General features: G+C 40.5%; 2 protein-coding genes and 1 long non-coding RNA gene across 4 annotated transcripts; 2 read left to right on the top strand and 1 right to left on the bottom strand.

Annotated features, from left to right (window-relative positions):
* Nucleotides 1–7111: 7111 nt before the first annotated feature.
* Nucleotides 7112–109402, bottom strand: FGD6 (FYVE, RhoGEF and PH domain containing 6). Of its 2 annotated transcripts, XM_027831342.3 has the most exons (21): nt 109083–109402; nt 96814–99286; nt 72223–72364; nt 66896–66963; nt 66771–66801; nt 53463–53614; nt 52260–52416; nt 50454–50541; nt 43458–43508; nt 40400–40458; nt 40226–40297; nt 36520–36588; nt 33929–34012; nt 32695–32774; nt 28665–28767; nt 27506–27652; nt 26440–26542; nt 24805–24932; nt 18008–18136; nt 13830–13978; nt 7112–8463 (listed from the first exon to the last, which is right to left on the bottom strand). In XM_027831342.3, the coding sequence occupies exons 1-21, from the start codon at nt 109093–109095 to the stop codon at nt 8427–8429; spliced, it is 4335 nt and encodes a 1444-aa protein (XP_027687143.2). In that variant the 5' UTR covers nt 109096–109402; the 3' UTR covers nt 7112–8426. The 2 variants fall into 2 exon arrangements, with proteins under 2 accessions (XP_027687143.2, XP_037740845.1); XM_037884917.2 differs by lacking the exons at nt 66771–66801; nt 66896–66963.
* Nucleotides 109403–109442: 40 nt separating this feature from the next.
* VEZT (vezatin, adherens junctions transmembrane protein) lies at nt 109443–195993 on the top strand. The gene is given in 14 exon segments (XM_037884940.2): nt 109443–109622; nt 140425–140553; nt 150189–150246; nt 150249–150277; nt 152837–153012; nt 155047–155119; nt 155121–155323; nt 160671–160808; nt 175718–175865; nt 183267–183598; nt 184727–184920; nt 186786–186886; nt 187950–188157; nt 194817–195993. Coding segments are annotated over 14 exon segments (2403 nt in total). The 5' UTR covers nt 109443–109586; the 3' UTR covers nt 195395–195993.
* LOC122465668 lies at nt 121402–130650 on the top strand. Its single transcript, XR_006290664.1, has 3 exons — nt 121402–123497; nt 125873–126135; nt 128015–130650. It is a non-coding gene; the product is annotated as an uncharacterized LOC122465668 (long non-coding RNA).
* Nucleotides 195994–207578: the final 11585 nt, after the last annotated feature.

The following is a 207578-nucleotide window of genomic DNA, read 5'->3' as shown; positions in this document are numbered from 1 at the left end:
ATTTTCTCCTGTAAATGTAAACAAGCTTGTTTGTCTTAGGGATTGGTTGAATGAGAAGTAGGACAGAGTGGATTTGTAGGCTCTAAAGTTTTACATTGTTTTGTTTTTGAGTGCAGTTATTGTAACAAAAAAAAATCTACATTTACAAGTTGAACTTTCACCATAAAGAGATTGATCTACAGTACTTGTATGAGGTGAATTGAAAAATAATATTTCTTTAGTTTGCCATTTTTACAGTGCAAATATTTGTAATCAAAAATATCAGTGTTAAGTGAGTACTGTCTATTTTGTATACTGTGTTGCAATTGAAATCAATATATTTGAAAATGTAGAAAAGCATCCAAAAATATTTAGTACATTTCAATTGGTATTCTATTAAAAGTGCAATTAAAACTGTAATTAATCTTGATTAATTGTTTTAATCGTGATTAATTTTTTTGATTTAATCACGTGAGTTAACTGCGATTAATCGACAGCCCTAGAAAAAATATGAATTCAATAGCGTACTTTATTGCTTTTCTTTACTAGCCCCCTCCTGCTAATTCAACAAGATTGGGCAGCCATGTTTATAGAGAAATGGGATCTCTGGGACGAGGTCACTATTGTCATAAATAAAATTAAATTATATAAATTCAAATCAGTTTATGTAATTTCCCATTGGATAAAGTCAGCATCAATATCCAGGAAAGAAAGGCATGAAGTCATTGAAAAATGAGCAATTGTTACTTGTATTCTTTGAATTAAAACCCCTCAGCTTTCTTCGTTTACCCTTGAAAATATCCCCTCCCAATTCCTCCACTGCTACAATCTTAGCTTTGTATCTTTGCAATCATCACTTCTTGTTTTCTGATCAGACACATTGTCTCAAGCAAAATGCACATTTATATTTAACATTTTTTCCCCTAAGACGATTCACCTGTTAAACATTTCCTGAAAGTTTACAAGCTAGTTGCAGTCTCAGTTTACTATACACTTCCAGGAATCAGACGTGGGTGCACGTCCTTTTTCTAAATGACAGAGGGAATTCCAGTAGAACTCAGGAGATATTGGCAACCAGATACTTACAATAAAGATAGTTTTGGGTAGGATTGATCAATGGTAAGAGCTGAAGGGTCACTGAAGACTCTCAGCATTTTAATAGCTGTTCTTTGGTAATAGCTAGGACACCATGTACTCTGCAGCACAACGGGACTAAATTCTGTCAGTGTTAACTTACTAAATCCTTCATTCCCACCTCCCACTCACTGCTATGCAAACACAACCATGATTCATAGCTGAAGAAATTCCTAGGTGTACAATGCTTCAATTATGGGTTTTCTAATATGATTTCTGAAGATGTTTTCTTCTTCAGTGTTCACCAGGCAGCCTGACTTCATTCCTCAGGCCTCACTTCCTGCAGTGTTGTCCAGGCAGCCAGCTCAGAACTGCTATTCTCCACGTCCCAGAGAAGGGTAGTTTGCAGCTTGCTTCAGGGGGTTCATTTCTCCACTTACCTGGCAGGCCAGCTCACCAGCCAATACTTTTGGCTTCTCCCATTCCCACCCCATCTGCAAGCTGAACTCCAGCACTAGCTTACCAGCCCACTCCTCTATGGAACACAGGAGGGAGCCTGAACTGTAAGCCAAGTAACAAACCTTTGTGGGAAAACTAGGAGCCAGGAGGCAGCTGCAGGCAGTTCCAAGGGAGGAGTGGAGGGGGTGGGGGGACAGAAAATAAAATGTTGAGCATCTGGCTGCAACAAAATACCAACTGTCTCTCTCTCTCTCTCTCACACACACACACACACACGCGCGTGCGCGCTAGAATTCCATAGTGCCCTAAATTACAGGAATGACAGTTCGTGTTAGAAATATGGTTTCAAGCAGTCAGCAAACTCAGCCAAACATCACTGTATGAGTTTGTGCTCAGTTCACCTTTGCAAGATGATGCCTGCAACGATAAGGGCTAGAAACATAATTTAAATAAAAGATTCTGACAACTCTGCAGTCCGGGAATCATGGACTACCTAAGCTACTGGTGATAAAAGAGCATTGCAAAAAAAAAAACTACTAAAATTAACTATTGCAGATTTATTTTGTACAAACATGATACATATTGACATCTATTTACAATGAATTTCAGCTGTTTCAATTTATAAAATAAAGGTTCTACTATTCTGTTTAGACAGCACAGACAAAAACTAGGCTTCAAATAAAGTGTATTTGGAAAATAATTAGAACGAACAGCAGTTATGGCAAAAATTAATTAAATGCCTCTAATCCTGCTACACTTCCCTATTTCAAGAGATAGAACGTAAGCTTATTCAGGAACCGTCCCCCCAGTATTCTTTAAAGGGTCATTAAAAACTTACTCAGATGCTAACAGTTCAGTAATCCTTGCCTAATAAGTGTATTGTAATGATTTTTAAAGTAAGTTTTTTAACTCAAAGTTTTCTTAGACTGCCTAAAGACCTCTACTTGCCCAGAAATAATGTTAGAAAATAAAATCTTCAATGCCAGTGTTCATCATGCGTTGTACGAACCAATCTTATCTATTATCTTAGGTCTCTTATGTAGAGATAGCGAGTTTTTAAAAAGAAAAGGAGTACTTGTGGCACCTTAGAGACTAACCAATTTATTTGAGCATGAGCTTTCGTGAGCTACAGCTCACTTCATGCTGGTTTTGCAGCCCTTGCTTAATGAATTGATTGGTGTACAATAATCAAATGAAAAGTGAATGTGGCATCTTTGATGGAACTGAATTAAAGATATGCTAGAGCAACACTTTACTATGGATCCTAGAACATGTAATACTTCAGGAAACAGGTTAAATATATTTTTTTAAAGGAATATCCTAACCTGTGTTATTAGTATTGAAAATATTATCCTAATCTGTTACTAATTGTTCCAATTATTAAAACTAAAATAAAAATACATTAACCATTTATGCCACTTTTATTGTTCTGTTTAGCTTGGTCAATGAAAAGAAGATAGTCAATTTAACTTTCTGATTGTCTACAAGACTAACACAAAAATGGACAGTTTGGTAGCTAACATTGCATAGAAATGTAAACAAAAAAGGTTTCACTGACATTGTTAAAAATTAATGAGAGACTACCTAATAATGACAGGTTTCAGAGTGGTAGCTGTGTTATCTGGATCAGCAAAAAAACGAGGAGTACTTGTGGCCTTAGAGACTATTCAGTGAGGTTCCTTCAAGCTCCCTGGTCACTCAATTTCAGACCTAAAAGTTGCAATTCTCCAACAAAAAAAAACTTCAAAAACAGACTCCAACAAGAAACTGCAGAATTGGAATTAATTTGCAAACTGGACACCATTAAATTAGGTTTGAATAGAGACTGGGAGTGGATGGGTCATTACACAAAGTAAAAACTATTTCCCCATGATAATTTTGCACCCTCTACTGTTACTCACACCTTCTTGTCAACTGTTTGAAATGGGCCATCCTGATTATCACTACAAAAGGTTTTTTTTCTCCTGCTAATAGCCCACCTTAATTAATTGGTCTCATTACAGTTGGTATGGCAACACCCATTTTTTCATGTTCTCTCTGTATATATATCTTCCTACTGTATTTTCCACTGCATGCATCTGATGAAGTGGGTTTCAGCCCACGAAAGCTTATGCCCAAATAAATTAGTTAGTCTCGAAGGCGCCACAAGTACTCCTTGTTTTTTTACCTAATAATGGAACTTTTCCTAAAAGCATCTTTTAAAAATAATAATGTTGAGCATGAACTACCGTGAAACTAGGGATAGTTTAAGTTGGAAGAAAACAGGGTAGTGTAACTTGGAAAAATAATAATATTGGCTGAGAACTCTTATCAAATTGCTCCTGTTGAATATCTCAGAAGTTGTCTTTGCACATGACATAAAGCACAAATATGTTGGGAAAGATAGAAATTACTATCAAGTTAGTGTTTACAATGTCAAAATCCCATCTATTTCATTTCATAACCAGATAGCTTCATTTGTACAATTGTTTTTAGGGGTCTATTTAAATAAATAGATGTGTATCTCAGAAATGCTCTGGATTCAATCAGCTGCTTCAGCAAGAAGTCAACTGGCTCATAGAAGACATTTTAACATTTTAAAACAATTCTCACTCTGCACCGTCATTCAGGGATATGTAGTGCATCAGGAGATGGAGCTCATTTTCTGTCGCCAGCCATAAAACCTCATCAGGCCAAACATACGTCCCCCTTCCCCATCTGAGGACTGTGCATTAACTTTTTATCAAGCTACTTTCACAGGGGCTGGAACTAGAGTGCAGCAGCACCCCTTGGTTCGAAGTGGTTTCCATCATACACAGGATTTAGTTCTGCTCAATGCCAGTCAGCATCCCTACTATAAAAATTGTTCCAGCACCACTGGCTACCTCTATTTTGCAGAGGGGAAGTAATACCAAAATGAAACTAAACTAACACTTGCCTCCTGGAATGGATTTATTTTTGTGTGCAGCAGATCTCTTCTTTTTAGTGGCTGTCCTTATAGAAAGCTTTAACTATCTCCCTTGCTGTGACATCAACCAGAAGAGCCACACCACCTATGTATGTTAACCTGTGTAAGGCTAGCCGTGCTAGTCTGTATCAGCAAAAACAAGAAGTCCTTGTGGCACCTTAGAGACTAACACTGATTTGGGCATAAGCTTTCGTGGGCTAGAACCCACTTGATCAGATGCATGGAGTGAAAATACAGGAGCAGGTATAAATACATGAAAGGATGGGGGTTGCTTTACCAAGTGTGAGGTCAGTCTAACGAGACACATCAATTAACAGCAGGATACCAAGGGAGGAAAAATAACTTTTGAAGTGGTAAGAGAGTGTCTCATTACAGACAGTTCACCAGAAGGTGTAACAGTAGGGGGAAATTAGTATTGGGAAGTTAAGTTCAGGTTTTGTAATGACCCATCCACTCCCAGTCTCTACTCAGGCCTAATCTGATGGTATCCAGTTTGCAAATTAATTCCAGTTCTGCAGCATCACATTGGAGGCTGTTTTTGAAGTTTTTTTTGTTGAAGAATTGCCACTTTTAGGTCTGTTATTGAGTGACCAGAGAGATTGAAGTGTTCTCCTACTGGTTTTTGAATGTTATGATTCCTGATGTCAGATTTGTATCCATTTATTCTTTTGCGTAGAGACTGTCTGGTTTGGCCAATGTATATGGCAGAGGGGCATTGCTGGCACATGATGGCAATGGGCCACTCTGTTACCCCTTCAAAAGTTATTTTTCCTCCCTTGGTATCCTGCTGTTAATTGATTTATCTCGTTAGACTGACTTCACAGTTGGTAAAGCAACCCCCATCCTTTCATGTATTTATACCTGCTCCTGTATTTTCACTCCATGCATCTGATCAAGTGGGTTCTAGCCCACGAAAGCTTATGCCCAAATCAATTTGTTAGTCTCCAAGGTGCTACAAGGACTCCTCGTTGTTTTTGCTGAGTAAGACTGTGATGCTAAAGTTACAGCATTTAGGAAACTACTTGCAAGAGACATAACTTACTTAGCCTTCAGCTGGCAGCTGCATTGCTGAACAACTACCAAGTATAAAGCCCCTATGTATGATAAGAGAAGAAAATGTAATACATAAAGCATATTTTAATTCTCATTTAAAAAAAACTTTTAAAAATTGTTCAAATAAAGGCCTTAATCCCATTGAACTTCAAAGTTAATTGAAGCACATCCTCAATTGCACACGAAAGGGGTCAGACTGAAGAGTTTAATAATTTAAGGCTCTAATTCAGCAAGGTACACAAGCACATGCTTAATGTTAAGAACTTGAGTCTATTGAAGTCAGTGGGATTACTCATGCTTAAAGTTAGGCAAGTGCTTACGTACCTTGTTGAATTGGCACCTGAAACCCTCTACCAACAGAACAAGGGCTGTGACAAGGCAAGCTTCCTCACACTGCCCAATTAATATGTCTTGAGAGACCGCTTCTAAGGAGCGAGAGAGTATTTTGGCTTCCATGTTCATCTTTGACCCTTCTGTCAAGGTAACTGGGTGTTCATTCTAGTTGTATTTTTTGTAAGGTTAGCCCATGCACAGAACTAGTGCAAGATTACCAAAAAATCATAGGCTGTATTTACACTAGGGAATCTTTGAGGGTGGGAGGTGTGTGTGTGAGTGTAAATCCCACAAGTGCTACCATCAGTTCATCTGCACCCAGCAGGAGCTGTAGTGTAGGCAAGGCTTTCGAGGCTTCCAGTATTTTTACCATTATGTCAGTCAAACCTGGTTAAGACCCTGATTCAGCAAGATACATAGGCATGTGCCTAACTTCAAGCATCTGATTAGTCCCACTGACGTCAGGGGGGTAGCTTACATTCTTGAAATTAGGCATACCTTGAAGCACTTTGTTGCACTAAAGCAGGGGTGGGCAAACTTTGTGGCCTCAGGGCAATATCTGGGTTTGGAAATTGTATGGCGGGCCGTGAATGCTCATGAAGTTGGGGTTGGGGTGCAGGAGGGGGTGCGGGCTCTGGCTGGGGGTGCGGGCTCTGGGGCTGGGCCAGAAATGAGGAATTCAGGGTGTGGGAAGGGGCTCAGGGGTGATGATGAGGGGCTTGGGGTACAGGAGGGTGCTCCAGGCTGAGATCGAGGGGTTCGGAGGGCGGGAGGGGGATCAGGGCTAGGGCAGGGGTGCGGGAGGGGCTCAGGCTCTTGGTGGCACTTACCTCTAGCAGCTCCCAGAAGCAGTGTAATGTCTTCCCCCCCCCCGGCTCCTACTGAGCTGCGGGGGCAGCGCTTGGGGTGGGGGCAGCACGCGGAGGCCCCTGGCTGCCCCTAAACATAGCAGCCAGAGGGGGGACATACCATAGTTTGCCCACCCCCGAACTAGAGTCTTAACACCATGATAAAAACACTAGAAGCCTCCAGAGCAGGGGAACCAGTGATAAATCTGGGGAAAGAGTCTCTTTCCTAAAATTCCCTTGTGTAGGTAAGGCCATAGTTAGTATCAACTCGCAAATCACTATTAACATAGTCTTGAACCATTTTGACCTGTAGGTGAACAGCTGTTAATCCTATTACCAAGTTTACCTATCGTAACAATTAACTGGCTGACTACATCTACATCCTATTTTATATATAAACACTGTTACCCTGGCCTAGTCATGTTTTGTCAGTGCTTGTTCCATTTATTCTATACAGTGATATAACATGATTTTTCAAAAGTTCAATAATAGAATAAATACACCAAAATCATCAATGTGTTTCCTAATGAGGTCTACTGACAAATTTCTAAAAACAGCAGAAAGATTTTGTTTTAAAGCGTCAAGTAAAGCATCAAATAATGTAAGCAAAATGTACTGGAATGAATGGCACACATTTTCTATGCCATTGTCACGAAGAACATTGTGCTTTCTTGGTAGGGCAATTCCAATTCAAACATTTATTTTAAAATGTACAATACTGTAAGATTTTTCAACATACTTATTTAGCCTTAAACTATTAGAACTGTAATTTATCCATGTTTCATACTGTATGGGGAACTCTCATTGGTATCAAAGGGATTTTTAAACAAAGACGATGATCGGATATTTGATTTTTTTCCTGCATGCCAAACAATTTTTGCCTGTGCTTTATATTACTACTAGCAATTTAAAAAAATAATCTGCCTCTTCATTTTTTTTATTAAGATAGTATATTTAAATATATCTTTGGCATTGATAATTTGAGGACAGCTGTAGAGCATAATCTCAGCAACTGCAGAATATGAAAAAGAAAAAAATATTTTTCCTGTTTTTCCTTTCAGCTTGCTTTAATAACGGATCCATATTGCATTAGAAATATGTTTGCCTTTGTGTTGTGGAAGCTTAAATAACAAGTAGCAGCGCTAATTCTAGGGCTTCTGTGATTCAGAAGCTGGCTGTGTTTTTTAATTGAATTAGTCCACAAAAACTTGACCTATTGTATCAAGAGGAGCAGCAGCCTGTCAGTCATCTGCTCATCAAAGGAGTTTTAACATAGCTGACCACGTGTCCTCAAGTTTTGTTGAAATATCTTGTTCTTTGAACTGTTCTTTTTAAATTGCAAAATGATCATCAGCAACTCAAGAACTGTATAAATTGTAATACTGCAATAAAGCGTGTGTGTTTTCTGACAAAGCCGTCTGCTATTCTAAAGACAAGGGCACTTTAGAATTCAATGCGAACCTTAGAAATGATTCTGACCATTAAGTAAACATTGGAATTTAATAAATAACACATTTTTGTATGAAAAAAACAACAAATACACAAATGTCTTTAAAAAAATATTACCTTACACCTAAAAAAAAAGGCAACAACTCCTAATTCTCATAAATATACAAATTGTGTTTAGGTTGATGCTGGTAGAGTCCATTTTTAAACAAAATTGCTGTACTCCATTTCTTGTCATCCTTTGATGAAATTTTGCTCTTTTAGGCTCAGAGATGGTGCTGAGGCAGCTATAATATGGTGCCTTCTTGAAAAGCTTCTATCCACCTGTTGGAAAGAGAAATAATGTTAGATTTCGCTTGATCTTGGGTATTTTCAAAACCTACCTTATTTAAATTTTTATCAATACATTTTCAAATATGCAACAGTTCAAAATTTCACTCATCCATTAAAAAGCATGTGGTTCACCACTATTAAATGGCCTTAAATCCTGCATTCGGTTTAGATAAACAACAGATATGGCAATGTAGCGCATTATGGAAATTCTTTCAAACTGTACTCTCATAGGGGTAAAGACTCTTCATCTGTATTTGGGAAGCACCTATCAGGAAATTAAGCTGTGAAGCCCTAGCAAGGCCCTATTGAGCATGTGTGAGCTGTGATTTTTCAGGGGCTTATAATTTGGTCAATTTTTGGTCTCTCTTCACAGAGACGGTAAAAGGCACATCCCTGACACAAAGGCCACCTCCCCCGGCAAACCGCAAGGTAGAGATGCTAGAACTTCTCAGATGTCACCAGAATTAACATGGGCAAAACAATGTATTTTACTCTAGCTTTATTCTCAGAAACAGCTGAGCCTGTTTTGGCTGAACTGTTTGACTGAACTTTTCTCAGGAAAATTCAGCCTGAGGCAGACACCCAGCATGGAAAAGTTCAGACAAACCGGATAAAGTTTGGTAAAGTTACAAGCGACTGAAAACAGGATCTTATATTAGCAAATGCTGGACAACCTTAATAATATCTGCGACCCCGCTGACAAAGCGTCTCATCTCCTGCACATAGCACTAGTAGGTTGTCATCTTCTATCAGTTAATCTGATAGTTGGTTCCAACCCTGCTGATGACTCGCGTGGATGTCAGTATGCTGCCATATGACACAGTTTGATTTTTCAGTTTTTTAGAATCCTAGGAAATGACACCCACAGCTACATTAAAAGATTATTAAGATTGCAGTCAAGCCCTCAAAAATTAAGAAAAGTCAGAATGATGGTTGCCTCTGCAACCTTAATTTGGCCTCCTTATGTTTATGCATTACAATAGTCTTTAGTTACACGTTCACATATTATTTTTCCCACAGCACCCTTGATTCACTCAGTTCATAGGATGGACCTGCTCTGGAGATGAATCAAAGTTGTGCAGTGAAGGAGACTGTTGCGTCATTTGTTGCAGAAGTGGGAAAGAGTGTAGTTCAAGAAGCAGGAAAAGGATGTTTTCATAGTCAAGACCCCTGAATGCTTCTCTGGGGAACTGGATTCTACCCCTGTGTCTGCCACAGAGATCCTTTGTGATGCTAGGCAAGTCACTTAAACCAAACTTTTCATAGGTTGTCACTACTTGTGCGTTCCTCATTTCCTGGATACCTGACTTGAGTCCTTGGGGTCCAATTTGCAGAAGTGCTAAGCACTTATAGCTGCAATTGAAGTCAATGGGAGCTGTGCTTATAACATATAAAGTGCTACATAACGCGAAGTCCTCCAAAAAATCAGGTCCTAGGCATCTCAAATTGGGCATCCAAAATTAGTGAAAACTTCTGACCTTAATCTCTCTAGGCCTCAGCTCCTTATCTGTAAAATAACCCACCCACCCCCATACACACACACCCCCCACAGGGAAGCTGTGAAAATAAAGTAATGTTTGTGAAGTGATCGCATACTGTAGTGATGAGTGCCATAGAAAAGCTCATAAGGAAATTAATAAGGGTCTTGAAAAAAGGGTTTGAATATTGTACATTAAACAAAGCCTAAGACCATTCTGAACAAGGAGGAGAAAACAAAATATTGAACAGCTGCTCATTAACTGGACATCCATTCTATGAACGGATCATGTGGGGAAAAAATGTGATTGTGTAACTAAAAACTATCATAATGCATACACACATGGAGCCCACAATTAATGTTCCAGAGGCAACCATAATTCTGGCTTTTCTTTACTTTTGAGGGCTTGACTTTGTAACCTTAACAATGTTCTTTTAATGTAGGTTTTTAGTCCATTTTATATATATTTATACTAGGGCTGTCGATTAGTCACAGTTAACTCGCGCCATTAACAAAAAAATTAATCACAGTTTTAATCACACTGTTAAATAGAATACCAATTGAAATTTTATTAAATATTTTTGGTTGTTTTTCTACATTTTCAAATATATTGATTTCAATTACAACACAGAATACAAAGTATACAGTGCTCACTTTATATTTTTATTGCAAATATTTGCACTGTAAAAATGACAAACAAAAGAAAAAGTATTTTTCAATTCACCTCATACAAGTACTGTAGTGCAATCTCTTTATTGTGAAAGTGTAACTTACAAATGTAGATTTTTTTTTTGTTACATAATTGCACTCCATAACAAAACAATGTAAAACTTTAGCGCCTTCAAGTCCACTCAGTCCTATTTCTTGTTCAGCCAATCGCTAAGAGAAATAAGTTTGTTTACATTTACGGGATATAATGCTGCCTGCTTCTTATTTACCATGTCACCTGAAAGCGAGAACAGGCGTTCACATGGTACTTTTGTAGCATTGCAAGGTATTTACGTGCCAGATATGCTAAACATTCATATGTCTCTTTATGCTTCAACCACCATTCCAGAGGACATACTTCCAGCCTGATGATGCTTGTTAAAAAAAAAAAAAAAGCGTTAATTAAATTTGTGACTGAACTCCTTGGAGGAGAACTGTATGTCTCCTGCCCATGGTTTTACCTGCATTCTGCTATATATTTTGTGTTATGGTAGTCTCGGATGATGACCCAGCATATGTTGTTTGATTTAAGAATACTTTCACTGCAGATTTGATAAAACACAAAGAAGATACCAATGTGAGATTTCTAAAGATACCTACAGCACTCAACACAAGATTTAAGAATCTGAAGTGTCTTCCAAAATCTGAGAGCGACAAGGTGTGGAGCATGCTTTCAGAAGTCTTAAAAGAGAAACACTCTGATGCAGAAACTACAGAACCTGAACCACGAAAAAAGAAAATCAACCTTCTGTTGGTGGCATCTGATTCGGATGATGAAAATGAACATGCATCAGTCCGCCCTGATTTGGATGGTTATCAAGCAGAATCCATCATCAGCATGGACGCATGTCCTCTGGAATGGTGGCTGAAGCATGAAGGGACATATGAATCTTTAGTGCATCTGGCACATAAATATCTTGCGACGAAGGCTACAACAATGCCATGAAAACGTCTGTTCTCACTTTCAGGTGACATTGTAAACAAGAAGCAGGCAGCATTATTTCCTGCAAATGTAAACCAACTTGTCTGTCTGAGTGATTGGCTGAACAAGAAGTAGGTCTGAGTGGACTTGGAGGCCTTAAAGTTTTACATTGTTTTATTTTTGAATGCAGTTATTTTTTTGTACGTAATTCTACATTTGTAAGTTCAACTTTCATGATAAAGAGATTGCACTACAATACTTGTATTGGGTGAATTGAAAAATAGTATTTCTTTTTGTTTTTTTTTACAGTGCAAATATTTGTAATAAAAAATAAAGTTATTTTTTTAAATTGTTTGACAGCCCTAGTTTATACACCCACTCCTTGAGTTCAGACCTCTGCTCCTAGACTGTTCTCTGACATCAAACCATAAAGCTTAGTTTTTAGATAGTCCTAAGCTAGACGAGATGTTGTTTGTCAGTCTTGGCAAGTCTTAATCTTTTCTCAAGACAAACAAAACTGTAGTTTAGTCAGTTGCCACATAGATATATAAGCTTTTTTGGTTTCTTTCCATTTATCGTCTGAATTGCTTTTTACTCTATTCTCTCCAATTTAACAATATATTCAAATAAAGATGACCAATGCAATTCAGAATAAATCATACCAAATAAATAAATACCTTGACAGTTAGAATAAGCACATTATAGAAATATCAGAGCTATTAATTTTCCATTTAAACAACTTTACATTGAGTCTTATATTAAAACTTTATAAAAAATAGTTACTAAAATTTAAAGAACTTCATGTTATTTGTGAAGTGAATGAAAAAACTGTGTAATGTGTTATACAAATACCAGTGTTAGATGTTTTTTCATTAGGGGTTAAGAAGAATAAAATAAGAGAGTAGGCATTAAATGGGGAACACGAGCAAAAAGATTAATTTTTAATTATGTCAGAGGAGCATGTATTCCACAGGTTTGGTTTCGACAGAAATCTCTATGGGATATTAAATATTTGGGGGAAACTTGCTTTGTAAGGTAATTAATACTAGGATCTCAGCATCAGTAAACACAGACGTTTGCTGGTTACTAGTTTTCCATCCAGTTACAAAAAGCCATTATCTGAATAGGGAAGAAAGTAGTTATAAATTGTTTATAAGTACAAATAAGGACATAGTGCAAATACAAGATGACATCTGTCTTAACTAATAAGGAGGGATTGATCAAACTGCATTTGCAAGGAAGAAAACATTCCCAGATTTTTGAAAAACAGTATTATGCATGTGCTCAGTTAGTTAATTGCTCTGGACATTTAAATTACGGTTTTGAAATATTCCTGTTTGTAGCATTTACAAACAACTTCAGGCTTAACTGCATGTTTAAAATATTCTATCGGAATATTTAGCGCTTAATGGCTACTCTGTTACAAGTAAAATTAATTCTGGGAAATTGTTGTGAAACCAGACAAAGCAACCAGCCAGATCTATTAGCAAGATACACTAGATGTATTTGCATAGTCACCTCCCATTTTGCTGCATGGGGGTAAACCCTAAAACTTAATCAAATAAGGACCACAAACAAAGTCTCTATATAATTCCAGTGAATACAGGTAAATCATTCTGCTTCTACAATGAAAGAGCATACTAACAAAACTCAGTTTGCCATGCAAAAAATCGATAGGACTTATAAATCTAGCTGGGAAGAAAAGAAATAATTAAGATATAGACCCAGCTTAGTGTTAAAAATTTCCTGAATTAATACATTTTATCATTGAACTTTATTTTAAATAGATTTAGAGATGAAGGAATTAAATTAAAACAGCACAAAATGCCTCCTATTTTAATCCTTTGGAACTATGATGGTACGTAACTAAAGAGGAGTTCTTCCATAAAGGCTATACTTTCCCTTCCTCTTACCCTCACTCCTCAGCCCAGCATGTAGTCTGCTTATCTTTTTGAAGCCTTTTGATTGAAAGGTGACTGACTCCACTCTTTTGATTGCCTTTTGACAAAGATCTGACTGTAAATCTCCATGAAACCAATTATTTTATATGTAAATGTAACAACTGAAATTACATTATTGCAAGCCTTACAGATTTTTGATGTTTAACCAAGCATTTCTTACAAACAAGTTGCACATTATAAGTGAGCTTTGTCACGTGCGCGCCGACAGAGAGAACATTAATGAAATGACATCTGAAACATTCCCTGGGGAAAAACTGACAGGCAGGACTGAATTCAAATGGTTACTTACTTTTGAGCTGACTGAGGATCATCTGCTTTGAATATGTAAAATAAAGTGTTTTTGTGCAGTAAATGGAATATTTTAGACTCTGAGTTTTCATCCTTTACTTCAGAGACTGTGAATCCCAGTAGAGGCTGACTCTCCAGTGCTGCAACATCCTAATTTAAACCCACAAGCACAAAATTAGCTCTTATAATATTACAGTCCTGATGTGATATTTTATCAATCTTTAAGCACCACACTATTGCATCCAGTTATTTTAAGTTTATAATAATTTACAGTTCATATTCCACAAAACCGTGTTTCTTGTCATTTCCTCATACATGATTTAATGAACAAGAGACAGCAAACCTCACAGATTTGGTTTCTCTCTAACTCCTTGTCACTTTCTTGTCATCTAGCACTGATCTCTTTGTCCTGCTACACAGTCTCACCACCATACTTAACACTATCTGGAATGGAACAGCCTTCTTGTAACTCTTCATTCCATTTCAAATCTTGGTTTAAAGGTATCCTTTTCCCCTTCCCCATACTGCTCAACTCCATCCTCCCCTTAGGTACTCTCTCTAATTTAATAATTCTATAGAGCAGTTTAGAATAGATTTTGCATGACAAACGACAAAAAATAAAGTTGCATTGAACTACACTGCCAACAAGTAAGCTCCTACACTACATGCAAGTGAGATCCCAGAAGAAGAAGTGCACCTAGACACTGATAAACATCCGGTGAACTCCCCAATTGATGGTTGCTAAGACAAAAAGGTGTGACATTGTAACCTATCAAAGTAAATCTAGAAAAAAGACTTTTCAGAAGGGACATGATGAAAGTATATAAAATAATGAAGGGCCTAAACAAGGTAGATGGGAGCTCCCTGACTCAATGCAAGAACAGGGGGACATTCAATGAAATTAGAAGGGAGCAAATTCAAAACTGATAAAACTAAATACTTTTTCACAGAACACAGAGTGTAAAATTCATTGCCACAGGATGTTTTTGAGGCCAAGAACTTAATAAAATTCACAAAGGGATTAGACATTCATATGGACAACAAGAATATCCAGTTATTATAATGACAACAAAATTTTGGAAGGGATATTACTAGGGCTGTTGAATTAATCGCAGTTAACTCATGCAATTAACAAAAAAATGAATAGTAATTAATCACACTGTAAACCATAAAATATCAATTGAAATGTATTAAACATTTTTGGATGTTTTTCTACATTTTCAAATATATTGATTTCAATTAAAACACAAAATACAAAGTGTACAGTGCTCACTTTATATTATTTTTATTACAAATATTTGCACTGTAAAAATGATAAACAAAAGAAATAGTATTTTTGAAGTCATCTCATACAAATACTGTCGTGCAATCTCTTCATCATGAAAATGCAATTTACAAATGCAGGCTTTTTTGTTATGTAACTGCACTCAAAACCAAAACAATGTAAAACTTCAGAGCCTACAAGTCCACTCAGTCCTACTTCTTGTTCAGCCAATCGCTAAGAGAAACAAGTCTGTTTATATTTACAGGAGGTAATGCTGCCCACATCTTAATTACATCTTAATTACAATGTCACCCGAAAGTGAGAACAGGCATTCACATGGCACTGTTGTAGTTGGCGTTGCAAGATATTTACATGCCAGATGCACTAAAGACTCATGTGTCCCTTCATGCTTCAGCCACCATTCCAGAGGACATGCTTCCATGCTGATGACGCTTGTTAAAAAAAACAATGCGTTAATTAAATTTGTAACTGAACTCCTTGGGGGAGAACTGTATGTCTCCTGCTCTGTTTTACCTGCATTCTGCCATATAGTTCGTGTTCTAGCAGTCTCAGATGATGACGTAGCCCATGTTGTTCATTTTAAGAACACTTTTAATACAAATTTGACACCAATGTGAAATTTCTAAAGATAGCAACAGCACTTGACCCCAGATTTAAGAATCTGAAGTGCCTTCCAAAATCTGAGAGGGATGATGTGTGGAACATGCTTTCAGAAGTCTTAAAAGAGCAATACTCTGATGGAGACTCAACAGAATGCAAACCACCAAAAAAGAAAATCCATCTTCTGCTGGTGGTATCTGACTCAGATGATGAAAATGAACAGGCGTTGGTCCACACTGCTTTGGATCATTATCCATCAGAACCCGTCATCAGCATGGAAGCATATTCCCTGGAATGGTGGTTGAAGCAGGAAGGGACATATGAATCTTTAGTGCATCTGGCATGTAAATATCTTGCGAAGCCAGCTATAACTGTGCCGTGCAAAGGCCTGTTCTCACTTTCAGGTGAAACTGTAAACAAGAAGCCGGCAGCATTATCTCCTGCAAATGTAAACAAACTTGTTTGTCTGAGCAATTGGTTGAACAAGAAGTAGGACTCTAAAGTTTTAGATTGTTTTATTTTGGAATGCAGGTTTTATTTGTACATAATTCTACATTTGTAAGTTCAACTTTCATGATAAAGAGATTGCACTACAGGACTTGCATGAGGTGAACTGAAATACTATTTCAATCAAAAATACCTGTAAAGTGAGCACTGTACACTTTGAATTCTGTGTTGTAATTGAATATATTTGAAAATGTAGAAAACTTCCAAGAATATTTAAATAAATGGTATTCTATTATTGATTAATTGCGCAATTAATTTTTTTTAACCATGTGATTAATTTTCTTAATCGCGGGACAACCCTAGATATTACACCTCCATACCAATCTCTAACTATTGGGAGATTTGGGTGAGAGTTTGGAGTGGGTATAAGAGTATGAGAGTTTGGAGTGGGTCTTATCCCCCATCTGTCTAATATGGGGTTCTTACACCTTTGTCTGAAGCATCTGGTGCTAGCCACTGGCAGAGACAGGATACTGGACTAAATGGATTTAGTCTGACTCTGTATGGCAATTCCTAAATTCCTACATTTGGATACAAGAATATCTACATTTGAGAACACTTAACTACTCTTGAGGAAGGAAGGACTAGATTATAAACTTCAAAGTTCCCATTTGGATATGACCTTTCTGAAGATTATTATTTCCTTAGGTCTGAAATCAGTCCGGGGCTCTGCAGAGAATGTCAGCAAGTTCCAACAGGGAGACAAGCTGACAGAGAGAGGCTCTGTGCGAGAGTCTACAGGGAGTTAGTCCTACCAGGGTCTCCTCATGGAAGATGGTTAAAGATGGTAAGCTAGACAGTCTTTTTTATTGTTTTTAAGATCTGATTTCTCTGAAATGCTTTGTTCCAAATAAATGATACTTTGCTTTCAGGAGGCTGTTTGGTCACTGATTAACACTTTCATTGCCGCACAGAGTACAGGATTGCAGGGTCTCGGCGTAAATCAGACCTGCTCAGGCAAATTACAATTGGTACTAGAGGATTGCAACCCAGGGCCTGGCCTGAGAGTAGGAGAATTGTGTGATTCTGTCCAGAACCAGGTGACAGCTAGGAGCCTGACACCTGGGAAGAGGTGCTCAGGAAGGGTCAGAGGTGCAATTTGCCTGGTAACTATGATGGATGGCAACTGTGCTTTCTATAGTTTGCTCCATAACTGACTTATAAATAATTGCAAAAGGTTTAAAAAACCAAGGTTTTTAAAAAACTTTCAGCAAGGTATTTGGACAATATTGTAAAGAGGTAGTGTATATGACAGGTACTTGATAAACGCCCATCTTCCTTCATCTGGGCTGAAATTTATGGAGCTCACATCCATGCTTCAATAAGATTAACACATTGCTGAGCAAAATGGAAATGGCATAAGTATTGTCACATTTGCTCTTTTCTAGCTGGAGCACCAGGCATTAGGAGACTGTTGCAGAGTGGAGGAGGCAGGCTGAGAAGCCAGGTGTATTCAATTCTGCTCTCTCCAAACATCCACAAGTACATCAGGCGGAAGCAACAAGCTGAGATGCTCCAGTGTGCTTGCATGCTGTTGGCATCTGCCATTATTCCAAACTGATGCAGCAAAACAGATATCATCTACTTGAAAAGGTCACTATTGTGACTCAGTTACCATGTTTTCAGAAAGGCGCATCATCTAGTTAATAGCTGAACACCTCACAGATTTTTCCACCTCTTTCAGGGAAGACTCAAAGTGCTATACTGCAGTGAGACAGACTAATTTATGGGTCTCATTACTGAGCATTCCTTTAAAATATGAAAAAAAAAATTCCATGCTTCCTTACCTCACTAGCAGCATATGTGTATAGCACCTTATTTTTTATGACAAACCACAGGTGTTTCCATGGTTTTTTGCAGCCCTTTGATCTATATAAATAGCCACTCATTGAGGAGTCTTCTGTATTTGCCGAAACCTGAAATAAAAACAAATGGAGGATGTGTGGGGGTACTTGGCTTTTTCAGCACACAGTTCTTCGTTGATATTTCTAAGATACTCCTATACCCCTAAATACTACTGGGGCACCTAAACCTCTCTAAGCACCTAACCCTCAATTTCTCCCAAAAAGAAACTGATACAGGTTTTTATTCAGCGGAGACCATGACAATAAGTACAGCATAAACAAGGCAAAGGAAACCAATTATGCTCAGCCCTCCATCCCATGTTTTTTTTTTTTTTTTTTTTTTAGGTACTATATCAAGAGGACCGGCTGTTGCAATTGCTGAGATACGGATTGTGTCTTTTGGCGGTACAGGAATATAGTTCAAATATGCCATAAATAAGATTCAGCCCTTAACAGATTAACACTTTAGGCTACACTGTACAGCCTTCAAGGAGAACAGCTACACATTTTCCTCCGAGGCCTGGGAAATCTCTGGAACCAAGTTTACCAGATGTGAAGCCAGCTATAATTGAAGAGCTTGATTTGCTGCATACAAACTTCAACATCTGGGTCTTTTGAAAAAATAATTGGTAAGCCGGTAGAGCATATGTACATAAAATATCATGAAAACAAAAAAAAGTATATGATTTCAACTTACTTTAATTTATATTTAAAGAGGAAGATATTCCAAAAAAAAAAAAAAAAAATCAGTGAAAATGATCCCAAATTTACAATTTGTACTTGGAGAAAGTAGAATTAAAAAAAATAGAGCTGACTTGCAAAAGAGTCAGCAGATCTGTAAGAACCAATTAAACCATTGCTCGATCACCAGCACCTAGGAAATCATATCCCCAGGAAAACATCGATATTGGTAAATCCCCGAGCTCATAGGGGTGAGGCAGGTACAGGCCTGCCTGAAAAGCCACCCCCCTCCCCAAAACCATGATTCTGAGGCAGATACTTTCCACTCTGTCACAGTTAAGCCTTTCACCCAAACTGTTCAGCATTTAACTGCTGAGTGCCAAATTATAAAAGAGAAATTAGAACAATTGTCTTTAAAACAGGAACAGCTGAAGAAAGAGGAACTTTCCTCTGTGTGCACAGATGAGTAATTGCTGTTTTCCTATTATTTCAGCTGCAATTTTTTGCTAGCTTTGCAATTTAAAAGAAATTATTTCAGAGAGTTTGTTGCCTAACCATCTATAGAGATTGTTGCCTAACCATCTATAATTTGGGCAGACTACATTAGTTGGCATCAGAGTTATAGTCTCAACATTGACTTTAACCTGGCAGTAATTTGAACCTCCCTGTATCAGCCATTCAGGTGGAGTATAAATATATCATTCAGAGCCAAGATTGATAATGCCGTATTATTTTGGGGGCTGATAGCTAAGAAGACTGCTGCCTTAAGAACTCCAAATCATCACATAAAGCTTATTAACAACTGCTATTTATTGTGATTTAATCAACCAGTTAATTAGCCTGATTCTACGATCTAACATTAACCCACTCTCTGAATAATGGATTCTCCTTTGCTTTTAGTTTCATAGATTAATCTGATTTGTTGGCATGCATTTTATTTTATGCTTTTCGCTTACTTTAGATAATGAAATATACAAAATTAGAAGATTGTGTGAATCAGACATTTTTCCCTCCAGACATTAGGATTGAGCAACTGCGGAGTCTGTGGGTAGGTAACAGATATAATTGTGGCCCACCTAGCGGTGGTTCATAAAATTGCCTTGACAGTTCTCATATCGTCACCTACAAAATTCCACTTTTTAGTTGCTTTTGTTTTTTACACACACGCACATGCACACAGTCTCCAGAGATTTTCATTTTATTTCCGAGTTACATAAGATCTATAAGAAATCCCAGATGTGCAATAGATGTTTTTTTTCATATGTTGCAACCAAGAATTGTTGTTCACTGCAAAATAACAATGGCCATTATCCCACTGAAGAACACTTTGGCCCTCCTCACCCCTATTGAACAGTGGCTTATTTCACAAGTGGCCCCTTCATTTTTTAATAGGGCTACTTGAGGAACAGGACATGTACGCAGCACAAATTAGGATTTTAAGAAAATAGGAAAAGCACACCATCACATTATGCCACTGAAACTGTGGTGACTATAAGTAGACTGCACAAGGCCTCACTGTACTTCCATCAGTGTGCAGTCAGCCTGCCCATGATACTAATACTAAACCTTATTGGGTGCTTAACAAGGCATATGAAATAACAGAATGTAGCCATGATACCACTATGGCACACATGCAGAGGTGGAATCCACTGGTCAGCCACTGAAGTACTAAGACACATACTGGCCCAAATGGAACTGCACCAGTTTACACCAGCAAAAAATTGGCCACACAGTATTTCAACATGCTTCTCAAGCTGTTGTCTTTCCCAAACTCTAAGATTTCTTGGTACAGCAGAATCCCAATGAACAATTCACTCAGACAATACCAAATATATTCAGACACTCAGGAGTGTGGATAATTGGAACTCAACAGGTGGAAAGCTAATAAAACACAGGGACATGCTACCTAGTGGTTCTGAACATGGCGATAACACAACAGAAATTCCTCTTCCTATCAACTGATAAAACTGAGAAATGAAAACCCTGAGGAAGTTACATTTTTAACAATATTTCTTATTAAACAGCATGTTCATATTTCCACCATAAAACAGCCTGACATTAGATTGTGGATCTAATATTCAACATACTGTCCAGAAAACAGGTTGCGAAGTGGTGCAATTTTAAACTATGTTCTCAATTTGAACAATTATCTTTGCAAGTAACATCTTTTTCTGGATGAACATTACATTACCTGTTCAAATATTTACAGCATTCACACACCATTCAAGCTCTGAGTAGTACTTTCGGTGACATTTTCTAGAAAGGAACATGTCTATAGAAAAATTAACAGGCGCTAAGGAGGGCCCTAGCTGTCTGCGCCAAACCTCACGTGGAATGTTGACGCAGCAGAATGACGGGCAATATACTGAAAGTCTTGTGTAAAATTTCTTACAAGATGCTTACGAAGGGATACATCAAAATGTGAGCAACTCAAAGCTGCAGGGAGTGCTAAGAAGGCTTCCCACAGCAGGAAAAGGAATGTGTATATATATATTTCAAACTGCAATAAATTAGATTAACTATATTTTATGTTTTAGCAGGGAAATTTCTTCCAGCCCTTGCAGTGGTAGCTTGGTTTTTACAGCATGAAATCCATTACACCCTTTTGCTCTCTCCTAAAGGACAGGAAAAGATTCTCCCTCATAAGAGTGATCTAAAAATATCTTCACCTCAGTTTCTCTGAGAGGTGCAGTGGTATTAAAAAAAATTCAGAGCCCAATCCTGAATTTCTTGTGCATCAAAAACTTCCTTTGCATCCGAAGGGAATTTTGGGTGCATAAGGAACACAGGAACTGTTCCTAGGTCAGTCATTGCTACCCAGGAATCTATTCTATTTCCCTCAGTTTTAAAATGATATCGCTGCCAGTGTGAATTTGAATGCGTGTATCATATGGTGCTGCTTTCCAGGTCACATGCACTCCCTCTTTAGGAGGGGAAATCCAAGACTGTGAGAGGGATTCTCACCCTTGGAAGACTGGGAGATGGTGTGACCAAATTTTGGGCATCCTTCAAACACAGGATATTGCACAGAACACTAAGGGTTTTAGTGGAATATAGGCAGCCTTTTTAGATGCCAATTAATATATTCTGTGTTGTTTGTGTTTCACTGATCTCTGTTGAAATGCATGACTGCCACCTTGAGACACTCACAGAAAACAAGTTGAGTATCTCGTGAAGCTAACGTCAATGAGCAAAGCTTTTAACAACGTAAATGCAGTGACTCCTTAAGGTCCATTTGAGCCCCTAAGAAAAACTGAAAATAAAATCAGATTATTAGATGTAATCCATCAAATCTTCTTGTGCTTGCATGTCCCAGGAGGCCTACATGAGAACCAATACATAAAATAACATGCAAACACACCTTTGGATTCTAAATGATCCCTGCCATTGGCAGATGGAGTTAATCTACATACATAAAACTCATGCTGCCGCTTGCCAGTGGTGCAGGACTGCTTTTATTTTTAGAAAACAATTTTTCCTTTTGGTTGACCTCATAGAGCAAAGAATTTGCATACTGCCATCAGCCATGACTGAAATGAAGTTTTGTTCTTGTAGTTTACACCATCATGGTAGAAATGGTTAAAATGCCAAAAAGCCAATACTAGTAGCTAAGCGAAGAGCATCAAGGTGAACCATATATATTTCTATCACAGTTCTACCGATAAAGAACAAGGCTGTCTTACCCATTGTTAGCACACCCATAATAATAAACAATGCCACCACCTAGCTCTTATGTAGCACTTTTCCACAGTACATCATTTTAATAAATATACTAGAGCTTTTCACATTGCCTCCCCATTTTGTCTTCTGTATACTGCCCTGCACTTGCAGAGACCCAGCCTCCATTCTGATCCTAAAATACAGCTGCTAATTCACTCAACTCCACATAATACTCATTACGGCTACAAAAATTACATGGACAATGCGCCTCCATGGAGGCTGGAAGGAAGACTTCTGTAATCACTGGAAGTTAGATACAGGCCTGTGCACCACAGAATATCAGGGTTGGAAGGGACCTCAGGAGGTCATCTAGTCCAACCCCCTGCTCAGAGCAGGACCAATCTCCAACTAAATCATCCCAGCCAGGGAAATTCATTTTCTAGAGAACATAACCACCACATTATTGGAGAATGACAATAAAACTCTAGATATCGTGATGTAAAGGAAACTCAAAAAACTTTAGCACAGGATCCTTGGTGTGTCACTTAGCTACTTATTAACATAGAGACAAGAAAAATAAATGAGCCCTTTTCATTTCAGCTACAATGCCTTTAAAATTCTGTCCAAAACTTCATAAAACAAAACAAGGGCTATATTATATAAATATATGCTGTCCTGTGGACCTATAGATATGTGATAGCCTATATAGTTTTAAGAAATGCATAACAGATTAGGTTTTAGTCCCTACCTGGTGAATCCAATGAAGTGAGCTGTAGCTCACGAAAGCTTATGCTCAAATAAATTTGTTAGTCTCTAAGGTGCCACAAGTACTCCTTTTCTTTTTACCTGGTAAAAACAATTCTTCTTGCATTTCTGCTCTGGCTTGTTCAGAAAAGCACCTTTTCTTCAGCCATTCAGCCTCAAATTCACTGGTGTGTTTGTCTGGCCATGTAATATACACCTTAAGAGGAGGTCAGAACACTCCTAGGGCCTGGTCTACACTGGCGGGAGCGCACAGGGTGCAGTATCAATCTAAGTTACGCAACTTCAGCTACGTGGTGTCTCACCCTAGTGGAGTACCGGAGTCAATGGGAGAGCGCTCGGTGGTTGATTTATCGAGTCTAGACTAAATCGACCCCTGCTGGATCGATCACTGCCCGTCGATCCAGCGGGTCATGTAGACAAGCCCTATGTGAGCTACCTGGACTTTGAGTCCATACACATACAATTAATAGGGTGTTTGCTTACTCCCATACCATCCCACCCTCCAGTGCAGGTGGGTGGGGAATGGTGGAATCTTGGCTCCATCCCTTCCCTCTATGTACTGGCCAGGGCAGCTGAGTTGGTCTGTGGGGGTGTTGAATTTGCTGTTGGTATAATCCAACAGTAAATTAGTACCTCCCTGGAGGGGGTTGGAAGGGAAGAAAATCAAGGGAGAATTTCTGATTCAAAAGTATCTGACCACAATGCCTCCTGGAGTGCTGTGGCTCCACCTAAAGTCACAATCAAGCCCCAAGTCTACCCTATAACTAAATTTCAGCTGTTTTATTGAGCTATGTCTACACCTTCATTCCCTCCCCGCCGGCCCCAGTGCAGACCTGCTGCGGCCAGCCCCTCCCAGCTGGCCCAGGTCCACCGGAGGTGCTGCGGCTGGGGAGAGGTGCCTCTCTCCTGGCACCGAGCTGCTGCGGCGAGAGAGGGCTGGGGGGGGGAGGGGGCGCATCTTTCCCCACTGTAGCCCCAGGGCAGCCTGCACCCCAAACCCCTCATCATCGGTCCCACCCCAGAGCCTGCACCCCCTAGCACCCTAACCCTCTTCCCCAGCCCTGAGCCCCCACCCGCACTCCTCATCCCCAGCAAGAGCCCTCAACCGCCCCACACCCTAACCCTCTGCCCCAGCCCTGATCCCCCTCTCACACTCCAAACCCCTCAGCCCCCCCCCATCAATTTTGTTATGGGCACCAATATGAAGGTGATGTGTCTCACATCACCTCCATATTGGTGCACATAACAAAATTCATTCCGCACTTTACTCCGTAAAAAATTAGCGGGAACCCTTGTCCACACTACAGCCTACGTTGGCATAACCTACGTCGCTCAGTGGTGAGACCCCCTCCCGCCCCGAGTGACATAAGTGCTCGTGTGCGCAGCTCTATGGTGGCAGGAGTGTTTCTCCTGCCAACATAGCTTCTGCTGGTCACGTCTTCACCAGATGCGGTGCAACTGGATCAGTACAGCTGCAGCGCTGTACGCATACACATGGCCATTGTGTCACCAGAAAAATTCCCCTTTCCTTTAAATGCAGTGTCTGAAAAAGATCACCGAACAGTTTATTTTATTGTTATTAAACATGGATGGTTTAACACTGATGAGAGGTAAAGTTTAAGGGAAACTCTTACTTCTTTGAGAGCAGCAGGAATTTTTTTCTGTTTTCTTCCAGACGGAATACTGTGTAACACTGTAGACAAGGCACTGGATGGAGATTTATGGTTCACTGGGGATCCACTCTTAGGAGTGAAGTGGTTATCTAAAATGTATACAACATGCACAGTGCTTTTATGTTGCAGACGATTAACATATGCATAGTGTTCCTTACAAAAAGATTTAAACACAGCTATAATTTCTATTCGGTGTAAGGTCATTTTTTAAAAAAAACACAGTTAATCTTTGAAACACTGCATATGATATTGTATTTCTGAACCATATTAAACTCAACAGGAATTTTGCCTCTCAGTATTGCCAAAAGTTACAGTATCATGACTCAGAGCCCCCAAAATCATGAGATTGGACCAAAAAATCATGAAGTTTATTAAAAAAAAGTATAAATCCTGTTTTTGAACTCCCCCTGCCCACTCCCCCATGTGTATAAAAGACAATTACAGGGTGAAAACTCAACATTAAATACACACAACATATTCCCATACACAAAATGCAGGCCCCAATTCCCCTCTGCAGCTGCTTCCTGACTCCTCCCCACTACCCAAAAACCCAGTGGCAGGGGCTCCTGCTGCTCCCCACTCCCACCCAGCCAGGTCCTGCAGACCCCAACTCCCTGAGCATGCTTTCTGTCCCCAACTCAGGCCCCCTCCCCCGATCTCCTCAGCAAGGTCCTACAGGCTCCCACACCCTCCCCCCTCCATTCCCCAGGCATCAATAGTGGCTCCCTGTGGCCAGCCTGCAGGTAAGAGGGCTGTCCCGGGGTCCTACCTCCATTAACTCCCCCTTCCTGCTTGTGGTTGAGGGGTGGTGATTATTATTAGTATGGCTTATGTATGCTACTCTAGTGCCTAGGAGTCCTAATCATAGACCTGGACCCCATTGTGCTAGGTGCTGTACAAACGCAGAACAAAAAGGCAGTCCCTGCTCCAAAGAGATTACAATTTAAGTATAAGGCAAAACAATACAGATGGACATAGTCAGACAGACGGGGGAGTACAAGGAAACAATGACAATACTGGTCAGCATGACAGGCTGCTACTCAAGCAGGGTGGGAAGTGATAGGGTGCTCTGTTCTGCTGCACCTGCTCTGTGACTGACACAGCTCAGGATGCAAAGGGTGCCCCAGTACACTAGACAACTGCTACAGCTACCTGCAGCACAGCATCCACTAGCAGCTGAAGGTGGAAATGGCAGGTGGCCCAGGCAAAGCTCCTGAGCAGCCTCTGCTTTACAACAAGAGCCCTGGAAAAGTCACCTTGAGATCACAAAACTCATAATACTGCAAATATCAACAACACTGATCTCTGGGTCCAAGAGGAAGGACAGGCCAGTGGTTAGGTGTTAGCCTGGCATTCAGGAAACCTGCCTTCAGTTCCCTGCTCTGCTACAGACTTCTTGTGTGACCTTGGGCAAGTCACTTGGTGTCTCTGTGCCTCAGTTCCCCCTTCTGTAAAACGGGTTACTAGTACTTCCCAACCTCACAGGGGTGCTGGGAGGATAAATGTAGTAAAGACTGTGAGGTGTCAGATACTGTGGAAATGGGGGCTATATAATTACAAGACAGAGAGAGATGGATAAAAAAAGTTTTCTTTTACCTTGTTTCTGTAGTTCTTTGAAACAATGATCACATACTCTTGCTGGTTGGTTTTTCATATAGTCTAAGCCATGTTTATTTGTGGAACATGCTTGGCAGACAATCTGAAAACATGTAAAACATTATTTTATAGCATCTACAACCATACACACGCCAATCCCTTAAACACTTATATTTGAGTTTCTCTCAGCCCATGCTATTAAGCCCCAAACAAGTAACAATTTTACAACACGAGGGTTTGGAGAGACACGTATGCTAATTCACAGGGATGTTCCACACAAAATACTCTTTCAAGAACTGATTTTACATGACTGACAATATTCTATCGTTATATCATTTTGTGATTTTGTACAGAATATTTTGAATAAATAAAAATCTGAGAATGGGGGGTGAGACTACTGGAATAGTGAGAACTATCAAATTTATGGACTAGCAAAGTGTAAATTAGCAAATTGTTATTGTATTGTCAAATCTCATCTACAAGTTTACTAAGAAACATGCTCAGTTTTTAAAAACTTGTATTTTTAGATCATCACAATATCTATCTAGTTATATTACCCTCTTGTCTGTGTTATGGAGAAATTGATGTGTTTCAACTATACTGAAGACTGAATTCCCATTTGACTAAAAAGTAAGATGTGAAATATGACTATTCCAAGACAGCAATGAAATATACAATAGTTTTTTTTCTAGTTTCATGGGTATGCATTGTTTCGAAGTCTCTCAAAATGGGTCCAACCTTAACTCTCAATCAGTAAAAGATATTTTGAATATTTAAGTTACTTGTCTTGGTTTGCATTGTGCTACTGAAGGAGTGAGGGACATATACTATTTTTTTCTCCTGAAATGTAAAATATGACAACGAGGACTGGGTAGGTTTAACTAGAACAGTGGACTAACAACATTATTTCCTACTCTAAATATCCTTGTTATTTTCATTTAAGACATAATGTTCTCTCAATATAGCAATATTGCCAATGTGTTTTAATGCAATCAAATTCTCCCTATGTGGAAACAAAAATCTTGAATGTCTCTTGCAAAAGAAGGAAGTTACAAGATCACCCAACCTTTCCACATGCCCTGCAGTGATGTCTTCTCCAGGTCAACGTGAATTCACTAGTACAGATCATACACATAGTGGCTCTAGTATCAGGAACCCAGATGGGAGCCTTTGATCCGAGAGGACTATCTTCATCCTCTTTCTCTGGATCAGCCTGAGAAAATGGAGGTGGAACTCCATTAAATTACAAACAGTAATGTATTTTTCACCACTGAATTATCAAGGTTAAATACAAGTATTCCGTTTCCCAATGTTTCTCCATTCACGTAACTGGTCAGTGTCTTAAATACAGATCCTCTGCTGGTTCACCAGCGACATTATCACAATTGAGCTCTAAAAGAAGATGGTGAAATTATTTCATTGGGTCATACAGATGCTAATAAAGCTCTATTTCAGTGCTGCCAATTCAGATATTTCAGGGAAGGGAGGTCCGGCAAATTCGGGCATTTCTCTCTCTCCTCCCCGTACCCAGGGATCCCATTCTGGTCCCTGTTCTCGTCTCCCAACTCCTGCCGCATAGGGCATGAGCTGGTACCACCAGGAATTGAGTTCTCGATGGACTCCACTGCACTCCACCATACAGGAACAGACTCCCTCCCTGCGTACCATGTTGCAACTTCATTTGGTTCGGCCACCTCTCCAGCTGTACCAAGGGGTGGCCAGGTCAGATTTCAGTGGCGTTTAGACCACACAGCTGCAGCAATTCTAGGGACTATTCAAGCCGCAGTGGTATTTATTTAGTACAGGACTACTGCTTAAGTGATCAGATCATGCCTCACCCCTCAGCTCCATTGCTTAGGTCACTTTCAGCAAGTGCAAAAACCTTGGGGGGGGGGCAAATGGGAGTTTTTGCCCCCCACATTGGCACCACTGCTCTACTTGTTTAGTTCCAAGATATTCCAGTTTGTTTACATCCATTGTCTTAGCTAGAGTTACTCTATTTTAAGTACTAGAATGGATATCTAACCCTTTTTCTCATGTTCTTAGGATTACTGAGAACCTACATCTGAATTTTTTTTAATGAACAAATGAAACTATGGAACATATACATCTCAAATTCTGTTTTATTATTACTTGCCACTTTTCTAAAGTGCTGTGCTAAATTTTAATACTTGGTAGAAATTATATTCATGCCCAAAGAAATCAAAGAGAATGGTGTGGTATACCTCTTCAAGACTTTTACTTGGGTTAAATGTGATTCTCTTCTTTGTATAGTCTTCAATTGATCTGGAGATGGCTTCTAGCCATTCATCTCTTTCTGTAGCAGAACTGTTGGTGTCAAAGACATTGAAGTATGGTTAACATTAAACATTTCTAAAAACTGACTCTGGCTATGGCATGGTTTTTGCCAGGCACAAATCACGTTATTTCTTTTTTGATTTTAATGACTATTAGTTTAGATTATATTAGGTTGATGTGGGAGTATTAGAGAGAGAAGGAGATTTAGAGCATGGATTTGGAGGCAACTGAAGGCAACTGTGCGATACATAGGATCAGGCAGGACAATTCCAGATGTAAGGGGCAACATAGAAGAAAACCTGGAGGCCCTCATGCACGGGGGATTCAAAGAGGACAGCATCAGAATTAGTAGAATGCTGGTCTAATCTGTGAAAAAGATGGGACAAGATATAGGCAGGAGCAGAACTATGTACTATTGGCCCTTTGACTACCCTTCCCTTTGGGAAAAGAATATTTTGCCAAATCCAAATATTTACTTATGTTGTTTTTTTATCCAGTGAGAAAAAAACATTATGCATTAGTTTTGGAATATTCATGTCTCCAGTCAACTTCTATGGCTCAGAGATTCTGACTAAAGTTTTCAAAATTAGGTTGCCTTTAATTACCCTGCTAAATCTGTATTTAAGCAACTAAATTATAAGTGGCCCAATTTTCAGAGGTGCTGCTTGAGCATCCATTGTGCACATTGACTTCAGTGGGACTACTAACATGAGTGCACAATCCAGTCCCTAATCCTGCAAACACTCAGCATTTACTCACTTTAGTAGTCCAAATGAAGTCAATTATGTGTTACATGTTTGCAGAATCAGGGTCATAGTGTTCTCATTATTAACCTACAAAAACTAAATTCTGGAGTTCTGTACAGACCAACCGAAGTGCTGTCTAGACTTTCACACAGCCATTAGACCAAACTGGCAATAAGACTTGCAAGATATCTATTTACATCTATATCTCCCCTAGGAAATGGGCAAAGTTTTGCTATGTTAAGTTTGTAAAAATTTAACTTTTCCTTAAGAGTCTTTTCAAACTTCAGTTCTGTTGTGTGTACTGAACATACTGAATATGGCTGTCAGTGAAAACAGCAGAAGGGAAGCCTCTCTCTCTAAAGTCTGGTAAGAATTTTATTTGACCTGTTTCGTAACACAGAGAATGAGCACACTAGAAACATATTAAATTACCAAATGTGAGGCAAAAGCCATTAGAATGAGACATAATAAGATGAATGATACTGAAAGATGAGACATACAGTCTGTATGTAGGTGACTGATTCACCACACATTCATTGTACATACCGATGGAAATTGCATCAGTCATTGAAAAAAATCCATATACCTTTTTCCCCTGGCGCACACACCCCTGTTCATCTTATAACAGATAATGACTTTGGGATTGAGCATTTCCTGAGGATTAATTACAGCTGGAAATCTTCAACTGCACCTTCGGACATCTTCTCCCAACTGGTCATTAATCCTTAGTAAATGCCTTGTGCTTCTATCATTATTGTTTAAATCATGATTCTTGCCTAGATAGCTTCAATGAGCCAGACAAGCACTGGATTTATTTTTATTTTAAAAAAAGAAGAGAATTGAATGCTCCCAAAGAAGCAAGAATGACAGCACTAGAAAATGAAGTTTTATAGAAACACAGAAGCAGCATTTCAAGTATCAATATGTCTTAATTCAGAGATGGTGGGGCCACTTCTAAGGGTTAAATTTTAAGGACCTAACAAGCATTGACCTCAATTGCGGCTGTCGAAAAAGAGTACCACAATTAGCACCTATTACAGCAGTAGCATGTTTGTTTAGGTGTGTGAGTTTTTTTGTTTTTATTAAACTGCTAACACTTTCTGCTAGGGAACAGTTTGATTCCACCAAATTTTTTCTATATAAAGTACTTCACCAAGTTTGATAGGAACAATTTTTGGGCACAAAAGTTAGAAGAAATAAATGCTATGCATTCAGCCTTTGGAAATTATAATCTCTTTTTATAATAGTGTCATTTACATGGAAAAAAATCACAACCCCTTAGCCAAAGCTAGTCTATATATGCAGAGGAGTCTCAGTTTATTTCCTCTCACTTACAATGAAAATATCATTCCCATGCATCATTCTGAAATGTTAATTTCCCCTAAATAGTGAGACCAAACAAACCCATAATCTCAAATGTTAAGATTCAATTATATGTATATTCATTTGGCACCCCAATAACTTTAAGGATAGTTCAGTGTTATTTCCATAGAGCATCATATTAGCCAGAGCAGAGATGGTATCATAGTCCTATCCTGCATTTGTGTCAAGGCTCTTCCTACATATTTGCTAAGTGCTCAGTCATTCTGGCACCTAGGCACCAAACGTCTGAATTCGCACTGACTGCAGCGTTCAATGGCAAAATTGTCATGGACTTCAACAGGTGCAGAATCAAGCCCTATACTCTGAGAAATGCATCTTTCCCCCAATATGAAAAATATCTGCATTAGAGATAAATGTAAATACATACAACACTTCTTTTCAATCCCCAGTTATAAATTACTCAGGCACAACTGTGCTACTTCCTTTGGCTGCTTGGACAATGTTAAGTTGGGTCCCTCTCTATTCGAAACACTGTTTTTGTGCAGACATCCTGAAGTCAACAGATGCAAGGTCACAGAGAATGACAAAGCCCACACTAATGCTGTTTTGCAAAAAGAAGAGGGAATGTACCTTTGCTCATTGACATCAGTATTGTCACAGTGGACAGAATGTACAACACTCATGGCTCAAATTCTCTAAACAGCTAGAATAGGAGAATCAAGCCTTTGGAAAAGACAGCTTCACAAAGGCAGATAAGAGCTTTTCTACAATAATTTAGTGGCAGTGAATACTCTGACATATTTTCCTAGAGCCATTGATTTGATTAATATATGTGGGAGCCAAAATGTGAAAGAAGATTTGGCCAAAGTCCACACTGTCTCTGTTTTTTATATGTTTCAATAATTTAATGCCACCTCCACTTTGCAGCCTCAAAATACAATCTGTTTCCTGTTCTAATGACATCTGTGCTACAGCTAGAAGACCCGCTCCCTCAAACTTATATCATAAGCCCTCGTTATCACATCAGTATTTTATTGCTGGATTTCATGTCTCCCCTTGTTAATGCTAAAAAGCACTGACAGAGAAATGTCGTCACTTAGCAGTAACTTTCGAAGAGAAGAAGAAACAGAAAAAAAGGTCAGAATTAAATCTCTCTTTTCAAAGCCTAAAATAAAACCACTTAAGTGAACATTTTTAGACTTATGTTTTTTAAAAAGGGGAGCATTTTTTCTCCTCAAAAGGTAGCAAGAAATAATTCTCATAGGGTATTGGGTAACTTGAATAAAACTCATACTTTCTGTCTTTTCAGTCTGGTGAACAGTTAAACAATTGTAATGGTGTGAGCAAAATTCTGATACAAATGGTAGTCATTGCCCAGACAGTTTAAAGACTAACCTCCTTTGGTACAGAATCTGAACTTGGGGGAAGTTTTCCCTAGAAATCAAGGTGACCTGCAGAACAGTGGCATTACATGAATTTAAAAACTCATTAGCTATGACTCCATGATCATCTAAAATAACACAACTTAAATAACATGAGGAGAAGGGAGTTGAAACTATGACAGGTTTCAGAGTAACAGCCGTGTTAGTCTGTATTCGCAAAAAGAAAAGGAGTACTTGTGGCACCTTAGAGACTAACCAATTTATTTGAGCATAAGCTTTCGTGAGCTACAGCTCACTTCATCGGATGCAACTAGTTTGTCTTCATTGGAGGAACCCTCTACAAATTCTCCATGCTTCTAGAGTTACTATTGTAAATGAGAGCAACTTTCATAGCACAAATACAAAACAATGAGTGTAAGCTTAGACAACATGCAGCTCCATAGTTTTTGTATTGTATCTGAAAAACGTGTGCTATTTAATATACATTATTTGCTTAGGATATTTACCTTGCTGAGAGTATGAAAGATCGCTCTACGCTTTCTATGTTCAACTCATTTTGATAAGCTTCCTGGGTTGGTTTTCTAACCTATAGTGGACATAGAAAACAACTCTGATCGAAAATGAATCACTGACTTCAGGGAGATACCTGTAACAACAGGCGAACTAAAGCAATAGAATTTTCTCTTGCAGAAAAAGTGGACAGGAAATAGCACACCAGTAGGAGCTCACGCACCAGCCCATCACTTCTGAAATCCCGAGCTTCAAGTGTAACTGAGTTCATAGGTTGAGTGTTTATGTAGCCACCCCAGAACATTTGCTGACATCACAAAACACAGCATGCAGTCTTGTAAATAGTCCCTCATGCTGTCTCCTGTGAATCTGGACCTTCAGCTGAACTTGGGCCTCTTCTCTGGCAGCATCATGGATAAGACACTTTACTGCTGAGCAGGAGCAGAAGGCGTTTGTCCTACTGCACCAGGGCCCCCTAACAGCTGTGTCTGCTTATGTCTGTGTACGTAACAGATGTTTCTTGATACAGCTCAGGATACTCCAGCTGGGCGACGGCTGGACACAACACTTTTTTAGAGGGGTTATAGGAAAGGTACAGTTAAAAAAAGAGGGGAGGAGGTCAACTTTGGGGACTTTTCATGAAGGCCTCAGATTGTAGCCCTCTTAACTCCTGTATTTTCCCCTAGGATTGGCAGTCTTTGGAGAAACCCAGCTGTGGAGGATTTTGCCCACCAGAAAGTTCTCAGGCAATCAGAGGTGTGTGTTTTCTGAGAGTGGGCAAAAGGTCAGAATGGCCATGAGGCAGGGGAGGAGCAGCCATACATACATAAGTTGGCAGCCTTTGTTTCAGGGAAGCCTAATTCTGGACCCAAGGCGGTTAACATTAAGGTGCAATAGTAGAACTGCCTGAGAAAGCCTTCCTAGGCCAGCCAACACTAATCAGGTATTTAGGCAGTTCTCTCTCTCTGTTTCTCCTCTTTGATAGAATTACAATTCTCCTCTTCTTCCAACTGGTCCCCAACAATAAATGCATTTTAAAAAGGACAGTTATTAATGGCCCAAAAGTCCACACCATGCAACAAAGGTTATGCGTCTATCACGGCTCTTAATATAAGCAATTTATAATATTTCTTTCCAACAATAAACTTACTTCTCTATGGAAAAATTACATGCAGGAGTTCAAATAAGTTTTGACAAAAAGTTGCCATAGCAGAGATCTCAGAGACTCACCTTCATTCCAGCCAATGAAAGCATGTTGTTGAGTTTATACATGCCAGACTGTACTGGAGTTGTATATAACAGAGCATCATTAAACTGCAATATAAAACACACACACTTTCAAATGGCTAAAGGATTAAATAATAAAAAGATAGTTTCAACTATGGCAGGGGCAGGCAAACTTTTTGGCCTGAGGGCTGCATCGGGTTTCTGAAATTGTATGGAGGGCCAGTTAGGGGAGACTGTGCCTCTCCAAACAGCCGGGCATGGCCCGCCCCCCACCCCCTATCAGACTCCCCCACTTCTTGCCCCTGATGGCCCCCCCAGGACTCCTGCCCCATTGAATCCCTCCTGTTCCTTGATGGCCCCCCGGGGATCCCTGCCCCATCCACCCCCCCTGCTCTCGGTCCCCTGACCGCCCCTGGACTCCCCGCCCCACCCAACCCCCCCTCCTTTCTGACTGCCCCCCCAGGACCCCTGCCCCATCCAACCACCCATTCTCCCTGTCTCCTGACCGCTCCCAGACCCCTCACCCATAACTGCCCCCAACCACCCCATCCAATGCCTCCTCCTTCCTGACTGCCCCTCCCGGGACCCCTGCCCCAACCACCCCAATGCTCCCTCTCCCCCCAACTGCCCCCCGCCGCCCTATCCAACCCCTCATCTCCTTTCTGACTGCCCCCTGGGACCGCTACCCCCATTCAACTCCCATTCCTGGCCCTCTGACTGCCCCGACCCCTATCCACGCCCCTGACCACCCCCCGAACTCCCCTGCCCTCTATTCAACCCCCTCCCTGCTTCCTGCCCCTTACTGCACTGCCTGGAGCACCGGTGGCTGGCTGCACCAGGACAGCCAGCCACGCCGCGCAGCACAGAGCACCGGGTCAGGCCGGTCTGCAGCCCCGCTGTCCAGAGTATTGCGCCGCGCGACTGCAGGGGAGTGGGGACAGCCTCCTGGGCCAGTAGCTCAGGGGCCGGACAGGACGGGCCTGCGGGCCATAGTTTGCCCACCTCTGAACTATAGTGTACTGAAAATGTATGAAATTTGCATAGAATTGATACACATGCATTGAAGGTAGAAATTTAGAGTCTAGAAATGTGTCCTCGACATGTTATTACTTTAGTTTGGATTCTGAGAAGAGAGTTCTATTTACTTACAACAAATTTTCATGTATACAACGTAGGTAAGAATATAGGGCTATTAACATTTTAGTTATGTAAACATTTTTGTCACATTCTCTGCACAAAGACTTTTTAAAAGCTGAAAGGAAATTCCCAAAATAAAAAAGCTATTTATCAATGAAAAGCACATTATTTATGGGCACACTGGGAGTACTGATGTCAGGGAATAGGCCATTGAAACCCATAAGGAACAGTTTCTTGCAAATAAAAAGTTATATTACACACACACAAACCTGCATTCAGAGAACATTAGTAAAGTTGCAAAGTCAAGCACTCAAAAGTTAGGAAATGCCAGAATTAAGGTTGCCTGTGCCTAGGGTAGTGTATGCATCTCTAGTTATTCTCATCACAAACGAATGCTGAACAAACATAAACAATGAAGAGCACATAGTGGTACTTCATATGGTATTCTGGACTGAAGCTTGGTTCTGGACTGCATTTTGTCGGAATTAGTGCAAAAGGCTTCACGTAGGGCTTGTCTACACTACCCACCAGATTGACAGGCAGTGATCGATCCAGCGGGAGTCGATTTATCGCATCTAGTATAGATGTGATAAATCGACTGCTGAGCGCTCTTCCGTCAACTACGGTACTCCACCAGAATGAGGAGCGCAAGCGGAGTCGGCGGGAGAGCATCACTGCACTAAGTCGACAGCTGAAGACACCGCAGTAAGTAGATCTAAGTACGTCAACTTCAGCTACACTATTCATGTAGCTGAAGTTGTGTATCTTAGCTCGACCCCGCGCGGTAGTGTAGACAAGCCCTAAATTTGAGGAGCTGCTATATTATTTGTATTACACTAGCACCAGCTAAGATGGTGCCCCATTGTGCCAGACACTGCACAAACATATAGGAAGAGTCAGATCCTGCCTCAAATTGTCTTGTCTATTTAGACATAAACTGACAAAGGATGGACAGGGAAGCAGACAGAGAGATTGTGTGACTTATCCAAGGTCACAGAGCAGGTCAGCAGCAAGGCCAGGAATAGAATCTAGGACCCTTGACTCCCCAACCCAGTGCCCAATCCAAAGATATACTATAAACTTTTTAAAAATGTGACATGTAATGCTCTGGACACCAGATTTTCAAATCTATTAGAATTCAAAGGACTAGAGTAGTAGTCTCAGCTTTTCAAAACCTCAGATTCTTTTCTCAAAAAGTTCTTAAAAACAGTGACTGAATTTTGGTCAAACAGAAATAATTTTATAACTGGGATTTTTTGTTTATTTTTTAGTGTACACAAATCACCTTGCTAAACCACACTGAACACGCCAAACAGTGATACAAACTGCATATAAAATGCTCAATTTTTTAAACAGTCAGCTGAAGTTGCCAGTTATTTATATTTGTGGTGTGAATGTTTCTACCACTATTGAATTACTCTGGCATTAGGCACATAGAAATGTACATGGCATCTTACCAGAAAAAACATTCGCGGCTGCATGACCTTCCTGGAAAGCTTCATCAACGTTCCTTCTTTGAGAAAGACCTGGCAAGTTAAAGAAGATAAACAAATATTGCAAAACTTAGCTGTTGAGAGCACAAAAACTGCATGAATAAGCTTCTCTTTAAAATTCTTATTCATTTAGTGCCATAGATGTGTTTAAAATTTCATATAAGACACGAAGTAAAACACATCAAGCACAAATGATCATGAAGAAAGATTTCCTGTTCTGGAATACAAAACTTGGAGACTAGCCTTTTTGATAAACCTGTTATTAAAAATGTACTCCTGCATAATTAGCCCAAGGTATCTTTATAAATACAGTAAATATAAATGGATTAATAAAAGAGGAACTTATTGGAATTAGAAGGTCTGCTTAGCAAAATATAAAACTAATACTTGGACACTGGAAGAAATGAATGCAATAAATGAAATCTGCAATAAATGAAAGGGCCTCACTATCAACTGACTTAGCTTCTTATGAGAAGTTGATCCTTAATTGCAGACAACATGCAACATCCAAAAGATATGGACTCCATGTTTAAATCATATAAAATTGTTAACCTATTACATATGGAGCTGCTCATACCCTTCTCAGAGGCTGAGCAACAGTGCTCCCACAATTGCAGCTTATGGACAAAATTCTGCAAACATCAGAACAAGTAACTTCACTCATGTGAGTGGTTTCACTGAGATCAGTGGGACTGCTCATGGCAGGGTGATTGAGAGAATAAAGATGGGTCCTGACATCTGTATCTCACTTGTTTAGTGTTGTACAAGTCACATTATGAATCAATTTAAATCTCGAATAAGAAAATATCCTAAGAGGTTCCACTGTAATTACTAAGCTTCTGCTATTAAAATGTAATTGGGACAAAGGTCTCGATCATGTACTTGAGAGGAGCTGATCATCCTCAACCCCCAATGAAATGCACAGGGATTGTGTACTTGCACTGGAGGGTGGAGTTTGCTCTAACTTATTTTTAAGTCTTTCCTCTGACTTCTCATGTTCCAACTGAAGTCGCAACAATGTGGTGACAAAGCTTGCAGTATAACTGCTAACAAAATGCACAGAACGATAGAATCGTAGGACTGGAAGGGACCTCAAGAGGTCTTCTAGTCCATTCCCCTGCACTCAAGGCAGGACTAAGTATTATCTAGACCATCCCTTACAAGTGTTTGTCCAACCTGCTCTTAAAAATCTCCAACGATGGAGATTCCACAACCTCCCTAGGCAATTTATTCCAGTACTTAACCACCCTGACAGTTAGGAAGTTTTTCTTAATGTCCAACCTAAACCACTCTTGCTGCAATTTACGTACATTGTTTCTTGTCCTATCCTCAGAGGTTAAGTAGAACAATTTATTATCCTCCTCTTTATAACAACCTTTTATGTACTTGAAAACTGTTATGTCCCCCCTCAGTCTTCTCTTCTCCAGACTAAACAAACCAAATTTTTTAGTTCTTCCCTCATAGGTCATGCTTTCTAGACCTTTAATCATTTTTGTTGCTCTTCTCTGGACTTTCTCCAATTTGTCCACATCTTTCCTGAAACGTGGCACCCAGAACTGGACACAATACTCCAGTTGAGGCCTAATTAGCGCAGAGTAGAGTGGAAGAATTACTTCTTGTGTCTTGCTTACAATATTCCTGCTAATACATCCCAGAATTATGTTAGCTTTTTTTGCAACAGCGTTACACTGTTGACTCATATTTAGCTTGTGATCCATTGTGACCCCCAGATCCCTTTCTGCAGTACTCCTTCCTAGGCAGTCATTTCCCATTTTGTATTTGTGCAACTGATTGTTCCTTCCTAACTGGAGCACTTTGCATTTGTCCTTATTGAATTTCATCCTATTTATTTCAAACCCTTTCTCTAGTTTGTCCAGATCATTTTGAATTTTAATCCTATCCTCCAAAGCACTTGCAACCCCTCCCAGCTTGGTATTGTCTGCAAACTTTATAAGCATACGCTGTATGCCATTATCTAAATCACAGAAGAAGATACTGAACAGAACTGGACCCTACCTGATATGCCCTTCCAGCTTGACTGTGAACCACTGATAGCTACTCTCTGGGAATGATTTTCCGACCAGTTATGGACCCACCTTACAGAAGCTCCATCTAGGTTGTATTTCCCTAGTTTGTTTATGAGAAGGTCATGCGAGACAGTATCAAAAGCTTTACTAAGGTCAAGATGTACCACACCTACTGCTTCCCCCCTATCCACAAGGCTTGTTACCCTGTCAAAGAAAGCTATTAGGTTGGTCTGACACAATTTGTTCTTGACAAATCCATGCTGTTACTTATCACCTTATCTTCTATGTGTCTTCAAATTGATTGCTTAATTATTTTTTCCATTATCTTTTTGGGTACTGAAGTTAAATTGGCTAGTCCATAATTCCCCTTCTGATAGATGGGCACTATATTTGCTCTTTTCCTGTCCTCTGGAATCTCACCCATCTTCCATGACTTTTCAAAAATAATCGCTAATGGCTCAGATATCTCCACATGTGTACGTGTGCAGGACTTCATGTTCGAAAACTGTTAGGTTTTCATAAAAAATTTTTCCTCAAAAATTAAATGGAAGATGTCTTGGGAGTAAGGACTCTTATTCCACCATCAGCACCAACTAAGCAAGGGATCATTTTTCTCACAGACTTTAAGACCGAAAGGGACCATCATGATCATCTAGTCTGAGCTCCTGCACATTGCAGGCCACAGAACCTCACCCACCCACTCATGTAATAGACTCTTAACTTCTGGATGAGTTACTGAAGTCCTCAAATCTTGATTTAAAGACTTCAAGTTACAGAGAATATCCACCATTTACTCTAGTTTAAACCTGAAAGTGACCCATGCTCTATGATGCAGAGGAAGCTGAAAGCTCCACAGGGTCTCTGCCAATCTGACCTGGAGGAAAAGTCCTTCCTGACCCCATATATGGCAATCAGTTAGACCCTGAGCATGCAGGCCAGACCCACCAGTCAGATACCTGGGAAAGAATTCTCTGCAATAACTCAGAGCCCTCTCCATCTAGTGTCCCGTTTCTGGCCTTCAGAGATATTTGCTGCCAGCAGTTGCAGATTAAACTTATCAAGCTCAGTCTTGAAGCCATAGAGGGGATAGTATGATGTGACTGGCTACAATGGCATGTAGCCGGTCTCATCATACCATCCCCTCCATAAATTTATCAAGCTCAGTCTTGAAGCCAGTTAGGTTTTTGCCCTCCCCCGATCTCCTTGGAAGGCTGTTCCAGAACTTCACTCCTCTGATGGTTAGAAACCTTCCTCTAATTTGAAGCCTAAACTTGTTGATGACCAGTTTATATCCATTTGTTCCTGTGTCCATATTAGTGCTTAACTTACAACTCCTCTCCTTTCCTGGTATTTATCTCTCTGATGTATTTAGAGACAGCAATCATATCTCCCTTCAGCCTTCTTTTGGTTAGGCTAAACAAGTCAAACTCAGTCTCCTCTCATAAGGTAGGTTTTGAATTCCCCTGATCATCCTAGTAACCTCTCTCTGCACCTGTTCCAGTTTGAATTAATCTTTATTAAACATGGGAGACCAGAAATGCACACAGTTCTCCCTGCTTTAACAGTAGTTATATATACTTAGTATCACTTTAGTCTGCAGTTTCCTTGCTGCTATCTGCTGAATGCTCTTTTGCAGAACTTACCCTTCCTGGTTGAACAATCTCATGATGCCCATTTAAACTGTATTGAATCTGCATGAGCTTCTGAAAGTTATCCTATGTGGGAAAAAACACACAAAAATAGAATTGCCTTTCAATTTAATGAAAATGCATTAGACAGCTTTAGCAGACATCAACTTCCACAATTATGATACTTACTCCCTGTTTCATGATATCATTGGCATGGTTGGCTACTTCTATGACAACAGCCAGAGCACCTAAAGTGTGAAGGAACAGAATTTAGTTATACAATCTAGCCAGCGGTTCAGTGTTCAGAAACATGTTGCCCGATTCAGCTGGTGCTAAGGGGCTCAAGAGTGTGACCCAAAGCTCACGGAAGTCAGTGGGAGTCTTTCCGTTGACTTCAGTGGTCTCTGGATTAGGTCTCGAAAGCTGTGTCCTTGCAAACCACCATCCATTGTGGCAGCGCTTTTGTGCCATGTTAGCCACCAAATTTCTTAAAGTTAACTGAAATGACGACACTCATTTTGCCAACAAAATTAAGCTCACACTCAGCTTACCTTACTCACACAACTAGTCCCTTTTACTTCAAGGTGACCACTTGTAGAAGTAATTGTATAATGTGAGCAGGATTAAGTCCCAATGTACACTCAGCACAGGGACTCAGCCAATAACCATCTTTTTCCATTGCACACGTTTCCCTGAAATGTCGGTCACAGAATTCAGAGGACTTCCAGTGGAGCTATCATTGTATTTTCAATTTTCTGTCTTTGGGTTTATTGCTGACTAAGATTATTTTCAAGTTTAAAATCCCACACATTTCTTTTTAAGTGTCAAATGTTTTGTACGCATGTGGTTTTGAAAATGTAAAATCTCTAAAAGGGAAGAGTTACCCAAGATGGAAGGCAGTTTGGTATCTCTGTATTCAATTAAAAAAAACCCTACACAATGGAAAATGTTTCGAATTACTGCAATAGGATGAAAGGAGCATGTGAATTACTGCACAGAGCAGCAGTATTTCATACAGAATTCAAATCTGCAATTCATTTAACTGCAGAAAACAGATAAACTCACTTTATTGAAAGTTAGCACAAATAACTATGTGGTGACAGACTAAGATACAGATCACCCTCTGAACTAATTTGAATGCAATTAAGCATCCCAAATAATGGAACTTTTATAGGTTTAGAGATGTCCAGCAATACTATCACTAGGCCACTAAAACCAAAACACTATTTTTTCTTTCTATCCTGGTATTTACACAGGTCTCATCAGTGTAGCACTTGAGTTCCTGGACATACACATCCAGAACTGTTCAGTTCTTAGCGAGACGGAAAATAGGTTAAAACATGTAATTGTCAAACTTCAAAAGGTACAGAGGTATTTAAGGCCTGAGCTGGGAATTAAGTGGAAGCATGAACTAGGAGCTCCCACTTAGATTGATGTAAGGAGCATTTTGGGGTTTTGTTTTAAGTGTCTTTCACATAGGAAACAAATACAGCTTCCAAATAATCAAAAGGCATGGAAATACTGAACACGCCCAATGAACATAATACTAACAAGATCAGGAGGTCTTTAAACTTAGGGCCTCTCAGAGAGTCAGCTGCACGTGTGGAAGCTGAGCCACAGGAATTCTCTTTCCAAGGAAAGCTGGAATAAATTGGCTCCAAATAAGACACAGGTGGCTGAACATTTCTTCAAACCGCCTTCAGAGATCTGGTATGAAAACACATCCACGCCAAAGTATTCACTCATTGACTTCAGGAAAAATTAAGACTGATGAATCCTATGCTAAATTGGCTGGGATTCACAGAGGAAGATTTAAGGTCACATTATCTTTTATAGTATCGTGATTCCAAAATAAACCTTAAGATTTTGAAAGTCTAATAACTATACTCAAGAGTAAATAATACATGAAGCGAACAGGTGTAGGAAATGGTATGAAAACTGTTTTTGGAAAGAAGGCTCCTCTCACTTTCTAATGTTGCACTACCTATAAGGAGTAACCCATCTACAAGAAAGCACAAAGGTCCCTGAAGTGACCTGCAGATATAGTTTTGAGATACCTAGCCCAGATAGATCTTTATTTACACAGTTAAAGGGAGACAGCCAATTTCACTATTCCATTTTGACTTGTTTTTTAACCTACTGTTGTCACAAGCAACACCTAGATTACTAAAAATGAAAGATGAGAGGATTTTTTCATATCTAGATTTAGTTTGTCGTCTTCATAACATTTGACAGTTCTTTCATTGTTTCCCCTGTACAGCTACAGTTAAGTTTCCCTATTTGTCTTTGACACAGCAACAAAGGACAGAAAAACATTCTAGAATATAAGGAAATGTGATTGCTGAAAGCACACAAGTTTGGCAGAGGAGACTCAAGAGAAAGTGCAGACCTGACACTACTTATAACTCATTTTTTGAAATTGACTAGATTTCAAGTGTCCAGTGTTGCATTAGTGCAGGGGTCTCAAACATGCGTCTTGGAGTTATTTCCTGCGGCCCGCCATAGGCGCCGACTCCACCGGCAGCCAAGCTTCAAACATTACTGAGTGTCTATATTTTATTAAAATCCCTCTTCGCATTACAGTTTTAAAAAAGTTAATACATTGACTTTGATTAGCATACAATATTACTCTTAATTTTTTTTCATTTTTGACTATACTTTTGTATCATTGTATGAAAAGGTTTCAGTGATGCGGCCCTCGGGCCAATGTACTAGTCCTCATGTGGCCCTCGTGGTGATTTGAGTTTGAGATCCCTGCATTAGTGCTAGTTTATTCATATCTATTATCAATGTATGGAAGTTACTGGCTCAGCTATCACTGAAAAAATGAAGACGTGAAACAATCTTTATCTATTTGCCCCCCAAAAGCTGCTCCCTTTGTATATTCAGAGTCATTATTTGCTTGCTTAAACCACAAAAATAGATCCTTCTTAGTTCTACTAACACTGCAGAGCCAAACACAGTGATGATGAGAGTGCAAGGAGGAAAGAACTAGAGCTTGAATTTCAGTCCCTGAATTCATTTTACAAGGACAGCTGTTTTTACTTGTAAACTTTGAACATTCTTTTTTGGGGGAAAAAAAAACACGGAACCCTTCAACGTCTCTTTTCATAGTAACATAAAACTGAATAAAAATAGATTTACTGGTTCACTACATTATATGCATCGAAAGTTAAAGTTTAGAAATATTCTCATTTTTCATCTTTAACAAGCCTTCTCTTTATTTAATCTAAAGAAATACATTTACCTTGAGTATCCCTATAGTCTGCTGAGTCTTCTAAAAGATTCTTTAAATAATCTGCATAAGAAAGAAAAAATATTACATAAATATGTTGGGAAAGAACCAGTGTTATAAAAAGGGAAAAAAAAGCATAAAAAATTGCTGGAAAAAATGTTCTTTTGGGTAGACGTGTGCAATAAACTATAAACCCTAATGGATTAAAAACAAACAATCAGATGAAATATCACTAAAATACTTGTTTTTGGAGTGTAACAGAAAATGTAATATCAACATCAGCCCAGCTACACAATATCTGTGCACAACACAATATTTACACTGAATGTTTCAGGTAAAAAAAGGAATGATGAGCAGTGAAATAAGTAAAAAAAAATGTGTTGCTCTATTTTACTCAGGAAGAGAGTTCACAGAAGCGGTGTCTTCAGGCAAATGACATAATTGGTATAGGTGTTATATTTCAGAACAAATCAACGAGCAGCAGTTATCCGTTAATTATTCAGTGTGACAAAAGGCATCTATACAAAGCTATACCACATGCACTTATTTGTGTTCAATTTTGTATAGGTCATGACTGATTTTGAAGATTACAAATGTTACTGTGTTGTGTGTTAGTACCTAACCTGATTGTAATAAATAATCAGTATTTGGCAAAAGAATGTTCTGGTTGTTTTATTATGTGGAAGAATTTTTGTTCCAATAAAGGAAAATAAACTATCAAATTTTGATGTGTGTTAGTTTGGTTGTGATCAATGATAAATCTAGGTTTCAGAGTAGCAGCCGTGTTAGTCTGTATTCGCAAAAAGAAAAGGAGTACTTGTGGCACCTTAGAGACTAACCAATTTATTTGAGCATAAGCTTTCGTGAGCTACAGCTGTGTGCATCCGATGAAGTGAGCTGTAGCTCACGAAAGCTTATGCTCAAATAAATTGGTTAGTCTCTAAGGTGCCACAAGTACTCCTTTTCTTAATGATAAATCTAGTCTTTGCCCACTAGATGGCACACCGAATCCACAAAATATTTCTTGCTTTGAGGTTTTCAATCTTTACTTACAAGCCAATACTCACCAGCAACCACACACCACACAACAAAAACACTAACCCAGGAACCTATCCTTGAAACAAAGCCCATTGCCAACTCTGTCCACATATCTATTCAGGGGACACCATCATAGGACCTAATCGCATCAGCCACACTATCAGAGGCTCGTTCACCTGCACATCTACCAATGTGATATATGCCATCATGTGCCAGCAATGCCCCTCTGCCATGTACATTGGCCAAACCGGACAGTCTCTACGCAAAAGAATAAATGGACACAAATCAGACGTCAAGAATTATAACATTCAAAAACCAGTCAGAGAACACTTCAACTTCCCTAGACACTGAATTACAGACCTAAAAGTAGCAATTATTCAACATAAAAACTTCAAAAACAGACTCCAACGAGAAACAGCAGAACTGGAATTAATCTGCAAACTGGACACCATTAAATTAGGCTTGAATAAGGACTGGGAGTGGATGAGTCATTACACTAGCTAAAAACTATTTCCCCATGCTAATTTTCCCCCTAGTGTTACTCACACCTTCTTGTCAACTGTTTGAAATGGGCCATCCTGATTATTACTACAATTTTTTTTTTCTCCTGCTGATAATAGCCCACCTTAATCGATTGGTCTCGTTAAGAGTTGGTATGGCAACCCCCATTTTACCTATCTATTTTCCTACTGTATTTTCCACTGCATGCATCTGATGAAGTGGGCTTTAGCCCACGAAAGCTTAGGCTCAAATAAATTTGTTAGTCTCTAAGGTGCCACAAGTACTCCTCGTTCTTTCTGCTAAAACCACTAAAACTAACTTAAATGCCACACAAATTGGGAAAACCAAACATATTCCCCTGGAGACTCCATTGCCTACAATATTTAATCAGAAAGTATAATGTACCACCAAAGGCACTGCATGCGTCACATTTGTAGTAGGCATCTGTTCTATACATTCTAAAGTTCTAAAGTGGTTAAAGTGCAGAAGAGATGCAATAGAAACTTTCAGAAAAATATACAATCTTTTATAAATAAATGATAATAAATATTTATATATATATTTAATTAGTGAACGTATCTGCATTCTGGCCTGAAAGTTTTGTGGAGGATGTAGTGAAGAGTAAGGCATAAAGGTCAGGTGAGGGTGTGGAGAAGGAGCAGTAGTAGGTAGGTTCTACTGTAGAGGGAGGGAGAAAAAGAGAAAAGATTGATCCAGCTAGATCAGAGGAAGACCACCATTTTTTGCTGAACCTGAAGTTTTGTTTTACCCTTAGTGGGCACCAGCCAATGTTTGTTTTTTTTTAGTACTTGTCTCTTCCATGACACTAAACACTCTCCCACAACAAAAAAAAACAAGTTATTTCCTTCCTCCTTTATATATCCCAAGAGAGATTTTTGCCCTGATGGCTACACAAAATAGTTAATCAAGTCTTGTATTTTTAAACCAGTTTGGTTAAACTGGTGAAAACCACTATATGAACATTTTAAATTCATATCAGCCATTTTTAAACCAATTTATCTGAAATTGATTCCTTACTTACATAAGTTAAAAAGCCATTTTTAAAATTGATTTAGCTTACATCAATAAGGAATCAACTTAAGATAAAATAATGTCATTTTAAAACCAATTTAATAGCCACATAGCATTTTTAAACCAGTCTAACCAAACTGGTTTAAAAATGCACACACCTGTAGCTAAACTAGAGCAACCTCTGCACAGACAAGGCCTAAGAATGGCTAGGTAGAAGCCCTATGGGATAGCGGTCATTTATTTTTAAAAGTTGGTTGCATGTTTTATCCCTCTCTCCCAACCTTTGCATAGTGTTCATCTTCATAGACTGTGAGCTCTCCAGGGCAGGAACTGTGTTTTCCTATACACGTTGTGCATATTTTGTGCACTACTATAATCCAAAATAACAAATCAGAGTTGAAATACAGTGTGGGTTTCCATCACCAGGGACTGAACTCGGGACCTCCTGAACTAAAAGCATGAGTTTGTACTAAAGAGCCAGGCTTTGTAACTGGCAGCTGTAACAAACTTGCATCCTCTGTGGACCAGGTACAGTAGGGGACACAATGCACACTGACCATTGTGTTATGATAGCACCCTAAGAAAACTATCCATCGTTGAATGGCAACATAAATTTAAGACCCAAAAGTGATCTTAAATTCCCCGTGTAATAGGGACCCAAATAGGGAACTGAATATTTCTTGGCATATACATGCTTTATGGCATACACTAAAGTTTTGTCCAAGATAAACAAATGAACAACATTTTATATGTTTCAGAGTAGCAGCCGTGTTAGTCTTTATTCGCAAACATTTCATATGGCGCAATTCTTTTGACAGGTACTTTCATTCACGGACAAAACTAGAATTAAAAGTACCAGAGAACTAAAAGTGTCAGAGAGACTTAAGACAAGTATCAGCATAAATTTATTTATTTGAAACTCTGCAGTCAAAAGTAGAGCCTTGCTCTTATGTTAGGGCTCTATGGAGTATCCAATTAAATTTGCAGCTGCTAAATGCTGAAATAATATTTATGTAATTTTGAACTTAACACTCCTTTGCACATCTGGCTAGTAGCCTCTGTTCGTGGCTAAAATCTATAGCTTCAAAGTAGATTTTGAACAGATGTTTCTAATCTTTCATTTTCCATGAATACACACTGAAAATTCTGTGCTTACAACAACCTTTCAGAGTAGCAGCCGTGTTAGTCTGTATTCGCAAAAAGAAAAGGAGGACTTGTGGCACCTTAGAGACTAACCAATTTATTTGAGCATAAGCTTTAGTGAGCTACAGCTCACTTCATTAACCTTTCTGTGGTTAATGCCATCAGACTATTACACAGAAGGGTTTTTATCGATATGGATACCATTATATTTTGCTGAAACACTATAATTTAGTACAAACTTACTTAACAAGAACAAGTATATGAACAAAATCCAAACAATGAAACTAAATCTTAGTTTAGTAATTTTTTTTTTAGTGATCACTATTTAAAACAAAAAAATCTGAATAAGTCAAAATCAAGCATTATTTACAGAAGACATACAGAATACTTAAAACAAAATATAGCAACCAGAGATGAACTATTTATTGTAAGTGGAATTTCTAAGAGGGGAAGGATGAGAGATATGGTCTAATTTTCTTCTTCCTTCCTATTGCCTGACTTGAGACAGGCTAAAGGAAGCATAAATATAAATCGCTGAAACCTACTTTTTTAGCTCTCAACTTGCCAAGGCCCTAATATGCAAACAGAAAAAATTTATTTATTCTATGTTCCTCACATGATGTGGGTTTAAGTGAGATAAGCAGCAAGTTTGTGCAGGAGACACATGTGAGTCTACAATGATGGCTATCCCTTGATATGATGGACAATTGAGAGATGGACAGATATAGCAGCAGGGCATAGTACAAAGACAAACCATAAGACACAGAAATGGAGGGTGAGGATGTGCACTGAACGGAAACAGAATCAGCAAGGAATGAGCAAGAGAGAAGGAAAAGGCTGAGAAAATGAATGAAGCGATAAGAAGGAAGAGGGCTCATCCCAGGACAGCATGGAGGACGTGAATATTGCACAGCCTCGAGAGATACAGGGATTTGGGAAAGGGGCAGTAGGGAAATTACTCCTTTATTTTCTTACTAGACAGCAGAGGTTTCTAACTATCCATCACAGTAAATAACCCTTTTAATACTTGTTATGTAAGAATCAAACGATTAGCGTGTAGAGAAGTGAAAGCCCACATGAGCAAATGGAGGAACCATACAATTTGACAGGAATACAGATGAGATGCTCCTCTCTTTTGCAGATTTATGAGCCCATCTGCCTCTGACATTGACAGCTCAGGAGTAACAGTATCAAGAGGCAGCAATCATCTTGTAAATTGATGCCGCTGCAAAGGTACGTGGATACAGGAAAGTGGAAATGTATCATAAAAACAAGGCTAGCCTACTGACACAGAGTGCTTAGATAACATCGAGAAGGAAAACCAGCTGTCGACACCAAGAGGCCCAGCAGCTGCATTTCACTGATAATTTTTTTCCTCTCCCTGCCACAATTTGCCCACTTTGTTTCCTGATGCATCTACAGACTAGGGAATTTTGCCATTGGCTTTGAATACAACAACTTTATCATTTAAAATTACCTTCATTCTTGTTTCACTCATGCTGCCCAGCCCATTCTGATGCTGGGCCCAAGTACCTTCTGTGTGTTCTGAAGTCCCAGCAGTGCAGGATTTTCATGGAGACCACCCAGTATTTAGCAGAGGTGCTTTAAATGGACAGACAGACCATCTAGCTACACATGGGGGAGGGGCAAATAATCCCATTTTATGGCCAAGGCAAATATAATGCAATGTGGATTGATATTGCAGGCTGAGCAATAGCAAGGGAAGTATAGCTCTCCCTTTGAAGTTATTTTACTGTTCCTTCCAAGAACTGTTACTAAAAAATAATCAGCATAGATGAGAGTCTGAGCTTTGAGCTTTTCATCCCTCCCATGGAACAGAGAAAAATTCTGTTTAGAAACCAAGACCCTGATCTTGCAGTGTGATCCATGCTGGTAGCCACAGGATCAACAAGGCTCTACATGGGTACAAGATCTACCTTCACAGATCCAATTGCATGACTGGGGCCCTATGGTATCAGCCAGATAGAAGAGAATTTACAAGACCAGTGTTTTCTATGAACTCCCTCCCTCATCTCCTGCATTTAGAACAAACGATAATGAGGATTTTAAAGCCTTTGAGCTATGGGATTTCTGTCGCAACTGCATTTATCAAAAAGGTCTTTCCTCCTCCCTACCTTTTGGTTCCACCCCTTTTAAGTATGCCTTTGGACTCTTTTAGAAATCGAGACACCACCACTGAATTTGGAATGAATAGCAATCCCCCTGCCATGTCTAAAGTTAGTGTCCTTTTAAAATAAAATGATCAGATACCTTTTTCTAAGCTTTTGCTTTTCCTTGTATTGTAAGAGATGTAAACATTTCCCAATTACAAATAACCTGTTTTCATACGGTTTTCCCTGCCTTCCCTCTTTGATTTTAATGCAACTGAAAATAAAGGGGTTATTTTTAATCATAACTTTGTGGCTGCAATGTAATAAGCTTAATCTGTACTATGCAGCAGCATCACTGATTTAACTACTGCAGGAGAAATGGCATTTCTTGGTTAGCTGCTGCAGAGCTGGAAAAGGGTCATGGAGCATTTTATTTTTGTAGTTACTACATATACAGATACTATTTTTAAATTTCTCAGCAAGGGACAGTAGCATGAAAAAATCAAAAACCTAAATATTTAAGAACTCGAGAAGATTCTAAATCCTTGACACTGTCCTTTATAATGCATGTTCCCTACATTCCTAAAACACATAACTTTATAAACCAAGCAACAGAACTTAAACCCTGTAATTTTTGTTAACAAGAAAACAAGAATTAGGTTATATTTTTGAGAAAGACAAGATTTCAGTGCACACAAAACATTTTCTTTAAAATCATGGCTAATTTCAGGAAAAAAAGCCAGGCTTAGAGGATTTAGTACTTGGGTTAGAACTTATATTAAAAGAAAAATGTTTTTATTTTCAATTGTAAGGATCTCTTTTCTTCCCTCCCCATCCTTCTCACATTTGAAATCAATGCTCTTCCCCTGCTCCTAAGGACATGATTGGATTCCACAGCTGTGGAAACAGAGCAAACCATAACAAGGTTTGATGTTTGTGACTTCTGCTGAATTTATCTGCCAGAAAACGTATCACGTGGCTGGGACTAACTGCATTTTTCCTGCGTATTTTATGACTGCCAATATTACTGAGTAGAACTTCTAGCTGCACAGTACATTTTAAGAGAGTTTCATACATCTGTAATCAAGTAAATATCCTTTGCAGAGTGTTGTGATGGCCTAGATGCCAATTTCCTGGGACTTGTGAGGACTGGCTTTTAAACTTGTGAACATCTTGTCAGTACCTGTCAAAAGCAGCCTGTACTGGGGAATCCTCTGAACTGGCTTGAGCAGATAGTGCTTGAGTGCCAGACTAGCACAGCGAGGACTCATCTGAAAGACAAACACCCAAAATAAATACCCACAGTCCTCTAATAGTCAATTATCTGCTACCCAAAGAAGTTGTGCCTCTAAACAATTGACTTTTACTTGTGTGCTGGAAAGGGATGCATTCTGCTATCCTGCTTAACTCCACAGCAGTACATATAAATGTGAGCTGCCTAAGTCAGCCCTCAGCTATGCACAAGTAACATTTACCTGTAGGCCCACATGCTACAGTATTGCTAGTAGCCAGATCTGATCATTCCTCCACACAGAACACCACACATAAAAATAGTAGTTCTCAAAAGTTAGGAAGATACGTAACAGGTAAACACTGGAATTCTATGCAAAATCAAAACATCTGTCTTTGTTCTAAGAAAAGAATGTTATGCATCTCCCTAGAAATAAGGGAAACCTGCCAGCTAGCAGTGAAGGTAACCTGGTGGCATCGCAATTCTTATCAATCAGACAGGACTATAGGGAAGGCTGCAGCAGTCATTACAGAAGTCTCTTTAAGTGGTACAAAGCCCAAAGACACAACAGAGAGATAAATCTTTTTAAAGGGTCATGCTCCAACATGTTTTAATCATCATAGGTTGGGTGATTTGGCCCTCTCATCACTTCTTCCAGTTCGAATCGCCTGAAAATCATTAATGCTACTCGTACATGAGGAACACTGATAAGAAGCACCTTCACCAACAGGGATAGGTTTTCTCTCTTTCTTTGGTAACTGTCTTGTTTTTCTCTCTCCTACATTCCTTTACTCTCTCTTCCTCCTCACTTTAGCCTCCTTCCCTCTGTAGATTCCCAAGTAGCTTATCTAGCCACGCACACACCCAACACATCGAGCAATGCCTGGAAGCACCTGATGCTGGCCATGCAAAGCAGGCTTACATTTGTTAGCGCTCACCTAGTGGGGCTTGGTGAGAAACAGGCCCTCTGCGACCAGAAGATAGCTATGGCTAAGTTATGACTTCTCTGCTGGAAAGGAACTACAGCAGTACTGAGCTCAGCAGTTGTTTACTGTGTCAGTCTCAACAATTCATTCATTACTGAATTAATCTCTGTCAAAACAATGAATAACCCTCACAAGCGCTCAGTGATGTTTATTCTGGATTGCATGTTTAGAGTTCACGCCTCTTCTCTGATCGGTTTTCCAGGGAATAAAGTGAGAGGCTGGCAGGGGTACTTGGCTTTTGCATGATTATTGCATGTGCTCAGTTTGAGAGCATTTTGGAAGAGGAATTGGTTTGTTTTATTTTCAGGTTTGCAGCTCAAGAAATTCGCTTTCCCAGGTTTCCATTCCAAACCAAACACAGGACGTGAAGAACTACATTCTGCCCTCATTTTTACTCTGCCACCCCAATCAAATCAATGAGTTTACAATGGTAGAAGTCAGTGAATAATTTGACCCAGACACTTAAACTTTTAGAAGCGACTAATGATTTTGGCTGTCCATCTTAAACCACCCTAAAGAGGCCTTATTATTAGAAAGTGCTGAGCCTTCTGAAAATCAAGTCCCTTTGATATGTCTCCAATTGGACACCCCAAACCACTAGTCATTTTTGCAAACATAGGCCACAGTGGTTAAATTCTCCTTCGTCCTACCCACTGGTCCCCAACTGGGACCTAGAAACAAAGAGGAAAAACTAAATCTTTGCAGCCTTACAAAAGAGCACCAGAGTTAAGAAACGAGAAATTAAGATCTCTCTTGCAAAAGAAGATGATACCTCAAAGTCTTTAACCACAGCAGCAAAACTAGGGTTCTTCTTGCATTGTTCATCTAGCAGCGCAACATTCTTATCAAATTCTTTGATATAAGTTGAATACATCTTTAAGTAGGGTCCTTTTTTCACAAATATATCAGCGATTCTTTGATAATCAATCCTGAAAAAGAGAACAAAGTAATTAAAACAGCACATAGCTATATAAAAATACATCTATGATTTAGAAACCAGCAAAGCTAATATTCTCAGTCACTTTTGGAGCTCAGTAGTGGATTAAAAAGAAGGCTTATTAAGTAAACAGCTAGTGCACTAGTGGGCAACCTGCAACTCAGGGGCTGCAAGTAGCCCGTCAGGGTAATCCGCTGGCTGGCCACCAGACAGTTTGTTTACATTTGCACGGCCGCCCGCAAATCCCAGCACTTCCCTGCGGCCCATGCCACTTCCCTAGCTCCCATTGGCCGGGAATGGCAAACCACGGCCACTGGGAGCTGCAGGCGGCTGTGCAAATGTAAACAAACTGTCTGGTGGCCTGCCAGCGGATTACCCTGAAGGGCTGCAAGTTGTCCACCACTGAGCTAGTGCTGATCTCACTGGGGAAACCAAAATGTGCAGGTTAATTTGGTTGTCGCTGTAAATTCTTAGCTTCTCCTCTCCAAATGAGATAAGCATTGATGTGCTGGTATCTCATCCTGCAGAGTGAAATAGGGAACTCAATTTTCAAAACACTCACAATTTAGTCATGTGCCTATGGCCAAAATGTTCAAAAATAGGAACCTAAAATCAGGCTCCTGGATTCACATTTAGGCACCAGATTGAGGCCAATGGAAGTGTGAATGTTTGGCACTTTGAAAAATCAGGCCACTTACTTTGATGCCCAAATGCAGATTCAAAGAAGCTTACCTTTAAGGCTTCTATTTTTGAAGAACTTAGCTTTGGTCCAAAATCCGGTTGCTCAAATAGGCATTTACATGCATATGTACAATTAATGCACCCAAATGTCAATTCCAGCATCTAAGTGTGGAATTTAGATGCCCAGTTAAGGTGCCCTCATTTGAAAATTAGGTCCTTAGGCTCAGAAGTCAGCTCTGGAGTCTAAAAAGCACATATATTACAAAAGAGCAAACTTCTGCTGACAGTAAAATTCACTTTACTCCACAGTTAAATATTAAAACCATGGAAAAAAAATGCACTCTTATTGATCATTACCAGTGAGACAGTCTCTCTTCTAATTCTCTGAGGAGGTCCTGATTAAGTTCATACAGCTGAGGTAGGTAGTACAGGATCTGATTCAGGATCCTATCCTCAATCACTGGCTTTCCTAGCTGCCTGGAAGCATGTGCCACTGCATCCCGGAAATCCTGTTGGAGTACAAAGAGAAAAAAAAACAACCCTCACTGAGAGACTGGCCTTCCGGCAACAATACATATGACAGTATTTCCCTTGCAGAAATGCTGCGGAGCGTTACCCATTACAGAGGGTGAGATGGTACCATCTGTTTTATGTTACTGTGTGGCTTTAACTCAGGGCCTGTCTACAAGGGGAGTTATTTCCAGTGCCGCCAGAACTTTTGGACGCAAAAGTCACATTCCTGGGTCCATGTGCTGAGTTTGAACTAGCCCTCCAGTGCACGGACATCAGAATGAGAGCTGCATTGACAGTTGAGAAGCAAGTGGTGATCACACTGTGGAAGCTTGCAATGCCAGACTTCTATTGGTCAGTGGGAAATCATTTTGAAGCTGGAAAATCTACAGTGGGGGCCATTGTCATGCAAGTGTATGGGGCCATTGTTTCCTGCTACACAGGTCTGTGACTCTCAGCAATGCGCAGGAAACAGTGAATGGATTTGCAGCAATGGGGTTCCCGAACTGTGGTGGGGCGACAGACAGCATGTATATCGCCATTTGTAGGAAGGTGGGCTGGTGCCAGAATACATCCACAGAAAGGGCTACTTTTCCATGGTTATGGAAGTGTTGGTGAACCACTGGGGGACATTTCACTGATATCAATGTGGGCGGGTCAGGGAAGGTGTGTGACACTTGCATCTTTAAGAACTTTAAGAACATCTTTAAGAACAGGCTTGTTCAGAAAGCTGCAAACAGAGACATTCTTTCCTGACCAGTGGATTACCACTGGTGATGTTGAAATGCCTGTTCAATTACAATTAATGGTGCTTTCCGTAGCACCAGGCATTCTGCAGTATATGTTATCAAGTAATAAAGATCAAATTATTTCCAAAAAATAAAAATTTATTGCATAAGAAAAACAGTGCAAAGACTATTGTGCAGTTAAAAATGATACAATGCAAACTTATAAAATAAATGGAACAGAACTTTAAAATTAGAAGGCTAGAAAAACATTCATGTCCAGTTCAGTCCATTTCTGCCAAACATACACCAGCCATGCGAAGCTGTGATTTTCCTTACTGTCCCCTGGCGTGGGGTGGCAGGGATAGCGATGTGGCCCATGATGTCATGTGGAAAGTTTGGAGGGAGCTGGGGTAAGGAGCTGTGGAAATGGAATTAATTCCTCACTGACTGCAAAGGAAGGTGAGCCCAGGATCGTTGGACCCATCGGTCAAGAAGTTGGCAGCATTTGTGTTCGCTGACTGAGAACCCCCATTATGCCCTGGTGCATCTCCCGCTCCTTTTCCTGCTGGGACTTTCTCCTGTCTGCACTTTCCTTCTCCAGACTGTCTGCTATATTCACCCTCCAGGCCTTCTGGTCAAGATCCAGTGAAGCACTGGCTTTCAGGATCTTGCAGAACATGTTCTCCCTAGGCCGCTTCTTTCTCCTCTTTCGGATCAGGCATGCCGCAGGTGTGGAGGGGGAACCCCTCAAGGCTGCAGGAGCAGCTACAAAAAAACCAGACAGATATATCATTGTATTTATAATCACAACAAAAAGCGAAAGATGAGGGAGGGGAGTGCTGAACTTATTCCCATAACATTGTTAAATCAGAGCTGCTTATTGACACTTCAGGTTTGGAATGCCTCTGCGCAGCACTGTTGCCTAGCCGCCACACCCCTGGTGACTATGGCCTGCTGGGGGGAAGAGGAGGAGGGAATTATTCAGTTGCATAAAAAAAAAAAAAAAAAAAATCGGCCCACAAGTACAGGGCAATGCACTGAATACTAGCACTCTTCCACAGGCGGTGGTGATTTTAGCCGATATCTCATTCCTGAGGATAACAAAGGCACAGAGCACAGCTGCTGCTGGGCATCCCCAAGCCACTGGACCCATACGCCACTAGCCTGTTTACTACAGTGAAGTCATAGTGGAGTGGAATGGGACAGTGGCCTACAGAGGAGGAAGAAATAAGGCAGCCATCTCCAGAAACCTTCAGGAAAGGATTGCAGAGTTCCTCCGTGAAAGATCTCAACAACAACTCTCAGGAGGATACGAGGGACATCCCTATGTACATAAACAAGCTGCTTCACATCTGTCTCCCACCCTTCCCCTTGCTTAACCCTACAGGGGAATGAAAAGCAGATGATAACTCCACCGCTGTTTGTTGTATCTCTCTCTCTTCTCCTAGGAAGAAAATGGAAAGCAAGTATCTCCATCCTGCCAACATTGGGCTGGGTGGGGTGCCATTTTCAGGTTTAAGGGTGAATGCATGCACACACTTACCCAAGGTTCCTGCCCCTAGATCAGGGTCATCCATGGTTGGCTGGCAGGACTAGAATGAGATGGAGTCTCAAAGAGATTCTGGCTCACTGCACGGCTGGAGCACCTGCCACGTGTCCCTCCTCCTCACTGTACACAGCAGGGATATCTTTCACATATTCCTCTGAGGTACCCACGCTGGTCTGAGGATGGCAGTGGGGGTCTCCGACAAGGATGGCATGCAGCTCATTGTAAAAGCAGCAGGTCTGTGGCTCAGCACCAGACTGACTGTTGGCTCCCCTGGTCTCATGGTATGCCTGCTGCAGGTTCCTTCATTTTCACGTGTCACTGCTGCTGATCCCTGTCATCCTCTTTCACCTGCATCCACCCTCTGTGCAATCTTTTCGTAGCGGTCAATGTTTCTACAGCTGATCCGTAGCTGTGCCTGCACAGGCCCTTCTCCCCACAGGCCCAAGAGATTCAATTTCTCCTGTCTGCTCCAGGCAGGAGTGCGTCTAGAATGTGTAGCCAACAGAGTGGGTTGGGCAGTTGCACATAACAAAGGAGAGCTGTTCGGTGTGCTCACCAAGTGGGACGATCAGGAAAAAGCCATTTTGAACATATGCAGGTGGTTTTGGGGGGGGGGGGGGGGGGAAGATGACGGGTGGCTTACAGTCTCCGTGACCCCCAGAGTGGTCACTGTTGGGCACAGTGGGGCAGCTGCTGGAGGACTGTTAGCATCAACGTAGGTTGTGCAGTGTCTACACTTGTTCTGCATTGACCACAGTACATCGACCGTGGCTCAGTGCCATTCAGGGAGGTGGTTTTACTGTGTCACCGTAGCAGAATGCCAATGTTGGCAGAAGACAAGTTTGAATGTAGACACATGCACAACTCCATCGAATCAACAAGACGACTTACGTCAGCCTCACTTTGTAGCGTAAGCCAGCCCTAAGAGAAAACCAACCAAATGACACTAGAGCTGTCAGGTTTTTCTTGTTTGTTCTTTTTTTAATATCATAAATAGTTTGGTACAATCAATATTTACCTACGCTGGGAACACTGATTGCTCATCCTAGAAGGTGGTACATTCTCTATGCTACAAAAACCTCCCAAACAGACCAGGCTATCATGTTTATTTGGTCCTCACTGAACATATAGGGTGAAAAACCTGGCCCCACTGAAGTCAATGAGAGTTTTGACAGTGACTTCAATGGGGCCAGGATTTCACCCATGGGTCCCGTGTACCTTTTCCACCACTTACAATGAAACTTACACAATTTTTAAAAATCTTGTAACACCAGTGTACCTTACTTAAACTGCTGAATAACTCTATATGATATGAGCTAAGTCAATGTCTAGGATGCCACAGGGAGGAAAATCTGAACTACAGGCACTAGGCTCCTATAGCCTCTCAGAACAACTCTCCCCTGGAGGCGAGTGCTGCTGGGGTGGAGGAGGGTGAGAGGACACCTCACAGCCATCCATACCAGCTCTCTCAGTTAACCTCTCTAGGCCCATCCACCCAAACATCCCTGTCACCATCTCCCAGCAATATCCCTACAAGCTCTAATCGCATGGTTCCATGGGTCACAAAAGGCTGGGATTCGGTAGTTTGTGGCAAGAAACTGCAGGTGGTTTTTGGGCAGGGAGTAGAAAGGAAAGGTCAGGAACTACTGCATTAAAGACTTTTTTTAAAAAAAACACAAAGCAGATGGCCTTATTCATATGGAAACGCTCTTTCACACATCATCTGTGCAGACAAGTGTCACATAGCTTACTATCAGCTGCATTTATGGGGTTTCCTGACCTTAGGGCAATGGTTTCCAAACATTTTACTAAGGCGACCTACCAACTGAATTTTGTGGCTGTTTTTTGCAACCCACCACTATACATACATACATTTTACAGAAACCCCCATTTACTATTTTTAAATCCTGTAACGGTGCAACAGTAGGATAGATTTTGTATTAAACTTCATAAAAACAGTATTGTATTAAGAAAAAGTTGTCACATGGGGTACTGCTGTCAGATCCCAGCACTCATTAAAAAAAACAAAACCCCACAACCCAAACCAAGGCTGGATTAATGCATAGGCAAACTAGGTACGTGCCTAGGGCCCAAATTCCTGTGGAGAGGGGATCACCAACAATCATACAGCAGTCTCCTTACCATCCACAGCCTCCTCCTTGCTCTGCCGAGGAGGCACAGACCACCTGCAGCAGCACCCTCCAATCTGGTATCACAACCCAGCTTGCTGTAGAGAAGAGGCACCGGCTGCCTGGCTATCATAATGGAGGGGTGACCAGGCCAAAACCCAAGTGGCGTTGTGACCCCGTGTGCCAGGTTGAAACACCTGGAGTGCAGAGCCAGGCCCAGTCTCCTGGGACAGGAGCCGCTGCTGTGGGGTGAATGCGGGGTGGGCTTGCCCTCCAACACCCCCACCCCCAGGCCTCCCCTCTGCTCTGGGCCCATGACTCATTCAGAATCTTCCTATGACCCACTGGTGAGTCGGGACCCACAGTTTGGGAAACACTGCTTTAGGGCATTGCTTAATGCTGAAATGATACAAGGAATTGCAATGACTAATACAGCCCAAATACAGGATTTCTGAAGAACGTTGGGCAAAATACATTGTGTTTAGTACTTGTAACTGGCACACTTAGTAAGAGCAGACAGTTACTGAGTCTAATACATAAGCCAGCATAAGACTAGTAAATGCTGGATCTCACTGTTTGTAGCTCAGCCTTGGAGGGAGTCTTTTCCCCAAAACAACATAAAATTCTTTCTTTGTCCTCTGGCATAGGTTATCTGAACATTGTAAGGCACAATGCATGAAAGCTTGTTTGTATACAATGCAATCGGCAGAAGAAGCTCCTTCCTGACAAGACACTGGAAGAGGAGTAGGGAGTCAGTTTTAAGCACCATTTATTTAAGTTACTGTTTTAGCATATGAAGACTCTGGTATGTATTTGGGCACAGGAGACCCTGGTGCTCTCTCTGGGATGATCCAAGGCCCACTGAGGTCATCATTAACTCCAGTGAGCTTTGGATCATACAATGTGACTTCATCATCGAAATAACAGCCAGTCAAGATACTTGATTGTCAGCCCAGTCCCTAATAAGTCAATAGATGAACTACTGCAGAGAGGAAAGAGGTAATATAGGAGATACAAAGCAAATCAAATTAAACCTACAAATGGTGACAAACCAGACTACTAAATGAAACAAAAATGAGAAGGAGAAAAGGTTCATATTTCTTGGGAATTATCAAATCACTGTTATTGAACATGCACTGTGAATTGGTTAAAATAGCCATATTAAAAATTTATTTATGACTTGGCAGCTCTTTTGAAGTAACCCTCCTGAGGTTCATCTTGAGCTGAAGTTAAAAAGATTTGAAGGCAGACAGCATAAGCCTGAGTAGTGAGGGTGGGGATAGGAGGGAGAAGAGTGAAATAGATAGGAGAATGTGGTGACTGTCTATGTTCATAACTATTGGTCCTTTAATTATGAAATTCATTAACATTGTATCCGTCTAGCGAGAGCCCATAATGGCTGCATTTTTAATATAGTTACATAAATAGAATATAAAGAGAGAGAAAAATGAAACTTCACTCCAAAAAAAATGCATGTCATTCAGTACAAGGATAATTTTTTCCTAAAAGAAGAGCAGTAATTTAAGAATTACAGTGAGGTTAATTGAATGCACTTGCCTGCTTCCCTCTAAAGCTAATCTGTTCACTACTAAATAGAAAAACATGGTCAACTTTCTTAACATCACTGTTAAAAGTTAACATATGTATGTATACTTGGCACTCAGTGATCAGTATCACATGCGATCACATTGAAATAATCCGCATTACACTCACAGATTTTATAGCTATACCAGAACATAACATTGCTAAAGCCTCCTCCTGCACTGAATTGTTCAAAGGCCATCACCCTAGCTGCCATAGGCAATGTGTTCTGTTTGAAGCAATGCAGCAGCAACATTAAAGCGAATTTTTAAGAATCATACTTTATATTTAAAAACACTTCTCAAATAAAATAAACTGAACTCTACTCATGCTGTATTTTGAAAAAAAGCTAAAATATTCACTTTTTAAGATGAGACATTTACTCAATTGAATCGTACCATTTGTGACAAAACAGAAGTTTTACATGATGTGACAAGCATATAAATATTGTGTGTGTGTGTGAGAACAAAAAAGGTATGTTCACATGCAGTTTAACAGGATGATTTTTTCCTGTCAAAGAAGTAAATAAATAACAATGGCCCAGATGCTCCAAACTGCTTCATGCAATGCTGTTTGCAGGATCCACTTTTATGTTGTTATATTCTGGTCCAACTGTAATTTTCTTGCGTCTCCTTTCATTGTGTACACAAAAGAGATTACCTTCATTTCCCTACTTTGAGATGAAGGCACATCTGGTTGTCACCAGAATGTGTTACACAATGGCATCCGTATCTATTACAGATTGCTTCAAGTGTCACTATCCAGTAGAGTAACCAGTGGCTCCTGGGGGAGCTCAGTTACTCCAATAAGTTTTAAATTACTTACCAATACTTAATTTTTCTGTTAATGTCTGGCAAGACGCTCCTAACAAATGCATGAATGGGCTTGCCCTTTTGTTTTTGTTTTTGTTTTTTAAACTACATCCTTGCCAGCAGTTTGCAGCAATGTCTGAGCTACTCTGGAGTCAAAAATCCTTTGACACTATTTCCTCAGCTAATTAGGCAACTGTGGAACTTGACAAATGATTCATAATAGGGTCACCGCTATTTCATCAACACGAACCCTTCTTCTCTCCCAGAAAGGCCTTGTGTCACAGTGACTTGCATCCCTCTCACTAGAGTGTTGCAAGTGCAAGGGCACAATAAATGACCCCTATAACTTTGTGTTAGCCTGGGGAACAAGGGAAAAGATGTGGACCCAATTTCAGATCCACCTTAACCACATGCTGAACTTTCACTAAACTGCTGGCCTGAGCCCATATGGGCTTCAGATTTCTGTACAGTTGCACATATATTGTTCATTTAAAATTTGTGAAATTAACATTCCACTATTCAGAAAAGCATGGATGAGACAGCTTTTTGACTGCACAGGGAGAGAGACAGACATTGTTTAAGCAAGATGTGTCAAAAAAGAGAAAAAGTCTTTTTTTAAAAATTGCAATTAAAAAAAAAAAAAGACAGACAACTGCATAATTTAATGCTGATCCTGGCATCCTTTTGCTTGGGCTCCATTCACATGTTCACCCTGGTTTGTAGTCGCATACTTCTTATCATACATAAACACACCATCAGCAGAAACACCTTTCAGTTTATGTGCAATTCCTGCTTACGTACAAATCCAAAGAGCTCAAATATCAGTTTGGTGTCAGGAATTTTTCTGCATTTGCACACTCTTCAAGGCACACATACCCACACACCCCAACTTTCACATTCTAGGAAAGGGCCAGGCTGCCAGAACATGGCAAACTGCAAGTACGACTGCATGGGACATAGTTGTAATAGATCTTGCAAACACATATTTAATACAAAAAGTCAATACATACGCTTAACTATATCAGTGATACTTTATAATGAAGTCAATACATGTTGATTGTACTGTTTTTCAAGTACACAAATTACCTCAGTAGTCTTGGAAAGCTGACAAGTAATTCTATGTCGTTTTCATGACTAGTACAATAATTCACAGGTCTTTAATAGCATAAGATACTTAATTTTTACAACATAGTCAATTATCTGAATGGGGAGATGTTCACAATATCCTAATGCAGAGAACGGACTAGATAACCCACCAGTGCTCCCTGCCAGACCAACTTATTTCATTAACATTTCTTTATAATCTAGCTACAGCTGTAATTCATTATTAAATGTCTCAACCAGATCTGGCACTGCCATTCAGAAATTCTAAAGCACTCCAGTAGTTTAGAGAGCTGTACTGGCATCCTCACCTCACATCTAGCAGGAAGGTAAATATTACTATTTACTTTTTACAGACAGAGAAACTGAGGCAGAGAGGTTCTGAGAACTGACCAAGGCCACACAAATCACTGCCAGAGCTAGGATTAGAGCGCGGGAGTTCCTCGCTCCCAGCCTTGTGCTTACTGCTATACACCATTCTGCTCCCCCAGATCTATTATGATTGCTTCCTTGTAGTATTTGACTGCAATTTAGTTTACATTGTGAAGTCTGAGTCTAATCTTTAGATTTCTAAGAGAATAAAGTATTTTTATAGTGTAAATATGCTGCGAAAACAGCAACAAGCTAACCCAGAGTTCCCTGGTGAACATGGCCCCATTTTAGCCCAATGAGAGTGCACCAGTGGAGATAAAGTTGCTTGACCTCAGATCCACACCTCTCAAAATACAAATGTGCTTGTGGCTGTGGGTAATGCAGTGGGTGGCTCTTGGAAAGCCACCTGCTTTGTCTTCCTCATATAGCAGTGGCCCCTAACGCAAATGGACATAGGAGCAACTCATGGGGATGGGGCTACAGGCTCAGGCAGCAACCCACAGGCCCAAGCTTCTCTCCTCTGTTCCCAGCACTCAGCTACATTGCAAGAGCATATGCATCTGGCCTTAAGTGCAACCAAGTAGATGCCCCCATTCTAAGCAGTCTGTAGCCTTTTGTTGACTGGGAGTCACAGAGACCGTAAAAAAGAGGGGAGGACGAGGAAGTGGGAGGCAGAGATACACCAACCAGAGGCAGAAAAGGAAAGGAGAGAATATGAACAGAAGAAGAAGAAACGGCAGCTAACTTATGTGGGCATGGCTGATGGGGACAAAAAGAGGTAACACTCATCTGCCAATTCTTCACAAGAGGGAAACTCCACCAGAAAGTGGTTCAGGGCCACTGAGCTAGCCTATGCTGCATACTGAATTAGAGAGTTTAAAATAAATCCCACATATTGTCAGGATGCATTTGTGCATTACTTACATGTATGAGAAGCAGCTATTTCCCTATCTATGGTTCAAATTTTCAGCCAGATTCAACTGGCTTCTACCACTTGCATATGCAGTCACTGTAGCTCTGTAGTTCTGTGCCTAAACAACCAGTCTGCAAACAAACAAAATCAGTGGCCACTTTTTGAAAATTTGTTCCTGTATGTAACCTGTCAAACACGTCAACATTTCAAGACGCCTTTTCATGCATGCACGTGTTAGGAGCTGGAAGATGAGACACCTTGAATTTTTCCTGTTGTGTACAAGATAAAGGCCAACTGACTTGTGACTGAGTGCCCAACCTGAAATACTTTAAAGAGACCCAATTTGCAGAAGACGGATGGCTCAGCACTTTCCGAAAATCAGGCACCCGTTTGCCATGTCTCAAGTTGGGCCCCCACAGAGCGAGGCACCGAAAATCACTTATGACAATCTTGACCCTGCAGCATAATCTATTATAGCCTTGTGTAAATCTTAAAGGAAAACTAAGGTCATGAGCATTAATTCACTTTGGCTTAGTGAAAGCTCAAATTACAAATGGAGTGTGCAAGCCCTGCTTAGCTAGCATGCTCTAAACTCAACATCCATCAAGCTCACAGCAGGTGACATGCTAGATCTGCCATTAAAAAATGCTGATTTAATGTCTGCTGATGGGCTGCCGATTTTCTTTTTACCAGCTCCTAGCCCTTATAACTCACCAGTAACAAACAGTTTATTTGTATTACAGTAGCATGCAAAGACCTCCATCAGTCACTGTCGTGCGAGGCATTGTACAAGCACCCTGGAAGACACACTCCCTGTTCTACAGAGCTTATCTAATGCATTATACTGGCATATGGGTAAAGATAACCAAGAAATGACTAACCCAGAGACTCTAGCAGACAAAATGCGGACAGAAATTCAACAAATGGAAGACCCCTAATGTTCACTTTTTAATTTTGTTCACTCTACAACTCATAAGGCTAAATGAGGCTTTGAGAGCTGGAGGGCACTAGTAAGGGGGCACACCCATACACCTACTGAGTGCTGTGGAGGGAGCCATTTGGCCTTTGCAATATGTAATACCTCCTGGATACTGGAGGGTGGGAAAGGGTGCTGGCTCACTAATGCACAGGGTAAAGGGTGTGTAGGCCCTCTGGCCTTTTGGGTATGGAACATTTCAGCCAGTGGTGGACAACTTGCTTGTTCCTTGGGCTCCATAATGCTTTGCAGCCAGATGAGAGTTGTCTTCTATGGAAGTACCTTGCGTCCTCCCCGGGCTAGAGTGTACCCCTCCACAGGCCAGCCATAAACTGACCCCAAGCTGCACACTGTTTTGGTTTAAGTATTTTGTTTTTTGCAGCTCCTGAGAGCAAAGTTTCTGCCCTTTTATAGAATTTCATCCTTCAAAGAAGGAGTGAGGAGACAGGATTACAATTAAATGGGTCATTCAGTCCGGAGCAACTCCACTGACTCAACACATTTTGGCAAACTTAATTGTGCAAAATTGAAGGCCAGTATCTCAATCAGCACCTTTATAGCCAACACAATGCCTACATTAATTCATGATATTATATAACTGATCCCAAACCAAAACATTTTCTATATGATCAAACACTGTGTCTTAAGTATTTATTTTTTGCTCTTCTCATTAAATAAAAAAACCCCACAACCTTCAGATGGGCTCTTTGAGTGCTTGGGAGAGTTGTTTCATCTAAAGCAATTTAGTTAATATAATCAACAAAATGCAAGCAAAATTAGACTTGGTTATGTATAGCCAGCCTGCACCTATATCCCCATCCTCAATTACCTTAACTTTCACTTCAAGTGCTCTTAAAAATGGTTGTGTAAAATGGCACCTTCTCACTCAGATCTGCTCCCTGGGTGTATTCAGCATTATACTTGTTGATTTCAGTGACAAAAATAAGAGTTTACTGCTCTTTACTCCTGTTAGTGCTGCAGAGCCAATGTTGCTAAGACTGAGTGAGCTAAATACTCCTCCACTCTGTACACACCATCCACAGAATTGCTTACTCAACTCCAAGTAGCTGCAGCTGAAGAAACACACTGCCTCATTTGGCCTGCAGAACCTTTATTACAGGTGATGAAGCACAGGGTGAAAAGGGCCCAGGTGTCACTTTGGGAGCCCAAGCTGAGTTGCTTGGCTGGCAGTCAGTAAGCTAAACAAGTGAGACAAAAACTACTGGGACACAATAAAAGTGAAATCCCACAATGGCAGTGCTGCAAAGTTACTTTCCACATAGAACCTCACTTTCATAATTGTCTTTTAAGTGGCTTTGCATCATTCTTGTGGATAGTCAGATTCCCTGGGAGTACTGTTACATTTAAACACAACACTGGGTTTCCATAAACTCTGCCAATAGGGATGGTGATTTTCCTTTTAATGATAGGCAGCGTACACAGTCCCAGCCTCAAAGAGCTTATGATCTAAACAGACAAACACAGAGAGAGCTGAACTGATTGCCTAAGGTCACAACAGATCAATGGCAGAGGAGAGACTAGATCCCAGATTTGAGACTCAGTTCAGCATCCTCCCCACTACGCTGCACTGCCTTTATGTTCTGATATTTGTCCCTGAGCCAACAAAAGTCCTCATTCATTTGAGAACATTCTGCCATGCAGTTTACTTTACAGCTAGCAACTAATTAAAAACGTATAACTTTGCTATTTAAACACTATCTGTTCATAGTGCCTTCTGCTCAATTCCCCAAACAGGTATTTAAGATGGTTGGTGCCTGGACTAAGTATGCTGGTTGTAAACTATAAATTTGCCATTACTATCCGACACAGTCTTTTCAAGTTCAAGCCCTAGCAGACTCAGAAAACAATCACTCAAAAATATAACAAAAATCAACAGGTGGTGTAGTAATATTTTTGTTTCCTGTGTTAGAGAGGAGGTCTGTTTTTCAGGCACAGAAAAAACGTATCCTTGTTTCCAATGTGGCAGAACGAGCTGCACAAGAGACTCATTAGGTAAAAGCAGAAATGTTTAATATGTAGAACTCTCTCTCCTTCCTGGGGAAAAACTACTCAGGAGAGGTAGAGTGAAGAAAACTGAAAATCAGTACATGAGAAAAAATATGATTTCTTATAACCTTTATCAGTACACTCTTGTGATGTAAAAAAATTGTGTACTCTCAACTTAGTAGTTCTGTTTATACAATCCATTTCCAATACCTTTGCTGTATGTCTTCTAATGCATTAGACAGCAAAATCACGTGCCCAGGAAAGCCAAACTCCTCATTTGCTAGTTCTAGCATCTTCTACAGTAGCTAACAGAATACCTGCTTATTGTGTCATTAGCATACAAGATCAAGGGTTTGATACCAACGTACCAAATATACTTGACTAAATATTAATTTGCACCTTTCCATTAATGGACATTGGTATTGTATATGTTCCCATAACAGCAGGGAATGCAAAATGCATACCTGTAAAGAGTTACAGCTCAAAAAATACAGTACAACTATGACTGCAGTACAAAAGCCCAGATTTAAACAGATTATCTAAGAATCAGGTAAAGTATTTTTACATACATTGTACATATTCAAGTTGGTAAAAAAACAATTTTAAAAAGTTTTTTATTCAAAAAAATTTTCATACTACTATTTATGGAGAAAGAATTATTCTTGCCAAACAACCAGATAGTTCATTAACAAATAAGGAGCTATAGTAAAACAATCAGGGGCATATTCTAATATTTAATCCAAAATCCCAATAGTTTAAATGGAAGTTTTGCATGAGCATCAAGAGGGATACTACCACACATTTACCCACTATACTTGTTAGGGAAAAATTCCAGCAATTTAGGATTTTTTTTCTACTGCTGCCTAATTAGGTTTATTCAGTGTTTTAAATGAGGAAATATTAAAGAAAATACACTTCAGTACAGTACTGTTTAAATGCTGAAATTTAAGAGAACAAAGAACATAAAAAATTTTATTAGATACTTACAATGTGCAAGAGCTTTAGCACATCCACAAATCTGTTAGAAAAGTAATAAAAAGCAAATAATTACATTTGAACTGCAGAATTAAAATAAACTGAATAAGTATTTTGAGTTTAGCATTAACACCTACACTTTCTCCGAGCTCATGATCTCCTTGGCAATATGGTAAACTTTCGTTCTCTTTCCAGCTGCTTTGCTCTGCAGATAAAATTACATGTTACACTACGTACTCACAAACAAATAGCAAAGATCAACTTCAAGCCAAATTTCCTACAAAAATATCACTTTATACTGCTCTAAAGTCTATTGGTATTTAGAGATTAATTCGTGTGAAATTGAATTTAAAATTGGATAGAATGATGTGTAAATGCTAATCTATAAATAAGCACTAGTCTCCCTGTCTAGAAACTCTGGAAAGCAACAGAGCCTATACTAAAAGTGACAGCTGTCAGCTATTGAAGAAACTGGAGTGTGGATAATACTCTATATCCATATTCATCAATTTTATTGGCTCATTTGTGAACACGGTATACACATTTGCAGTAAACTCAAATGGGTTTTAGGAACATTTGTCAAGAGATAAACACTAATTTTTTCATGCTGCTTTTAATAAAGACAAAAATGTAATAGGAAATAGTATTACTTTGAAAAGAAAAAAGTTAACTATTGAGAATCTGCCTTATTAAATCTAAAAAGATGAACTAAAATTAACTACAATCAGATTTCTTTAGCTAGTAAGTTTACTGTACAGAAGAAATATAATCTTTGTAATATAAGATTTCAGTCCTGAAACACATGCAGACACACAAATATATGCATACATACCCCTCAACATGATATGATAGCACAGGGATTGAATGAATCCAATCACACTAGAATGCCATTAATTCTCATTTTTTTCCAAAGTCAAAAATATGAGAATTCTCACAACCAACCCCCACACCCAGCTATCTCATCTGATATTTTAATCCTTGAATTGTTATGGGATCCCTCAAAAAGAAAAGTGCTAAATAAATGTGAAATACTCAATCCCCAGTCTTATGTGAGTCAGAAAAAAAAAAACAGGAATATGAATATTTAAGATACTGGCTAATAAAATGGAATGTGGAATTATTTGCATTACAGTCCAATTGTGCTAGATCCTGTACAAACATGTACAAAGGGCACCAAAGAATTTACAATCTGAGCCCCAGGCCTGCAAGCTGTCACCCAACAACACAGAGATGATAATCCCTGTGATAGACTTGTGATGAGCTCCAGTGAAGTCAATGGAGCTCCATGTGGGTGGAGGAATGAACCTAGACAGAGCAGCTTGCAGGATCAGGGCCAAAACTTAATACCAATTCCAAGAATGTGGTGCAGCAAACAAAATGAGGAAAAGATGACAGGCATGCAAAGATGCTTTTGCACAGTTTAATTGTGTTTACAGTTTCCTTTTCTTTTTTAAATATATCTCTATAGTAGCAGTCCTGGCTTGCCACCGGCCTAGCTGTTATCAGCTGGCACTATGTCTGTCTGTTATCAATGTAGGTTTTCCATTACAATGGGGAGTTAAAGGAGAGATAAAATGAAAATAAATCATAGATAAGCAGGTATTTAACACAGAGAACAAACAGTATCAAGCTGAAGTTCTGGTGACATCATATGCAGAACAGTAGTAAAAGACCAGACACTGAGTGATTTACCTTAAAAACCTTAGCTGTTTTTATTACATTGCTGCATATTTGTTAATGATGTTTGAAATAAGGTTGCAACATTTCTCTTTGAAAGGTTTATTGCTTCATTTCCTATTTCAAAAAGACAGGTTTCAGAGTAACAGCTGTGTTAGTCTGTATTCGCAAGAAGAAAAGGAGTACTTGTGGCACCTTAGAGACTAACCAATTTATTTGAGCATAAGCTTTCGTGAGCTACAGCATCCGATGAAGTGAGCTGTAGCTCACGAAAGCTTATGCGCAAATAAATTGGTTAGTCTCTAAGGTGCCACAAGTACTCCTTTTCTTATTTCAAAAAGGTGATTGTAATGCAGATGCAATCCCATACAATTTCATTTCTATCAGTATTGTAGGATGGTGTTACATCAATAATTAAAGTGACACTTCATATGGTTTGCTGATCTCTAAGAATTTCAGAAGTCATACACTGTATGTTTGTTATTCCGATATCCCAGGCACTATCCAATCCAAACAAAAGGTAAGGACCACATATATCAAGCTACAGGACTACAAAATCTAAGAAGTTAAATTCTGAATGTTGGAGCAATTTGTTACCCAACCAGTAGGGTGGCGAATTTTGGCTGGACATATTCCTGGATGTTTCCTCACATGACATCATGACATAATCTTTAATTAAAGATTAATCTTTAATTCCTGGAAGCTCCGGGACAATCTTGGAGGGTTGGCAACCCTAGGAACGAGTGAAGCTACAATAACAGTAACATGTTGCACTTACTCAGTGCCATTTATCCACTGACCACAAAGCGCTTTACAAATGTAGGTATCAGCCCTGTTTTATAGATGGGGAACTTGAGGCACAGAGAAGCAACTTGCTCAAGGTCACAACACAAATGAGGGTCACAGCTGTGAACAGAATCCAGGAGGCCTCACTTTCAGTTGATAGTCTCCCACTAGTGCCTACTGGCATTAGTAGCATTGCTAGACCAAAGTACTAATGCTGCAAGTTTGGGTCTGTACTTGCAGTTCTCCTTTGACGAGCAACTAGCATATAAATTACTGAGAGCTGGAAACCAAACTGCAGTTTCTACAATCCTCAGCTAGGCCTTAGTATTTTGTACTACATTGAAACAAGACGATTTCAGCAGTGAAATCCTAGCTCTCCCATTCCTATCAATTAGGTTTGTATTTGGCAAAACCCCCATATTAGTGTCTAGAAATATTCACTAAAACCAACCAAATTCTGGACATCTATATTTATACAAGGATATGGAGTACATCCTTCTCTCTCTCTTTATGGAGAGCATAGCTAACACTATCGGAATAAACTCACATGCAGTCTGTGATTTTGCAAGACACTAACTGGCAACACTATAACTGACAGTTGCAAACTAATTTAAAAGTAACGATCAAACAGTAGTAAAATACTAATGCAAAATAAGCATGAGCTGAGAGATTGCCCCTTTGTTTTTTGAACACCATTTAGAAGATTTTTCTCAGATCAACGGGCACTGGAAATGCCACACGGTGTTTGTTCAGTCAGAAGACGCTCATTTGGAAGGCAGGAGAATTTGAAGCATAGTCTTCAAATTTTGGGCCTTGAGTTCTCTCTATTTTCAGGTGATAAAAGGGTAAAAACTGAGGTGTTCTTTCTCAGCAGTTGTTTACTGTACCCGCTGTTGTGGGTGAGAAACATCATTAGAGACTGGATATGTTTGCCAAGAAAAACAAAAACCCACCGAACAGCTGATTACCAATGCAGAGATTGTTTCATTGTTCCTGCAGCTGCAGGGGAAAATGAAACAGTTAGAAGTTTCAAGCAAGGGGCAGATTGTTGGTAAAGTTAATCTGCAGCTGTGAGAGTCCACGCGCCACAGGCCAGCTGAGCAAGTTAAAAACCAGATGGTTCACCACCAGTTCCGAGTTACATGAAGGCAAGAGTATATTCTATGAAACACAAGATGTTTCATGAGCGAAGCAGCATTGCACTGTGTGTTTCTAGGAATGCCCTTCTGAATCTTGTGAGAAAGATATTTACATTGGGATGTTAGCTGATATACCCACACACAATTTTGGTTAGCTACACAAGAACAGACTGTGCTGCTGACTCCCCCCACATCCCAACTTACTTAAGTGAAAAGTTGATTTATTAAGATCAAGCTTTCAGGGCACTAGCAGAAAAATATGAGGAAATTCAAAGCTGTTACACAACACGTTCACCTTGTTGAACTTGGAGCTTTTTTTTTTTCTGGCAACGGGAAATCCTATATCTAGTTCTCCTTGGCAGGCAGGCGTCTGACATAACATTCCACCACAGCGCAAAAAGATACTTGCCCTGTAAGGAGATGAAGAATCAGCAGTCCCCGCAGATCTGAAGGAAAGCTGATGCCAGAATCTACAGCCACGCAGATTTCAGGGGTGCTGGGAAGCTGACAGAAACCTCTAATACTTATAAGAAAAGATGACAAAGGAAGCCCCTAGGAAAGGAGATGAAACTCCAGATCATCAACTGATTCAAAAAGGTTGTTTTATTACCCAGTCACCCTTGGCTTGAAGGAGGGATGGGAAGAGGAAAAATCACATAGGGAGTGTCTTCCAAAGACATGCCATCCAGCACACATAGCAGTGAAGAGAGAACCAGAACCTAGGCATTATGGCTAAGGTGCCTCTAGGGCACTTGGAGCAGAACAAGCCTGCTAAGAAGGATCTTGTGGAGATCAGGCAAAGGAACACTGTACCTCATCACTTTGAAGGCACTGAATTGAGGCGCTTAAATGGGTAACGTGCCAGCTAGGTAACCAGGACTAGCAGAGAGAACAAAACCCTCTTTAATGGGTGCCTCTGCATTTGATGGAGTAGATACAATCAAGAAAGCCGAGTAGTGTGGGCCAGAGCAGTGACTCTTAAATCCAAGAAACAGGAATCCTACACTATCCCCAAAACAGGGCGAGGGTTGGGCCCCATGTCTACTCTGGTCATTGGAAAGGAGCAGCTGAGCACTGGTTAAGAGGCAGGATCTCATATGTTTCAGTCCAAGGAAGCTAATAATTTGTGGAGTGCGCACATACCCCAAGACAGTTTACTGATTTGAAAGGCTTGTGTGGCTGGACATGCAACTTCAAGAAGGTTGTTCCGCTGAACCAGAAATTGTCACTGAAAAGTAGCCTTTCCTTCCTCAACACTTGGCTGGAAGACTCCTATATCACAATAGTTTCATCTGCCCATGCCCCTAACACCAATGAGATGGCACTGGGAAGGGCCTCAGCAGTTCTAGTGACCTGTTTTCCAGTCCTGGTAATCAGTTTCCAATGTTCTTCAGTTCACCCTGCAGAAAGCAGGAAACTCTGGGACTCAAAGGTCCAGAGCATGAGATTAAGAGCTTTAGTAAATGTGCAGTCTAAAATGTGCAGACAAAGCAGTCAAGTTTGACTCTTTTGCACTTTACTTTAGTTTGTAGAACTCTACATATACAGGTGTGTGGTGTGTATGACTACAGGCCCACAACTCTTTGAGGCATTAAGAATAACTAATGGACTGAGCAGTGAACACTTTTTATGACTATTTCTAAACATGGGTTCTTCACATCAAGGACATTTGTAAATCCACAGCAAGTATGAAGCTTTAAAAAAAAATTACGTTTTTTTTTCAAATGCAAAAAGCATGTGAAAAATGATGGTTTACATTTATACAACAAGACATCTCTTATGTAGATATTCCCCAAATTCCCTTTACAAACTATATGGGAAACTAAAAAACACGAAGCACAGCTTTAAAAATCAAAATACACCTGCTTATATTCTTGAAGATCAAGCTCCCCTTTGCTAGAATCAGAATTTGTGTCATCTTCCTCATCAGAGCTGTTGATAATCTCTTCATCTGATTGAACCTCTCCCATCAACGCATTGGAATCACTGTGATCTTCTGATGTCCTACAAGAAAAAAAAACCCAAAACATATATTTGGTTTATATTAGCATAACTTTTAATTTTTCTTTGAAAAACTATCCATCAGAGCAATGAGGCTAACTGCTACTAGAAGTGCTGAGAGCCCTGGAGAAGATAGAACAGGATTTTCCATAGAGGACCTATGATTCTGGAGTGCTGTATCTATACGGATATTTACACAATGTTCATTGCCACAGCAGATGAGTGCCATACAAGTAAAATAGTCAAAAGGGTTTTATGTTCTTTACACCCTTCACAGATGCCAGCGTTTATCTTTGCCATCATCCAGGGCAAAACTTGAAATTCCATCCCCTCTTGCTAGCATGTATATATAAATAATATATTTATTTCATGTGTCCAGAGCGATAAAGGGAGATTGTCATTTTTGTTTCTGTTTTGCTCTGCTCTCTCTCATGACACTGGGGTTCGTTCTGTACATGATGCTCAGTTTGACAACCTTGTTTTGGGGGTTTTGTTTTAAATAAGTGTTCAGTCTTGTTTATCAAGGCATGCACTAGTTAAATAGTTACATGAGGTTGAAACGAATGTCACAGGGAGTCAGTTCAATACATACCCACTTTCCTAAAAAAAAAAGGGGGGGGGGGGGAGCTGTAGAATGTACATTTTGGTGATCCATAAAATCAATGAAAATAAAAACAGTGATATCCCTTTTAGACAACTGTCAGAACTATAAAATATAATTAGGCTCTTTAGCTGTACATGCATTATGGAGGTCTCAGTTCTCATTAATTTTAGCCATATTTGTAACTTGTAGAGATTTTGTGCGACAAGTATGCATGCTGATCCTATGAACAACCCCCCTCCTCTAACCTACCTTGACATCTTCAGTAAAGGCCTTAAGAATGTTTCACAGGAAGAAAATTCACAAGGAAAGAGAGAGCAAGGAAGATACAAATGGCAAACAGACTATTGTAAAACTACTAAGCAGCTTCTTATAAGAACAGAGTTCAGAGTCTAAAACACTCTGATAAACTCACACAGAAACATGCCAATTTATTTTAGCCTGGTGGCGGGGGGGGAGGAGGGGAGAAGGGAGAGGGAGAGAGAGAAAGATAAAGGCATAGCAACATTTTCAACTATGGAATTAGGTAGTTAATAATTTCAAGTTATACCAAATCAATACACCATTCATCGGATCAGCTTTCAAAGTCAGCAAGGTGCTAAATGCCCTCCTGTCCCATTTACTCCAATGGACATGGACAAAGAGCAGTTACTTACCATACAGTACCTGGAGTTCTTCAAGACATTACAGTCAGCGAGGATCCCACTGTAGGTGCGTACATGCCTCATGTAAGCAACACTGGATGTTTTTGTACATCAGCATCCATTAGGGCTGTGCACGTAACCTGTGCCTCTCATGAACTTCCCTCAGACCCTCACAATTCAAAACCCAAGCTGGTGAGGATTCCAAAAAGTGGTGATGGAGCACAAGTCCTGTGATCCACATTTATATAAATCTCAAAGAGCCACATTAACCGTAGGGTAAGTAACCATTCTTTCTTCTTTGAGTATGTCCATATGGGACGCATCATCGCAGTGTTGGCGGCTGGCCAGCAGCATACCCTCAGGACAGTGGCAGTGAGCGCCAGCTGAATCAGTCAAACAATGAATGAAGTACCACTCTCCTGAACTTGGCATCTGTCCTGGCAGCCATGTCAAGGACATAATATTTCATCAAAGTCAGCAGGTTACTCCATGTTGTAGCCTTGCAGATCTCTGAGATCAACACATTTCGGAAGCAAGCAAAAGGTGCTCTAGTGAGTGTGGCTTGATGTCCGAAGAGAGAGGCTCATCAGCCAACTGATAGCATTGCATGCCTCCACTTGGAGATTCTTTGTGATGACATGCCCTGGCCAAAATGAGCTACAAAGAAGCTGGGAGACAGCAAAAATGGCTTGGTCCTATTAAGGTAATACTATAAAGCTCTGAATACTGTGTAGTTCCTTTCCTCCAACAGATGAACCAGTTTTGAGCTTGGACAGACAGGATGAGAGAGGCAAGCATTACCATCTTGAACGTCAGGACAGTGTAGGTGTTGGTTCAGTCTCCTCAGCTCTAGGATAGGATGAAGACCTCCTTTCCTCTTCAGAATGAGGAAATATTAGAAGAAGCTGCCTCTTTCCCTGAATTCTGTTGGAACCTCCTCTATGGCTCCTAGATGAAGCAACAAGGCCACTTCTGATTGCAGCAGGCTTCCCTGAGGAGAGGTGTGTATAGGGGGTAATGAGTGGAACTGGATGGGAGAGCCAGGGGCAATGATCATCCTGTTACAACTGATCATGCCTGGTGGAATGGAGGGGAGGCAGATTCTGAAAGTAGTGCTCATTCACTGGATTGGATGGGCTCTCGACCAAGCTGTCAAGTTGACTGGCATGCTGTAGGATTGGGGTGCATTGTTGAGGAAGTGGAAAGGCTGTGCCCTCTGTTTTATCTTGTCCTTTTTCTGGCCCAGTATTCAGGATGCCTGTGTTTGTGAGACGGCATCCATGGCTTCAACTGGGACTGAGGGCAGTAAGGCTTGTGATACAGCACTGAGATATAAATCCCTAGAGAGCATAAGGTGGCCTTTGAGTCTTTCAGCGAGTGCAGAGTGCTGTTTGTCTGCCTGCTAAATAGCTCTTTGCCCTTGAAGTGTGATTCTTCAACAGTGGCCAGTGCCTCTCGTGCGATACCCAATGCTTTGAGCCATCACACTCTGTGTTTCATTACCATGGTGGCTAGAGACTTTGCAATGGTGTTGGAGGCATACATCGCAATGAGTAGTGCCAACCTGGCCACCAGCTGACCTTCCTTAATTATCTTTTAGTTCCTCTCTGCTGTCTTGCAGAAGCTTTGTGAGGAAGCGCGTCACTTGGTCTCAGGTTAGGAACTCATACTTGGCCAGTAAGGCCTGGCAGTTTGCCACATGCGGAAGAACATGACTTTCATCCAAAGAGACTGAGTTGTTTTGGGCCTTTAGTCCAAGAGTACCCCCAAGGACACTTCAATTTCTCCTGTACTGCTGATGTGACCAAGAAGCCTGGGTTGGGGTGAATACTTCCACATCTGCCCAGAAAATGTGAGGCAAAGTAAGCATCTGCTAGGTATGTGCGACTCTCCTAGACAGAACTAGTACCTACTGTGCCTGCCTTTTAAATGGATTAGTCCATCACAGGATGGGCAGGGCTTGAAGCCCACAGGTTTTGACTCCACCATGCTAAAGAGCTCTGTATGGCAGGTGGAGTGTCTAGCCATCGATACTAAGTCCAGAGGGTTGGATAAGATCACATTGGTGCTCAGAACTTTGCAGAGTTAGGCTTTCACACAGCAGAGTCTATAAACGTTATACACCTCTGAAATAAAACCATGGGTGTAGTTATACACCTCTGAAATAAAAACCATGGGTGTAGTTAAGTCAAATGATATTTCTATTGTTCCCGCTTCTTAAAACTGTGTCTCATTCCATCCCAAACAGTATCTTTGGGGACTATTGTTGTGGGCTAGAGTAACTACCTGGGGGAGGATTACCACAGCACCGCCAGGAACTTAAAACAGTGTGGGGGGGGGGGAAGAGAGGGGGCAAGAGAGGTGAGAGATTATTGCAGTCCTTGGGACTGTAAACTGCTTTAGAGAAGTATCACCCCTGGGATGGTTTGCATATACAAGTTCAGATTCAGAAGCCCAAGGAGACAAAGAAAGGACTTTTGGTATAGAAGGCTGAGTTTAACCTGGCAGAGGTGCCTTCATTTTGATGCAAAAAACAGATGACCTTTTGCATAGAAGCTACCCAACCTTGCTGAAGGGTTGGAAGACCTTGAACCAGCCAGGGTCTCCATAGGACTGATGCAGAGCTGTTGGTAAAGTGTTCAGATCCTTTTATTATTTTATATGTTCTCTGGATGCTTTTGTCCTCAAGTAAATGAAAGAAGAATGTGGTTATGTTACTCATGACCGCTGTCATTCACTGGTCATCACTCTTGGAGAGAAACAAAAGAAAAGGGGCTGGTCATTAGTCAGACCTGCCAAGAGAAGCAACAAGAATTTCAGAGGAGTTATAGCTTAAGTCTAAAGAGAAGGGAGAGGGATGTGGATCCCTGCCCAGAGAAAGGTGAGAACTAGAGGCCTGAGTGGGCATTCCTGAAACAGACTACAGAGGGGATTAAAGGTGTAGTTACCCCAAAACTGTGACAGACAGCATATCTATAGCTCTTGAGAACAGAAAACAAGAAATTGTTTTATTCTGTGCCAAAACCAAGAGGTAACACACTATTGTCATAAGATTGTGGTCTAAATCCCTCCATATTTCTACCCAGATGCCCTGCATATGGTATAATTCTGTCAAACTGGCAAATTTTTACTAAAAATATTTTGCTCTACTTTTTGGATAAGATTTTCGAAGATCCACAGAGAATCTGGAGGCTTGAAATCCCTCTAGGTAGCTCTGAAAATTTCAGTCCTTATGTTTTTACTGTAATTTATCCAAAGTCCTCAATATTCAAGCTACAGTATGTGACAGATAATTTCTTGACTTTATGTAAAATGTAATTTGAACTGATCAGCTTGTCTCAAAGGTAGAGCAAAATAACGCTGCAAGATAAATTACATGTTTTATAGCAAATGAGACTGAGAACTTTTAAACATAGGTTTCTGAAATTCTATGATCCCAGGGCTGCCCAAGTCACCACTGGACACTTTGAAGGGGTCAGAGTCCTTCACATTTTGAAAAGATTACCAAATTCAATCCCGTGGTACACTTATATTAAAGGTTTGTCTGGATTCTTCATGAATGAGAAAAAGAATGGACATAACATTTATAACATGATTTATACCAAATATAAAACAAAAAGCAGTTTAAATTGTACAATAATATAAATAACCATATTAGAAACACATCCTTTTTGTCATCCACTGTATTTTGGAACATACCTCAGATTGTAGATACATCTCAGCTTCTTGAGTGTATAGGAAAGTCAAGAGTATCTGTTCTAGTTCTAAAGGTCTCTTTGAGACCATCAGGACACAGAAGAGTGCTCCAGGAATGTTTCTTATGGCCATTTTAGTTATAAACAAAAAAGCGATAGCCATCCCAGCTGCCATAGTGTCTCAGAGTAATTCCTGTTCATCTTTACAATCCATTCATCATGCTACTCCCATTTCCCCAGCTCAGTGGGTCACTGCGCAACACATAACCCTTCATATTCTTTTACCTCAGTTGTTTAACATTGGGATGATACTTCTCTACAGATGAATAACGAAAATCAATCCCCATTTAGCAACTTTTGTAGACACAAATATCTCGAGTGTTCATGGACCCAATGGCAAGCCCATTCAGAATGAAAATACTTCCATGTGCTTTTGATCAGCCCCCCCGAGAGATTTGAAGATTTCAATATTTGGATTTAATGGATTTGGTACCTTAATCACATCTTCAAGACAGTCCTATACATATAAGCTTTTTAAATGAAATTTGAGTGCATCTTCATTTAGGAAATTATTCTCTCCCTTGTATCGTATGCCTCAATTGTATGCCTCATGGCCATTTTAGCTTCTCTGCCCATGTGCCATAGTTTTCTTCTCTTTTTCTACCCTCTTATCCTCTTTTTAAAAACTCTGCCACCACGTATTAATTCCCGCTAATAACTCAATTTTATGTCAAAGCTTTCTTCATGGAGTAGTTTTTCTGTTCTGTGTTAAGCATCCGCACAGACTTCTGTAATCCTACTCTCTCCCAAAATATCCATCCTGATCTTGTTTCCTCTTTATCAGATATTCTTTGCCCATGGCCCCAACATTAATAAGCTTTTTGGTACGAGAAACTTCTGCATTATCAGTCATGTGAAACACATCACTGCTAACTCATCACACTGTTCCTTGAGTAAGAATATCCTGCCATATCATGTGAGCCAGCTGTCTATAGATAGATGTGGTTAAACTTTTTGTTATTTACATAATCTTAAGAAGGTTGATTTGTCTGATAACATAGCATTTTAATGGTTATTTAAATGGTAATACTAGATTTTTCTTATTGCTTGCTGAGTAAGACAACCAATAAAACAACCCATAACACTATTTATGTCACACAAAAAATGGAAGGTAAGAGATACTGTGGCAATTCTTTGTAAATTATGACAATGCAATTCTGGCACGAAACAAAAACTGCTTGTCAGTATGAATCTCTTATGGACTTCTAAACTTTAAGCACCTCCATAAACAATGCATCTGAAAATGTTATGGTAATAATGGCAAATGTTTTGCACATAAGTTTTTTCCCTGTGAAGTATATACATGTCAGCTCCATCATGGTTACAGCTTTCCATCCAATTTGCTGTGTGCGCAAATCTCAAACTCTTGTCTCTTTATTTTAATAGTTTATTAAATAAATCATATCTGTAGTTGGTTTAGTATTTTAAATAAGTGTTAATTAGGGCTGTCAAGCAATTAAAAAAATTAATTGCAATTAATCATGCTGTCAAACAATAGAATACAACTTATTTAAATATTTTGGATGTTTTCACACATATTGATTTCAATTACAACAGAATACAAAATATACAGTGCTCACTTTATATTTTTATTACAAATATTTGCACTGCAAAAAATGAAATAGTATTTTTCCATTTCACCGAATACAAGTATTGTTGTGCAATCTCCATCATGAAAGTTGAACTTACAAATGTACAATTATGTACAAAAAGTAACTGCATTTAAAATAAACAATGAAAAACTTTAGAGCCTATGAGTCTACTCAGTCCTGCTTCTTGTTCGGCCAATCGCTCAGACCAAACAAGTTTGTTTCATTTGCAGGAGATAATGCTGCCTGCTTTTTGTTTACAATGTCACCTGAAAGTGAGAACAGGCGTTTGCATGGCACTGTTGTAGCTGGCATCACAAGATATTTACATGCCAGATGTGCTAAAGATTCATATGTCCCTTCATGCTTCAACCACCATTCCAGAGGACATGCGTCCATGCTGATGACAGGTTTTGCTCAATAACAATCCAAAGCAGTGTGGACCCAACGCATGTTCATTTTAATCATCTGAGTCAGATGCCACCAGCAGAAGGTTGATTTTTTGGTGGTTTGGATTCTGTAGTTTCCACATTGGAGTCTTGCTCTTTTAAGACTTCTGAAAACATGCTCCACACGTCGTCCCTCTCAAATTTTGGATGGCCCTTCAGATTCTTAAACCTTGGGTCCAGTGCTGTAGCTATCTTTAGAAACAGATGTTAGATAGGATGGGATCTGAGTTACTACAGAGAATTCTTTCCTGGGTGTCTGGCCGATGAGTCTTGCCCACACGCTCAGGGTTTAGCTGATCGCCACACTTGGGGTCAGGAAGGAATTTTCCTCCAGAGCACATTGGCAGAGGCCCTGGGGGTTTTTCACCTTCCTCTGCAGTATGGGGCACAGGTCACTTGCTAGAGGATTCTCTGCACCTGGAAGTCTTTAAATCACGATTTGAGGACTTCAATAGCTCAGACATAGGTTAGGGGTTTGTTACAGGAGTGGGTGGGTGGGTGGGATTCTGTGGCCTGCGTTGTGCAGGTGGTCAGACTAGACGATCATAATGGTCCCTTCTGACCTTAAAGTCTATGATGCTATGAAATCTCACATTGGTACCTTCTTTGCATTTTGTCAAATCTGCGGTGAAGGTGTTCTTAAAACGAACATGTGCTGGGTCATCATCTGAGACTGCTATAACATGAAATATATGGCAGAATGCAGGTAAAACAGAGCAGAAGACATACAATTCTTCTCCAAGGAGTTCAGTCACAAATTTAATTAACGCATTTTTTTTTAAATGAGCGTCATCAGCATGGAAGCATGTCCTCTGGAATGGTGGCTGAAGCATGAAGGGGTATATGACTGTTTAGCATATCTAGCACATAAACACCTTGCAATGCCGGCTACAAAAGTGCCATGTGAACACCTGTTCTCACTTTCAGGTGACACTGTAAATAAGAAGCTGACAGCATTATCTCCTGTAAATGTAAACAAGCTTGTTTGTCTTAGTGGTTGGCTTAATAAGAAGTAGGACTGAGTGGACTTGTAGGCTCTAAAGTTTTATATTGTGTTGTTTTGGAGTGCAGTTATGTACAAAAAAAATCTAAATTTGGAAATTGCACTTTCACAATAAAGAGATGACAGTTCTCTACAGTACCTGTATGAGGTGAATTCAAAAATACTATTTCTTTTATCATTTTTACAGTGCAGATATTTGTAATAAAAAATATAAAGTGAGCAATGTACACTTTATATTCTGTGTTGTAATTGAAATCAATATATTTGAAAATGTAGAAAAACATTCAAAAATATGTAACAAATTTCAATGGACACTCTATAATTTAATAGTGTGATTAAAACTGCAATTAATCGTAATTAATTTTTTTAATCATGATTAACTTTTTTGAGTTAATCATGTGAGTTAACTGCGATGAATCGACAGCCCTAGTTTTAATAAAAGTTTTACTTATTTATAATTATACACAAAAGCTACATTAAAAGAACTTCTGGATTCAATACTGTAGCCCTGGGCTGGAATATGCTCTGCTGTTTTGTGGGGATGGTGCATGCTCAGGCCAATCACATGTAGGAGCTGTGAGAGAATGGAGAATGCTCAGAGAGGGCAGAATCTTCATGTATTTCAGCTGTTAAACTCCAGCAAGTCTCTGCTGAGCATGTGCAAACTACAATTTTTCAAAGGCTAGTAATTTAGGCAAATTTGGATATACTTTCATGGGGACTGGCAAAAGGCACATCCCTGACACAAAGGACAACCTCTACTACATTACAGTTCCCTCCTTCAAAGTGTAGGAGCTCTCCAAATAAAAAGTCACCAGAACTTTTCTTCCCTAGCCTTAGTGTGGGAAACAGCTACACCATTTTGGCTGAAATTAAATATCAGCTTGAGGCAGACATCCAGCCTTGCCTTTAATTTGTATTATGATAAAACAGGTGCCAACCGCGATCAAACCACGGCCTCACTTTTAGCCGCTCTTAAGCTAGGCATATGAGAGACATTCCCTGCCCCAAAGAGCTTGCAATCTAAATAGACAAAACAGGCAGCAGAGTGGAAGTATTAAAAGTCCCATTTAAACAATGGGGAACTGAGGCACAGAGAAATTAAATGACTTGCCCAAGGCTGCAAAAGTCAGGGCAGAGCTGGGAACTGAACGGTCATCTCCCAAGTTCTAGTCCAGAGCCTTAATCATCCTGCTTCTCCTAGAACTCAGGGTTGGTCTGTTTTATTTCCCTTCTGTATCCATGTTTAGCACTCCTCAGTTCTTTAAACTCTCTTCATACCCACACCAGCCTACACCACACCTCCTTTTGGAAAAGGGCCAACTGCACCAAGCTTTGGACAGATGGTTAATCCTCCCTTATTGCTGCCTTTGAATTCTGAAGACAGTGTCCTTCCCTCCAGAATGAGTTTCTTTCCCACAATACTTGTCCCCTGACATCCTGTGCCTCCATTTACAGATATCGGAAAAAGGTTACTTGGCCCAGGATTGAAAATAAAGAGAAAGAATCCTAAAAGAAAAGTTAAGTAGAAACTACATATAGCTGAACTGATACTATAACTTTAGCCCTGCCTTTAAAAAAAAATGCACTGAGCCATATTTACAGCCAATGAGAACTCTGGTCTCAGCTCCCAATTCATTCAGAATCACAGTCTGTCACTCTAAGTCACAGAGATCACTCAACAAGTCTTGTCCCAGATCTGTCTTATTTTGTGTCTTTTGCTGTACAGTATATTTGTATCTGCTACAACATGATTTATTAATCTTCATTATTTTTAAAACACCGGTAACCGCTAAGCATTAATGACGATACACAGAAAGAATGAGCAGAAATAATGAGGAGTCCTTGTGGCACCTTAGAGACTAACAAATTTATTTGGGCATAACCTTTCGTGGATTAGAACCCACTTCATCAGATGCATGGAGTGAAAATACAGAAGCAGGTATAAATACATGAAAGGATGGGGGTTGCTTTACCAAGTGTGAGGTCAGTCTAACGAGACACATCAATTAACAGCAGGATACCAAAGGAGGAAAAATAACTACTGAAGTGGTAAGAGTGGCCCATTACAGAGAGTTGACAGGAAGGCGTGAGTAACAGTAGGGAGAAATTAGTATTGGGGAAATTAAGTTTAGGTTTTGTAATGACCCAACCACTCCCAGTCTCTAGAATGAGCTCACCTTAGGACCACTTCTTTCCTCTCCAGACAGAGTGTTTGAGTCCTAATGGGGACTGCTGTAACTGTTTGACGTTCTAGGTTCTCTGCCTGAACCAGTCATGTCACTGCATACAAGCTACTTAGGCTTTGTCTTCACTGCTAAAAAAGGCATGGGTTTTTCACTGCAGGATAACTAAAATGCATTGTCTTCACCAGAGGCAGTGCTAGTCCATTTGTGGTCTTAAGCAGGACCATTTTTGCCCCATCCCTGCAAAACCATAAAAAAGCGAATAGGGGACCCCCATAAACTGCTTAGGGCCCGAAGCAATTGCTTAGTCTGCTTATGCTTAGTGCTAGCACTGGTCTCCCCTAGGATTTTAGAGGAGGATAGCTGTTAGTAACCCCGACCACCCTCTTTTTTTTTTTTTTTCTTTTTTCATCAAAGATATGGCCATAGGGTTTGTCTTCACTGCACCTATTAGCTAGAGTCGGTACACTTCAGTTACTCCGTTCAAGACAGGCTAGCTCAAGTGAAAGCAGCAGACACTGTGAAACAACACTAGGGCTACACAGATTGAATTAGTAGTTGATGAGTTGTTGCAACTCAGGCTACTGTATCCCCACTGCATTACCAGCTTGATCATCAGCTGCACTCAACCTACATCTGGGTGGGCCCACCTACATCTGGGTGGGCCAGCTAGATGGAGTTTAAGGCCCCCACTTAACTAGAGCTAGAGATTTGCGTGTGTGGAAAAGGACTAGATTAGGGGCAAAGCTCAAACTATAACAAGCAGTAAACAATGAGTTAATACTGCAGCGAAGACAAGTCCATAGAGTGAGCCCTTTGTATCAGTGGGACTTGCCCCAGCACAAAGGGTAATAGGTGAGATAGTTTTGTTGGCTTGACATTATGGCAAGGCACAACGCAACCAATCAGATAATTTTTATCTTGCCTTTATTTTGCCACTAAGTTTACAATTCCGAGTTTCACTGAAAAGTGGTTTGAGCTCTGCCTTTGTAGACACTTAGAGCGCTGAAAGATAGAAAGACCTCTGTAGAAGATTTCTTCTAAAAGAAATAGATCAAGGCAGCTGTGAGGATTCACACGAGCTTTACTGTTGTGGGTCCAGTCTCTCCTCTCTGTTAAAGGGAGGATGACTGTGACAGAAGGGATTAAGGAGTGCAGGGGTACAGTGCATGAACATTTAGGGTATACCTTCACTAGCAACATTAAAGCGCTGCCGTGACAGCGATTTAACATGGCTGTGTAGTCGCGGCACCCCGCTCTAAAAAAAGCCCACCTCCATGAGGGGAGTAGCTACCAGCGTGCACTGTCTACGCTGCCACTTTACAGTGCTGAAACTTGCAGCACTCAGGGGGGTGTTTTTTCTGAGCAAGAAAGTTGCAGCGCTGTAAAATGGCAGTGTAGACAAGGCCTCAGAGATACTTCAAGCAGCATGACTGGAATGGGTGGAGGGGGAAATCAAGCACCTGAGCAATTTGATTTTGGATATTACTTTGGAAGTTTCTATAAAAACCATGGCAGTTTTGATAATTACTCTTTTAGAAAACTTCAAGAATCCCACAGTAGAGAAACTAGAACATAATCTTGTCTTTTTAACTAGCAGACTTTATTTTTGACCTCAGATCAGGGACACTGCACGTCCTCTTCCTTCAGTGGGGATTTGCTGGGGGTTGTCTCCCCACTCTAGCTAAATGTTTTGTGGCATTTTTCTCTCTCTCTCAGATCTCTTCTGGATTGATGCGTATTTGGTGGTTATGCATTTGTATAAAATGTTTACTATGCCACTTTTTAAATCATCATACCTCACATATATATGCACTTGCATTATTGCATTGCCTTTAAAAACTCCTAAGAAAGAAAAATCTTTTAAAAAGGGAAAACTAAAACCAAAGTAACGGTATTTTTTATCCCTGCTATTTAACTCAGATATCAAATGCAAGCTACTGCTTCCAGAAGTACATAATGACAACTCTCATAGCAGGCTGTCATCCTCCTGTAGTTGCATAAGCATTTTTCATTTTTCTGTTAGAGCTCTGATTCATGATTCCTCTATGCATTTCTTGGAGCGTTCAACATAAATATGCATGCATGTCTCGGATATTCCATGCTCTACATACAAGAACCATATTTTAAAATCTCAGTTAAAACTAATTTCTGACAAGATTCTTTTTTAAACTAACACCCTTTCTGAATCAAGTCATTAAACTTACGTACAGTAAGAGAATGTTGACAAAATGTAAATCTAAGCCAAACTGTGTGTCCTAAGGTGTTCCAATTCAGCCTCACAGCACCATGGCACAAACCATGAAAAGCAGAGTCCACAGCCATGGTACACTGAAACAACTCCACAGGAGCCATTGTAATGAAGCATGCCAAAATATATGCATGTTACAATGTGCATATCTGACATGATATGGCTGAAGCAACATCAAGCATGATTACCAGAAATTCAATATGCAATGACAAAATAGAGAGTGACCTATATCATTGCCTCCAGACCTGCACAGAGCGTAGATCCTCCATACCCAGATCTTCCCCTCACTAGGGCCAGTTAAAGGCCATCTCCAGGCACCCTTCTCCTGGAGGGACCCTTGCAGCATGGCTGTCCCCTATTAGAATTAATAAATACCACCACTACTTCGGGGCCATCCATATGAAGCTATCTGTTAGGGAGTCCACTACCTCGCCTCTTGTGGTAGCAGGAAAGCCCCTGCTTGCTTCAGGTGACTGTGGCCAACAGGGACCCCCCATTTGGTGTTAAATGCAGAGAGGTCTCTGTGAGAAGTATTGAAGTACTGGTATTTTTGCCTTCCTTGCTAATAACATGTGTATGAAGATTCATTCTAGTTTTGCACAGATATAAGAAATGTTGATATGCAATGAGTTTCTGTCAGAGGTCACAGACCCCTAAAAAAGAAGATCTTAGAGGAGGGGGGGAAAAAAAGCAACTAGAAACTCAAGAGCAAAAAACAAGACCTCTAAAACACAGAGCTAACTTAAAACCATGATTTTACCACCTATGGGTATGTCTACACTGCAGCTAGCAGTGTGCTTCACAGCGCAGACAGACAGACTCAAGCCAGTTCTGCTTGAGCTAGTGTGCTAAAATTGCTGTATGGTCATTGCAGCATGGGCAGCTTAGGCTAGCCTAAGCCACCAGCCACACCACTAATTTTTAGTGCACTCGCTTGAGTGGTGCTAGCATGAGTCTGTCTACCCAGGCAAGGAGGCAGGCTCCTAGCTGCAGTTTAGACATACCCTAATACACCAGCTGTTCTGAACTGTCATGAAAATTTACCAGCCCAATACAAAAAATATATTTGCTTGTTCTTTACGATAACTGACACCAAGGAAAAAAGTAATATTTTACTTGCCAGCCAGCCACAAAACAAATCAAACAAGTTACTCACTGTAGGTAGAATTTTAGAAGATTGTAACAGTCTGTGCTGAAATCTCAAACACAACACCTTCAGATAGGGAAGGAAACCATACGAAATGAGAACACAAGCTCTTATCAATATATACTTAAAACATAAAAGCTACTTTACTGCATCAAGGGTATCATGAAGGCCTGGTGCTTAACTCCTCATCCTCTGAAATAAGAATTAACCCAAGTCCCAAAAAACGAAACCACAAAAACTATTCTGTGCTTATGGATCACTATTTCTATATATCATCTCCCTTCAAGAAATGTGACATAGTTTGGAAGTAACCTTAAATCTGTGGCTCTCTGAACTTTTACATTTCGGACAATAGCCAACAAAAGAAATAGCTGAATAGTACTGAAAAGAATAGTTAATTAAATCGAAGACAAACATGGAGTGACTTAACTCTTAAAAGCAGTGCTGTTTGTACAGTATCAGCTGACATAGCTCCCTGAGTGGCACACAAAGATACTTGATGAGACACACTTTGGCTCAAGCCAAACACATGGACCACTAAAAACAACTCAGTTATTTCTTATAATGTTGGACCTACTCATGCTCTCCTCTCCCTCGCTTTTTACACACATTAGAGATACACTGAAGGGGAGAAAAGTAGATGCTTTTTCTGACCAGCATAAGGGTTCCCACGAGGAAACCACAGAAAGCAGCGGGGCTCCACACACTTGGAGGGGTCTGCCCACATGGATCAGACTGGACTGCTATCAAGGTATTAGTTTGGGTAAAATTCCTTTCATTGCCCCATAAAGATTTTGGAGGCTTTATTCCATTTTGCATTTTTGCAATAAAAGTTATTTTCACACACACTGAGGTTAGCTCCCATTTTAAGGAAAAAGCTTAAAACTTTAATAAACAAATCAGGGGCTCATAAAAAATGAGCATCAGAATTCAAACCGACAAGACAAATGTGTTCCTTGCTGCATTGTATTCGTTATGTATATTTTAAAGTACAAATATGTACAATATTGTAATACTGTAGTTAGATGTGCATAATCAAGTACAACTAAAATAACTGGTAATTTCTGCATGCAGACAGAGAGACTAAAATGTACTGAATTAAAATATGAACAAAATTACATTTTAAGTCAAAATTTTGGCCTTACTCTTTCCTAACACTTCAAAAATGTATTTTTATGTCAAAATCCAACTCAAATGTGTTTTTATTTCCCATACATAATACAAACGATTAGATAAGGTGAAATGTTTACCATAGTAAGACCTAAAGAAACGTATCAAAGAGTTTTAGGAATACATTTCCTGAGCCAATGCTGAAAATAACCTTCAGGAAAAGGCTGTTGTCAAGCCATGTAAATGAGTCTTTCATCAATTCTCATTTCATGTAAGACTTTCCGCTCCACATTTATGTTATAGTGCTCTTCTGCATTAAGTTGGAAGACATTTGATTTACTAAGTACACCACTGTTGGTGGGTCTGAAACAGGAAGTCATGGTGGAGAAAGTCAAAATAAAGAACCCTAGTTGGTCCTTCCCTTAACATGACAAGATGGATGGATGTAGAAAGAATGCTCAAATGAAGAAAAAGTGAAAAGCAAGGGAGTAGGGTTTAACACAAAAGAGGGAAAGACTGCATCTGTTACCCTTCAAGAGATCAAATTTCCAGAATTTGAAATTCTATTATGAAGGTCTAACAGGGAGTACAAGAGGCTGTCTTATACTTAGAGAAAATTCGAACAGGGCTAATCGGGATGCCTTTTCATTTACTTCCTTGTTTGTTACTCTGAGAAGAATTTTAAGTTAACAGATGCGGCAATGATTTTGTAGTAATCACCAAAAATCAGACCTTTTAAAATTATCTGCACTTCACAATTTGCAGAATTTTCCAACAGCAGATTATAATTAATTTTAAAGGTTAAAATTTTTTTTTTTGACCCATAAGCCTCTTAGTTATAACCCCCTGGCTTTAAAGAATTTTACAGTGTTGAAATCTGATCTGGATATAAGGATTAATTACTAGAAGGGCTAAACTTAAATCTGCAACTGAGATTCTTAACCTGGTGGTCACAACCATGCTGCCCTTCCCATGACGCTAATATGGGGAGATTCCAATACAGAGAAAGATGAGAATCATTGATCTAGGGGCATGCAGATGGCTAGACAGTGTGTTGTAAACCCTCTGAGGCAAGGGTGGTGTCTATCTGTATTTGTAAAGCACTGGGGCCTTTATGAACCACAACTAAAAAATTTGATAATAAAATAATTAGCATGACAGCCTTTCAAAGTATATTTTGATTATTTAAAAAGAATAAAAAAATTCAGAGTGGTTCTGGTCATACTGCACAGATCTGAAATTCTGCCTATTTTGCCTGCTTTGAACAGCTTCCTAAAGAATAGGTGAATCAAATTCAGTAAGAGTGTGCAGTAGGCAAGCAAGAATACCATAATATGCGATATTACTCCATGTGAAACAGTGACAGAACATCAGATTTTTCTGAAAGATCATTAGTTTTGCAATGCAGCATATTAGAACCATGCTGCTCATTCTTTTCCAGCATGTGGAGTGCAGTAGATGTTGCTGAGGAAGCAGGTGAAAATATGTGCAAACCATAACGGGGGGGGTGGGGTGGAGGGGGGGTGTCTACTAACTTGTCACTGAATCTGTTTGGAGAATCTCCTCGGGTGAAAAAAATGTTAAAAGATTGAGTTTATTAAAGTTGTGTTTTGCTTTATACTGAAGGCAGTAAAGTCCTACCGCAGCTGCTCTGAAGTGTGACCTTAATTGGGGGAGGTAAGGGTTGGGAGTCAGGTGGAGCCTCTGCCATGCAAGGCTGCTCTTTGGCCAGCATGCATCCAGCCTGACAGGTCAGAGCCAGTGCTTTGGGAGGACGGATAGGAATATCTTTGTAGCACTGAGAAGACCAACTAGAATGGCACAGTTGCTAAATTGTTGCTGTCTACAAAAGCAGTCTATGGGTAGAAAGTGATGCTGTTCGATGGCACCACAGCTAGCATTACTTAGAACAAGAGCAATCCAAATGGTGGAGTGAATACCTATGCACTAGAGTGATGATTTTAAATATTTTAAATGATGGGGCCACTTTATACCAAATCATACAGTGAGTTAAATTATGGACCTAAACTACGTGACAGTGTCCCTTTATATTACGGAAAACAAATGTTTAGGGAAAGTAAAGCAAAGTGACAAGGATTTGCATCAAGAGTCCTCCAAAAGAGAAACATGATTTTCCCAAACAAATGATTGTCTACTTAAAATGCCTTTCATATGCTACATCCCACAAAGTGTTTTAAAATAACTATTCAGAGCACAAATGTATGTGACGTAGAAGAGTAACTAGACCCAAGCATCTTGACTGAATCTGTCCCCAAAGGGGGCACCTTCAGAAGAGCAGCACAATCCCAGCATTCTGTACAAACCCAGTTCCTGCTTGCTCACATTTTGGCCCAGAGACTAACACTGTTGAGTGTTAACAACATTTGTAGTGAGAGTCTCACATTGATCTTAATGTTGGTCTCTAATTTTACAACCAGCTAATTATATATATTTCATTACAAAATTTAACACATTATTGTTCATAACCTATCAAACTGTGTCACTGTGGTGGCACAGACCTTCTGCATGGTTGCACAGAATGGCACTGGCTACAGTTTCCATTCTCCGACCCAACTTCCTAGCTCACTAGAGCTGGGTGTGCTGAGACGTCTTTGTATTCAGCATATAGAAAGGAATAGAGTAGATATCATAGAATATCAGGGTTGGAAGGGACCTCAGGAGGTCATCTTGTCCAACCCCCTGCTCAAAGCAGGACCAATCCCCAACTAAATCATCCCAGCCAGGGCTTTGTCAAGCCTGACCTTAAAAATATCTAAGGAAGGAGATTCCACCACCTCCCTAGTTAACGCATTCCAGTGCTTCACCACCCTCCTAGTGAAAAAGTTTTTCCTAATATCCAACCTAAACCTCCCCCACTGCAACTTGAGACCATTATTCCTTGTTCTGTCATCAGCTACCACTGAGAACAGATTTGCACTTTAACTAGTCAGAGGTGTGACTAGCAAAGTCAAAGAAGTGGCATTCATAAGCTGCAAAGGCAAAAGGATAACAGTTCCAAAATGACAGGTTTCAGAGTAACAGCCGTGTTAGTCTGTATTCGCAAAAAGAAAAGGAGTACTTGTGGCACCTTAGAGACTAACCAATTCATTTGAGCATGAGCTTTCGTGAGCTACAGCTCACTTCATCGGATGCATACTGTGGAAACAGTATGCATCCGATGAAGAACAGTATGCATCCGATGAAGTGAGCTGTAGCTAACGAAAGCTCAGTTCCAAAATGTTGAGGGAATGGGGACGGAGAAGACTTGAGGATGGGAAATAAAGGTCATTCTGCTACCCTTAATTATGCTGGCTACTTCCCTATTCATCAAGTAGTCCCACTGGTTTTCATGGGATTACTTGTGGAGCATGGTACTGTTCAACATGGAAGAGTGGCAAAAATCAGGCTTATATCAAGGATGGGTAAGGAAGAAAGGGGGAAAATTAAGACAGAGGGTCTGTAAGGCAGTCAAGGATGTAGAGGGCCCCTCTCTATCTTCCCTAACACACATTCTCCAGAAGAACTAATCACAAAACAGTGACCTTTTTTTTTTTAAAAAAAACAAAACAGAAGCAGGTGAAATCCACGCATCTGGCTCTTAGTTACGATATACAGTAGAACCTCAGTTATGGACACCTCGGGAATGGAGGTTGTCCATAACTCTGAAATGTTCCATAACTCTGAACAAGAAGTTATGAGACTTCAGCCACGGGGAGGGGAGGGGAGGGTTTGGGGCTACAGCCGCAGGGTGTGTGGGGGGGGATAGAGCTCCGAGTGAGACGGGGGAAGGGGGGGGGGTAGTCAGGGCTGAAACCGGGAGCAGAGTCATGGGGCTGAAGCCTCGAGCCCTGGTGCCCCGCTAGGGTTGCCAGGTGTCTGGTTTTTGACTAGAGAATCCAGTCAAAAAAGGAATTGGGCAGTGTCCGGTCAGATATATTGACCAGACACAAAGTCTGGTTACCACTGGCAGGGGGGGAAAGTGGCAGCCTGTCGCCTGGCCCTGAAGCGGTGGCTCCCAAGGCAGCATGCATGCACTGGGTTGGGCAACGGGTGGCCCATTGGGGAACAGAGTTACCCCTCACGAGGCTAAAACTGGGAGCGCAGCCACAGGGCTGAAGCCCCAAGCCGCAGTGCTCCCACCCGCAGCTAAAGCCCTGATGCTCCCGAGGAGCAGAAGCCCCCACCCCTATCTGGAGCCCTGAGTCCTCCCCAAACCCCGAAGGCAGTACAATATTTGCTGGACGGGGGTGGGGTTGTTTTTTTTAATGCATTTATTTATTTGTCTGTGCTGCTGCCTGATTCCTTCTGGTTCCAGTTGACCAGTAAATCTGTAACTCCGGTGTTTGTATCTTTGAGGTTCTACTGTACAGCATTTTCTTTGGTTTTACAATAGGATAAGCAAGAGCATCTTTCCACAGCCCAGCAAACAAGAAATCTCAGATATATGAAACTTCTTAAAAATATTGGAAAGCTGTTCAAAAAAGCCACATTTCAAAGTTCTCCTAATAAGAACTTAGCATAGTCAATGCAAATCTGTTTAGGAGACATTATCCTATACAGCCAACTTCTCAGGGAAGCCTGCTTTGTCCACCTGTGATGACGGCCTATTCAAGACAGCCGACCATCAAATTAACATTTATCTCTGGGCCTAATCCTGCAACCCTCACTGATGTTATGTAGTCCCTATTCATGTGAGTAGTCCATACAGGCCACTCAGCACAAATAATGGTCGCAGAATCAAGCCCATAGTGAACACAAGAACATACCAAAGATGGAGTTTAACCACAAAGACAGATTTCAACCCCCAAGTAGGCAATATCTAGCACACAACATTTTGGTAAAGTTTCCATGAGAAGGCATCTAACCTCAGGATTCCGTCAACAACACACAGTTTTAAAATTCCTAATCAGTTCTGTTTCTTAACTTCATGTTCATTTATTTATACTTCAGCATACTTTTTGGTTTTCCAAACAATAATTATAAATCAGGTCACTGGAAAAAATAAAAAGGAAACTATGTAGTTGTACTCATGTAGAGCGCTGAAAGTATCTCTCAAAGAAAAATCCTCCTAGCAGGCAATGTGTTTCAAGGAGTAATGCAATCAGAAATTATGCTAACAATTACAGGCAGCTCTACATTCAATCAAAATCAATTAGCAATCACGTATGGTTGCTGAAGCTCAGAGGAAACATTGCCAACATATTCAGGAAACATAGTATATTAATCCACGAAAAGCTGGAGGAGCAGACTGAGTCTGAAATACAAGACAGCAGCTTTGGAACTGCAAATAATAATAATAAATAATAATAAAAGGGGTCCCCAAAGATGCATGAAAGTTTAAGTCTCTGCCTTTTGTCATATCACATATGCTTTAAGTCATACTTAATTTCTGTTTGCATCTTTAGTTTGTTTAGAGACTGTTTGCAAATTTCCACTCAATTTCAACTTGTTTCCAGTGACGTTTTTGCCCTCTTTTTGGTAAACGTTTGTTACTATAAAAAGGAGAAAGAAAAATATTTATGATTTTTGTCATTCACTAAGAGAAATACAAATAAGTGCTATTACTTTGAAGTACCTGAGCTGTTGTTACACATCTCCTACGGTAGTGTCAAAAGAAATGTTGCTGTGGAACTTTGGAGACGCATAAAAGGCACTAGCTTTTAGTAATGCTTCAAACCTGAACGCTCACTTCTTAGAAAATAGGCAATTACTTCATTCCTTGCTTATACTGTCTCCTGGTAATTATGATCATTTAAAACTTGGCATGCATTTAGAAATGCAATTTCTGTCCCTCCCCTTTCCAGTCACCATTCTTCTCTCATTATATTTTAATTAAACAAAAAATGAAATGCCCTAAAACTCAACAAAACAAGAAGTTAACGCATTCACCTTCTTTACCGTATTTAAAATGTTTTGTCCTGATTTATTTGTCTGAAAACCAATGATCTATATTAAAGACTCTTGCTCTTGGAATTAGATTTTCGGTATTGTTCCCATGACAGAAGATCCAAAGTCAAGTTATCTTCATTTATTAGTTCTATTCATTACTTTCCTTTCTCAGGGTATCCCACAGAACATTTCAGAGAAGTGAGTGAGTTTGACACCAGTAATGTGTTAACTGTGTAGGTAAAACACAGCATACAATATGAATTCAGTGGTTCTCACACATTTTTGGGACACTAAGGGTGTAATGAACTTAACTCCACTCCCACTCATGCCAACTCACTTCAGTGGGAGTGAAGATAGGCCAAAATCCCACTCCAGAATATTTTACTGAGAAAGCGGCTCTCCTCCTAAATAGCCTAACTACAGCACTCATCTTCCAAGATGGCCACTGGATCTTTAATTTCCTCCTAGAAGGTTACCAAAAGAGGAGAAAGTGCCTCAATGTAATCTGTCATCTGATTTAGGATAAAATTGCAAGAGCTATTAATTCTCATGGTTTGGGCATAATGGAATCAGGAAAAAATTTCTCACATGATAGTACCATTGGGTACATTATAAAGCAGTAGTCCTCAAACTGTGGGTCATGCCCCAGTATGGGGGGTACAGAGGAACATTCGGGAGGAGGGCATGGGCCAACTCCCACAGGGGGCAGGGAAGGAGTGCCACTCAGTCCAACTCCATCTTCAGCCCAGTCCCAGCTCCACACTGCCACCGGCCCAGCTCCAGCTGCAGCTCCATGCTGCCCCCTACACCACCCCCAGCTCAGCTCTGCCCTCATTCCCTCTCCACCCCCAGGCCAGCTCCACCTCTAGCCCCAGCTCCTCCCCCATCCCCAGTTCAACCCCCAGCTCCGTCATCAGCCCAAGCTCCTTCGCTGAGCCAACTGTGCAGTATTCCCTGGGGGGGGGGGGGGGGTAGGGCAAGGGGGGGAAGCGAGCAGACAGAGTCCATTACTGGTAAGGGGGGGGTGGTGCAACAAGAAAAGCGTGGGCACCACTGTTATGAAGATTTTAGGCCTTCCTCTAGAGCACATGAAACTGGATACTGTTGACAGCACATAGGACTAAATTGACCCATAATCTATTCTGGTACATCAAGCCGTGAGTTCCTGTGGTTAGGTTGCATATGTACTTTAGTAGTAATGTTTGAGGTACAGCCCTTTCAACCTAGAGGCTGTGTTTCAAAGTACAATTTCTTTTGCACTGCAGTTTTAAATTATAAAAAGGATTGCTACTAACAAATCTCAAATGCCAGGCTATGGAAATTTTAGGGAAAGTGGTCTAATAGAAAGGGGCAAGTGCACATGCAATATACTAGGTTTATGTAATCCAGGGTATCAACCTGCTTGGAAGTGTTACGCTGCTCTCCTTTTCAAAGTCTTCAAGTATTCATGAATACCACAGAAAGACTAAGTGACAATGAAATACAACAACAAATAACTCTGGTTCTAATCTAACATCTAAAAGGAAGCTATGCCAAGCACAGAAGCAAGCACTGTACTTCAGTCCACAACAAAAATAATACTGTACACAGTTCATAAGACCAATATGTGAGGGTAAATGCGTAAGATGTCACATTCAACATTATGAAGCTTAATGAGACTACTTCCCACAATAAAAAGACTCCTACCTTCCTACAAAGGCAAATAACTTGATGTAGATGAAAAGTAATTTAATATACAAGTTTTTACTTCCTAAAAATGTTATGTAACCCTTCTGCCAGGCCAAGTTGATAGCAGCAAGGGCCGGGTTCAATACACAGGGGTTCCCTCTCATCAAAGCAAATGCAAAACTGGCTCGAGCCCCCATCCAATGACCTGGGAAAATCTTACACACACCCCTGGGCGCCTCAGAGAGGCAATACTTCCCCTCTTGCAAGCACAGAGTCTCGGTGTAGCAGAGAATCTTTAATAACAGGAGGTAAACGACATCAGCATTAAATTGGGAAAACACCACAACTAGGGTTCATCAACCAAACCATGAGCAAATTGGGCCATGTCCTTTCCCTCGGGTTCTTGAGTCCCACAACCCAAACGTCTCTTGAGTCCAGCAATCCAAAAATCACCCAAAGTCCAAAAAGTCCAACAACCCCAAAAGTCCAGCCCCAGAGTTCAAAAGTTCATCTGCAGAGTGTTACTCCCCAGTCTGGGTAAAACTGTGCGTGGGGGGGATGGGGGAAGAGAGGTAAGGGGCACCTTACGCAACCTGAAGCTGACTGCCCCACAGCTCCACAGGGCTTCACTCAGATCCACTCCACAAGCCGCTCCACTCCATGTCACACAAGTGGCTCCCGCCGTCCCATGAACTGCTCCACCAGCTCATCCACGAACGGCTCCGCTACGCTCTAGATCTTCAGGCTCCCCCCTACTTGACACAGTGCTCAGTGATTTCAGCTTGTAGTAGTGGGAGCCTTAGTGCTGGAGCCTAAGGCCAAAGTGAATTCAACACAGTATCTGTAGCTAGACTCTTAACAGACACAAAATTAGCTCTGACATTCCACAGTGGAGAGAGACAGAGGTGCAACTGATGTTTCAGGCCCTCACAAAGGGTCCCACACCACCAGGTACTAATACCTGTCTCCATCCTCTCTCAATTCACAGAGTTTTGGAACCCATGTCCGTTGCCTAGCGAGTGCTACTTAGTTGATGGCGAGTCCCTCCATCATAACAAAAGGCCAAGTACAGTTCTACTGTCCTTGATCCCCATAATCAGGGTAATAATTTATTCTTCCTGCCTCAATAACAGAGACATTGGGGATCCCACAGCAGCCAAAGTGACCATTTGGGAAGCTATGGCCTCATTCTAGGTGGGGTGGGTGTGCCTATGCAAATGAGATCGGCCCCTGAAGTTCTTTTCCACAACTTGCCACACTTCACCACCAGATGTCAGGGTGGAGCTCATTCTGACTCTGCTTACAGTTATAAGGATGCCATTTCAAATATTTTCTCCCCCTTTACAACAAGCATCTCATTGCAAAACATAAGTTCTCACACAGGTGAGATGCATAAAAAAAATTTCAAAGCCTTTGTACTCTACATGTAAAATAAGAGCAGTTGTGATTGTCTTCACAGAGTTTGGTCCATACACCAGCCCTGCAGTTCATTTCAACAAGCACCCCCTTCCACCAGAGTCACATTACAAAACTATAGTGCAAGGAATTGCAAAAAGTAGCTTGCTGGGCACTGAGCTACAAATAACTACATATTCCATTCAAAATCTGAACATTCATTTACCAAACCCTAAAACGCTACAAAAGTCCACCTTTATTATTAAAAGTCACCAAAGCATATCTTTAAGCGCTGTCCATCACACAGAGAGCTTTCCATTGGACTGCTTCGCTTAGAGCATTTAAGCAAGTTCACTCTGGGACTTGGTCTTTATTTACAGGAGCTTTTCCAGATTGAATACAAGCAACAGTTAGATATTACCATCAATTCCAGTTTAAGAATACTCTAAATTCCAAAGCAAAGTATCTATCTTTAAGTCTGATTAGACATTGGGAATGATAAAAATTTGCCTTTTCCTTGATACTAAATTCTGCAAGTAGATCCAAGAGTTATTTCACCAAGAAAAAGTCCTTCTGGGTCACAAATTGCTACTAAATTAACATATATGGGTGAAAATACATAGGGGTATTAGATTGTTTTGCCAACACGTAATAAAACAAGCATATTTCCTAAATTCACCATCCAAAACAACAACAAACAACAATTTGTCTGTATCCAGCACACAGAGCTGTATCTATTTTACACACACTTTCCTCCTAGATTACCTGCCATGTCTTGAATGGCTGCTTGTAGCGTCATCTGGTTCTTCCACCTCATATACATTTGTGTCATGGTCTTCCACCACACTGCTGGAATTCTGCCATTCAAAACATGGATTTTTATCAGAAGACAGAATAAAAGGCAAGTTTTCATACTCTGGAATTTCTTCATAGTGGCGCACGTTCTCATATTCTGGTGGATAATCGCTTGTAAGAGAATTCAAGTGTGTTTGTGACAACTGCTTCCCTGAGAATATTTGTTCATCTGAAGACTCTAATCTTTGACTGTTTGGTATATCATGCTGACTCCTATGTCTCTGTCTTTTCTTTTGTGATGCTGGGCTACTTATTTCTGCAGAACGTGCCTTGGCAGATTTAGTTTTCCTTTCGCTTGCTAGGGATGTTACTTTCCAGTTGTTACCAATACCATTCCCTTCCCCAGTGGAAAGACTAGCTATGGCACCATCCATGGACTGGCTGCCTTTGGAAAAAAATTTCTGGAAGTCACTTTTCATTATGCAAACAGACAATTTAATGTTGAGAAATTTCTTTAAAGTATTTTTCTTCTGACTGTCTTTGCAAGGTTTGTCTGTTCTTTCCATATCCACAGAAGATAGAGATTTAGCTCTAGGCTTGATCACAGCAGTTGCAAGGTCAGAGTTTGTGGCAATGGTGGCAGTTTTTAACGATTCTGGATTGCCTGAAAATGGCAGGATAGGATGAGGTAATTTCCAGACAGGTTTCTCTGAAGAACGTTTTGGCATGTCACCGTAAGGTGATGTACCTTGTTCTTTGGCCGATATATGGCTTAAACGAGTTCTTTCCAGAACATTTTCTGTTTTTTTATCTTCATTGGAAACATAAGAACTTTTTTCAACAAGCTCCTCTGATGCAGCTTTTTTCAGCAGTCCAGCAGCAGGCAAGCTGTGTCTTTGAGGTTTTTTAGGAACAATCCTTGGTGAACTTTCATCTTTTACATGAATCTCTTTATCTTCTGGTTTCTGAGCAGAAACATCAAGGCTACTGGAGGCAGGCAAGTGCTGATTGCAAGTCAATTTTAGTTGCTTAGGCAAACTCATGGACAAAGTACTGCTTCGTATAAAACTAGTCCTTTTGTCCACAGCAGCTAATATACTAGTGTCATCTATCATTTCATCTGCAGGACTAGTTAAATTAAGGTCTTCGTCCAAGGAATGTTCAACATTTTCTGTCATGAAAGAAGCTTCTTGCAGAAGTTGAGGCAAGATATTCTGTGAGGCTGATTCTTCGGTATCAGTAGAGTCCTTGACCCAGTGTATTTTCTCAGCAAGATTTTGAGGAATCTCAAACGGACTAGTCTGATGCACTTTTTCTGGATGATCATTATATGAAACACTCTGACCAAGAACATTAATTTTTGCTGTTTTTTTATTAAAGATGTGCTCAGAAGATCCAGCAGAATCACACTTTGAATTAATTGGTTCTCTTGTTCCTTCCCCGGAAGTATCCATACCATCTTGACGGACTAGACACGCAGCACGCAGCTTTCTCGGTTTTGGAACTGGATGCACTTTTGAGCTGGGTGCTGAACATGCTCCAGAGGAAGGTGATGTTTTAACATCATCTCCTTTCATACAAATTCCACCTGCAAATGTACTATCACTATTTACATTGACAACTTCCAGGGTTTCTTGGTCCAAGGAGCAATAGCAATTGTGGCTACTTTCAGTCAGACTGGAACAAGTTTCAGACATGTGGATTTCATCAGCATCTCTCCTATTGTGGTTATTTTGTGGCTTGCCTGTAGCTTCCTCAGAACCAGATAACTGCACAAGATCTGTACACTCTATTTTAACTTCATTGTTAGAACTACTACTATCATCCCTTTCAAGTTTATCTGGACACTTGTGCCTCAAAGAGCTACTATTAGGAAATACACTTTGTGTTAGAACATCTTTGAGTGTCCCTTCCAGAAGGCTGGCCTTTAAAACTACCCGATTTCTATTTGCCACTTTTTCACTATGACTCTCCTGTATTGTCCCACCTTTTATAGATGGTGCAATTTGTTCACCTATCTTGATATTCTCTAAGTTCTCTAAATGTTCAAAAATTATTTGAGTTTTACATGTGCTCTCCCCATTTCCAAGCTTATGAATGCATTCAAAATTGCAAGAACACATTGGTATAATGTAAGTGGTATCCTCAGTGTTTTCTGTGGAGTCTCCATTTTTATAATTCAGGTGGTCTACAGTTTCAGAAGAATCTCCTTTGTGTTCTTCTAGGCTTTTTGTGCTTTTTCTTAAAGATGATGGTGGTCTAACTTCAGGAACAGATGAACTCTTGAAAACCTTTGGTTTTGGTGCTATCGCTGGTTTAGTTTTCTTTGTTGTTTGTATAACTCCAGCAAACACAACATCTGGCTTAGGTGCAACAGGGGGAGGTGATGCCTTGTGTCCTACCACAAATTTTGGTTTTGGGGCCACTGGTGGCTTCTTAATTTCTAGAAAGGAAAAAACAAAAATTTTACTCATTATGAGCCTACAAAACAACTTATCTTGCATTACAGTACTTTTAAAAGATTCAACTTTTTATAAAATTTAAACTATTCAATTATTTACACTACTTCACTTTACCCCCAACCTACTTGTTTTATACCAGCATTTCTTCCTTTTAGTAGAAACACTCAGGTAGTTTAGGGGGGAAAACTTAGGTTTTCTAAAACAAGGGTTTTTCAAAACCTAAAGCCTGTTAGAAATGTTTATCAAAACATGTTCAGAAAGTACTTAAAAAGAATTTCTTGCTTGCCAAGACGCTGAAGCGTGAGGAGAACTGAAGTCTACTAACCTAATTTTGCAGTTTAAGTGGAGCATCATACAAAAGTACTTTAAAAAAAAAAGCATAAAATAGTGAAAATTAAAGGAGACTAAAAATTATTGTAATATCAATTCTATTATTATAATCCTCAATAATCAATCAATAACCCCCCTTCACCTTTAATATGCAACTATTTAACCTGACCGTGTCCTTTTCCCCTTTATTTTTGCAGAAACATCTACTAATGGGAATCTGCCACTATAACCAGTTATAAGTATTGGGTTCTGAAGAGTGAAGTTTGGATGATAACTGATTCTCTAGCAGTGAAGTGCATTCCAGGAAGTACAATGAGGATACACAATGTCTTACTGAATTTTCCATCCCAAGGCATGCCATTTTCTATCAATTAGAAGCTGTCATCATGATTATGGCTTATGATCCATCTGACACTACTATAAATCACTTTTTTTTTTTTTTTAAGTATTCATTGATGGGACATTTTAATACATGCAAGAGATTATTTATGACATTTACAAATCTAAAAAGATATCCCATCATAACCAATTCTCACAATGATCTTGATGCAAGAAAGGTAATTTATGCAATACAACTGCAATGTTTCTCATTTAGCAGCAAATTCTTTACACATTGCCTCCATTATTGAACACACATCACTGTGTATTTTCCACTTTCCTTGTACATGCTTTTTAAAAGCCTCAGTAACATGTGCTCATACATGCTGCATATCTGAAGAGATCATTTGGCCCACTGACTAGAAATTACAATATTGTTGCAAACCCATGAGGATTTTTCATTTTTAATGCTAAACTATAATCCCTGCCTTACTGTAGAAAAGTGAGAAAGATGACCGAGTGTTAGGCTCTGTCTATACTACAGTTTACGTCAGCATAATTTACGTTGCTTAGGCGCGTGAACAGTGACATAAGTTACACCGACATAAGCTATGTGTGGACAGTGCTATGTCGGCAGGAGAGCTTCTCCCACTGATACAGCTACTGCCAGGGACAGAGTAGTTAAGCTGCCAGGAGAGCTCTCTCCCATTGCCTTAGAGCAGCTACATTAGAGAGTTTACAGCAGTGCAGCTGCACCGCTGTAAACTTTCTAGTGTAGTCATGCTCCTAGAAGTAGAAAGTGCCATCTACTGAGAGACTCAGAGGGAGGATTTCTATAAAACTGTGATAGTGCTCAGTCTAAAGGAGATAGAGAAAGACAGACAACTCTTCTGCCATAAAAACAGGAAAGCCATGTGTTTTTCTGGGCTGTGAATCACTATATCTAAGCCCAGACTGCCTCTACTCAGCCCCAAAATTTAGCACCTCTTGCTGCGAGGAATCATTTTATTCATCCCATTGGCAAGGGGTCAAAGCTGACCTGTGAGGCTCAATACATAAGTAAGTTGCTAAGTGAACTCAGAATAGGCAGAGCAAAGGCTAGCAGGGGGGTTTCTAAAGGAATTTGCAGGAAGGTTTGTAGGAATATTTTCAAGACGTACAGCTCTACATACACAACAAGGATGACCAGCAATGGAACAGTTATGACCTGCAGAGGATGTGACATTTTCTGTATCCATTTCCTGCCTGAAAATAGTGACTTCCTCTACATGAATTGCAAGTTGATGGCTGTGCTGCAGGAAAAGATTTGAGGTCTGGGAGGGCAGAAAAAACATTGGACAACCAGATTTGGGTAGCACCACCATAGACCCAAATACAGAACAGAATGGTTTCAAGGAAGCTGAAAAGAAAGGAAGACAGAGAGGAGGCTTGGCAGTTTGTGACACAGTGAGGAAAGAGAAGCATGAGACAGTCTACAGAGCCAGAAGCAGGACAATTTGAGACCACCAGAGAAAAGGGGACCGAGAGAAATTCACTAGTTACAAGCATGTGGTGCAGCAGTGCAAAGAACACACTAAAATATTCAGCTGGAGGCAAGAAACAGGGGTCTCTCACACCCGAGGACTGATGCTCAGCCCAATCCTTAGAAACATCAAGCATGACTGAAGACCACAGAAAATCCAAAGAAGATAGACAATCCTCACCAGGGACTCAGTTTTAAGGTGGTGGATAAAACATTCTTCAATGGATAAAAGGACAGCAGGACTGACTACCATCTTTCCAGAGCGAACAAAACATATATCATTGAAAGGCTGGATGGGTTTATGAAGATGAGGGGCAAGGATCTGTTGCTTATGTTACACATTGGCACGAATGACACTGCCTCAGAAGAGGCTTAGCAGATCATCAAGAGCTGAAGGAGAGGAAAGTATCAGTGATCTTCCCAGGGATTCTTCCTGTTCCACAAGTGAGATAGATAGCAGAAAATAATGGAGGGAAAGTGGTGATGAGAAATAGAGGGCTCTGGTTTTGTGGAACATTGAGCCATCTTCTGTTGGGCAAGGAGGATGCATGGCTTGGTCCATTTACAACTCAACAGAAGAGGAATGAATCTTCTGGGTAGCAGACTAGCTAATGTAGCATGGAGGGTTTCAACTAGCATCAACAGGAGAGGATGCTAAGGTGGTGAACACAGTACATATGCTTAAACATCAAACTCGAACTCAAGGTAGCACAAAGAACCAAAGTATTAAGGTAAAGAAAAGAAATTCTTCAATTGCCTAGGTAACAATGCTAGAATCCTGGATAATAAACAAAAAAAGTAGTGTTAGAAATATTCATTTATTAAAAGAAGTTTGATACGTTCGGCTTTTCTGAAACCTGGTGGGATGATTCACATGACTAGAATGTTAAAGTCACTGATACACCTTGCTTTGGAAAGAATTGGCAGAAGAGGACAGGTGAGTTTTAACTCTACATTAAAGATATCATTATCTGCTTCAGAGTTACTGACAATTTAAAAGAACATCACCGGGAATGTTTGTAGATCAATGTGCTAACTGATAAATCACAAGACTGGGTATGGATGGAGGGACTGCTATAAACCACCAACTCAGACAAGGGAACAGAACAAGCAGCTCCTTAAACATTTATCTATAACATGTAGAATGAAATCCACAATGATAATCCAATTTTCCCATCTGGGGGACACATGCTGAAGATCTTATGTTGCCAGTGGTAAACAACTTTGGAATTTCCAAAAATTACTGATAACTTTCTAATGCAATAAATACTCAGGGTAATTCTAATTCTATTAGATGTCTTTCTGACGAATAAAGATAAATTAAATCAATTACTGAAAACTGACAGTTGTCCAAGTGCAACTGATCACAATCTAATTTCATTTGTCATGTGCAAACAGAATATAAAACAAATCATATATATTTGATGCAGTCAATTTCTCAAATCTGAGAATAATTCTGAGAAAAATAAATTTGGAAGAAATATGTGAACAGAAAAATGTGAATGATAACTGGAAATTGTTTAAATATGCCACAGTTATGCAAGAAAGCTTCTTTGGTTAAAAAAATCATGGTTAAGAGGGAAGGTGAAAGCATCAATAAAAATTAAAAAGATATTTAACAAATAGATTGCTTGGTAAGGTGGTCTCATTTGAAGAGCATACTTTTTAACACCACCAAATGCAAGGACATACATCTAGTTCACACTTGTAAAATGGGGTACTTTATCCTGGAAAGCAGTGACTCTGAAAAGGACTTGGAGGCTATGATCGACAACCAATTGTACTTGAGCTTCCAGTGCAATGCTGCAGCTAAGAGGGCAAACAGTCTTCAAATATATAAGTAGGAGAATACCAAGCAGGAGTAGGGGGCTCGGATTACCTCCTCATAGAGCATTAGACAGACTGTTAGCAGAACACCACATCCCGCCCTAGAGTCTAGATTTTAAAAAAGGATGGTGAAAAATTGGAAAGGGTTCAGAAAAGAGCTACAAAAACAATCTGAGATCTGGAAAAGATGCCTTACAGTTAGAGACTTAAGAAGCTCAATCTCTTTAGTTTATTCAAGAGAAGTTCTTCAATTGCCTATGTAACAATGCAATTGTATCACTCTTAGTTATGTAGAACAGAATTTTACTCCACAAGTAGACTTACTGAAACCCCTAGGCACTATTCTTGGAGTAATGTACCACTCTTCATGACCAGGGGTGGAAGAATTTAGCATAAAATAACAACCTCACTATGAAATACTCCAGCTCCTACAAGGTAGGTAGGAAGAGAGATTACTATTGCTATTTCTATTTATATATACTTAGGAGGCACTCAGAAGCTATGATGGAGGTTAATATTATACTTAGGTCACCACATAGATTCCAAATTATTTTAAAAGCCATCTAGTGATTTTAATGACAAAGGCCATTGTAGCCTGAGTAATATCTTAGATCACTTATGCCAATAAACCTTCAGCATCAATTTTGTACCTACAGAAAATTAGGTGTGAAATTAAAATAAAAATTCAAAAGAAGAGTTCTGTGTACATGATCTAATTTCTACTTTCCCCCAAGCCTGAAACAGTAGTGGTTTTTTCTCCATGTTTTGTTTTACACTTACGTAGAGACTGTGATTTTTCAGGTGTCCAAATGTTATAAACTAAACAAAATAGGAAGTGAGTCATAACATCCCGGAAGATAACATATGTAGCTTTTAAAACGCAACGAAAGAAATTAGTTGTCTAGCAGCTGGATTTTTATAAAATAAGCTAAACAAATTCCAAAAGGAAAACATTAAATTAAAAACTTCAGTTTGTTTAGTGATCTGCCGAAAGAAAACAGGAAAGTTGGGATAACTTTAAAGTGAATATAAGAGAAATGACTAAAGAACCTAACAAGCTCTTTGAGTCAGATTTTGTTGAGATAAAGCTGAGTAAATATAATGTGATTTGACATGTTTTAAGGTTAAAAGGACACTAAATCCTGTAGGCCTCACGTTTTCAGCCCTTAAAAGTAATAAAGTTTGATAGGAAAAGTCATGTTGGTTTTCTTTCTACTGCAATTCCGCCCCCGCAGGTAGTTTCTGTGCTAATAAATAAACCACCTACTCTTTCACTGCCATGATTAAACCAAATCTCAACTTCCAACTTGCGTCTTCCCTCTCCTATAAAAAAAATACATGCATATTCACATATAAGCATTTATTCTTTGCTGAAGAAACAGTGTCATTAACCCAGGTTTCCTTTAAAACAAAGCATACACATACAACTCCAAACAGGGACTGAGTGAGCAAGGTGATATTGCTGATAAACGCACAATGTGCTACATGAGTGCATGTATCTGTAAAACAGAAACTGTGACTTTTAGTGTAATCACTGCAATAAGGAAATTCTTGTTTTTAACTAATTTTCAATAATCATTTAAAAGCCTCTTTTAATATTGACTAAACACTATATTTTATAAACAAATTAATAGATAAATATATATGGGTCACTTCACCCATCACTGAAATACAGCCAACTCTGGAGTTAAATTCAATGGCATATAACACTACGCCAAAACAATTTAGTACTGGAAACAAAAAAGAATACAGTAGCATAGGTGCTGGAACTAGAGGTGTGGGGGATGCTACAGCACCCTCTGGCTTGTAGTGAGGTTTCCATTATATACAGGGTTTACAGTTTGGTTCAATGGCTCTCAGCACCCCCACTATAAAAATTGTTCCAGCAAACTGAACATGCATTGAGTATTTCAAAAGGCAGAATGTGAGTTGAAATTTGGACAGGTGGTCAGGGTTTATATTCCCACTCTTGCACACACACACTCACAAAAAAAGCCAGATCTATAACGACTATTAGTGGTTGGAACCACCTCCAAAACACAGATCCTCCGATAATACAGTGCCTCATTCAGAGGGAAGAAGTCCACACACAGAGACACTTATTCCTGCATTTCCTAGGTGTTTCAATCTATTCCTGCAGAATTAAGAAGAGACAAGAATCAATACAGATGGGTTCTCTATCAAACTACTTCATTCTGAAGATGCATTAAAATGACACCCAAGGGAAACACTCAAATTCTTTACATTAAATTGAACCAAGAATGGGCGACATCTTGATATTTCAAATTTTCTATATGCTTCACAGCACTGTTTAATGGGAAACACTGCTTGTTAACAGCTGAATTATGCCCTGTAGTTTTAAACTGTATAGGCTCACTGTGACTAGCATGACGGCTAAAATTACAATTTACATTATTTTAATATTTATGGGATTAAGTGTAAAATTACGTAAAAAATAAAAATGTACATAAAAAAAATAGTACCTCCCACATGCAAGTCTCTTTGTTGATTTCCTGTCTGTTACCACAAGTTAAAGCTCCCCATCTTCACTACCAAGGCCTTTATAATCTTGTCCTACATACACTGATATTGTTTCTCCTACTCCCATTTCACTCCCCTTAATCCTTTCACATTAGTGCTTTTTTTAGCCCCCACACCTTTCAACATGCTCCCTTGTGTCTCAGCCCCCCTGTGCTTGCCAAGACAGATCCCCCGCCCCACACTTCTCCTCCAAATCCCTCCATAAAACTAGTTTTCCAAAAATCCTTCCTACCTTCTCCTTACCAATAATTCCCCACACTGTATCTTCCCTTTCCTGTTGTGTGTTTTATCTACCTCCGGGCCCTCAGAAATATGACTCCTAAACAACAAACTATAAGCCTCAGTCTTGGACCTATGCAGATAGGTCCTGCACTGATGTACAGCTTCATGGAAGTCACAAATCTCTAAAACTCTTGGAATAATAGCTTCCCAATGCCAAACAATCTGGCATTCTGGATCTTAGTACTATATCAAATTTTACTTCAATAGTCAAGCTCTGATCTCATGAGCACTCCATAATACAATTATTTTATTTTATTTGCCCAGCTGTTTAACTCTCAGAAAAAAATACAAGGTAAGGAACTCTAGTCCCAGAAATATTACTAAGTAACTTGAACACATTAAGAAAAGGAGTACCAGTGGCACCTTAGAGACTAACAAATTTATTTGAGCATAAATAAATTGGTTAGTCTCTAAGGTGCCACTAGTACTCCTTTTCTTTTTGCGAATACAGACTAACATGGCTGCTACTCTGAAACTTGAACACATTAGTCAGTGGTTAAATATACATACTCTCCTGCTTTATTTCTTAATTCACCAGCTCTAAATAGAGCCACTTAGAAATCTATTAGGCAAACAATGTATTACAAGTAATTAAAAAATGGGAACACAATAAATAGTGCAGAAATGTGTGTTCATAAGTTTTTTATTTTTAAATAGGCATGATTAACTATAGGATCATTAGATTGCCTTTATTTAGCTAAGCAGTTCTATATGCTAGAGCTCGTCTCGTGCAACACTGAAAAGTGCAATAAATTGGTTACTGTTTGTTAAGTGTTGCGTGTGCTTTTTTGTTTTTTTGTTTATTTTAAACACACGAATTAAATTAGATCCTGTAGAACCACATTTTTCCCCCATACAGGAAACATCTTGTTGTTTAAGGTTTTCATTGTATTTAACTGATGCCTTCAAAAAGTTCCATAAAGCAGTTCATCAGCATAATTTATACACAATTTTATTCAATGGAAAAAAACAGCTTCTCATGCATGTTGGTTCATGCAGGCACAAGAAAGGAAGCCTGCTAATCTAACAGATGGGCGAACAAAAGTACTGACAATGCTTCTTTATATGACCAAACAACCAAAAAAACCCTGAGTAACTCCCTAAAATACAGGAAGATTTCTTGTTTTAAACCAAGCATTTGCTTCACATCTTTCTTAGCCATAAAATTAATAATACTTAATAGAACAAAAGAACACAAATGTGGGTCAGGTCAAGCTAAGTGTTTGTAATGAATGCTCCTCACTATGTATGTCTACATATGTGATCATGCCGGTAAGACTGGTAAGTTCTTGAGGTAAAACTGACTGTAGATGTCAATTAACATTAGCAACTGTGTTAAGGTTATACAAAGTGATAACAGAACATACAGATGAATATTTATTTTAGAGTGAAGAATAGATATTTAGAATTGCTTTGCCACAAGAAAAAAGAATCTAAGAATGTGGTGGTGTGTTTACACTTTAAAAATAAAATAAATTAAAGTGAACTAGTCTGGTTATGAAAGACATTTTGCCATGGGGCACAATATTCTTAACGGTGACAAAAGACAATAACCAGAGCTCAGCAAGATGCTTTTATTATATGTCACTATAAATACGACCAATAAAGATGGTTGATTTTCTGTAGACTAATATTTTTCAAAGTATGGGGGTTCTACTACAGAGGTATATACTTTGAAAGAAGTGAGAAGTATGAAATTGTCACTACAATGTAACTGGAGAATAAGGATTAGTGTTTATTTTTTAATTTTGATCATCTTGTGCCCTGTTGCTGATGTCAAACAGATACTGCAGAATATCTACATTTTTTCTGCTGATTCTCTCTCAAAACATCAGAGGGCTAATTTTGACAGTGAGGGGTCGAATCACAGCAAAAACAGGTCAAAGAGCAGAAAAAACAAAACACTACCTGAGAAGTATTTTCTCACATGACTCTAATGACACTATATCGGTTTTAAAAACAATGGGTTTGAACCAAAAGAAAATTTACTGTTAAAGTGTAACAATGACAAAAAGTTAGGAGGTGAGTTGTCTAAGAAGAGGAAACCTTCCATAGAATATTAGAAGACAACTGCAAAAGTGTTTTTAAAAGGCTGGACACCAAAATAAAATAGAAAAAGAGGGAAAAACACTCCCCCATTCACTCCGTTGGGAAAACAAACAAACAAACAAAAAGGGTCAGCTGTTATAACCCCCTCCCCTCGCCGCAAGTTTTCTCCCCTTCCATCCAGTGCAAGGCAGGGCTTCCCACAAAAGGAAAAGATAGGTCCGACCATTTTAATGGGGACAAGATCTCATTGAGGTCCACCCACAGGAACCAAGGGCATGGTTTATCCAAAGGAGATGAAAATCCAAAGGAAGACAGAATGATTTCTCTTGGCAACAGCATCTCCACTCACAGCCTTGCCTCTGTACGCCTCATTGTCCTCTCGGGCAACAGGGAGGACAGAACCGTCCCTTGGAATCGTTTTCAGGGGAACAAATCCCCAGCCCTGGTTCCCTCCGCGCTAAGGAGGCGTTTGCAAGCAGGAGGGAGCAGGCAGGGAGCGCAAAGGCAGAATCAAGCTCGTCGGGGGGCAGAAGAGCCGCGCTATTGGCTACCGTAGTCCAGAAGGAACTTTCCCAACTATGTCAGTCGCACGCACAGCGAGGGGAATGTAACTTCCCAGAGAGAGACGCCAGCCAACAGCAGCCTGGGGGCGCGGGCTGCAGAGACCCACCAGCCCAGGACACGCTGAAAGGCTTCTCGGGAAACGCGCAGACCCCTCTCGCTGCACTTACTAAAGGGGAAACAGGGCGGGGGGAGGGGGTTTCCTTGTCTCTGGCGCCCTTTAAGGAACGGCAGAGACCCATCCCGCGGCTGTGCCTCAGGGGCTAGGCAGGCAGCGCTCCGCAGCAGAGAGAAAAGTCACCAGCAAACCCCCCTCCCAAACTTTCCCCTCTTCCCTGAGCACCTACCGGCTGAGCTCATGGTGCCACCCACGCGCCTCTCTTGCCTCCTCCTCGCCCCTTAAGCCCTAGCCCCCCGCGGAGCTGAAGAGGACAAGCCCATTGTGCCGCCGTGCTACTGCCGCAAGGCGCCCCCCGGCCGCTCCTCCATCAGGTCCCGCAGCTCCTCTCCGACTGAGCCCCGCGCAGCAGCCGCTTTCCCAGCCCTGCGCCGCGGTCTGGGCTGAGCAGCGCGCCCTAGCGGCCGCGAGCCCCCAGCGCCGGATCACCGGGCAACGTTCCAAAAGCCGAGTTCTCGCCTGCCCCACCCCACGCCACAGGGAACCCGACGGGCTCCGCCAATCAGCGCAGCCCAGCCTAGAGCCCCCCCCCCTTCCCGGAAGCGGGCGCCCGCGCTGGCTGCTGGGAGTTGTAGTTTTCCCTGACCGAGGGCTGGACCGGGTGGGGAGCCGTCGCCGAGGGCTGGTCGGACTCGGTTTCCCACAGTGCCCGGGGCGGGTGTCATGGCGAAGGATGACACCGGAGTTTGACGAAGAAGTGGTGTTTGAGGTGGGTGCGAGGCGGCTCCGAGGGCCGGGCCCTGGCTCCCTGGCATCGCTGGGCTTCGGCTGCGCTGGCGGCCCCCTGGGGATGGGCCTGTGGGGTGGGGCCTGCGGGCGGGCACCGGCGGGCAGTCCAGGGATGGTCAGACCGGCCTCGCCCGGCTGCAGCGGGAGGTGGGCAGGGGTTGGTATGGCGGGACCCAGGGTGGGGTGAGACTGGGGCACGCCGGGCTGGAGTGCCCTGTGTCGGTGCGTGGGAGGTGGGCAGGGGTTGGCACCACCTCTGGCTGTAGTGCACCAGGTGTAGTGCAGCCGAAGGATGATGCTGAGATGGGTTTGCTGGAGCAGCTCGAGCTCCATTGTGTGTGGTACTGAATTGGGAAGTGGGCAGTTGTAGTGGCCCAGTATGACCTAATAGTCTGGAGTTGAGCTGTAAGGCTCGCATTTGGAAAACCTTAACTCCATGCAGTTTGGATAACAAGCAGTGCACCTACCGTAGGGGCTGGTGTTTTAGAAATACCTGATTAGATAAATTCAGATTGCAAAATCATATGGGAGATGCAATGAATTTGCTGTTGTAGTTGAGGTCTTAGTCTGGGAAACTGGTGTAGTACAGTTGTTGGAAAAGATTGGGAACTACTGTAGCAGATGAAAGCAGAGCAAGATCCTTTAGTTTACGGTATCACTTCTGCACATGGTATCACTTCTGCACATGGTATCACTTCTGAACTATGAAATTGAGCAACTTATGTGTAGGACCACTTTTGTTTGATGCTGTACATTTTTTTATATTTTAATAATTTAAAATAAGTAAAAAAATACTGTTTAAAATTAAACACATTGGTATGCGGTCAGGCTAATCTATTAATTTAGTTCTTCACCACCAGCAGTTACAAAAAGTAGGAAGTACTTGTTATCCACCATATATGTAAGGTTAGTAACAATACCCATCCTTTAGGCTTGACTTCAGTGGGACTACACAATAAACTAAGCACATGTGTATATTGAATTCAGTGGAGCACTGCTGAATTGCAGGATCAGGAGCTCCTCCTCTGTATCTAATAAATCCTATTTATAAATCAACATAATTCCTACAAAAGTGTCCATGTAAATGCTATATCTATATAATATCTACATCACCTACTGAAAGCTACTTTCTCTTCTGCATTTTGTAGTACTTGTGGAACTTGTATCTGGCCTCTAGAAACTTTTCATTTACATAGCTGCATATTATGTTAGTTCTGTTAAGATACAGTAGATAGTGTGGACCTGATATATTTATAAAGTAATGGTTAAACATGTATGATGCATTTCAATGACAAAAGCAATAGCTAAATATTCTAGCATACACATTTCGCTCTGTGATGCTGAGAACCCTTCAGTGCCAACTGGCAATGGGTTTATTGTTCTGTAACAGGTTTCAGAGTAGCAGCCGTGTTAGTCTGTATTCGCAAAAAGAAAAGGAGTACTTGTGGCACCTTAGAGACTAACCAATTTATTTGAGCATAAGCTTTCGTGAGCTACAGCTCACTTCATCTGATGCATAAAAGATGAAAATGCAGTGAGGATGTTTTTATACACACAGACCGTGAAAAAATGGGTGTTTATCACTTCAAAAGGTTTTCTCCCCCCACCCCACTCTCCTGCTGGTAATAGCTTATCTAAAGTGATCACTCTCCTTACAATGTGTATGATAATCAAGGTGGGCCATTTCCAGCACAAATCCAGGGTTTAACAAGAACGTCTGGGGGGGAGGGGTAGGGGGTAGGAAAAAACAAGGGCAAATAGGTTACCTTGCATAATGACTTAGCCACTCCCAGTCTCTATTCAAGCCTAAGTTAATTGTATCCAATTTGCAAATGAATTCCAATTCAACAGTCTCTCTCTGGAGTCTGGATTTGAAGTTTTTTCTGTTGTAATATCGCAACTTTCATGTCTGTAATCGCGTGACCAGAGAGCTTGAAGTGTTCTCCGACGGGTTTATGAATGTTATAATTCTTGACATCTGATTTGTGTCCATTTATTCTTTTACATAGAGACTGTCCAGTTTGACCAATGTACATGGCAGAGGGGCATTGCTGGCACATGATGGCGTATATCACATTGGTGGATGTGCAGGTGAACGAGCCTCTGATAGTGTGGCTGATGTGATTAGGCCCTATGATGGTGTCCCCTGAATAGATATGTGGACACAGTTGGCAACGGGCTTTGTTGCAAGGATAGGTTCCTGGGTTAGTGGTTCTGTTGTGTGGTGTGTGGTTGCTGGTGAGTATTTGCTTCAGGTTGGGGGGTTGTCTGTAGGCAAGGACTGGCCTGTCTCCCAAGATTTGTGAGAGTGATGGGTCGTCCTTCAGGATAGGTTGTAGATCCTTTATAATGCATTGGAGAGGTTTTAGTTGGGGGCTGAAGGTGACGGCTAGTGGCGTTCTGTTATTTTACTTGTTGGGCTTGTCTTGTAGTAGGTGACTTCTGGGTACTCTTCTGGCTCTGTCAATCTGTTTCTTCACTTCAGCAGGTGGGTATTGTAGTTGTAAGAATGCTTGATAGAGATCTTGTAGGTGTTTGTCTCTGTCTGAGGGGTTGGAGCAAATGCGGTTGTATCGTAGAGCTTGGCTGTAGACAATGGATCATGTGGTGTGGAGTGGTCTGGGTGAAAGCTGGAGGCATGTAGGTAGGAATAGCGGTCAGTAGGTTTCCGGTATAGGGTGGTGTTTATGTGACCATCGCTTATTAGCACCGTAGTGTCCAGGAAGTGGATCTCTTGTATGGACTGGTCCAGGCTGAGGTTGATGGTGGAACAGTTTCCATAGGAGGAAAGATTGAAAAGGCTGGGACTGTTCAGCTTAGAAAAGAGATGACTAAAGAGGGATATGATAAAGGTCTATAAAATCACAAAGGATATGGAGAAAGTGAATAGGGAATTATTTACCCTTTCACATAACACAAGAATTAGGGGTCACCTGATGAAATTAATAGGGAGTAGGTTTAAAACAAACATAAGGAAGTAGTTCTTCACACAAAGCACAGGCAACCTGTGGAACTCATTGGCTGGGGATGTTGTGAACGCCAAAAGTATAACTGTTAATAAAATAATTAGATAAGTTATTGGAGGATAGGTCCATCAATGGCTATTAGCCAAGATGGTGAGGGATGCAATCCCATGGTCCAGAAGCTGGACCCGGACGATAGGGGATGGATCACTCAAAATTGCCCTGTTGTGTTCATTCCTTCGGAAGCAACTGGCATTCTTATGTACTGTCAATGAATCTATATGCTAAAATTGGAAACTTTAGAGTAGTTAATTGGGCTTAGATATTCAGGTGCTTTTTAAAGTGAATTTGGATTCAGTTTTCCTTAATGTTGGGAAATTTTTACAAACCTCACAAAAACATAGGACTGACTTACGTGTTCTGATTAAGGCTACGTTTTAGTCATGGGTATTTTTAGTAAAAGTCACGGGCAGTGAACAAAAATTCACATCCCGTGACGTGTCCATGACTTTTACTAAAAATACCTGTGACTAAAATTTGGGCAGAGGGCTGCAGGTGCTCCGGGGGTGTGTGTGTCAGGGGATGCCACAGGTGCTGGGAGAGGTGGCCTGGGACCCACCGCTGGTGCTGGGTGGGGGGGAGGTGCCAGGCTTTGGTGTGTGGCCCAGGACCCTTGCTGGTGCTGGGGAGGGGGGGGGAGAATTGGCGGTGCTGGCCGGGGCTCCTTACCCGGCTCTGTGCCCATGCAGCTCGTAGGCGGCGGAGGGGCACAAGCGCCAGCTTCCGCAGCTCCCATTGGCCGGGAACTGCAGCGCAGAGCCCCCCTCCACCGCCTAGGAGCTGCAAGACCGTGCCCTCACCCTGAGTTAAGCGTCCCTCCCCGCACCTCTTAACCCCCTGCCCGTAGCCTTGAGCCCCCTCCCACACACCAAAACTGCTGCTGGTGCTAGCCCAGGAGCTGCCCGCCTCGGGCATCCCTGAGCCAGCACCAACTGCTGCAGAAGTCACTGAGCTGAGAAAGTCACAGAATCTGTGACTTCTGTGACCTCCGTGACAGAATCGCAGCCTTAGTTCCGATGTAAGTGTGTCCTATTTCTTGTTACAATGCATGTGTACAGGTTTGTTTATATTGAGATACGCATTAAAGCACATACACAATACACAATAATTTGCCATTCTAAATCTCACTTTACAGGAACAATTCAGTATGTGTCAATTTTTCAAAAGAGTTTATCACCCAGCACCTCCCAAATCTGGCTGCGAAGAAATACTGCAAAGAAATACGGAAATAATAAGATCCATGTTACCATATTACACCAATTTGGGTCTGTTTTTTTTTTGTTTGGGGTTTGGGTTTTTTAGATGCTCTCAGACCATTTAGGCACAAAATTAAAATGTTGTGGCTTCTTTTTGTGAAGAAACGAATAATTTTTTTAATTGCTGAAAACATTTTTATTTAAATGACCAGAAAGTAACCAGAAATGGCCCTTTAACTTACTGGTTCGTGCTGTGTAAAATGCAGTAAGTAAATAAACATTAAAGGATGGAAAAGAAACAATTTTAAAATTATCAGTTTGACCCAATATTTGTCATTTTACAGGATTGCCGCAATTGGGTTTATTACTCTTTGCCAGTTAGTCATTGAATCTGCTGATTTTTCACTATTTCAGTAACAGTGCTTAATATTTTAGTATGAGTGGCAGCAGCTGCTCTGTTTAAGGTTACGTTATATTTCTATTCTAGCACAAATTTCATTACTTTGAGAATTTCAGCTTTCAGACTGAAATTTTTGATATGTGATCTCTGAAGGTAAATTTTTAGGAACATCTGAGTGGAAAAATAGTTACCCTGTTTTTTTTGTTTTTTTGTTTTTTTAAAGTGCGAGTTTTCTTTGAACAACTCTAAAGCTTAAAAAAGGTGTGGGTTAAAAGTTGGAATTTAGAATGGATGTAGCACTCACTGAGGGGAAGTGCCTATGGTTGTTCTGAAGAAAACTGGTTTTGATGTGAGTGAATTAGGAGCCTTTGAAAAATTTTGTAATATGCATAGCTAAGAATTATTTACTGTACGTGCATGTGTGGCTGATTGAGGCAGTCTGTTCCTCAAAGTAGCACCCCGGAACCCCCATATTCACCACTATCATATAATAATGATATCTATCTTACAAAGTATGCCTTGTTGAGGTATCATTTTAAAGGTCTTGATCTGTTGAACATTAATATCCTGTTGGATTGTATGTGCTATCATTATATATGAAGTTTTGCTATGTGTGTTACTGAAATATGTTGTGAGGTTGGGAACACCCACAACCAGCCTTTCAGGTACAACAATGGAATAGTCAGACGCATTGATGGCCCATTAAAGGGAATGCACTCCTGACGGCTGTCCCAGAAAACTTCTCAGGGAGAACACATAGACAATGGAGACTGCCTGATCCCCACATCAAACGATCTTTCCAGCAAGCTGGAAGAAACTATAAAAGAGGGGAAGTGACATCATGACTTGGCCTCACTACCCCCACAACTCAACACCTGGAAACACTTCTGGAGGACAAAGACTTTGAACTCGGGAAGGTGGTCCCAGTCTGGAAAGGAGTCCCAGGCTGTGTACTGAGAAACTATACCATCTGTCAGGGTGGGTCGCTGCTTGATTCAAATCCTGTTTAGTTTGTGGAACTCAGAGTGCGAATTTGTTTATTTCTTAGGTAACCAACTTTGATCTCTATGTTTGCTACTTATAATCACTTAAAATCTATCTTTCTGTAGTTAATACATCTGTTTTATATTTTACCTAAAACAGTGTGTTTTGGTTGAAGTGCTTGGGAAATCTTAGCTCAGTTTACAAAGGCTAATGTGTGTCCTCTCCACATTGAGGAAGGGGTGGACTAGGCAATGAACTTACACTGGTCAGGCTTCTGACCAGGACAAGATGGTACAATTCTGGGGTGCAAGGCTGGGGAGATGGGGGGAATTGGCTGGAGCCTCTCTATTGTTGGTTCATGAGTAGCTGGCAAAGCATTCATGTCACCCAGCTGAGTGTGTCCCTGCCTGTGGATGTTTGTAAGTGTAGTACCTGCCAGAGGTTTGTAGCTTGTCACAGCATCACAGTGTGAGAGGAATACCCCAGGTTGGTGGGACAGAGGGCTCAGTGGTCCCACAGTCCAGGTTTCAGCCTAGGGACTCCATCACACTGATTTAGCTGTGTAGCGAAATATATTGCTGTGAATTAATAGGGACATCTGGGTCTGAGGTCAGGATTCTTGCACATTTTATGAAGTGTAGAAGGCTTCTGCTCTTCGTAAGGTCTGGAGGGAGTCCTCTTCTGTTGCACTTTAGGAGCTCTGCATCGCCTCAGGTTTTGAGGAATGGGACACTATCTTGTTGTCCATGTAAGGTATTAGGGAAAGGATATTTTAGTGATATCTTTCTTATCTAACTGTGACATACCCAGGGTACAATCCAGACTAATGAGTCGCTGTGTCACCCTGTCCTCTAACCTTGGGTGCCCTTTACAAAGTTTTGCTGTTGTGGCCTCCAGTCTGAACTGCTCACAAATAGCTTCCAGCATGCAAGTCACTCCCAGCTATGTCTCTGTGTGTGCTGCAGCTAGCCAGCCACACCTTGGCTCTCACCAGCCTTGGTTATATTGCAGGATAACCCCTACACACCCCTTCTGGATTTCCTCCACCCCCTGAAATGTAGGTCCTGTACTGCCCAGCCTTTTCTGGACAATGCAAGCTTATATAAAGTCTGTCATTTTATTAATAGAAATGATATTCACACACCTTGTTTCCCCTAAATGGAATTTCCCAGGCACTTTGCTTCAAACACACTGGATTAGATAAAACAATAAAACAAGTTTATTAGCTGCAAAGAGAGCAATATTAAGTGAGTAGGAATAATGAGGCATAAAAGTCAGAAATGGTTACAAGAAATATAAAGCTGTCAAGGTTCCTTCCCCACTCCGAACTCTAGCGTACAGATGTGGGGACTTGCATGAAAACCCCCTAAGTTTATTTTTACCAGCTTAGGTTAAAACTTCCCCACGGTACAAACTATTTTACCTTTTGCCCTTGGACTTTATTGCTGCCACCACCAAGCGTCTAACAAATATATAATAGGGAAAGAGCCCGCTTGGAAACATCTTTCCCCCCGAAATCCTCCCCAAACACTATACCCCCTTTCCTGGGGAAGGCTTGATAAAAATCCTCACCAATTTGCATAGGTGAACACCGACCCAAACGCTTGGATCTTAAGAACAATGAAAAAGCAATCAGGTTCTTAAAAGAAGAATTTTAATTGACGAAAAAGTAAAAGAATCACCTCTGTAAAATCAGGATGGTAAATACCTTACAGGGTAATCAGATTCAAAACATAGAGAATCTCTCTAGGCAAAACCTTAAGTTACAAAAAGACACAAAAACAGGAATATACATTCCATTCAGCACAACTTATTTTATCAGACATTTAAACAAAACAGAATCTGACACATATCTAGCTAGATTACTTACTAAGTTCTAAGACTCCATGCCTTTTCTGTTCCCAGCAAAAGCATCACACAGACAGAGAGAACCTTTGTTTCTCCCCACCTTCCAGCTTTGAAAGTATCTTGTTTCCTCATTGGTCATTTTGGTCAGGTGCCAGCGAGGTTATCCTAGCTTCTTAACCCTTTACAGGTGAAAGGGTTTTTCCTCTGGCCAGGAGGGATTTTAAAAGTGTTTACCCTTCTCTTTATATTTATTACAAAAGCTAAAACAACTAGTGCCTAACTTAGCAAAGTATGTTAAATTCAAAGCATGGTTTTCTCACCACATGCTCTCAGCAGTCTTGACCAGACTTTTTAGGTCAGAACCCCTTCTGCAGTTCACTGGCTGCTTCCTTTGTCCTTTATAGTGCAGTGAATTGATGGACAGAGAGAGAGGAGGGGTCCTTGGGGTGTTTGTCCCTCCCTTTTTATAGTGTCAGTCCCCCCTTGGAAAATATTTCCAGCTGAGATTCTGGAGACAGAGAATCTATAGGAAAGAATATTTTCTGCTGCTTTTCCTCACCTGTTGGAGCTTCTTTTGTTTCCTTTCTGCTTGCTGACTCCGTTTACTGCTTAAATACAAATTAAGCAGAGCACACATTCTGTTTGCCAGCCTCAGTTTGGAAGGTGTGTTAAGTTCACCATACAGTGAAATTTTATAACTTCACATACAGTGTTGCTACACATTTTATCAGGACAATATTGACCAGCAAATTATGAGTTTTCAAATACCTTACAAGGCATACTTTCTATAAAGATTAAAACAGTGTGTAGAGTGTGGACCTGGGGGTACATTCTGCCACATAGCTATTTTAGGATTATACTGTCATTCATCACGATAGCATCTGAGCACCTTCCATGTGTAATCAGTAGCAATAGTGAAGTCCCTAGTGAATAACCACATAGTTCCAGATTATGGTCTAGCCAGATGATTCTGGATTTGCAAGACAGAACAATTTAAAACTACTGGACTTAGTAGGCGTATATTTGAAGCTCTACTCAAGTTGTTGAAAGAGAGAAAGAACTTTCCCTTTTCTCCCTTCCCTGTGACTCCTGGCTGTGGTGAAGGATGAAGATCCCTGTTACTCGTCCCTGCCCCCTGCTTTTGGTTTTTCCGTTCTCTCCCCTCACTAATTTCTGTACCTGATCATTGACTTCCCAAGCAGCCATCTGAAATTGGTATGATTCTTGACATTTTCCCTGCTGGTAGTGGGGTTCTGTATATAGCACTAGTGAAACTGATCAGTCTTGTTAATTTCACTGTGTCTCTGCTTGGAAAAGCTATGTATAGTTGCAGATGTGTTGGAGCTGCCTGTCTGCAGACTCAGAAAGATTATACTGTGTTGGTTTACCTTTGGTTCACTTTTGGGAGACTATTCTTGCAGCCATAAAGTCTAGAAACTTACTTTTTAAATGAAAGCTTAAATTCTGGAGAATATTAGAAGCCTTCTCTCTTGCCAGGGCAAACTTTCCCACTCCTGAGGAGTGGATTTTTAAAGCCCTGCCTACAGTTAATGAGGTTATACTGAGATATCCCTTCATGGCTTATTTTTTTTGTATAGCAGCATATTAAAAACATATCACTTTATATCATCTTTGTGTAGTAATATTAGAGTTGTGTAATATATAGTAGTAGAGATCTTTACTGATGGTTATCCAAAGACACTAGTACTATAGCAAGAAAAGTGACCAGAATAATTTAGATGCAGATAAACATGAAGTGGGCTTCAACAGTCTGTCTATAACTGAATCAAAAAAGAGCCAGATAAGTTCATGGAGGATAGGTCCATTAATAGCCATTAGCCAGGAAGGTCAGGGATGGTGTCCCTAGCCTCTGTTTGCCAGAAGCTGGGAATGGGCGACAGGGGATAGATCACTTGATGATTACATGTTCTCTTCATTCTCTCTGGGGCATCTGGCATTGGCCACCGTCAGAAGACAGGATACTGGGCTAGATGGACCTTTGTTCTGATTCAGTGTGGCCATTCTTATGTTCTAAGAGTTCTATCACTCTTCCTGGTTCCTTAGTATACTTCCCTATGCTCAGCAGTTCTGTGTAGCTTCTTCATAGTTCAGATCCATTTCCATTGTCTTTCTATTGGATATCAGACTTTCCTCAAAGAGTTTCTTGATTAAGCACTTTGCTTTGAAGTCTAGCATTTTTCTCTCCAAACTTACTGAACCCCTCCTCTTTAAAGTAATATTGTTTGTTTGTATATTGCTTTTTCAGTCTAGTACATCATTCAAATGGAAGGAAATACAGTGTGGCAGGCTTCCCAGTTTTGTGCAATTCCTGTAGAGTATAGAATTATCTCTTCTTTCTTTGAGTAAAGCATCCCTAAATGGGCATAAAAGGGTCATTAGCTCCAAGCAACATTAAGCTTTCCTTACTGCAAGCATGGCTTCCTCCCCCCTTTCCCCCCAATCTGTTGTAATTCATTCATGAGGCTCGTACTGCTGCTGAAAACATTAGCATTCACCGAGTCTCATGGATATTTTCTTTAATGTTGTTATTCATTGGATACTTCAGTACTAATGGAAGTAGTATGCCCATCCCTTGATTAAAAACTACAGCACTATCATGACATCATTGTCATAGTAAAATCTGAACTCTTATTCTAGATCTAGTGGATGTCTGTTCAGCAATACGACTTTAATTCTGTCTAGTCTAGTATTCACTGTTAATTTATTCAGAATCCCCAAATTAGATAATACAACTTTGTACCAGACTTAATTGTTTCATGTAACTGATATAATCCTGTCCCCTCTTCAACCTCAAAGTTTGGAGGAGGGAGTAAAAACATTCTGTGATGGGATGTATAAAGCCCGCACTGGGAATGAAAAGGTTAAGGAACAACTCTGGGCCCAGACAACTCCACCCAGCTGCCCCTACAGAGCCTACTCCAGTGGGACTTAAAAGGTGCCCATACTGTTCAGAAGGGAGCTGGCCAGGCAGGGAGAAGAACCTGGCCTTGGGAGCTCCTGAGGAAGGACGCAGAAGCTGCTCCTCTGCGAAGAGAGGAACCGACCCAGTAGGACAGGGGTTCTCAAACTGGGGGCCACGACCCCCCCCCGGGGGTCGTGAGGTTATTACATGGGGGGTCAGGAGCTGTCAACGTGCACCCCAAACCCCGCTTTGCCTCCAGCATTTATAATGGTGTTAAGTATATTAAAAAGCGTTTTTAATTTATTAGGGGGGTCACACTCAGAGGCTTGCTGTGTGAAAGGGGTCACCAGTAAAAAAAAGTTTGAGAGCCGCTGCGCTAGAATCAGGTAGACTAAAGGCATTGTGTTTGTTTTGTGTTGTCTTGATTATAGACTGGAAAAGCTTGAACTATAGAGTGTATGCCTGAAAGTGCATAGGAAGTGGCCCTACAAGTGAATGATGTAGGAAGTGGCCGAGGGAGGACTGTCTTAAGGTGCTCCGGGGTGCCTGACCTTGGCTACCCTCAGAGGGCCCTGGGCCAGAGTCTGGTACAGTGGGAGGGCCTGGGCTCCCCTACTACCCTCTAACCACTATGTGCCACCTCCATCAAGCGCCAACTGTTACACATCCATACAACCAAAGTGTAAGATTTCTTTTTCTCCTATCACAGTTCAGATCCCAGAGGAAAGTCTATTCTATATCAAAAAGAAGTTTTGGAAGCTGGGTCTAGAGGACCAAAGGTATAGAGAATCAAAACCACAAATCAAAGTTCATAGCTCAAGCCTCATTTTATAATTGAACACTAACCCCCTGAACTGGGAGGAAGTTTGGCTATGCAGTGAGATTTTGAACATGGAAGTTCACATCTGGAACTCCACCCATTAAAAAGATCTTGCATTTGAGCTATATATTTTAGTTCAGACCGATTCCTAATACAGACAGACTCATGCACCTCGGAAAATAGATATCTGTGTGCAGAAAAGAAATCTGTAGGACTGGGAGGAAACTCTCTGTCTTCTTGCAGGAGCGGAAGAAGCCCACCACCAGAAATGAATCCTTGTGACAGGGCATACAACTCCCGCACCAGTAAGGAAGGAGTTAAGTAGTTGCCCTGGGTCCAGGCAGCCCCACCCCACCACTCCTGCAATGCATGCAGAGCTTAGAGGAGGAACTCAAAAGGAGGGCAGGCCAGCTCAATTGAGGTGGATAGTGGAAGGGAACAGACCTGTGCTCTGAGCTCTTGGGAAGGAGCACCGCAGGAGCTCTTGTTAACTGAGGCCTGGCAATACTGACTTGACCAAGCCGGCAAAGGAGGGGCTGATGATTATTTTTGAAGGTCAGAAACTTTGTTGTTTGTTCAGTTCTTTAATTTACCCTGTGGGAAAAAGGGGACTCCGGTAGGAAGTGATCCGGGGAGGCAGTTGCATAGCACCCCAAGGTGTAGGACCTTGCTGCCAATCATTGAGCCCTGGATCAGAGCCAAAGGAAATAGTGGGCCCAGTTTCCCCAAATAATCCCTAAAGAGGTGACAACGGTAGGAGTCTATCCTCAGCAGGCAACCAAACTGGAGAAGGCTCTAGACACACAAGGGTCCAGACCCCAAGTCCCTGACCTAAGAAGAAGGCCCCAAAGCTCTTTCAGGCATCCAAAGACTTACTTTCTTTCATGGACTGGAATGTGTGACCTGGCCGGATGGCTGAGTCACTGCAGGGCCAGATCACGGCTATCAACAGGAGTTCCAGGAAAGAAGAGGATTTGCCATGTCCTGCCTGACCACTGGGTGGCGCTGGTGGTAAATGACCCTCTTCACAGTCTTGAAAACAATGGATAAAAGAATGCCATACCATAGAATGTATAGAATATCCAAAACCACATTTAATTCAAGCAAAGCCTGTAAATCATGATATAAACTGCCATCAATTTTCTTTTCCTGTAGAAATATAAGGCCTATTCTGTAATCTGAAAAATTTGAGTCTATTCCATCTCTTTTGCAGCTTTCAAGAAATCCAAAAATATTTATACCTTGAGTAGCTAGACAAATATGCCAAATATCATAGGTTCAAGAAGAACACTGTGATGGCTACACTTTCAGGCATCCAGCCAGGAAACTACATGGTGTTGATTGACATGGTGGAAGCGCAGCTTTGACATTTTGATATTCATTTGTCACAGAAAGCTTATTGGATCCTAGTGAAATTCAGAAAAATCCTAGTGTAAGGCTCTACCTTTTCATGGTATAATGGAGCAAGCTTTAATTCACCCCCTTTGAAGATGTACATGTTTTCTACATAGATAAAATAGCCATGCATATGTGCAGCACAGCTTTCCTTTGGTTAAAATGTTGGTTAAACTGCAACCAGTGGATAAAGTGAATTTTTGAATCCCTCATCACTTGTTCAGTCAAAACCAGTTTTTACCAACCCACTCAGACCATTCCCAATGAAAGTTATTTCCCACCCAATTTCAGCTGTGCTAGAACAGGTGTTTGGTTTTTTTTTAAAACAAGTCAAGATTTTTTTATTACTGTGGGGAAAGTCTACACTACCCGCCTCTCATTCAAAAACCCCTGAAATCTGTTAGGCTCACAGCTTCAAAAGAGTTCTCTTTTTGACAGAAACCAAACGTAGAAATCTTCAGCCAGAAGGAGTCTCAGAAGTTAGAAGGGATGGAAATCTTAACAATAGCAGTTGAGAGCACACTAACTATAATAGTCTTATGATGTCATAGAAGCATAGAACTGGAAGGGACCTCAGTAGGTCGCTTTATGATGACACCACATACTAGAAAGGATAAGGAAGAAATAATCTTGCTCTCTTCCCATTTTATAAACCCATTGCAGGATTCCATACACAAAATAAAGCCAACTTAAAATTTACACTTCTGTAAAAAATGTGTTACCGACCATTCTCACAAGCATCATCTAAGATTATGATAATTGAAAGAGGGGAAAAATGATTTTTCTCCCATTTTGTTTACTTCATGCATTTGACCGTGTTTTGTGTGCATTCAGTTTTCATGGTTTCTCTTTTTCTAGTCAGTCATTTCGCCCTGTTTGTGTGGACCTTTCACACAGCAACAGGGAGAGAAAATAAGGTAAATACAAGTTTTAAATATTAGAAAATGTGATTCTAATACCACAAAAATTGGCAGGAGGATTCAGAGGCATGTTTAGTACTTGAACTATTTTAACTCACGGTCTGAAATTGACTAGCTATTAAGCTGAATTTCCTACAAGTAGACTCTCAAAGGGAAGAGAGATGGGAAAAATGTTAGAGGTACATATTAAAATCTAAAATGTATTAGGTATTATTCCTTGTCTCTTTCCCTCTCAGAAAAAGTCAACAGTAATGTAACCTGATCTCTTTTTCTCAAGATTGCTTATACAATCAAAACTACACACTGTGCAATCCATTGGGACACATAGCCCTCTGGGGCTGCAAAGGTTAGCAGTTAGTAGGACTCTGTTTGTTGCTAAATTAAACATTTTGGCATATAGTTCTGTAACTTTTCTGTGCTTATAGTATATTGGTTGTATTTCAGATGTGAATGAAATGGTTCATATTCTAGTTAAATCAAATTCAGAAACCCCCTAAAAAAACCTGTTTCTGTGTTCTTGAAGTAGACAATTGAGAATCCATCTTTAGCTCTTTGGCTGCAGATATTACATATCCTCCTAGATGTGTGCTTTTTAAAAAATGCCTGCCTTGAGGCACTAGGTCAGGTAACAGCAGTTTGGGGCCCTGCAAGATATTTCCTGCTTGGCTGTTTAACCTTCCAGAAAGCTTCTGCTGGTGTTTTTTTGTTTTTTTGGCTCTTTGTTTTGCCAGCCCTCCTATGTTTTGTAATAGCTTATATTTTGCAGCACAGGATCTCTATTATATCGTAACAATGATACCAGTGTGTTAGACCTCAATCCTCAGGGATCAAATTTTGGGGAGGAGAGAAATAATGGTGCTCTCCCAAGTGCTACCAACACATCTGCTTCCTTGCAACACCATGGTGAGACAGCACTCACAGTACATTCCCTTATAAGGACATGTCTACACTACAAACTTAAGTCGACCTATGTTAGGTTGATTTACAGTCAGAGCAGTAATTACTGCAGTGGTTCATGTCCACACTACCCTCTTGTTGGTGGCACGCATCCTCACAAGGAACGCTTCCACTGACTTAAGACGGGCAGTGTGGGAGGCTGAGATCCTGATCTCTTGGCTCCCTGCTCCCCTCCGGGAGCCTGCTTGTCCCCCAGGCTCCCTGCCAGGAGCACAGCTGCCCTCCTGGGCTCTCAGCTCCCTGCTTCCTGCCATGAGCTCGGCAGCTGCCTTGGTTCCCATCAGGGAGCTCTGCGCCCAGAATCTGGGCAGTTTTTGGGCTCCCAGCGGGGAGCCGGGAGCCAGGTTTTCTTGTCAATTGCATGGCTCCAGCACAGAGCCCTGAAATTGACAAGAATGACAGCCAACAGCCCATGTAAATAATCCTCAGTCTAGGTACGGACACTGCGTCACCCTAATTACATCGACATAAGCCCTACACCTCTTTTGGAGGTGAAGTTATTATGTTGATGTAGCAGGGCACTTACATCAGTAGCAGCAAAGCTGTAGTGTAGTCACTGACATAATTAGGTCGACTTAACTCTGTAGTGTAGACGAGACCTTAATCATCATAATGGGATTGTCCCTCTTTCTTCTCATGTGTTTTGCTTAATAGTGAAATTGATAACAATGTTGAAATTTAATTGATTGTTGGGATTCAGAGTTAATACCAACTGAAATGGATAAGGGAAGGTCACACCTCAGGGCTATTGTTTAATGCTGTCTGCAGACTCAGAAGGTGTTACGTTGGTTTAGACTGACTCCGGTTTAAAAAAAGTTCAGCTCATCGAGCTACTGCAAACTAGCCAGTGGCTCCTTACTCAGTTGAGTTTTGCTCATGTAAGGAATATGGGGTTGGATGTTTGCACATTCCTAAACTTCCTGCATCAAGCCCCAGGTACAGATTTTGGGAACATCCAGCAGTATCCTTCTTTACCTGCCTCTGTTCCTTTTGCCCTCTGTCAATGATGCACTTACCACTTTTCGTTATACTCTTTCAATTATGATTCTCTACTTATGTCTTTGTCATGAAAGCTTCAGACTGTACCCTGCAGCCCCTGTTTTAAGTGGGGAAATAGTATTGTGGCCTCAGTGCTAATGAATATGAGAGCTCTGTCTTGTATTCCTTAAATATATATTATCTTAACATTTCTTTATAAGGTACTTCTGTGGTGGCAATAACATGCAGCTACTTGCAGAATCTGTGTAAGGAAAAATTCCAAGAGCTTTATCTTCTCACAGTTACAGTGGTGTGGAACTTACTTAACCCTTTCAGTGCAGTTAGATATACCATGTAATTGAGGTATGTTGTATATCAGAAATTTTCCTGGAATAATGAGAGGAGAGGTAAATGGATCCAAGGACTGCTTTGGATGCTGCATTTAAGCTATATATTGCTTTAGCTTTTCTGCTGAAGTACTAAAGAAACGAAGTACTATATACTATCCATTACAGACAAAATGGAGTAGTAAATTTAAATGACTTTCTTTCACTGTCTCAGAATCATTGTCTAATATTAGCTTTGTGTTGTGAGCGATTTGCTGGATGACAATCAAACCAAATGAGATGATTACCAGCCAACAGAGTATGACCAATACTTTTAAATACTGTTGCTTGGAAAGCCTTTTTAATGGCTTTTATCTAACACTGAAGTGCAGTAATTCTTTTAAGCAGTATCTTTTTAAAAGCTTTTAACAATCCATCATCCGCTTCTCCCTTCCCCCAGTTATAAAGCAACATTAGAGAGGAAAAATTGCACCGTCCTGGTAAGTTTCAAACCGCTTCTACTGATGCTGCCAGGAAAATGCTATTGTGCAGGAGCACAGGTGCAATTACATTGACTGTTACTTCTCATCTTCTGCGTGGGTCACCCTGGAGGCACAAGTGGAAAGAAACAGGGAGGTGGGAGAGATTCTCACAGACACATGGGAAGAGTATAGGGGAGAGAAATGGAATTCCCTTTTCCGGGAGACAAAGACTGCACTATCTGTGAGTTTTTAACTTTTTTTTTTTTAATATAGACTTAAAAATTAATCGTTTTGCTTTGGGTTTGGCCACTACTCATTTTGGCCTTTGCTGTCGCTACAGTGAAAATGCAGTAATGTTTTTATTGAGGGTGCTTTTAAAGGCTGTACTCAAGGTGATGTAATTTCTGGTAGCGTTCTTTTCACATAGCAGCATCTTCAGCTTTGGAGGAAAGCATTCCAGTGTTTTAAGAAAAGCTATTAAAACATGTTAGTCTGGATAAGGTATTAAATGTTATTTTAAAGTGATATTGCTCAGTTAGCTAAATCTTAAAATTAAGGATTGGGACTGGAGAAGATTTTTCTGGGTAGTAAAATTGTGGTAATAGAAAATGTTAGTTTTATCGAAGAGCCCTCATATTTTAGAGATTTACTGGAGAAACCCTGAGTCATTTGCCTCATGATGCATCAGCAGAAATAACCTGATTTTAATTGCTATTGTAATAAGTCAAGGAAAGCTTTTAGCATGGTAGTTTCATTTGTTATTACTATGTTATTTGTCATAATTTGCAAAGAACACTGTAGTGCTACGTGGTTATTATGAAAAGCTACAGTAGATTTATGTATTGTTGGGGAGACAGCTCACCTCTGATTTACTGTCTGCTTTCTGGAACTAGGAAACTCCCTCCTGTAATAATCTTCCTGTCACACAACGTTGCACAATTGTTGGATTTCTTATCTCCCTTCAACTTTTATGTTTATTTATTATTCATTTTTTACTGTAGGCTTAATCTGAGTTTCAGTTGCACACAAGACTCAGAGTTGGTCTTCTCAGTTTAGACCAGGGGTTCTCAAACTGGGGGTCGGGACCCCCTCAGGGGGTCGCGAGGTTATTACCTGGGGGGGGGGGGTCATGAGCTGTCAGCTTCCACCCCAAGTCCCGCTTTGCCTCCAGCATTTATAATGGTGTTAAATATATTAAAAAGTGTTTTTAATTTATAAGGAGGGGGGTCGCACTCAGAGGCTTGCTATGTGAAAGGGGTCACCAGTACAAAAGTTTGAGAACCACTGGTTTAGACAGTGTTTAACCAACTCATTGCTGGTGACAGCAAACATGGCTTGCACTTGACTGCGTGGGACAAATTAGAATGGAAAGAGAGGCAACACATCAATGTGAGTTACATATGTGCATCAAAGGAATATAAAAGTTTCTTGGTAATCCTAGAATTGTTTTCAGTTTCCAACACACACTACTTGCAGTTATCACAGTAAAATTACCTTTTTCATGCATGTAATACTCAATGTTTTATGATTACAGCAATGTACACCTACTGAACCTTGACATGTTCAAGCAAACCATTGAGCAAGAGTCAGAGGTTTAACTATTCTTAAAATAGGTTTAAAAGTAAGTTTGCTCTCCGTTTTCAGGGGCAAAGAAGGAACAAGTGATTTAGAAAGTCTCAGTGAGTGGCCTGGAAGTAGAAGAACTTCACAAACAAATACAGCTTGTATTAGAATCTAGTCCTAAAATAAACCCTACTCCCATTGAAGTGAAGATTATTATATTACTATTTACCCTACATTGTGTATAGTCCCATTGGAAACTAGAGATATTGTGAGAGGCACACTGTGCAATTGAACATAATAATAAACAATGTAAAATAATTTCTCCTGAAGTTTTGTATCTGAAGCATTGCAACATCCTGTTACTTATGGTAACCAGAAAATGAAATTAAGAAACAAAAATGATACTGACTACTCTAGTTTTTGTCCAGGCTGAGAAAAATGCGAAAGTGTAAATGATCAAAAATAAAGTTTTAAAAATACTTTCATTTTTAATAATCTAAGTTTGTGTTAGCCATAAGAAATATTTTTAATATTTTAATTTGACATGTCCCTTTTAGGTCACCCCATTTTAGACGATCATCTGACATTTTGACATGAAGAAGGCTCTCTCTCAAAAGCGAATAAAATTTGTAAAATTACAACCTGATGCTAAGTGCAAGGATGGACTTTGTGATTTGTCCCAGGCTATCAGAATACAAGCCCAGTGACTGTTATCCATAATATGGGAAATCATCAACACTTTTTTTTTTCACTGATGCAGGATGGGTTTTTTTCCTCTCTTGATTTATTTACAAGAAGCAATGTACAAAATCCATAGAGGGGATGGTGGGAGGAAGAAGCGAAAGACCCCAGGAGGCAAACTGTTTTATTTCAGCATGGCTATTTTAGGTGAAAGCATCTCAGCCTAACACTGATATTGAGTGAAAACATTAACCAAAAGAAGCTCATAACAATAACTCCCATGGCTGAGAGTGAGAGTGAGAGAGAGAGAGTGTGTGTGTGTATGTATGTATGTAAACTTTGGTGTTCCCTTTGCATAAAATTAAATGAGTGAGAAGTGTTGTTTAATTATCTGACTTAGAACTTGCATTATAATGAAGATAGATTGAGAGATTTAGTTACTGATTTTTTAAAAAGCTTCATGAAGATGAAAAATGCTATGTAAGTAATAAAGACAATATTTCTGTCTCTCCTGAAGGGGCACAATCTATATAAGAGGATCCCATTTTAGCAGGATCCCATTCTAATGATGAAGTTGCACAAATGATGGGTTTTGGAATCTTTCATCAAAATGCTGAAAGCTTCATGTGTATGTTCCCACACAAGAAATGTACTCCTCAACCTTATAATTCCCTTACTAGATTTTCTAGCTATTACCTGGTTAAAATGTGTCATTTGGGGAGAGTGGGGGAGATTCTCTACAGGCTGGTACAGAAATCCCAGACAAGTTATACAAACCTTATAACTGTCCAAGTGACAGATTGATCAGTATCATTTAAAATCAGACCATATCTAGGTCATTTCCCTCACCCCCATAAATGCATTCTTACCATTAGTGGTATCTCTAGTAGCACAAGTGTCATCTTTGAATGTTATGGGTGAGAGGACTGGGAAGCTGAACGTTTTGCCACGTGTACTGTGAATGAGAGAGCTCTCTCTTAGAAGAGGCCCTCTGAAGAGCATGCATTAACTCATTATGATTCTTACCACTCTTCTCCCAGTGGCCTCACCCCTCCAGGCCTATTCGTTGCTTGTCCTTTGACATAGCCTCTAATCTTTTAATGGATACTCACTATAAAGCGGTGCTAAATTCTTTTTTTTTACTTAAAATTAATGGGACTTCTTAGCCATTGGATTGCTCCGGGAGGTTGTCCAAGCTAATGGAAACTGACAGATCCACCCATAATGGACACATAATAAAAAAAACCTTCAAGAAGTGCACCAGAAGGAACTCTAATGAAACTCAGTGCAATCAAAAAAATATGATCTGTATTTTACACTGGTTATTGTCAAAACACAATAGAGCAATGGTTCTCAACCTGCGATCCACAAACCCCTGGGGGTCTGCGGACAGTGTCTAAGGGCTCCGTGAAAGACATGAAAGAAAAAAATGACTTAACAGAATTCAACTGTGTATAAGGAGAATAGATTCTCAAAGGATCTGCAATTCCATTTGAAATTTTTTAGGGGTCCACAAATGAAAAAAAGTTGAAATCACTGCAATAGAGGACAGAGAGTTTTAAAAAGCACCTAAATCCCATTGTCCAGTGACTTAAATACTTAAGAGTTTTTCTCATTGAAATTCAAAGTGAAGATTATTATATTATTATTTATTACTATTTTTACTGAAAATAAACAGGATTATACAGAAAATATATCATTTAAAACTAGCTACAACGTTTTGATAATGTGGCAGTGAATTGAGTTACAAAAGAAGAATTCAATTACCCTTTATGTAGTGCCTCACCTATTAAATATAGAGCGTAATATCTTACCTAGATTTTCCTGTCTCTGGTGGGTAGAGTATCTGGAAGTAGTGTGATAAGAATTTTTATACCCTTTGCCTCCCTTCCCTCCTTTTCTGTGGGAAATGCCAGTCAATCCAGATGACATCAGACCAGTTGCTGCGATTAGTTTATTTAAAATGATCTCCCTCTGGAATCATTCCCTTTCATGCTATGCACATTTGAAGTGACATCATACTGTCAGAATAAAAATCTCTCTTTTCTTGTTCCTTGAAGGTAAGTAGTTTTCAGTCTTTTGTTTCATACTGAAAACTTCCTCTGTGATAAATGTGGGTCAGTAATTAAAGATCTAGTTCACATTTCCCATCCATTTAATTGGTTTATTCCAAACCTGGTCTCAGTCCATCTGCAGTGACTATGTCTACACTAGAGGATTTTAGCAACAAAATCCCACCTGTGGTGGCGCTGGTTCAGCTGCACAGATGAGGGCCCGATAGTAAACTAGGGCTATGCCTACACTGTACTTTTGTGGTTAAAACTTTTGTTGGTCAGGGAGTGTGAAAAAAACAAACCCCTGACCGACAAAAATTTTGACGACGAAAAGCTCCCAGCAACAAAGCTACCGCCTCTCATTGGGGGTGGTTTTATTTTGTCTGGAGGAGAGCTCTCTCCTGCCAACAAAGAGTAGCTATGCTGCGTGCCTTCCAGCAGCAAGGCTTTACTGCAGGGGTGGGCAAACTTTTTGGCCTGAGGGCCACATCGGGTTTCCGAAATTGTAGGGAGGGCTGGTTAGGGGAGGCTGTGTCTCCCCCAAACAGCCAGGCGTGGCCTGATCCCCGCCCCCTATCCAACCTCCCCCCCCGCTTCTTGTCCCCTGATGGCCCCCCCGGGACCCCTGCCCCACCGACCCCTCTCTGTCCCCTGAACGCCCCCGGATCACCCACCTCGACTGCCCCCCACAGTCTCATCCAACCCCTCATCTCATTCCTGACTGCCCCCCCTTGGACCTCCACCCCATCCAACCACCACTTCTCCCTGACCGCCCCCAGAACCCCTGCCCCTGTCTGCCCCCTGCCTCCCCATCCAACCCCCCCCTCCTTCCTGACTGCCCCCCTGGGACCCCTGCCCCCATTCAACCCCCCATTCCCCGCCTTCTGACTGCCCCGACCACTGTCCACACCCCCACCCCCTGACCACCACCCCGAACTCCCCTGCCCTCTATCCAACCCCCGCTGCTCCTTGCCCCCTTCTGCGCTGCCTGGAGCACTGGTGGCTGGCAGCACTACAGCCGCACTGCCTAGAGCACCAGGACAGGCAGCCGAGCCGCCCGGCTGGAGCCAGCCACGCCACCACGCAGCACAGAGCACCGGGTCAGGCCGTGGCTCTGCAGCTGCACTGCCACCCAGAGAGCTGAGGCTGCGGGGGAGCGGGAACCGCGGGGGAGGGGGAACCACAGGCAAGGGGCCGCGGGCTAGCCTCCCGGGCCAGGAGTTCAGGGGCCGGGCAGGAGGGTCCTGCGGGCCGGATGTGGCCCGCGGGCCGTAGTTTGCCCACCTCTGCTTTAGTGGCACAACTGTGTTGCTGTAAACTCTGAAGTGTAGACATAGCCAAGGTTGGCAGCAGCTTCTGGTGTTTTTACTACCGTTTCACAGAAATAGCATTAGAGAGACAAGGTGGGTGAGGTAATATCTTTTTTTTGGATCAACGTCTGTTAGTTGGCACATGTTCTGAGAGACCATTCTAGGTACTGCAGTGGTGTTAATGGGCCACTCTACCTTGCATGATCCCTCAGAGTATGGGCTAACTGGCTGTGCTACTTCCCTCTTGTATTTAGCTATGGCTCCACAGTGTCTTTCCTAGACCCGCAGAAGAGCTCTGTTTTAAGCTCAATAGCTTGTCTCTTTCACCAACAGAAGTTGGTCCAATAAAAGATATTACCTCACCCACCTTCTCTCTTTAATATTCTGGGGCCGACGTGGCTACAGCTGTACTGCATACAGAAGTAGTATGTCACCTTCACCAGCATGTGCATACAGGTAGATGGGTTCTGGTCAACTTTACCTCTGTGCAGTGTAGTGAAGAAAGTAGACCAGACAGGCTACCTAAGTAGGGGCATGCATGCCTTGGGATGGCAGTGGAAAAACTGTTTGCGCTATTGAGGCTGTTATAACAGCTATTTCCCTCCATGTTGGCACTGTATTGGTGACTAGCCTTGCTTGAAGCAAGTCCAATCCAAACAATGGTTGTAGTGCCTGTGTGCTGTTAGGAAGCTTGCATATGAGCTGTTATACTTGTGTTGTTAGCACACCAAATTATTTTTAGCTCAAACAAGGCCCAAGTTTATCCCTTTCTCTCCTGAGTTTTCGTGCTTGCAGGACATTTTAAACAAATTTTAACATTACATTTTTAAAAACACAAAAATCACAGGTTTCAGAGTAGCAGCCATGTTAGTCTGTATTCGCAAAAAGAAAAGGAGTACTTGTGGCACCTGAGCGACTAACCAATTTATTTGAGCATAAGCTTTCGTGAGCTACAGCTCATTTCATCTGTGGCTCACGAAAGCTTATGCTCAAATAAATTTGTTAGTCTCTAAGGTGCCACAAGTACTCCTTTTCTTTTTTAGAAAAATCATACTCTACTGTGTGGCACTTACTGTTCCTGTTAAATTAAACACTTCTGCTTGGGTGGAATACTCTACTTGAAGGAAAATGTACTTTCTTACCAGCGAATTCAGAACTGCATGACGCTTTGATGATACATTCCAGATTTACCTGCATTTGAAGAGGTATCCTTCTTTAACGGGAGGGGCACTTGAAGAAAATGCCATCGAGCTGTTGCACTGGAAAATTCCCCACAAGGAGCTGAGTCACTTGTCTACTCCAGAGTCTTGTACTGTGTCCATCATTGTGGGTGAAGGGAATTGTCTGCACAGAGCTTTGAATTGAGATGCCTTAGAAATAGACTCATGAATTTGTTAGAATTTGTGTTTGAGTTTCAGGTAGTGAGCGAACAATGAGCCATTGTGAGTAATTGAAGGAGAACATGCCAAAGTATGCATATGATTTGGTTTAAATTGATGCCAATGACTGAGGAAGTACTTTGGAAATGGAAGTAAAAATAACGGTAGCTACCAAGTTATAGACCTACACTGTATAAAAGCAAGTGGTTAAGTTGTTTGTATAGAAACAATGACTGAAATAAGTGTTTGCTAAATGGCAAGAAGTCTTTTGAAGCTGCAAATTATGTACCTTCAGCGGTCGTGGTATTTTAATCTAGTTCTCCTTGACTTAATTCAGATGTTGTTGTTATGCTAGCAGCAGGTAATGGCAATTAATGTACCAATTTATTTTAAAGATTTATCTAGGTCTTAGGTCAGTTTCCCAAAGCTCATGCAGAGATTTGTGAAACTCTTCACAGATGCATTGCATACACAAACTTCCAGGATTATATGCACTCTTTACTTGGGAAAATCATATTCGTTTTGAGATTGAAGAACATTTCTGGCCTCTTACTGGTGACATGTCTGCTTGACTTTCCACTTAGTAAATTTCCTCTTTAATTAGTGTTATGAGTGAATTGTAATCTAGTAAAATATTCATATGCTTCAGCAAGACTTCTTTCTGCCATTTTACGGAAGTTTTTAATAAATACTCCAGAGGGACTTTTTGCTGAACAGTTGAAATAGGGTGCATTCTTCGTTTATTGGCTAAGTAGTGTGACAGATTCAGACCAGAAGAATATAAGAGAGAGCTGGAAGGCAGGTATATCAACCTTCAGAATGAGCAGGCCCTTGTTCCCTGGATAGCCAAACAAAGGCTACTCCAGGCCAATTAAGACACCTGACGCCAATTAACCAGTTAAGGCCGTTAGGCTAATGGAGACAGCTGGAACCTATCAGGGTCCCACTTATACTGTTTAAAAGCTCTCCTTCCAGTGCCCTCCAGGAGGCTGAGGTGAAAGGAGCTGCAGGAGAGGAAGCATTGCTGAATCCTAAGGTAAGGGTGAAGCTAGGAAAAGGGGACCACTGGGGAAGTGGCCCAGGGAATCAAAGCAGAGTCAATGGTGAAGGGAAAGCCACCAACAGCTGCTACCATTAGGGTTCCTAGGCTGGAACCCGGAGTAGAGGGCGGGCCCAGGTTCCCCTCCTCCCCACGCTCTACAGAGATCCCCTGGAGAAGGGAAGTAGGACTCAGACTAGGCAGGAGGCAGAACTGCGCCTACTTAGCTCTACGGAGCAACAGAGACTGGGGTATTCCCCCTTCCCATCTCCCATATTGGCCGGTGATGAAAGTAACTCAATAGGCTGTGACTCTTGCCACTACACTGAGAAAGGGAGGTCACACTGGGGCCTTACCGAGTTTCTGAGGCCACTGAAACCGCCCAGAAGCGCGGGACCCACCAATACAGGCTTGGGGCTTTGTCACAGTAGTTTTCAACCATTTTTCACTTGCAGACCCCCCCCCAAAAAATTTCAAATCGAGGTGTGGACCCCTTTGGAAATCTTTGACATATGTAGAAACCACTGTTCTGTGGTAACAACATTTTGCAGACCCCTTAGAAAACCACTGGACTAATCCTTCCTTTGTTATGAGTCTGAAACTTCAGCATTTAAAAAAAAAAGTCTCTGGAAAAAATCTAATAGAATCTGCTTTATGTTCTTGTCACTTACTGAATGAGGTTTACATTAGGTCAAGCGATTAAAAAAATTAATCGCGCTGTTAAACAATAATAGAATACCATTTATTTAAATATTTTTGGATGTTTTTCTACATTTTCAAATATATTGATTTCAATTACAACACAGAATACGAAGTGTACAATGCTCACTTTATATTTATTTTTGATCACAAGTATTTGCACTGTAAAAAAACCCAAAAGCAATAGTATTTTTCAATTCACCTAGTACAGGTACTGTAGTGCAATCTCTTTACAATGACTTACGAATGTAGAATTATGTACCAAAAAAATGCACTCAAACAAAACAATGTAAAACTTTAGAGCCTACAAGTCCACTCAGTCCTACTTCTCGTTCAGCCAATCGCTCAGACAAACAAGTTTGTTTATATTGGCAGGAGATAATGCAAACTTCTTGTTTACAGCATCACCTGAAAGTGAGAACAGGCATTCTCGTGGCACTGTTGTAGCCAGCATCACAAGATATTTACGTGCCACATGTGCTAAAGATTCATATGTCCCTTCATGCTTCAGCCACCATTCCAGAGAACATGCGTCCATGCTGATGACGGGTTCTGCTTGATAACAACCCAAAGCAGTGCGGACCGACACATGTTCATTTTCATTATTTGAGTCAGTTGCCACCAGCAGAAGGTTGATTTTCTTTTTGGTGGTTTGCATTCTGTTGAGTCTCCATCAGAGTGTTGCTCTTTTAAGACTTCTGAAAGCATGTTCCACACATCATCCCTCTCAGATTTTGGAACGGACTCCGATTCTTAAATCTGGGGTCAAGTGCTGTTGCTATCTTTAGAAATTTCACATTGGTGTCAAATTTGCACTAGAAGTGTTCTTAAAATGAACAACATGGGCTGGATCATCATCTGAGACTGCTAGAACATGAACTATATGGCAGAATGCAGGTAAAACAGAGCAGCAGACATACAATTCTCCCCCAAGGAGTTCAGTCACAAATTTAATTAACACTTTTTTTTTTTTTTAACTAGCATCATCAGCCCGGAAGCATGTCCTCTGTATGGTGGCCGAAGCATGAAGGGGCATACAAATGTTTATATCTGGCACGTAAATACCTTGCCAGATGTGCTTCAAAAGTGCTCTGCAAATGCCTGTTCTCACTATCTGGTGAGATTGTAAGTAAGAAGAGGGCAGCATTATCTCCTGTAAATGTAAACAAACTTGTTTGTCTTAGTGATTGGCTGAAGCGTGGACTTGTAAGCTCTGAAGTTTTACATTGTTTTGTTTTTTGAGTGCAGTTATGTAACCAAAATCTACATTTGTAAGTTGCACTTTCACAACAAAGAGATTGCACTACAGTACTTGTATGAGGTGAATTGAAAAATATTATTTTTATCATTTTTACAGTGCAAATATTTGTAATAAAAAAAGCTTTGATTTCAATTACAACACAGAATAGAATATATATGAAAATGTAGAAAAACATCCAAAATATTTAATAAAGTTCAATTGGTATTCTATTGTTTAACAGTGCGATTAAAACTGTGATTAATTGCGATTAATATTTTTGAGTTAATCGTGAGTTAACTGCGATTAATCGACAGCCCTAGTTTACATGGATGATTTCAATAGCTCCTTTCACAGAAGCCGTTTTGAGACTCCTTACAAAAGCTAAAAACATGGGGGGAAAAGGGTTTCAGGGAGTTGACTTATTTTTCTCTCTAACACAGTAGAGCTATGGAGTATTGTTAAACATCTGGAGGAAGAAAAATGAATATCTAGCTATCTGTGCTATCCAAGATTGTTTCTCTTTTAACGAAACATATTTAGAGGAGCCCAAGACAATTTTATGTTTAGTGAACAGAGTCAAAGTGCCTATAGATCTCCATTCCTTCAAGCCTGTCTTGAGCTCAGATAAAGAAAAATTCTGTTGTTGAGTTTGAGAGTCAGGGCAACAGAGTCTTTTCTCAGGTATTGGCTCTGTGAAATCTGTTACATAAGAGATTTTACGTATTTGTACGGGCAGTGGGCTTAGAAGATTGATTGGTTTTGTGCTGAGGATGTTAATTTTGTTTACTTAGTGTAAACTGAAAACCCTCTTGGGTCAGATAGTCATGTACTCACTCTCTTCCATCTGTGTTTCAGGCATAAAGACAACATGTTAAAAATTAAACTTGTAACAGAAAGGATTTAAGATTTGGATGACTGGGCAACAAAATGGCAGATGAAATTCAATGTTGATAAATGAAAAGTAATGCATATTGGAAAACATAATCCCAACTATACATACAAAATGATGGGATCTAAATTAGCTGTTAATACGCAACAAAGAGATCTTGGAATCATTGTGAACAGTTCTCTGAAAACTTCCGCTAAATGTGTCGCAGCAGTCAAAAAAAGCTAACCAGTCTTAGGAACCCATTAGGAAGGGGACAGATAATGAAACAAAAAATATCATAATGCTACTCTATAAATCCATGATATGCCCACCCCTTGAACAGTATGTGCAGTTCTGTTCGCCCCGTCTCAAAAAAGATACATTAGATTTGGAAAAGGTACCAAGAAGGGCAACAAAAATAATTAAGGGTGTGGAGCAGTTTCCATATGAGGAGAGATTAAAAAGATGGGGACTGTTCATCTTGGAATAGAGATGATTAATGGGGGAGATGACAGAGGTCTATAAAACATGAGTGATGTGGAAAAAGTGAATAAGGAAGTGTTATTTACCCCTTCACATAACACAAGAACTAGAGGTCACCCAATGAAATTAATAGGCAGCAGAAAGTACTTCTTCACACAACACACGGTCAAGGTATGGAATTCGTTGCCAGGGGATGTTGTGAAGGCCAAAAGTATAACTGGGTTCAAAAAATAATTAGATAAGTTCTTGGAAGATAGGTCCATCAATGGCTATTAGCCAAGATGGTCAGGGATGAAAGCCATGCTCTAAGTGTCCGTAGCTTCTCACTGCCAGATGCTGGGACTGGATGACAAGGGATGGATCAATTGATGATTGCCTTGTTCTGTTCATTCCCTCTGAAGCATCTGACATTGAGCACTGTAAGAAGACAGGATCCTTGGCTAGATGGACCATTGGTCTGATCCAGTATGGCCCTTCTTATGTTTGTTGTATTCTGCACCATATGGATATCTGAAGAATGCTTTTTTTTTTTTTTTTCCCCCTTTTCTTCGGTAGATCACTATAAATACAAGGGAGGTTGACATTAGCCAACTGTAGGGTCTTCCAAAGTTATGACTTTTGAGAAAGGACAATTCTTCGGCACTTTCTTCAAAAGACGGATTGGCAGAACTAAAATATCCACAATTTCACAATCTCACAAGTGGCTTTTCTTTTTCTTCAGCTAATTATGTTATGGTCACAGATAGTGAACAAAATGTTTATCAGCTGTTCATTGCTATTTATACAGGAACTTATTGGTATGGAAAGTGTCAACTTTAATTGATGTACAGTGAATGGTAACAAATAATTATTAAGCTATTCTAGTTTTATGGTACAGATGAAAGGAAGGAAATTATATATTTTAAATTGAAGATGTTGAAAAGTGTGTATAAAATATTTTACTCCTATAATTCCATACTTCTTTCTAGTAGTCATTATTGCTAAGAATTTTTCATTGAAACAGGATCTTTATTTCTTAAAGTGACATATCTTTAAAAATTTAGGCTTTTTAAAACAAAAATTGTGGTGCTCTGTTGCGAGAAGTACTAATACCTTAAAAAGGGAAGGACAGCTTTACAGTTAAAGCACACAATTGGAAAACTGATCTGAGACATATTCTTGGTTCTGCCACAGACTCCTGTGTGACCTAGAACTTAGCCTGTCTCTCCCTCAGTTTCCCACTTTTGTAAAGTAATACGTACCTACTTCATAGGTAGAGTCCTGTGCAGATACAAAAATGTGGATTTGCATCTGATCCGCATTTGCTAGAATCAACGTGCATCCGATCCGCTAGCCGTCTTTTATGTGTGTCTGCATCCGCACCTGCAGCAGCAGGCCGTCTCTCATGGGCTAGCAATGGGGACGGGGAGAGGAGAGGGTGCAGATGAGTGAGTGGGGGGCGTGGGGTCTTGCAGGGAAGAGGCAGTATGAGGGCGGGGACTGGGGGTAAGGGGTGACTCGGGTGGGGTCTTGAGGAGGATGGCGGCGCAGGTGCGGGATCTCGAGGAGAAGGGGTGGGGGCTGGAGGGAAGGGGTGTCGTATCTCGTGCTGCTTCCAGGGGCTTGCAAGTGACGTCAGCAGCAGTGCATGTTGCATTGCAGCAGGGCAGAGGGATCAGGTGCCAGGGCCCCACCCGCTGGAATACCCAGGGTCGGGAGAGTGGCCAGTGCTGCTGAGCCGGGCTATGGCGGGGACACTGGCGCTGTCCAAGGGCCCTGAGCTGCTGGACAGGAAGCGGCGCTGCAAACGGGTGCTGGACAGCCTCATCTCTGGCCTGCTGCCCGGCCCCCGTCACTGGCTACTGGCCACCGGCCCTAAAGCATGTTGCGCCCCGGGGCTGCCTGAGCCGGATGCTGTGGGCCAGGTGCCACCAGTGAGTAGAGATATCCGTGGATATGAAGCGGATATCCATGGATTTGCAGGGCTCTATTCATCGGTTTACTATGATGTTTAGACCATGGTTTGTTGGAGGTTTTGTTTCAGATGGAAAGGGTAAAAAGTATAAATTATTCCATTCCTTATAAGCTACAATAAGAGCATCCATGCAGTTTGGGCATCCTTGACATTCTTTTTAAAATGCACAAATAAACAAACCCCATCAGTTGCCCCAGATCAAATCAGATAACGAAGTGAAAACATAAATGTAGTAGAAATTAATCGACCACAAACTCAATCACTACCGGAGTCTGACATCGCCATTACCCAGCTCTATCCATCACCCATCTCTTTAGTGGCAAGTGGGACAAGGAAAAGGTTACTGAAAGAGAAACAAATGTTGATGTAATTTTCTGTTATACGTTTCATTTTGGTTTTGAAATTATAAAACAGAAGTTGTTTGACATTGTGATTCACTTGCATGAGTATGGTAACATATTGCTTTGGCAAGTGACAGACTAGATGAACTCGCAGAACTTTTCCATCTCTTTTTCTATGATCATGTATTACCCTGGAAACCTTGGGTTTTTTTTCTTTCCACTAAGCGGGAATAAGCATTTAGTACTGTAGATCCCTTTTGCCTTTAGAGTCATACTATAGATTGTGTACAGTCTTCTGTTAAATCTTATCCATCTGCTACATATATACAAATGTACACGTATAGGATAGAACCTCATTAATTTGCAGTGATGTCTGGAAAACAGTGCAAATAAATTAATTTTATGAATTATCAAGTAAGTCAATGAACAAACAGTATTTTTTTTAAAAAAAGCTCATTTTGTGATGCCTTGTCATTAAATTATTTTTGACACCAGTAGTTTCAGTTTGATATTCCATTCTGTGGCATAAATGTGTTTTAAAGTATCTAAATATTAGCATTCTGAGACCTCTTTACAGCTCTTTGGTGTAATATCTTTGAGAGTGTTGGAAAACAGGTATTTTATGTTTGTGTGAATGTTAAAATATGTGGATTGGCAAATAGTACTATGTGTGTACAGTAGAATTTTGTTTTTATGCCCTTAACACTTGTTTCGCTGGATGCTTCCTGCCCTGTCACCCGCCTTCCTACACTCCTGATATACTCAGGGACTCTGACTCTGAAAACTGAGCTTTCTTCCTGTTGTGTACTTCGTAGGCAATTGTGTGGCTTGACCGTACTTGTGGCTATGTAATCATGGCTTTTCTTTCTGAGAAGTGTTAAAGAGGCCATTTGGTCTTTCTTTTTCAATTCTCTTTCAGAATTCTCCACTTTACCAGTATTTACAGGATTTGGGCCATACAGATTTTGAAATATGTTCAGCTGTATCACAGAAGACAGAACAATGCACAGCAGAGGAGGGGCAACAAGAACAAGATACCACCCAGAAAGTGAGCATTCACCTTGGCCTTGAAGCTATGTTAAAAAATATATAAAATCACAGACATTATATAAACTCTTGCTATATAAAAAGTTATTAGAACTAGTAGCTGCCTTATTTTGCCTTTCTGCTGATATAGTTTGAGGCTGAGGAAATGCCACTCAGGATTTAAATGCACTAGAGAGGCAGGAGACTTTCACAGCGAATTTTTAAAGAGCTGTAAGTTTTATATTATTTACCAGATATTTTTATAGTAATTTAATATGGGATTAATACAGCCTGGAAAGTTTTCCAGCTTTGCTTATGTGTTGAGTTGCTAAACACCGCTTAATATGTAGCAAATATACAACAGGTGGGACTTCTTGCTGGAAAGTAGAGGTAAGATAACAGTTGTCCCTGAGACACCAGAACCATACTAGTTTATGGAGAAATAACAGTGACTGGTGTTCCTAACTTCTTCTTATGGGCCTGACTCACTTTGGGTCTAGCACACTTTCTGTAATGAACATTTCAGTGGTTTGGCCTAACTGCCCTATACTGGGGGCCAAACCATTTTCAGGCCTAGTTCACTATAGGTCAGGGAGGATCAGTTATTGTTGTCAGCCATGGCTCCTTTTGATTAAGAGAGCACTATATCTGTTACTGCATCCGAAGCAATTTAAGAGATTCTAAGTCTTTAAACAGTTTAAACTGCTCTTTGATATTACAATGGCTTGAAGCTAAGTTTTTCAAATGAGAGTAAGGGAGATTCAATGAGATTTGGGCACCTAACTCCATCAGCTTTTTTGAAAATTCCAGCCTCAGTGATTATGCCACTCTGCAGCAGTTTAAGCAGTTTATTTGGCTTGGGGAGCTTTAGTTAAGAATGGTAGAGGTCAGGAGGAATAAAGTCGAATAGCTCTAAGTTATAGATTCCACAAGCCTGTAGACTGGATAATCACCAGGAGCTGAACAGCTCAGACTTTTTGCACTTTAAAAACAGGGAAATGATCAGTAGGTTTTTCAAGGGAGTTTTACATTTGGATTATGCTTGACAAATCAAGGACCTAGAATTTAGGATATTCCAAAAATTAAGTTTGTTTCCACAATGTTAACTTGAGCATGCGGTACGTATGTAGTATTGTACACTTTGATTAATGTATTTGTTAACAACGTATACCACAGCTCTGTGAATCCATGAAACCACACTTGTAAAGTTGGCCACAGGGTTTTTCTTCTGGGGCAGCTGCTACAGGAATAATCCCCCTGCTGGCCGTGGAAATTCAGTTGTTATATTGTCCTCTCTTTAGCACCTAGTTGGAGCATGCTCAGTGCAGTTATTTTCTGCCTGCATCTTTCTCTTCCACAGTGGAGAGTTCTCTTTTCAATGGATATGCTCCAGCTATGTGCTAAGCTAGAGCCTGGAGGAAAAAAGAGACTTCTGTGCAGACTTCTCTGCCCAGAACACTGCAGGTTGGGGTGCCCCCCAACACTATAAAGGTAAGAAGCTGGAACAAGGTTCCACAGACTCGATGATTCCCTGTATCTGAAAAATCCCTGTTTCTTTCCCACTCTGCTTGCTGCAGCATTGCACTCATTTGCTTATGTCCATGGCCTGATGGCTTCTCACTAGTGTCCACTGCTGCTTTCCACCATCCTCCAGTGCTCAGTCTCCTTTACACACAACACTTTGCTGTTTTCCAACGGCTTCCCTAACCTGCAGTCCCCTTCCTGGCCACTGCTGCTTTTGTGCTTCCACACCCCACTCATTAGTGAGAAGTGGAATGAGTAGTGCACCCACATCCTTTCTTAGAAGCAGGCGAGAGAGAGAGAGTATGATACCACCCTACATGCTGCAGCGAGGCTCTCTGATTTTTTGTGGCCTACCAGTGGTGGATCTTGTGACAAACTGCAAGTTGGGCAACAGTCTGGGAAACGCATTCAAAAACAGGCTCTAATGAAAGTAAATTAATAACACCATATTGATATCAAGTCTATTCTAGTCTATATAGATTCTTCTACCATGGTCGTCCCTATAGTATATGAATACCTTCCAATGATGCATTAAGCAGCATGACTAACGTGTTATGCCTTTGTTTTCTCATCCTTTCTTGGGGAGCGGAAAGGGATTTACACATTATTTTGTTTTGAAATTTAATTTATAATACACACACACACACAGGTTGCTATATGTTTGTTACAGAAGGCAAGGTGAAAGAAATGTGTCTTGCACTTAAGGCAGAAGATAGTGAGGTTTTTGGTAGTCCTTAGTTCCTATGGAAGTCTTTCTGTGTTGATAGATTCTAGCATGCTATGGCACTACCATAATAAAAAAAAACAACCCATAATTAAATAAAAGTCCTGATTACGTTAATGCTGCTTTGTGTCACTCAGTCCTGTTGTCACAACATTTCCACTTGGTCGTAGAACTCAGTGTTGGTGTCAGTAGAAACCGGAGCATCTTACTGTGGAATTTCTGTCCCATGTGCTGCAGAGCATGTAAGGACAAGTGGCAGATTTATTGTTGTGGGAATGAGCTTAGCTTTTGGAGTTTCTTCACGCTTGAATGCCTACTTTCTCAATCCAAAGGTGTCATTAAAATATATTTTTTTTATATTTAATATGTGAGCTGTTTTCTGGTAAACGTTCATCTAGCTAGCTAATGAATTAGAAGTAATCACTGCTGGCTTCTTTCAGTGCTCATGGAGTAGAGTCTGACACTAATTAGGGACTAATGCTGCTTTAAGTTAACACAACATTAAAAGGATTCCTAAATATATTATGTCCATTTCCATTGGTTTTCAAAACTGTCAAACTGAGGACACTAGCTGTGACTGACTTGTTCCTCTAGAAATCTCATAAAAGCTATGTTTTCCCTTTCAAGTTATTGGCATTTGGAATGCACCTGCAGTTAACTGACCTATTTCTGCTTTTGTGCAATGAGATTTATTTTAATTAAAACTCTTATTTATTGAAATTTAGGTCAATAAAAAGTGATATCTGATTGGCTGATACCTGTACATTGTTCTGAAGTAGTACACAGGTTGGTTCTAGTTAGCTACATTACTTTCCCTTATATGCGTGGTCTTATGAAAGGCAGAAAATTTGTGCAATCTAATTGCATGTGTATGTATGTATTTTACCATTTTCCCCAAAGTGTATTGTTTCTATCTTTCACTTCTTCTGAAGCAGTTTACTCATTTTATTGGCTTAGGACAGGGGTGGGCAAACTACAGTCCGGGGGCTGCATACAGCCCTTCAGACGTTTTAATCTAGCCCTTGAGCTTGTGCCGGGGAGCAGGGTCCCTGGTGCAGCGCTCCAGCTGGGGAGCAGGGTTGGGAGCTTTCCCCACTCTGCATGTGCCGTGGCTCCGCGCAGCTCCCGGAAGCAACAGCATTTCCCCCCTCCAGCTTCTACGCAAAGGGACAACCAGGGGGCTCCGCATGCTGCCCCTGCCCCAAGCACTGCCCCCACAGCTCCCATTGGCCTGGAGCCACGGCCAATGGGAGCTGCAGGGGCAGCGCTTGGGGCGGGGGCAGCGTGCAGAGACCCCTGGTTGCCCCTCTGCATAGGAGTTGGAGGAGGGACATGCCGCTGCTTCCGGGAGCTGCTTGAGGTAAATGCCGCCCGGAGCCTGCACCCCTGACCCCCTCACGTGCCTCTGCCCCAGCCCTGATCCCCCTCCCGCCCTCCAAACCCCTCGGTCGCAGCCTTCCCAAACCCCCCTGCCCCATCCCAGAGTTTGCACCCCCAGCCGGAGCTCTAACCCCCCTCATGCACCCCAACCCCCAATTTTGTGAGCATTCATGGCCCTCCGTACAATTTCCATACCCAGATGTGGTCCTCAGGCCAAAAAGTTCGCCCACCCCTGGCTTAGGAGCTCCTCCTTTGGTGTTGTCAATAACAGAGGCAATTGATCTTGGGTTCTCTTGAAACTTAAGGGCAGAGAGTGTGTGTGTTTAATATATCTGTACATCAAGCTCACCTGAGCAACTCATGAGCAACACAATTATGTCTGCTTTGTCTCATCTGTTTTCAAATGAGAGAATGTGAGGAAGGGAGGGGAAAAAACCCACGTGCTAATTTGGAGTTACAGGATATTGTGAATTGGAATTGATGTAATCATTCTTGGTAATCAGTACTGGCTTTGAAACTTCGGTGCTTTTCTGTTGTCTCTCTGATGCCAGATGTCTATTTCTGTCCTTTAATTTCTGCTTCTCCTTCCCATTTCAGTGTCATCTCTGAAGGGAACTGACTTCTTGTTAGTGTGTGGTGAGGGGAAGATTGGTCTTATGGTTATGACCCTGGACTGCTACTTGAGAGCTGGGTTCAATTCCCAGCACTGCCCATAACTTCTCTGTGACTTGGGCAAATCATTTAATTTCTCTGTGCCTCAGTTCCCCATTTTTAAAATGGGATTAATACTTCCTTGTTCTCACCCTTTATCTGTCTAGTGTATATAGATTGTAAGCCCTTGGGAGCAGGGACTATGTTGCCTAGCTCACTTGGGCCCTGGTCTTGGTTGAGTGCTACTTTAATGCAAATATATACTCGCATGAGGAATGGAAAGACATGGTATTTGATGCTCACTGTGTATATCTGCAGAAGGAACACCAATGCACTTGTTCTTTTTCATCCTGTTCCAAAGAGTAACCTTGACTTGCAAGTACCATAAAAGCAAGTCTCTACATGGCTTTCAAATGAAAAACATTAAATGCAATTCATTGCTGCCAAAAACCTAGATGAACAACTGGGGACATAATGGTGTTCCCAGCTTTTTGAACCTGGGTTGGTGGACAACTGTGAGGTCCCAAATGACTCCTCCAAAACACCCAGGCATGAGAAATAGTGTTTTTTTTCCCAAGAACTGGATTCTTCCTCCAAGAGGCTACAGGATCTCTTCCAGCGTCATCTGGTTCTGGTCTCCTCCCTATGGCTATGTGTCCTGCTAGATGTAGGATCTAACTGCCTGGAAAAAGGAGAGAATTATGCTCCTGGGGCACGGGGAGGACAACAAAAAATGCTAATTTTTCTGTAGGCTGCCACCTGTGATTGATGAAGGAAAGACTATTATCCGAAAATCCAAGTTGACCTAAGTTACGTTGACGTACAGCCACTGCAGTAATTGAATCGGTTTTACACATCCACACTGAGCTCTTTGTGTCGGTGGTGCATGTCCTCACCAGGAGTGCTTGCACTGATTTAACTGCCATTATGGGATAGTTTCTGAAAGGCAGCAGCAGTCGACGTTAGCAATGTAGTGTCTACACTGACACTGTGTCGACCTAACTACATCGACTTAAGCGCTACACCTCTTGCAGAGGTGATGTTATTAATTTGGTGTATTGGGCTTACAGAGTTAGGTCAGCGAAAGCTGTCTTACATCAAACTAACTCTGTAGTATAGACCAGGCTTTTGTTAGAATAAGGGTTCCTAGGCCCAGTTTCCTGGCTTACTTCCAATTTGGGTGGTTACATTTGGCTTTCATCTTATTTAAATTTCCTCCATAATTTAAACTGTGTAGGATATTTTTCTCCACTTCCTATTCTAAACTATTGTGTGTGTTTCCGAGTGCTATTAAATAGTTGGTGCATCACATTTAACCCCAGATGTGATTTATATTTTAATATTAGGTAAAAGTAACCTCTCCCTAGTTTCACTTTGTGCAATGTGTTGGGATAAAAGTGCTGTATAAATGCAAGATACTATAAATGCCATCTTAAGTTCATCCCATACTAAAAGGAAACAGTAAATATTTTAGTTATTTGGATTTAAATGAATGCACATAAAAGCATGACTATCCCAAGCTATAGGTGCCTTTGCCATAAATTAAAAATATAGGGATACATATTTACTATATGTTTCACAAAGAGCCCATGTAACTTATTTTTGTTCTAAAGTAGCAAGGAGAATACTCAAGAGTCATCAAAGGAAACATGACCTGACTTGTGTGTTGATGAAGACTGTTTTACTCGTCAGGAACACTTCCAGTGGGAATAAAGACTATAAAACATCATTCCAAGATATCTGAATAATTTAATGTGTTACCGCACACCACTGGTTCACAGCCCAAAACAGTGGGTTGTCTTGTTTTGCATCTTCAAGCTTTGGCCTGTCTGTCTTGCACTTATGCAAGCTCAGATTTTTCTTTAAAATCAAAATGAGGAGTATGAACCAAAAGATAATTTATACAGCAAGCCAAGCTGGTTTAGTCTGTAACTCAACAGATTACATTAGCTGGTAACAGTGCTTTATTTCTGACTTTAATGGTCATTAATTAAAACTGTCCTTGGTATTGATTTAAATGTGTGCAATCAAGAGCTGAAGACTCAGGAAGATGAAAGTAGTTTAAAAAGTTTATTGTCCTTAAAACAAAACTTGGTCTTGAAATAATAAATGTTTCTATACTGTACTTTCAATACACTGGGAGCAGAGGTTCTAGTCTAAATTAAGTATCCATCTGACCAGTCAAATGTAGTTCAAGGGCCATTGTTTACACTCCACCCATTGCTTCTACTCATTACCAAGAGGGCATTTTGCTTTACTTTGCATTGCTTCATGACGAGGGAGCTCTTTATAATGCAATTCTTGTAGCGCTATAATTTGTGACACACTTCTTATTGTTTTCAGTGGTGTTTCTAAATGGACAGTCTACTGCCATTGCCTCTCTGCAGCCTCAGAATGTTCTGTAGGTAAAGAGAGTTTTAGCTTGTCACCAGCTTTCCCTTCTCCTACTGTCATAGGCAACAGGAACTCCAAGCTGTAATAATAGAAATTAGAGCTGGAACAAACCTATTAGCTTATTATGACTGCATCCCCTGGCTAATGCAGGATTGCTCTGTCCAGTACATGTCTAGCATGTTGCCTATTCTAGTTTTCAGTACCTCAAATGACAGTATTTTGAATGCTTCCCTTGGGCTTTTTCATAGCCTAATTAGATAGGTCCCCTTGTTGGGATAGGATGATAACTGTAAAGCCAGAAGAACTGTCATTGTGATATCTGATGTGTTGGTCCATTATATCATCCTAACCTCACTAATACTTCCCTCAGATATGGCTCTATAGCTCCAATCGGGCATAGAAACAGGTTTCATATATACTTGGAAGCATCATTTGGGTTACTCTGTTGGACCCAATTGTCACAGTTCTGGGGTAACTGCACCTGTGATCCCTTTATGACTTCCTTGAAGGCGTCTAGCTGTCACCTTGCTTGGGGTGAGGTGTTCCTCTTCCTCCAGACTGTGTATTTAGCCTGCAATTCGTCGTGCTCTTCACTGTAATCATATTAGCAATCTGAGGGCTTGTCTACACTTAAAAGGCTGCAGCGGCACAGCTGCACCACTTCACTGAAGATGCTACCTACGCCAATAGAAGGACTTCTCCTGTTGGCATAGTGCTCCACCTCCCTGAGAAACAGTAGCTTATGTCGAGTTTCTTCCGTCAACATTGCGCTGGCTACACCAGGAGCTAGGTCAGTATAACTGCATCACTTGGGGTGTGACAACATAAGTTGTTAGTGTAGACAAGCCTGAGGTTACTTCAGGACTTATGGTCCTGTTATCTACCAAGGATGATGACAGGGTTAACCAGTGACCAGCCCATCTTCTTAAAGCAAAGTATTTCTTTAGAACAAAAGCAGTACAGAGAAAACATACCTTGAAAGTGATAAACAACATATATGCATGCCTGTCTTACCAGTTGTCACCCATCTTCCACTTGGAGAGCATAGCAGGTTTCAAAGTCCTTCCAACCCTTCCAGTAGGGTTTTGTCCTCTAGGTTAAATTATGCCAGTTCTTGGGTTGAGTGAGGGTGAACCCCCCCTTCAGTAGCAGGCTCTCCATTTTATTCACTTCTTTGTTTTTTTGTATTCTGGGCCTCTTAAGTCCTGCCCAAAACCAGTCTATGCAATCTCTCCCAGGGCGTGGTACTTTTGCAGACTTGTTTACTTGTCTAGAGGTTTGCAACAATTACCCCCTAGTGCTGTTAGTTCCTGCTAGTTCATTTATGCTTAGTGACTGGCCTAACCCCCACAGTTACTGCCTTGCTTGTCTTGCTTCAAGAATCTCTTCATTTGCAGAAGGCTACAATACAAGTGAGAGGGGAAACTGAGTCACATTAATTCTTTCAAAAAAATAAATCAGAAGTTTTCCACTTCTCAAGCAATGAGTTGGTTTTATTATTTAAAAAAAAATATGTCCCATGTAACTGAATGGCTCTGGATAATGTTAATTGGATAGCTAAAGCTTTTCATCTCTGGGTTGCCACATCAAGTCAATGTCACACTGCCTTTCAGAACAAATGTTAAATCTATGTGCTTGGCTATCTTCCCTCTACCTATTAGACTACACTCCCATCCCCATATTAGTAACAACTCAGGAATTCTGGTCCCCAAAATCATTCTACTGCTTTCTACTACTTGTTCTGTAACTCACTGGCGAAGTTTGTGTTGCTTTCCTCTCTAGTGGCTTCTCCACATATAGGACATAGGCATTTCTGTAGCTCGTGTGGTCCATGTGAAGGTCCACAGCTCACAATCCTGCTGCCAACCCATCTGGTGGCTCTTTTTGTTGTACATGATGGAATTTGTTTTTACCAGTTTTCTTGTTTAAGAAATGAATTATTGAATTCACACCGTGAGAAAATACCCTTACCATGTTTTACATTTTAAAAAATCCATTCTTATCTATGATTTACGATGCAGTATGCAACTAAACACAGTTTCCACATTTCAGTCATTGTGACACAATTTGATTGATCGCTTGTATTCCTATTAGCAGGTTGAAGGTTCAGAGGTGTAGTCATGAAATTCATGTAATGCATATAAATATTTTTAAAACTACCTTCTACTAGCTCTACAAAGAGATGTGGAAAGCAGATATACGGTATGTGTTTATAAGCATCTCACTCCATTTTAAATAATTGCAGGTTCAGGCAAGACCTGGTTTCTTTGTTGGGTCATATTTTAAAGAAATACTTGTTGATTATTGGCCTGGTTTAGTAGTTATTTCAAATTAGGGACAGAGTCTGTCCCTAATTAGAGGTCTACAACTCACAAATGAAGCTAAAAGCCCAGTTTTAAGTTACGTGTGATGTAGCGTGGAGATAAGAGTATATGATGCTTAGTGCTAATCTGACATGGAGCTTCTGGAACAGTTACTGCAATTGTCATCACTGGGCCTCAGCACCTTCAGTATCTGGGTCCACTTGGCCAGCCTCAATCCCTGTCTTCCAGTCGTGACACCTGCATAGGTAAAGGCAGCTCCTCATTCTCAGTCCTTTTTTTACATTTGGGTTCCTTAGACCATTTAATCCTGCTTGTTCTTTTCTATCCTCAAGGAGAGAGGGGTTCTTTTCATGCTCAGGCAGCAACTCCAACCTCAGACCAATAGGCTAATCCTAATTACACTTGCTTTAACAATGTAGCATTTATAGCACCTTGGAATGAAGGGGTTAATGAAAGCTTTATTTCACCTTCTATGCTGGCAAAATTTTCAAGTCACCAGAAACAGGTATTCCCTTAGCATACTCTGAAGTTGGACCAGATAGGGTAAGTGAAAACTAAGTCTCAGGTACTTGGAATTTGATTTATCAAGAGAAACTGAAGCAGGAGTAAATGAATTATTGTTTCTTTTATATTTGTAATTTCAGTTTTTGTTCCTTTTAGCAAGGCATCCTGTCAAAACTAGCTGAGCTCTTTAAAAGCTCATTTCCTTTTTCACCATGTAAGAAAAAGATGACCTACTCTACCGATTGGTAAGTAATTACTTTTTTATTTCCTTCCCCATCCCCTGAGTCTTCCTGTCTCTTACACCTCTCCTTGATCTATATTTTGCCTCATTCAGTGCGAGTCAGCAAGACTGAACAATGGGGAATTGACATATTCTTCAAAATTCATCAGTTATTGGGGAACAGTGCAAAGCTCACTGTGTACAACATGAAGGGTTTGGAATGCAGCATAAAGGTTTTTAAATGTAGAATAAGGTAATTTTACCTTAGGAAAGCTTGACAAAAAGTGAAGATGTTATTAAAAACGAAGGGAGACTGAATATAGTGTCCTACCTTCTTGATCCAATTCAGCTGTAGAGAAAGTGCAGGACAAAAATACCATATCCATGTATGTATTGCTTTCTAATAATTAAGATCTGGTTTTAAGTGCAAAAGCCACTTTCTTACATCAGAAATTATGCTCCTGATCATTTATATGAATGAAGCCTTCAATTTGTCACTTGGTTTGCAAGCATCTCTTCCATGATGGAAGCTGGAAAAACACATAGGGCTTAAATCACCCCCGGGCCAGAGCTGAACATGGCATTAGAGATTGGGGGCTGAGTTAAAGGTGGCTTCATGCCACCTTTGCATCTTCTCTTTTCTGGGGCATACCTCAGCCACCAGCACAGGTTATAGCATCATGAGGTTGGACATAACTTTGTGGCCAAGTTGCCTGTGGCCCCTAGGTTTGAACTGCATCTGATAGATTGTAACAGCACCCGGGCACACCTGGTGGGCCCTGTGTACCATGGGTTTCTGCTGGAAGCAGATGCATAGGTGGCTGTCTACCAGCCCAGGATGCCCACAGCATTGAAGGAATTACCTGTGGGCCAGATCCACTGGCATTGTGGTCCTTTGAATAAGCCGGTAAAACTGGCATAAAGGAGCCAACATGCAGGGATGGATTGGGTCCACATTTCCTTTCACTCTAGAGACTTGGCACCTGAACCTCTCCAGATATAGAAGGACGAACACAGGACAGTTCTTTTATGCCTTCTGTTTTCACTGAAATATGCCGAAATTACATAAGAACGCTGTCCTTAAATACAACCTTAAAAATAATTGGGAGAGGCGAATGTCCCCATCCCTCCTGGAGTCCTCAGAGATCTTCCAGTTCCAATCCCAACCCCTCATAATCACCACTTCCTCAGCCTAGGAAGTCAAGATTTCCTTTACAGCCTGGCAACACTGCTCTGGAACTGCCCAGGAGGCAAAGAAAGGAACTCTTCTCCTGCCCCCACATAAGCTGAGTATGCTACCTCCACAGCCATCCTAGCCCTGTTATCCTGGAAACCAAGAAACTGAGGTAGTTAGCCAACCCTGCAAGATGGTGCAAAGCAGTACCTGTAGGATACTGAACAGACTCAAGAGAAGTGTTCTGAATTCACTTCAGCACATAGTCTGCTCTGTGGCTTCCTGCATCAAGTCTTCTCCAATAAAAAACTGAATGCAGGAGGGTATAAGATAATACTGAGTATCATTAATTTATTGTTATTTTTATTTTAAAGAATTAGGGCCTTCAAATAGCTATTTTCCTACTGTCTTCATGGTAGATTACTCCACTGAGTCAATGAGAAATACTTATCTTGGCTTTAATAGTACCAGTTGGATTAAAACTAAAAAGATTTTGGCAATGAGGTGACAAACTCCTTGAGGTCTGTTAACAGCTTCTGGCTGCAGAAGAGAAGTATTTTCCCTTTTTACACTTACATCTTGCTTTAGACCAACATGCTGATGGTAAATTTTCATTGTGGTGTGTTTGAACACTCTAATTGAGAAACTTCTGGTTTTTTAGAGTTACTGTTTGCTTCAGTATCTGATTTAAGACTTCAGAGAGGTACTATAGCCGTAGAGATTTTTTCTTTAAAACGTTCTAGTTGAAGAAGGGGAAGTGCAAATGTTTGTGATGGCATTAAAATGATTGGTACCACCCAAAGTTCCTATTAGGTTTGGTAAGTCAAAGGTCCACAGGATCCCATGGTGTTTCATTTGTGGAGTCACAGGTTCCTTTGGAAAGGTCTTGTGGCTCTCTCCTGGAGAATCCCACTGCAGATGGGGATTCTAATTCCAGCCAACTGACCTTTCCTTTGTCAACTGGTCCACAGCCAATTTTTGTAACTGACTGATTTGCAATGTCTCTATCTTAACACATTTTGTTTGCTAATGACAGATGCTACAGAAAAAAGCTAGATTCATTTGAACACAACAGACTTTTCAGGTTGCAGTTTGACTTCCATTCTTCTGGTAAATTCTAGTGCCTACATGCATTCCTGTGGAAATACATTCATACAACCTGTAGCATGTTTTCAATTCAGCCACATTGTCCTCATTTAGGACCAGGTCGTGAGTTCAATGCAAGCATCTTTAAAGATGAGATGGCAGAAGAAGTTTTAGAATGAAACACATTTAAGAGAGGTGGTATAGCCAATTGTAGCATGTCTAAAGTGCGGGAGTCTTCAGAACTATAAACAATAAAGTTCTGTTATTTTTTAACAACTGAATCTCTACTCATGCTTTCTTTTTCTTTCACTCATTCATGTTAAGGATGTTGGGTTTCGACTGGACTCTCTCTATACCATCCTGCAACAGGAAGTTCTGCTACATGAGGATGTGGAGCTGATTGAGCTACTCGACCCCAGTATCCTGTCTGCAGGGCAATCCAAGCAACAGAAAAATGGACACCTTCCAACGCTATGCTCCCTAGCAACTCCTAATATTTGGTACTGTCCAGAAAACGCCTATGCCTGTGACTATTTAGATACACTGATGGGGAAACTATCAGCATGCTCTTTGCATAAGAGACTTTACAAAAAAGTTTGTCCTTTCTCCTCTAAAATCTTTGATTTAGATTATTTGACTCCCCTTTGGTCTTCCAGGCCCAGATTTTTTAACTTCCTGGGCACATTTGAAAGCCCATTTTCCCCTCAGACTTTTGAGGGGTGTGTGGATTGAAGGCTGGTGAATAGTTACATGTAGTCCTTTATATTACATTTTATGTTTTAATTTATGGGATAGGCTCCCCAGAACACATGATGGGCACTATGGATGTTTTGACATATTTTATTAAATAAAGAGGTTGGTCAGTTCTTCAGCTTCTAAAGTGATGTTCTGATGGCTTTGGTACATGTCTAGTATAGGCACACTAACCTGGAGACTGGATTTTCCACTTCTGAGTTGAAAAGTCTGCAGTATTAATTTACTTTTTTTGGTATTTTTAAACAATTTGTTGGAGCCGCTAGCATTCCTGTTTTGGTTTTCTTCAAGCCAAACTTTTATGTTTATTTGAAATTTAAAAAGATACATTTGTATTCCACTTCTAATGTGTCTCAAAAATGAAGTGACAGAGGCAGGTCTGGAGAATTTGCTGCCATATGGTGACAGTGGTGAGGAGAACTAGGAGATGTGAAGTGTATGAAAAGTTTCATAGACTGCATCATACTACTGAGTTCATTACATTTGCATAGCATTCAAGCTGCTAGTGATGTAGTCATCCGTGAGAAGTAAACAGGGCAGCAGGAAGTCTATTAGATATAGCAGGGAAGTTACAGAAGGATAATGAATTTCACACTGGTGTACAGGTCTTGTTTATAAAAGTTGCCTGTCCTTTAAGCCAATGACTATCCTCTTAAAATTAATTTCCTATCCAGAATGTTTGTACATTCTGCACAATGCTTTCTTTAACCCTGGGCCTCTTCTAAAATCAGTAAATAGTGTGAAAGAATTATGTACTATACTACATTAAAATTGGTCTTCTTATTGTGGATCTCTGTATTCGTATCTTTCTGGGTTTACCTTCCAAGTTCCCTGGAAGCCCAGACAGCATATTTTGTTTCAGAAATACCTGAAGTGTTTTGAAACATTAAATTGGCATTCCCCAATTGAAATATTGCAGAATTCCAGTTGGGCAAAAATTTTCAAGTTTTTGGATTTTTGTCATGATTCAAGACAATTTTTTTCCAAAAACTAAAAAAAAAAAAAAAATTGATGAACTGGAAGTCTGTTTCCCAGTCAGCTCTAATAAATAGGTATGAAGTTATTTGAAGCTTGAAAAGCTTATAGCCTTGCAGAATTATAGATTAAATACAAAGGCCCACATTCTGTTAGACCAATTTTTCTGTCAAAACTTTCAAAAGAAAAATGGCAATTTTGCAAAAGAAAAATCTGCTTTTGAACATAGCTGAAATGAGACTTTAGCTTCTGTCGTTCCAGGTAATTTGAAAAGGTTCTCAGGGCTGCCTAAAAAGATTTCCACAGCCAGCTTTTTAAAGGCTTGTTAGAACTTTGTAGTATGTTATGTCCAGGTTAAATGAGTCAGAATCTGGAAAAATAAAACTGTCATTACTTAGAACGTTTGCTTACCTAAAAGAACTATGCCCTTTACCACTGTCCTCTTGAACCTGGAAGTGAAGACCATACATTTCCCATCCACCCTTGCTTTTAATGCTGAGCAATCACATTTTTTTTTAAGTCCTATGTTTTAAAGATTGACCTTTCAAATTGATGCATTATTTTTCCACTGGCTGTTTTAAACCAAGAAAATATATCATAGCTCTATGGACTAATTCCATACATAAAAACACCTAAATCTTCCATTTAGCGATCTTGTTGCTGTTTATTGCTCTCTTAAAAGCCTACATAAAAGTCCATGTAATTAAGTGTAAACAACATTGTAGTTGAGATCTCATGACTTTCCTCAGTTGATTAATCTTAGGAATCGGTGGTAGATGAAACTTTGTGTATTCCTTTGTTTGCAGGGATGTGTCTCTGCTGCTTGCCTTTGTCAGTGCATTGATTATACTTCCTTCATGGTGGAATGGATCATTCTGGGCTGGTGTGGGGGACTAGTCTGTTTGTCTATGTGATCACACGAGCTCTAGGCACATGGAGGATAGCCAAGCTGCAAATGTCCCTGAGAAAATACAGACTCCAGCTCGAAGAGACAGTGGCAAATAGCCGCGCTTTTACTAATCTTGTGAGAAAAGCTCTGCGACTCATTCAGGAGACTGAAGTCATTTCCAGAGGATTTACCCTGTGAGTCTTTATTTTATTTCATTTTATATATGGATTCATTCAAGCCAATTAAGTATTAAAATTCTATAATGTTATCTCCAATGACAGGTGGAATCTGTTGGAAAACATTATACATTTTAATTTTTTTATTAAGATTGACATTTCTACAGACAAACTTGTGTAACTACCATGATAATTACATTGCAGGTGTTCAAAGTCTGACAGCTCTGTTTAAAAGTGTGCACTATAAAGATTTTCAGAGGCACAACAGCTCTATTATTTGGGCACCGTACTGTCCTTTGTACCTTTTGAAAATCTCCTACACTACTGACAACATAAACAAGTAATTATTTATGGGGAGGAGTGGGGAGAGACAAAGGGGCTCTAAGCCCCTTTAATGAGCAGTTCTTGAAGGGTCATGTAGTATTTTAAAATTATATTTCACTATTTTGATGAAAGTATTTAGCATTTTAGATTACCAAAAATGTTTTCTAACATTATCTTGCCTGCAAGTAATCAGTAGTATTTTATAACGAAAGATTATGTGAAAAGGTATTTCCTTCTGTATGGTATGCAATAATAATTTTGTTTTCATCACATTACTTATAATCAAAGAAATGCTATGAAAGGTCATAGGTTGAAAATATTTTTTTCACATCTGTTGCCCCTCAGACACTTAGAACTCAGAACTCTTTGCCAACAGAATTTGTCTTTTCCTACTTATGGGATTTGATATTCTGATCCTAGTTATTTGGTGTCTGCAGTTGAATTGGCTCTTGTGTGTTTTCTTCCTGGTTTGGATGAATGAACATTGTGACATACTGAACACGTGTACTGATCTTGAAGCCAACATGCTTGCACCTGTGCATTGTCCTTCCCTTCTATTGTTTTAAGTCAATGTAATTTCTAGCAACACTTTGTGCTTATAGAACTTTGGGTGGAAGAAGGAGGAAAATGCAAAAAAATAGTCCAGTCATCTTTTTAAGATCAATAAAATACTTCTTTTTCTCTGCTTTGATTTATGGGATCTGTATAAATTTCTGACTTGAATGCCCTAATATGCACAGAGAACTTTGTTCTGTATTTGTAGACATTATGCTATTCCTACCAGTTAAACTGTGTTGTGTTTGAGCACATGATGCTACATTCATGGCTGAAACTGCACCCTACCTAGTTTGAATTAATTTCCTAACTTTAGATGACGAGATGCCTACATTATGTTTTGCCAAGGACATATTTTATTATCTTTTTGGAGTGTTTAAGCATGTCCTAAATCAGCCAAGATATGTTTTAATTGAGCCAGAATACAATTAAGCAATATTCAGTCTTATCTTCACAAAAAAGAATCGCAAAAATAATTTACTATTAAGACTTGTCCAGATTGAGAAAAACATCTGATTTTTTTTCTTCTAATTTTAACAAATCTGTGGTCTGATTGCTCTTTAATTACATATCTAAAAGTTAGTTGTTTAAAACAATAGATGAGCTTCAAGTTGACCTCCTGATCTTATGTCCCCTTTTCCTTTAAATCTTAGCCCCTGGTCTACACTGGTGGGGCGGTTGACCGAAGATATGCAACTTCAGCTACGTGAATAGCGTAGCTGAAGTTCGGCGTATCTTAGGTCGACTTACCTGGCCATGAGGACGTCAGCGAGTTGAACCACTGCCCGCTCCCCCGTTGACTTCACTTCTGCCTCTCGCAAGCAGGAGTTCTGGAGTCAATGGGGAGCGCGTTCGGGGATCGACTTATCGGTCTAGATGAGACTAGATAAATCGATCCCCAATTGGCGGGTAATGAAGACCTGCCCTTTAAGAGAGGATTCTTTGGGTGTGCATGGGATTGGAGGTGTGACCCGGGGTGCGTAGGGTAGCCCTCACTGAAAATGCCAAGGTCTGGGCAGGCTGCAAAAAAGGAGAACAGATACTCTCAAAACTTGTGGTTAACACTGAAGTTAGACTCACCAACCAGTCACAAGCTGTGCTCCTAGTCCCCCACATTGGTTATCAAGAAGCTAAAAAGGAAATCACACAGTCCCCTTTATTGCATTCCAGTTCTCTGGCTCCCAATCAGCACATAGGTCCAGTACAGTGAGAAGTTGTTTAAAAACTCTGCTAACTGTACAAAATGTTCTTTTGACCCCAAAGGGACAGCCACATTATCAGATCAGTATTAGCTTGGATCTTACCCAAAATATCATGCTGCCAATCAATCCTTTAGTATCTAAAACTAAGATTTGTTATAAGAAAAAAGAAAGAACAGGAAGAGAGTTGTTAAATGGTAAAACAATCAGATAATACATAAGACTTCAAAGTCCATATATCAGGTTCTTAACAGTATTGGTGAGTTTGCTGGCTTGAAAGTCCCTCTGGAACACATCCACAGCTCGGATTGGTCGTTGTCCTTTGTTCAGAGCTTTGTTTGTAGAAAAGTTGCTCCAGAAATAAGAAGCAGGATTGAAGACAAAATTGAGATGATGCAGCTGTCCTTTATACCTTTTGCCATGTGGCTTGTACTTCCTTTGTCCCAAACACAAACTTCACAGCACATGGCATGGAAAAGCCTTAGAGTTCTCTGTCCACAGGCATTCCCCTACATGTCTTGTTGACTCATAAGGTGTAGTCCCTGCCTTCTCTCAATGAGTTCATTGTACAGCTGATGTCCATTGAGGGGCCATCAAGCAGGCTTAGTACCAATGCCATTCTGTCTGGGGGGTAACCCAGAAATACAGCATAAGTTTTGAAATACAGATATGCCGTACGTATCTATAACTCACAATAGAAAAGCAATACAAATATATAAACAAGATTATGATACTTGGCAAATCATAACATTTTCACAGATACCTTACATGGCATATCTGGCATGACTCCTTGCAATTTTTTAATAAAGTGTCTTCCCAATTCCATGCTGTATCACAGGGGGTTTGAAGGTAACTGAGGCAGTACACTCCATACATGGATCTCTGAAGTAATGGTCCAATATGGACCAAGTCTATAACCTTTATTTTTTTTAATCCTTAACTAATTCTAGAGTGTTTTCCTCAGCAGGCCTATACATATAATATGCTCTAGAGGAACAGTCAGAAAATTATTTACTTAAGTTAGCACTCTGTATGATGGTTGTTGCCCCCGATTTTGCTTTGAGCTATAGTGTAGTTTCCTGCTAATAGACCTTAAGAGAAAAAGCTTAATATGTCTTCTAGCAGTAATGTAGTAAAGTAGCTTTAATGTTCGCTAAAGGGAGTCAAGTGACACTGAATATCGTTACAGTAAGTTAAGGGATGTCTTTTGCTGCCAATCAATCCTTTAGCATCTAAAACTAAAGATTTGTTATAAAGAAAAAAGAAAGAACAGGAAGAGAGTTGTTAAATGGTAAAACAATCAGATAATACATAAGACTTCAAAGTCCATATATCAGGTTCTTAACAGTATTTCCCTGCCCCTTGTAAAATGCAAATTGTAAAAATATATAGTGAAATTCCACTCTTTTGTAGAATGAGGACTATTTATTTGGTTGGCACTTCAGTAATGAGCTTTCCCAAATATTATTATTGCTCTTGCTTGATTCCAATTTGAAATATCCAAGCATGTATTGATGCACACAGCATCTTTATAGAACTACTCATGTGTAGTAACTGATTTTATTAATATGAGGCAGTATGAGCCTATGACACACAAATCCTATTTCACCTTAGTTAAATCTAGCTTGAGACAGAGAGCTTTAAATTGCAGTGTCTTATAATTGAGATAGATTTTGGTGTTGTAGAGAAAAGGAAGTTCATCCTCAACACTTTTTCCTCTTGCCTTTCACTGCTGCTACACAGCATGGTCCGGTAACATTTAACAGAGATCCTGGGATGACGTATCTCTGGTATGTTCAGAAACATAGCAAACGATGCTGGTTTGATGTTTCTCAGGAAAAAAGAAAGGAAGAATTCAGTCCTATACATTTGTACAAACTGCTGAGATGAACATCTGACATGGAAACAAATGTTACAAATCACAAAACAACCCTGTTTTTCAAGGCGTTGGTTGTACAGAGGTGCATGGGTGATGGGTGGGTGTCTTGTACTAGAGCTGCAAGTGCTTACAATCTTGCTGTGGAGAAAACATTGGTAGCTTTCTGCCTGCTTTCTTAAATTACTCCTTAGCTTCTCCAGACACACTTCTTACAACCCATTGAAGTGTATGGTTTAAAAGACTGAAATGAGAGTTCACCTGTGAACGTTAGCAATTGCGTTCAAATAGCCATAGAAGTTTTAAGAGCGAATCTGTAACGGATGTTAATTTTAAGGTTCCAGTGAAAACACAGAACTGGACAAACATATTAATTTTGCTTTTGTAAAATTGCAAGCTAGTGCCGTTTGTTTTGCTTCTTTTATAATGAAAAATGTTTTACATACAAGATTTTATTTGATCATGTTTAAGTATTACTCTTGTATGTTAATATGGTATGACTTTTTATAGCTAGTGTGTACAATGTTATTTTAATAAATACCTTTCACATTATTAAGTATACTGTACACTAACAGAAGACTAGTCTGTACTAAATATTTTGGTTTTTGCAACTTAACATGCAAATATTTAAAATTCACACAGGTGCACTTCAGTTTATTTACAGAATAGATAATTTTTTATAATGGCACTTTCTTACAGCGCTTCTGCAGTTTGTTCCCACAAGCAAATAACACAGTGACACACTGATATGCATATATATATATATATATAATATATTGAGATCAATGTGTATTTAAAAATGTTAGTATATGTACGTGCATTTCAGAATCTTTGCTTCATTTTGTATTTCTAGCTGTAACAGTGCCACAAGAATTTCTGCAGTCTGTAGTTTTTATGGTAAATTGTCCTTCCACTCAAACTGGATAACATTCCTTATGCTGATTGTGGGGAGGGGAATATAGATTAATCTAAATAGATAGCGGAGCACTGCCGATCTGCAAAATCATGTGTAAGAGCTAAGGAATTAGTTCCATGTAGAGAGGTATGCATTAAATATATGTATTTTTAAAACTTACAGTGGACTTCTGTTCAGGTCAGAGTTCATTAGCCTTACAGTGTCTCTGATCCTGTACAATTGAGGTCCATAGGAATATTGCCATTGACTCCAATGGGAGCAGGATCAGGACCTTTACTGAGTTGTTAATCTTTTTTCATTTACGTTTTTTAATGAAATGTATCACTCATGCGGTAAAACTTTGTTGCTTTAATTATATGTATTGACCCATTATAAAAAAGGATTGTCTTTTGTAAATAAGGGATATGAAAGTGAAATTGATGTATTGTCTTTTTTAAATTCTTTAGGACATCTGTACAGTTGTATCACATTTTACTTTTCAAGTTTGCTTGACAGGGTCAGTGCTGCTTGCCCATTTAATAAAGCTGGACAGCATCCTAGTCAGCATCTCATTGGTCTTCGGAAAGCTGTTTATCGATCTGTCAGAGCCAACTTTCGAGCTTCAAGACTAGCTACTCTGTACATGCTGAAAAAATATCCTTTTTGTAAAAACCCACAAATGCAGATACTTATGAATGAATTACCTATCCATATAGATGGGATGCTTAATTGTCCTAATGAACAGAGCTGTCACCAGTAGAAACTTGTGGTATCTAGTTAAATATATGTAAGAAGGAAGGGAAAGAGCTGCAAAGTGTCTTTTTTTGAGTTATGCTTGAGACTGCACATTCTTAAAATATTTCACATTTTTGTCATTGTGCAATCTAAGATAAGAGTCCTCTACAATGATTTGCAAACATGTGCCTTTTGTGTGAATATTGATATGTGTGATTCAGTCCTTTCCCTTTCATTATTGCTCTTACCCAGCTTTATTTCCCTCCTTCCAAAATAACTTTTGTCTCAACTACCTGCCCTCTCATTTTGTGTCTCCATTGCCATATCTAGTCTCCAGGTTAAAGGGTAAGTGATTTCCTATTTCATGAAAGCTGAATGGCACTGATGCAACATAGGTTAGTCAAGAGGCACACTGAACAGTGAGGATTTTCTACTTCCAAAATCAAATGCGGCACTTCTCACAACCAATTCAAACTCTGTTTGCCAAAGCATGAACCCATATTCCATTGAAAAAATAGCAGTAGGGTTACTTGATGGCTGTGCTATATCTGTGCCACAGTTGGGGAAAATATCAGAAATGCCAATCTATTGCATTCAAATATATTTGATTATATTTCTACCTCCCCAGAAAAATCCCAAGCTTGGAAACAAATGTGCATGGTAACACTGTGAGAATCTGTCATTACCAATTATTATATTTTCCTGGAATATGTGGTTTGGTTAATATTGATAGCACTCCTGCATATGTGTGTGTGTTTGTGTAACAGGTGTCGGGATACTCCAGTTCAAAGGAAATAAGTGTTTGTTCGTGGATCATTTATCTAGGGATGTGAATCCTGCTTTTGTGCTCAAGACATCACTGATTCATATCCTGAGATAGCCCTGGAGAGTAGATTTATTTTCTGTATATGGGAAGGGAAATGTAACCAGTCGTATCCGGAGTGACTGAAACAATTTTATAAAAGTAACTTCAAACTCTGGATTGGATATAAGCAAGAATAACTTTAGGGAGTGGGGAAGAGAGCTGAAAATGGGAACAATATATGTGATGTTCTCAGAGATCCTTCTGTACCAGAGTGTAAAAAAAGTATGCTCAGTATTAGATACTAACTGGTGTAAAGATCAGTGGGGTGGGAGAGAGGGTTACCTTCTACAGAGCTGTTTTGGTTTGGATTAGACTGGATCCACTTCAGCGGAAGGGTTGCCACCCTCATAGCTTCAAAACTGGCAAAGGTGATTAAGTAAGCTTTATATTAGGAAATGAAGAAGAAGGAGATCTTTTGTTTAACTCAGAAGATTTGGCATTTACTTTTGCCTTACTTTGTATGGTTTTAAGATGGAGTTTGTCCGGTAACAAAAGATGAATAGATGGCACAGCCATGGAAATCATTAGCGAAAAGCTGGAAAAAATAAGTGGGTTTTGAGGAAGGATTTGAAGGCGGTGTGTAGGGATGCTTGACACACAGGGATAAGGATATTCTGGGCCAAGGGAGCAGCGTGGGAAAAGCACAAAGTTAGAGTGCAGGGAGCACAGACACCATGTAGGTCATAGGAGTTGAGATTTAGGAGCAGTTGGATCTGTGCAATATATGAAAAGTGAGAATAAGAGGGTTGAATTTTAGCGGGGGAGTTAACACCCACCAGGATAATTTAAAGAAGCCTGAAGATTGCCCCAAGTTACTCTGGCTTGCAATGGACCCTACTGGCTGTTGTGTCATCCAGGGATTGCTTGAATGTAGCGCATTCCAACCACAGCCTTCCCCGCCCTTTTCACTCCTCCAGTATTGGGGAGTACATAGAGCTGTCTTCATCAGCCAAGGGTTTCCTCTTATTACGGGATTTCAGCTGCTTATTTAGGACAGCTTTAAGGGGCCTTTTGTGCCACCAGAGTGGCCTACAGCAGAGAAGGGAAAGATTTAGAGGAGCTTGACTGTGTATAATTAGGGAATGATGTGATGAAATTAAGGAAAGGAATTTCCGCTGAATATCAGGAAAAGTTGAAATCCAGATTTTCACTGCTACAAAGAACAAAAGTGGGGTTTTAAAAAAACTTTCCTACAGAATATCAGACCGTGCATTACACTGTAGTGCCTATAGGCTGTCCGAGTATGATTTAATCCGTATTTAAAGGTGTTTATTGTGAGCACTGTGAAAGACAGGAACGTAGTAGTACTATTGATGCAATATTTACACCACTTACAGCAATCTAATGTTCTTTTTCTTAGAAAAACATGCTTAACATTTGGCATAAAGTTTCAAAAGATCATTGAAATGAAATTTAGTTTTTCTGTTTTTCTCAAATGTCCTCCGAAGAAACTGCTAACTCTACTTGAATAAACTTTTTTTATTGCACTGGATGTACTACTTCTGCATTTTGTTGCCAGATCAAGAGTATATCTCTGTGTCAAAGCAGGGGAAAAACTGAATCCATTTTGTTCAGTACAGCGTTCTGAAATTTTAATGTGTGAGAAATGCCTCTGGTTTTAAAAGAAAGTGAAACTCGGCACTCCAGCTAATATAATTAAGCTAAAAGTTTAATTCCATTTTATTTGGTGACTGGTCCTCCTACTGGATTCTCTACCTGTGAGTCCTCTTTATCTTTGAAGAAGGACACTTTATCTTGATAACAGTGTGAATATAATAAATAAAACTTACTGTCTCATAGAGTTAATGATAGTCTGTTGAAATGCTGTCAACTAACTGCCTGCAGTACTGAAGGAGTGACTCATTTTGTTAGTGATAAAATTTAAAAGAGGGAGCAGATCCTCACGTGGTGTAAATATTCACAGCTTCATTCATTTTAATTACATGTCCACTTACAGTCGCTGAGGTTCTGGCCTATAAAAGAGAGAAAATCTGCATTGATGTAACACTGACAATTTTGAACGCTTGTGTCAGGAAATATAAAATTTAGAGTTCTTTCAGTAACCTTGGCTTACTCACATTGCTCACTGAGATGTTGTATTTTTGACCACTAATGTTGTTATGTTGACACATATATACTTGATATATTTGATTCATATCTATGATCAGATATATGTGCATAATTTGCATTCATTTCAGTAAGAGTGGCCATATCTGAATACAAATTTGTCATGGTATATATGCAGCGTGGCTGCTTTAAATTGTAGGCACTCTATTTTTATATAAATAAAAAGTAGAGAGCAGTTCTCAAACAGAAATATTATAGAAGAGGCATGGCTGAAAGGAGTGTTTCAGAGGAGCTCAACTAACAACATGACTGATAGATTTTTTTTTTTTTTTTTTTTTTTTGTGGCTATTTGAAGTGTGAATGAATCCTGGGGTGATAGATGAGTAGACAAAGAGCAGCGATTTGCATAAAGGTGAATAATTAAATATATCCCACACCTATGTAGTTTATCGCATGGCTGTCACCTTCTCAGACATTTCTGGAATGTATTATTAAATGTGCACCCCCCCTACCCCCCCAATGTTATGCAAATTAGGGTCTCTTGGAGCCCTAACCCCCCCCCCCCCCATCCCCAAAAAAGCACCTTATGGGGACCAGAAACAGATCTGGCTCTGACAGACCAAACAGCATATTGTAGACACTTGTCTTATTTGTATCCTAATGTTGTTGCAGTCTTTGTGATAGAATTAAATTCCTTTGGATATTCCTGTGATGCCCACATGATGATATTACAGGGTGTTAAAAAAGTTAATACGTAGCTTTGCTCATAGCAGCACAGATTGTGTACACCTGCTCCTGTGTCATTATTCAGTCAGATTAGACTGGAGATTTAGCAACATATACCTAAGGCTAACATGTCAAAGCTTACAACTCCCTTCATTAACATTGTATTTATTAGTACAAATAAATTAATCTCTAAATAATTAAAATTTGCTGTGGCATAAAATATAACTGTGTTAAGCAGTGTTAAATTTTAATTTAAAATGTAAGAAGAATTATTGCTTATGTGAAGCTTTGATATTGGATTTGATGGACCAGTAACTTTTTCTGAGATGGAAAATCTTCCACCCATATTCTGTACTTATTATGTTAAATGTCAGTCTTGCATTGTGGGAACAATGTATAACGGCATCCTGTCACGTCTTTTTTTCAAAGCTGAGTCATTCATAACAAAGGGTACACTACTTCCACAAGGGTACTTTCTCAATAATAGAAGCAAATACCTGCATGTGGAGAAGGTTTCTCTTTACTCAGATAAAGGGATTTCTCCCTCGCTCGACATCTATAAGGATTGCATCTGCACAATTGAAATCAGTGGGATTTTCCACTTATTTCAGTGAGTGCAGGATTGAGATTGGATGGGTGACATTTTATGACCTCTGTTACGCAGGAGGTCAAACTACACAATTGTAAATGGTCCTTCTTGCCTTAAAATTCTTCGGGCCATATCTTCAGCTGATGTAAATGAGTGTAGTGCTACTGAGTTCAGTGGAGCTGTACCAGTTTACACCTTCCACAGAGCTGGCCATGTGAATCTCTGAAACTTTCATTTTACTATAAATGGGAGAAATCCTTCTCTTGTGACAAAATGCAAACAATTCAGTAGCAAAAGAGAAGGTGTTGTCTAACTGCTAAGTGCAAGACATCTGGCTTTTTATTTCTAACTTTGTCATAAACTTGCTGTATGACTGTGGAGCAAGTCTCTTAATGTCTTTTTACTTCAGTTTTACCTGTAAAAGTGTGGTAACATTTACCTATCTGACATGGATGTTGTGAAGTTTAATTCCTGAAAGTTTGTAAGGTTGTTTAACATTCTGGGATGCTAAATGCTACCAAAGTGCAGGTTTTGTTCGTTATTTGTTACCATATTATTAACTGTCTACTGTTGGCAAATACACTTCTGTACAAGTCTATCAGTGGGGCAGATGTCTAGGTTACATACAGACTGACATTGCCAGCAGTGCCATGTGTGCAATGTGGTGAGTTAACTGCTGTCAGTGAGAGATTCTGGTATTTGGGGCCTTTTAGACCCAATCTGACCCCAAGCTGCTGCTGCATAGCCCGCTTTCATTTTATTTTAGCCCCTAGTACTTTTGCATCCTATGCGTATCATTTCTCAGCTTGAAAGCTCAGCCGATCGTGACATTAAGGAAATAACATTTTAACGGAATAGGCTTTTACCAAAACATACGTAAACACAAGCGTGTTATATATTTCTCAGCTGTGTTGAGTTCAGGGAGACTTAAACTTTTGCTCTATTATGCCTATTACTACTACTTTATGTAAATCTAGTTATTGCATCAAGAAACACTGAAAAAACACAGTGCAGGTTTGTTTAACTCTTTAAATAAAAATGAAGGAAATGGTAGGTTAAATGTTGGAAAATGCACCCATTTGGTGATGAGTTACTGTCTGTGTTAAGACAGGATTTTTTCTGTGCAATAGCTATTCTACTAACTCAAACATGGTCATGGCATCTTGAAAATTCTTTGTTTAATATTGTATACATAGTATAATTTGGTCCATTTGTACAAAAATAGGCATGTTTACTATTGTACAGAACACCTCAAATAAGTAAATGCTTAGTGCATAGTTTTACTGCATTTTTTTTTAACTAATTGCTAAAAGTATCCGATACAGAAGTTAAGTGATATGGACAATTGGATAAAAAGCCCCAAACAAAAGTATCTTCTGCAACATGCTGAGCGCCTCCTGTAAGGCGGAACATGGAGTATGCTCAACTCTGAGAAAAGTCAGTGAGCAATACCCTACTTCAGTGGAGTTGTTGATGCAAGGCAGGCGCAGTGGGAGGTGAAGTTGTTCAGTCTTACAACATTTTCACCAATTCGCATTTATGAAGTGCATTAGTTCCTTTCATGAAAATTGCTTTTTAAGTGCCGAGTATTCATATTTATATACTGTTATGTGTCAGCATTAGTGGGAATGGTGCTTTATAGGCAAATAAAATGAAGTTGCTGTACTGAAGATTAGCTGACTAATCTGCACTATATATTAGAAATTTTGTACTGTGTTTTGCTTTAACAAGATACTTTGCCTTCTCTTGCTCCCAAAGTGTTAATGAAATAAGGTAAATAGATTAATGAAATAAAAATGTTGTACAAATACATGGAAAAGTGTAAACACGCATGGCTACCTAGTTTAGCTACTGAATTTTGACTTTAATAGGAATCAATAGCTGATACTTTCCCTTGAAACAAACACATTTACATAAGTATGTTCAAGAAGTATATTCATTATTGGTAATTGAGATTTTTATCAAAAATTTCCTCATATTTGGGGTTTTTTTTTTAATCCCTAGCTACTGATGGTTTGTGATTAGGTGAGACTCTCAGCTTTCATTTAATAAAAAAATATAAGTGTCTATCCCTCGTGGTTGTGGTGAAAAAGCTTGAAAATGTTACCCAGTTGTACCCTTAACATTCAAAAACCAGAAGACCAATAAAAGAAAACTACCAAATTTTATTATTTTCTTAAAATCTCATGACTTTTTAAGCAAAATCTCATTATTTTTGAGGAGGGGGTGACTCATGATTTTTGAATGCTAAGGGATTGGCAGTATTGTAAAATTGTGTATGGTTTAGGGATAATAAATTATGCATTTCCAGGTTAAGTGAAAGATCATTTTTATTTAGCAACTTTTGTTTAAAAATCTCATGTCTCCTTAAAATGGGTACAGAAGTGGAAGTTGAACATTGTTTAAATAAAACTTCTCTAGTGTATTTTCTTTGCTCCCACACACATCTGTGTATAAGAGTTTTTTTAAGGGATTGATGTGCATTCAATCAGCATGCACTGAAGAATAAGTCATGTTGGTCAGCAAAGTATGATTACAGATCCCCCCAAGAGTTCAGTTATCTTATGGTATCCATACCATGGGATTGCTTCCTGACTCTTTCTAGGATTGCTTCCAGTCTTTTTATGTTGAAACATAATTTAAAGTAAAATACCGTGGTCTCTGGAGTGTTCTAGTCATTCCTAGAATTTTTCAATTGTAAAGTGTATAGTTAAAGTTCATTTCATTTTAGAATAATTTAAAGTCACCATTACGGTGCTTCATCTTGATCTTATCAAATTAGCATTAACATTCCTGCAATCTAGTGGATCTGTTTAATATCTCACTGGGATTCTAAACAACCTTCTTTTAAAAATAAATTTAGATTCATTTGTATTAGAAGACACTGATGCTTTTGTAATTATACCCTGTTTTCTTGCCTTAGTTGTATAAAGATAACTGTAAATTTCAACTCTGAAAGGCACTGTAGAGTAGTGGTATATAAATCCAGAACTAATGTTCAATTCTGTGTACAACCCTACTGTTATATATATTGTCTCCTGCAATGTTTTCTTTAAAATGAGTCAGAATCCACTCTTGCTCCCAGCCTGCCTTTATTAATCCTATGCAGAGTACAAAACTGCATATGAACTAAAAATGAAATATATTGGGATCACATTACTAAACCTGCATTATAAGATGTTCATGCTGCTAGAGAATATTTGCTGCAGAGAGAGATTAAAAGAAACTTCAGTGAAACTTTCAAATGTTCAATCTTAAAGATTGTGGCCTGATTTTTTTCCGTCTCAGGAAAGGGTAGGCATGGTCATCCCAGTACTCCACCTCCTGACTATCCTCCTGGGTTAATTTAAAACATTGGATCCTGCTAACACCTACATGTTTACGTGAGTCAGTAACTGATTGCAACATATTACATTCGTGGGTAACTGGCATTACAGGCTTTTCTTTGCCCTATTACTGGGATGTCTGAAGAGCAGTAATTAGGCTTTTGTCTAATTTAGGTTACTGAAAAAGTTTAAATGAAGTTCTGCCTGTTTGGAGGTGCACACTCAATGCTTCTTTCTTATGGGCCACCAAAACTTCATTACAGGCACTGCGTTTTCTGCTCAAGTGGTAAAATTCTTTTCTGGAGCAGATATTAGTCTTTTAATCCTGTGAGAATTAAACAGGTGGAAAATCATTTGAGTCTGGGAGTGAAAGGGTGGAACTTGTAATTAACTATCCCAGAAAACAGTTGAGCCAGCTGGGCAGGAGACCAGTGCCTTATATGATCCCAGAGGAAGGGAGCATTGCGTTTGCAAACCCAAATAAAAATAGAAATTAAAGAAACGTAGTTTGAATTAAATCTTTTTTTCCCCTTAGGACTTTATAAAAGAAACATTTTCGGAGTTCTGCAGGATAAAGGTTTCTGTAGATGTATGATAGCAATTCAGTATTTGCAGTTGAAACTTTTCTATTTTGTGACCAGATAGCCTAAATGCTAAAAAATCATGAGTCATCCCTCCACCCACCCACAAAAAATATATATATTGTGACAGGGCAAGGCCAGATGGCTATAGAAAAGTAGTGGGAGATAGATATATTAAACAAATCCCTGGTACCAGGATAAGTGAAATGGCAGCTGCTCCAGGTCAATTAAGACACCTGGGGCCATTTAAGAACTTTCCAGAAGGCAGGGAGAAGGCTAGGTTGATTAGGACACCTGAAGCCAATCAGGGGCTGGCTGAAACTAGTTAAAAGTCTCCCAGTTAGTCAGGTGGGCGCACATGTCAGGAGCTGTGGGAGGAAGTTGTGCTGTTGGAGAGACTGAGTAGTACACACCATATCAGGCACAAGGAAGGAGGCCCTGAGGAAAGGGTGAAGTGGAGCTTGAGGAAGTGAGGGCTGCTGTGGGGGAAGTAGCCCAGGGAATTGTACATGTCATGTTTCTAAAAGGTCAGCTACCATAGCTGATACTATTAGGGTCCCTGGGCTGGAGCCTGGAGTAGAGGGTGGGCCTGGGCTCCCCCCTCTTTGCCCCCTGTTTAATCACTGAGACTGGGAGACAACAGAGACTCTGTAAGGAAGGATAGCTTCTCCTCAACTCCCTAGCTGGCTTATGATGAAAATGGCTCAGTAGACTGTGACCCTTGTCTCTAGAGAGAGACGGATTACGTGGAGGGTCACAGTGAGCCTCTGAGGGTAGCGAAATCTGCCAGGAAACACGGGACCCACAGAGGCAAGGACAGAGCTTTGTCACTATATATATATGACAAAGCTCTGTCCTTATATAGGCTTAAAATCATGAGGGTTTGGGATTTTGTTTTGTTTTTTAAAAGAACATGGTATCTTTTTGTTTGCTGTTTAGGTTGGGGGCGTTTAGCTTACATCCACTTTGCATTTTTTCAAGCATTTCTCCACATCCAAAAGCTAGAAAACATTTTGCTGTTGTGTTTTGTTGGAAGCTGAGATTCTCATGCAGTCTCAACTCCAGCAGCGGAGGCTATAAGTAAAATACCAGATATCGCAAAAGTTGGTAACACTTGATACCCACCACAAAGTAAAACTATTACAAAGCACAGATTAATCAGAGAAACTCAGTGCATGTAATGTATACAACATATTCTGAAAAGAGCAGGCATTCGTTAAAGTTTGAAATCGTTCAAGCCTCTAACTCAAAATCCTAAAAATATTGAAGCACAGGACTGGCAAACACTAGGGAGGAGACAAATAGAAAGCTTTCAGTGTTCACAGAATACCAAATAGTAGGGTTGGTAATAAAAGTATTACCATGTACCTACCAGTACACCCCTGGCCCCCAAATCTACTACAGAGGGCATGGAACTGAGTGAGCAAGAAAGTTGGGCATCAGAAGAGAAGGGGATTCTGGAACTGGTGATTTGGTAGGAGGTGGTGGGGTGAAATGAGGCTATTGTACATAGGGTATAGTATATCTAAAATGTCTGCTGCCCGTGGTGGTGGCTTCCATATTATGTTCTCATAACCCACATTCTCTTTTTTTTTTTCTTTTTCTTTTTTTTTTTTTTTTTTCTTTGTGGCTCATGGGGAGAGGAAGCAGGATGTATCTGATGACATTCAGACCTACTTATCTTTTACTACATACAGCCACCACCAAGACAGCCCAGGAGTGGGACTAAATCAGCTCATGGATGGAAGAACAGCTGGTTGAATCTGAGTAAGACAGAGTTTATGTTGGTGGGCAGAGGAAAGCACACAGAAGAGTTTGTAGCCACGGTGCATTCTCCTTTGGGTTGAAAGCACATATCCACAATTGATCAATTCAGACTGTAGTGTAGGCATGTTCCAGTAGTCCTGACTGACATTAATCTCTAACATAGCAGCCTCTGTGAGTAATGCTTTCTCCAGTTGGCTAGCAGACTCTGTCCCATCCTGGTGGACTGTGACTTAGCCTCAGCTATTCAAACGTCTGTCAACCCCTTTTTGGACTGCAGCAATGCAAGATACCTGTGTGACGGGTTGGATCACAGAACCCCCTTGGGGCTTCCAACTGATGTGCCAAGACTACTGCCTCTGTTTTCCTGCCAGCTTGGGACTCCAGAGCCCTGCCTGGCTGTGCCAGACGTGCTTGCCAGCCACAGACACAGACCCAGGCCTGAACCACATCCCACAAACTGCCAGCTTAACTGAAAGCAGCTTAAGAAGTGTTCCTGTCTTTAACACTTAGATGCCCAACTCTCAATGGGGTCCAAATCCCAAATAAATCCATTTCCCCCTGTATAAAGCTTATACAGGGTAAACTCATAAATTGTTCCCCCTCTATAACACTGATAGATGCACAGCTGTTTGCTCCTCTCCCCCCACATATTAATACAGGGTCAGCAACCTTTCAGAAGTGGTGTGCCGAGTCTTCATTTATTCACTCTAATTTAAGGTTTTGCATGCCAGTAATACATTAATGTTTTTAGAAGGTCTCTTTCTATAAGTCTATGATGTATAACTAAACTATTGTTGTATGTAAAGTAAATAAGGTTTTTAAAATGTTTAAGAAGCTTCATTTAAAATTAAATTAAAATGCAGAGACCCCCCCCCCCCCCCCCCCAGACCCGGCAGTGTGAGTGCCACTGAAAATCAGCTCACGTGCCGCAGGTTGCCTACCCCTGTATTAATAGATACGCTGGGTTAATGAATAAGTAAAAAGTGATTTTATTAGATACAGAAAGTAGGATTTAAGTGGTTCCAAGTAATAACAGACAGAACAAAGTGAATTACCAAGCAAAATAAAATAGAACACGCAAGTCTATGTCTAATACAGTAAGAAAACTGAATACAGATAAAACCTCACCCTCAGGGGTGTTCCAGTAAGCTTCCTTTTACAGACTACTCTCCTTCTAGTCTGGGTCCAGCAATCACTCGCATCTTCTGAGGTTACTGTCCTTTGTTCCAGTTTCTTTCAGATATCGTTTGGGGGTGGAGAGGCTATCTCTTGAGCCAGCTGAAGACAAAATGGAGGGGTCTCCCAGGCATTTAAATAGACTTTCTCTTGTGGGTGGATACCCCTCCCTCCCTCTGTGTAGAATTCCAGCTACAAGATTAAGTTTTGGAGTCACGTGGGCAAGTCACATGTCCATTCATGACTCAGAACGTACAGGTAGCAGCCATGGTTCACATGCTACTGTGAACGTCCTCACATAGACTTCTTATGTGGATTGGAGCCTTCCAAGATCCGTTGTCCGTTAAGTGCTTCTTGACTGGGCACTTAACTTGCAAATTCCTTTCTAAAGAAGCTGACCAAATACCTTATTAAGGTTATTTAAAAACAAACAAGTATACGGCCAATATTCATAACTTTGAATACAACAAAGACACATGCATACAAATAGGATGAATCTATTCAGTAAATCATAACCTTTACATAGATATGTTACATGGCATATGTAGCATAAAGCATATTGCAGTTATGTCATATATACATTCATAAGCATATTTCTATAAAGCCTTGTGGGGTGCACCATCACAACCAGGGTATGAAGCCTTCATTGCTTAGGCAACTCCAACTAATACAGAATACTGCAGTATGTCTGCTAAGCAACACAGGCTACCACAAACACATTAAAATTGTTGTCCTCTCTCAACGCTAGTTTCCCATAGAATATCAAGTCAAGTTCTGAGTCCTTACCCTCGAAGTACTCCATGGCCTGGGTCCAGAATACCTAAAATATCACCTACCTTTCCAGGATGAAGGCCATGGTTGACAACTCTGGTCCTAAGGCGTGGAATTCTCTACTATAAGGGTAAAGCTTGTCAGTTCAGGAGACAGAACTTTCTTGGAGGCTTGCTTGAGACTGTGGAACAAACTCCCACAGGAAGTAAGGACCATCACAAACCTCACCACCTTCTGCTCCAGGAGCAAGGTGCACTTCTTCAACCTGCCTTCTCTATCTCCCACTTCGGAGAGGATGAGAGAGAATGAACCACGTGACAGATGGAAGTCATGTCCTGTAATACACCACTGGAAGTTGCTCAGATATGTGTGTACGCTGAGAGCAGAATAAGAACCTATTTAAAATAGTGCAGAATAGAATAGAATTTGAATAGTCAAGATGCCAGTATTTGTATACAGATTTAATGTGAGTATACTGTTTTGTTCCATTTTTAGAAAGTACATTACCCTTAGTAGCAAAGGTGTTAGATTCACTTCATTTTAAAGACAAGATTCCATAGACTAATATAACACAAAACAATATGACTTTGCTGTGAGGTACTTCAACATCTATATTGTGATTTTTTGATAACATTAAAGCCTTGCAGTTGAAAAAAGGACTATAGGGTGCTACTTCAGTATTGTGGTTGTAACCTGACATAATTTGGAACTGAAATGTTACTCTTGATATCCTGTTATTTGCATCATTGCTTGTCTATTTATAGCCTCGCAAAACCCCAGACCAGTTTTCCAGCTGTTCCTAAATTTTTTGTGGTAGTGAAGCCATTGACTTACCACAAAAATGTTTACTTCAGATTTATATAGTATCATTGACCCTATGGAGGATTTGCCATCCTTTAATGCTATGGTTCATTACTTCTACTTCACCATTCTTGTATTTATTGACATTAAACTTTATTTAGCTTCTATATTCGTAAGAATATTTTCCTACAAAGGCTTTTTGGTAGATGAAGGTATGTTCTTTTTTCTGTGCAATACAATACATTGAAAAGTACTGCATCTATTATGTAGTCTATGGAATTTGGACGATCTTAGCAGTTTCCTATAAATTGGCACAGATGGTTTATGAAGCCCATTACTGTCTTTAGCATGCAGAGCTAAGTATTTTAAGTTTTCAAAAATCAAGTGAAAATAGCTTGTTTGCTAGAAGGAAAATTTAAAATGTGACTGCATAACTATAGCCTCATTCAACAGAGACCTCACCCTTTATGCCCAACTTCACTATTCATGGTACGTTAAAACACCTGTATTTCTGGTGACATAAACCTGGTAGCATGATTCTCTGATATACTTTGTACCCCTCATCTTCCCAAACAAAAAAAAAAACAGGTTTCAGAGTAACAGCCGTGTTAGTCTGTATTCGTAAAAAGAAAAGGAGTACTTGTGGCACCTTAGAGACTAACCAGTTTATTTGAGCATGAGCTTTCGTGAGCTACAGCTCACTTCATCGGATGCATAGCATATCGTGGAAACTGCAGAACAGGCACACATGCTATTTTTGGAGAAACCTGAGTAATTGGTGTTGAGACAGGGAATCTGCAGATATAAGTATTACAGTAGAAACTCACTAAGGGTACGTCTACATTGCAATTAAAAACTCTTACAATTAAAAAGCCAACTGACTAGTGCTTGCAGGGCTCAGACTAAGGGACCATTTAATTGTAGTGTAGACATATGGGCTTGTGCTGCAGCCTGAGCTCTGGGTCCCTGTGCTCTCACAGGGTACTAGAGCCTAAATGTCTACACTGTAATCAAACAGCCCCTTAGCCTGAGTCAGGTGGCATGGGCTAGCCATAGGCTTTTAATATCAGTGTAGACATAACCCTTTGGATCTGATCCAAAGCCCATTGAAGTCAATAGAAAGACTCCCACTAATTTCAGTGTGCTTTGAATCAGTCCTTAAGGCCCCAAGCCTGCAAGCGTTTTTCTGTGTGCTTAACTTTATGCCTCTGAGAAGTCCCATTTGAGCAGTTACTTCAATGGGATTACCCACATGTATAAGGGTAAGCACGTTCTTAAGTATTTGTATGATCATGCTGATAACTGTGAAACCCATTGCTAATCACCTCATTTTGCCAATGATTAAGTAGGTGAATATAATTTAACAAAGATACTGCATCACAAAATATGCTTTCATTTATTTTGACTAATCGTTTGACAATAATATATCGTAGCTACTACAGAAGTAGGTACTCTGGTATACTACATTCACAAAGTGTATTAAAGAAATTAAGTTTTAGTGACATGCGATCTTACTATACACCATGTTATAGCTGAGAAATTTGTGAGACTCATCAATTTTATGCATCAGCAATGTAAAAATTTGGGTTTGTCTCCTATTCATGTAAGAAATTTCAAAGAATTACTTTTTAAAAACCTGCAGATATGTGATTTGCTTTAACATTGATCATCCTCCACAAAAAAGAATTCATAGGGAAATCTCCTATCCTGGTTATCCTGACTTCTATAAAACACACAAACCGTGAAACGTTCATTACCCAAAATTTTCTTGTCTCTGGCAGTATTGCTCTTAACTTGTTGAACGTGTACTTTTTAATTTTAAGGCTGTCATTAAAGTTTATTGTGAACTAGCTTGTTGATGGTTTGGCAGAGATTTCCTCAATTAAAAGGAATGCAGCAATTATTTATTAGCTGTTTATTATCTTTATTGTTTCACTACCTTTGTCTACAACTTATTGTACACATTTGAGCCTTTAAAACCTATACAATGAGTAAGGTTGTACGATGATCACTTAAAACTGGACTTGGACTGCATGTGCTCTCCAGTAACTTGCCAGAAAGATCCTTAGTAGTTGGAGATTATTAGTTGCTTTGCCTGTCTCCCCACCCTCCATTTAGTACAAAGGCTTCTTTGTTAACTGCTTTAACTCTGACTAAACCTACCCTCTGAATGCGGAGAGTGACAACGTGACCAACTATATCTGTGTAGTTCCTTTTAAGGAACTGGGTCTGGGTCTGAGTGAAGAGCAGGTGTCCGAAGAGGAGGCGCACAACCTCACAGATGGCTTCAGCCTGCCTGCACTCAAGGTAATCCATCCTAGAAGGGAGAATGCATGCTTATGTATACAGACGCATGCAAATCCATTTCAGTTGTGACAATGCCCTGCTGTTTCTTGTTTCAGATATCTGATTTTTCTCCCCCTACTTGTGTCGGTCTGTAGTAATAGAATACATTTAAAGAGCCCTGAGTGAGATTCGTGAATGCTCCAGAAGCTCATCTTGCATATTTTTACAACTATTGGCTTTTCAGAGGATTTCATTTAACATTTAATTAAAGAAATGATGTGCAGTGCAGGATAGGGTGTTGAGTTGTCTAAATCATTCTTTTATTTAATAAAAAAAAATTGCCATTCACAAATCAGTCTCTTCCCAAACGTTGTATTTAAAGCTATGATTTAATTTAATCAGTGATGATGAAAAAGTCCATAAAGTAATTTCTCAATTTGTACATGTCTCTTGGCTAATCCCTTGCTACTCCTCTTGACTTGAACAAAAAGAGAGACATTCCAAAGATGTACGTTGCTGGTAATTGAAAATGGAAAAAGCCGCATTTATTTATGCTGTAGGGTCATAAGCTGGACACTCATAAGCATCATGAATCAGTGTGCTACTTTGATCTCTGAAAAATGTTTAACTAAAGAGAATGGCAGACATCTAATGATCTTTAAACTAGGAATTTGGGCAAGATGATTGGGAGATGATCATTTAATCTCCACATCTAATTCTAATATTGAGTGGGAGGAAAATCAAGTAAAAGAGGATACAGCAATGGAGAGAAGAAAAACAGAGGGTAGGAGAATGGACAAGAGGAAAGATAGTGTTAATCCCAATGACAGTAACAGCCAGGTAGGCGATACTGGTAGTAAAATGACTGTACCTCATCAGGTGAGGAATCTGAATGAAGCCAAGCAGAAACAATTAAAATGTCTGCACACCAATGCAAGGAGCCTGTGTAACAAAATGAAGGAACTAGAACTACTGCTGCAGAAAGTGAAACCAGATACTATAGTGATAACTCCTATTCCACCATGTTTCCGTTATGACTGAAAGGCAGGTATTGATGGGTATGTGCTGTTCAGTGAAGACAGAAATAAAGGTAAAGGTGGTGGAGTAGCGCTGTATATTAATGAGGAGTAGACTGAAAAGAAATTAGAAGTGATGGAATGGATAAAACAAAATCTGTTTTGAGTCAAAATCACTTTGGGGAAGAAAGGTAACAGACGCTCCACCGGCATAGCACTTGGGATCTGCGACAGATCCTGAGGGTCTGATTTGGATATAGAAAGAGATCTCATTAATATTTTAATTAAATAAATATTACTGGGAATTGTGTGATTATAGAAGACTTTAATTTCCTAAATGTAGATTGGAGGACAAGTGCTACTAATAATGGTAGAGCACGGATATTCCTGGATATAATAGCTGACAGATTTCTTCACCAAATAGTCACTGAACCAACAAGAGGGGATGACATTTTGAATTTAGCATTGGTAAGTAGTGAGGACCTCAGAGAAGAACTGGCTGTAGAGGACAACCTTGGCTAAAATGATCATGATTTAATTCAGTTTAAACTAAATGGAAGGATTCACAAAAAAGGTCGTTAACTCGAGTCCTTGATTTCAAAAGGACAAACTTTAAACAATTAAGGGAATTAGTAAGGGAAGTGGACTGGACTGAAGAACTCAAGTATCTGAATGTGGAGGAGGCTTGGAGTTAGCTTATGGAACTTTGACTTACAGTATCTGGAGCCTGCACCCCAGCAAGGGGCAAAAAATCATTGGGAAGTGAAATTTGTTCAAACTGGATGGACAGGCACCTCAAACAGGTTATTAAGAGAAAGCAAAAAGCCAACTAGGAATGGAAGAAGAGATGGATCAGCAAGGAAAACTGCCTCTTGCAGGTTAGAAAGTTTTAGGGAAAAAGTGAGGTCTGCCAAAAGCCAAGCAGAGCTGAACCTTGCAAAGGAAATTAAAACCAACAATAAAAGATTCTCTAACCATATAAATAAAAAGAAAACAAGGAAAGAAAACAAGTTGGACCACTAAGCACTGAGTATTGGGTAGAGATTAAAGAAAATTTGGGTATGGCCTAGCACCTAAATGAATACTTTGCCTCAGTTTTCAATAAGAGTAATGAGGAGTTTGGGGACAGTGGCAAAATGGCTAATGGGAACTAGGATATGGAAGTAGAAATTACCACATACAAGCTAAAAGCCAAATTCAATCAGCTTAATGGGATATCCAAGAATATTAAAGGAACCAGCACATGAAATTGCAAGCCCCATAGGAAAGATTTTCAACGAATACATAAACTTGGACATCATACCCTATGACTGCAAACATAGTACTTATATTTAAGAAAGGAAAATACATGATCTGGGCAACTATAAGCCTGTTAGTTTGATCTCAATTGTATGTCATGTCTTAGAACAAATTTTGACAGAGAGAGTGGTTAAGGACATAGAGGTAAATGATGATTGGGATAAAATACAGCATGGTTTTACAAAAGGTATCGTTCAGACCAACCTAATCTCTTTCTTTGAGAAAATAACTGATTTTGTGGACAAAGGAAATGCAGTAGATCTATTTTACCTGGATTTCAGTAAAGCATTTGATACAGTTCCACATGGGAAATTATTAGTTACATTGGAGAAGATGGCGATTAATATGAGAATTGAAAGGTGCTTAAGGAACTAGTTAAAAGGAAGACTAAAATGGGTCATTGTGTGAAAGGTGAACTGTCAGGCTGGAGGAAGATTACTGGTGGAGTTTCTCGAAGTTCAGTCTTGGGACCAATCTTATTTAACATTTTCATTAATGACCTTGGTACAAAAAGTGGGAGTGTGCTAATAAAATTTGTGGATGACACAAAGTTGGGGAGATATTGCCAATATGGAAGAGCACCAGAATATCATACAACCTTGAAAACTGGGAGTAATAGAAATGGGATGAAGTTTAATAGTGCAGGGTCATGCACTGAGAGATTAACAAGAGTTTTTGCTATGAGCTGGGGACTTACCAGCTAGAAGCGACAGAGAAGGAGAAAGATGTTCAATCACAGGATGACTGTGAGCTGTGGCCATGAAAAAAGCTAACGCAATCCTTGGATGCATTAGGTGTGGTATTTCCAGTAGAAACAGGGAAGTGTTATTACCATTATACAAGGCACTGGGGAGACCTCATCTGGAATATTGTGTGCAGTTCTGGTCTCCCATGTTCAAGAAAGATGGATTCAAACTGGAACAGGTGCAGAGAAGGTCTACAAGGATAATTAAGGGAATGAACAACCTGCCTTAAGAAAGGACACTTAAGGAGCTTGGCTTGTTTAGCCTATCAAAATGAGGGCTGAGGTGAGATATGATTGCTCTCTACAAATACGTCAGAGGGATAAACACCAGGAAGGAAGAGGAGATATTTAGGATAAGGGCTAGTGCAGGCACAAGAACAAATGGATATAAACTGGCCATCAAGAAGTTTAGGCTTGATATTAGGCAAAGGTTTATAACCATCAGGGGAGTGAAGTTCTAGAACAGCCTTTCAAGGGGAGCAGTGGGAGCAAAAAAGGTTAATTGTTTCAAGACTGAGCTTATTAAGTTTATGGAGAGGAGTGTATGATGAGATTGCCTAAAATGGAATATGGCCCATCCGCGATTGCTATTAGCAAATATCTCCAACAACTGGAGATGAGACACTAGATGGGGAGGGCTCTGAGTTACTACAGAGAATTCTTTCCCATGTTTTCTGGCTGGTGGGTAATGCCCATATGTTCATGGTTTAACTGATCACCATATTTGACTGATTACCATGGTTTAACTGATCACCAAAAATTTTCTGCCAGGTTAGACTGGCAGAGACCCTGGGGGGTTTTCACCTTCCTCTGCAGCATGGGGCATATGTCACTTGCAGGTTTGAACTAGAATGAATGTTTGATTCTCTGTAACTTGAAGTCTTTAAATCAAAATTTGAGGACTTCAGTAACTTAGCCAGAGGTTATGGGCCTATTACAGGAATGGATGGGTGAAGTTCTGTGGCCTGCAATTTGCAGGAAATCAGACTGGATGACATGATGGTCCCTTCTGGCCTTTGAGTCTGAGTCTTTCTTCTTTTGAGAAATTGAATATCCCAAGTTTGCATGAGTAAATGTGTGCTATTGAAAGAAGATCCCATCTCTTCAAAAGTCGGGTTTTCAAATCAGGCATTTTTTTGTTTTATTATCTTAGAAAAATTCATTATTGTTTGACTTTTGTGTGAGTTTTATAGTGTTATATTTTGTTCAGAAATCTCAGAACTTAATTTCTTTTGTCCTGGCAGTAAATATTGTCAGTAATAGAGACTGATAAGCTTTGAGGCTTAATTTTGGATAGACAGCTTTGCTAAATGGTAGCCTTTGGTTTTCATAAATTGCTGTTCTAGTAGGAATTATGCAGACCAAGTTACTTTTCCACTCTTCGTTGGGCAGCAGAAGCCATAATTGTCATAATTTGTAAATGCTTCCAAACCCAGGCTTTGTTTATATGCATCTTTCACTGGTTTAACTCAAATCAATTTTTAAATTGATTTAAACCACTGCAAACCCCATTGTGGACACTTAAAATCAGTTAATAACTGTCTTATATCAATTTTAGCTTAATTCGTTAACCAATCATCTTGTAACCTGGCTGTGAAATAATTGAACAAAATGTATCGATATAAGCCAATTTTGTTTCCATATGTGGATTTTCACCAGTGTAACAAAATAGACTTAAACAATTTTACTAAAATCAGTTCAACATTTGTGTTGCGAACCCTAAATTTGTGCATAGTCCTCTTGGGTGCTAGCTTCCTCCAGAAAACCTCTAATATAGTGCATTTCAGCAAAATATGTATACACATCCAAATATCTTTTAATGTTTCTTTGTCATTCAAGCATGTCTAACCTGTATCTGTAGCTTTGTGTTGTGTCTCAGCCTGTGGGTGAGGAAAATCTCCTCAAACAAGAACAGTTGACAGAGTAAAAGTACTTGGTATGTGAATAAATCCTCATCACAAAACAAACATTGATTCTATCCAGAGGAAAGTATCTAGGGTAATTTGGGGCAAGTATCATTGCGTCCTAGCAACCAAATATCTGCCAATAAAAAGAGACAAAGCTTGTTCTTGACTAGAAAGGTCAGTTGCTACCCTAAACATGTTCTGGATTCCCTTTTCTCTGGCCCACATGCCTTTTTCCAGGTAGGTTTTGAATTGCTCTTTTACCAAAGTTCTCTACTTTTGTGGGCTGTCTGTTAGTCATTCACCATTTTCTCCTTATATTCTGTTTATATGGGCCTGTCCTCCTTTTATGTTTAACTCCTAAGCTCTGACTTCTTGTTCTGAGCTGTGTGATGATACTCTTTCCTCAGGCTGCCTCCTTTTCATTTGGCATTCTTTATAATACCCAGCCAAACCCCAGTGTTGAATACAGCGATGAGTAGGAAGTTTGTGTTGTGTAGCACTTGCCCCATGTTAAATTCATGTCATTCTAAGTGTTACCTTCAGATAACTCCTACACCTGGAAGCAGTCATCTTTTCAATTCTTTATATTACAGAGCAATAATCTGTTTTCCAGGTGAATATATTGCTCAGCAGCTCCCCAAAGTTATTCACGCTATTAGGAAGATGTGTGTTTTGGAATGATTATCAGTCCAACCAACTAAGTTCTTATAATGGTGCTCATCACCGTGGTATCTGAGCCCCTGACTGTGATCATACGTTAGAGAGACAAGGTGGATGAGGTAATATCTTTTATTGGACCAACTTCTGTCGGTGAGAGAGAGACAAGCTTTCAAGCTTACACAGAGCTCTTCTTCAGGTCTCGAACGCTTCTCTCTCTCACCAACAGAAGTTGGTCCAACAAAAGATATTACTTCATAATATTCTGCAACCGATATAGCTACCACACTGAACATGGTCATATGTGGTGGTTGCATATCCTTAAGTGTGTCACTATTACGGACATTTTCCTTTTGACAGTTCATGTACTGGAAAGACCACTACCCATTTACAACTGGAAATGATCTATAATTGCACTCATATAAGGCCTTTCCGCCCAGAATATCAGAAGGTTAGAGAACATTACCGGTGAACTAAATATTGTCCCTCCTCTACAGATGAGAAAATAAGATTGAGTAACTTGACCAGTTGTGGCCCTTGGGAATCAATCTCAGATCACACTCCATACTAGCCCAATTCTGATCTCTCTGTGGCCATGTCTACACTAGCGAGCTTACAGTGGCACAGCTGTACCGAAGCGCTCCCACCGACATAGCACTGTGCACACTACCACTTACGCCAGCAAAATTTATGTCGATCAGGGATGTGGTGTTTTTTTTTTTTTCACACCCCTGAGCAACATAAGCATCACAGGCATAAGTGGTATTGTAGACATAGACTGTGTGTGGGGCTGGTGTAATGGTTAAAAGTACTATCCTCCTCGTTTTTATAAAAAAGGCATCGCCCAGAAAGATGCTACTGTGACAGTTTTCTGAGATGTGGGCCTTATCTAGTTTAGGAAAATGTTTTGTTTGTTTTAGTTATGTAAGATGATTTGACATCTCCATTAGCACTTAGTGTAGACACAGTTTAACACCTTTAAAATAATGTTAGCTGGTCATGAAGTAACCTATGCTTCTCTGTAGACATATAGAGGAGCACTCAAGGGTACAACAAAAATGGGTTTTGCTTCATAGTTCAATTTGAGATTCTGGAGAAATGTGAACAGTAGGATTCCTCTTTTTCACTGCCAGAGTGAGTGACCTGACAGCTACCATAAATAATGATGTGAAGAGATTATTCCATTGTTCTGCCTTTATCAATGTTTCCACATTTTAATAGTATTTGTGAAGTTACTCAGTTTTGTGCATAAAACAGTAAGTCAACAGCTCAGATTTCTTAGGATTTCAAAGTATATGTTGTTAATATATAGTGCTAATGGATTATCATTTCAATGCTGGGGGAGGGATATAGTAGTCAGTAACAACGTCATAGAAATGACAACTCCAAGTTATGAGGGAAGAGTCTTCTTCAGAGCAATGTCCATCCTGCTGTTGGAATCTTGGCCACTCCTTATCTGCCCTAGGGTAGTCAGAGACTGTCCTAACTAGTGAGTCTGGCATATGGGCAAAGGAGTATTTTCCAAAGTGGGGATATGAAGCGTTGGACCCCTGAAAGCCTTTTGTGTGTAAGGGAGCACGTGAGACCCTCACTGAAGGAATTTACAGTCACATAAAGTGTGAGACACCCAGACTAATATGATCTTCTCGTATGCTCCCTGGCACACAGTGCTGAGCATACATTCTGTGGGAGAAGATAAAATTGTTTAAAAAGGGGACAAAATGTTTTTAAAAGTGAATGAAGAAATGCTAATGTTTTTTAACAATGAAGACCATTTGATCCTTTCTGTATTTTGTAGGTTCTGTTTCAGCTGTGGGTAGGACAGAGTTCAGAGTTCTTCAGACGATTAGCACTGCTGCTCTCTCCCGTTAATGCATCCCCCCAGCCCTTGATCACTCCAGAACGTTTGCCTCATTGTATTTTGTCTGATGTGACTCAAAGTCTACCTCAAACTCATGCTGCCTGCTTAGAAGAGCTTAAGCGAAGCTATGAGTTTTATCGGTACTTTGAAACTCAGCATCAGTTAGGCTTGGAATGTGCAACCAAAACAAAACCAAAGTCAAGAGCTCTGAACAGCCTTCACACAGCCGTGCGCAGCTTGCAGCTCCATCTCAAGGCCCTACTGAATGAGTAAGTTTATACTATTTGAAAGAATGTGCCTGTAGTTAGAAAGCTTCAGTCTTGCGCTGCTTTGATTGTTGGTTTATATCCCAGATTGGAAAATAAAAGACAAAATTGAGGCTTGCAGCCATGCAACATAAAGGATGGGGTATATCTGTTAACGTAGGCTGGGTTATACTGCTGCTTCTGCTTCCCTGCCCATATATTAAACAGAGTTTGCCAACTGGGAAACAATTCTGGTGTATATTCCACAACTGGAGGAAGATATTTAACTAGTGTCCCTTATTTAGTAAGGAGCAACATGAGTGAAGTACAATCTTGTGAATTAGATATTTTGAAGAATTATGTAATAGGGTCAATGTTAGCAGCTCTCTGGGAATCCAGAGAGGTCTGACCAGCTGCCTTTCCCTTTCGTATAAGCGATTGCACATATAACAAGTCTGTTCTGTTACAGAATTTATTTAATTGAGGTGACTGTTTCTCAGAGCAGCCTGCATCCGTTTTAAGAGGAGATGACTGGAATTAGAAGTTTTCAACTGGAATTGAAGGATTCCATTCTATTCAGGTTCTGATACTGTGCCTGTCACCATGGGATCTGAGCTTTAAACTATAACAGCCACACACATTGCCAAGTATTGTGAAGCCAAAATCTCTCTGTCCTACATGGAGTTGGTTACTGATTGATTGGTTGATCTTTAGATATTCTGTGGTGCTACCATCTCCTTAAAGGTGAACTGGAAAGCAAAAAGATTCATTAAAACCCTCCATCTCTTTAGTCCCTCTTTTTGAATGAACCTGAAAGCATGGTTCAGTTTTGTCTGTTTTGCAACAAAATTCCAAACATTTTGAAAGAAAATTCAACACACAATAATTATATGTTATATACCTAAAAAGATTTTTCATTGGTACAGTTAGTGAAATAACACAAAGCCATCTAAATTTAATGGATTACCATAATGAGAATGGAGGAGAGGAGGAGTTTGGCTTTAAAAACATATGAAGCTGGCTAAACTACAGTTTAAGAACATGGAGGAAACAGGAGTCACACAGGATACCAATTAAATTCAAAGCCTGAAGAAATCATGAAGTACAAGATTCAGATATGTTAGTGTGATATTTTCCTTCCCATTCATCTAGGGTAATAATTCTTGAGGATGAACTTGAAAAACTTGTTAGCTCTAAGGAAACACAAGAACTAACTTTAGAAGCCTATCAAGTCCTAGAACAGAAACTAAAGCTGATTCAGCCTCACATCCAGGCAAGCAACAGCTGCTGGGAAGAGGCCATTTCTCAGGTGGAAAAAATGGTTCGAAGAAACCCGGATAAAAAGGGTACGTTGAAAAGCTTCTTTTAGCAACCAGCTGACTGAATGTGATTAAAGAGATTTGTCTGGTTTACATTTCCAAGACTCTTTTCTAAACATGTAGCTGAGTTTTGTGTAAATTAACTTCCTGTTGCAGATAGTTTTCCAAAGTGTCCAGTTTAACATGTCGCTCCCATTTCTCCTTGATGACTTTGAAGCTTTTGACCGGCAAAAGAATTTGTATAGTTATTATTTTTGAGTGCTCAAAAGTGTGCTAGGCACAAATTCAGATTGAGCTAACCTGATAACATAACACAAGTTGTTTATTTGTGAACTTTTTCTTTCCAAAGATGGACTGTATGTGAGTGGACAGGATTATTATGAGAATGAGTTCTTGAGTCACTTAAAAATAACTTACAGTGCAGAAATTACTTGTTTGTCTTTCCCCAAACAACATTTTAAATTGTACAAGAAGTGAATATATGGTGATCACAAGCATGTGTTAGCTATTCACTTACTTTTCCTGAAAAAGAAAAGGTCTGTTCTGGGAAAAATATGATAGTGTAGTGGTCTAGGCAAAAGAAAAGGTCTGAGATAAGATCCCTAGAAACTAACAGTGACTTAAACACTGGAATCTGAAACCAAAAATTTTGGCCTTCTTCCAGTACATTTTTGTGTGTAAAACTTTCAGAAGTTTGTTTTTTGTTGTTTAGACTCTCATTTAAATACGTTTTTATTTAAATAATGAAAAGAGAGAAGGGTTTTGACATAACTGTCCAGATTTTTTTTAATGACTGTTTAATTCATGGATGAGTAAATCACTTTATACAGAAATAGGAGTCCAATAGAGTAAACTTGAGAATCCTGCTTTTAAGTGTCAATACCCTATCCTAGTACAGGGCCTAGTAGTACTCTTGTTCTGGAAGGAGGAATTTTCCTTTACACTTGTTTTAGGTTCCAGTTCTACATCCAGTTTTTACCTCAAAATGTGAATATTTTTCCTGGTCTAGTACACTAACTTTTAGGCATTTACTGAATAGGATTTCATCAGTTGCACACTAGCCAATTCATTCAATCTTCTTTTCCCCTTTTTTTGAGACGTTGTTGTACAAAAATTGCTATGGGGGAATGAGGGTTTTTTTGCGGGGTGGTGTTACGCTGCGGGGGGGAGTCGGGAATGCCATAGTTTTTTCACTTTCCATTTTGTCCTGTAACTTTCCCAGAAATGTGTTGATTTTCAATCTGTGTTTCACAACATGCCTAAAGGAATTATGATTAATACAAATGAATATTACAATATATTTTCCTTTCTACTGATTATCATAAATCAAGTATCTTTAAAAAAAAATCCATGAATTTAAGCCCAAAATAACATTATTTTATTTGAAAAAGACCATTGTGCACACCGTCCTAAGGTGTAATATATTAATAACTTCTTTTTAAAAAATTCAGTGCTGTGGAGACATCTAAAAGTGTCATTAGTTTCTGAGCAGCACTCCTGTTGGGCAAGCATTCTAAATATTTGGGTGTTGTTAGAAATTCTAGTTAACGTCTGTAAATATTTCATGACAAACTTTCAGTTCTTAGTAACCTAATAATTAAAAAGCAAAATTGGCAAAACCGCTCAACATTCTAAACTTAAATAGGAACATAATGTATGTCGGCCAAGTTGCTGATGATTCTCAGGGGATACCCTGAAGCTTTTAGCATGTTAGTCCTTACAGTATGCTCAGAAAGGTAATGGAGTGAGTATCAGTGTCCTTTGCATTGGAGTCAGGCTCTGACTCAGTACCACACTGAACTCTTAAAGATCAGTTATCTGTTCATTTCCACACTTAATCTTTTTTTGTTTTAATCTCTTTTCTCCCACCCCCTTCCTCCCCCAACCTCCAGGCAAACCTGAATCATCTTGTGATAACACACACTGCCCCATGATACCATTACTACAGCCTGCCCTGCATATAGAGGACAAAGACCCAATCCCTGAAGAGCAGGTAAGAATAAGTGGATGCTTTCAAAGTTATATATGAATTTTGTGTTGCAAAAACATTTCCCTCATCCATTTCCTTTTTTAGCTGCTTAAGCAATGACCTTACCTCCTTCAGCAAGGTATGTAACGCAGCTAGCCAATGCCCTTTCGTTAACAGACTTATGAACTACTCTACAGCAGACAGGATATATAGTACCTATGTGTACCACATGGCGATGTTCCCCACCCAGGAACAAGGAGCTTTGAAATTAATTTTGAATCCAGTTCCTGCATATGCTACCTTGGAACCAGATAAAGACATCTCTAAAAAAAAAAAAAAATGTGGATGAAGATATACATTGGTTAAAAGGCAATATATTAAATTGATTCTTACTTGCATTAACCTAACTAATCCTATATGGTTTCCATAGGGTTTGCATTTCTGAACACTTAAAATATGCTTTAACATAAACAATTTGGTGCGTTGTTTTCTCTCTCAGTTTAAGGGCACTCATTTGAAGGCTAAAGTAACTGGAAAGAAAAGTCGGCCTCAACTCAAGAATTAATTGATGGGCACATTTTGAGAGAAGATGAGACCCCTTCCCCGCCCCCTCATCACCACTTCAAACTTTTCCGTGTTCAACGTGTTGATTCTGCCCTTTCTGAAGTTACCTGGTTGAACAGTTGCCACTGATAAAATGAATGCGATACCCACCCCTGAATGAACTGGAGGAGGGGAGAGTAAAAAAACGATAGTCATCATATCCAATAGGAATTATGGGAAAAGTGATCCCCATCCCCAAGTCAAAATCTCCTTTTTGTATTGGTTGTTTGCACCAGAGTAAATCTTTGAAGTGACTCTGCGGACTTCAGTTATCTTGACTTTATCAATGTCCTTACTCCAGTTTTATATTAGTGTAACTGAGAGCAGAGTCAGGCCCCCAAACTCCTGCCATGCAAATCACGTGGGTGACTATGGACTTGGGGCCCAATCCTCCTGCTGAAGTGCTGAAATACTGCAGTACCTCAAACGACTTGACCCTTGAGGACTATGCAGATCAAAAGAGCAGTTTATTCTTTTTCCGTAGGAATTGGAAGCATATGTTGAAGATACAGATACAGACAATGAGTACAAAAGGGAGGACTTTTATTGCTTTTCCCAGGAAGAGAGAGAGAGACAAAAACGTGAGAGAGAGGAATCCAAGAGAGTGTTACAAGAACTGAAATCTGTGCTGGGATTTAGAGCTTCCGAGGCAGAGAGACAGAAATGGAAGCAGCTGTTATTTAGTGATCATGGTAAGTACTGTCTTTTTTTTTTTTTTTTTAATTAATTTGACTCTAAGTAAGGGTGTGTGTCTGGTTACAATCAACTTTTGACATAGTATTGCTAGAATACATACTGCATTCAACTGTAGTAGTGCCTTTGATAGATCTGTGTGGCCCTAATTTGTTGCTCCATCTGTTCATATGACTTGTTAGCATCATTTTACTTTCCAATAAAAAAACAAAACAAAGAAAGGGAGTTTGGCCACTAACTTCAAGATGCTAAGAATTTGGCTCTTGGAGCAGAGAGAATTAAGCACAGCGTGCAGGGAATTGCTGTATGCTTTTTCATTGCTCTCCACCAAATCTGCTCTTCAACCAGGCAGCAAATGGTTTAGAATCTTTGTAAATGATAGTACATTTTCAGGTTTAGAAGAAATACTTTTTCAATTTTATCCCAGAATTACAGAGAGACATAAAGTGAAGTGACAGGCTAGATTTTGGTATCTACTCCAAGAAAGACAGACAGAAAATATTTTTTAAAAGCCAACAATCTAATTTGTAAGTAGAAAAAGGATTCTCCTGGAGTGGCCCTCTGACAGTCGGGAGCGGACTGCTGGCAACTCTACTCACTTGTTTCTGGAGGCAGGTATATGCAAATTTTTCTTTCCAGGCAACAGTGCATGGCTTTTAAAGAGCCAGTTTTGGCATACCATATGCCTGATTCTAGCAGTAGAATTAGCAGCTTAGTGCAGTTTCTCTCTATTTTTATTGTGAATATTTCTGTTTTCTTCTGCCTTTTTTCCTTCTCTGGTCTTCTCTCTCACTTCTCCCCCTTTCCCTTCCCTTAAAAGAAGGCTAAGGAAAAGCATTAAAAAAAGTGCAAAAAGCACAAATCTACGAAATCTAGGTGCTCTACTTCAGAGGAAGGTGAAATACCCTTGTCCTTGCCTGCAGTGCTTCACATCATGGACTTGGCCAGATTTGTTGACAGTCATCTACTCTGGATGATCTAATGAGGAGACAGATGTCCCTAAAAAGGATTTCTGCAAGCCAAACAAGTCTAAGGATCTGGAATTCCCAGTGTGTGAAGACAGTCACTTTCAAGTGATCCTGTCTAGCACAGAAGCAGTCCAACACCTACCTTAAACTGTATGACATCAAGAAATCCAACCGTCATGTTTGGCTGTATATCCCAGATGAAAGGCTCAATCTCCAAACTAGCCAGAAAAGGAAGGACCTGTGCATTGCCTCCTTCAAAGATCCTGTGGACAAGTGCTCAGTAATAGATCAGATGCAAGTATGAGGCCTCTGTTCCTGCCTTCAAAGCCACATGTGTGGTTGCATCCCTCACTCCCTCTCCCAGGTCCATCAAGCTACAATTCAAGTCAAGTCCAAAAGCAAAGGCACCAAAACACTTCAGACACTTCTCAAGAGCAAGTTTTCCTCACTATCCTTCATCTACGCCTCATGTGATGTCACATGATTCTTTTCTACACTCATCCTTGCTCTGCACCTACGGGGTCTTACGCTCTCCTTGGCAGGCACAGTGCAGTGGACTATCCACTGTATGTGACCCTCTCAGGCCTTCTTCCTCTCAGTTTGAAAAAACAAGGAGGAAGTTGGTCTGAGCTGATCAGGCTCCCAGCCCAAGTCCAGAGGTCTCAGGGCTAATGGCTGTTGTAAAATAAAGGGAAGCCTGTGTTGGATACGCTTTTGAATAGAACACCAGCAGATGCCAGCCTGCATGGATGGGGCACTCACATAGACCTTCTCGGGCCTTGCTCGGGAGTCCAGGAGGGAGTCCAGCATGAGTATGTCCCTCCTTGAACTAAGAGCAATGGGCCAAGTCATTCATCAGCTTCTTCCCTTCATTTCTAATCCAGCAATGGAAATAAAATGTGGCAGTTGGACATCTGCTGCATACATTAATCTCTATGGAGCACTTGGGACTGAGGTTCTGTGCATCTCTTCCAAAGTGATGAAGGAAGGTTCATCAGACCATCTGGGCCTGCACCCGAGGTAAACTGGAAATATTAAGAGACTGGCACAACAGAACAACTCTCACCTGGGCAACGGCAGCTGAATCCTGTAATCTTCAACAACATACTTTCAGCCTGGGACCTCTCTTGGGTGGGCCTGTTCCTATAGCAGTTCATCCCTGTTGTTCCAGGAACAGAGATTCTCTGGCTTGGGGGGCAGGAATGTTTTCATTCATGTGGTCAGTGCAGTGGATGGACTCCTGCCATTCTCGCCTTCTCACAGCAATAGCCAGAAAAATCTAGGGGAGTGAAGATAATTATCATTGCTAGTCTCCCATTTTCTAAGGAACTTCTATGGCAGGGATTGGTGCTTTGTCAGAAGTCAACTTGACAGCCTGGAGACTGACGGATTGATGTTGCAGTCCTTCATCTGTTCTCTTGGATGATAGAGCTGTTTTTTCAATGTAGGACACCTTCAAGTGTCTGGGCCTATTCAAAAATGTGGGGAATATTTTTTTGATGATGGGAGGCCAAAAACTTGCATCATCTTCAAGTCTTCCTTGAATCCATGCTACAGCTTCTCCTCGATAGCTATGGTATGGGCCTTAGTACATTTCCTTACAGATATAAGTTTTAGCCCTCAGAGACCTACCACTAATTAGCTATGAAGACACCTTGGCAGTTCATCCTCACATCTCTTGCTTTCTCAGGTAATCAAAAGTCTTAGACCAGTCTCAGGACTCAGGTACTAGCTAGTTAAATGGAATTTCAGCGTGGACCTTTGTCCTCACTGAGGCCCCCTTTAAGCCACTTAGAAAAGTTTTCCACTGCTTCCTTTCTATCAAAGTCCCATTCCTCATGGCAGTTTCTTCTGGGAGAAGGGTCGGGAAAGTAAGAGAATGTTCTTGCGAGGAACCATTTTTTCAGGTATTTCCATATAGGTTTAGGTTTCAGACAGCCCCTGAAATTTTACCTCAAGTGTATTCTCCCTTGCACATCAATCTGAAGACTGTTTTATTCCTTCCTTCTGCCCTATCATTGGCGTAGTCAGAACTCTCAAATCCTACTTGACAGGACAGTCCTCTTCTAAACGTCATGTGTCTCCTTGATGACCTGTAGTTACTACAGAATATGGTCAAAAAGAATCTAAAGTTACAGTCTCCCGATTGCTCAAGGCAGCTAATAAAGAACCCAACATTCATAAAATCATAGACTATCAGGGTTGGAAGGGACCTCAGGAGGTCATCTAGTCCAACCCCCTGCTCAAAGCAGGGCCAATCCCCAATTTTTGCCCCAGATCCCTAAATGGCCCCCTCAAGGATTGAACTCACAACCCTGGGTTTAGCAGGCCAATGCTCAAACCACTGAGCTATCCTTCCCCCCATTGAAACATTGAGTTTTTAAAAATTCTCCTGGAGTTTGTTTGCGCTCCCTTAGCACTAACATGCGCCGAAAGAACAGAGCCTCTCCTGAAGAGGTCTGTAAAGCTACGATGTGAGTCACTTTTTCTTCACCAAGTATCAGAGAATTGGTGGTGCAGCCTCCAGAAATAAATTCTCCAGTAGCCTGTGTCTGTTTGTTTTTGTTTAGATTCTGTCAGAAATAAAAAATTAGCCTGTCAAGTACTGGATAGTTTGCAACTGCTCTGACTGGTTTTTCCTGTCTCTCTACCTCTGTTCTTCTACTGCTTGCTACTTCCCAGCAATTCTTTCTGGACTAGGGGAGGAGTGTTCTGTGAAAATAACCAAGAAACAGGCAAAATAGAATTGGTCTATCCAGTACCGGGTTTACAATGATGCCAATGGTGCCGCGGCATCGAGCGCCATCCCTCCTCTTACGTGTAGAGGGAGAGCCCAGCGGGCACCGGGGCTGGCACTCAGGCTGGGACAGGAGGCTGCCCCGTGGGATGCATAGCGCCGCCTACAGGTGGCCCACCGCAGCCATCCCCCAGCGCTGCACCCTGGGTTTGGCGAAGGGGCCTGATCCATCCAGGGACTGCAGCAGGGCAGTCAGGAGCAGCCGCAGCGAGAGCAGGGCCATGGCGAGGGGACCATGCCAGAGCTCTGCAGCCTCAGGTGGCCGCACCCCGACTCATGGTGCTGGGGTCACTTCTCTGCGGGGCATGCATTCCGCTCTCCGGGGCTTGGCTCCCTTGGGCATCGAACTCTGCTCAGTGTCTGCGGGGCACAGATCGCAGCTCTGAGCCCCTCCCTCTGGAGCTGCTGCTGTGGCTTAGCCCTTTCCCAGCCCCTGGCGGGGGGCGGGGGTGGGGGGCAGCCTCCCCTCCCCCCGACTCTCTGTCCTGCGTCCTCTCTGCCCTTTGTGGGCACTGCAGTCCCTTCCCTGGATCAATTGTGGGGGGTCCAGGGGCTAAGCTCAGGCACCCCCTGCAGCCAGGGAGCCCCACTGCTTGAGTCAGCACTAAGCCCGGACGCACACCCTGACCCTCCCCACTGCACTGCCCCTTCCAGCGCCAGGTGAGCAGGAGGCAATCGGGGAGCAGCCAGACCTCAGGAGAGTGGAGTCACGCACACCCTGGGTGCCAGGGATGAGTTGAGTGGATGCAACCTTGGTCCGAGCTGCATCTGGCCAAGCTGCAGCCAGGTGCAGTCTGGCCCAGTTTGCTTCAGAGAACAGGGGTGGATTGACAGCAGGAGGTGGCTCTGGAGTGGAGCGCCCGAGAGTGGCCCAACTGCGGATCGTAGAAAGGGGTCGGCTTCAGGAATAGAGGTTCAGGAGGAGCCCTGTTCTGGTAGGCAGCGTGGAGCTTCAGGTCGAGAGGGGTTGGTTCATAGATGGGGTCTGATCCAGTTTGGGCTGGAAGGTGGTCTCGTTCAGTTTGGGGGTTTTGGTCTGGGGAGGAATGTTGGTCTCGGGTGGCATGTTGGTCTGGTCCAGTCCCGGAGGGAGGTGTCATTGTGGGGAGGGATGTGGGTCTGGTCCGATTTGGAGAGTTGGCCCAGTCTTTTGGGGGAACAGTTGGTCCAGATCTGAGTGTCTGTGCCTCTTTGCCTGCAGGGAAGGCCAAGCAGGGCAAGTATGAATAATGACCTTGTAAATAAAATGTCCGAGTTTTTCATATTTTTATTTTTTAAATGTTTTAAACGGTTTTAAATCCGCCCCAGTTTCATATAAAAATTTAATTCAAACCCTGGTAGTTCAGATGTGAAATGTGAAGCGTGAGATCGCGGCAAGGTTCCCTTTTAGTGGGAGCAGCACGTGGCTGGTGTTTTGGCCAGCTTTGGCTTTTGTTAGCTGTGTTTTATTTTGTATTTTTTTTCTTTTCTAATTTATTTTATGTACACTGGTGTGCATTCTTTCAGCCCTAGGGCTGACAGTGCTGGTACCCTAGTGGCAGCCACCTCCATCTGCAACTTAAACTTGTAAATTTTGTAAATAAAACCTGTGCAGCTGTGTTCTGTGTCGATCTCCTATCTTTTACAATTGTTCCCCATGGGGGCCCACAAATATGTTTGGCATCGGGCCCACAAAAAGTTAATCCAGCCCAGGGTCTGTCCCTGGGATTTGGCCCTCTACCAGTTGGGCTTTTTGCCCCTCCATAGTTACCTAGCTTTGAAAGTATTCTTTGGGGCATGTAGGCACCAAAACTGGCTCTTAAAGGTCTGGTATGGATAGAGAAATTTGCATATTCTTGCCTCCAGAAGCAAGTTGGTAGAGATACACAGTGATTCTCTTCAGAATGGTGAAGGGGCCACTCCATTAGAAGAACAATTAACAGGTGAGGCCAAATTGGTCTACTGCTGTTACACTGTACTATGTGTGTGTTTGTTTTTTCAAATGTAAATCCTGAAGCATAAGTTTTCAGTGTGTTAAATGAAAATAATTACTAATGTGACACGCATAAAAACACTCCCATGTTCAGTTAGTGAAAATAAATACTACTAAAATATAATGCAATGGAAAAAACTTAATACAGTAATCTTGTTTCCCATAAAAAGTTTGGTGTTTTCCAGAGTTATTTTCATCTCTGCTTACAGGGGTAAAGTCAGAATGGAATTAGAAAGGGAATGCCACATGGGAACCTGCTGTTGCTGCTCTTATGTATGTTCGTGCTGCTATTCTAATGGAGCTACTACAGTTTAGGGATCTGTTTGTTGGAAATGGACACTGTATCGTTTTACTATAAAGAAAGACGTCTGTTCTTCAAGAAGCAATTGTATCGTGTTGTACTAACCCCTAACACTGGGTGGAGAGACTTCCTGGCAAGCATCCCGTTGCTGGCAATGGGACTCGCTGCTACTACTAACATCGAGAGGCTAAATTAGACCACTCTTTATTTGTGAGGACAACGGATCCTACTGTATGCATACATATCTTATTTATATGTTGTGATGTATAAAATCAGCTATTACCTACAAGACATTTTTTATTGTAGACCTTTACTAGATTAGATAGCTGTTGTTTAAAGGAAGACAGTTCAAATTTGTGTGAGACGCAGCAACTGATTCTGTTTGTAATTTCCATAAAGTACATCCGCGCTATGTGAGATGATTTTTACATATGTCTCATGAGTTTTAAAGACTATGTAGAACTAGTAGCCATTACCTTCCATCTTCAGCATCCTGTTCAGAAAATACATCTTTATTTTACCTATTTTAACTCTCAGTTCCATCTCTTAAGACACACATAGCTGAGTTAGGTATGGAAGGTTACTTTTTTAGTCATAATTATATTTTTGTTCTTTTTAAGCTGCAGTGAAGCCCTTGTCTCCTGTAGAAGCAGTGGAACCCATACCTAATTTGGAATCCCCTCTGAATGCAGAAGCAGGAAAGCAGGACTGTAGCCAAACTAGTGATGATTCTGAAGAGAGGGACTCTAGCCCAAAAGCCCATGTCACTGTGAGTGAGAAAAGCAGTACTGAATATTTATATGAAGATCCTACGAAGGATGAAAACAAAGACATTGCTGCTGATGCAGGTGGCTCTCCAATGGCTGTAAAAACAACATGTTACCAGTGTGAGGGTGAAGGAGATGAAGTGGAGACAACTGGTGTGGACGGAATGGAGGTTTTACAGCCCCCTTTGAGGGACGCATTACAATCCTCCATCAAGCAAAGGCTGGCTCAGCTCCATATATCAACAGATTTCAACTTCACATCAGGTCTGGCTGCACAGGTTGCCGCCAGATCACTTACTTTTACTACCATGCAAGAACAGACTTTTGGAGATGACGATGACGAGCAGAAGGATGAGACAGAAGAGAATGAAAACCATGTGGAAGAGAACGAGAATGAAGACAGAGGCTTTAAAAGTGAAAGAGGATTCTAAGTCCTACCTGAACTTTGTTAAACATTGTGTTGCCTACTTGAATTCCATAAAAGGCAGGTGATGTGATTGAAATAGCTCAGGCACGGATTCAGAGATGAAAATGCTGGATGGAAAAATTGAGACCTAAATGTAATGCTTACTGTTCCCTATGTACGAAGCTCTCAATAGGGCTTTCCCAGTATATTGATGATTATATGCAGGTAAGCTAAGGAGATAGAGGCTGGACCCCAGGAGTAGTCCTTTGTCTTCTTCTGATGACACCACTGGTGGGTTTTGGAACTTACCTAAATATGTTATGTTTGTTTATTTATATTATATGATTTTTTTTTCCTAAAAAGAGGAGAAAATGATGTCTTGAATTTCAGCATATTCTGTCATTTCCTGATATTGTTGTCATAGTAGCAGTGTTAATTATAACACTAGTCAAAGTGATTCTTTTTGAAAAACATAAACTGTGTCATATGGTCTTCCACACCTCCTTTGCTTTGCCTGTAGTGTCTGCTATATATTTGTTAACAACCTTACGTAGTTGTAATTTCATTGGTTAAAGACCCTCCCAAACTAAAATGCAAAATTTTAAATAAAAATGTGAAAGTTGATGTGTCCTGGAGTATTGGGCTAAAGTAGTAAGAAGTTAGTCACTCTTCATATTAAGGTTCCATTTATAAATAGTGTATAAAGGATTAATAAGTAATTAATAAATGTTATAAGCAAGTTATAGACATGAGTAGTCTGTGTTTATGGATGGTTATAATCACATCAGTAGGTGTATATAGATGGCTAGAAGTAGCCTGTTGGACTTTATAACAATATATACCAATTCTTTTACCATTTATTAAAACACCTATTAATGATTTGTTGGCCCTTTGTAAGTGAAACCTTAATATAGGTGTGACTTAGGTTATTTACAGTGGGTTACAAAGTACAGTATTGTGTACATTTGTCCTCTTGTAGAGCTGTGGTTCGATGCCGGAGTAAATTTTTAAGCTAAGTTAAATGAGTATTTTTTTAAATGATGTACAGTAATTTTGTTTGAATGTTAAACTTGCTTTTTCCTAATGTTCTTTCATGTTTCTCTGTATCGCAGCTATAACCTGTCTGTCTAAAAGAGACAAGCAGAGAACATGCACTTACATCCTTTCAAATTAAGCTGTATCTTGTAACTCAGTTGACACTTCAGTCTAAACATATAGTGTGGGGCTATTTGTTTCTCTCTGCAGCACTGATTTAGAGAGCAGTGAACTGTGACGTAGAAGGGGAGAGTAATGGTTTCATGGCATTGGCCTCCTGCCCTCTGACACAAAGGAAGCCCATCCTCAGAGTAAGGGCTCCATGGCTCAGGCTGAGAGGGAGCAGACACACACTGTGGATCTCTTGGACATAGATGAATTTTAATTCAGAAATCAGGCCAGTAATTACTCCTGATAACTCTTCTCTGCATCCACCAACTTCTTGGGTGCGGGGTTTGGTGCACCCATCAGCAGAGACTTAATGGCAGTAAGGTTCCTGAGGATATTAGTTGCCATGAGGGACTGTGGAGCAAAGGGGGAGCTCAGTGGATGTTCCTGCATCTGAGACAACATCCCCTTGGTCATTTTGTAACAAGACCAAGCCTGCCCTGCAACCTTCTCCCTCCCCTGGTATTGATTTTGAAGAAACACTGTGAGTGTAAATATGTGAAGTTTCACAGCTCCTAAATGGGGAAATATTAACATGTAATGGATGGAGTAAGTGGCTCAGGATCATGGTTTACACAGTGTATCCTCTGCTGTCTTCTCCCTGTTTCTTCTGCTCCCTTGCACTCTGATTAAGGGAGGGGAATGTCTTTAAATGCTTTATTTGCCTGTGATAGTGTATTCTGTGCCCTTCTTTAGGCGTATGTGGGTGGAGGCTATAGAATGAATGATGGCTAGGATACATTGTGGAAATATAGTCCTCTGCTCAACCATGATGTACTGAGCAGCTAAGCATTCCTTTTGGTAGTGGAGTCAGTTCTACCCCAGCCCTGAAAGGGGACTACTGAGAAAATGGAACCGTTGATGCAATTCTCTCTATGGTAGGCAGTTGTCTTTCTAATTTTAGAACTGGTTTAAATAGACTGGGAGTGTGTGGAACGTTGTCATTCCCACTTGAAAAGAAGTCTTCCTTGCCCTTGACTTAAGACTCTCAAGTTCACCAAGTGCCCTGATGGTTTTTTTAAGCTAATTCTTCCTTTTGTCTGGTTTTATTTTTCACTGATACTTTTTCCATCAGCTCATCCATGAGCATCTCATGACCTTCTGTGTATCCCAACATTGCTATCTCTTTTTCCTAAATCCAAATAATGGAATCCTATATCCTTTTAAATGACTGGAGAGAGAGAGAGAGGTTTTCAAGCTTACACAGAGCTCTCTGTGTACACTCAAAAGCTTGTCTCTCTCACCAACAGAAGTCGGTCCAATAAAAGATATTCCCTCACCCACCTTGTCTCTCTCATATCCTGGGACCAACACAGCTGCAACAACACTCTAAACTATTGTGATAAATCCTTACAAAATTATCTGGGGCTTGATTTTCACTACTCTCGCAAGTTCAGCTGAAGTTAATGGGAGCTGCAGGTGCTCTGTCAGCTACAAAAATACACCCCATATCTCTCGTTTGAGCCAGTAATTTCTGCAGTGTTTACTGCAGACCTGGGGGGGCAAAGGACCCAAAGAACAGACGCTGGCTGAGCACTTGGAATTAAACATGTGTGAGAAAAGAGTGAACCTATGGAGCAAGCAATCTTAGCTTTCATCATCATTCAAAGAAATACAAATTTTATATGAGTAAATCAACTGACTATTAAATGCAAATAAAATTGGCAAACTTATCTAGTGTGTTCTTAAAAAACCACACACACACTCTTACATTTGCATCCATTTAAGATGCCACATGTAATTGTACTAGTGGGTAATCTACTTTAATGGCTATTTATTTAATATCCTCCCTGCAGAAAAATCTGGTTAACAGCCCACTGCACCCAAAGAATGGCTTCCTCTGATTTGATAACTTGCTCCCAGCTACCTATAAATAGACTCTTATAGTCCAAATTTCCTCATGATGATGTCTGTTGAAAAGTCATTGTTTTCAAGCTGTAGAGCCTCTTGAGCAGTTTATTAGATTTTTGGCCATCTACATTTCTTGCTGCATTTTACAAATTTATACCGTACAGTGGTCTGCATTAGCGCCCAGGCACTGTGTTAACGTATTGTGCATATTGGAGAACTAAAGCTGATAAGTGTTCTTTGATAGATAACTGCAGAATGAGATCTTAAAAAGAACAAAGTTCTTACATTTTCGGTTTTGTTTAATTTTTAAATCTGCTCGTGTTTAGCATGGCATCCACATTGAATATTGGTAGCCAGCGTTCTTTGCAGTGAGTAGAATTGACAGCAGCTACATTTTTCATATCCCATTTAAAATTAATGCCTTCATAAAGTTTTGGAGCCGCACACAGTTCTGTATGGTTAAATAATGTCCAAGGTATTTCTTCTCGACCAGACCCAGCTAGAAGGAATCCTAAAGGCAAAACTCACTTTCCTAGATTTGATTGTAATCTGATAGCCCATCTAATTTCTGCCCTTAAGTTTTACAGCTATAGTAGCAAGTAAACACTTGAATATAGACAGATATCTATGATAGAAATATTTATTGTTGATGAACACCATTTTTTATTTTACATAACATAATAAAGTGAAAAACCATACACTAACGCATGTGGGTTTGGTGAATTACAAACCATGTACAACTTTAAAAGTAGATTAGAACATCTTTGTATCAATAAGAAGCAAGATCAGCAGTTGCCAAGCCCTCTGTTGGTGTTACAGTAATAAGATAATTGAGCTCCTGATAAATCCTTCCTACTCCTCACTGCAGACTTGAAATCAACTAATCCACACAGAAGGAGAAATACTGATGGACTAGGTCAAGACTAACTGGTTTTATTGAGTTTCCAAGCTGCACCTTATGCCTGTGTTCCTTGCACACCCAACGCTTTATTGATTTCATTGGACATTTTGGATGGATGTGAATAGCAGAATTGCATCACAGGTTTGTTAATTTCTTTGCAAATAAGCAAATCAACAAACTTTTGAACGACTGAACTTTATTTTCCCATTGTAATGTGGACTAGTTGTCTGTCTGTCCCATATGTCTAGCTGCTGCGATGAGATGAAATGAAAGAAAATATTTGGCTTGGTGGAGCGAAAAAAGTATATATATTCAACAGGATTTATTTGATAAATGTTTTTCGTTACTATGCAAAACAAGAAGTTGTTGAATCAAAATAAAACCTAGTTTTATCTTCAGCAATTGCCACCTGGCCTAATATACTCTATGAATGGCAAACGGCACTTATTTAAATACCAGCTGAATATTTAAGACCCCGGATCTGATCTCTGATGAACAAGCCTTTACCACTACATATTGTGAATGATCAGTTACTATACACACACTAAACTTACAAGTTTAGTAGCAGTGAATATATGGGTATCAAAGATGGGGAAGCAGGCTGTCTGGTCAGGACTTGGGGCTTGTCTACACAGCATTTTACTGCCTGGCAAGCCAGTACAGTGCAGAAGCTTGCCGAGCAATAATGTCATATGTGGACACTGCTACAGCACAGTTAAAAATCCCACATTGGAGCTTGCTGTATTACTACTTGAAAGCATTGTAAGCCATGCCACGCTTTGGGACTTTCATTGTGCAGTAGTGCAGCTGATGCGCTCTAGATGCACAGCCTGGTTTGCTATGCAGTAACTTGCTGTGCAGCGAAGCCCTTGATCCTTCTTAGAATCCTGACCCAATCCCTCCAGGCGGAGACCAGAAACACTCCCTTCTTCACATCCTCCTTAGTGACTGCCCACAAACCCTATAATTTGCCAGTTCCCAGATGAGGTCCACCTGGCAATCGACTGATTTCCTAAGTCTTATTGGCTGTGTGATGATTGATGCTCCATCAGTTTTCTCCCACTCCATCACTAAAAGGTAAAAACAGCCATTTCAATGACACATAATACTAACTTTTAATAATCTCAGCAGGAGTTTTATATCCTCCATGACAACTTAACTTATCTTAATTATAATAGAGGCCCTAGTTACCATGTTGCCCTTATTTACAAATGTCTCTAAATCCGTTTAAACATTTGGGAGAGAATAATCAGATCCCTAGAAAAAATGCAACCAAGATTTTCATATTTTAAAATATACCACAACAGTTTTGCGCAAGTGTTTGTCACATGACCTGATATTTTCCCTACCTGTCAGTGACTCAGTAAATAAGTTTAGAAACATGTTCGGAATTCCATTTTGGCATGGGTTTTTATGTCAAGAGTAACTCTGCAAGCTGTCCTCTAGGAAACTAAAACACAAACATAAAATAGAGACCATACTGGAAGTATGTCATTCAAAACAGAAATCAAGATGTACTGCAGCTCAAGTTACACTGCTTTTTGGAAGTACATATTGGCTTTTACGAATATCATAGTAATTCTGACTTATGGAAGAACAGTGAACATTGGGTATAGTCTGGAAGTAACCGCAATTTTAGTGTCAAGTCTCAAAATAAGAGAGTCGCTTTTGTTGGCCTCTTTCCTCCACATCTCAGTATTTAAAGACTGGGCCCTGACCCTCTCAGCTGGGGGCAAGAGGACTGCAACAGTCTTACATTTCTGAACAGAAAGTGACCAGTACTTTCCTTCACTTTTTCCTGCTAAGAACAGGCTGATTACTAAATAAATAAAGGGTGGGGGAGGGAGTGGAAATCAGTGCCTAAAATCCCTCATCAGAAGTCGCATCTACCAGAGAATGAAGTAGTCGCGGCTGGGCAGTGGCATCGGAACATTAAGGGCTGCTCTTAATGTCTGATCCTAAAAAAAGAATGGATTTCCGTGTGTCATTGCACAATTTTATATGCCTTGGGATGAAAGCCAGTAATCAGGATTGTCCCCATGGTCTCTCATCTAAACTAGCAAATGATAAAATCTAAACTAGCTCATAGCTGTCAAGTTTTGTGCTGCTCCATGTGTCCTCTTATGCAAATTAATGGTCTAATTTGCATATTTACAGATAATTTCCCTGCAACTGCGAACCCCAGCTCTGAATAGATTGTATGGATTTAGTTCTCATCGTGTAGTCGGGTGTAGTTTTTCACTATGCTCTAACCCCATAGTGTAGATGTAGACTACAGCAACGGAAAGGGTTTTTCTGGACCTCCCTAAGCACCAGTAAGTAAGTCACCAGAATCAGTCTTCCGTCGACCAAGCTTAACCAAGGGGTTAAGTCAGCATAGCTATGCTGTCCAGTGTATCGATTTTTTACACCTCTGAACACTGTAGTTATGTCAATCTAAGTTTTAAGTGTAGACTGGGCCTCCATCTACAGGGCAGCAGCAGGGCAAGCTTCCCCCTCACAGTGTCCTAAAAGGCTCTTAAAGTTCTTGGCCTCTCTACTGAGTCTGCAGTTAGACAGGCGACATCTGGTGGAAGGAAGTTATATGTGCTACAATCAAAAAATGAGGAAGTGTAATCCCAGGGCCTATGAAACAAGTACCGTAGGTGGTGGAAGGACATTCTAACTTTAGCTCACTCACTAATGGAGCATTTTATAATTAACATTTTGAATTACTGAAAAGAATTAATCTGGTTTGTGCAGTGTGGATGTAAAACAGCATATTCTGTGATATCCTAGTATTAGTCGGTCAAGTATTTTGTGTAGACAGACACTGAATGTTAGCACTGTTTGAATGCTTCTTGTCTCAGTTCAGCTGAGCGGTTATTTCCCTTTAGGACCCTTAACAGATGATGTATATTATTTTCCATGTAACTTGTTTTAAGTGGATTTATTGCTTGTGAAACTATTCCATTCTAGACCTGGAAACCAATATCCTCTCTTTGGCCACAGAGGGGATACAGCAGTGTGAATCCTCATACTGCCCTATCAGTTTGTCTCAGTAGTTGGCCTGGAGAAGGGACTACTCCTTGGATTGAGAGGGAATTTCAGTCTCTGTGGCCATTCAATCTTTGGCCTCTTCACCACTCATTTCTTACAGCCCACTGAACAGCAATCATGTGGAAATGACTGGGCTATTATTGAGGTGATGGTAAGAGGTTCCACAGTCTATTTCCACTCTAATAAGTCCTCCAGCTTAATGACAAAGAATCTGTGTCCAATTTTATTTCTTCTTTACATCATCTTGTTCAGTAACCTCTCCGCTGACCAAGCTTTCCAGAAAATGTAAATCTAGACTTTATAATTCAGGAATGGTTATGCAGCTAGGAGAAGTCTGTTAGTTTAAGGGAGCATTTTTGCTTCTTTAATCATGTTTCTGGCTACAGCAGTTTTTCTCACTCTAACCCAGGTGTTGGTATATGCCTTTAGTAGTTTTATTTCTGAAGAATCTTGAAGAACTTTTTTATATAAATTGGGTCATCCTTGTGTAAGTAGGGAGATATAGGGAGCCAGGGCTGTATAAATCCAATCCCGTCTTCCCCGTCTACTTCAGACAGTAAGCTAATCACACAGTTTTGCCTCTAACCTGAGCTCCATCCAGTATTTCTGTAAGTGCCCCCACTTATTGTCACCTTCTTATTGCATGAAAAGTCTTAGCCTGACTCTGTAACTAAAGTCTGCATGCAGCCTCCATTTCATATTCTCTACCCTGGTTTCTGGTTTCATTACAACTCATGTAACTAAATAGACCACCTAGAATCCAACCCAGCAGCTGTACAGTGCACACTGTTCCTTTTGTTGTCAGCTTTATTTTGACTACACATTGAAGCTTGGCTGTAGAAAGACTGGATGCCAGGGGGTATGGTGGCCACTTGTTTTCGAGTCTGCTATTTGCAATTTAAAGACATCGTAAGTTCTCAGTCTCCATTCTTCCCTTAACATCTAAGTTTAAGTTTTTATTGATGCAGTTGGACTTTGAACTCATGGAGCAATGTTCCTGTGGTGCCTGATGGTGGATTTTAAGCTGGTCCTGTTGGTTTTTAAGGCCCTGGCTGTATGCGAAACCTCATCCCCCGCCTGGCTAATATTCAGCCTCTGTGCACATCTGCTGCTTCGGTTTCCCCTCTCAGCCGTCATCCAGGACTTTTAGGTTATTGCGGTGACTCACCCCTCTGATTATGTCACAGTAGTTCACTTCTTCCGAAGTTAAGGTCCAAAAGGAAACAAAACCATTCTTCTGCCCCAGACTCTCGCTAGGCACAAGTCTTCTGAGAGTCTGTCTTCTCCCTCAACAGTTTTCAGCTCTTCTCTTTGGTTCAGCTGCCAACCTTCCTAGGCTTCAAATGCTCCCTTCTTCTCCCTTGTTGACAAGGGTGTATGCACCACTCCATGGAGTGACAGCATAGGGGCACCTACGTCCACCCTCTGCTACCAGTCTCCAGCCTTGAGATCCTAAACAAGTGAACTCTGCCCTGTAACCCAAACTGCCCTGACTTTTCTTCCCAGGGCCTCTTCCTGTATGCTCAGCCTGGCCTCCTTGTTGGCCCTTTCCCAGCTGGTCTCCTGCTCTCTCCTGGAGCACTCCCTTCCTTGGAGTCTCCCTCCTGACTGACCACAGGCTGCCCATGTCTCCCAGCAGGTCTCTTAGTCACATGTTCCCTGTCATGTGCTCCTCTTGTTAATTTCCACGCCTTGGGGAGGTGAGCTAAGTCTGTCATAGATGAGGCTGAGCCCTAACCCCGATAAAAGAACCAGCACCCCCTGTGACAGGCTCTGACAACACCCGCTGTCTCGCCATTCTGCCTTTGAGCTGTGTGGCTCAGCAGGTGTTTGTGCTTTTACTTTTAGGAGCTTTAGGAATTGGAACTTGCTTTGTCGGGTCATCTGCCTCAGTTTCTCATGCTTCTAAAAGAGCATCTAGGAAATGTGTTTCCAGAGGAGGTTTGTGGGGTTTTATTTTTACTATGTCTGCCCTGAATAGGACCTTCCCCCATTTTAATTAGGCTGCATTGTTGGGTCTTGTATGTTTTTCTTATACTGATGGTTTATGTAACTTTAAATTGCCATGTAGCACTCCAAGCGCCTTGGCTGGGAAGCTGTAGTGTGTGTTCTTTCCCATATTGTACCTTACGGTTACTTATGAAGGAGGCAAACAAATAGATAACCGCACAAGAAAAATTAAGTAAGGGAAGGAAAACAGAGATGCACTTGAGCAGATTGCTACGCAGGCTGTATGAATGTATCTGAAATGCAAACTGATGTTACAAATGTAATCGGAAAAGCCATTTAATCTTGTTTACCCTTATCAAGCCTTTAATGCTCCTCTGCATTTCCTGCCCGCTGATTCCTGGCCTTGCTGTTAGCTCCTGTATTTCCCTAAAAGGGTTCTTAAAGCCATAGCCACAGTATAGATTGCCAAGGGGAAGCCAGGGAAAGAAAAGGATCCTGAAAGTCTTGATTATTATTATTATTTATTAACAAACTAAATGACAGCCCAAGTGTAAGAGGAACATCCTGACAAAAGAACAAACTACAGTGAGAAATTGCCAATGAGGCTAATTTGTGCAGGGAGTATGGAGTGGATCTGTTTGTGAAACGAGCCTGTGCTGTGAAATTCCCAGGCATTGACAGGATTCCCACTCCCTTTACTGTGAGGTGGAGACAGGAAACAATTTAGACACCATAGAAGTCCTTTTCAATCTCTGTATTGAGCAGTTTGGCCCCAGCAGCCCTGAGTTCATCTTCAAGACCCCTACCCTGTCCACACTTAAGTTCCAGTTAAAGATAGTTTCTGCTATGCTGCTGACAGTGAATCAAGATGACCTATATATAAACTGTCAGTTATTCCTCTTCCTCTAAACTCTGTCTAGAGTTTATCTATTCCTTAGGTTGGGAGTTCTCAATGGAAGCACTCCTTCTGCGGTGTTTGAAAAGCACCTAGAACATGAGGGGACCACCATAAATTGATCATTCATAACAGTAACAGTGGGTCGACCCCACTGGGAACCCTCATGTAGGTAGCCTGCCAGCCACTGACACTGGTTTAAGAACTGTTTTGATGAGATTGGCTCTGAGCAGGTTTATATGACAAGGTGCTTAGAACAGGATCTGCAGCCTACAGCCTTCTGCTTTAGAGCTCCCAGCACTGCTGATACTGGGGAGCTGAATGGCTATTAGCAAAAGTGGGAAACAGGAAAAATTCCTTTGTGTAGAAGGGGCCAGTGAGTTGAGTAACCTTCAACCACCTTGCATTGGTGAGTTTTTCATACCAGTTTCTCTGTGATGGTGTCTGTTGCCTGTGGCCCTTTCCCAGTTGCTCTTGTGTCTCTTCTCCTTTTTCTCCAATCTTATTTATCCCCATTCCTTCTCCCGTAGCTGTGAAGCAGGCCATGGCATCTTTGTCACATGTTTTCCTGTACTCTTTAATTCACTATTTGTTAAGGGCTTCCTTTATATTCTGCTTTGGGTGAGTTCCCTCCATTTTGGAATTTTTTCTTCTGTGAAACTCAACATTTGCCACTTTGAAAGTCTTTCTGGTTACCCTTATATTTTTTCTTATTTTTCTCTCTAGCATATGTAACACAACCGCTTCCCCTGCTGTCACCACCACCACCTTTCCCCCTCTATTCATGAGGGCTGCCTGTACTTTTACCCTTTGATTAGCTGTGATTGGATGAGTGGGGAAAATGGCAAAGTGGACATGCTTTATTAGTACTGCAGTTGTGTTCTGTTTATATGGAAGTTTGCTTATAATTTGACCTTCCCCTGAAGATGAATTTCCTGCTAGATATCTTGGCAATAGCTAGTTTCTGCAGTATATAGTGCTGGCTCATTGATACAAGCACTTTAGTAATGAACACTGGTTACTCCTGGCCATATACCAAATGACTGAAGAGTGATTTTCTACATAATGTGTGCTCTCTGTTGCACCTTCCCTTACTCTGACAAGGCCCCATGTACTATATGACCATGTGGTAGTGCCCTCACTTTCCCTTTTGTCAAGTTGCTGCAAAAATCCCTTTGTGTCACATAAATAGCTGACATGGGGGCTTGGTAGAGAGGAGACAAGGTATCAGCTGAGGAGGCTGGCAGCAGGGGGAGGCTTTTGGAGCAAGAGTTTGGCTCAGGAGTGCTGCAGGTGCCTTCCCCAGCTGTGAAGTTCCTAAGGGTCCCAGAAAATGGAACTCCCTCTGTACAGCCTGAGGGCTCCCAAAGAGCCGGGACAGGACAGCGAGGGAGGGGAGCTATGCCGCTGGGGGCGTGGCTCCCACACATTGTTCCTAGACTATGGACTTGTCTTCCCTGCAGACTTAACTCAGGCTCAGTTGCGGGGTTTTCCCTTAACATACTCCATGTTGACACATCCACATGTGTCACTCTGTCAGTGCTTCACGATGAGGTAGCCACCACTCCTTGAGCTATAGTGCAGACCCCACAGTAGCTGTTAATGTGTACTGCTTCCCTGAGGTAGCTGCAGTGAAGACATACAGCCTTGGGAAGTCGCAACAATCGAGACATGATGGTCTCCGATCCCTTCCCATAAACCCATTGACCAGAGGTGGATTATCAGTCTGCCTCTGCTCAGCTCCTTCCTCCACTCTGCTCAGCTTCCCGCTTGCAGTTTCTCCAGCTTCACCATTCTCCCCTGCTTGATACAGCAGAACAATTCCCCCTAACAAGGCTGTATCTTAACGTGTAGCCACACGACCATATGAACATATGTGAATCTTGGTAAGGCTTTGGGCTGGACCCTAGGATATGTGCCCAGATAATTGTATTCCTTGTCACAACCAGATACAGCAATAGAATTGATGAGGGGCATGGCAGCACAGTCTGGGGTCATGCTATTGCGGGTTAGGCTACCACAATAGCTTAACTGACCCTGTGATTGCTTATCCCCATGCTTAGCGTGCGGTGAAGGCAGATGCTGTGCTCCGATGGTGGTAGGAGCTCCACAGGGCAGCCCCCTTTTTCTGTGAACTTTCCTTCACCTGGGTTTCAGGTTAACAGCTGCCAGCCCCCACCTAGAGCCTTTTTCCACCCAGGTATGACTCATCAGAAATATCCCTCGACTTGTTCCTGGCTGCTGCCACATGTCCCCCGGAAAGATGGGAAGCATAGAGCTGGTTTATGGCAGCAGGCTGGGGGAGGGGAAATTGCTTGGTCTCTTTAGGGAAAGGAAGCTTGTAGGAGGGATTGTCTGCTGTGTTGGGCC

Source organism: Chelonia mydas, chromosome 1 (genome assembly GCF_015237465.2).
Source record: "Chelonia mydas isolate rCheMyd1 chromosome 1, rCheMyd1.pri.v2, whole genome shotgun sequence".
NCBI lineage: Eukaryota > Metazoa > Chordata > Testudines > Cheloniidae > Chelonia > Chelonia mydas.
This window is presented reverse-complemented; position numbering and strand designations above follow the sequence as displayed.

What these genes read in the sequence shown, in the direction of transcription:
- FGD6 (XM_027831342.3), bottom strand. An exon ending in ACTGCAGGGCATGTGGAAAG is followed by an intron (nt 26,543 to 27,505) that starts GTTGGGTGATCT and finishes ACATGTTTTCAG; the next exon opens with ATTGTCTGCCAAGCATGTTC. An exon ending in TTCCTGCTGCTCTCAAAGAA is followed by an intron (nt 18,137 to 24,804) that starts GTAAGAGTTTCC and finishes TTTTTATTTCAG; the next exon opens with GTTTCGGCAAATACAGAAGA.